Source organism: Triticum urartu, chromosome 5A (genome assembly GCF_056163025.1).
Source record: "Triticum urartu cultivar PI428250 chromosome 5A, HENAU_Tu73, whole genome shotgun sequence".
Lineage (NCBI taxonomy): Eukaryota > Viridiplantae > Streptophyta > Magnoliopsida > Poales > Poaceae > Triticum > Triticum urartu.
The window spans coordinates 524242321-524530678 of record NC_141877.1 but is presented as its reverse complement, the minus strand read 5'-3'; positions in this window follow the sequence as shown (position 1 = coordinate 524530678).

Below are 288358 nucleotides of genomic sequence, written 5' to 3'. Positions count from 1 at the left end.
TACGTTGTGACGTTTGGTAGCACACAAAGTGTTCCTCCGGTATTCGGGAGTTGCATGATCTCATAGTCATAGGAACATGTATAAGTTATGGAGAAAGCAATAGCAACAAACTAAATGATCATCGTGCTAAGCTAACGGATGGGTCAAGTCAATCACATCATTCTCTAATGATGTGATCATGTTATTCAAATGAAAACTCATGTCTATGGTTAGGAAACATAACCATCACTGATTCAACGAGCTAGTCAAGTAGAGGCATACTAGTGACATTATGTTTGTCTAAGTTTCCGGTTAATACAATTCTAGCATGAATAATAGACATTTATCATGATATAAGGAAATATAAATAACAACTTTATTATTGCCTCTAGGGCATATTTCCTTTTGTATATGATGCAACTGGAAGGTTTTGTCAATCCAAAAGGTGCTAACAAAATGTGCAAGCTCCAGCGATCCATTTATGAACTAGTGCAAGTCTCTCGGAGTTGGAATATATGATTTGATAGTGTGATCAAAGCATATGGTTTTATAGAGAGTTTTGGAGAAGCCTGTATTTACTAGAAAGTGAGTGGGAGCTCTGTAGCATTTCTGATATTATATGTAGATGACATATTGTTGATCAGAAATGATACTTTATTTTTTAATGGCATAAAAGGATACTTGAATAAGAATTTCTCAATGAAAGACCTCGGCGAAGCTGCTTATATATTAGGCATGAAGATCTATAGAGATAGATCAAGACGTTTGATTGGACTTTCACAAAGCACATACCTTGATAAAGTTTTGAAGAAGTGCAAAATGGATCAGTCAAAGAAAGGGTTCTTGCCTGTGTTACAAGGTGTGAAGTTGAGTCAGACTCAATGCCCGACCACTGCAGAAGATAGAGAAAATGGAATTCGTTCCCTATGCCTCGGCCATAGGTTATATCATGTATGCAATGCTGTGTACCAGACCTGATTTGTGCCTTGCTATTAGTTTAGCAGGGAGGTACCAAAGTAACCCAGGAGTGGATCACTGGACAGCGGTGAAGAATATCCTAAAATACCTGATAAGGACTAAGGATATGTTTCCTGTTTATGGAGGTGACAAAGATCTCATCGTAAATGGTTACGTCAATGCAAGCTTTGACACTGATCCAGATGACTCTAAGTTGCAAACCAGATACATATTTATATTGAATGGTGGGGCTATCAGTTGGTGTCGTTCCAAGCGGAGTGTCGTGGCGGGACCTAAGTGTGAATCAAATTACATGGCTGCTTCGGAAGCAACAAATGAAGGAGTCTCGATGAAGGAGTTCATATTCGATTTAGGTGTAATACCTAGTGCATCGGGTCCAATGAAAATATTTTTTTGACAATACTGGTGCAATTGTCTTGGCAAAGGAATAAAAATTTCACAAAAGAACCAAGCACATCAAGATACACTTCAATTCCATCCGCGATCAAGTCAAGGAGGGAGACATCGAGATACATACGGATCTGAATGTTGTAGACCCATCGACTAAGACTCTTTCACAAGAAAAACATGATTAGCACCAAGAATCCATGGGTGTTAGAATCATTACTATGTAATCTAGATTATTGACTCTAGTGCAAGTGGGAGACTGAAGGAAATATGCCCTAGAGGCAATAATAAAGTTGTTATTTATATTTCCTTATATCATGATAAATGTTTATTATTCATGCTAGAATTGTATTAACCGGAGACCTAGTACATGTGTGAATACATAGACAAACACAGTGTCCCTACTATGCCTCTACTTGACTAGCTCATTAATCAAAGATGGTTAAGATTCTTAGCCATAGACATGTGTTGTGATTTGATGAATGGGATCACATCATTGGAGAATGATGTGATGGACAAGATCCGTCCATTAGGTTAGCATAATGATCGTTTAGTTTTTCTGCTATTGCTTTCTACATGACTTATACATGTTCCTCAGACTATGAGATTATGCAACTCCCGAATACCAGAGGAAGACCTTGTGTGCTATGAAACGTAACAACGTAACTGGGTGATTATAAAGATGCTCTACAGGTGTGTTCGATGGTGTTTGTTGAGTTGGCATAGAGCGAGACTAGGATTTGTCACTCCGTGTTTCGGAGAGGTATCTCTGGGCCCTCTCGGTAATGCAGATCACTATAAGCCTTGCAAGCAATGTGACTAATGAGTTAGTTACGGGATCAGGCATTACGAAACGAGTAAAGAGACTTGCCGCTGACGAGATTGAACTAGGCATGATGATACCGATGATCGAATCTCGGGCTAGTAACATACCGATGACAAAGGGAACAATCTATGTTGTTATGCTGTTTGACCGATAAAAGATCTTCATAGAATATGTTGGAGCCAATATGAGCATCCAGGTTCCGGTATTGGTTTTTGACCGGAGATGTCTCTCGGTCATGTCTATATAGTTCTCGAACCCGTAGGGTCCGCACGCTTAACGTCGATGACGATTTGTATTATGAGTTTTGTGTTTTCACTACTAGGAAAAGGCCTACTAATGGCGTGCTGGTTTTGCCTACTAATGGCGCATCACCGGTGCGCCATTAGTAGCATGCCACTAGTAATTTTTACTAATGGCGCACCACTGGTGCGCCATTAGTATTTTGTATACTAATGGCGCACAATCCAGAGCGCCATTAGTATATAACACCATGCGCCATTAGTGTGCCTTCGAGGGGCCATATTTAACCATGTGCTTTGGCACACTAATGGCGCACTGCGGATAGATACGCCATTAGTATACTTGGCATACTAATGGCGCACTCTGTCTTGATGCGCCATTAGTATCCTTTGGCATACTAATGGCGCACTCTGTATTGATGCGCCATTAGTATCCTTTGGCATATTAATGGCGCACCTTGTGGTGATGCACCATTAGCATGAATATTTGTTTTTTTACTTTTCTGATTTTTGCACAGGTTATAAAATATATTATTTGACAGAATATAGACAGCAGCACACAGCAACAGCAGATTCATCGAATACAATAGAAGATTAGTCTCCGAATACAATTCATCATAATAGTCTCCGAATTCAAAAGACCGAACAAAGATAAAACATTACAAGTCTCGAAACCGTGAGTATCGAGTTTGTCTTCACATTACAAGTCGATATCAATCATCTAAACTACCATCACATAGAAGAGAGCTGCGGTCATCACGATGAGCATCATCGCAATCAAACTGGTCTTCATCCGGTTCCTCCAACGCTCCCTCCTCTCTCCCGCTAGATAGCGGCCGTATCTAGATTCGGCCTCCGCCCTAGTGGTGTACCCTTTGTAACTGTTACCGCTGAAACGGTGAACCTGTCTCCGACACTCCTCCCAGTCGTCGTAGACTCTGGGAACCTTACCCTTGTACACGACATACGACGGCATCTCTATGCACAAGCCAAACAACAGACAATACATACATAAGCAATATATAAGTATGCAACAAAAGGATCGGAAGAGAAAAGCAAGACATTAATAGCATGATTCATGGTCGTACTAATAAATAGCATCAATTACATCTAAGTTGAACGACTGTCCAAACCAAAGAGACATACAATTCATTAAAGTTTAATTACAACATGAGCCAATCAATGTTTTAGAACTACACATCACTACTTTTGACTCGACTCATGGACAGGAGCGTGGATGAAGCCGCCGTCTGTCGTGATGATCATGAAATCGCGGGCGTTGTCAGCCTGCATTTGTAGCATTCCGTCTATCTCAATGTTGGACGGTTGATATCTGAGGAAGAACTGCCCCGAGGTATGAAGGACATCTTGATGGATGATGTTCGCAAACTCCGACTGGACGTTAAAGAATTCTTGTCTGATGTCCGCGTCCTGGATTGCCGACAAGCTCGCGGCCCAATCTTTGAGATTATTTGGTAGCAGAAGGTGATGATGGTCCCTTACGATCGCCCGCATGTGATGGAGGGCGTAGTAGGCATCCTTCTGACCGACAGGCGGCTGCTTGACGCAGCAGAACGTCGTATTGTGGGCGAACATGTGCTTGCCGTACTTACGAACTGCCCTGATGAAGGTGCCTCCAGATTTGGCGTAGCCAGGGAGAACATCATCAAGAACTTTCTTGATATTTGTGTTGTCTATCTTGGAGTTACGGTTCGGGTCTAAATACGTGGCCATGTAATATTTCAGGCTTAAGAGGATGAGTGTGCAATGTGTGTCACTGCACAGAACACGGAATGTTAGAAAAAAAAGAACGATCGAGATCTAAGAAATCATACGTTACATGGCGATTAAGCCATGACTTACTCGGGAAAGTAAGGCACAAGGAAGTTATCCTTATCTGGGTTTGCCAGAATGACGTCTTCGAGGTGTGAACTCGCGACTTAGCGGTCCCCAGCGCTGCTCAAGAGCTTGGCACGCATGTAGAAGGGGTCGACGATCACAATGTCCGGGGTCTTGTCTCTAATGATCCGCATCTCAATACTCAGCGAAAACAGCCGAAGGAAGGTGTAGTGCAGCGGATGAAGGTTGAACATAGCAACGATGTCATCAAACCATAGGACGATCGTTCCGCCGATGGCGCCATCCACAAAGCCCTTGCCCTCTGGCACCTTGGCCATGAAAACCGGGTATGCCACATCATTCTCTCTGAGACGCCGCTTCTCCAAAGAAAAAAAACTGTCGTGCAGACTCCGCATAGCACCGGTTGCAGCACTGAGCATATTTGTCGGTAGCATCGCCCTACCCACCACATGCACCCTCCTCGAGATATCCTTAGGTGAAGGTGGCCCGTCCTAAGCATGGATCATACTCGATGCCGGCTGGCTCGCACCGGCGGCCTTTTTAGTCGGCCGTTTTCGGCCCTTCTTCTTGATTTGCTGTAATGGGATCGAGTTCTGCTCACAGCCCGCCTTCTTGAGCGTGTTGGGGCTGATAATATTTGGCACCTCCGCTACCTGAGGCTCGGTGAAGGCGGCAGCTGGAGGCGTCTCCTGAGAACTGACCGCCAGATGACGCCTGTTGCAATTGGGTTTCTCCGTCGTACCAGCTAGATCGCGGTCGTCTTGTTTCGGTTCTTGAGAAGGAGGCCCGCAGAACTCGTCACCGTACCCATGTTCGGCAAAGTACTTACCGACGTTGGTAAATGTACCATCGTCGTTGTCGTCGTCGTCCGGATCCTGTGCTATATGAATGTCCGGATCCTATGCCATAGGGATGTCCGATATGTCCGGTAGCGTTGCGGCGCTCTTGCCATGGCTTGGCGCCGGCACGACTGGCGGTCTTATCTGTGGGCTGGTGTCCCCCGCCCCCAAATGAATCTGGCTCTTCGGCCAAAGCAGGGGCCAGCTTACGCAGGCGCTGAGGGTCATCTCATCTTCTTCGTCGGCCCCAGCAGGTCGAATCGGAGGTAACAGCTCATCGCAGCCTGGCAGCACCCGAACCACTTCAACCCTATACATTGTGGGTGGCATCGGATTACCGTGGTACACGGGGTTGCCCAGTTGAACGATTCTGCCCTTGGCGACATCGACCAAATCGCCGCCCACGAAGTGCAGGAGAGTGCAAGGAACGTTGGCGGCGCCCTGCGAAAACATGCAGGGCGTCAGAGATGCCCATTCAAAGGCAAGGAGATGAAGTCCTCGGCCGAGAGGCTTAGTTACCGTGATGCCGTCGAGCTCGGCTAATGTCGAGGCACTGCCAACGGCAGGCGTGCAACTAACAGAGGGGCCGCTTGCTGGCGAGGTGCCGGCCGGCGTACACCCGAGTGCATTAAGCTCCAATGCCGGCATCGGAGACACCAATACCGCCGCCGTCGGAGACACCAATGGCGCCGCCGCCGTAGACACCAATACCGCCGCCGCCGGAGACACCAATGGCGCCACCTGCACGTTGTGTGAGTTGCTGGCCCTGAAGCTGGGAATCGGGGGCGGCCCCTGTTGGCCACCCGCAATCCACGTCGTTATCCCATGAATCAAGGTAGGCATAATGCTGGTAAGCGTCGATCCCAGTTGTTGTTACACTTGCTCTTGGACCATCTCTGGAATCCGCGCCACTTGCGCCTTGAGTGCTTCAACCTCACGCGACTGGCTTTCCGAGTTGGTCTTTTTCTCCTTTCGCCCACCAGTGCCATAGTATGACGACCATTTTGTGGACAAGCCTTTGCCGGCCACACGACTAGCTGACATCGGCTTATTGAGCTTATCCCTGTTTTTCATTACGTTCAATGCCCTATTCAAAGGGGTGTCGAAAGGGAAGCTCTGAGACGACCCCGCGCTACTGCTTTCTTTGTCCTGCGAATGGAACGTGAACCATTTAGAAATATTGGGGATTAATTAGAATGCAACCATATGGAGCTAATTACGCGGGGGTGTATTCCTTACAAGAACAAGCTCAAGCTCCTTGGTCATCGGATCCGTGGTAAACTCCTTTGTTACCGGGTCCTCCTTGTACCGGTCCCTTAGAAAGTTCCTGGTCTACTTGTCACTCTATTTCTCGAAGCGGGGCAGTAGGCCTTGCTCGGCACGCTCCGCGTCCTCCTTGTCCCATACAGGCTCCGCCACTCTGTAACCGTCGGGACCGAGTTGGTGGACCCCTATGTTCAACTGCCGCATTTCTTTCCCCAGTAACTTGATTCGGAGGTTGCGGGGCTCTCGCACTTGATCTTGAACTCCTTGTAGTCATCTTCGCTCATCAAAGGATATTTCGCCTTGATCTTCTCATAACTATCACCTTTGGCATTCTTTGCCTTCACCGTGCTTTTCCAAGTAGACAGGGCCATGCTCATCATCGTGAGGGCGGCACCGTTCACTTTATTACCCGAGAGGCGTGTGTTTGCGAACTCAGCGGGGAACTTGTATCGTTCGTGCACCTTCGTGAAGAGGAGGCTGCGCAAATTCCCTCGGTCCTTATGCCTTAGGTTCTCGGTGTTGATCGAGGCGGTGCTCCGGAGAATGCACCCGAGCTGAATCGAGTACCCCTTGACTACGTATTTGGGCGCCGTCGGATGCCCGTCGGAGTTCACTTCAGTAAATTCCTCCCTGATGGTGCCGAGCACGTTTGGGCGCCGGTCCTACCGTTGCCTCTTCGGTTGGCTGCCATCTGTGCGTGCGCCGCCATCATCAGTGGTGGCATCCACGGCGCCATCATCAGTGGTGTCATCCCCGACGCCACTAGGGGTTGTGTAGTCAGGATGGGTGTCTTCCGCGGCGTCCTCATAGCGGTGAGGTTCTTCCTCCAACTCCTGGGACAGCTCCCAGAATTGCTTGCCGCCCGAACCGCCGGCCTCATCGTTGTGGGCCATGTTTCGCTCTAAATAGGAAAAAAATTGGTCAAAAAGTTGGTTATTGTCAAGGAACAAGATCATGGTCTCATCATTTAGGGTTTGTCGACACCGAGGCATCCTAAAAGCTAAGCTTTTATCATTTAGGGTTTGTCGACGCCGAGGCACCCTGAAAGCCTAAGCGTACATCATTTAGGTTCTCATCGACACCGAGGCACCCTAAAAGCCAAGGTTTCATCATTTAGGGTTTGTCGACGCCGAGGCACCCTAAATACGAAGTTTTCATCATTTAGGGTTTATCGATGCCGAGGCACCCTAGGTTGGGCCTAATCACTTGGCACTAATCAGTTGGCTCTATTGCCACCTATGTTGGGTTTATCATCTAGGGTTTATCGATGCTGAGGAGAATTTCTAAGTTGGGCCTAATCACTTGGCTCTATTGCCACCTATGGTTTAATGCAGCCAGAATAAAGGGGCAGTTGATCCTACTTAATTAAGTACTAAGATACCCCGGCCCATGCATTAGTAGCAAGTACCTGATATGTCCGATTTTTAGCAAAGTCATGCTAAAATTCACGGAAAATTTCAGCATGACCTTTGCTGAAAATAGGACATATGGAGTACCCGAATTTGCCGGAACGGAAGTTAATCGACATTCCGGCAAACTCAAGGGCCTCTCGGGGTACCTGCAAAATCATCACGACACGAAGGGCCTCTCAAGGGCCTCAAGCAGCAGCGGTGTCTCCTAGGACCCCATTTTTTTGCTAAATTTCTTTGAGCAACAATTAGAGCAGAAAATTCAGCATATTTCTATACAATTTTTTTGTACACATAAGATAGAAATGTAGTGCAGAAAGTTTAATGCTTACAAAAGACATGCTGAAATAGTGAAAAATATGGAGTCACCAAGCTGGCTAAGAAACTCCCAAAGTCCACTAGCAAATCCAAGATCTAACCCTGTTACACACATCATAACAATTTAAGATAATTAGGATAAGGATAGTAGGAAATGAAAAAGAAAGAGCTCAAAAAACAATCACAACAAAAAAATAATAAAAACCTAGTCCTAGAAGAAAATAAATCCTAAAAGAAAAGAAATCCTAAAATCTGGAGCAAGTCCTAGCAGTAGTAGTCCAACTAGATGGCCACCACTACTACTCCTATCTCTGTTTAGCATCATCCACACGATAGTCCATTGGAATTTTGTTTGACACAGCTGAACAACAAAGAAGGTGCCGTAGAAGCAGCTGCTACTGCTAGCTCCACTATATACATACTAGCCACTCTAAAACTTGTTTAAATCATTCACCCAACTCTAATCAATTCACCCAACTCTAATCATTTCAACTACGAGTTGCTGATTCGACAACCTACAAACTGATGACAAATTTTTCTGCCATGACCACATCCAGGAACAGTTCTATTATAACACAATATTTCAGGGAAACACACAAAAGAAAACAATTCTTGTAATACATTGTTAACAGGGCATGGATTTTACTCCTACAGCAAGAACAACAACCCTGGGAGAAACACATGCTCAAAAATCAAAAGCTTCTGCAATAAATAAATAAAGACAATTCCCAAAACTTGCTAGTAAAATAGTACTATGTGTACTAGAGGAGTCTTGTCAGGCACACAGATGCATATTCAGAAACCAAAACAATGATAAGTATAGGCAAGTGTAACTGATCACTGAAGTAGCTCATGTCATTGCTTCTATCTGTCATGGACTGGTTTTCTGTAACCGATATAATTCAGTTGAGTTTTAAGGTTGACTAATTGTGCCCTTGTAAGTGCCTAGTAAACAGACTACAGGAATGGCATAAAGAAAGGAACATACCAATGCACTCCAGGTTTTGCAGCAAGTTGTACTTAAAATATTCACCTTAGACAATCCATGACTGTGTATTGCGATAGATAATGCAAACAAGAACAGAAGGCAACTTTGCTTATATAGAAATGTTGGCGAATGCAAACTCCCAAGTCTAACCAGGAAGCATCAGACGCCGATGCATAACACTGCTCACTCGCTTACACACACTACCGCCCCAAAATTTAGAACATAACCTAGTACTTGGCGTGTTGGCTCAATCAGGCATGGGGCGAAGCAAGGGGAAGAGGAGAGTGGAGGGGCACCTGCGCAGGGACTGGGTAGTGACGGACGGCGGCCAGGTTGCACGGGCGACGGACGGTGGAGGCAAAGCCGCTCGGCGAAACAGAAGGCGGTGGCGACGGCGAGATGGGGTCGATCGGAGGAAGAAGACGTGCCCCGACGGGGGTGGGGGCGCGGGGGTGTGGAGTCCGGCGAGGGTCGGGGCGGCGGGGGTGGGGGCTTGGGGGCGGCGCGGGTGCGGGGGGGCGGTGAAGGTTGGGGCGGCGGCGTCGTGGGTCGGGGCAGCGCGCGGGTGGATCTGAGAGAGGGTCGAAGGGGATCTGGCGAGGGAGAGGGAGATAGCTAGGGGGAAGCTTACTAATGGCGCACCACACCTCGGTGCGCCATTAGAAAACTTTTTTTAGATAGCAATGGCGCACCCCGCAGCGGTGCGCCATTAGAAATCTTTTTTTAGATAGCAATGGCGCACCCCGCAGCGGTGCGCCATTAGAAATCTTTTTTTTAGATAGCAATGGCGCACCCCGCAGTGGTGCGCCATTAGAATTTTTTATTACAGTTCAAGCCCAGGTTATATTGCACCTAACCCAATACACATCAGAACCCGCCCACTAGCTCGACTGGTCAGCACGCAGCACACACACCAGGAGGTCCTGGGTTCGATTCCCAGGCTCCGCAATATTTTTTTTGCATTTTAAATGTTGTTTGATATTTATTTGTGTTTAAATATGTTCAAACTTGTTTAAATCAGAAATAGTAATATTTTTTTTATAAAAATAGTAATAATATTTTAAAAAATATATTCAAATTTGTTACTTGAAAATATCATTGGCGGCGGCGGTGGAGCGGGGGAGGGTGCGGGGGGTGCCCGTTGGCGGCGATGGAGCGGGGGAGGGTGCGGGGGGCCGGGTGCTCATCGGCGGCGGTGGAGGGGGATCGAGATCGAGTGTCCTCATGAATTCAAAAAGTGCCCGTGAAATTTAAAAATATTCATGATATCAAAAAGTGCCCATGAAATACAATCGAGAAATGAAGACTACGTTTTAAATACAATCGATCTTAGCTAGCTATCTGTTCACAATCTTCTTGCCCTTCTTTTTCGCAAATGGAGTTCTTCTGTGGAACGGACGTCCTTTAGGTAGGGTGGTCCTGCTTCTTCTTGTGGTGTGTGCTACTACTTCATCGTCATCGTAGATTATTGACTCTAGTGCAACTGGGAGACTGAAGGAAATATTCCCTAGAGGCAATAATAAAGTTGTTATTTATATTTCCTTATATTATGATAAATGTTTATTATTCATGCTAGAATTGTATTAACCGGAGACCTAGTACATGTGTGAATACATAGACAAACATAGTGTCCCTACTATGCCTCTACTTGACTAGCTCATTAATCAAAGATGGTTAAGTTTCTTAGCCATAGACATGTGTTGTGATTTGATGAATGGGATCACATCATTGGAAAATGAAGTGATGGACAAGATCCGTCCATTAGCTTAGCATAATGATCGTTTAGTTTTTCTGCTATTGCTTTCTACATGACTTATACATATTCCTCAGACTATGAGATTATGCAACTCCCGAATAACGGAGGAACACCTTGTGTGCTATGAAACGTCACAACGTAACTGGGTGATTATAAAGATGCTCTACAGGTGTGTTCGATGGTGTTTGTTGAGTTAGCATAGAGCGAGACTAGGATTTGTCACTCCGTGTTTCGGAGAGGTATCTCTGGGCCCTCTCGCTAATGCAGATCACTATAAGCCTTGCAAGCAATGTGACTAATGAGTTAGTTACGGGATCAGGCATTACAGAACGAGTAAAGAGAGTTGTCGCTGACGAGATTGAACTAGGTATGATGATACCGACGATCGAATCTCGGGCAAGTAACATACCGATGACAAAGGGAACAATGTATGTTGTTATGCTATTTGACCGATAAAAGATCTTCATAGAATATGTTGGAGCCAATATGAGCATCCAGGTTCCGCTATTGGTTTTTGACCGGAGATGTGTCTCGGTCATGTCTACATAGTTCTCGAACCCGTAGGGTCCACACGCTTAACGTCGATGACGATTTGTATTATGAGTTTCGTGTTTTCACTGCTAGGAAAAGGCCTACTAATGGCACAGTGGTTTTGCCTACTAATGGCGCATCACCGAATACAATAGAAGATTAGTCTCTGAATTCAAAAGACCGAAAAAAGATAAAACATTACAAGTATTGAGACCGCGAGTATCGAGTTTGTCTTCACATTACAAGTCGATATCAATCATCTAAACTACCATCACATAGAAGAGAGCTGCGGTCATCACGATGAGCATCATCGCGAGCAAACTGGTCTTCATCCGGTTCCTCCAACGCTCCCTCCTCTCTCCTGCTAGATAGCGGGCGTATCTAGATTTGGCCTCTGCCCTAGTGGTGTACCCTTTGTAACTGTTACCGCTGAAGCGGTGAACCTGTCTCCGACACTCCTCCCAGTCGTCGTAGACTCCGGGAACCTTACCCTTGTACACGACATACGACGGCATCTCTGTGCACAAGCCAAACAACAGACAATACATACATAAGCAATATATAAGTATGCAACAAAGGGATCGGAAGAGAAAAGCAAGACATTAATAGCACGATTCATGGTCCTACTAATAAATAGCATTGATTACATCTAAGTTGAACGACTGTCCAAACCAAAGAGACATACAGTTCATTAAAGTCTAATTACAACATGAGCCAATCAATGTTTCAGAACTACACATCACTACTTTTGACTCGACTCATGGACAGGAGCGTGGATGAAGCCGCCGTCTGTCGTGATGATCATGAAATCCCGGGCGTTGTCAGCCTGCATTTGTAGCATTCCGTCTATCTCAATGTTGGACGGTTGATATCTGAGGAAGAACTGCCCCGAGGTATGAAGGGCATCTTAATGGATGATGTTCGCAAACTCCGACTGGATGTGAAAGAATTCTTGTCTGATGTCCGCGTCCTGGATTGCCGACAAGCTCGCGGCCCAATCTTTGAGATTATTTGGTAGCAGAAGGTGATGATGGTCCCTTACGATCGCCCGCATGTGATGGAGGGCGTAGTAGGCATCCTTCTGACCGACAGGCGGCTGCTTGACGCAGCAGAACGTCGTATTGTGGGCGAACATGTGCTTGCCGTACTTACGAACTGCCCTGATGAAGGTGCCTCCAGATTTGGCGTAGCCAGGGAGAACATCATCAAGAACTTTCTTGATATTTGTGTTGTCTATCTTGGAGTTACGGTTCGGGTCTAAATACGTGGCCATGTAATATTTCAGGCTTAAGAGGATGAGTGTGCAATGTGTGTCACTGCACAGAACACGGAATGTTAGAAAAAAAAGAACGATCGAGATCTAAGAAATCATACGTTACATGGCGATTAAGGAATGACTTACTCGGGAAAGTAAGGCACAAGGAAGTTATCCTTATCTGGGTTTGCCAGAATGACGTCTTCGAGGTGTGAACTCGTGACTTGGCGGTCCCCAGCACTGCTCAAGAGCTTGGCACGCATGTAGAAGGGGTCGATGATCACGATGTCCGGGGTCTTGTCTCTAATGATCCGCATATCCATACTCAGCGAAAACAGCCGAACGAAGGTGTAGTGCAGCGGATGAAGGTTGAACATAGCAAAGATGTCATCAAACCGCAGGACGATCGTACCCCCGATGGCGCCATCCACAAAGCCCTTTCCCTCTGGCACCTTGGCCATGAAAACCGGGTATGCCACATCATTCTTTCTGAGACGCCGCTTCTCCAAAGAAAGAACACTGTCGTGCAGACTGCGCATAGCACCGGTTGCAGCACTGAGCATATTTGTCGGTAGCATCGCCCTACCCGCCACATGCACCCTCCTCGAGATATCCTTAGGTGAAGGTGGCCCGTCCTGAGCACGGATCGTACTCGGTGCCGGCTGGCTTGCACCGGCGGCCTTTTTAGTCGGCCGTTTCCGGCCCTTCTTCTTGATCTGCTGTAATGGGACTGAGTTCTACTCACAGCCCGCCTTCTTGAGCGTGTTGGGGCTGATAATAATTGGCACCTCCGCTATCTGAGGCTCGGTGAAGGCGGCAGCTGGAGGCGTCTCCTGAGAACTGAACGCCAGACGACGCTTGTTGCAATTGGGTTTCTCCATCATACCAGCTAGATCACGGTCGTCTTGTTTGGGTTCTTGAGAAGGAGGCCCGGAGAACTCGTCACCGTACCCATGTTCGGCAAAGTACTTATCGACGTTGGTAAATGTACCATCATCGTTGTCGTCGTTGTTCGGATCCTGTGCCATATGCATCTCCGGATCCTGTGCCATCGGGATGTCCGGCATGTCCGGTAGCGTTGCGGCGTTCTTGCCATGGCTAGGCGCCGGCACGACTGGCGGTCTTGTCTGTGGGGTGGTGTCCCCCGCCCCCAAACGAATCTGGCTCTTCGGCCAAAGCAGGAGCCAGCTCGCAGGTGCTGAGGGTCATCTCATCTTCTTTGTCGGCCCCAGCGGGTCGAATCGGAGGTAACAGCTCGTCACAGCCTGGCAGCAGCCGAACCACTTCAACCCTATACATTGTGGGTGACATCGGATTACCGTGGAACACGGGGTTGACCGGTTGAACGATTCTGCCCTTGGCGACATCGACCAACTCGCCGCCCATGAAGTGCAGGAGAGTGCAAGGAACATTGGCGGCGCACTGCGAAAACATGTAGGGCGTCAGGGATGCCCAGTCAAAGGCAAGGAGATGAAGTCCTTGGCCGAGAGGCTTAGTTACCGTGATGCCGTCGAGCTCGGCTAATGTTGAGGCACCGCCAACGGCTGGCGTGCAACTGACGGAGGGGCCGCTTGCTGGCGAGGTGCCGGCCGGCGTACACCCAGGTGCATTAAGCTCCAATGCCGGCATCGGAGACACCAATACCGCTGCCGCCGGAGACACCAATGGCGCCGCCGCCGTAGACACCAATACCGCCACCGCCGGAGACACCAATGGCGTCGCCTGCGCGTTGTGTGAGTTGCTGGCCGTGAAGCTGGGAATCGGGGGCGGCCCCTGTTGGCCACCCGCAATCCACGTCGTTATCCCATGAATCAAGGTAGGCATAATGCCGGTAAGCGTCGATCCCAGTTGTTGTTGCACTTGCACTTGGACCATCTCTGGAATCCGCGCCACTTGCGCCTTGAGTGCTTCAACCTCACGCGACTGGCTTTCCGAGCTGGTCTTTTTCTCCTTTCACCCACCAGCGCCATAGTATAACGACCATTTTGTGGACAAGCCTTTGCCGGCCACACGACTAGCTGACGTCGGCTTAATGAACTTATCCCTATTTTTCATTATGTTCAATGCCCTATTCAAAGGGGTGTCGAAAGAGGAGCTCTGAGATGACCCCGCGCTACTGCTTTCTTTGTCCTGCGGAAAGAACGTGAACCATTTAGAAATATTGGGGATTAATTAGAATGCAACCATATGGAGCTAATTACGCGGGGGTGTATTCCTTACCAGAACAAGCTCAAGCTCCTTGTTCTTCGGATCCGTGGTAAGCTCCTTTGTTACTGGGTCCTTGTACCAGGCCCTTAGAAAGTTCCGGGTCTGCTTGTCACTATATTTCTCGAAGCGGGGCGGTAGGCCTTGCTCGGCACGCTCCGCGTCCTCCTTGTCCCATACAGGCTCTGCCACTCTGTAACCACTGGGACCGAGTTGGTGGACCCCTATGTTCAACTGCCGCATTTCTTTCCCCCACTGACTTGATTCGGAGGTTGCAGGGCTCTCGCACTTGATCTTGAGCTCCTTGTAGTCATCTTCGCTCATCAAAGGATATTTCGCCTTGATCTTCTCATAACTATCACCTTTGTCAATCATTGCCTTCACCGTGCTTTTCCAAGTAGACAGGGCCGTGCTCATCGTCGTGAGGGCGGCACCGTTCACTTTATTACCCGAGAGGCGTGTGTTTGCAAACTCAGCGGGGAACTAGTATCGTTCGTGCAGCTTCGTGAAGAGGAGGCTGCGCAAATTCCCTCGGTCCTTATGCCTTAGGTTCTTGGTGTTGATCGAGGCGGTGCTCCGGAGAGTGCACCCGAGCTGAGTCGAGTAGCCCTTGACTACGTGTTTGGGCGCCGTCGGATGCCCGTCGGAGTTCACTTCAGTAAATTCCTCCCTGATGGTGCCGAGCACGTTCGGGCGCCGGTCCTTCCGTTGCCTCTTCGGTTGGCTGCCATCTGTGCATGCGCCGCCATCATCAGTGGTGGCATCCGCGGCGCCATCATCAGTGGTGTCATCCCCGACGCCACTAGGGGTTGTGTAGTCAGTATGGGTGTCTTACGCGGCGTCCTCAATGCGGTGAGGTTCTTCCTCCAACTCCTGGGACAGCTCCCAGAATTGCTTGCCGCCCGAACCGCCGGCCTCATCGTTGTGGGCCATGTTTCGCTCTAAATAGGAAAAAAGTTTTATCAAAAAGTTGGTTATTGTCAAGGAACAAGATCATGGTCTCATCATTTAGGGTTTGTCGACACCGAGGCATCCTAAAAGCTAAGCTTTTATCATTTAGGGTTTGTCGACGCCGAGGCACCCTAAAAGCCTAAGCATACATCATTTAGGTTCTCATCGACACCGAGGCACCCTAAAAGCCAAGGTTTCATCATTTAGGGTTTGTCGACGCCGAGGCGCTAAGTTTTCATCATTTAGGGTTTATCGATGCCGAGGCACCCTAGGTTGGGCCTAATCACTTGGCACTAATCAGTTGGCTCTATTGCCACCTAGGGTTTATCATCTAGGGTTTATCGATCCTGAGGAGAATTTCTAAGTTGGGGATAATCACTTGGCTCTATTGCCACCTATGGTTTAATGCAGCAAGAATAAAGGGGCAGTTGATCCTACTTAATTAAGTACTACGATACCCCGGCCCATGCATTAGTAGCAAGTACCTCATATGTCCGATTTTTAGCAAAGTCATGCTAAAATTCACGGAAAATTTCAGCATGACCTTTGCTGAAAATAGGACATATGGAGTACCCGAATTTGCCAGAACGGAAGTTGATCGACATTCCGGCAAACTCAAGGGCCTCTCGAGGTACCTGCAAAATCATCACGACACGAAGGGCCTCTCAAGGGCCTCAAGCAGCAGCGGCGTCTCCTAGGACCCCATTTTTTTGCTAAATTTCTTTGAGCAACAATTAGAGCAGAAAATTCAGCATATTTCTATACAATTTTTTTGTACACATAAGATAGAAATGTAGTGCTGAAAGTTTAATGCTTACAAAAGACATGCTGAAATAGTGAAAAATATGGAGTCACCAAGCTGGCTAAGAAACTCCCAAAGTCCACTAGCAAATCCAAGATCTAACACTGTTACACACATCATAACAATTTAAGATAATTAGGATAAGGATAGTAGGAAATGAAAAAGAAAGAGCTCAAAAAACAATCACAACAGAAAAATAATAAAAACCTAGTCCTAGAAGAAAATAAATCCTAAAAGAAAAGAAATCCTAAAATCTGGAGCAAGTCCTAGCAGTAGTAGTCCAACTAGATGGCCACCACTACTACTCCTATCTCTGTTTAGCATCATCCACACGATAGTCCATTGGAATTTTGTTTGACACAGCTGAACAGCAAAGAAGGTGCCATAGAAGCAGCTGCTACTACTAGCTCCACTACATACATACTAGCCACTCTAAAACTTGTTTAAATCATTCACCCAACTCTAATCAATTCACCCAACTCTAATCAATTCAACTACGAGTTGCTGATTCGACAACCTACAAACTGATGACAAATTTTTCTTCCATGACCACATCCAGCAACAGTTCTATTATAACACAATATTTCAGGGAAACACACAAAAGAAAACAATTCTTGTAATACATTGTTAACAGGGCATGGATTTTACTCCTACAGCAAGAACAACAACCCTGGGAGAAACACATGCTCAAAAAACAAAAGCTTCTGCAATAAATAAATAAAGACAATTCCCAAAACATGCTAGTAAAATAGTACTATGTGTACTAGAGGAGTCTTGTCAGGCACACAGATGCATATTCAGAAACAAAAACAATGATAAGTATAGGCAAGTGTAACTGGTCACTGAAGTAGCTCATGTCATTGCTTCTATCTGTCATGGACTGGTTTTCTGTAACCGATACAATTCAGTTGAGTTTTAAGGTTGACTAATTGCGCCCTTGTAAGTGCCTAGCAAACAGACTACAGGAATGGCATAAAGAAAGGAACATGCCAATGCACTCCAGGTTTTGCAGCAAGTTGTACTTAAAATATTCACCTTAGACAATCCATGACTGTGTATTGCATTACATAATGCAAACAAGAACAGAAGGCAACTTTGCTTATATAGAAATGTTGGCAAATGCAAACTCCCAAGTCTAACCAGGAAGCATCAGACGCCGATGCATAACACTGCTCACTCGCTTACACACACTACCGCCCCAAAATTCAGAACATAACCTAGTACTTGGCGCGTCGGCTCAATCAGGCATGGGGCGAAGCAAGGGGAAGAGGAGAGTGGAGGGGCACCTGCGGAGGGGCCGGGTAGTGACGGACGGCGGCCAGGATGCATGGGCGACGGACGGTGGAGGCAAAGCAGCTCCGCGAAACAGAAGGCGGTGGCGACGGCGAGATGGGGTCGGTCGTTGGTAGAAGATGTGCTCCGGCGGGGGTGGGGGCGCGGTGGCGTGGGGGCGGCCGGGGTGTGGAGTCCGGCGAGGGTTGGGGCAGCGGGGGTGGGGGCGCGGGGTGCGGGGGCGGCGCGGGTGCAGGGGGCCGGTGAGGGTTTGGGCGGTGGCGTCGTGGGTCGGGGCAGCGCGTGGGTGGATCTGAGAGAGGGTCGAAGGGGATCTGGCGAGGGAGAGGGAGATAGCTAGGGGGAAGCTTACTAATGGCGCACCACAACTCGGTACACCATTAGAAACCTTTTTTTAGATAGCAATGGTGCACCCCGCAGTGGTGCGCCATTAGAAATCTTTTTTTAGATAGCAATGGCACACCCCGCAGCGGTGCGCCATTAGAAATCTTTTTTTAAGATAGCAATGGCGCACCCCGCAGCGGTGCGCCATTAGAATTTTTTTTATTACAGTTCAAGCACAGGTTATATTGCACCTAACACAATCCACATCAGAACCTGCTACTAGCTCGACTGGTCAGCATGCAACACACACACCAGGAGGTCCTGGGTTCGATTCCCAGGCTCCGCAATATTTTTTTTTTGCATTTTAAATGTTGTTTGATATTTATTTGTGTTTAAATATGTTCAAACTTGTTTAAATCATAACTGTAATGTTTTTTTATAAAAATAGTAATAATTTTTTGAAAAATATATTCAAATTTGTTACTTGAAAATATCATCGGCGGCGGCGGTGGAGCAGGGGAGGGTGCGGGGGGTGCCCGTTGGCGGCGGTGGAGCGGGGGAGGGTGCGGGGGGCCGGGTGCTCGTCGGCGGCGGTGGAGGGGGATCTTGATCGAGTGTCCTCATGAATTCAAAAAGTGCCTGTGAAATTTAAAAATATTCATGATGTCAAAAAGTTCCCATGAAATACAATCGAGAAATGAAGACTACGATTTAAATACAATTGATCTTAGCTAGCTATCTGTTCACAATCTTCTTGCCCTTCTTTTTCGCAAATGGAGTTCTTCTGTGGAACGGACGTCCTTTAGGTAGGGTGGTCCTGCTTCTTCTTGTGGTGTGTGCTGCTACTTCATCGTTGCCGTCATGTTTGATCTTCGGGTCGCCGTACTTGTCGAAGTCTTGCTCATTGGCTACTCCATCCATTCCGATGATCTTCCTTTTGCCTCTCCTCACGACAACACGACTGGGCTTTGACGGGTCGGTAATGAAGAAGCATTGGTCCACTTGGGAAGCCAGTACCCATGGCTCATTTTTCGCGGTGACGTTTGCGCCCGCGGTCTTGGATTTGGCTTCGGGTATAACCATGGTGGTGAAATACCGGTCTTCTTTTAGGACGCTCTTGGCCCATCTGACACGGAACATCAGGACCTTCTCTCCGGCGTAGCTCAGCTCCCAGATCTCCTCGATCCTTCTGTAGTATCTATCCTTGTTGTTACCGGTGTAGGATTCCATCGTTACCCCAGAGTTCTGATAACCATCGCTCTTCATGTCCTTGTCCTCGGTGTAGAATGTGTAGCCGTTGATATCATATGCCTCATTGGTCATCAGGTTGTGCTCGGCGCCCTGTGACAAGGCGAATATGAGTTGTTCTTCCGCGGAAGAATCCTCATGTAAAGGGTACGACAGAAGCTTCTGCTTGAACCAACGCGTGAAACATGAGTTGTGCTCTTTGATTATATCTCCGTCCGTCCTCTGTAGGCCTCGGTCATTGTACGTCTTCTCAAGAAAGGTTTTGTGCTCTACCACCCAAGGATCGACCACGTCTATGTGTTGTTGCGCGACTAGGTTTGCTCTTTCAAAGTCGGCGAGTCGACCCTCGAAGTCGACATGCATTTCACGGCGACCCTCACGGTGACCCGATCCAGCGAGCCTGTCGAGGTGCCTGTTGACGGGCAGACCAACGGGGTTCTCGATTCCTAGATAATTCGTGTAGTAGGAGATGCACTCTTCGGTCAGAAAGCCCCTGGCTATACTTCCCTCTAGACGTGACATGTTGCGAACGTATCCTTTTATGACACCATTCATCCTTTCGAACCGCATTATGTTGTGCAGGAACGTCGGCCTGAGTTGGATGATATCCTCCACGATATGGACCAGTAGATGCACCATAACGTCGAAGAATGCGGGCGGGAAGTACATCTCAAGCTCGCATAGTATCACCACGATCTCTTCCTGTAGCCTTCTGAGTTGCCTCACGCCAATCGACTTCTGAGAGATGACGTTGAAAAAGTTGCATAGGCCAAATAGCGTTTCACGGACGTGCGCATCCATGATCCCACGGATTGCAACTGGAAGTATCTGCGTCATCAGCACGTGACAGTCGTGAGACTTCATCCCGCTGAACTTCTGCTTCGCTGGGTCTAGGTATCTTCTTATCTTCCCCGCGTAACCGTAAGGAAGTTTTACTCCTACGAGGCAGGTGAAAACTGCTTGATCTCCTCCTGACTTAGAGTGAAGCACGTGGGAGGGTAGTCTCTTCCGGTCTTCTTGGCCTTTTTGCCTTTGCGACGAGTTTCTGTGTCCTGCTTCGCCTCATCATCATTAGCGTGAAGCTCCTGCCTGATGCACATTGATTTCAAGTCTGCCATTGCTTTCAGCCCATCTTTTGTCCTCTCTTGCATGTTGAGAAGGGTACCAAGCAGACTCTCGCACATGTTCTTCGTGATATGCATGGCATCAAGGCTGTGAGGCACACGGTGGATCTTCCAGTACGGCAAGTCCCAGAAAACAGACATCGTTTTCCATACCTTCAGCAGCGGCTCTGGCGCCTTTCGCTTCTTTCCGGGCTCTAGCGCCTTTTGCTTCTTTCCCGGCAGTGGGCAATCTTTCCAATTTTTCAACAGCTCGTATATTTCCTCGCCGCTCCTCGTACGCGGGCGTTTTCGGGGTTCGGTTTCACCATCGAACAGATCCTTGCATTTCCTCCACGGGTCATCGTCACGAAGCCACCTTCAATGTCCCATGAACACGGTTTTCGAAGATCCGGGATCTCTATCTAGCTGGCGATACGTTGTGTCATCCATGCACCTTACGCATCCAGAAAATCCGTGGACTACCTGCCCCGCGAGATATCCGTAACCGAGATAGTCGTGCACCGTCGTGAGCAGTGCGGCTCTCGTAGGGAAATGTTCTTTCTCTGCGGCATCCCACGTATTGGCTGGCGTTTTCCACAGCGTGTCTAGCTCCTCTTTCAGCAGCCCCAGATATAGATTGATGTCATTCCCTCGTTGTTTCGGCCCTTCAATTAGCATACTCATCTGAATGTACTTCCTCTTCATGCACAGCCAGGGGGGAATGTTGTACATCCACACAAACACAGGCCATGTGCTATGTGTGCTTCTCTGGCTGCCAAACGGATTGACTCCATCGATGCTCGCGCCCAGCACGATGTTCCTTGGAACCTTCCCAAATTCTGGGTATTCGAAGTTCAACGCTTGCCACTGGCTCGCATCCTTAGGGTGACTCAGCATCTTGTCTTTTTTATTTATATCCAGATCATTTCCGTCATCTTCCCGCTTCTTCTCCTCCCTATCCGCGTGCCAACGTAGGAGCTTTGCTACCTTAGGGTCCGCGAAATACCGCTGCAGACGAGGAGTGATCGGAAAGTACCACACCGATTTTCGAGGAGCTTTCTTCCTCTTCTTGTATCGAGTGACGCCGCACACCGGACATATGGTAGACTCCGCGTGCTCGTCCCGATAAATGATGCAATTGTTCATGCACACATGGTATTTCATGTGCGGTAAATCCAGAGGACACACGATTTTGTTCGCCTCCTCGAAACTGGTCGGGCACTTGTTCCCCTTGGGAAGACGTTCGTGCCAGAATGACATGTTCTCGTCGAAGCATGCGTCGGTCATTTTGTGTTTTACCGTCATCTCCAGAGCCATGAGCGTTACTTTCAGGTGGGTATCCTCGGGCCTGCATCCTTCATACAACGGAGTAACCGCGTCTATCTCCAGTTGATCCAGCTTGGCTTTCTCTCGGGCGGCAGCTCTTGCATTATCCGTCTACTTGAGAAGCAGCTCTTGAATATAAGGGTCCTGCACCCAGCCTCCATCGTCGTCTGCTCTAGCATCTTTATCTTCATGATCATGCCCTTTGTCTTGATCTTCCTCATCATCATGTACGACATCTTCTAGATGACTGTGTACAGCATCACCGTCGTGATCATGTCCTGGAGATTCTTCGTCTTCTCGCTCGCCCTTGCCGCGGTGGTACTTGTCTTGTTGCCCTTCCTCATTTCTCGCCCGGCCCCCATGGACGATTTCATAGTCATCTTCATCACCTTTCCACCAATAGCCATCCATGAAACCACGCAAGAGCAGGTGGTCCCGCACCTGCCCGGAATCCGGGTCCACAATAAGGCTCTTCAGCTTGCATCTTCGACACGGACATCTTATCTCCGTCTCGTTCTTTTGAAGCATCTCGGCCTTCGCATCTCAAAAACCTATTCACGATGCCTTCGGTCATCGTGCGGACCATGGTCACCTGCGGGGTAGAGCAAAACGATATTTTAGAACCAAGAAAAAATTTGGCATGACCTTCCCTAAAAATAGGACCAAAAAGAATGCATAGTGCCAAAATTCTCGCTGAAATGGAAATGAATCAACATTCCGGCAAAATATTGGCAACTATCGCATTTCAAATACCGGTACCTGCAAACACAAACATATATGCAACACCACAAACACATGCAACACCACAAACATACATAGATCTAGCTAGGCCACAAAAAGTGCATGTGCACATTGTTGGAGCGAGCTAGGGAGAAAAAAAGTAGATCTACATCATGAAGATAGCTTTCCCCTTACTTACCTATCAAAAAAAAGGTAATTTCACCACTTAATTTTGATGAATCTATGGTGGCAATGAGGTGAGGAGGAGGAGGCAGCCGAAAGCTTGGATAAGAAGGTGGAGGGAATGAAGTGGGGAAAGTGAGTGGGTAGATGTGGGGCTGTCCAAAATATCTTGTTGGGGTCCCAGGTTAGTTTTGCAAAAAAAAGAATAAAACAAAATTCAGTAATGGCGCACTCCATGTCTGTTGCGCCATTACTAGTTAGAACTAGTAATGGTGCACTTCGGTAGGATGCGCCATTAGTATGGATGTAAAAATGAAAAAAAATTATCACTAGTGGCGCAACAGTTTTCTGGTGCGCCATTAGTGTCTTCCACACTAATGGCGCATCACCAACTGGTGCGCCATTAGTATATAGTAGTGGCGCACTACTTCCCTGGTGCGCCATTAGTGTCAATCCTATCTATAGCCCTTTTCCTAGTAGTGTTTGATGAACCGAAGTTTGTTTGGAGTCCCAGATGAGATCATGGACATGACGATGAGTCTCGAAACGGTCGAGACATAAAGATTCATATGTTGGAAGGTTACATTCGGACACCGAAATGGTTCAGGTCATTTCGGATAAGTTTCAAAGTACCGAGGGTTATCGGAACCCCGCCCCCTCCCCGAGAAGTTAATGAGCCATCATGGAACTTAGTGGAGAAGAGAGAGGGCCGGCTAGAGGTGGTGCTCCCCCCCTTGCCCAGTCCAAATTGGACAAGGGGAGGGGGCGGTGCCCCCCTCCTTCCTTCTCTTCTTTTCCTCCTTCCCTTCTTCTCCTACTTGGACTAGGAAAGGGGGTGGGACGAATCCTACTTGGATTGGGAGTCCAAGTAGGACTCCCCCCATGGCGCGTCCCCATCTAGGGCCGGTCACCTCTCCTCCCCCTTTATATACGTGGGAGGGGGCACCCCAAAGGCACAACAAAGTTTCTCTTAGCCATGTGCGGTGACCCCCTCCACAGTTACACAACTCAGTCATATCGTCGTGGTGCTTAGGCGAAGCCCTGCGCTAGTAAACTTCATCATCACCGTGACCATGCCGTTTTGCTGACGGAACTCTCCCTCGGCCTCAACTGGATCAAGAGTTCGAGGGACGTCATGGAGCTGTACGTGTGCTGATCGCGGAGGTGCCATATGTTTGGTACATGGATCAGTTGGATCTCGAAGACGTTCGACTACATCAACCGCGTTACTAAACGCTTCCGCTTTCGGTCTACGAGGGTACGCGGACACACTCTCCCCGCTCGTTGCTATGCATTTCCTAGATAGATCTTACATGATCGTAGGAATTTTTTTGAAATACTGCGTTCCCCAACACCACAAATGTTGAGAGGAAAATAAGCAAAGAAAATGCACTCATAGATCAATTTTATGAAATGACCATGCAACCCTTTACGTACCAAGGCTATAGGAAAATCCCCATTCAATTTTATCAAAAGATTTGTTCAAGTCTACTTTCAACAAAAAAGCTTTATGCTTCTGGGATGTATGTTGGAAGGAGTGATTTCCTAGAAAAGAATAATATTATTAGAAATTCTACGGCCTTGGATAGAAGCTTTATGATTTTCATGATTTATTTGGGTATAATTGCTCTTTGACCGTGTTAGCAAAGCACCGGGTGATGATTCTACAAGTTGCATTGCAAGTTGATTAACTGAAAGTTATGGGGAACAGTATAATTGACCTTTTTTGTGATTATCATGATGAAAATTTCATTGATCTGAGAAGGTAGCTAACCTACCTGATAGAACTATTGAACGGTACGGTATACATCATCCGAACGCCAAGCCAGTACATTTAAACCATCAAAACCTAGAGAGGATTTCCTCTTCATTCATGGTGATTGCCGGGAGATTTCATCTTTGTTTGGATTACAAGAGTAAGGTGACACACAACCGACAATATTTATTGAATTAGGCATGGCGCCACAATGAATAAGGTTTCATGTAATAGTATTGAATGAAGCAAGATGCAATATCATAAGCATTTTGTATTTTTAGCATTGCGTTATGAAATGAAAATAGTATTTCTATCCCCATGCGAACCCCGATGGCTTTCTATTCTTGCATATAAATTTTGTAAGTCGGTCTACTTTTTTCATACTGTTCAATAAGCTATGCCTCATGACTACTCCCTGCATCCGCACCCGGGTAAGTAGGTCCCAATTCCAATTTTTTGTATTTGACTATGTAGCGCCCAATTTCTCAGCACTCTCAGTCACTATCTTGTAAATCACTTCCCATGAGAGAACACTTCGTAAGAACTGCCAATTTAATTTTTTGCATGGGAGCAATTTGAGATTGTCCAAAATGATTTCCCAAAACCACCCAAATTTTGCACTGATGCCTTGGTACCAGATAATATCAAATAGTCCTCACATACCTGTAACATGGGAGTATTATTTCACTAATGAAAGGAAGAAGACCAAATTTCCTCAATTCATCTTGGATTAAGTCAGGTAGTTGTGGTAAAGGCTTTTTGGATTGGCCATATTTTTAAGCAGACTGCAAAATTAAAGCTCTAATATGGAGTGTTTTGCATGGGAGCAATTTGAGATTGTCCAAAATGATTTCCCAACGCCCCCTAAATTTTGCACTCATGCCTTGGTACCAGATAATAAAAATGCATTTTACACCAAGTGTAAGAAGGGCCATTATATGCCATATTTCTTAAGCCAAATCATTTCACATTGTGATTAAATTATTCATTTGATGCTGACTAGCTTGACAAAGGCTGCATGTATGGAAGGAATTCCGCTGACCTATGAGTGGAGCATGAAGCCATTCATTGTCGAAATAGATTCTCAAGTGGCAGCGAACATGATCAAGCAGCTGGAGATTGATCAATCTCCGACGTCGTCCATCACTGGCGAAATCAACAGTCTACTCATGCGGGGTAGACATTTTTTTTTGGTCATGTGCGCCATGCCTGTAATAACGTTGCATATCGTTTGGCTCAGATAGGGCATCATCACATGCGTAGGAAGTTTGGACCAAATGAGATTGGTTTTCTACATCAACATGATTGTAATCCTAGAGGTTAAGCAATAAAAATCTAATTTTCCCACAAGAAAACAATATCATTTAATTCATCCATGGGAAAAACCGTCTTCCAAGGAAAGGAAGACATAAAAGCTTCAATTTGACTCCATATTTTCCTATTTCTAAGGTGATAAGGAATACTCGAGGATCAGCATAAAACACAAACTAAGGAAATGTAGAAGTTCCTCTTTTTTTGTGAATTAAGGAAATGTAGAAGTTACAGCTAGTAACATCATGATTGCATTTTGAGAAGAGTAATTAGCTTGACATCAACCGACCATAAGACCCAAAAACCACCATCTCGGTGTTCCACGGGTGCAAGAAATTAAAACTGTCATCTATATGAAAATGATTTAATAAATCCTCGTCAGTTCTTCTGAACCACCATGAACATCTTCAGTTCTCTGGTTTATGGGTATGGCAACCCGCACCATACCGGTTTCTCTCTTTTCAGTTCTCTGGTTTGTACTCTAGTTGCATGGCTTTGATGATAATCTGAAGCTTGAGAGGCAGGCCCCGGGCAGTCGTCCCTGTGTCCCTGCATGCATGGTCGGCGCCGAACGTAACCGATCTGATCTGTTCTTCCACCGGAAGAATTATGGTAAATTATCCACGGTATATACGAGTGATAGCTTTGTCATTTGTTCCACCGCTGGGATGTGTCAATGAAGCTTCTAGAAGATTCCTTCTTCCCCTACCATTTTTTTATTTTTCTTATCCAGCGTAGCTGCTCATATTGGCTGTAGTGACGCATGCAAGGTTCATCGCCCCCACACAACACGCCTGAAATTCACTACCAGATCAGGCCTGAAAGCTGCTCTCACGTCAATCCCAGGAGACTGAAATTGACTACCATAATGAGCTCTCACGTTATCCTCCCTTCTAATCATCTTCCGCCCGGCCCGAGCCTGAGACCATCAGCAAAGGATGACCGAACGAGATCCAGCCCTCCAAGCCAGGAAGCAACACATTACTACGATATTAAAGCAGTTCAATCAACTATAATTTCTTCTTATGGTAGAGAAGAGATTCAGCGTTTACAACCAAGCGAGATATCGATTGGCGACCCATCCCCGGCGAGAGGGCAGACACACCCAGGCGAGAGAACTGAGAGCAATCTCTTCCCCTCTAGCAACTACGCGAATTACAAGAGAAGGGCCCTCCATCTAGCCTCTCGTATGTGATATGTCGCCCTATCACTCAACTATTTCTTCTTCTACTTCTGCTTCTGGCCGCCGCTGCTCGCCGGGACAACCTTCTCCGTCGTGGCGTAGAGCTCCTTGATCATGCGGTAGCACTTTACCATCCGCTGAATGCCGTCAACCTGGTGCTCCTCGTCCTCCTTCCAATCAGTGGAGGCCTCAACCGCCGCCGGCTCTGGCTCCGACTCGGGCTCACTACTCTCTAGGGTTTTAGTCTTACTAGCGTGTTGCGACATTGCGTCTCTTTGTTTAGTGGTCTGGGACTCTGTCCTGGGAGGGTACTTATAGTTGCTGCGGGTTGGTGGCTCCTGCTTTTTATGGCAGGAAATCATTCGCTTCAATAGTTATCCAGGATTCCAGGGTGGCGCCGAATCCAATATTTGGCTGAAACTCCCAGGGGCTCCGCGCTCCTCTCCAAATTGTGTCTGAAACTGGCAGGAATTCATTTACATATAATAATTGCCTTTTGTGGTGACAACTCAAAATAGGAAAGTATTGTCCCTTTGACTTTTTGGGCACAGTTGTCAGTAGAAGCATGGAAGAAGGTGGCACGATCGAGGAGAGCTGGGCGTAGCCGGAGGGCTCTCCTCTGTGTTAAGCGATGAAGCGGCGAGTGTACAACTGAACCCATTTTGATCTTTTTCGTGATCCAATATCCATCGTACGTGGAAGTAGAATCACAGTTTCTGGTGAAAAAAAAGTAGAATCACACGAAATTACAACTTTTCACAAAAATCAAGCCCACGCACTACACACTTGCATGCCTACCATGCATCAATAGTACTTGTATTATATTGCAGCAACAAAATATTGGCGGTGGAACCATGCACGGACTATCTATAAAAATTGAAGGCAGTATGTAAACAAACTGCCTCATCAGCTTAGACCGTGGAACATTGTGGAGGAGAGGTGTGGGTAGAGGGGGCATGCAAAAGCACAAGAGAAAACAGCAAACTTCCAAGTCACTAAACAAAATCGCTAGTTGTTTCCAGCCGCCTTGAAGTACACTTATTTGCTTGCTGGTTGTATTCGCCGGAAACCAGCTCCGGTTAATTATTTTTGTTTTCCTCTCTTTTCTGACACTTCTCTCGTGTCTCACCTGCTTATTGCTCAAACAAAGTATAGCTTTAGGGCCGTCTTTTCATCCAAAAATAATAATCAACTTATCCGCTCATCCTGATCATCATCCGGACAGGGTGCCTCGTGATCTAGCAACTTGTGCTAAAAATCGTTGGTACAGGCTGCTTCTTACACCATGCACCTGTGCCCACCTGTGTATGTGCAACCTCTCTTATATTGGAGGAGTATAACCCAGTCACCCAGCATTTTTTTAGGGTGTCACCAAGTATGGTTGAAGCATGTCATCAGCTGTTTGGACGGCAGGAACATGTTTGTCATTCTCACTTAGCTAGAACAACAAGTTTACTTCACCCTCGAAACAAATCGGCCGCTCAGCTCCCCCATCCTTTACCACAAATTTCTCCCACCTTCTTTTGATCCAACTGAGATGCCAAAAGTATATGCATTCGGATGTTCCTGTATAGGTGGAAGTTCTGAGGTGTTGGTGTGGCGAGAATTGCAAAGATGAAGAGCTACATGGAGTTTATTGCACAAAGTTTTCAGGTGTCCCAATTCCCACGATTCACCCCCTAAACTTGATGTATACAACCGTCTACCGGTATGTCTTAACATCTATGTGATAAGTTTTATGTTCTGTTACATGCTACTAACCATAATTTTATTAAATTTCAGTTCCTGTTCCCACTGTGCATATTATCACAAGACAGACAAAGAGAAATCGAATTGGGTCTATGCTGAACTTAAGCAAACATTGCCATGTGCATGGGAAAATTTGTGAGGACTATGTATGATGAAAACATGGCAGACAAGAGGAAGAAGCATAAGATGGTAAGGTCAAAGGAAAATGGCCCCTTGGACAATGAGCTCTCATAATGTACCTTGATTTCATCATCGGATTGTATATTTTGACCTATTGTGTACCATATGGTAGAAAATAGAGAGACGTCCTTGAAAATTCTCATACAAAGCAAAAAATATTGGTCCTGAATCTGCGGACCATCTCTTTATTAGTAGGCCGTAACCGCTAGATCTACATAACTATAGCTAGAATGATCACACCCTTTAGATTTATATAACTGTGCCTACATATATCGCATTTGTTAAAACTTCATAATTATACCTTGGTATATCACATCCGTTAGAACATCATAATGTAGCTAAACAAATCACATATGTTTGGTCCATGTAAATGTACTTAAATAGATGACATTGGTTAGACCGACATAATTGTATCTTAATATATTGCAAATGTTAGATCTGTATAATTGTACCTAAATAGGTCGCATGTGTTAGTCGTCCATGCTGTTACATAACCGACCGTAGATGGCTAGTCCTGCTAATTGTACCTAGAAAAATACCAACCAATATATTATCACATTTGAAGTTAGACGGATATCAGACGAAAACATATTTTTAAGTGCATATGTTAAAAATAAGAGCACATACATGTTAACTAATATTTTTTTTGTCAATTTGAAATTGCTTTTACCACGCTTGCTGCGTGGTACATGTTAACTAATATAAATGAATAAAAGTACATGTTCTGCGTTATTTATACATGTTATACTCATTGCATAAACGATTCTACTTACAGAAATGGATAGATAGATAAATTTCTCTACCATCTTATGCTATGTAGATAATTAGAACCACAAAATTCCTTAGGGGCAGTATGCGGAGGGACAGAGCCAAGGAGTAATTAGGCACCAACATGAGCGTCAACTGAGGAGTACGTAAAGAGCGTTGGTTACTGGAACCAGATGCTTGAGGGCATTATGGACATTTGTCTGTTTAAGTTTTTTTTGTTTCTTTACACTGGTCCAATCCAAGCAAGAATTTCAGCACAAGCCAATATTTTTGCGACAAGGATAGGAACAAAACTAGATTACCCTCGATAGGCATGCAAAAAAATGAAAAAGAGATATAGAGTTGCACACATATACCAACGAACATACAACACTTGACCTAGAGAACATGCAAAAAATAATGTGATTTCGGAAAATAAGGGCCTCTTCCATTCAGAAGATTTTCATAGGAATTTTCTTGGATTTCAGTTTTTAGGAATGTTTCTTATATCGGTTCTTTGAGTCATAAAACTGAATCAGATAGGGGCTTTCTAAGGATTTGATTGTACTTCATTTCATGGAAAATTTGATAAATGCCACACCAATTATGGCGATTCACAAAAATGTCACTAATGTTTGCAAAATTTGATAAACGCCACTCTAGACTTTGAAAAATGCCACTGGAAATGGCATGAAATGACATTTTTCAAAGTTTGGAAAATTGCGATGGCATTTCTCAGAATCGCCTGATTTGGAGTGGCATATATCAAATTAACCCTAATTTTTTTTCTATTACACAACCAAACGAACAAAAGGCCCTAAACAAAAAGTTTCATCCAAAAGCTTCACCTTGCTGCAATATGTTTTAGAAAATATCAATATGTTCCAACAACTACAAGAAATTGTACCAAACTGAGCAAATTATTCAGTCCTTGGCTATTACCATAGCTTTTAATTTTTTCTCCTAGTTGGATCACATAATGATATAAATACCAACCTGGTCTGGAATCAAATATCCCTAACCAAGTTTTGATACATTGCAGTTACCACTATGTCCAGGTTATAACATGAGGTTAGTTGTATCCAGGCTAGTTTTGACACTCATACTAATTATTGTATCATCACCACCATCGGGCCAGCAAGACACAGTATGCTAATGACACAGTATGCTAATGTAGAAGCGATCAAGCAAGATGTTTATTTTCAACTTTAACAAGTGGGAACATAATCATTTTAGATAAATATTGTTTGGGTGAATTCATTGCTTAAAGTGAAAGCAAAATAGTTGAATAAACTTTGCTTACGAGATTTATTTGTACATCACAAACTAATTAGGTATAGCTCGACAAATAGGTAATCTTTTGATCCGATTCATAGTTACTACTCCCTTGATTTTTATATACAAGGCCACAAACCTAAATTACAAGTACTAAGGTAAAATTTAATACATGTTTGCAACTCAACTTTTTCTCGTTTACTGGGATCATTAATACACTGCATGCATGTAAGAAAACTGAATGGAAGAAGTAGATAAGTGTCATTATGACTGCATGCATGCATGTATTAAACAAGTTGTTAGTGCGAGAAAGCATCATTAATTTTTGCCTTGATTACTGTTGGTGACCTTGTATAGATGCAAAATATATATTCCGTAGTGTCCTTATATAAGCAAATGGAGGGAGTATCCCATCACGAAGTTGTGCATGGTGTGTTAAATGTACTAAGGTCACTGTCACACTTGTTTATGACCATTACATTTTTGGTAGAAAATTGTAGTGGACAAGTAGCCATTATGTTTGTGATGTAGTGTACGATAATTGTGTTTGTATTGTTGGGGTGTAGTTTCAACATTTCACATGTGTACACTGAATAACTTCGATAAAATTATAGTGACTAATTTAGTACTTAGATATAACTTAGACCTAAACTTGTCTGACATATGTTGGTTATAGTACTTTTTTTAGAATCTCAAGAGTCACTGTTGTTTCTGAAGTTAACAAAGAATGATGAAGTTGACCTAGTTAGGGACAAAACCGAGGTTTAAAACCCTAGTCATCATATTTTCGCGAAGGCATTGTGTATATCAAGAACTTTGAAGCTAGCTTTCTTATACATCCAGAATGAATACACTTTCTAGACCACTTTTCTTTACAGTTTCTGCTCTTAATTTTATCTTGTTGAACATAAGTCTTACTATGTAATGAAATAATTAAACTTTTACTTTCAACAAGCCAAAGAGAAAAGATTGCTAGATGAATGGAGAAATGCTAAGTCATTTAAAGAAAAATTTTAATGTGGTATGATAGGAGAATACATAAAGGATTCAAAGCAGGAGACAGTGTGCTATTATATAAGTATTCTTTAAGACATTGTGTAGGTAAACTCCTAACAAAATAGGATGGCCTCCATACCATCATTAAAATTTGTCAGTTAGGGGCCATCAACTTTGAAGGTGATATTAAAGGAAAACCAAGTGTTGTCAACAATTAGAGACTTAAACACTACATTGCTAGTGACCCCATAGGATAGGAGGTAAATGTGGTGCACATGATCACTTCTAAAGAATTAATTAAAAATGAGAACATGAACTTTCTAGAAGCTAGAAACTTCTAGGTAAGGAAAACGTACATAAACTGTCCAAAATCAGATTATTTTTTGTATTTTATATGAAATATGGCATTTGTCCAAAAGATTTGTTGGAGGGAACATTTATGGGTCACAGGTGAACAAACATGGAGTTGGACTCCTCAGGCACCTGGGCCCATAGAAGTCCTCTTCTGGCACATGTTCTGACGGTTGGCCCCTTGCACATGGAAAAGCAACTATATTTCTCCTCTATTTTGTTTTGAGCACTTTTCAAGCCGGGTTTTCATAAATTGTTCTTTCTCCATGTCTTCTTGCGACTCCAATCGGAGGGACAAGGATCAATGCTAAGGTGTTGAAAAAGTTCAAGAAGATGGAGGTCAAGGTTAAGGGACAAGCTTCTAGGAGTTTTGGCCATCTCCAATGATGAAAAGGAGTCTCCTCCAGCTCCACCTTGGATGATAAACAAGAGACCAAATTTTTTGTTATTATTTGTTCTAAAAAAACTTCATAGCCCATTATCTAATCATTGTTTGTTTCAAATAGCAAAGTGAGATTGACAACCTCACTAGAAGTATTGGGGACACACTATGGTTGACACTTTTATTTCTCGAAGTGAGGAAATTTTATGACTTGCTACAAAAGTTTGCTCTTTGGGCCCAACCACTAGCTACCAATTAGGCATTGGAGCTAGCAAGAATTAGGGTCCAAATTATATACCATATCGATTATTAATCTGAAGACATCTTGAAGAGAGAGTGACAATTTATATATCAATTTTATGGAAGGTTAACCATTAAAGTTGAAAACAAAATTAACAAAGAAAATGCATTCATGGATCAATTTTGTGAAATGAACATGCATTCCTTTACGTACTAAGGCTCTAACAACTTGAATCAATTGTATCAAAAGTTGTGTCAAATTCAACTTTGAACATAAAAGCTTTATACTTCCAAGATGAAAAGTTTAAAGGTGCAACTCATTTACTAGAAATAGTTATATTACTAGAAATTATACGGCCTTGAATAAGAACTTGACGAGTTGTATCGATATTGTTAGGTAACTGCTCTTTGAGCCTATTAGCGATGCTCCTAGTGATGATTTTTATAAAATACATTGCAAAGGTTGATTAACCAAAAGTTCCGAAGATAATAGGATTGGGATTTTTGCCATAAGAGCACTGAAAGCTTTGCTGAGATCAGGATGGAGCTTACCTTCTTGAGAGAACTTTAGAATACTATGAGTTACATCATCCCAACTCCAACATAAAATATAAAAGGCTAAATTTCAACCATGCGGACCTTGAGCGGATTTCCTTCATATTCCTTTAAGAACATGCAAAATTTCATCTTTGTTTGGAATAGAAAATTAAGGTAAAGCATGATAGTTATTATTGGTTCAAATAGGCATGCATGGTTTCATGGGAATTATGGTTTTTTTGTAGCAGACGGGTTAGTAAAGTACTGAATAGGGCATTCTAGATAACGATAAATTTTATACATGGGAAGCCCAAATGTATTTTGGCTCTGCCTATAAAATATCATAAGATTGTTGTAGTTTGTCATAGTGGTCAATAAGATTGACTTCATCACTACCCCACCCATCGAGGTATGTATGTTTGGTTTACAAATATATAAGACCTTTCTCTCGAGACTTTTAATCACTCTCTTGTACATCATATCTCCCCTCATATTCCCATTGGAAAACGCTTTGTAAGAATTGTGCATTTATTGTTTGGACTAGGAGTAATTAACCAACATGGGCTATGATATTCGATCAAACAAGTCAATGGTGAGGAGGCGATTGCCAAAAATGATTTCCAAAATTTGCTCCAAATATCTCGCTCATGCCTTGGTACCATAGAATCTCAAATTAGGCCTTATATACCTTGATGGAGGGAGTATCATTTCGCATATGAAGAGGAGAAGAATGAATTGCATCAATTTTTGCATGGATTGAATTAGGTTGATGTTGTAAGGACTTTTTGGATCAGCTCCATTTTCAAGGAGCCTTCTATGCTAAAAACTCTAAAGATCTATGGTTTTATTAGATGAACTAGCGCAAACAAATTATCTAACATTTTGGAACTCTTCTACTAAAACCCTTCGATTCTGAAACTTCAGAAACTATTTAGATTTAGAAATGGACGTTTTATTGCCCGATAGAAGTGGGGGATGGTCACTAACAATAATAGGTAAAATAAGCATCGAAAGATGTTGCACCCTCCCCACTATAAAAAGTAGGAACATATATTTTTTACGAACCATTAATGAACTAGGAGAAAACAAATTACAAAGCTCAGACTAGGCACACAACAAACCAACGCAACCACTCATGGATGGAAGAGGAGCCACGCCCCCCCCCCCCCCCCCCCCGCGCACACAAGAGTACAATATGTCACGATAATGGATCATAGAGTATCAACCAAAACACAGGAGGTCTTTAGATTCCATCGTCATCTAACATAGCAAGGCAAGCACCTTGAGCCTTGGTCACCTGGTGGCCACCCAATAATACCCCACAAAGAGAGGGAGGGTGTCATATAGGAATTAGATAATCTAATGAGCCAACTCATCATGTCAGGGCATGAAGGAGTGCTCTCTAAGAGCCAGCTATAGACACACCCACACACGATGGCCTACAAATCCACACTCCAGGAGTTTGGACCGATCCATCACGCACATAACATGTGCCCAACATTTTTTCTCCACACGCCACCGACTGTCGGCACCCGCATGCCCCGCCCTCACCATCAATGCATTGCCTCTCCCTCATGTTCAATGTCACACTACATCATCAGTCTCCATGCTAAGAGGTAAGTGGCCAATTCCACAAAAGGTATTCTACGCAACTAAGCCCTAGCGATTTTGCCATGATGATTAATAAGATGTATAGACAATGATCAATTGAGTCCTATTGACTTCATTCTCACAATAAGGTATTGATAAGCAATTGATTGGGTGCTAGTTAGTGATGTATATTGGTCCTTGTCATTACTGAGTTGGACACGTCAATCGATCATATTCTTTTATTAAGTTTATAAAGAATCTTCATAGATTTGAGATAGATTTCAATTATTATTTGTGTCTTTAATTCTGAATTGTATGCACCTAGCAGTGAAAAAGGGGGGAACGATCATATTAATTCGTGAGGTTACAAAGGTCTATAATATCTCAAGAAATGTTAAATGGTTTGGTAACTTTATACATTGATAAGAAAATGTTGGATGAAATTTATATCAATGCCATAATTAGTGATTTGGTATGTCCATATTTTAAAAGAAATTTTGAATTAATATGTATGTATTTTTTGAATGAAAATTCCCTATGAAGCATTTTAAATGTTTATTAATAATACTATGTGCATACATGTATAGATTAATATTTTCCGTAATTTTGTTAAGGGGTGTGGGTCCTAATTGCGACCCGGCCCCCAAATTCTCAGGAATGGCCCACTATTTGGCCCATGCGAAATAGGAGGGAGACCCCAACACTTCTATTATTATTATTGAGGAATGAGGAGCCAACATACGAGGTGGAGATTTCTGCGAGAGCATCTCTAATAGCAGATACAAAATAGGGCATGTTATGCAAAAAACATATATTTCTGTGGTCCCATTTTAGGGCTGCCCAAACAATCAGCCCAAGGGGGTGTTAATTTGTGTCATGCACCGTCATGTCCAAAGGCAAAAACGGCCACAGACCCACATGCCACGCGATGTGAAACTTCTAGACGGCCCCTCCCGTGAGCGTTAAACCTCCAGATGCACCCACCCACACACCGCCGCCATGGATTCAGGCTCCCATACATCTCTCCGCCTCCCTCTGCCTCTCACTGCGCCGTCGTAAACGCAACCACCATAGAATCCAACTGCCCCCCAGTCGCCTCTAAATCTGTCGCTGTTGCCCCTCCATATTCCACCTGCCTCCACTGCCTCCCCCGCCTCACTCTCCATAATGCAACATCCCGTAACTAACTCATTATTCACATTGCTTGCAAGGCTTATAGTGATGTGCATTGCCAAGAGGGCGCAGAGATACCTCTCCGACAATTGGAGTGACAAATCCTAATCTCGATCTATGCCAACTCAACAAACACCATCGGCGACACCTGTAGAGCACCTTTATAATCACCCAGTTACGTTGTGACGTTTGGTAGCACACAAAGTGTTCCTCCGGTATTCGGGAGTTGCATGATCTCATAGTCATAGGAACATGTATAAGTTATGGAGAAAGCAATAGCAAGAAACTAAACGATCATCATGCTAAGCTAACGGATGGGTCAAGTCAATCACATCGTTCTCTAATGATGTGATCCCGTTAATCATATGACAACTCATGTCTATTGTTAGGAAACATAACCATCATTGATTCAACGATCTAGTCAAGTAGAGGCATACTACTGACATTCTGTTTGTCTATGTATTCACACATGTACTAAGTTTTCGGTTAATACAATTCTAGCATGAATAATAAAACATTTATCATGATATAAGGAAATATAAATAACAACTTTATTATTGCCTCTAGTGCATATTTCCTTCAGTCTCCCACTTGTACTAGAGTCAATGATCTAGATTACATTGTAATGATTCTAATGATAACCCACAAGTATAGGGGATCGCAACAATTTTCGAGGGTAGAGTATTCAACCCAAATTTATTGATTCGAAACAAGGGGAGCCAAATAATATTCTCGAGTATTAGCAGCTGAGTTGTCAATTCAACCACACCTGGAAACTTAGTATCTGCAACAAATTATTTAGTAGCAAAGTAATATGATAGTAGTGGTAATGATAGCAAAAGGTAACGGTAGCAAAAGTAAAAAATTTCTGTTTTGTAGTGATGGTAACAGTAGCAGCGGAAAAGGTAAATAAGCGAAGAACAATATAGGAAAAGCTCGTAGGCAATGGATCGGTGATAGAGAATTATGCCGGATGCGATCGATCATGTAACATTCACAACCTAGGCTGACACAGAACTAGCTCCAGTTCATCAATGTAATGTAGGCATGTATTCCGAATATAGTCATACGTGCTTATGGAAAAGAACTTGCATGACATCTTTTGTCCTACCCTCCCGTGGCAGCGGGGTCCTATTGGAAACTAAGGGATATTAAGGCCTCCATTTAATAGAGTATCCGACCAAAGCATTAACACATAATGAATAAATGAACTCTTCAAACTACGGTCATCACCAGTAAGTATCCCAATTATTGTCACTACGGGGTTAACGGATCATAACACATAATAGGTGACTATAGACTTGCAATATAGGATCAAGAACTCTCATATATTGATGAAAACATAATAGGTTCAGATCTCAAATCATGGCACTCGGGCCATAGTGACAAGCATTAAGCATAGCAAAGTCATAGCAACATCACTCTCAGAACATAGTGGATACTAGGCATCAAACCCTAACAAAACTAACTCGATTACATGATAAATCTCATCCAACCCATCACCGTCCAGCAAGCCTACGATGGAATTGCTCATGCACGGCAGTGAGGATCATGAAATCGGTGATGGAGGATGGTTGACGATGACGATGGCGACGGATTCCCCTCTCCGGAGCCCCGAACAGACTCCAGATCAGCCCTCCCGAGAGACTTTAGGGCTTGGTGGCGGCTCCGTATCGTAAAACGCGATGAATCCTTCTCTCTGATTTTTTTCTCCTGGAAAGTTAATATATGGAGTCAAGGTTGAGAACGGTGGAGCGTCAGGGGGCCCATGAGGCAGGGGGGCGCGCCCCCACCCTCGTGGACAGGGTGTGGGCCCCCTGACGTGGATCTTTCTTCTAGTATTTTTTATATATTCCAAAAATAATCTCCGTTGATTTTCAGGTCATTCCGAGAACTTTTATTTCTGCACAAAAATAACACCATGGCAATTCTACTGAAAACAGCGTCAGTCCGGGTTAGTTCCATTCAAATCATGCAAGTTAGATTCGAAAACAAGGGCAAAAGTGCTTGGAAAAGTAGATACGACGGAGACATATCAACTCCCCCAAGCTTAAACCTTTGCTTGTCCTCAAGCAATTCAGTTGATAAACTGAAAGTGATAAAGAAAAACATTTACGAACTCTGTTTGCTCTTGTTGTTGTAAATATGTAAAGCCAGGATTCAAGTTTTAAGCAAAGATTATGAACTAACCATATTCACAATAACATTTAGGTCTCATGTTTACTCATATCAATGGCATAATCAACTAGCAAGCAATAATAATAAATCTCGGATGACAACACCTTCTCGAAACAATCATGATATGATATAACAAGATGGTATCTCGCTAGCCCTTTCTGAGACCGCAAAACATAAATGCAGAGCACCTTTAAAGATCAAGGACTGACTAGACATTGTAATTCATGGTAAAAGAGATCCAGTTAAGTCATACTCAATGTAAACTAACAGTAATGAATGCAAATGACAGCGGTGCTCTCCAACTGGTGCTATTTAATAAGAGGATGATGACTCAACATAAAAGTAAATGGATGGGCCCTTCGCAGAGGGATGCAGGGATTTGTAGAGGTGCCAGAGCTTGGTTTTGAAATAGATATGAATAATATTTGAGCGGTATACTTTCATTGTCAACATAACAACCGAGAGATCTCGATATCTTCCATGCTACACACATTATATGTGGTTCCCAAACAGAATGGTAAAGTTTATACTCCCCCTCCACCAAGAAGCATCAATCCATGGCTTGCTCGAAACACCAAGTGCCTCCAACTAACAACAATCCTGGGGAGTTTTATTTGCAGTTATTTTGATTTGATTTGCATAAAGCATGGGACTGGGCATCCCGGTGACCAGCCATGTTCTCGAGAGTGAGGAGCGGAGTCCACTCCTCTTGAGAATAATCCGCCTAGCATGGAAGATACAGACAACCCTAGTTGATACATGAGCTATTCGAGCATACAAAACAGAATGTTTATTTGAAGGTTTAGAGTTTGGCACATACAAATTTACTTGGAACGGCAGGTAGATACCATATATAGGTAGGTATGGTGGACTCATATTGAACAACTTTGGGGTTTATGGAATTGGATGCACAAGCAGTATTCCCGCTTAGTACAAGTGAAGGCTAGAAAAAGACTGGGAAGTGACCATCTAGAGAGCGACAACAGTCATGAACATGCATTAAAATTAATCAACACCGAATGCAAGCATCAGTAGGATAGAATGAACCATGAACATAAATATCATAGAGGCTATGTTGATTTTGTTTCAACTACATGCGTGAACATGTGCTAAGTCAAGCCACTCAAATCATTCAAAAGAGGATACCACCCTATCATACCACATCACAACCATTTTAATAGCATTTTGGCACGCAAGGTAAACGATTATAAGCTCCTAGCTAATTAAGTTAAGCATGGCATAAGCAACTACAATCTCTAATTGTCATTGCAAACATGTTCATTCATAATAGGCTGAATCAGGAACAATGAACTAATCATATTTACAAAAACAATAGAGGTCGAGTTGAGACCAACTTTTCTCATCTCAATAAGTTCATCATATAATCATCATTATTGCCTTTCACTTGCATGACCGAATAGTGTGGAAAATAATAATAGTGCACGTGCATTGGACTAAGCTGGAATCTGCAAGCATTCAATTCAAGATAGAAGACAAGGTAATATGGGCTCTTTGTTAGATCAACAATAATGCATATGAGAGCCACTCAACATTTTAATCATGGTCTTCTCCTCTCAACCCCCAATGAACAAGAAAGAAATAAAACTATTTACATGGGAAAGCTCCCAACAAGCAAAAGAAGAACGAGAAATCTTTCTGGGTTTTCTTTTTAATTACTACTACAGCATGGAAAGTAAACTAACTAAAAGCTATAACTAATTTTTTGGTTTTTCTTAAGGTTTATCAAACACACAAGAAGAAAGCATACAAAGGGAAGTACTAGCATGGATATTACAATGAAAAAGTATGAGCACTGACAACTAGCATGAGTGTCTGAACAGGAATGTAATGTCGGTGAGAGATACGTACTCCCCCAAGCTTAGGCTTTTGGCCTAAGTTGGTGTATGGCCACGGCTGGCCTGGCGAATATCCAAAGTTGTAGTTGGGGTCGTACTAAGATGCAGCGGCAATTGCCTGATGAGCTGCAGCTTGGAGGCGAGTTGTCTCCGGCCTCCTCTCGTACTCGGTAGCTTCGTCCCTGGTTATAAAATGTCGCCCCTTTGCCTGAAAGTCAAAGAAAGTAGGAGTAGGGAGGGCGACGTGATAGGTGCATCGTGTGTCAAAGATTAGTCGGTACTGGAGGAACTGATCATTCCTCTCAACAAACTAATGACGAACCATAGCCTCGTAATCTAAATAAGAAGGAGGCAACTCGATATCATCTCCACGTATGGGTATCTCAAGAAAGTTAGCTATACGAGTTGCATAAATTCCACCAAAGAAATCTCCATGAATACGATTATTTTGCAACCTACGTGCAACAATGGCTCCCAAATTATAATGTTTATCTCCTACTAGAGCACTCCTGAGAACACTGCGATCAGGGACACACATGTGACATGCTTCATCCTTACCATTGATGCATCTACCTATGAAGAGAGCTAAATAATATATAGCAGGAAAATGAATCCCCCCTATGGTGGCTTGTGTTATATCTCTAGACTCTCCCACAGTTATACTAGCAAGAAAATCTCTAAACTCAGATTTGCGAGGCTCACTAGTGGTACCCCATTGTGGAAGTTTACAAGCAGTGTTAAAATCTTCTAAGTCCATAGTATAAGAACTTTCATAAAGATCAAACAGGACAGTATGAGAATTGCGTGATGATGAAAATTTAACCCTTCTCACAAATGAATCAGTTAAATAGAGGTATTGACCGCACTTATCTGCCTCGAAGCTCTCCAGAGCAGCATTACGCCCATATGCGTCAAATTCCTCCGTGATTCCTGCTTGAACCATGAAGTCCTCTGACGGCCAATCACAAGGACACAATTGAGTGTCCCTCGGTGGTTCATCGTCCGGCTCACGCATTGAGGGCCTGGGTCCTTGCTTCCTTGAAGAACCACCTTGGTACATTTTCCTAAACATATTTCCTCCTTTGAAAAATTTCTGAAATTTTTAGTAACTTCGAAATAAAAGTGAACCAAACTCAACAAAATTGATAGCACCTACTCCCACAAGTGCCTAGAGACTATATCATGCATTAAAACTACTTTTGACCATATAAATTTGACATGCAAGTTCAAGAATAGGGTCACCTAAGCAGCAAAAATTTGCAATGAATAAAACACTAGAACAAAAACTAATTGGACCAATGGAGGAATCATATACCAAAGAACAATCCCCCAAAGCAGTTTTTTGAATGGAGCTTTGAGAAAGGAGATCGAAAATGGCAGCAAGATGTGGTAGAACTCGTGCTTGAGCTGGTTAGCGATTTTTTTGGGAGGAAGAAGGAGTGTGTGGTGGCTGGAATAAGTGGAGGGGAGCCACCATGGGCCCACGAGGCGCGCCCTGGACCCTCGTGGCTAGGTGCTTACTCCCCTGCTGTATTCTCAGTGCCAGATATCTTCAAATATTCCAGAAAAAATCATATTTAAATTTTATGGCATTTGAAGAACTTTCATTTTCGGGGTATTTTTTATTGCATGGATAATTCAGGAAACAGATAGAAAAATACTATTTTTGCTTTATTTAATATTAATAACAGAAAATAAAAAATACTATTTTTATTGTGTTTTCTAACTTCATCCATCTCATGCTCATCAAAAGGAATCCACTAACAAGGTTGATCAGGTCTTGTTAACAAACTCATTTCGCGTAATATGAAATCGGAGAAATTTTGAATAACACTATGTTACCTCAACGGGGATATGCACGTCCCCAATAATAAGAATATCATATTTCTTCTTGACAGTAGGTAGAGGAAATTCAAAACCTCCAAAAATAATCGATGAAATTTTTTCGATAGAGTTTATACTATGAACTTGAGGTTGTCTCCTCGGAAAGTGTACCGTATGCTCATTGCCATTAACATGAAAAGTGACATTGCCTTTGTTGCAATCAATAACAGCCCCTGCAGTATTCAAAAAGGGTCTTCCTACAATAATACATACTATCATCCTCGGGAATATCAAGAATAACAAAGTCCGTTAAAATAGTAACCATTTGCAACCACAACAGGCACATCGTCACAAATACCGACAGGTATAGCAGTTGATTTATCAGCCATTTGCAAAGATATTTCACTAGGTGTCAACTTATTCAAATCAAGTCTACGATATAAAGAGGGAGGCATAACACTAACACCGGCTCCAAGATCACATAAAGCAGTTCTAACATATTTTCTTTTAATGGATCATGGTATAGTTGGTACTCCTGGATCTGCTAGTTTCTTTGGTATTCCACCCTTAAAAGTATAATTAGCAAGCATGGTGGAAATTTCAGCTTCCGGTATCTTTATTTTATTAGTAACAATATCCTTCATGTACTTATCATAAGGATTCATTTTAAGTATATCGGTCAAACGCATACGCAAAAAGATAGGTCTAATCCTTTCAGCAAAGCACTCAAAATCCTCATCATCCTTTTTCTTGGATGGTTTAGGAGGAAAAGGCATGGGTTTCTAAACCCATGGTTCTCTTTCTTTACCGTGCTTCCTAGCAACAAACTCTCTCTTATCATAACGTTGATTCTTTGATTGTGGGTTATCAATATCAACAACAGGTTCAACCTCTACATCATTGTCATTGCTAGGTTGAACATCGACATGAACATCATCATTAACATTATCACTAGGTTCATGTTCGTTACCAGCTTGTGTTTCAGCATCAGAAATAGAAATATCATTGGGATTCTCAGGTGTGTGAACAACAGGTTCACTAGAAGCATGCAAAGTCCTATCATTTTTCTTTTTCTTCCTTTTATAAGGACTAGGTGCATCTACATTAGTTCTCTGATAATCTTGCTCAATTCTCTTAGGATGGCCTTCAGGATACAAAGGTTCCTGAGTCATTTTACCACCTCTAGTCACAACTCTAACATCATTATTATTTTTCTTACTATTTAATTCATTGAGCAAATCATTCTGAGCTTTAAGTACTTGTTCTACTTGAGTGGTAACCATAAAATCATGTTTACTAATAAGTTTAAGTTCACCTTTAACATTAGCCATATAATCACTCAAGTGTTCGATCATATAAGCATTATGTTTCAATTGTCTACCAACATAAGCATTAAAATCTTCTTTCTTAACCATAAAGTAATCAAATTCATCCAAACATTGGCTAGCAAACTTAGTAGGAGGGATTTCAACTTTATCATATCTATAGAGATAATTTACCTTTAGTACCCGTGTTGGGTTATCAAGACTGTGTGTTTCTTCAATAGGTGATGAATTAAGACCATGTATTTCTTCAACAGGCGGTAAATTCTTAACATCTTCATCTTTAATACCTTCTTCTTTCATAGATTTCTTTGCCTCTTGCATATCTTCAGGACCGAGAAATAGAATACCCCTTTTCTTCGAAGTTGGCTTAGGAGTTGGTTTAGGAAGTGTCCAATTATTTTCATTAGTCAACATATTATTCAATAGAATTTCAGCTAGATCAACATTTTTTCCCTGAATACACAACCAGCACAACTATCAAGGTGGTCTCTGGAAGCTTCAGTTAGTCCACTATGAAATATATCATGTATTTCATTTTTCTTGAGAGGATGATCTGGCAAAGCATTAAGTAATTGGAGAACCCCCCCCCCCAAGCTTGTGGGAGACTCTCTTCTTCAATTTGCACAAATTTATATATTTCCTTTAAAGCAGCTTGTTTCTTATGAGCAGTGAAATATTTAGCAGAGAAGTAATAAATCATATCCCGGGGACTACGCACACAACCAGGATCAAGAGAATTAAACCATATCTTAGCATCACCCTTTAATGAGAACGGGAATATTTTAAGGATATAGTAGCACTAGTAGAAAACAGGGCTTTGGTCCAGGCCGGGTCAGCCCATTAGTCCCGGTTCAGTCCAGAACCGGGACCAATGTGGGCATTGGTCCCGGTTCATGAGCCCAGGGGGCCAGCCGGGCCACGTGGGCCATTGGTCCCGGTTCATCTGGACCTTTTGGTCCTGGTTGGTGGGATGAACCGGGACCAATGGGCCTCGCTCCTGGCCCACCACCATTGGTCCCGGTTGGTGGCTTGAACCGGGACCAAAGGCTCCCCTTAAGTCCCGGCTCATGTCACCAACCGGGACCAATGAGGTGTCTATATATACCCCTCGCTCGCGAGCAGAGCACCCCAGTGCTCTGTTTTTCTCTGGCCGAGGGGGAGAGGGCTTGGTGGTGCTCTAGCTCACCTCCTATGCACACAAGGAGTTCGATGGAATGCCCGAGCCACACTACTTGAGCTTTCTCCTCTCCAAGCTCGACCTCCAAGCTCCATTTTCCATAATATTGTCTAGGTTTAGCGGTCCGTCATGCCCCGTCCCCGTCTTCACCGCCGTCGATCACCCACGCCGAGCTCATCGCCGGCACCACCGTGGTGAGCCTCTTGTTTTATCTTCTTTCTAAAAGGAAAAATATTCTTACTTGTATGTTTACATAGATACTTGTATTATTTTCTTACTTTTATTGTTGCATCTTATATAGTGCGATGTTTTGGTATCCGCCCCCGTCGGCCCTCGTCCTGTCTATGATTCGGATGTGGTATATATATTATCTTTATAACTATTGGTTCATTTATTGTTTATGAAAATTATGCCGACCAACGTGACATAGATTTTATTTATGTAGGATGTATGTGAATCGGAAATGCCAACCGACCCTATTGTCGAGAGGTTAAATTTAGTTGAAGAAGAAAACAATATGTTGAAGGAAAAAATAACAAAAATTGAGGAGGAGAAGATGATATTGGAGTTGCATGTTGCGGATGTCGTCGATGATCACAAGATCAAGATGGATGCAATGCGCATGAAGATTAGAAAGATTAGAAAATATGCCATTCATACCGAGGCTTGGTATCATTATGCCATTGGATCAATTGTTACCTTGGTTGCGACTATGATCGCATTTGTTTTCGCATTGAAATGTTTTACACAGTTTCAATGTATGGTTTAATTAATTAGATGCTCGGGAGAGCTATATGTTGTTAGATGAGAACTATGTATGCACTTTGGTTTTAATGTGATGATGAACTTCTATTAATTTGGACACTTAATTATATATAATGCACGTAGATGAACCGGCAATGGATGTATGGTGACAGACACACCCGCGAGTACATTAAGGGCGTGCATGAGTTTCTCGATGCGGCTGAGGCAAACAAGCAGAATGGTTTTATGTGTTGTCCATGCACTGAATGTGGGAATACGAGGTCTTACTCTAACCGGAAAATCCTTCACTCCCACCTGCTTTACAAGGGTTTCATGCCACACTATAATGTTTGGACGAGGCACGGAGAAATAGGGGTCATGATGGAAGACGGCGAAGAAGAAGAGTACGATGAAAACTATGTGCCCCCTGAATACGGTGATGCTGCAACGGGGGGAGCTGGTGAAGATCAAGAGGAACCAGACGATGTGCCCAATGATGCTGCAACGGGTGAAGCTGCTGAAGATCAAGAGGAACCAGATGATGTGCCCGATGATGATGATCTCCGCCGGGTCATTGTCGATGCAAGGACGCAATGCGAAAGTCAAAAGGAGAAGCTGAAGTTCGATCGCATGTTAGAGGATCACAAAAAAGGGTTATACCCCAATTGCGAAGATGGCAACACAAAGCTCGGTACCGTACTGGAATTGCTACAGTGGAAGGCAGATAATGCTGTGGCTGACAAAGGATTTGAGAAGCTACTGAAAATATTGAAGAAGAAGCTTCCAAAGGATAACGAATTGCCCGACAGTACATATGCAGCAAAGAAGGTCGTATGCCCTCTAGGATTGGAGGTGGAGAAGATACATGCATGCCCTATTGACTGCATCCTCTACTGTGGTGCATACAAGGATCTGAACGCATGCCCGGTATGCGGTGCATTACGGTATAAGATCAGACGAGATGACCCCGGTGATGTTGACGGCGAGCCCCCCAGGAAGAGGGTTCCTGCGAAGGTGATGTGGTATGCTCCTATAATACCACGGTTGAAACGTCTGTGCAGAAACGAAGAGCATGCCAAGTTGATGCGATGGCACAGTGAGAACCGAAAGAAAGATGGGAAGTTGAGAGCACCCACTGACGGGTCGCAGTGGAGAAAAATCAAGAGAAAGTACTGGGATGAGTTTGCAAAGGACCCAAGGAATGTATGGTTTGCTTTAAGCGCGGATGGCATTAATCCTTTCGGGGAGCAGAGCAGGAATCACAACACCTGGCCCGTGACTCTATGTATGTATAACCTTCCTCCTTGGATGTGCATGAAGCGGAAGTTCATTATGATGCCAGTTCTCATCCAAGGCCCTAAGCAACCCGGCAACGAAATTGATGTGTACCTAAGGCCATTAGTTGAAGAACTTTTACAGCTGTGGAATGGAAACGGTGTACGTATGTGGGATGAGCACAGATAGGAGGAATTTAACCTTAAGGCATTGCTGTTCGTGACCATCAACGATTGGCCCGCTCTCAGTAACCTTTCAGGACAGACAAACAAAGGATACCACGCATGCACGCACTGTTTAGATGACACTGAATGTATATACCTGGACAAATGCAGGAAGAATGTGTACCTGGGCCATCGTCGATTTCTTCCCACCAACCATCAATGTCGAAAGAAAGGCAAGCATTTCAAAGGCGAGGCAGATCACCGGAAGAAGCCCGTCATGCGCACCGGTGATCACGTGCTTGCTATGGTCAATGATTTACACTACGTAATCTTTGGAAAGGGTCCCAGTGGACTAGCTGTTCCGAATGACGCTGAGGGACACGCACCCATGTGGAAGAAGAAATCTATATTTTGGGACCTACCCTACTGGAAAGACCTAGAGGTCCGCTCCTCAATCGACGTGATGCACGTGACGAAGAACCTTTGCGTGAACCTGCTAGGATTCTTGGGCGTGTATGGGAAGACAAAAGATACACCTGAGGCACGGGAGGACCTGCAACGTTTGCACAAAAAAGACGGCATGCCTCCGAAGCAGTATAAAGGTCCTGCGAGCTACGCTCTTACGAAAGAAGAGAAAGAAATCTTCTTTGAATGCCTGCTAAGTATGAAGGTCACGACTGGCTTCTCGTTGAATATAAAGGGAATAATAAATATGCCAGAGAAAAAGTTTAAGAACCTAAAGTCTCATGACTGCCACGTGATTATGACGCAATTGCTTCCGGTTGCATTGAGGGGGCTTCTACCGGAAAATGTCCTATTAGCCAGTGTGAAGCTATGTGCATTCCTCAATGCAATCTCTCAGAAGGTGATCGATCCAGAAATCGTACCAAGGCTAAGGAGTGATGTGGCGCAATGTCTTGTCAGTTTCGAGCTGGTGTTCCCACCATCCTTGTTCAATATCATGACGCACGTCCTAGTTCATCTAGTCGACGAGATTGTCGTCCTGGGGCCCGTATTTCTACACAATATGTTCCCCTTTGAGAGGTTCATGGGAGTCCTAAAGAAATATGTCTGTAACCGCGCTAGGCCAGAAGGAAGCATCTCCATGGGCCATCAAACAGAGGATGTTATCGGGTTTTGTGTTGACTTCATTCCTGGCCTTAAGAAGATAGGTCTCCCTAAATCGCGGTATGAGGGGAGACTGACTAGAAAAGGCACTCTTGGAAGAGACTCAATAATATGCAGGGACGGATATTCTTGGTCTCAAGCAAACTACACAGTTCTACAGAACTCTACCTTGGTGACCCCGTATGTCGATGAACAAAAGAACAGTCTGCGCTCCAAACACCCGGAGCAGTGCGACGACTGGATTACATGTGAACACATCAGGACTTTCAGTAGTTGGTTGGAAACACATGTCAGAGGTGACAACACTGTTTGTGATGAGTTGTACTTGTTGTCCAGGGGACCATCTTTGACTGTATTGAGTTACAAAGGATACGATATAAATGGGAATACATTTTACATGATCGCCCAAGAAAAAAAGAGCACCAACCAAAACAGCGGTGTCCGCTTTGATGCAGCAACCGAGAGCGGAAAGGACACATATTATGGTTACATAGTGGACATATGGGAACTTGACTACGGACCTGATTTTAAGGTCCCTTTGTTTAAGTGCAAATGGGTCAATCTGTTAGGCGGCGGGGTACAGGTAGACCCACAGTACGGAATGACAACAGTGGATCTGAAAAATCTTGGGTACACTGACGAACTGTTCGTCCTAGCCAATGATGTGGCACAGGTTATCTATGTGAAGGACATGTCTACCAAATTGAGAAAAAGAAAAGATAAGGAAGCGAATACATCATACGATGAGCCAAAGCGCCACATAGTTCTTTCAGGAAAAAGGGACATCCTGGGAGTTGACGGCAAGACAGACATGTCTGAAGATTATGAAAAGTTTCATGAAATCCCTCCCTTCAATGTCAAGGCTGACCCAAGCATCCTAATAAACAATGAAGATTATCCATGGTTACGGCGCAATAAGCAAATGACACAAGCGAAGAAAAAGTGAAGACTTTCTCCCGCAACTATTATGATGATACCATGCCAACTTTGTAACACACGAAGCTGCTACCATTGTTCGTTTTGTACATGCACATGCTATGTGGGTGAAATCTGATACCATGCCAACTTTCAACTTTTTCAGAGTTCATTTGAAATGATTTCATGTCTTATGGTTCGGCCCTCGTAATACCATGACCATTAGTCCCTGGCCCATGCCAACTTTCAACTTCCATCTTTCTAAAACTAATGGCACTAACAGAAAGTTTATAATTTTGCTCCTCGCCCCTGGCCCATGACCATTAGTCCCAGTTTGTGCCACAAACCGGGACTAAAGGGTTGGTCCTCATTGCGGGAAGAGTTTAGTCCCACCTCGCCAACCGAAGGGGGCTCACACCGGTTTATAAGACCTTCCCTCTCTGCCTTGTTGAGCTCCTCTCAAAGTGAAAATAGATGCCCTAATAGAGAAAAGTTTAACCTAAATTCATAGTGAATTTCTCTGAAATTCATAGAAATTTACTAGGAATTTAGGTTGAATTTTCTCTATAAGCGCATCTATTCTCATTTTTTTAGTAAGTTAATCACAAACTTGTGATTCAAACAATTTTCAAAGAATTCAAATTTTAACTATTCAAATTTTAAAACTAATGGCACTAAGAGAAAGTTTATAATTTTTCTAAAACTAATGGCACTAACAGAAAGTTTATAATTTTGCTAACCTAAAAGCAAACGGAATTAAAAATTAAAGCAAAAAACAAAAGAAAATAAATAATGCAAAAAACAAATCAAAAAAACAGGAAAAAACTATTTTTATAGTAAAGTTAATCACAAAATGAAATAAATAAAGCAACAAAGAAAACAAAAAAACTAAAAAAGTGTTTTCAAATTTGAAAACTAATGGCACTAATAGAAAGTTTATAATTTTTCTAAAACTAAAAGCAAAAAGAATAAAAAATAAAGCAAAAAACAAAAGAAAATAAATAATGCAGAAAACAAAACAAAAAAACTGGAAAAAATAGCAACAATAAGTATTTTGTTGTAAGTAGAAACAAAATAAAATAAATAAAGCAACAAAGAAAACAAAAGAACAAAAAAAGTGTTTTCAAATTTGAAAACTAATGGCATTAAAAAAAGTTTATAATTTTTCTAAAACTAAAACCATAAAGAATTAAAAAATAAAGCAAAAAACAAAAGAAAATAAATAAAGCAACAAAAAAAATGCCACCTACTAGGCCCCCACGGCCTGAATACGACTAGAAACCCATCCAAGGGCCAGGATTCAGGCCCGCAGGAGGCCCAGTAGGCCCACAGGCATAGCAGTGACAATTAGGCCCGTAAGCCTGCAATGGAGAGGAGCTCGAGAGGGGTGCGGCAGTGGGGCTTATAAACCACTACGCACCCCTCTCAACTAGCGAGGTGGGACTAAACTTTCGACGCAGCAGCCGCACAAGGCCTTTGGTCCCGGTTGGTGGCACCAACCAGGACTAAAGGGGGCCATTGGTCATGGTTCGTGGCACAAACCGTGACCAATGCCCCCCTTTAGTCCCGGTTGGTGCCACCAACCGAGACCAAAGGCCGCCGCTTCCCGCCCTTTGGGCTGCTGAAAAGAGGCCTTTGGTCTCGGTTGGTGGCACCAAGCGGGACTAAAGGGGGGCATTGGTCACGGTTTGTGCCACGAACCGTGACCAATGCTCCGTCTATATAAGCCACACTTGTGAAAATTTTGGTTCAGTTTCTTTGATCCCGCCCCAACGACGCCGCCAGGCTGCCCGTGCTCGCCGTCGCCGCCCCGAGGTCGCCGTCGCCGTCACCGCCCGCTCCTCGTCGCCGCTGCCGCCCGCTCCTCAAGCCCATGCCACCCCCGAGCCCTTGCCGCCCTCGAGCCCGCGCCGCCCTCGAGCCCGCGCCGCCCCGGAGCTCGCGCCGCCCCTCGAGCTCGCCGTCGTCCCCAAGCCCGTGCCGCCCGCGATCTCGCCGTCGTCCCCGAGCCCTCCTCCCAGAGCCCGTGCCGCACTCGCCGCCCTCCTCCCCGAGCATATATGTATTTTTTGTTCATATATGTATTTTTTTGTTTATGTGTATTATTTTTTTGTTCATAGCATTTTTTTGTTCATATTTTTTTCATAGCATTATTTCCATGTATATATGTATGTGGCTATGTATGTATAGATGGATAGCATTTTTTCCATGTATGCATGTCATTGTCGATATACCCCCTCCCCGTTAACTTCGACAGGAGGGGGGTCGATATAACCCTCCCCGATAACTTTGACATGAGGGGGGGTCGATATACCCCCTCCCTGATAACTTCGACATCAGGGGGGGTCGAGAACTAGTTTAGGGGGTCGATGGTTGAGAACTAGTTTAGGGGGTCGAGGGTTGAGAATTAGTTTAGGGGGTCGAGAGAAGAAGGGGAAGAAGAGGGAGAAGAAGAGGGAGAAGAAGAGGAGAGGAAGAAGAGGAAGTCTTCTCCTCTATTCTTTCTTCTCTTCTTTTTTCTTCTTCTTCCTATATGTATTAGTTTTTTTATTTAGGTTGTTAATTAGTAGATATTAATTTTGTTCATATATGTATGGATGCATGTGATATGGATGTATGTATGCATGTATTGGGTATGTCGTTGTCGATATACCCCCTACCCGATAACTTCGACATGAGGGGGTCAAGAGGTGGTCCAGGGTCGTCGAGGGTTCGAGGGGTCGAGGGGTCTAGGGTCGTCGAGGGTCGTCGAGGGTTCGAGGGGTCGAGAGAGGTTTCCTAGTGTCAAAGTATTGAAGAAATCCATGGCTTCATCATTAGCCGGAAGTAACCAGGGCATGACGAAGTCCTCCAAAGTTATTTTGGAAGGTTCTTGCTGAACTTTGTACCAAAAAGCGAATTATCTTATCTGGGACTCCGTTCCAAAATAACTTTGGAGAAATTCGTACCATCATGCACCTGTTACTTTCGCCTAATGATGAAGACATGGTTTTTTTGAATTCTTTGACACTAGGCAACCTCCCGACCCCTCGGCGATCCTCTCGAACATGAGAGGAAGAAGAGGATGATAAAAGAAGAGGAAGAAGAAAAAAAAAGAGGAGAAGAAATAATAGAGGAGTTCTTCTCCTCTATTCTTTCTTCTCCTCTTTTTTCTTCTTCTTCTTCTTCCTCTTTATTTTATAGGGAACGAGGGTCGTCGAATATCGCCGAGCGGTAGAGGAGAAACCATAAATAGAAAGTATCGTCGGTGTGAGATACATGTACCGTCGATGTCGGACACTACATCCACGTCCCACAAGTGGCGCGGGCTTCGACGCCCACGTCACTTGTGGGACGTGGATGTAGTGTCCGACACCGACGGCCACATGTATCTCACACCCACGATACTTGCTATTTAGGGTTTCCTCTATCGCTCGGTGACCCTCGAAGACCCTCGTTCCCGATAAAAAAATAGGAAGAAGAAGAAGAAAAAAAGAGGAGAAGAAAGAATAGAGGAGTTCTTACTCCTCTATTTTCTAGCCCTCCGGATCGAGCACAACTTCGGTAAAGAGACGAGGCCCGAAGAAAAAGTTGAGCTCGGATGAAAAGTTTGAGATCATAGAAATCGCGCCCGACGGCCAACCGATTGAACCCCTCCGGACAAAGAGCGCATTTGTTGCGCAGTGCGGGATTTTGGTTCGGGACAAGATCCCGATCAGCATCCAGCAATGGTTTAAGCCGACTACAGAAGACCCTGAGGTGTCTTATGTCAATGATATGCAGAAAAATGATCTTTGGACTGAGATGAAGCCAAATTTCACCCTACCGCCAAAGGATAATCCAGAGAAGCCAGTTAAAGAGCAATTAATCAAGTCTTTTGCTCTTAAGAGGATGGCAGAACTATTCTGGAGGTGGAAGAAAGAGCTGAATAAGTTTGTAGAAAATAATAAGACACCAGAATTCAAGGGCAGATATGAGAAGATCAGAGATCACTGGCCCGCATTTGTGGCCCACAAGACATCGGAAAAGAGTAAGAAGATGTCGGCGACAAACAAGCAAAATGCTGCGAAGAAGAAGCATCACCATCGCACGGGGTCAGGTGGCTACCTCGAGACCGGCCTAAGTAGGCCAAGACTGAGAATGATCTGGTTGATAAAGGGACCGAACCAGAGACAATTAACTGGCCAGACCGTTGCCGAACTTGGTTCTTCGGGGCTGGCGGAACCTTGGACCCTGTAACAGGGAAGTGCATTTGGACGAACGATCAAATAGACATACCAGTCAGGAAGCTTCAGCACTATATCGAAGCAGCGCAGCAAGGGACATTCTTTCCAGACAGAGAGAACGACGAGCTCACAATGGCCCTTGGGAATCCTGAGCTCCCTGGACAGACACGAGGCACGCCAGACTCCATTCCGTGGAAGGTTGGGTTTCCGGACGCAGGCGGTTACCATATGCTCATTGCCATTAACATGAAAAGTGACATTGCCTTTGTTGCAATCAATAACAGCCCCTACAGTATTCAAAAAGGGTCTTCCCAGAATAATACATACTATCATCCTCGGGAATATCAAGAATAATGAAGTCCGTTAAAATAGTAACGTTTGCAACCACAACAGGCACATCGTCACAAATACAAACAGGTATAGCATTTGATTTATCAGCCATTTGCAAAGGTATTTCACTAGGTGTCAACTTATTCAAATCAAGTCTATGATTTAAAGATAGAGGCATAACACTAACACCAGCTCCAAGATCACATAAAGCAGTTCTAACATATTTTCTTTTAATGGATCATGGTATAGTTGGTACTCCTGGATCTGCTAGTTTCTTTGGTATTCCACCCTTAAAAGTATAATTAGCAAGCATGGCGGAAATTTCAGCTTCCGGTATCTTTCTTTTATTAGTAACAATATCCTTCATGTACTTATCATAAGGATTCATTTTAAGCATATCGGTCAAACACATACGCAAAAAGATAGGTCTAATCCTTTCAGCAAAGCGCTCAAAATCCTCATCATCCTTTTTCTTGGATGGTTTAGGAGGAAAAGGCATGGGTTTCTAAACCCATGGTTCTCTTTCTTTATCGTGCTTCCTAGCAACAAAGTCTCTCTTATCATAACGTTGATTCTTTGATTGTGGGTTATCAATATCAACAACAGGTTCAACCTCTATATCATTGTCATTGCTAGGTTGAGCATCGACATGAACATCATCATTAACATTATCTCTAGGTTCATGTTCGTTACCAGCTTGTGTTTCAGCATCAGAAATAGAAATATCATTGGGATTCTCAGGTGTGTCAACAACAGGTTCACTAGAAGCATGCAAAGTCCTATCATTTTTCTTTTTCTTCCTTTTATAAGGACTAGGTGCATCCACATTAGTTCTCTGAGAATCTTGCTCAATTCTCTTATGATGGCCTTCAGGATACAAAGGTTCCTGAGTCATTTTACCACCTCTAGTCACAAGTCTAACATCATTATTATTTTTCTTACTATTTAATTCATTGAGCAAATCATTCTGAGCTTTAAGTACTTGTTCTACTTGAGTGGTAACCATAAAATCATGTTTAGTAATAAGTTTAAGTTCACCTTTAACATTAGCCATATAATCACTCAATTGTTTGATCATATAAGCATTATGTTTCAATTGTCTACCAACATAAGCATTAAAATCTTCTTGCTTAACCATAAAGTAATCAAATTCATCCAAACATTGGCTAGCAAACTTAGTAGGAGGGATTTCAACTTTATCATATCTATAGAGAGAATTTACCTTTAGTACCTGTGTTGGGTTATCAAGACTGTGTGTTTCTTCAATAGGTGATGAATTAAGACCATGTATTTCTTCAACAGGCGGTAAATTCTTAACATCTTCATCTTTAATACCTTCTTCTTTCATAGATTTCTTTGCCTCTTGCATATCTTCAGGACTGAGAAATAGAATACCCCTTTTCTTCGAAGTTGGCTTAGGAGTTGGTTTAGGAATTGTCCAATTATTTTCATTAGTCAACATATTATTCAATAGAATTTCAGCTAGATCAACAGTTTTTTCCCTGAATACACAACCAACACAACTATCCAGGTGGTCTCTGGAAGCTTCGGTTAGTCCACTATGAAATATGTCAAGTATTTCATTTTTCTTGAGAGGATGATCAGGCAAAGCATTAAGTAATTGGAGAAGCCTCCCCCAAGCTTGTGGGAGACTCTCTTCTTGAATTTGCACAAATTTATATATTTCCCTTAAAGCAGCTTGTTTCTTATGAGCAGGGAAATATTTAGCAAAGAAGTAATAAATCATATCCCGGGGACTACGCACACAACCAGGATCAAGAGAATTAAACCATATCTTAGCATCACCCTTTAATGAGAATGGAAATATTTTAAGGATATAGTAGCACTAGTAGAAAACACGGCTTTGGTCCAGGCCGGGTCAGCCCATTAGTCCTGGTTCAGTCCAGAACCGGGACCAATGTGGGCATTGGTCCCGGTTCGTGAGCCCAGGGGGCCGGTCGGGCCACGTGGGCCATTGGTTCTGGTTCATCTGGACCTTTTGGTCCCGGTTGGTGGGATGAACCGGGACCAATGGGCCTCGCTCCTGGCCCACCACCATTGGTCCTTGATGGTGGCTTGAACCGGGACCAAAGGCTCCCCTTTAGTCCTGGCTCATGTCACCAACCGGGACCAATGAGGTGCCTATATATACCCCTCGCTCGCGAGCAGAGCACCCCAGTGCTCTGTTTTTCTCTGGCCGAGGGGGAGAGGGCTTGGTGGTGCTCTAGCTCACCTCCTATGCACACAAGGTGTTCGATGGAATGCCTGAGCCACACTACTTAAGCTTTCTCCTCTCCAAGCTCGACCTACAAGCTCCATTTTCCATAATATTTGTCTAGGTTTAGCGGTCCGTCACACCCCGTCCCCGTCTTCACCGCCGTCGATCACCCGCGCCGAGCTCATCGCCGGCACCACCGTGGTGAGCCTCTTGTTTAATCTTCTATCTAAAAGGAAAAATATTCTTACTTGTATGTTTACATAGATACTTGTATTATTTTCTTACTTTTATTATTGCATCTTATATAGTGCGATGCTTTTGGTATCCGCCCCCGTCGGCCCTCGTCCTGTCTATGATTTGGATGTGGTATATATATTATATTTATAACTATTGGTTCATTTATTGTTTATGAAAATTATGCCGACCAACATGACATAGATTTTATTTATGTAGGATGTATGTGAATCGGAAATGCCAACCGACCCTATTGTCGAGAGGTTAAACTTAGTTGAAGAAGAAAACAATTTGTTGAAGGAAAAAAAAATTGAGGAGGAGAAGATGATATTGGAGTTGCAAGTTGCGGATGTCTTCGATGATCACAAGATCAAGATGGATGCAATGCGCTTGAAGATTAGAAAGATTAGAAAATATGCCATTCATACCGAGGCTTGGTATCATTATGCCGTTGGATCAATTGTTACCTTGGTTGCGATTATGATCGCATTTGTTTTTGCATTGAAATGTTTTACATAGTTTCAATGTATGGTTTAATTAATTAGATGCTCTGGAGAGCTATATGTTGTTAGATGAGAACTATGTATGCACTTTGGTTTTAATGTGATGATGAACTTCTATTAATTTGGACACTTAATTATATATAGTGCACGCAGATGAACCGGCAATGGATGTACGGTGACAGACACACCCGCGAGTACATTAAGGGCGTGCATGAGTTTCTCGATGCGGCTGAGGCAAACAAGCAGAATGGTTTTATGTGTTGTCCATGCACTAAATGTGGGAATACGAGGTCTTACTCTAACCGGAAAATCCTTCACTCCCACCTGCTTTACAAGGGTTTCATGCCATACTATAATGTTTGGACGAGGCACGGAGAAACAGGGGTTATGATGGAAGACGGTGAAGAAGAAGAGTACAATGACAACTATGTGCCCCCTGAATACGGTGATGCTGCAACGGGGGGAGCTGGTGAAGATCAAGAGGAACCAGACGATGTGCCCAATGATGCTGCAACGGGCGAAGCTGCTGAAGATAAAGAGGAACCAAATGATGTGCCCGATGATGATGATCTCCGCCGGGTCATTGTCGATGCAAGGACGCAATGCGAAAGTCAAAAGGAGAAGCTGAAGTTCGATCGCATGTTAGAGGATCACAGAAAAGGGTTATACCCCAATTGCGAAGATGGCAACACAAAGCTCGGTACCGTACTGGAATTGCTGCAGTGGAAGGCAAAGAATGCTGTGGTTGACAAAGGATTTGAGAAGCTACTGAAAATATTGAAGAAGAAGCTTCCAAAGGATAACGAATTGCCCGACAGTACGTACGCAACAAAGAAGGTCGTATGCCCTCTAGGATTGGAGGTGGAGAAGATACATGCATGCCCTAATGACTGCATCCTCTACCGCGGTGCATACAAGGATCTGAACGCATGCCCGGTATGGGTGCATTGCGGTATAAGATCAGACGAGATGACCCTGGTGATGTTGACGACGAGCCCCCAGGAAGAGGGTTCCTGCGAAGGTGATGTGGTATGCTCCTATAATACCACGGTTGAAACGTCTGTTTAGAAACGAAGAGCATGCCAAGTTGATGCGATGGCACAGTGAGAACTCAAAGAAAGATGGGAAGTTGAGAGCACCCGCTGACGGGTCGCAGTGGAGAAAAATGGAGAGAAAGTACTGGGATGAGTTTGCAAAGGACCCAAGGAATGTATGGTTTGCTTTAAGCGCGGATGGCATTAATCCTTTCGGGGAGCAGAGCAGCAATCACAGCACCTGGCCCGTGACTCTATGTATGTATAACCTTCCTCCTTGGATGTGCATGAAGCGGAAGCTCATTATGATGCCAGTTCTCATCCAAGGCCCTAAGCAACCCGGCAACGAAATTGATGTGTACCTAAGGCCATCAGTTGAAGAACTTTTACAGCTATGGAATGGAAACGGTGTACGTACGTGGGATGAGCACAGACAGGAGGAATTTAACCTTAAGGCGTTGTTGTTCATGACCATCAACGATTGGCCCGCTCTCAGTAACCTTTCAGGAAAGACAAACAAAGGATACCACGCATGCACGCACTGTTTAGATGACACTGAAAGTATATACCTGGACAAATGCAGGAAGAACGTGTACCTGGGCCATCGTCGATTTCTTCCGACCAGCTATCACTGTCGAAAGAAAGGCAAGCATTTCAAAGGCGAGGCAGATCACCGGAAGAAGCCCGCCATGCGCACCGGTGATCACGTGCTTGCTATTGTTAATGATTTACACTACATAATATTTGGAAAGGGTCCTGGTGGACTAGCTGTTCCGAATGATGCTGAGGGACACGCACCCATGTGGAAGAAGAAATCTATATTTTGGGACCTACCCTACTAGAAATACCTAGAGGTCCGCTCCTCAATCAACATGATGCACGTGACGAAGAACCTTTGCATGAACCTGCTAGGCTTCTTGGGTATGTATGGGAAGACAAAAGATACACCTGAGGCACGGGAGGACCTGCAACGTTTGCACAAAAAAGACGGCATGCCTCCGAAGAAGTATAAAGGTCCTGCCAGCTACGCTCTTACGAAAGAAGAGAAAGAAATCTTCTTTGAATGCCTGCTCAATATGAAGGTCACGACTGGCTTCTCGTCGAATATAAAGGGAATAATAAATATGCCAGAGAAAAAGTTTCAGAACCTAAAGTCTCATGACTGCCACGTGATTATGACGCAACTGCTTCCGGTTGCATTGAGGGGGCTTCTACCGGAAAACGTCCGATTAGCCATTGTGAAGCTATGTGCATTCCTCAATGCAATCTCTCAGAAGGTGATCGATCCAGAAATCGTACCAAGGCTAAGGAGTGATGTGGCGCAATGTCTTGTCAGTTTTGAGCTGGTGTTCCCACCATCCTTCTTCAATATCATGACGCACGTCCTAGTTCATCTAGTCGACGAGATTGTCATCCTGGGGCCCGTATTTCTACACAATATGTTCCCCTTTGAGAGGTTCATGGGAGTCCTAAAGAAATATGTCCGTAACCGCGCTAGGCCAGAAGGAAGCATCTCCATGGGCCATCAAACAGAGGATGTTATCGGGTTTTGTGTTGACTTCATTCCTGGCCTTAAGAAGATAGGTCTCCCTAAATCGCGGTATGAGGGCAGACTGCAAGGAAAAGGCACTCTTTGAAGAGAATCAATAATATGCAGGGACGAATATTCTTGGTCTCAAGCAAACTACACAATTCTACAGAACTCTACCTTGGTGACCCCGTATGTCGATGAACGCAAGAACAGTCTGCGCTCCAAACACCCGGAGCAGTGCGACGACTGGATTACATGTGAACACATCAGGACTTTCAGCAATTGTTTGGAAACACGTGTCAGAGGTGACAACACTGTTTGTGATGAGTTGTACTTGTTGTCCAGGGGACCATCTTTGACTGTATTGAGTTACAAAGGATACGAGATAAATGGGAATACATTTTACACGATCGCCCAAGATCAAAAGAGCACCAACCAAAACAGCGGTGTCCGCTTTGATGTAGCAACCGAGAGTGGAAAGGACACATATTATGGTTACATAGTGGACATATGGGAACTTGACTACGGACCTGATTTTAACGTCCCTTTGTTTGAGTGCAAATGGATCAATCTGTTAGGCGACGAGGTACAGGTAGACCCACAGTACGGAATGACAACAGTGGACCTAAAAAATCTTGGGTATACTGACGAACCGTTCGTCCTGGACAATGATGTGGCACAGGTTATCTATGTGAAGGACATGTCTACCAAACCGAGAAAAAGAAAAGATAAAGAAGCGAATACATCATACGATGAGCCAAAGCGCCACATAGTTCTTTCAGGAAAAAGGGACATCCTGGGAGTGGACGGCAAGACAGACATGTCTGAAGATTATGAAAAGTTTCATGAAATTCCTCCCTTTAATGTCAAGGCTGACCCAAGCATCCTGATAAACAATGAAGATTATCCATGGTTATGGCGCAATAAGCAAATGACACAAGCGAAGAAAAAGTGAAGACTTTCTCCCGCAACTATTATGATGATACCATGCCAACTTTGTAACACATGAACCTGCTACCATTGTCTGTTTTGTACATGCACATGCTATGTGGGTGAAATTATGATACCATGCCAACTTTCAACTTTTTCAGAATTCATTTGAAATGCTTTTATGTCTTATGGTTCCGCCCTCGTAATACCACGACCATTAGTCCCTGGCCCATGCCAACTTTCAACTTTCAACTTTCTAAAACTAATGGCACTAACAGAAAGTTTATAATTTTGCTCCTCGCCCCTGGCCCATGACCATTAGTCCTGGTTTGTGCCACAATCCAGGACTAAAGGGTTGGTCCTTGTTGCGAGCAGAGTTTAGTCCCACCTCGCCAACCGAAGGGGGCTCACACCGGTTTATAACCCCTACCCTCTCTGCCTTGTTGAGCTCCTCTCAAAGTGAAAATAGATGCCCTAATAGAGAAAAGTTTAACCTAAATTCATAGTGAATTTATCTAAAATTCATAGAAATTTACTAGGAATTTAGGTTGAACTTTCTCTATAAGCGCATCTATTCTCATTTTTTTAGTAAGTTAATCACAAACTTGTGATTCAAACAATTTTCAAAGAATTCAAATTTTAACTATTCAAATTTGAAAACTAATGGCACTAACAGAAAGTTTATAATTTTTCTAACCTAAAAGCAAACAGAATTAAAAATTAAAGAAAAAACAAAAGAAAATAAATAATGCAAAAAATGAATCAAAAAAACAGGAAAAAAACTATTTTTCTAGTAAAGTTAATCACAAAATAAAATAAATAAAGCAACAAAGAAAACAAAAAAACTAAAAAAGTGTTTTCAAATTTGAAAACTAATGGCACTAACAGAAAGTTTATAATTTTTCTAAAACTAAAAGCAAAAAGAATAAAAAAATAAAGGAAAAAACAAAATAAAATAAATAATGCAGAAAACAAAACAAAAAACTGGAAAAAAGTAGCAACAATAAGTATTTTGTTGTAAGTAGAAACAAAATAAAATAAATAAAGCAACAAAGAAAACAAAAAAATGTTTTCAAATTTGAAAACTAATAGCATTAACAAAAAGTTTATAATTTTTATAAAACTAAAAGCATAAAGAATAAAAAAATAAAGCAAAAAACAAAAGAAAATAAATAAAGCAACAAAAAAACAAAAAAAATGCCACCTACTGGCCCCCATGGCCTGAATACGACTAGAAACCCATCTATGGGCCAAGATTCAGGCCCGCAGGATGCCAAGTAGGCCCACAGGCATAGCAGCGACAATTAGGCCCGTAAGCCTGCAATGGAGAGGAGCTCGAGAGGGGTGCGGCAGTGGGCCTTATAAACCACTGCGCACCCCTCTCAACTAGCGAGGTGGGACTAAACTTTCGACGCAGCAGCCGCACAAGGCATTTGGTCCCGGTTGGTGGCACCAACCGGGACTAAAGGGGGCCATTGGTGACGGTTCGTGGCACAAACCGTGACCAATTGCCCCCTTTAGTCCCGGTTGGTGCCACCAACCGAGACCAAAGGCCACCGCTTCCCGCCCTTTGGGCTGCTGAAAAGAGGCCTTTGGTCTCGGTTGGTGGCACCAACCGGGACTAAACGGGGACATTGGTCACAGTTTGTGCCACGAACCGTGACCAATGCTCCGTCTATATTATCCACACTTGTGAAAATTTTGGTTCAGTTTCTTCGATCCCGCCCCGACGACGCTGCCAGGATGCCCGTGCTCGCCGTCGCCGCCCCGAGGTCGCCGTAGCCATCACCGCCCACTCCTCGTCGCCGTCGCCGCCCGCTCCTCGAGCCCTTGCCGGCCCCGAGCCCTTGCCGCCCTCGAGCCCGCGTCGCCCCGGAGCTCGCGCCGCCCCTCGAGCTCGCCGTCGTCCCCAAGCCTGCACCGCCCCTCCTCCCAGAGCCCGTGCCACCCTCGCTGCCCTCCTCCCCGAGCCATCCGCCGCCCTCGCCGACGCCCTCGCCGCCGCCCTCGCCGCCCCCATCGTCACCCTCGCCAGTCAACCTCGCTGCTGTGAGCCGCCTCCACCTGTTTATCATTTTTTTCATTTTTTTGTACATATATATAATGTATATATGTATGTGGCTATATGTATGTATAGATGTTCATATATGTGTATTATTTTTTTTGTTCAGAGCATTTTTTGTTCATATATGTATTTTTTTTGTTTATGTGTATTAATTTTTTTGTTCATAGCAATTTTTTGTTCATATTTTTTTCATAGCATTATTTCCATGTATATATGTATGTGGCTATGTATGTATAGATGGATAGCATTTTTTTCCATGTATGCATGTCATTGTCGATATACCCCCTCCCCGTTAACTTCGACAGGAGGGGGGGTCGATATAACCCTCCCCGATAACTTCGACATGAGGGGGGGTCGATATACCCCCTCCCTGATAACTTCGACATCAGGGGGGGTCGAGAACTAGTTTAGGGGGTCAAGGGTTGAGAACTAGTTTAGGGGGTCGAGGGAAGAAGGGGAAGAAGAGGGAGAAGAAGAGGGAGAAGAAGAGGAGAGGAAGAAGAGCAAGTCTTCTCCTCTATTCTTTCTTCTCTTTTTTTTCTTCTTCTTCCTATATGTATTAGTTTTTTTTATTTAGGTTGTTAATTAGTAGATATTAATTTTGTTCATATATGTATGGATGCATGTGATATGTATGTATGTATGCATGTATTGGGTATGTCGTTGTCGATATACCCCCTACCCGATAACTTCGACATGAGGGGGTCGAGAGGGGGTCTAGGGTCATCGAGGGTTCGAGGGGTCGTGGGGTCCAGGGTCGTCGAGGGTTCGAGGGGTCGAGGATCGCCGAGGGGTCGAGAGAGGTTTCCTAGTGTCAAAGTATTGAAGAAATCCATGGCTTCATCATTAGCCGGAAGTAACCAGGGCATGACGAAGTCCTCCAAAGTTATTTTGGAATGGTGTCCCGGATAGGATAATTTGCCTTTTTGTATGAATTTCAGCAAAGGCCTTCCAAATAAAGATATTTGGAAGGTTCTTGCTGAACATTGTATGAAAAAGCGAATTATCTTATCTGGGACTCCGTTCCAAAATAACTTTGGAGAGCTTCGTACCGTCATGCACCTGTTACTTTCGTCTAATGATGAAGACATGGTTTTGTTGAATTCTTTGACACTAGGCAACCTCCCGACCCCTCGATCCTCTCGAGCATGAGAGGAAGAAGAGGATAAAAAAAGAAGAGGAAGAAGAAAGAAAAGAGGAGAAGAAAGAATAGAGGAGTTTCTCCTCTATTCTTTCTTCTCCTCTTTTTTTTCTTCTTCTTCCTCTTTATTTTATCGGGAACGAGGGTCGTCGAGGGTCGCCGAGTGGTACAGGAGAAACCCTAAATAGAAAGTATCGTCGGTGTGAGATATATGAACCGTCGGTGTCGGACACTACATCCACGTCCCACAAGTGGCGCGGGCTTCGACGCCCACGTCACTTGTGGGACGTGGATGTAGTGTCCGACACCGACGGCCACATGTATCTCACACACACGATACTTGCTATTTAGGGTTTCCTCTACCGTTCGGCGACCCTGACCCTCGACGACCCTCGTTTCCGATAAAATAAAGAGGAAGAAGAAGAAAAAAAGAGAAGAAGAGAAGAAGAAGAAAAAGATACTCCTCTATTCTTTCTTCTCCTCTTTTTTTCTTCTTCCTCTTCTTTTTTTATCCTTGAAGCATTTTCAAGGCCACGCCAAACCCTAGAGAAGCAGCGTCGAGGCCACTAATTAATATTAGTTCTACGTTTTTGCCACTAATATATCCATCTGTCATGTTTGAATAATATTTGCCATGTTGTCAATATTTGTAGAAACTATGGACACCGCCCGAGACGATGTACAAGAAGAGTTGTTGGGGGACATAATCGCACGAGGAAGTGATGCCATCTGCTCGTTGTTTCTCAACGAGACCGATGGTCTGGAAGCAGCTGATTATGACGGCTCCGGTGACCTAATGCCGGTGCAAGAAAGAGACCGTGAGGACAGCTCCGGTGACCCAATGCCGGTGCAAGAAGGAGACCGTGATGACATCTCCGGTGACCGAACCGAGTCCGGCCAGGTATATATATTAGTTAAGCTTCTGCTGACTAGTTAATTGATGCATTCATTATTTTGGTATATACACATATTAATTAAGTCTTTGTTCTTTTTTCTAGCCCTCCGGATCGAGCACAACTTCGGTAAAGAGACGAGGCCTGAAGAAAAAGTTGAGCTCGGATGAAAAGTTTGAGATCATAGCAATCGCGCCCGACGGCCAACCGATTGAACCCCTCCGGACAAAGAGCGCATTTGTTGCTCAGTGCGGGGTTTTGGTTAGGGACAAGATCCCGATCAGCATCCATCAATGGTTTAAGCCGGCTACAGAAGACCTTGAGGTGTCTTATGTCAATGATATGCAGAAAAATGATCTTTGGACTGAGCTGAAGTCAAATTTCACCCTATCGCCAGAGGATAATCTAGAGAAGCTAGTTAAAGAGCAATTAATCAAGTCTTTTGCTCTTAAGAGGATGGCAGAACTATTCAAGAGGTGGAAGAAAGAGCTGAATAAGTTTGTCGAAAATAATGAGACACCAGAATTCAAGGGCAGATATGAGAAGATCAGAGATCACTAGCCCGCATTTGTGGCCCACAAGACATCAGAAAAGAGTAAGAAGATGTCGGTGACAAACAAGAAAAATAATGCAAAGAAGAAGCATCACCATCGCACGGGGTCAGGTGGCTACCTCGTAGCCCGGCCTAAGTGGGCCAAGACTGAGAATGATCTGGTTGATAAAGGGATCGAACCAGAGACAATTAACTGGCCAGACCATTGCCGGACTTGGTTCTTCGGGGCTGGCGGAACCTTGGACCCTGTAACAGGAAAGTGCATTTGGACGAACGATCAAATGGACATAGCAGCCAGGAAGCTTCAGCACTATATCGAAGCAACGCAGCAAGGGATGTTCTTTCCAGACAGAGAGAACGACGAGCTCACACTGGCCCTCGGGAATCCTGAGCACATTGGATGGACACGAGGCACGCCAGGCACCATTCCATGGAAGGTTGGGTTTCCGGACGCAGGCGGTTACAAATCCCATGAGAGGAGGACAAAAGAGCAGCAGACCCAAATGCAGGCACTGCAAGCAAGGGTAGAAGCGATAGAGGAACGAGAAGCAAATCGCAGCAAACGTACTGCCGAAGCTACCCCGCCATCTCAGCGGAGAAGCAGCGTGGCTTCCACCGAGCTGCTTCAGCCGGAGCATGCCTTGACGGCTCCTGCCAGCTATCCCGTGGATGCTATCACGGAGTCTCAAAATTGCCACCTTATGACGCAATGGATGAATTTGAAGGTCAAGGCGGCTGTTGGCTCTGTTTATCCTGCTGAACCCGGCGCAACTTTTCACTGCCGGCCGATTCCAGAAGGATATGCTAGGGTGATGGTGGATGAAATAACGGAGGGATTTGAGGACCTCCAGCTTGACCACCTTACCGGTGAAGGGGAGACTAGGCTGGGGTCTGCTCTGAAGACTCCATGCCTATGGCGGAAGGAGCTCATCAACCTTCCGAACTGGACGCCTCCGCCTCCTCTTCCGGCAAGTCAGGGCACTCCGCCTCCTCCACCGCCTCCTCCTCGGCGAGTCAGGGCACTCCGCCTCCTCCACCGCCTCCTCCTCCAGTGAGTGACGATCAGGGCACTCGACCGGCTCCTTCTCCAGTGCGTGGCGGCACTCCGCCTCCTTCTCCGCCTGCGCCGACGCGCCCGAGCAGCCAGCCTCCTCCTTCTCCGCCTCGTCAGCAAGGGCGGAAGAGACCTACCGCCGCTTCGGCAGCTCCGGCGCATCGTAGTCCCTATCCTCCGCCTCGTAAGCAAGTAAAGAAGACAACCGCTCCGTCTGCTCGGCCAGCGTCTAGCAGTACTGCCAGAGGCGGGAGGACATACAGATTCGGTCCTTCTCTGAAGACTCCAGAGAAGTTACCATACGAGAGGACCCCGGAGGAGAACGCCGAGATCGCACGAACCGAAGTGGATGACTAGTTTCAAGGGTTGAAAGCAAAGAGAAATCCACTTCTGGAGGAGAAGGTAGATCCGGTGAAAGCGAAGCGCATTCTGGTTGCCCTGACAAAACCACCCAAGTCTTCGCCGAAAGGAAACTACGAGCGCATTATTGGAAAGGAATTTGCCGAAGCGGAGCGGTCGGGAAGTACTGTCAGTGATCAAAGGCTGAAAGAACGACGAGCTGGGAAACAAATTGCCCAGCTCGGCGAACAAGCGAAGCAATCGTGCCCCCCGCTCAAGGTGCCTAGCCACAACGTCGCTAATGATCCGAGGATGGTGCCCGGTTATAGCAATCTTGAAGATTACCTGCCCGACGATGTACATTATGAACCCATGGAGGTGCAGATACAAAGATGAAAGATCTCTATCAACGATGATGCGAAGATTCCATGATTGGTACTTGAAAATCTGCAGAGACTCTGGGGGGAGGAGTACTTTGTATGTGAAAGTAAAAAAGGAGCATGACCTCGTTGGAATTGAACTGTTGCCTGTTCCATTCGAGGAGTTCTATCAGTTTTTCAATCAATTGGCCCTCGATAAAACAACGGTCGCCTGCTACTGTCTATAAGTAGTACTACTTCTGTCATCAAGTCTCTCTATATAGCTCAGCTCTTTCATTGCATGTATTTATAATCATCCTCACTATGTTATGCAGATTGAAGATCGCCGAATTGAAGAAAAGACAAGTCGGTGATATTGGGTTCATTAACACATATCTCATAGATGCAACTCAGGTTAAACTTCATGCCGCAGCTACCGAGGCCAACTTACTACGACCGTTGGTAATAGATGAAAACAAAGATATAATACTCTTTCCTTACAACTTCAAGTGAGTGTTACTGTCTTGTGCGTATTCAGTTTCCCTTATATATTAGTCAAGGTTATAGTAATGTAATTGATGAGTTATGCAAGCGTGTGCAGTTTCCACTATATTCTCCTAGAGATTAAGCTTGAGCAGGGCCTAGTAACCGTCTTAGACTCAAGACGAAAAGATCCCCAGGACTATGTAGACATGAATCAAATACTTGAGAAGTAAGTTAAATCGATCATTATCCACCATATCAGCAACTTTGTTCATTTCCTGATATATCAAGTAATTGTTTTCTTTGTCCAGCAGGGTTTGGAGAAAATTCACCAGAAAAGCTCCGGGACAGCCGAAGGAGCTGCAATTTAGACCCCCGAAAGTAAGTACTATAGTAGCATGTTCCGCGCATCTACTAGTCATTCAAGCGCTAGTTTCATCAATACCATTTGACATTCTTGCTTATCAGTTTGATTGACCTCTATTTCTTGTAATGTGGTTGTGGCAGGAACAAGGGAATGATTTCTGTGGATACTACGTTTGCGAGTCCATCCGCCACACGACCTGTGAGCGGGGCTACATGGACGAACAATATGAAGTACGTAAATAACAACATTCACAATTTTATTTTATTACCATCATTTGTGTTGAGTTTCATTCATTCATATATATATATGTATTGACCCGCTTCTTTAAATTAGATGTTTCGAAAGCGGGATGAACTCCTAGCACCAGCTCGCATGCGAGCAATTCAAGAGGAATTGGCGGCATTCTTTCTTGACCACATAATCCCTGAAGACGGAGAATAGTATGTGGACCCTGAGTGCGTATGATTATATTTGTAAGAGATAATTATTGTATATATGTAGCCGGTAGTGTAGGATAGATATACGAGAACTTGTTGTTCGACCAATCTCTCGGAGAAGGAGAGGTGGTCGATATCACTTCTCTCTGTATGCATATATGTTCATGACGATCTTCTGTTTCCTTCGTTTGCTTACTAGCTAGCTAGCGTGTCTAGTCCTCTCTATACGTATGTATAGTACGTAGCGTCGACCAAGCACGGACATAAGAGAGGACACTTCTCTCTATTAATTATAGCTAGCTAACACAATATATGAAACACCTAAATTAACCCCCCAAAACCCCCAACCCCCCCCCCCCTTTAAAAAAACAAAAACCCCAACCACAGAAATGCTGACGCGTGGATGCTTATTGGTCCCGGTTGGTGCCACCAACCGGGACCAAAGGGTCTCCTGCCTGGGCTCCGCGCAGAGGCCACGTGGAGGCCCATCTGTCCCAGTTCTGGATTGAACCGGGACTAAAGGGACAGGGCATTAGTACCGACCCTTTAGTCCCGGTTCCAGAACCGGGACAAAAGGCCCTTAAGAACCGGGACAACAGGCCCTTTTTCTACCAGTGTAGTAGCGAGTTTTCTCATCATTAGCGAACAGGGTGGCTATATCATTTAATTTAGTAAGATGTGCCACAATAGTTTCAGATTCATAGCCATAGAAAAGATCAGATTCAACCAAAGCAATTATATCAGGGTCGACAGAGAATTCATAATCCTTATCAGTAACAAAGATAGGTGAATTAGAATAAGCGGGGTCATATTTCATTCTAGCATTCAGAGATTTTTGCTTCAGCTTAGCTAATAGTTTCTTAAGATCACTCCTATCATTGCAAGCAAGAAAGTCTCCAGCATTTTCTTCATCCATATTGTAACCCTCAGGAACAACAGGTAATTCATATCTAGGGGGAGAATCTTCATCGTCACTTTCATCAATATTATCAGTTTCAATAATTTCATTCTCTCTAGCCCTAGCAAGTTGTTCATCAAGAAATTCACCAAGTGGCATAGTAGTATCAAGCATAGAAGTAGTTTCATCATAAGTATCACGCATAGCAGAAGTGGCATCATCAATAACATGCGACATATAAGAATTAATAGAAGAAGCAGGTTTAGGTGTCGCAAGTTTACTCAAAAGAGAAGGTGAATCAAGTGCAGAGCTAGATGGCAGTTCCTTACCTCCCCTCGTAGTTGAGGGAAAAATCTTGGTTCTTTGATCTTTCAAGTTCTTGATAATGATAAGCATATACAAAACCCAAGTGACTCAAAGAATAGAGCTACGCTCCCAGAAACAGCGCCAGAAAATGTTCTTGATAACCCACAAGTATAGGGGATCACAACAGTTTTCGAGGGTAGAGTATTCAACCCAAATTTATTGATTCGACACAAGGGGAGCCAAAGAATATTCTCGAGTATTAGGAGCTGAGTTGTCAATTCAACCACACCTGGAAACTTAATATCTGCAACAAAGTATTTAGTAGCAAAGTAATATGATAGTAGTGGTAACGATAGCAAAAGGTAATGGTAGCAAAAATAATATTTTTGGGTTTTATAGTGATGGTAACAGTAGTAGCGGAAAAGTAAATAAGAGAAGAACAATATAGGAAAAGCTCGTAGGCAATGGATTGGTGATACAGAATTATGCCGGATGCGATCGATTATGTAACAGTCATAACATAGGGTGGCAGAGAACTAGCTCCAGTTCATCAATGTAATGTAGGCATGTATTCCGATTATAGTCATATGTGCTTATGGAAAAGAACTTGCATGACATCTTTTGTCCTACCCTCTCGTGGCAACGAGGTCCTATTGGAAACTAAGGGATATTAAGGCCTCATTTTAATAGAGTACCGGACAAAAGCATTAACACATAGTGAATACATGAACTCCTCAAACTATGGTAATCACCGGTAAGTATCCCGATTATTGTCACTTCGGGGTTAACGGATCATAACACATAATAGGTGACTATAGACTTGCAAGATAGGATCAAGAACTCTCATATATTGATGAAAACATAATATGTTCAGATCTGAAATCATGGCACTCGGGCCCTAGAGTACCGGATCAAAGCATTAAGCATAGCAAAGTCATAGCAACATCAATCTCAGAACAAAGTGGATACTAGGGACCAAACCCAAACAAAACTAACTCGATTACATGATAAATCTCATCCAACCCATCACCATCTAGCAATCCTACGATGGAATTACTCATGCACGGCGGTGACCATCATGAAATTGGTGATGGAGGATGGTTAATGATGACGATGGCGACGGATTCCCCTCTCCGGAGCCCGGAACGGACTCCAAATCAGCCCTCCCAAGAGAGTTTAGGGCTTGGTGGCAGCTCCGTATCGTAAAACGCGATGAATCCTTCACTCTGATTTTTTTCTCCCCGAAATTGAATATATGTAGTCAAGGTTGAGGTCAGTGGAGCGTCAGGGGGCCCACGAGGCAGTGGGGCGTGCCTAGGGGGTAGGGCGCTCCCCCCACCCTCGTGGACAGGGTGTGTGGCCCGCTGACATAGATATTTCTTCCAGTATTTTTATATATTCCAAAAATAATCTCCGTTGATTTTCAGGTCATTCTGACAACTTCTATTTCTGCACGAAAATAACACGGTGATAATTATGTTGAAAACAGCGTCAGTCCGGGTTAGTTCCCTTCAAATCATGCAAGTTAGAGTCCAAAACAAGGGCAAAAGTGTTTGGAAAAGTAGATACGATGGAGACATATCATCTAACACCTATGGAGTCTTGGTTATGATCATGTTTTGCTCATGAGAGAGGCTTAGTGAACGGGTCAGCAACATTCAGGTCCGTATGTATCTTGCAAATCTCTATGTCTCCCTCCTTGACTTGATCGCAGATGAATTGAAGCGTCTCTTGATGTGCTTGGTTCTCTTGTGAAATCTGGATTCCTTTGCCAAGGAAATTGCATCAGTATTGTGACAAATGATTTTCATTGGACCCGATGCAATAGGTATGACACCTAGATCGGATATGCACTCCTTCGTCCAGACTCCTTCATTTGCTGCTTCCGAAGTAGCTATGTACTCTGCTTCACACGTAGATCCCGCCACAATGCTCTCCATGGAACTGAACCAACTGATAGCTCCACCATTTAATAAAAACACGTATCCGGTTTGTGACTTAGAGTCATCCGGATCAGTGTAAAAGCTTGCATCGATGTAACCGTTTACGACGAGCTCTTTGTCACCTCCATATACAAGAAACATATCATTAGTCCTTTTCAGGTATTTCAGGATGTTCTTGACTGCTGTCCAGTGATCCACTCCTGGATTACTTTGGTACCTCCCTATTAAACTGATAGCAAGGCACACATCAGGTCTGGTACACATCATTGCATACATGATAGAGCCTATGGCTGAAGCATAGGGAACACCTTTCATTATATCTCTATCTTCTGCAATGGTCGGGCATTGAGTCTGACTCAACTTCACACCTTGTAACACAGGCAAGAACCCTTTCTTTGCTTGATCCGTTTTGAACTTCTTCCAAACTTTATCAAGGTATGTGCTTTGTGAAAGTCCAATTAAACGTCTTGATCTATCTCTATAGATCTTGATGCCTAATATATAAGTAGCTTCACCGAGGTCTTTCATTGAAAATTTCTTATTCAAGTATCCTTTTATGCTATTCAGAAATTGAGTATCATTTTCGATCAACAATGTGTCATCTACATATAATATCAAAAATGCTACAGAGCTCCCACTCACTTTCTTGTAAATACATGCTTCTCCAAAAGTATGTATAAAATCATATGGTTTGATCACACTATCAAAACGTATATTCCAACTCCGAGAGGCTTGCACCAGTCCAGAAATGGATCAATGGAGCTTGCACACTTTGTTAGCACCTTTTGGATTGACAAAACCTTCTGGTTGCATCATATACAACTCTTCTTTAAGATATCCATTAAGGAATGCAGTTTTGACATCCATTTGCCAAATTTCATATTCATAAAATGCGACAATTGCTAACATGATTCGGATGGACTTAAGCATCGCTACGAGTGAGAAGGTCTCATCATAGTCAATTCCTTGAACTTGTCGAAAACCTTTTGCAACCAGTCGAGCTTTGTAGACAGTAACATTACCGTCAACGTCAGTCTTCTTCTTGAAGATCCATTTATTCTCTATGGCCCACCGATCATCGGGTAAGTCAACCAAAATCCACAATTTGTTCTCATACATGGATCCCGTCTCAGAGTTCATGGCCTCATGCCATTTTGCGGAATCTGGGCTCATTATCGCTTCTTCATAGTTCGTAGGTTCATCATGCTCAAGTAACATGACCTCCAGAACATGATTACCATACCACTCTGGTGCGGATCTTAATCTGGTTGACCTACGAGGTTCGGTAGTAACTTGATCAGAAGTTTCATGATCATCATCATTAGCTTCCTCACTTACTAGTGTAGGAATCACTGGAACTGATTTCAGTGATGAACTACTTTCCAATAAGGGAGCAGGTACAATTATCTCATCAAGTTCTACTTTCCTCCCACTCACTTCTTTCGAGAGAAACTCCTTCTCTAGAAAGGATCCATTCTTAGCAACGAATATCTTGCCATCGGATCTATGACAAAAGGTGTACCCAACAGTCTCGTTTGGGTATCCTATGAAGACACATTTCTGCAATTTAGGTTCGAGCTTATCAGCTTGAATCTTCCTCTCACATAAGCATCGCAGCCCCAAACTTTAAGAAATGACAACTTGGGTTTCTTGCCAAACCATAGTTCATAAGGTGTCATCTCAACAGATTTTGATGGTGCCCTATTTAACATGAATGCAGCCGTCTCTAAAGCATAACCCCAAAACGATAGCGGTAAATCAGTAAGAGACATCATAGATCGCACCATATATAGTAAAGTACGATTACAACGTTCGGACGCACCATTACACTGTGGTGTTCTGGGTGGCGTGAGTTGCGAAACTATTCTGCATTGTTTCAAATGAAGACCAAACTCATAACTCAAATGTTCTCCTCCACGATCAGATCGTAAAAACTTTATTTTCTAGTTACGATGATTTTCCACTTCACTCTGAAATTGTTTGATCTTTTCAAATGTTTCAGACTTATGTTTCATTAAGTAGATATACCCATATCTGCTTAAATCATCTGTGAAGGTGAGAAAAAAACGATATTCGCCGCGAGTCTCAATGTTCATTGGACCACATACATCAGTATGTATGATTTCCAATAACTCTGTTGCTCGCTCCATTGTTCCGGAGAACACAGTTTTAGTCATCTTGCCCATGAGGCATGGTTCGCAAGTACCAAGTGATTCATAGTCAAGTGATTCCAGAAGTCCATCAGAATGGAGTTTCCAGAGGTACACCAATATGACCCAAACGGCAATGCCACAAATAAGTTTCACTATCATTATCAACCCTGCATCTTTTGGATTCAATACTATGAACATGTGTATCACTACTATCAAGATTTAGTAAAAATAGACCAGTCATCAAGGGTGCATGACCATAAAAGATATTACTCATATAAATAGAACAACCATTATTCTCTGATTTAAATGAATAGTCGTCTCGCATCAAACAAGATCCAGATATAATGTTCATGCTCAACACTGGCACCAAATAACAATTATTTAGGTCTAAAACTAATCCCGAAGGTAGATGTAGAGGTAGCATGCCAATGGCGATCACATCGACTTTGGAACCATTTCCCACACGCATCATCACCTCGTCCATAGCCAATCTTTGCTTAATCTGTAGCCCCTGTTTCGAGTTGCAAATATTAGCAACAGAACCAGTATCAAATTCCCAGGTGCAACTGCGAGAATTAGTAAGGTACACATCAGTAACATGTATATCAAATATACCTTTCCCTTTGCCATCCTTCTTCTTCGCTAAATACTTGGGGCAGTTCCGCTTCCAGTGACCAGTTCCTTTGCAGTAGAAGCACTCAGTTTAAGGCTTAGGTCCAGACTTGGGTTTCTTCACTTGAGAAGCAACTGGCTTGCTGTTCTTCTTAGAGTTCCCCTTCTTCCCTTACCTTTTTTTATTGAAACTAGTGGTCTTGTTGACCATCAACACTTGATGCTCCTTCTTGATTTCTACCTCCGCAACCTTTAGCATTGTGAAGAGCTCGGGAATAGTCTTATCCATCCCTTGCATATTATAGTTCATCACGAAGCTCTTGTAGCTTGGTGGCAGTGATTGAAGAACTCTGTCAATGACACTATCATCAGGAAGATTAACTCCTAGCTGAGTCAAGTGGTTGTGGTACCTAGACATTCTGAGTATATGTTCACTGACAAAACTATTCTCCTCTATTTTGCAGCTGTAGAACTTATTGGAGACTTCATATCTCTCAATCCGGGCATTTGCTAGAAATATTAACTTCAATTCCTGGAACATATCATATGCTCCACGATGTTCAAAACATCGTTGAAGTCCCGGTTCTAAGCCGTAAAGCATGGCACACTGAACTATCGAGTAGTCATCAGCTTTGCTCTGCCAGGTGTTCACAACATCTCGCGTTGCTCCTGCAGCAGGTTTGTCACCTAGTGGTGCTTCCAGGATGTAATTCTTTTGTGCAGCAATGAGGATAATCCTCAATTTACGGACCCGGTCCGTGTAGTTGCTACCGTCATCTTTCAACTTAGCTTTCTCTAGGAATGCATTAAAATTCAACGGAACAACAACACGGGCCATCTATCCACAACAACATAGAGATGCAAAATACTGTCAGGTACTAAGTTCATGATAAATTAAAGTTCAATTATTCAAATTATTAAACAACTCCCACTTAGATAAACATCTCTCTAATCATCTAAGTGATCACGTGATCCATATCAGCTAAACCATGTCCGATCATCACGGGAGATGGAGTAGTTTTCAATGGTGAACATCACTATGTTGATCATATCTACTATATGATTCACGCTCGACCTTCCGGTCTCCGTGTTCCGAGGCCATTTCTGCATATGCTAGGCTCATCAAGTTTAACCCGAGTATTCTGCGTGTGCAAAATTGGATTGCACCCGTTGTATGTGAACATAGAGCTTATCACACACGATCATCACGTGGTGTCTCGGCACGACGAACTGTAGCAATTGTGCATACTCGTTATAGGGAGAACACTTATTCCTTGAAATTTAGTGAGAGATCATCTTATAATATTACCACCGAACTAAGCAAAATAAGATGCATAAAGGATAAACATCACATGCAATCAATATAAGTGATATGATATGGCCATCATCATCTTGTGTCGTTGATCTCCATCTCCAAAGCACCATCATGATCACCATCATCACCGGCTTGACCCCTTGATCTCCATCGAAGCATCATTGTTGTCTCGCCAACTATTGCTTCTACGACTATCGCTACCGCTTAGTGATAAAGTAAAGCAATTACATGGTGATTGCATTTCATACATTAAAGCGACAACCATATGGCCCCTGCCAGTTGCCGATAACTGTGTTACAAAACATGATCATCTCATACAATAAAATTTAGCATCATGTCTTGACCATATCATATCACAACATGCCCTGCAAAAACAAGTTAGATGCCCTCTACTTTGTTGTTGCAAGTTTTACGTGGCTGCTACGGACTTACCTACACATCAAAAACCACAATGCGGTATAGTGATTGCATTTGATCTTCAGAAAGAACCTTGTTCATTGAATCCGATTCAACTAAAGTTGGGGAAACTGACACCCACCAGCCACCTATGTGTGAAGCACGTCGGTAGAACCAGTCTCGCGTAAGCGTACGCGTAATGTCGGTCTGGGCCGCTTCATGCAACAATACCGCCGAATCAAGAATCAACTAGTGACAGTAAGCAATATGTATATACCCACGCCCACTACTCCTTTGTGTTCTACTCATGCATATAACATCTACGCATAAACCTGGCTCGGATGCCACTGTTGGGGAATGCAGTAATGTCAAAAAATTTCCTACGCACACGCAAGATCTATCATGGTGATGCGTAGCAACGACAGGGGAAGAGTGTTGTCCACGTACCCTCGTAGATCGTAAGTGGAAGTGTTATAAAAACGCGGTTGATGTAGTCATGCGTCTTCACGATCCGACCGATCCTAGTACCGAAAATACGGTACCTCCGTGATCTGCACACGTTCGGCTCGGTGATGTCCCACAAAACTCTCAATCCAGCTGAGTGTTAGGGAAGAGCTTCGTCAGCACGACGGCATGATGACGGTGATGATGAAGCTACCGGCGTAGGGCTTCGCCTAAGCACTATGACGATATGACCGAGGTGGATTATGCTGGAGCGGGGCATCGCACACAGCTAAGAGATCAATGATCAACTTCTGTGTCTATGGGGTGCCCCCTGCCCCCGTATATAAGGGGAGGCCGGCCGGCCCAAGAGGCGTGCCAGGAGACGAGGAGTCCTCCTCCTATTAGGAGTAGGACTCACCTTTCCTAGTCCTCCTAGGAGGAGGAAGCGGGAAGGAAGGAGAGGGAGAGCAGAGAACGAAAGGGGGGCGCCGCCCCCTTCCCAAGTCCAATTCGAACTAGAGGGGAGGGGGCACGCGGCCCTGCCTTGGCCGACCCTCTATCTCTCCACTAAGTCCCATGTTGCCCATTAGTTCCCCCCGGGGGTTCCGATAACCCCCGCCACTCGGATAATTATCCGATGACCCCCGGAACTCATCCGGTGTCCGAATATAGTCATCCAATATATCAATATTTATGTCTCGACCATTTCGAGAGTCTCCGTCATGTCCGTGATCACATCCAGGACTCCAAACTACCTTCAGTACATCAAAAACACATAAACTCATAATACCGATCGTCGCCGAACGTTAAGCGTGCGGACCTTACGGGTTCGAGAACTATGTAGACATGAACGTGCCACGTCTCCGGTAAATAACCAATAGCGGGACTTGGATGTTCATATTGGCTCCCACATATTCTACAAAGATCTTTATCTGTCAAACCGCATAACGATATATGTTGTTACCTTTGTCATCGGTATGTTACTTGCCCGAGATTCGGTCGTCGGTATCTCAATACCTAGTTCAATCTCGTTACCGGCAAGTCTCTTTACTCGTTCCGTAATGCAACATACCGTAACTAACTCATTAGTCACATTGCTTGCAAGGCTTATAGTGATGTGCATTACCGAGAGGGCCCAGAGATACCTCTCCGAATATCGGAGTGACAAATCCTAATCTCGATCTAAGCCAACTCAACAAACACCTTCAGAGACACCTGTAGAGCACCCTTATAATCACCGAGTTACGTTGTGACATTTGGCAGCACAAAAAGTGTTCCTCCGATATTCGGGAGTTGCATGATCTCATAGTCATAGGAACATGTATAGTTTATGGAGAAAGAAATAGCAACAAACTAAACGATCATCGTGCTAAGCTAACAGATGGGTCAAGTCAATCACATCACTCTTTAATGATGTGATCTTGTTAATCATGACAACTCATGTCTATGGTTAGGAAACATAACCATCATTGATTCAACGAGCTAGTCAAGTAGAGGCATACTAGTGACATTATGTTTGTCTATGTATTCACACATGTACTAAGTTTCCGTTTAATACAATTATATCATGAATAATAAACATTTATCATGATATAAGGAAATATAAATAACAACTTTATTATTGCCTCTAGGGCATATTTCCTTCTGTATAAGATGCAACCGAAAGGTTTTGTCGATCCAAAAGGTGCTAACAAAATGTGCAAACTCTAGCGATCCATTTATGAACTGGTGCAAGCCTCTCGGAGTTGGAATATACGCTTTGATAGTGTGATCAAAGCATATGGTTTTATACAGACTTTTGGAGAAGCTTGTATTTACTAGAAAGTGAGTGGGAGCTCTGTAGATGAAATATTGTTGATCGGAAATGATACTAAATTTTTGAATGGCATAAAACGATACTTGAATAAGAATTTCTCAATGAAAGACCTCGTCGAAGCTGCTTATTTATTAGGCATGAAGATCTATAGAGATAGATCAAGATGTTTGATTGGACTTTCACAATGCACATACCTTGATAAAGTTTTGAAGAAGTTCAAAATGGATCAGCCAAAGAAAGGGTTCTTGCCTGTGTTACAAGGTGTGAAGTTCAGTTAGACTCAATGCCCGACCACTGAAGAAGATAGAGAGAAAATGAAAGTCATTCCCTATGCCTCAGCCATAGGTTCTATCATGTATGCAATGTTGTGTACCAGACCTGATGTGTGCCTTGCTATTATTTTAGCAGGTAGGTACCAAAGTAACCCAGGATTGGATTACTGGACCGCTGTGAAGAACATCCTGAAATACCTGAAAAGGTCTAAGGATATGTTTCTCGTTTATGAAGGTGACAAATATCTCGTCGTAAATGGCAAGCTTTGACACTGATCCGGATGACTCTAAGTCGCAAACCGGATACGTATTTATATTCAATGGTGGAACTATCAGTTGGTGCAGTTCCAAGCAGAGCGTCGTGGCGGGATCTAAGTGTGAAGCAGAGTACATGGCTGCTTCGAAAGCAACAAATGAAGGAGTCTCGATGAAGGAGTTCATATCCGATTTAGGTGTAATACCTAGTGCATCGGGTCTAATGAAAATCTTTTGTGACAATACTGGTGCAATTGCCTTGGCAAAGGAATCTAAATTTCACAAAAGAACCAAGCACATCAAGAGACACTTCAATTCCATCCGTGATCAAGTCAAGGAGGGAGACATCGAGATTTGTAAGATACATACGGATCTGAATATTGCAGACCCATCGACGAAGCCTCTTTCACGAGAAAAACATGATCAGCACCAAGAATCCATGGGTGTTAGAATCATTACTATGTAATCTAGATTATTGACTCTAGTGCAAGTGGGAGACTGGAGGAAATATTCCCTAGAGGTAATAATAAAGTTGTTATTTATATTTCCTTATATCATGATAAATGTTTATTATTCATGCTAGTATTGTATATTAACCGGAGACCTTGTACATGTGTGAATACATAGACAAATAGAGTGTCCCTGCTATGCCTCTACTTGACTAGCTCATTAATCAAAGATGGTTAAGTTTCCTAGCTGTAATGCCCGGATAATCATGCTATAGTAAACCCACGTTAACGATGCCACGTCACCTCTGTCACTATAGTTAATCTCGGGTTACTTCAAAACCGATTCAAATTCAAATTTAAAATAAAGTTAAATAATAAAAGTTTTTGAAATTTAAAACAAAAATGTTCGGTGTGTGCATATAAATGCCTAGGAATTTATGGTGTGGGATCCATGCTTTTATAAAAGACCTAAATATTTAAAATGAGTTAAAATAGTAAAGGAACAAAATAAATAAAAGGAAAAGACAGAAAAGAACACAAAAAGAGAGCAAAGCCCTCTCCCCCTCTCCCTGGGTCGAACGGCCCAACTAGCCAACGAGGCCACCAGGAGGCCCACCCCAACCCGCCTTAAACCCCCGCTCCCCCCGAAACCCTAACCCACCGTCCACCAAACCGCCTCCCCCTCCCCCACGTTTCACCTCCTCCTCCCTGATCCAGATCGGGGGAACGACCCCGCCACCCGGATTGATCGCGCCCGCCGCCCCCTGTGGACCTCGCCGGACTGCCTCCTCATCCCCGCCGGTCTTCCTCTCCGGCGTCGTCGTCCCCGTTACCCTCCTTGCGCACCGCTGCCACATGAGAACACCCCGCGCGCCTCCTCCACCTGAGCCGCCCCTGTGGACCTCGCCGGACTGCCTCCTCATCCCTACACCCCCCGTGAGCACGCCCCGCGCGCCTCCTCCTCTCTCCCTTGTCCCTGCTCACCGCGCCCGCTGCCGCTGACCCGCGCCCGAGCTCGCGCACGCCTCGCCGCGCCCGTGCGCGTCCTACACCCGCGCTTGCAGCGCCCCTGCATCGTGGTCGCCGCACTCGACCGCGTGCCCCGCGCCTCCCGGCGACGCACCCAGGCGCGTCTCTTCCTCCCTGCTTGCCCGCGCCGCCACCCGCCTGCGCTGCCACCGCGGCTGCACCGCGCCGCCCCGTGCGCTTCAGCTGCGCCCATTGCACGTTCACCGCGCCTCTCTCCCCGTCGGTCGCGCCCTGACCACTCGTCGCGCGCCCCGCTACCGCCCTGCTACCTAGCCACCCCGTCTGGCCGATCGTGTCCGCCAGCGGCGTCGCCCCGCCTCCTTCGCCCGGTCGTGCGTTCCCGGCCGGTTGTGACCACCGACCGCGCCCTTGGCCGTCCTCCCTGGCCTCGCCCACTCGGCCCCTGCGGCACACGCCGTCACTCGCGTCCGCTTCGGGCGCCCCTGCACACGCGCCCGCACCCGATAACAACCGCCCCGCTAGGCCCTTGTGCTGCTGCCATATGGGCCCCATGCCCAGAGAACGAAAACGATTTAAAAAAAATTAAAAATAAAAAACAAATAAAAATATTAACTAATTAATTAATTAACTTAATTAATTTTGATTAATTAAACTAAATAATTAATTAAACTAATTAATCATAATTAGATTAATCTAATAACTAATTAAACTAACCATCGTTAGTAAATTAATCACTCAATGACAATAGGCCCACCCCCTTAATTAATCTTGATTAGGTTAATTAATGTCTTTAATTAAAATGGGTCACTGATAGGTGGGACCCACCTGTCAGGTTCACCAGGTCAACTGCTGACGTCATGCTGACGTCATGATGATGTCAGCAAAGACTATTCTGGATAATGTTGATTTAAATAATTAAATAAATCCTAAAAATGATTTAAAACCTTTTAAAATTAGTATTAAATAAACCGTAGCTCGGATGGAAAAACTTTGTACATGAAAGTTGCTCAAAACAATGAGACGAATCCGGATATGGAGCCCGTTCGTCTATCCGAACACGCAACTTTCCCCCTCCGGTTCATCTGTCCGAAAACGCGAAACACCGGGGATATTTTCCCGGATGATTCCCCACCTTCACCGATACCACCTCATACCGCGTTAGGGCACCCCTAGCACCGATACTTGTCATGTCATGCATCGCTATGCATATGTTTGCTTAATATTTGTTGTTTCTTCCCCCTCTTCTCTCCGATAGACTACGAGACCGACGCCGCTGCTACCCAGTACGACTATGGTGTTGACGACCCCTCTCTCTTGCTAGAGCAACCAAGCAAGTCCCACCTTTGATCACCAGGTATCGCCTACTCTTCTCTCTACTTCTTGCATTAGAGTAGTGTAGCATGTTACTGCTTCCATTCCTGATGCATAGCCTGTCCTTACTACTACTCTTGTTACCTTTACCTGCAATCCTAATGCTTAGTATAGGATGCTAGTTTATCATCAGTGGCCCTAAATTCTTGTTCGTCTGCCATGCTATACTATCAGGCCGTGATCACTTGGGAGGTGATCATGGGTATATTACTTATACATATATACATACTATACAGGTGATGACTAAAGTCGGGTCGGCTCGTTGAGTACCTGCGAGTGATTCCGATGTTGGGGCTGAAGGGGCAGGTGGCTCCATCCCGGTAGAGGTGGGCCTGAGTTCCCGAAGGCCCTCGACTGTTACACTGTGGCTGAATGACAGGGCAGGTTGACACCACCTAGGAGAAAGGTGGGCCTGGCCTTGGTCGGCGTCCACGGTTACTTGAAGATAACACGCTTAACGAGATCTTGGTATTTGATCTGAATCTGGCCACTGGCCTATACGCACTAACCAAGTACGCGGGAACAGTTATGGGCACTCGACATCATGGTATCAGCCGAAGCCTTCGTGACGTCAACACTGAGCGGCGCGCGCCGGGTTGGACCGCGTAACGCAACTTCCTTTGTAATGGAGGTTGCTAGGTCTGCTCACCGGCCACGTTCGTAACGTGCAGGTGTGCAAAGGGCGATGGGCCCAGACCCCTGCAACATAGGATTTAGACAGGCGTGCTGACCTCTCTGCTGTGCCTAGGTAGGGCTGCGACGTGTTGATCTTCTGAGGCCGGGCATGACCTAGAAAAGTGTATCCGGACAAAGGGGATCGAGCGTGTTGGGAAATGTGGTGCACCCCTGCAGGGAAGTTAATCTATTCGAATAGCTGTGATCTTCGGTAACAGGACGACTTGGAGTTGTACCTTGACCTTATGACAACTAGAACCGGATACTTAATAAAATTCACCCTTCCAAGTGCTAGATACAACCCGGTGGTCGCTCTCTGACAGGGCGACGAGGAGAGGATCGCCGGGTAGGATTATTCTATGCGATGATACTTGGTGAACTTACCATCTATTCTCTTCTTCTGCTCCTAGATTTAGGTTACCAGCAGCGTAGTCTTCGAAAGGACTAGCTATCCCCCTCTTATTTTGGAATTCTGCAGTTCAGTCCACATATGTTACCCCCCTTTTCCAATTGATAGCAATGCATACATAGGTAGTGTAGTTCCTTGCTTGTGATTACTTTGGATGAGTACGCATGGTTTCTTTGCTCCCCCGTTTCCCCCTTTCCTATACCCGATTGCTGTAACCAGACGATGGAGTCCACGAGCCAGATGTCATCGTTGACGACGACTCCTACTACACTGGAGGTGCCTACTACTATGTGCAGCCCGCTGACGACGACCAGGAGTAGTTTAGGAGGATCCCAGGCAGGAGGCCTGCGCCTCTTTCGATTTGTATCCCAGTTTGTGCTAGCCTTCTTAAGGCAAACTTGTTTAACTTATGTCTGTACTCAGATATTGTTGCTTCCGCTGACTCTTCTATGATCGAGCTCTTGTATTCGAGCCCTCGAGGCCCCTGGCTTGTAATATGATGCTTGTATGACTTATTTTTATTTGTAGAGTTGTGTTGTGATATCTTCCCGTGAGTCCCTCATCATGTTTGTGGGTATGACTAGTGTACGATTGAATCGGGGGTGTCACACTAGCCATAGACATGTGTTGTCATTTGATGAACGGGATCACATCATTAGAGAATGATGTGATGGACAAGACCTGTCCATTAGCTTAGCATAATGATCGTTTAGTTTTTCTGCTATTGCTGTCTACATGACTTATACATGTTCCTCAGACTATGAGATTATGGAACTCCCGAATACCGGAGGACACCTTGTGTTCTGTCAAACGTCACAACGTAACTAGGTGATTATAAAGATGCTCTACAGGTGTCTTCGATGGTGTTTGTTGAGTTGGCATAGATCGAGACTAGGATTTGTCACTCTGTGTTTCGGAGAGGTATCTCTGGGCCCTCTCGGTAATGCACATCACTATAAGCCTTGCAAGCAATGCGACTAATGAGTTAGTTACGGGATGAGGCATTATGGAACGAGTAAAGAGACTTGCCGGTGATGAGATTGAACTAGGTATGATGATACCGACGATCGAATCTCAGGTAAGTAACATATCGATGACAAAGGGAACAATGTATGTTATTATGCGGCTTCACCGATAAAAGATCTTCGTAGTATATGTAGGAGCCAATATGAGCATCCAGGTTCCGCTATTGGTTTTTGACCGAAGATGTGCCTCGGTCATGTCTACATAATTCTCGAACCCGTAAGGTCCACACGCGTAACGTCGATGACGATTTGTATTATGAGTTTTGTGTTTTGATGAACCGAAGTTTGTTTGGAGTCCTAGATGAGATCATGGACATGACGAGGAGTCTCAAAACGGTCGATACATAAAGATTCACATGTTGAAAGGTTACATTCGGACACCGAATTGGTTCGGGGCATTTCGGATAAGTTTCAAAGTACTAGGGGTTACCGGAACCCCCCCCCTGGAAGTTAATGGGCCATCATGGGACTTAGAGGAGAAGAGAGAGGGCCGGCTAGAGGTGGCGCCCCCCCTGCCCAGTCCAAATTGGACAAGGGGAGGGGGCGGGACGAATCCTACTTGGACCGGGAGTCCAAGTAGGACTCCCCCCATGGCGCGTCCCCCTCTAGGGCGGGCCACCTCTCCTCCCCCCCTTTATATATGTGGGAGGGGGAACCCCAAAGGCACACCAAAGTTTCTCTTAGCCATGTGTGGTGCCCCCCTCCATAGTAACACACCTCAGTCATATCGTCGTAGTGCTTAGGCGAAGCCCTGCGTCGGTAAACTTCATCATCACTGTGACCACGCCGTTTTGCTGACAGAACTCTCCCTCGGCCTCAACTGGATCAGAAGTTCGAAGGAAGTCATGGAGCTGAATGTGTGCTGATCGCGGAGGTGCCATATGTCTGGTACTTGGATCGGTTGGATCGTGAAGACGTTCGACTACATCAACCGCATTACTAAACGCTTCCGCTTTCGGTACGCGGACACACTCTCCCCACACGTTGCTATGCATCTCCTAGATAGATCTTACGTGATCGTAGGAATTTTTTTGAAATACTGCATTCCCGAACACCACAAATGTTGAGAGGAAATTAAGAAAAGAAAATGCACTCATAGATCAATTTTATGAAATGACCATGCAACCCTTTACATACCAAGGCTATAGGAAAATCCCCATTCAATTTTATCAAAAGATTTGTTCAAGTCTACTTTCAACAAAAAAGCGTTATGCTTCCGGGATGTTTGTTGGAAGGAGTGATTTCCTGGAAAAGAATAATATTATTAGAAATTCTACGACCACTTGGATAGAAGCTTTATGATTTTCATGATTTATTCGGATAATTGCTCATGGACCGTGTTAGCAAAGCACCGGGTGATGATTCTACAAGTTGCATTGCAAGTTGATTAACTGAAAGTTATGGGGAACAGTAGAATTGACCTTTTTTGTGATTATCATGATGAAAATTTCATTGATCTGAGAAGGTAGCTAACCTACCTGATAGAACTATTGAACAGTACAGTTTACATCATCCGAACGCCAAGCCACTACATTTAAACCATCAAAATATTTGTTCAACTCCCGACGCTGGGAGATTTCATCTTTGTTTGGATTACAAAAGTAAGGTGATGCACAACCGACAATATTTATTGAATTAGGCATGGCGCCACAATGAATAGGGTTTCATGTAGAAGTATTGAATGAAGCAAGATGCAATATCATAAGCATTTTGTATTTTCAGCACTATGTTATGAAATGAAAATAGTATCTCTATCCCCATGCGAACCCCGATGGCTTTCTATTCTTGCATATAAATTTTGTAAGTCGGTCTAGTTTTTTCATACTGTTCAATAAGCTATGATTCATGACTACTCCCTGCATCCGCACCCGGGTAAGTAGGTCCCAATTCCAAATTTTTGTATTTGACTATGTAGAGCCTAATTTCTCAGCACTCTCAGTCACTATCTTGTAAAGCACTTCCATGAGAAAACGCTTCGTAAGAACTGCCAATTTAATTTTTTTGCATGGGAGCAATTTGAGATTGTCCAAAATGATTTCCCAAAACCACCCAAATTTTGCACTGATGCCTTGGTACCAGATAATATCAAATAGTCCTCACATACCTGTATCATGGGAGTATTATTTCACTAATGAAAGGAAGAAGACCAAATTGCCTCAATTCATCTTGGATTAAATCAGGTAGTTGTGGTAAAGGCTTTTTGGATTGGCCATATTTTGAAGCAGACTGCAAAATTAAAGCTCTAATATGGAGTGTTTTGCATGGGAGCAATTTGAGATTGTCCAAAACGATTTCCCAACGCCCCCTAAATTTTGCACTCATGCCTTGGTACCAGATAATAAAAATGCATTTTACACCAAGTGTAAGAAGGGCCGTTATATGCCATGTCTCTTAAGCCAAATAATTTCACACCGTGATTAAATTATTCATTTGATGCTTACTAGCTTGACAAAGGCTGCATGTATGGAAGGAATTTCGCTGACCTATGAGTGGAGCACGAAGCCATTCATTGTCGAAATAGATTCCCAAGTGGCAGCCAACATGATCAAGCAGCTGGAGATTGATCAATCTCCGACGTCGTCCATCACTGGCGAAATCAACAGTCTACTCGCACGGGGTAGACATTTTTATTGGTCATGTGCGCCATGCCTATAATAACGTTGCATATCGTTTAGCTCAGATAGGGCATCATCACATGCGTAGGCAGTTTGGACCAAATGAGATTGGTTTGCTACATCAACATGATTGTAATCCTAAAGGTTAAGCAATAAAAATCAAATTTTCCCGCAAGAAAACAATATCATTTAATTCACCCATGGGAAAACCGTCATCCAAGGAAAGGAAGACACAAAAGCTTCAATTTGACTCCATATTTTCATATTTCTAAGGTGATAAGGAATAATTCAGGATCAGCATAAAACACAAACTAAGGAAATGTAGAAGTTTTTTTTGCGAAATAAGGAAATGTAGAAGTTACAGCAAGTAACATTAGGATTGCATTGTGAGTAGAGTAATTCCACCCAAAAACCACCATCTCGGTGTTCCACGGGTGCAAGAAATTAAAACTGTCATCTATATGAAAATGATTTAAGAAATCCTCGTCAGTTCTTCTGAACCACCATGAACATATTCAGTTCTCTAGTTTATGGGTATGGCAACCGGCACCATACCGTTTTCTCTCTTTTCAGTTCTCTGGTTTGTACTCTACTTGTATGGCTTTGATGATGATCTGAAGCTTGAGAGGCAGGCCCCGGGCAGGCGTCCCTGTGTCCCTGCATGCATGGTCGGCGCCGAACGTAACCGATCTGATATGTTCTTCCACCTGAAGAATTATGGTAAATTATCCACGGTATATACGACTGACAGCTTTGTTATTTGTTCCACCGCTGGGATGTGTCAATGAAGCTTCTAGAAGATTCCTTCTTCCCCTATCATTTTTTTTATTTTTCTTATCCAGCGTAGCTCCTCATCTTGGCTGTAGTGACGCATGCAAGGTTCATCGCCCCCACACAAAATGCCCGAAATTGACTACCAGATCAGGCCTAAAAGCTGCTCTCACGTCAATCTGAGGAGACCATCAGCAAAGGATGACCGAATGAGATCCAGCCCTCCAAGCCAGGAAGCACTAGTAGAAAACAGGGCTTTGGTCCAGGCCGGGTCAGCCCATTAGTCCCGGTTCAGTCCAGAACCGGGACCAATGGGGGCATTGGTCCCGGTTTGTGAGCCCAGGGGGCCGGCCGGGCCACGTGGGCCATTGGTCCCGGTTCATCTGGACCTTTTGGTTCCGGTTGGTGGGATGAACTGGGACCAATGGGCCTCGCTCCGGTCCCACAACCATTGGTCCCGGTTCGTGCCTCAAAGCGGGACTAAAGATTAGACCTTTAGTCCCGGTTTGAGGCACGAACCGGGACTAATGGGGTTGAGACCTTTAGTCCCGGTTCGTGCCACGAACCGGTACTAAAGGTCCCATTTTCAAACTCTACCCCCTCGTGGATCGCCTTTTTAGTTTTAGAAAAATAAAAGAAAATGATGGAAATGTCAAAAAAATAAAAGAAAATAAGTTTCCCTTGTGATATGTGGTCTAGTTGTTGGGAAAATTTGCAAATGTGAATTTTGACTTTATTTGCAAAATCTCTCTGAAATTTGTAAAAATGGGCATAACTTTTGCATACTAACTCGGATGAAAAAGTTTTTTATATGAAAAATCATCTACTCGAAAAGTTACATCCGTTAAACATTTTCAAAATCCTCAAAAACATAATAGAAAAAAAGTTACGGGGCTTTTAAGATCTAGAGTGAAAAAAATTGAAAAAAATTCAAACAGTGGGCAAATTATGGTCAAACAATGGTCAAACTAATTATTCTAGAATATTAGTGTTACTAAATAATTATTTTTGTTATTTCAATTTTGTTCAAATATGGTCAAACTGTGGTCAAACAATGGTCAAACTAATTATTCAAGAAATATTAGTGTTACTAAATAATTATTGTTTTTTAAAACAATAGTTTCAAAATAAAACTATGAAATGTGTCACTTCATGCTCAAGCAAAATTCCTGAAGGTTAATAGGATTGACATCTTAGTATTGTCAGGAAAACAACAAGTGCAGACTTGGAGCGAGGGAGAATAGAACCCGGAAGTTAAGCGTGCTCAGGCTGGGGGAGTGGGAGGATGGGTGACCGTTCGGGAAGTTAGATGATTTGGAATGATGAGGGGTGATTAGAGGATAAATTGAGAAGTGATGAGGGGTGGTGATTACAGACTAGAGGTTAAAAAAATTTAGAAATTTGAAAAAAAAATCAAAAAAAAATTTCAAACAAAATTCATAAAATTTCCTTTAGTCCCGGTTGGTGTTACCAACCGGGACTAAAGGTGGAGCTCCACGTGGCCGCGCCCTTTAGTCCCGGTTCTGGATTGAACCGGGACTAAAGGGATAGGCATTAGTACCGACCCTTTAGTCCCGGTTCCAGAACCGGGACTGAAGGCCCTTTTTCTACTAGTGAAGCAACACATTACTACGATATAAAAGCAGTTCAATCAACTATAATTTCTTCTTATGGCAGAGATTCAGCGTTTGCAACCAAGCCAGATATCGATTGGCGACCCATCCCCGGCGAGAGCAATCTCTTCCCCTCTAGCAACTACGTGAATTACAAGAGAAGGGCCCTCCATCTAGCCTCTCGTATGTCGCCCTATCACTCATCTATTTCTTCTTCTGCTTCTGCTTCTCGCCGGGACAACCTTCTCCGTCGCCGCGTAGAGCTCCTTGATCATGCGGTAGCGCTTTACCATCCGCTGAATGCCGTCAACCTGGTGCTCCTCGTACTCCTTCCAATCAGTGGAGGCCTGAACTGCCGCCGGTGCCGGCACTGGCTCTGGCTCCGACTCGGGCTCACTATTCTCTAGGGTTTTAGTCTTACTAGCGTATTGCGACATTGCGTCTCTTTGTTTGATGGTCTGGGACTCTGTCCTAGGAGGGTACTTATAGTCGCTGCGGGTTGGTGGCTCCAGCTTTTTATGGCAGGAATTCATTCGCTTCAATAGTTATCCAGGATTCCAGGGTGGCGCCGATTCCAATATTTGGCTGAAACTCGCAGGGGCTCCGCACTCCTCTCCAAATTGGGTCTGAAACTAGCAGGAATTCATTTACATATAATAATTGCTTTTTGTGGTGACAACTCAAAATAGGAAAGTATTGTCCCTTTGACTTTCTGGGCACAGTTGTCAGTAGAAGCATGGAAGAAGGCGGCACGATCGAGGAGTGCTGGGCGTGGCCGGAGGGCTCTCCTCTGTTTTAATCGATGAAGCGGCGAGTGTACGACTGTACCCATTTTCATCTTTTTCGTGATCCAATATCCACCGTACGTGCAAGTAGAATCACAGTTTCCGGTGAAAAAAAGTAGAATCACATGAAATTACAACTTTTCACATAAATCAAGCCCACACACTACACACTTGCATGCCTATCATGCATCAATAGTACTTGTATTATATTGCAGCAACAATATATTGGCGGTGGAACCATGCACGGACTATCTAGAAAAATTGAAGGCAGTATGTAAAGAAACTGCCTCATCAGCTTAGACCTTGGAACATTGTGGAGGAGAGGTGTGGGTAGAGGGGGCATGCAAAAGCACAAGAGGAAACAGCAAACTTCCAAGTCACTAAACAAAATCGCTAGTTGCTTCTAGCCGCCTTGAAGTACACTTATTTGCTTGCTGGTTGTATTCGCCAGAAACCAGCTCCGGTTAATTATTTTTGTTTTCCTCTTTCTTTTGAGATTTCTCTCGTGTCTCACCTGCTTATTGCTCAAACAAAGTATAGCTTTAGGGCCGTCTTTTCGTCCAAAAATAATAATCAACTTATCCGCTCATCCTGATCATCATCCGGACAGGGTGCTTCATGATCTAGCAACTTGTGCTAAAAATCGTTGGTACAGGCTGCTTCTTACACCATGCACATGTGCCCACACTAGTAAAAATGGGTCAAATGTGAAGCCGGCACTAATGTGTGCATTAGTGCCGGTTCCAACGGCTAGCCGGCCGCTCTCATTAGTACCGGTCCGTGGCGAACCTTTAGCACCAGTTCGTGCCATGAACCGGTGCTAAAGTGAGTGGTGGCAGGATGTTGTTAGTCCGGAGCCCCTTCAGCACCTTTAATACCGGGTCGTATCACGAACCGGTACTAAAGGTTGTCCTACATACACCCTTTGTCCACCCGAGCTCGCTCTGTTCTTCCCCTCTTCCTCTCAGGCTCATCACACATTTTGCTCAAAATTTGTCAAGATTTGAAGGCCCCCATCCATTCAAATGATCACAAAGGATAGCAACTTTGTCCTTTCATCTCTCATTGCTAGATTAGCTCTTGCAATGCTTTATATAGTGATTGATTTGTGAGTTTAGTAATTTGGGAGAAGTTATATATATGTGCTAGTATTTGATTTATATGCAATTTGAGGTCAAAATTAAAACTTAGTTTGCATATGTAGGTGTGGTTTACTTAGTGCCTTCTAAATCTCCGTCGTAACCACCGTCGATCGCCCGCACCGTCCCGTTGCCGGCACCACCTTGTGGTGAGCCTCTTGTTCATGAATGTTTTATATAAAAAATTGATGTTTGTGTGATTTGGATATATAGTTACACGTATAGTTATCTTACCCGTACGTTGTTTGTTATACATAGTGCCATGGTTTTGATATCCATCTCCGTCGGCCTTCGTCCAGGTTATGATTCGGATGTGGTATATTCTCTTTTAAAACTATTTGTTGCATTTCGTGTTTTTGACAAATTATGCCCATCAAGCTGACATAGATATTTGTATGTAGGAGGTATGTGAACCGGAAATTCCAACCGACCCTATTGTCGAGATGTTAAATTTAGTTGAAAGAGAAAATGAGGATTTGAAAGAAAAATTGAAAAGAATTGAGGGGGAGAAGATGGAATTGGAGTTGCATGTTGCCGATGTCGTTGATGATCACAAGATTAAGATGGAGAAAATGCGCTTGAAGATTAGAAAGGTTAGAAAATATGCCGTTCATAGTGGGGCTTGGTATCATTATGATGTTGGATCAATTGTTACCTTAGTTGCGATCTTGTTCGCATTTGTTGTTGCATTTAAATTCTTTAGCTAGAGAGTTATTTGCTTCTTGCATTTAAGTGTTGTATGAACTTTATGTATGAACTTGTATTAATTTGGTCTTTTCGGTGTTGTGTAAGGAAGATGAGCCGACAATGGATGTACGATGACCGATGCTCTCCCGAGTTCATTAATGGCGTGCAAAATTTTCTGCTTGCGGCTGAGGCAAACAAGCGAGCGGATGGTTCTTTGCCTTGTCCATGTGTTGGTTGTAAGAATGATAACAATTACTCTAAGTCAAGAACCATTCACGTCCACCTATTTGAGTCCGGTTTCATGCCCCACTATAATGTTTGGTCCAAGCACGGAGAAAGAGGGGTTATGATGGAAGACAATGAAGAAGAAGAGGACGACGACAGCTATCCTGGCCCTGATGGGTTCCCCGAATACGATGATACAACAATGGGGGAAGAAGCTGAGCCGGCAATGCGGGAAGAAGCTGAAGAAGAGGCATCAGATGAGCCCGCTGATGATCTAGGCGGGCCATTGCCGATGCAAAGAGAAACTGCACAAGTGATTTGGAGAAGGAGAAGTTGCAACGCATGTTAGAGGATCACAAGAAATTGTTGTACCCGAATTGCGAAGCTGACAAGAAATGGTTGGGAACCACACTGGAATTGCTGCAATGGAAGGCAGAGAATTATGTATCTGACAAGGGATTTGGAAAGTTGATGGTAATGATAAAGAATATGCTTCCAAAGGACAACGAATTGCCCGAGAGTACGTACGAAGCAAAGAAGGCCGGTTGCCCTCTAGGGTTAGAGGTGCAGAAGATACATGCATGCCCTAATAACTGCATCCTCTACCGCGGTGAGTACTAGGATTTGGACTCTTTCCCTGGTGATGTCGAGGGCGAGCGCCCCTGGAAGAAGATTCCTGCCAAGGTGATGTGGTATGCTCCTATAACACCACGGTTGAAACGTTTGTTCCGAAACAATGAGCATGCCAAGGCGATGCGATGGCACATAGAAGACCGTAAGAAAGACGGAAAGTTGAGAGTACCCGCTGACGGGTCGCAGTGGAGAAAAATTGAGAGAAAGTACGAAAAGGGGTTTGCAGATGACGCAAGGAACGTATGGTTTGGTCTAAGCGTAGATGGCATTAATCCTTTTGGGGAGCAGACCAGCAACCATAGCACCTGTCCTGTGACTCTATATTTGTATAACCTTCCTCCTTGGTTGTGCTTGAAGCGGAAGTTCATTATGATGCCAGAGCTCATCCAAGGCCCTAAGCAACCCGGTAATGACATTCATGTGTACCTAAGGCCATTAGTTCAAGAACTCTTACAGCCGTGGAATGGAACAGGTGTACGTGCGTGGGATGAGCACATGGGGGAAGAATTTGACCTAAAGGCCTTGCTGTTCGTGACCATCAATGATTGGCCTGCTCTCAGTAACCTTACAGGACAGACAAACAAGGGATACCGCGCATGCACGCACTGTTTGGATGATACCGACAATATATATTTGGATAATTGTAGGAAGAATGTGTACCTAGGACATCGTCAATTTCTTCCAAGCAGGCATCCCGTAAGAAAGAAAGGCAAGCATTTCAAAGGCGAGGCGGATCACCGGACGAAGCCTCGCCACCGTACTGGTGCTGATGTACATGATATGGTCAAGGATTTGAAGGTGGTCTTTGGAAAGGGTCCTGGCGGACAACCTGTTCCGAATGACGCTGACGAACGCACACCCATGTGGAAGAACGAATCTATATTTTGGGACCTGCCCTATTGGAAAGACCTAGAGGTGCGCTCTGCAATCGACGTGATGCACGTGACGAAGAATCTTTGCGTGACCCTGCTTGGCTTCTTGGGCGTGTATGGGAAGACAAAAGATACACCTGAGGCACAGGAGGACCAACAACGTATGCATGGAAAAGACGGCATACATCAGGGTCATGCCAGCTACGCTCTTACCAAAGAAGAGAAGGAATTCTTCTTTGAATGCCTGCATAGTATTAAGGTACCGTCTGGCTTCTTGTCGAATATAAAGGGAATAATAAACATGGTAGAGAAAAAGTTCCAGAACCTAAAGTCTCATGACTGCCACGTGATTATGATGCAACTGCTTCCGGTTGCATTCAGGGGGCTTCTACCGGATAAAGTTCGATTAGCCATTGTGAAGCTATGTGCATTCCTCAATGCAATCTCTCAGAAGGTAATCGATCCAGAAATTATACCAAGGTTAGAGAATGATTTGGTGCAATGTCTTGTCAGTTTCGAGTTGGTGTTCCCACCATCCTTCTTCAACATCATGAACCACGTCCTAGTTCACCTATGCGAAGAGATTAACGTTTTGGGTCCTATATTTCTACACAATATGTTCCCCTTTGAGAGGGTCATGGGAGTCTTAAAGAAATATGTGCATAACCGTGCTAGGACAGAAGGAAGCATCTCCAAGGGCCATGAAAAATGACAAGGTCATTGAGTTTTGTATTGAGTTTATTCTTGAGCTTAAGCCGATTGGTGTTCCTGAATCGTGGCATAAGGGCAGACTGGATGGAAAAGGCTTGCTAGGAGGGAATCAAAAAATATATATATATGGACGGACATTCTCTCACCGAAGCGCACTACACAGTTCTACAGAATTCCACCTTGGTGGCTCCGTATATGGACGAACACAAGAATTTTCTACGCTCCAAGCACCCGGAGCGGTCTGATGACTGGATTACACGTGAACAAATGAGTAGTTTCGCCGGCTGGTTGGAGACACGTACCATGCATGACGCCTCTATTGAAGATGACCTGTACTCACTGTCACAGTTACCATCTTCGAATATAATGACTTTCAAAGGGTACGAGATAAATGGTAATACATTTTACACGATCGCCCAAGATAAGAAGAGCACCAACCAAAACAGTGGTGTCCACTTTGATTGAACAACCAAGACAGGAAAGGAAACATATTGTGGTTACATAGAGGAGATATGGGAACTTGACTATGGACGTGGTTTGAAGGTCCCTTTGTTTCGGTGCAAATGGGTCAATATGACACGAGGTAGGGTAACGGAAGACCTGCGGTATGGAATGACAACAGTGGATCTCGACAATCTTGCATATGCAGATGAACCATTCGTCCTAGCAAATGATGTGGCACAGGTTTTCTATGTGAAGGATATGTCTACCAAGCCGAGAAAAAGAAAAGATAAGGAAGCGAATGCATCATACGATGAGCCAAAGCGCCAGATAGTTCTTTTTGGGAAGAGAAACATCGTGGGAGTGGATGACAAGACAGACATGTCAGAAGATTATGAAAAGGTTGATCAAATTGCTCCATTAACAGTGAATATTGACCCGAGCATCCTGTTAAATGATGAAGATTTTCCATGGCTACGGCGCAAAGGGACACACGCGAAGAAAAAGTTTCACACCCAGAGATCTGGGATGTGATCGGCATCACTATCATCACTTTCTTCTGTGTTTCACAGCCAGGAGGGAACCTCTTTAATAGTTAGGGTAGTTATGTGTTTTGGCATTTGAAACACGAAGAAATTTTATGTGAAAACAAATTCTTTCATGCATTTACTGATTTTTTCAGCTAAATGACCCTGAAATTGAAAAGCATTTCAAATGAACTCAGAACATGTTGAAAGTTGGCATGGTATCATAATTTCACCCACATAGCATGTGCAAAAAAGTAGAGAGGGCTACCGCAAAAACTGGATGCACTTCGTGTACAAAATGGACAATCTCTTTCGAAGTATCATGGTTTCGGACGAAAGCTCATCCGTTACAATGCTATGTGTGTGTGTGTGTGTGCGCTCACCGGCGAGGCGAGAGGCGACGGGGGGCGGCGACGGGGACGGCGACGGGCATGGCGACGACGGGGATGGCGACGACGGGGACAGGGACGGGGCGGCGACGACGGGGACGGGCCGAGGCGGCAACAACGGGGCCGGGGCGGCGATGACGGGGACGGGGACGACGCGGGACGGGCCGGGATGGGGCAGTAGTGACGACGGGGACGACGGGGCGGCGACGACGGGGACGGGGGCGGCGACGAGGGTTATGGAGACGGGGGCGGCGGGCGACGGGGCAGAGGAGAAGAAGCAGAGGAGAAACTGAAATTTTTGAAATGTTTAGTTATATAGGATGGACCTTTAGTACCGGTTGGAGCCACCAACCGGTACTAAAGGCTTGTTTTGGCCAGGCCAAGCGGCGGGAACCGCACCCCCTTTAGTGCCGGGTGGTGGCTCCAACCGGTACTAAAGGCCCCCCTTTAGTACCGGTTGGTGCTACCACCCGGCACTAAAGGGGGTGCACTAGCACAGGTGCGGTGCGAAATGTTTAGTCCCACCTCGCTAGCCAAGGGGCGTCCGCACTAGTTTATAAACCCCAGTGCGGTAGCTCCCTCGAGCTCCTCTCCAAAGCAGGCCTACTGGGCCTAAATGTTCTGTGCTGCCCTGTGGGCCTACTAGGCCTTTGCGGGCCTGCATCCTGGCCCAACAACAGGTTGGGTTTCTAGTCGTATGCAGGCCGCTGTGGCGCAGTAGGTGGGCTTTTTTTTCTAATTTTTTTTTTCTTTATTTATTTTTGTTTGAGTTGTTTTTTTGCTGTATTTAGAGTTTCTTTGTGAATATTTTTGCTTTAGGTACAAAAAATTACAAACTTTCTGTTAGTACCGGTAGTTTACAAATTTGAATAGTTTAAATTTTGATTTATTTGAAATTTGTGTGAATCACTAGTTTGTGAATAACTTAACTTTGAGAAAAGATTTTTCAGTGATTCTTTTTTCTTATGTTTAATATTAGTGTGTTTTATCATTATATTCAATTTGGTAATGCTTAGGTTATTTAAAAAAATGAAATGCCTTTTGTAATGGATGAGTTTTCGTCCGAAACCCTGATACTTCGAAAGAGATTGTCCATTTAGTACACGAAGTGCATCCAGTTTTTGCGGTACCCTCTCGATTTTTTGCACATGCTATGTGGGTGAAATTATGATACCATGCCAACTTTCAACCTATTCTGAGTTCATTTGAAATGCTTTTCAATTTCAGGGTCATTTAGCTTAAAAAAATCAGTAAAGGCATGAAAGAAATTGTTTGCACATAAAATTTCTTCGCGTTTCAAATGTCAAAACACATAACTACCCTAACTATTATAGAGATTCCCTCCTGGGTGTGAAACACAGAAGAAAGTGATGATAGTGAAGCCGATCACATCCCAGATCCTTGGGTGTGAAACTTTTTCTTCGTGTGTGTCCCTTTGCGCCGTAACCATGGGAAATCTTCATCATTTAAAGGGATGCTCGGGTCAATATTTACTGTGAATGGAGAAATTTCATCAAACTTTTCATAATCTTCTGACATCTCTATCTTGTCATCCACTCCCACGATGTTTCTCTTTCTAGAAAGAACTATGTGCCGCTTTGGCTCATCGTACGATGCATTCGCTTCCTTATCTTTTCCTTTTCTTGGCTTGGTAGACATGTCCTTCACATAGAAAACCTGTGCCACATCATTGGCTAGGACGAATGGTTCGTCTGCATACGCAAGATTTTTGAGATCCACTGTTGTCATTCCGTACTGTGGGTCTTCCGTTACCCCGCCTCGTGTCATATTGACCCATTTGCACCGAAACAATGGGACCTTCAAACCACGTCGATAGTCAAGTTCCCGTATGTCCTGTATATAACCATAATATGTTTCCTTTCCTGTCATGGTTTCTGCATCAAAGTGGACACCACTGTTTTGGTTCGTGCTCTTCTTATCTTGGGCGATCGTGTAAAATGTATTACCATTTATCTCATACCCTTTGAAAGTCATTATATTCGAAGATGGTAACTGGGACAGCAAGTACAGGTGATCTTCAATAGAGATGTCATGCATGGTACATGTCTGCAACCAGCTGGCAAAACTCCTGGTTTGTTCACGTGTAATCCAGTCATCAGACAGCTCCGGGTGTTTGGAGCGTAGCAAATTCTTGTGTTCATCCATATTCGGAGCCACCAAGGCGGAATTCTGTAGAACTGTGTAGTGTGCTTCAGTGAGAGAATGTCCGTCCATACATATTATGTGTTCCCCTCCTAGCGTGCCTTTTCCATCCAGTCTGCCCTTATGCCGCGATTCAGGAACACCAATCGGCTAAAGGTCAGGAATAAAGTCAATACAAAACTCAATGACCTCCTCATTTTCATGGCCCTTGGAGATGCTTCCTTCTGGCCTAGCATGGTTATGAACATATTTCTTTAAGACACCCATGAACCTCTCAAAGGAGAACATATTGTGTAGAAATACAGGACCCAAAACGTTAATCTCTTCGCATAGGTGAACTAGGACGTGCGTCATGATGTTGAAGAAGGATGGTGGGAACACCAACTCGAAACTGACAAGACATTGCACCAAATCATTCTCTAATCTTGGTATGATTTCTGGATCGATTACCTTCTGAGAGATTGCATTGAGAAATGCACATAGCTTCATAATGGCTGATCGAACGTTTTCCGGTAGAAGCCCCCTCAATGCAACCGGAAGCAGTTGCGTCATAATCACATGGCAGTCATGAGACTTTAGGTTTTGGAACTTTTTCTCTGCCATGTTTATTATTCCCTTTATATTCGACGAGAAGCTAGATGGTAGCTTAATACTAAGCAAGCATTCAAAGAAGATTTCCTTCTCTTCTTTGGTAAGAGCGTGGTTGCATGACCCTGATGTATGCCGTCTTTTCTGTGCATAAGTTGCTGGTCCTCCCGTGCCTCAGGTGTATCTTTTGTCTTCCCATACAGGCCCAAGAAGCCAAGCAGGGTCACACAAAGATTCTTCGTCACGTGCATCACGTCGATTGCGGAGCGGACCTCTAGGTCTTTCCTATAGGGCAGGTCCCAAAATATAGATTTCTTCTTCCACATGGGTGCGCGTCCGTCAGCGTCATTCGGAACAGGTTGTCCACCAGGACCCTTTCCAAAGACCACCTTCAAATCCTTGACCATATCATGTACATCAGCACCAGTACGGTGGCGAGGCTTCGTCCGGTGATCCGCCTCACCTTTGAAATGCTTGCCTTTCTTTCTTACGGGATGCCTGCTCGGAAGAAATCGACGATGTCCGAGGTACACATTCTTCTTACAATTAGCCACATATATACTGTCGGTGTCGGTGTACTAGAGTAGGGGTACCCTAGTATCCCGAACTCGTGCACGGGCAGTCGCAGCATCCCGCGGCAAGGCTTGCCGGGTGACCGCCAAGACCCTCCGCGGTTACTTTGAAGACCATTCAAGAACAAAGTACTCAAACCAAGGCCCCGGCAAGAGGAGCTTGCCGGGAAGGCCAACCAAGGCCCCGGCAAGAGGAGCTTGCCGGGAAGGCCAACCAAGGCCCCGGCAAGAGAAGCTGGCCGGGAAGAAGACAGGACCCCGGCAAGAGGAGCTTGCCGGGAAGGCCACTCAAGGCATACCGAGAAAGCTTGCCACGATGCACCACGCGTTCCGGCAAGGCCCGGTGAGCGACAAGCTCCCGAACACGACAAGACGACGACCACGGCAAGGAGCTTGCCGCGGGAAACCCCCACTTCGTGCCCGCGCTCCAGCTCACCTGCCAACGTGTCGCTCTAGGACCCTCCCAAGCACACGTGGCAGGAGGCCGTGCAACTAGGGGTGCGAGGTGGCAAGCAGGCACTGACAAGATAACCATCGTGGCAAACGGTGGCCTCCCTAGCGGTCCCTTTCGGTACTGTTTAGGCGACACAGACGGGCAATTAATGCCCTTGTCCCCTGCCGCCAGGGTTAGGTATGATAACACTACAGCAGGTAGCTGTACCTACCTCATCACCTTTCCATTTTGCCCTTTACCTCCGTTGCTATGTCGGTAACCCCTTGAGAATATAAAAGGAGGCCCGAGTGCAACGAGGGGGGGGTTAGCCACTTCGAACACTCACGCTCGGTCCTGCCAGCCAGTGGATCAGCAACCCCGGCATCTCTGGCGCGCCAGGTACGGGTCGTCGAAGTTGTGTGAACCAGATCCGGCGTTCTTGCGAGCTAGATCTTCATCATCTTCATCAACATGCCGCCGAAGAAGAAAGTTTCGGAGGCAGCTGCTCCATCCGCGCCGAGCCAGCCACCGCCGGAGCGAACTGTTGGTGGGGCAGGCACCGGCGGAAGAACACGCGTCGACGAGGGAACTCACGGTGCTGCCAGGTCCCAGGACAAGGCTGCGCTGCCCATCGGCGGCGTAGCCGGCTCCCACAATGACCGGGCGCACTCCAAGACCTCGGCGTCCGTGCATGCACCGCGCCCATCTCAGGAAGCGCGGGACCAGCAGCGTCATGGTACTCACGGTGCCATGCGTTCGCTAGATCAAGATCGAGCTGGTGGATCTCGAAGCGCTCAGGACCACCATGCACGCCAACCTGCTGGCGCGAGCGAGACACGGTCGCCTGGACGAGATACTGCTCCTTCTAACGTAGTTAGAAGTCCGAGCATATCCCGCTCCTCGCACCGTTCGCCACTGCCACCCGCCACCGCAGCAGAAGCTTTGGCGCGAGATCAGCTTCTCCTAGACTACCCTCCAGCGGCGGACAAGATCGACGACTGGAGGGCCACTATCCAGAGTCTCATCCGCTTCGCCAACGGCGACGCTCCACGGCAGCCGAGCACGTCTCAGCCGCGGCAAGCCAGCCAGGCACGAGCCAGAGACGACAAGACTGGTGGGGGTGCAACTACTGTGCATTCCCCACTCCGAAGGCCAAGATCGCCGACTCGCCGGGTCCACCTCGACAGCGACTCCACCGCGTCGTCAGATCCGCGGGCTCGTCGCGATCAGCGCCAAGTTCTTCAAGAACGACAACAAGAAGACGCTCGTACTCGCATCGAGCGGCGAAGAGAAGCGCGACGTCAATCAGACCAGCGCGCTGGGCCCTCTGTTGACATGCATGTGCCAGGGGAACCAGGCGACTTGCCGCACGCTGTAGGTTGTCCTGCGTTCACTCGTGAGCTGCGGCAAGTCCAGTGGCCCAGTACGAAAAATTTCAAGCCGGACGTGCCGGAGAAGTACGACGGCAAGTCGCATCCGTCGGAGTTCCTCAGCATCTACACCATCGCGGTGCAGGCCGCTGGGGGACGGGACGACAAGATCCTTGCCAACTACTTCCCGCTTGTGCTTAAGCCCAACGTCAGGTCCTGGCTCATGCACCTGCCGGACAACTCCATATCCTCCTGGGCTGATCTATGCCATCAGTTTGTCAGCGCCTTCACAGGCGGCCACAAACCCCATGGCCAAGAGAGCGATCTTCATCTGCTCGTCCAGAAGGAAGGAGAGCCCCTACGCAAGTATATCCAGAGGTTCAGCCGTGTACAGCACAACATCCCAAATATCCACCCTTCCGCGGTAATCAGCGCGTTCCATCAGAACATGCGTAACCGCAGGATGCGGGAGGAGATGGCGATTTGCAAGATTCGGGACGTCAGCGAGCTATATGCCCTGGCCGACAGGTGTGCACGCGCTGAGGAAGGGAGGAAATTCCCCGGAGAAAGCACTGGAGCAGGGGGATCTGACAGCGAAGATGCCGCCCCGGCAAAGAAAAACCGGCGGCGCAACAACAGGAAGAAGGAGAACAAAGAGGTGCTGGTCGTTGAGCAGTCCGGCAGCGACGGCGGCGCCAAGCGAGCCAAGGTCAGTAGCTCCGGCAAGGAAGTTGCCGCATGCGCCAACTGCCAGGCTGTGGCGGCCGCCGACAAGCAGGACGGCTCCGACAACCAATACTGCAAGATTCACCGCACCAAGGGCCATGACCTCCGGAGCTGCAAGAAAGTCGAGCAGCTTGTCCAGCAGCAAAAAGCTGAGTGTGAGCGGTGCGACAAGGAGAGGGCCCAAGGGGGTGCTGGATAATCCGGCAAGAAGCGTGCCGGACGGGGAGGACGCAGCGGCAAGGCCAAGCAGCGGCAAGTGGACAGGCCTCCCCGCGGCCGCGACAATGATGAAGATGACGACGACGAAGACATGGATGATGTTGAGACCAGTGAGCAAGAGTTTCAGAAAGCCACAGAGGTCTTGTGCGTTGACGGTGGTGCTTCTCTGCACACTTCACACCGCCAACTCAAGCAGTGGGCGCGGGAAGTCAATGTAGCGGAACCACCTGTCGAATCGCGCAAGCTTCTGAAATGGTCCAGCACGCCTATCATCTTTGACATTGAGGACCACCCTGATCGCACAACGGCGGTCGGGTGCCTGCCGATGTTGGTTTCACCAACTATCCGCAACCTCAAGGTCACTAAGATGTTAGTTGACGGCGGGGCCGGCTTGAACCTGATCTCCTCCGCTGTACTCCAGAAACTCCAAATCCCTGACAGCGAGCTCGAAGAGACCGGCACATTCCAAGGAATCAACCCGGGAAGGAGCAAGCCAAAGGGGAAGGTCACGCTGCCGGTAACATTTGGCAGCGAGCTAAACTTCTGGACTGAGAAGGTCACATTCGACGTTGCCGATATCCCATTGCCCTACAATGGGATACTTGGCCGTCCAGCACTCGCCAAGTTCATGGCGGCCTCTCACTACGCATATAACATGCTGAAGATGCCAGGCCCGGTAAGCGTCATTTCTGTCCCTGGCGACAAGAAAGATGCTCTTATCTATGCCGACAAGATCTACCGGGAAGCAGCAGCCACGGCAGATCGCAATCCACTTGCCGCTGAAGCTCCCGGGGGGAAGAAGGCCAAGTCCGGTAAGAGTTCTGATGCCCACTCCGGCAAACGCACCTCTTCGGAGTGCTGCGCTGCCGTCGAGGACGCACCATCGAGCTCCACTGGCAAGACCAAGTCCGGCAAGAGTTCTGATGCCCACTCCGGCAAGCGCACCTCTTCGGAGTGCTGCCCTGCCGTCGAGGACGCACCATCGAGCTCCACCGGCAAGTACAAGAAGACGATGGCAGCTCCGCCAGAGACGAAGAAGGTGTCCGCCAAGGAGGATGGCACTGGTGGTACCTTCACCATCAGTGCCACGTTCGGCCCTAAGTAGGAAAGCGCGCTCATTACTTTCCTGCGGGCGAATGTCGACGTGTTTGCATGGCAGCCGTCTGACATCCCCGGTGTTCCCAGGAAAGTGATTGAGCACCACCTTGCCGTTTGTCCTCATGCGCGGCCCGTCAAGCAGAAAGTCAGGAAGCAGGCAGTGGAGCGCCAAGAATTCATTGCAGAAGAGATCAAGAAACTGGAAGCAGCAGGCCTTGTCAGAGGAGTGCTCCATCCCACGTGGTTGGCCAATCCTGTAGTCGTGCGCAAGGCAAACGGGAAATGGAGACTTTGCATCGATTTTACCGATGTTAACAAAGCTTGTCCCAAAGACCCATTTCCTTTGCCGCGCATTGACGAGATTGTTGACTCCACAGCCGGATGTGATTTGCTTTCATTCCTTGACGCATACTCAGGATATCATCAGATCTTCATGGCAGAAGAGGATGAGGAGAAGACCGCATTTATTACTCCATGTGGCACGTACTGTTTCGTGCGGATGCCTTTCGGATTAAAAAATGCTGGTTCGACATTTGCAAGGGTAGTCCACATTGCTCTTGAGCCACAAGTACACAGAAATGTGGAAGCCTACATGGATGATATAGTGGTCAAGAGCGAGGACAGAGCAACCCTGATTCAAGACATAGACGAGACCTTTGCAAATCTGCGCAAGATCAGCCTCAAGCTCAACCCAGAGAAGTGTGTGTTTGGAGTTCCCTCCGGCAAGCTTCTCGGGTTCTTCGTGTCTCAGTGGGGAATTGAAGCCAACCCCAACAAGATCAAGGCCATTGAGCAGATTGAAGCACCAAAGCGCGTCAAGGATGTACAGAAACTTGCCGGTTGCGTGGCTGCTCTCAGCAGGTTTATCTCTCGGTCTGCTTAGCGCGCCCTGCCGTTTTTTAAATTATTGAAAAAGGCAGGTCCAATGAAATGGACTCCGGAAGCGGAGGCTGCGCTGCAAGACCTGAAGAGATACCTATCCTCCCCTCCAATACGTGTCGCACCTAAGCCACAAGAGAAGTTGCCGCTGTACATAGCGGCAACCAATCAAGTGGTTAGTGCTGCGTTAGTAGCAGAGAGGGAGGCAGACGATGAGCCAGCAACCGCGGCAAGCGCGTCCAGCAACAAGCAGGAGGCTTCCCCGACAAGCTCTGGTCCCGACAAAGATGGATCTGCGCAGATGCACGAGGAGACACGGAAGAAAATGGTGCAGCGCCCAGTTTACTTTGTCAGTTCCCTCCTGCAGGGGGCTAAGTCAAGGTATCCTGGTGTGCAAAAATTGCTTTTCGGCCTTCGCATGGCCTCGAGAAAGCTGCGCCATTACTTCCGAGCACATGAGATCATAGTCGTCACTCGCTTTCCGCTGAAGAGGATACTGCAGAATCCAGAAGCGACGGGCAGGATTGTTGAGTGGGCACTGGAACTGTCAAGCTTTGGCCTCAAGTTTGAAAGTACTTCGACTATCCAGAGCAGAGCATTGGCAGAATTTATAGCAGAATGGACGCCAACACCAGATGAAGAAATTCCAGAAACGAGCATCCCCGACAAGGAAGCAAGCAAAGAGTGGCTAATGTACTTTGATGGTGCCTTCTCGCTGCAAGGCGCCGGCGCTGGTGTGCTGCTTATCGCACCCACCGGAGAGCACCTCAAGTACATAGTCCAGATGCACTTTCCCAAGGAGCAAGCAACAAACAATACTGCAGAGTATGAGGGATTGCTTGCTGGTCTCAGGATCGCGGCAGACCTTGGGATCAAGAAGCTCATTGTCAGGGGTGACTCACAGCTTGTCGTCCGCCAAGTAAACAAGAATTATCAGAGTCCGTTGATGGAAGCTTACGTTGACGAAGTGAGAAAGCTAGAAGAGCGCTTTGACGGCCTACAAATGGAGCACGTTCCAAGAGCTCAGAACGCCATTGCTGACGGCCTGTCAAAGTGCGCCGCACTTAAGCTACCTGTGGAACTAGGGATCTTTGTGCTCAAGCTGACTCAACCATCCGTAAGACCATCAACTGGATAGAGCAAGAAGAGGAAGTTGATTCCTGGTGACTGCCTGCCGGCAGAGCTTCCCGAAGCCGCCGCCAAGAAGGTCCCTAGGATCAACGCTGAAGGCGCTGAGGAGCAGTCTGCTCCGGCAAGCCCCAGGGTTTGTTCCGTCGAAGCAGAAGCTCCCGATAAGTTTCGCTCCGGCAAGCTTGTCGGGGAACGTCAAGCTCCGGCAGAGACGCAGCTTCTCGCTGTAGAAGCGGATGTTCCCGCAGCAGCCTCCAAGATCAACACTAAGAGCGCTGAGGAGCAAGATGCTCCGGCAAGCCCTAGGGTTTGTTCCGTTGAAGTAGAAGCTCCCGATGAGTTTTGCTCCGGCAAGCTTGTCGGGGAAAGTCAAGCTCCGGCAGAACCGCAAGTTCTTGCCGTAGAAGCGGATGTTCCCGCAGCAGCAGAGTTGCCTTTAGTCCTTGTTGTCGAGCCACAAGCTCCAACATGGGCGCAGCAGATTGTCCGTTTCCTTCAGACAGGAGAACTTCCCGAAGAGCAAGAAGAAGTGGAAAGAGTAGCCCGGCAGTCAAGTATGTACCAGTTTGTCGACAAGACACTGTACAGAAGAAGACTCAACGGTGTGAAATTGAAGTGTATTCACCGGGAAGACGGACAAAAGCTGTTGGCAGAGATACACGGAGGCATATGTGGTCATCACATTGGCGCAAGAGCACTTGTCGGCAAAGCGTTCCAGCAAGGTTTCTTCTGGCCAACAGCCCTCCAGGATGCAACTGCACAAGTAACCAAGTGTGAAGCGTGCCAGTTCCATTCCAAGCAGATACACCAGCCAGCTCAAGCTCTCAAGACGATCCCTTTATCCTGGCCATTTTTGGTCTGGGGGCTCGACATCCTCGGCCCCTTTCCCAGAGCTGTCGGGGGCTTTGAGTACTTGTACGTCGCAATCGACAAGTTCACAAAGTGGCCGGAAGTGGAACCAGTGAGGAAGGTGACCGCACAGTCAGCCATCAAGTTCTTCAGGTCGATTGTTTGCCGCTTCGGGATCCCTAATAGGATGATCACCGACAACGGAACGCAATTTACGAGCCGCGCCTTCACGCAGTACGTCCAAGATATTGGCGCCAAAGTCTGCTTCGCTTCTGTTGCTCACCCAAGAAGCAACGGTCAAGCGGAGAGGGCAAATGCTGAAGTGCTGCGCGGGCTCAAGACCAGAACTTTCGGCAGGCTGCACAAGTGCGGAAGAAACTGGATCGAGGAGCTGTCGGTGGCTCTTTGGTCGATCAGAACGACGCCAAATCGAGCCACTGGACAGACATCCTTTGCTCTAGTCTATGGAGCAGAGGCAGTTACCCCCACGAAACTCGTATACGGGTCACCTCGAGTGCTCGCTTATGATGAGCTCGAGCAAGAGCGGCTGTGACAAGATGACGCGCTGCTCCTTGAGGAAGACCGTCTCCAGGCTGCTGTGCGAGCTGCTCGCTACCAGCAGGCTCTGCGCCGCTACCATAGCCACAGAGTCAATGCCAGGAGTCTCGAGGAAGGCGACCTTGTTCTTCGGCGCGTTCAGTCCGCCAAGAATTCCAACAAGTTGACGCCGAAGTGGGAAGGCCCTTACCGGGTGAAGCGAGTCACAAGGCCCGGCGCTGTCCGCCTTGAGACCGAAGATGGCGTACCAGTGAGCAACTCCTGGAACATCGAGCATCTTTGTAAGTTTTACCCGTAAGGCGCGGTTGTCGGACCCTGTCCGGCAACCACCCTTCTGTACATGTCTTGCCGCTGTTGCATGTAATCCTTTGTACAGAGCCAGGCGCAGACCCTGAGCACAAGTAAATGAAGCGCTGACACCCCGGGGTTATAGCATGCATGCTAGGTCGAGTCTCGTCCTTGGTTAGGGTTTTTAGTGCCTAACAGCAGCTAACCCCTAGCTTAGAGGTCGAGTGTCCGTCCCTTTGCTTTTCTTTCGTTCGCAAGGCTCGCATATCCTGGCCAGACTGCTTGAGGACGGAAAGGAAAAGAAGGGCGTGCCGGCACCTAGGCCCCGGCAAGCCAGTATTGCTGGGGGCTGCGAGTGCCAAGATTCGTCCACGGCAAGCCAGAGTTGCCGGGGGCTGCAATATCAGATAAGTCTTTCGTCCCTCATCATGCGTCCTGTTATGGACTGGGGAATGCGAAACCGCGTTTCTTCCCGAAAACTTCCGTGCTCCCTCAACTCTAGGCCCCGGGGCCAAGTTCGGTCGTAGTCGTGGCAACAAAGGGATGAAACAAGGGGGCCGCACCCACCTCGTTCCCGTCTCCGTCAAAGGCGTGAGGAAGGTCGAGCGACGTGGGAAGGCGGCAGGGCCTGTTGCCGGGAGATGAAATGTCTGTCCGAAGGATACCAAGGATTTGCTCCTTGGCGTGGGTTGAACCCGCGAGACAAATAACTCGGCAAACATCCCCTTTTCATTAAAAAACATCCCACTCAGGTACAGTCCATAGAGGATGAAAAACATGAAAGAGAGGATTACAAGTTTTAGATGCAGCTAAGGCCCGAAGGCTTACAAATTAAAAAGATAAGATGCCCGTAATCCCTTTCGTGTCCCTCTCTTCAAGAGGTAGGTCAAGGAGGCGAAAAGGGCAAAAGAGGTGCCTAGGCGAGCTACGGGTGCCAGAAGACACCAAGAGAACATCCCGGGGGCCGTCCGAAGGCTGGACGGTGATGGCGGCGCCGGAAGCGGGGCTCGAAGACGGGGCGGCAGGACGTCAGCACGCTGTCGAGGGCACCACGCCCTCGTACTCCGGCTTGACGGCCATGTCGCCAGCCCTCTTCCCCTTCCGCAGCCTCCCTACGCCAGCCGCCCAAGGAGACGGCCCCGGGGAGTTCAAGGAGCCGGCGACACGGATGATGGGATCGCCGGTGCCGCACGAAGCGGCGCCCGACACCTAGTCGGACCCGCCATCCCGCCGCCTGCTACCCTCATCGTCGCTGTCGCTCTCCTCCTCGTCACTCTCGCTCGAGGGGGAGCCTTCGCTATCGGAGGAGCTGTCCACGCAGCACTTCGCCCGAGTGCCGAAGCACCCGAAGACCTTGACGGAGAGGAGATCGCCCTCCATCAACTTAAAATGGAGGCTAAACCCCTCCATCAGGCTGTGGATACGGGCGAACGTCTTCCACCCTCGATCAAGATACATCACACTAGGGGCTGGGAATACAACGCGGACTCGCGTGCCGCTAATCCCACAGCCCCTCATGTGCAGTCTCAGTGTCTTGGGCGGGTCCAACTCCATCGCGCTCGCAAGCGGAGCTGGAAGCCGGAGGCGACGACGAGGCGCCCGGCGCAGCCTGACGAAGAACTCGCAAGGGTCGTCCCCTATATGGACCGCCGCGGGGGGAGGAGCCGCCGGCGGAGGCGAAGCTGGCGCGCCGCCCCATCCGCCTCTTCCCCGAGCGCCTCGACCTCGTCCTCGACCTCGTCCACGACCTCGCCCCCTCCCTCTTCCCCTTGTGGCTGGCTCTGCCACCACGGGCGCGGGAGAGGAAGGGGTGCGCTGTCTGGCGGTGACCCTCGCCGCCACCGATGAAGGGCCAGGGTTCCCTTTCTCCATAGCGAATGAGAGAAAGGGGAGCAGAAGCTGAAGAAACGAGGAGATGAGAGAGTGCGGGCTTCTGTGCTCCCCTCCCGCTCTTTATAAAGGAGCGAGGTGGGGGCTCGGCCGCCCCGCTCAGCGAATCAAGGCACGGGAAGAGCAGGGAGTCAGGGCTGACCCGCTGCCTCTGCTCGCGACGGCCCAGATTCCTACTTCCACCGTCCGCGACCCCAAGCGCATGGGAGCCGCGTGGCGGGGATGCAGAGCCGAGGCGACGGATGAGGCGGCCTCGCCCCACCCCATGATCACGGGGAGTGGACGCCTCGAAAACCACGCACCGGCCCCGTGCAGTAAATGCACCACGTCCCCACGCCTACCTCCGTTTAGGTAGGAGGGCGTGGACCGTCCCCTTCATCATGGCTTGACGCATGCTCGCGGGGCTTAGCCCCGCGCACGCCGCCCACGTCACCCACGATGCCGCATTTGACGCATGCCGTTCTGGACGTGCGCGGTGGAAGCGGAGAGATATGCGACGTGACCTAGGCCGCGCGTGCCCGTGCACTATTTTGGGCCTGGCCCAACAGCGCTCGGCACCGTGTCTGGCCCAGGTCCGGGGGCTCCTGTCGGTGTACTAGAGTAGGGGTACCCTAGTATCCCGAACTCGTGCAAGGGCAGTCGCAGCATCCCGCGGCAAGGCTTGCCGGGTGACCGCCAAGACCCTCCGCGGTTACTTTGAAGACCATTCAAGAACAAAGTACTCAAACCAAGGCCCCGGCAAGAGGAGCTTGCCGGGAAGGCCAACCAAGGCCCCGGCAAGAGGAGCTTGCCGGGAAGGCCAACCAAGGCCCCGGCAAGAGAAGCTGGCCGGGAAGAAGACAGGACCCCGGCAAGAGGAGCTTGCCGGGAAGGCCACTCAAGGCATACCGAGAAAGCTTGCCACGATGCACCACGCGTTCCGGCAAGGCCCGGTGAGCGACAAGCTCCCGAACACGACAAGACGACGACCACGGCAAGGAGCTTGCCGCGGGAAACCCCCACTTCGTGCCCGCGCTCCAGCTCACCTGCCAACGTGTCGCTCTAGGACCCTCCCAAGCACACGTGGCAGGAGGCCGTGCAGCTAGGGGTGCGAGGTGGCAAGCAGGCGCTGACAAGATAACCATCGTGGCAAACGGTGGCGTCCCTAGCGGTCCCTTTCGGTACTGTTTAGGTGACACAGACGGGCAATTAATGCCCTTGTCCCCTTCCGCCAGGGTTAGGTATGATAACACTGTAGCAGGTAGCTGTACCTACCACAGCACCTTTCCATTTTTGCCCTTTACCTCCGTTGCTATGTCAGTAACCCCTTGAGCATATAAAAGGAGGCCCGAGTGCAATGAGGGGGGGGGGGGGTTAGCCACTTCGAACACTCACGCTCGGTCCTGCCAGCCGCTGGTGTGTACTGTAGCACTCCGCGCTCCCGAGCTAGAAATCAATACAACACCACAAAGCAGGAGTAGGGTTTTACGCATCCGTGCGGCCCGAACCTGGGGAAATCGCACGCGTGCTTCGCCTCGATCTGCTCTTTGCGCGACCTCCGCCCCCGCCGAACTGAAAGGGACCCGGTCCGCCGGTCCCATAGGTGCCCGTGGATCAGCAACCCCGGCAGTCGGTATCGTCCAAACAGTGCGTGCATGCATGGTATCCCTTGTTTGTCTGTCCTGAAAGGTTACTGAGAGCAGGCCAATCATTGATGGTCACGTACAGCAACGCCTTTAGGTCAAATTCTTCCCCCATGTGCTCATCCCACGCACGTAAACCTGTTCCATTCCACAGTTGTAAGAGTTCTTCAACTAATGGCCTTAGGTACACATCAATGTCGTTGCCGGGTTGCTTAGGGCCTTGGATGAGCACTGGCATCATAATGAACTTCCGCTTCATGCACAACCAAGGAGGAAGGTTATACAAACATAGAGTCACAGGCCAGGTGCTATGGTTACTGCTCTGCTCCCCAAAAGGATTAATGCCATCTGCGCTTAGACCAATCCATACGTTGCTTGCGTCATCTGCAAACTCCTTCCCGTACTTTCTCCACTGCGACCCGTCAGCGGGTACTGTCAACTTTCCGTCTTTCTTACGGTCTTCTCTGTGCCATCGCATCTCCTTGGCATGCTCTTTGTTTTGGAACAAACATTTCAACCGTGGTATTATAGGAGCATACCGCATCACCTTGGCAGGAATTTTCTTCCTGGGGCGCTCTCCCTCGACATCACCAGGGTCATCGCAGCTGATCTTATAGCGCAATGCACCGCATACCGGGCAAGCGTTCAAATCCTCGTACTCACCGTGGTAGAGGATGCAATCATTAGGGCATGCATGTATCTTCTGCACCTCTAACCCTAGAGGGCAGACAACATTCTTTGCTTGGTACGTACTCTTAGGCAATTCGTTTTCCTTTGGAAGCATATCCTTTATCATTACCAGCAACTTTCCAAAACCCTTGCAGATACACCATTCTCTGCCTTCCATTGCAGCAATTCCAGTGTGGTGCCCAGCTTTTTCTTGTCACCTTCGCAATTCGGGTACAACAATTTTTTGTGATCCTCTAACATGCGCTGCAACTTCTTCTTCTCCAAATCACTTGCACAGTTTCTCTTTGCATCGGCAATGGCCCGACCTAGATCATCAACAGTCTCATCCGATGCCTCTTCTTCAGCTTCTTCCCGCATTGCCGGCTCAGCTTCTTCCCGCATTACCGGCTCAGCTTCTTCCCTCATTGTTGTATCATCGTATTCAGGGAACCCAAGCCAGGATAGCTGTCGTCGTCCTCTTCTTCTTCATTGTCTTCCATCATAACCCCTCTTTCTCCATGCTTGGTCCAAACATTATAGTGGGGCATGAAACCGGACTCAAACAGGTGGACGTGAATGGTTCTTGACGTACAGTAATTGCGACCATTCTTACAGCCAGCACATGGACAATGCATAAAACCATCCGCTCGCTTGTTTGCCTCAGCCGCAAGCAGAAAAATACGCACGCCATTAATGAACTCGGGAGAGCATCGGTCATCGTACATCCATTGCCGGCTCATCTTCAATACACAGCAGCGAAAACATCAAATTAATACAATACATAAAGTTCATACATAAAGAGCATACAAGACTTCAATGCAACAAACAAATAACTCTCTAGCTAAAGAATTTAAATGCAACAACAAATGCGATCAAGATCGCAACTAAGGTAACAATTGATCCAATAGCATAATGATACCAAGCCTCACTATGAATGGCATATTTTCTAATCTTTCTAATCTTCAAGCGCATTTTCTCCATCTTAATCTTGTGATCATCGATGACATCGGCAACATGCAACTCCAATTCCATCTTCTCCCCCTCAATTCTTTTCAATTTTTCCTTCAAATCCTTGTTTTCTCTTTCAACTAAATTTACCTCTCGACAATAGGGTCGGTTGGAATTTCGGGTTCAACTACCTCCTACATACAAATATCTATGTCAACTTGATGGGCATAATTTGTCATAAACACGAAATGCAATGAATAGTTTTAAAAGAGAATATACCACATCCGAATCATAACCCGGACGAGGGCCGACGGGGACGGATATCAAAACCATGGCACTATGCATAACAAACAACATATGGGTAAGATAATTATACGAGTAACTATATGTCCAAATCACACAAACATAATTTTTTGTATAAAACTTCATGAACAAGAGGCTCACCACAAGGTGGTGCCGGCGACGGGACGTTGCGAGCCATCGACGGTGGTTACGACGGAGATTTAGAAGGTACTAAGTAAACCACACCTACATATGCAAAACTAAGTGTTATTTTTGACCTCAAATTGCATATAAATCAAATACTAGCACATATATATAATTCCTCCCAAATTACTAAACTCAAAAATCAATCACTATATAAAGCATTGCATGAGCTAATCTAGCAATGAGAGATGAAAGGAAAGAGTTGCTAACCTTTGTGATCATTTGAATGGATGGGGGCCTTCAAATGTTGGGCAAAATGTGTGATGAGCTTGAGAGGAAGAGGGAAAAGAATAGAAAGAGGAGAGGGGAAAGGGGAAGAATAGAGCGAGCTCTGGTGGACGAAGGGTCTATGTAGGACGACCTTTAGTACCAGTACTAATGTGCTTCACGTTTCCCCTCTATGTAGGACGACCTTTAGACTCGATACTAAAGGTGCTGGAGGGGCCCCGGACTCACAACATCCTGCCACCACTCACTTTAGTACCGGTTCGTGGCATGAACCGGTGCTAAAGGTTCGCCATGAACCGGTACTAATGACAGTGGCCCGGCTAGCCGTTGGAACCGGCACTAATGTGCTTCACGTTTGACCCTTTTTCTACTAGTGTGAGGAGAGGCCAGTTAAAATTTTGGAGTTTTCCAGTCGAGTCACCCGCAACAAGGTTACTAAATTTTGCAAAGTTCAATGGAGCCACCATACCGAGGATGAAGCCACCTGGGAACAAGAGGATGACCTTCGTAAAGACCACCCACACCCATTTTCTAGCCAACCCAAATCTCAAGGGCGAGATTCATCTTAAGGGGGGTAGGTTTGTAACATCCCAAATTTTCAATTTGGTATGTTATGCATTAGATCATCATTGCATATCATATTTTACTGCATTTTGGCTGTTCCTAGAAATTCTAAGCAACTCAAGGACCCACGGAGAGAGTTGGGGATTTCTTTATTTTCATATTTGAGCTTTTCTCGAATTATGAAAAGAGGATCGCTTGATTTTAATTTTATTTATCTGAAATATTTCTTTTATAAAAACATAAAAGAGCGAGGATAAAATGACTTCCTCAAAATGAAGAAATACCAGACATTTAATATTAAAATCAAATAAGATTTTTTTTATTCAGAGTTTTATTGCTATTTTATTTGAATTAGGAAAAATATGCATTTTTCAAAATTGCATTTTAGGCCCAAATAAATGTTCACCTTGTCCAGCTTATTTTTAGAGGACGGGGAAAATTTATTTCGGGATTTTTGGAGTCCGTTTAGTATTTCTTTTCTTTCTTTTTCTGCACGTCCGAATTGTTAAAAAAAACGCGAACCGACCTAACCGGGCCGTGTCCGTCTAGGACTCTCGGCCCGGCCGGCCTTATAAGCCGGGGGAGCCACCCCTCAGCCCACCCCGCACCCCCTCCCGAAACCCTAGCCACCAGAGCAGCGGCCACCGCCGCCGACCCCACCGTAGCCGCACGCCGCCGCACGCCGCCGCCGCCGTCGGTTTTCTATGGAAAACCGATCGGTTTTCTTTAGAACCGGCTGTTTTATTTTTAGTAGATTGGTTTTTATTTTTTCGGTTTAGTTATTTAGCGGACGTTCGTTCGTCCGTTCATTTTTACGACGGTTTTCACCATTTAGCCGCAGACAGCAAACGCTCGTTCATTAGCTTGTTCGTCAGTTCGCTTTAATCGGATTTTTCCGCGATTATTTCTGATCGCGATTTTTGATCTGATTTTCGTTCTAGTTTATCTTTTCGCTCGTTTGTCAGAATCAGGTGATTCAAGCGCCTAGGTCTTTGTCTCGAGACCCTCTTTCCGTTTAAACAACTTGAACAAGCTTTTGCTACTGTAAAATTTGACCTAGGTCCATATTAGTAAACGGATCTTGTTTTCTTTGTCGTTTGAGTTTCTTTTTACAAACCGGAGTTCTTAAGTTGAACTTTCTGGTTACATATTCTTATTTGAGCTTTACCCGTGTTTCTTTGCTTGAGTTCTTATGTATGCTATTGTTTGTTTGTGACAGAATTCCCGGAGTGCAAAGCGTGTTATTTGGAGTCTCTAGGTTTCACGGATCGTCAGTAAGGCAAGTAACACTTTGATCATATCCCTTTATCAACCTGTTTTTATGCATTAGTTCCAATCCTCAAACATTGCATAGTTTGGATAGCATTAAATTGTGGGTTGGGAAGTAGTTAATGAGGTAGAACCTATTGCCCTGTTACATTCAAACCCTCGGGAGTTACTTCTACGTGTTGCTTATATTGCTATGCTATGCTCGTAGACGTGGTTTGAGTGAGTGAAATGCATGACAGATGTGAGATAGTTAATTAATGGTTCAACTTAAGGTGGCAACTTGAATACACATCTGGGTGGATTGAGGCACCTGGAGTACCTAGTGTTGCCTGTATTTTTGGAAATCCCGGGGTTCCCTATGATTTTCCTATGGACCGCCACCCAGGGTCAAAGGGAACTAAGATTATTCATGCTAGAAACTTCCGTGTGCAGCCACAAGCTATTATGGGCTCTAGCATAGTTGAGTAAGTTACGTGAAGCTCTTGAAGAGGTGGATCAGCAGGTAGTGGGTTGTAGGTTTGGTATGGTCTGCCCGGAGTAGAGTTAATGTTTCTGAAAGACTATGTCTCGGTCACCCGTTTCTCAAACACCATGTAGTGCAAGAAATCCAGCGGAGGCGATCGAGTCTTGTGGGGAAAAGTGCGCAAACCTCTGTAGATTGTACAAACAAATCATTGTTAGCCGTGTCCCCGGTTATGGACATCTAGAGTATCTAGTACTTGGAGTATCTTAAGTATCTCATCACTCTTAAATTAATATTGTTGGGTTGATAATTACTTTAATTGGGATTGAGTTGGAGGAACCTTCTCAATGATGTTTCAACTACCATGATAGTTAAATAAAATCTATCCTTTGTTGTAGGGAAAAATTGGCTTTTCGCAAAACTATAACCATAGAGCTTTTCCACCAGCCAAATATGCATGTAATGATAGCATCATTCTGTTCTTGCTCTATTGTGTTACTTTGCCAGCATATTCCATGTGCTGACCCATTTTTGGGCTGCAACTTATTATGTTGGAGACTTTTCAGACGAGGAGTAAGGTTCGTTAGGTCATTGCCGTGCAGCTCAGCTATGTCGCTAGAGTTGATGGACTCACTTTATCTTCCAAGCCTTCCGCTGTTATCGTATTAGATGGCCTTAAGCCATATCTACTGTAATAAGTTCTCAAGTACTGTGTGTGTCAGCATCACCGATCTAGGTATGACACTGAAGAACAGAGATTTGACCGTTTGAGGTCGGGTCGCTACAACTACACGGACTGGGTCCGTAACCTGAGGATTATCCTCATTGCTGCATAGAGGAATTACATCCTTGAAGCACCGCTAGGTGCAAAGCCCACTGCAGGAGCAACTCCACATGTTATGAACATCTAGCAGAGCAAAGGTGATGACTACTCAATAGGTCAGTATGCCATGCTTTACGGCTTAGAATTGGGACTTCAATGACGTTTTGAATGTCATGGAGCATATGAGATGTTCCAGGAGTTGAAGTTAATATTTCAAGAAAATGCCCGGATAGAGAGATATGAAGTCTCCAATAAATTCCACATCTGTAAGATGGAGGAGAATAGTTTCGTTAGTGAACATATACTCAGAATATCTTGGTACCACAACCACTTGACTCAACTGGGAGTTAATCTTCCTGATGATAGTATCATTGATAGAGTTCTTCAATCACTGCCACCAAGCTACAAAAGCTTCGTGATGAACTAGAATATGCAAGGGATGGATAAGACAATTCCCGAGCTCTTCGCGATGCTAAAGGCTGCGGAGGTAGAAATCATGAAGGAGAATCAAGTGTTGATGGTCAACAAGACCACTAGTTTCAAGAAGAAGGCCAAAGGGAAGAAGGGGAACTTCAAGAAGAACAGCAAGCAAGTTGCTACTCAAGTGAAGAAGCCCATGTCTACACCTAAGCCTCAGACTGAGTGCTTCTACTTCAAAGGGACTGATCACTTGAAGCGGAACTGCCCCAAGTATTTGGAGGACAAGAAGGCTAGCAAAGTGAAAGGTATATTTGATATACATGTTACTGATGTGTACCTTACTAATGCATGTAGTAGCTCCTGGCTATTTGATACTGGTTTTGTTTCTCATATTTGCAACTCGAAACAGGGGCTACGGATTAAACGAAGATTTGCTAAGGAAGAGGTGACGATGTGCGTGGGAAATGGTTCCAAAGTCCATGTGATCGCCATCGGCACGCTACCACGACATCTACCTTCGGGATTAGTTTTAGACCTGAATAATTGTTATTTGGTGCCAGCATTAAGCATGAACATTATATCTGGATCTTGTTTGATGCGAGACGATTATTCATTTAAATCAGAGAATAATGGTTGTTCTATTTATATGAGTAATATCTTTTATGGTCATGCACCCTTGATGAGTGGTCTATTTTTACTGAATCTCGATAGTAGTGATACACATATTCATAGTATTGAAACCAAAAGATACAAGTTTAATAATGATAGTGCAACTTATTTGTGTCACTGCCGTTTAGGTCATATTGATCTAAAGCGCATGAAGAAACTCCTTGCTGATGAGCTTTTGGAATCACTTGATTATGAATAACTTGATGCTTGCAAACCATGCCTCATGGGCAAGAGGACTAAGACTCTGTTCTCTAGAACAATGGAGCAATAAACAGACTTATTGGAAATAATACACACCGATGTCTGCAGTCCAATGAGTGTTGATGCTCACGGCGGGTATCATTATTTTCTGACCTTCACAGATGATTTGAGCAGATATGGGTATATCTACTTAATGACGCATAAGTTTGAAACATTTGAAAAGTTCATAGAATCTCAGAGTGAAGTGGAAAAATGTGGAATAGTTTCGCAACTCACGCCACCTGGAACACCACAGCGTAATGGTGTGTCCGAACGTCGTAACCGCACTTTATTAGATATGGTGCGATCTATGACGTCTCTTACTGATTTACCGCCATCGTTTTGGGGATATGCTTTAGAGACGGCTGCATTCACATTAAATAGGGCAACACCAAAATCCGTTAAGGCGACACCATATGAGCTATGGTTTGGCAAGGAACCCAAGTTGCCGTTTCTTAAAGTTTGGGGTTGCGATGCTTATGCGAGAAAGCTTCAACCTGATAAGCTCGAACCCAAATCGGAGAAATGTGTCTTCATAAGATACCCAAAGGAGACTGTTGGGTACACCTTCTATCATAGCTCCGAAGGCAAAATATTCGTTTCTATGAATGGATCCTTTCTAGAGAGGGAGTTTCTCTCGAATGAAGTGAGTTGGAGGAAAGTGGAACTAGATGAGGTAGCTGTACCTTCTCCCTTATTGGAAAGTAGTTCATCACAAAAATCAGTTCCAGTGATTCCTACAGCAATAATAAAGTTATTATTTATTTCCTTATATCATGATAAATGTTTATTATTCATGCTAGAATTGTATTAACCGGAAACATAATACATGTGTGAATACATAGACAAACAGAGTGTCACTATTATGCCTCTACTCGACTAGCTCATTGATAAAAAATGGTTATGTTTCCTAACCATAGACATGAGTTGTCATTTTATTAACGGTATCACATCATTAGGAGAACGATGTGATTGACCTGACCCATTCCATTAGCTTAGCACATGATCGTTTAGTTTGTCGCTATTGCTTTCTTCATGACTTATACATGTTCCCATGACTATGAGATTATGCAACTCCCGTTAACCGGGGGAACACCTTGTGTGCTACCAAACGTCACAACGTAACTGGGTGATTATAAAGGTGCTCTACAGGTGTATCCAAAGGTACTTGTTGGGTTGGCGTATTTCGAGATTAGGATTTGTCACTCCGGTTGTCGGAGAGGTATCTCTGTGCCCACTCGGTAATGCACATCACTATAAGACTTGCAAGCATTGCAACTAATGAGTTAGTTGCGGGATGATGTATTCCGAAACGAGTAAAGAGACTTGCCGGTAACGAGATTGAACTAGGTATTGAGATACTGACGATCGAATCTCGGGCAAGTAACATACCGATGACAAAGGGAACAACGTATGTTGTTATGCGGTCAGAGCGATAAAGATCTTCGTAGAATATGTAGGAGCCAATATGGGCATCCTGGTCCCACTATTGGTTATTGACCAGAGAGGTGTCTCAGTCATGTCTACATAGTTCTCGAACCTGTAGGGTCCGCACGCTTAACGTTCGCTGACAATATAATATTTATGAGTTATGTATGTTGGCAACCGAATGTTGTTCGAAGTCCCGGATGAGATCACGGACATGACGAGGAGCTCCGGAATGGTCCGGAGGTAAAGATTCATATATTGGATGATATGGTTAGGCTAAGGGGTCAGGCCCACAGGACTATAAGTCGGTGCAAAAGGATTTTTGCGAAGGCCAGGGGGCCAAAAGCCGGAGACCCTGGCGTCTGGCCCTGGGCCAGACGCCGAGGCCCATGGCATCTGGGCCAGATGCCAAGGATTGTGGCTTTTGGTCCTGGAGTCCGAGTGGGACTCTTGCCTTTCGGGCAAAACCGACTTTGAGGAGGCTTTTGCTCCAAGTTTCGACCCCAGGGCTCAACATATAAATAGAGGGGCAGGGCTAGCACCAAAGAGACATCAAGAAACACCAAGCCGTGTGCCGGCAACCCAGTCCCCTCTAGTTTATCCTCCGTCATAGTTTTCATAGTGCTTAGGCGAAGCCCGGCGGAGATTGTTTTTCACCAACGCCGTCACCATGCCATCGTGTTGCCGGAACTCATCTACTACTTCGCCCCTCTTGCTGGATCGAGAAGGCGAGGACGTCACCGAGCCGAACGTGTGTAGAACTCAGAGGTGTCGTGCTTTTGGTAATTGGATAGGTCGGATCGTGAAGACGTACGACTACATCAACCGCGTTGATATAACGCTTCCGTGAACGGTCTACGAGGGTACATAGACAAACACTCTCCCCTCTCGTTGCTATGCATCACCATGATCCTACGTGTGTGTAGGAATTTTTTTGAAATTACTACGTTCCCCAATAGTGGCATCAGAGCCAGGTTTTATGCGTAGATGTCATATGCACGAGTAGAACACAAGTGAGTTGTGGGCGATATAACTCATACTGCTTACCAGCATGTCATACTTTGATTTGGCGGTATTGTTGGATGCAGCGGCCCAGACCGACATTACCCGTACGCTTACGCGAGACTGGTTCTACTAATGTGGTTTGCACACAGGTGGCTGGCGGGTGTCAGTTTCTCCAACTTTAGTTGAACCGAGTGTGGCTACGCCCGGTCCTTGCGAAGGTTAAGACAGCTCCAACTTGACGAACAATCGTTGTGGTTTTGATGCGTAGGTAAGAATGGTTCGTGCTAAGCCCAGTAGCAGCCACGTAAAACTTGCAACAACAAAGTAGAGGACGTCTAACTTGTTTTTGAAGGGCATGTTGTGATGTGATATGGTCAAGACATGATGCTAAATTTTATTGTATGAGATGATCATGTTTTGTAACCGAGTTATCGGCAACTGGCAGGAGCCATATGGTTGTCGCTTTATTGTGTGCAATACAATCGCCCTGTAATGCTTTAATTTATCACTAAGCGGTAGCGATAGTCATAGAAGCATAAGATTGGCGAGATGACAACGATGCTACGGTGGAGATCAAGGTGTCGCACCGGTGATGATGGTGATCATGACAGTGCTTCGGAGATGGAGTTCACAAGCACAAAATGATGATGGCCATATCATATCACTTATATTGATTGCATGTGATGTTTATCTTTTATGCATCTTATATTGCTTTGATTGATGGTAGCATTATAAGATGATCTCTCACTACATTTCAAGATAAAAGTGTTCTCCCTGAGTATGCACCGTTGCCAAAGTTCGTCCTGCCCAGACACCATGTGATGATCGGGTGTGATAAGCTCTACGTCCATCTACAACGGGTGAAGCCAGTTATGCACACGCAGAATACTCAGGTTAAACTTGACGAGCCTAGCATATGCAGATATGGCCTCGGAATATTGAGACCGAAAGGTCGAGCGTGAATCATATAGTAGATATGATCAACATAGTGATGTTCACCATTGAAAGATACTCCATTTGACGTGATGGGCAGTTATTGTTTAGTTGATTTGGATCATGTGATCACTTAGAGGATTAGAGGGATGTCTATCTAAGTGGGAGCTCTTAAGTAATATGATTAATCAAACTTAAATTTATCATGAAGTTAGTCTTGATAGTATTAGCATATCTATGTTGTAGATCGATATCTCGCGTTTATTGTTCCTAGAGAAAACTAAGTTGAAAAATGTTAGTAGCAATGATGCAGATTGGATCCGTGCTTTGAGGACTATCCTCATTGCTGCACAGAAGAATTATGTCCTTGATGCACCGCTGGGTGATAGACCTATTGAAGGAGCCGATGGAGACGTTATGAACGTTTGGCTAGCTCAATATGATGCCTACTTGATAGTTTAGTGCACCATGCTTAACGGCTTAGAATCGGGGCTTCAAAGACATTTTTGAATGCCATGGAGCATATAAGATATTCCAAGAGTTGAACTTGTTATTTCATACTCATGCCCATGTCGAGAGGTATGAGACCTCTGACAGTACTTTGCCTACACGATGGAGGAGAATAGCTCAACCAGTGAGCATGTGCTCAGATTGTCTGAGTACTACAATTGCTTGAATCAAGTGGGAGTTATTATTCCAGACAAGAGAGTAATTGACAAAGTTCTCTAGTCACTATCACCGAGTTACTAGAACTTCGTGTCGAACTATAATATGCAAGGGATGACAAAAACGATTCCTGAGCTTTTCATGATGTTGAAATCGATGAAGGTAGAAATCAAGAAAAGCACCAAGTGTTGATGTTTAACAAGACCACTAGTTTCAAGTAAAGGGACGAAGGGAAGAAAGGGGAACTTCAAGAAGAACGGCAAGCAAGTTGCTGCTCAAGAAGAAGCCCAAGTCTGGACCTAAGCCTGAAACTATGTGCTTCTACTGCAAAGGAACTGGTCACTGGAAGCAGAACTACCCAAGTAATTGGCGGATAAGAAGGATGGCAAAGTGAACATAGGTATATTTGATATACATGTTATTGATGTGTACTTTACTAGTGGTTATAGCAACCCCAAAGTATTTGATACTAGTTCAGTTGCTAAGAATAGTAACTTGAAACGAGAGTTGCAGAATGAACAGAGACTAGTTAAGGGTGAAGTGACGATGTGTATTAGAAATGGTTCCAAGTATGATCATCATCGCACACTCCCTATACTTGCATGATTAGTTTTAAACCTAAAATAAATGTTATTTAGTGTTTGCGTTGAGCATGAATATGATTGGATCATGTTTATTGCAATACGGTTATTCATGTAAGATAGAGAATAATTGTTGTTCTATTTACATGAATAAAACCTTCTATGGTCATACACCCAATGAAAATGGTTTGTTGGATCTCTATCATGGTGATACACATTTTCATAATATTGAAGCCAAAATATGCAAAGTTAATAACGATAGTGCAAATTATTTGTGGCACTGCCGTTTAGGTCATATTGGTGTAAAGCGCATGAAGAAAATCCATGCTGATGGGCTTTTGGCATCACTTGATTATGAATCATTTGATGCTTGCGAACCATGCCTCATGGGTAAGATGACTAAGACTCCGTTCTCCAGAACAATGGAGTGAGCAACAAATTTGTTGGAAATCATACATACTGATGTATGTGGTCCGATGGATATTGAGGCTCGCGGCAGGTATCATTATTTTCTAATCTTCACAGATGATTTGAGCAGATATGAGTATATCTACTTGATGAAACACAAGTCTGAAACATTTGAAAAGTTCAAAGAATTTCAGAGTGAAGTGGAGAATCATCGTAAAAAATAAAATTTTCTACTATATGATCGCAGAAGTAAAATATTTGAGTTACGAGTTTGGCCTTCAATTAAATCAATGTGAAATAGTTTCACTACTCACGCCACCTGGAACACCATAGTGTAATGGTGTGTCTGAACGTCGTAGCCATACTTTACTAGATATGGTGCGATCTATGATGTCTCTTACCGATTTACCGCTATCGCTTTGGGGTTATGCATTTGAGACAGCTGCATTCACTTTAAAAAAGGGCACCATATAAATCCGTTGAGACGACATCGTATGAATTGTGGTTTAGCAAGAAACCTAAGCTGTCGTTTCTTAAAGTTTGGGGCAGCGATGCTCATGTGAAAAAGTTTCAAACTAGTAAGCTCAAACCCAAAATCGGAGAAGTGCATCTTCATAGGATACCCAAACGAAATTGTTGCGTACACCTTCTATCACAGATCCGAAGGCAAATTTGTTGCTGAGAATAGATCCTTTCTAGAGAAGGAGTTTCTCCCGAAAGAAGTGAGTGGGAGGAAAATAGAACCTGATGAGGTAACTGTACCTGCTCCCTTATTGGAAAGTAGTTCATCATAGAAATCTGTTCATGTGACTACTACACCAATTAGTGAGGAAGCTAAAGATGATGATCATGTAACTTCAGATCAAGTTACTACCGAACCTCATAGGTCAACCAGAGTGAGATCCGCACCAGAGTGGTACGATAATCCTGTTCTGGAGGTCATGCTAATTGACCATGATGAACCTACGAACTATGAGGAAGCGATGATGTGCCCAGATTCCGCGAAATGGCTTGAGGCCATGAAATCTGAGATGGGATCCATGTATGAGAACAAAGTATGGACTTTGATTGACTTACCCGATGATCGGTGAGTCATTAAGAATAAATGGATCTTCAAGAGGAAGACGGACGCTGACAGTAGTGTTACTATCTACAAAGCTAGAATTGTCGCAAAAAGGTTTTCGACAAGTTAAGGTGTTCACTACAATGAGAGTTTCTCACTCGTATCTATGCTTAAGTTTATTTGAATCATGTTAGCACTTGCCGCATTTTATGAAATCTGGAAAATGGATAAACAAAACGGCATTCCTTAATGGATTTATTTAAGAAGAGTTGTATATGGTGCAACCAGAAGGTTTTGTCAATCCTAAAGGTGCTAACAACATATGCAAGCTCCAGCGATCCATCTGTGGACTGGTGCAAGCATCTCGGAGTTGGAATATATGCTTTGATAAGTTGATCAAAGCATATAGTTTTATACAGACTTGCGGTGAAGCCTATATTTACAATAAAGTGATTGGGAGCACTACAGCATTTCTGGTAAGTATATGTGAATGACATATTGTTCATCGGAGATAATGTAGAATTATTCTGCAAAGCATAAAGGAATGTTTGAAAGGATTTTTTCAAAGAAAGACCTCGGTGAAACTGCTTAGATATTGAGCATCAAGATCTATAGAGATAGATCAAAACGCTTGATAATTTTCCAATGAGTACATACCTTGACAAGATTTTTAAGTAGTTCAAAAATGGAATAGTCAAAGAAAGAGTTCTTGCCTGTGTTACAAGGTGTGAAACTGAGTAAGACTCAAAGCCCGACCACGGCAGAAGATAGGAAGAGAATGAAAGTCATTCCCTATGCCTTGGCCATAGGTTCTATAAAATATGCCGTGCTATGTACCAGATCTATTTTTGGCAAGGGAGTACAATAGTTATCTAGGAGTAGATCACTGGATAGCGGTCAAAATTATTCTTAGTGAAATAAAGATATGCTTCTCGATTATGGAAGTGACAAAAAGGTTCGTCATAAAAGGTTACGTCGACGCAAATTTTGACACTGATCCAGATGACTCTATGTCTAAATCTGGATACATATTGATGAAGGAAATATGCCCTAGAGGCAATAATAAAGTTATTATTTATTTCCTTATATCATGATAAATGTTTATTATTCATGCTCGAATTGTATTAACCGGAAACATAATACATGTGTGAATACATAGACAAACTTAGTGTCACTACTATGCCTCTACTTGACTAGCTCATTAATCAAAGATGGTTATGTTTCCTGACCATGAACAAAGTGTTGTTATTTGATTAACGAGGTCACGTCATTAGTTGAATGATCCGATTGACATGACCCATTCCATTAGCTTAGCACCCGATCGTTTAGTATGTTGCTATTGCTTTCTTCATGACTTATACATGTTCCTATAACTATGAGATTATGCAACTCCCGTTTACCGGAGGAACACTTTGGGTACTACCAAATGTCACAACGTAACTGGGTGATTATAAAGGAGTACTACAGGTGTCTCCAAAGGTACATGTTGGGTTGGCGTATTTCGAGATTAGGATTTGTCACTCCGATTGTCGGAGAGGTATCTCTGGGCCCTCTCGGTAATGCACATCACATAAGCCTTGCAAGCATTACAACTAATATGTTAGTTGTGAGATGATGTATTACGGAACGAGTAAAGAGACTTGCCGGTAACGAGATTGAACTAGGTATTGGATACCGACGATCGAATCTCGGGCAAGTAACATACCGATGACAAAGGGAACAACGTATGTTGTTATGCGGTCTGACCGATAAAGATCTTCGTAGAATATGTAGGAGCCAATATGGGCATCCAGGTCCCGCTATTGGTTATTGACCAGACACGTGTCTCGGTCATGTCTACATTGTTCTCGAACCCGTAGGGTCCGCACGCTTAAGGTTACGATGACAGTTATATTATGAGTTTAGGCATTTTGATGTACCGAAGGTTGTTCGGAGTCCCGGATGTGATCACGGACATGACGAGGAGTCTCGAAATGGTCGAGACGTAAATATTGATATATTGGAAGCCTATGTTTGGATATCGGAAGTGTTCCGGGTGAAATTGGGATTTTACCGGAGTACCGGGAGGTTACCGGAACCCCCCGGGAACCATATGGGCCTTGATGGGCCTTAGTGGAAAGGAGAAAGGGGCAGCCCAAGGTGGCCGCGTGCCTCCCCCCTTCCCCTAGTCCTATTAGGACTAGGAGAGGTGGCCGGCCCCCCTCTCTCTCTTTCCCCCCTCAAGGAATCCTATTCCAACTAGGATTGGGGGGGGGATCCTACTCCCAGAGGGAGTAGGACTCTCCTGGCGCGCCTCCTATGGCCGGCCAGCCTCCCCCCTCTAGTCCTTTATATACTGAGGCAGAGGCACCCCAGAGACACACAAGTTGATCCACGTGATCTATTCCTTAGCCGTGTGCGGTGCCCCCTGCCACCATAATCCTCGATAATACTGTAGCGGAGTTTAGGCGAAGCCCTGCTGCTGTAGTGCATCAAGATCGTCACCACGCCGTCGTGCTGACGGAAATCTTCCCCGACACTTTGCTGGATCGGAGTCCGGGGATCGTCATCGGGCTGAACGTGTGCTCGAACTCGGAGGTGCCGTAGTTTCGGTGCTTGATCGGTTGGATCGTGAAGACGTACGACTACTTCCTCTACGTCGTGTGAACGCTTCCGCAGTCGGTCTGCGTGGGTACGTAGACAACACTCTCCCCTCTCGTTGCTATGCATCACTATGATCTTGCATGTGCGTAGGAAATTTTTTGAAATTACTACGAAACCCAACAATTGAAAGTGGGAGCAATTAGCTAGAGTAGCTCCATGTAGGGCATTGTTGACATAGAAATTTGCAAAATACTTACGGATCTGAATGTGGCAGACCAGTTAACTAAACTTCTCTCACAAGCAAAACATGATCACACCTTAGTACTCTTTGGGTGTTAATCACATAGCGATGTGAACTAGATTATTGACTCTAGTAATCCCTTTGGGTGTTTGTCACATGTCGATGTGAACTATAGGTGTTAATCACATGGTGATGTGAACTATTGGTATTAAATCACATGGTGATGTGAACTCTAGTGCATGTGGGAGACTGAAAAAAATATGCCCTAGAGGCAATAATAAAGTTATTATTTATTTCCTTATATCATGATAATTGTTTATTATTCATGCTAGAATTGTATTAACCAGAAACATAATACATGTGTGAATACATAGACAAACATAGTATCACTAGTATGCCTCTACTTGACTAGCTCGTTGATCAAACATGGTTATGTTTCCTAACCATAGACATGAGTTGTCATTTGATTAACGGGATCACATCATTAGGAGAATGATGTGATTGACTTGACCCATTCCGTTAGCTTAGCACTTGATCGTTTAGATTGTTGCTATTGCTTTCTTCATGACTTATACATGTTCCTATGACTATGAGATTATGCAACTCCCGTTTACCTGAGGAACACTTTGTGTGCTACCAAACATCACAACGTAACTGGGTGATTATAAAGGTGCTCTACAGGTGTCTCCAAAGGTACTTGTTGCGTTGGCGTATTTCGAGATTAGGATTTGTCACTCCGATTGTCGGAGAGGTATCTCTGGGCCCACTCGGTAATGCACATCACTATAAGCCTTGCAAGCATTGCAACTAATGAGTTAGTTGCGGGATGATGTATTACGGAGCGAGTAAAGAGACTTGCCGGTAACGAGATTGAACTAGGTATTGAGATACCGACGATCGAATCTCGCGCAAGTAACATACCGATGACAAAGGGAACAACGTATGTTGTTATGCGGTCTGATCGATAAAGATCTTCGTAGAATATGTAGGACCCAATATGGGCATCCAGGTCCCGCTATTGGTTATTGACCAGAGAGGTGTCTCAGTCATGTCTACATAGTTCTTGAACCCGTAGGGTCCGCACGCTTAATGTTCGTTGATGATATAGTATTTATGAGTTATGTATGTTGGTAACCGAATATTGTTAGGAGTCCCGGATGAGATCACGGATTTAACGAGGAGCTCCGGAATGGTCTGGAGGTAAAGATTCATATATTTGCTGATATGGTTAGGCCAAGGGGTCAGGCCCACGGGGCTATAAGTCGGTGCAAAACGATTTTTGCGGATGCCGGGGGGCCAAACGCCAGAGACCCTGGCTTATGGCCCTGGGCCAGACGCCGAGGCCCATGGCGTCTGGGCCAGATGCCAAGGATTGTGGCATTTGGTCCTGGAGTCCGAGTGGGACTCTTGCCTTTCGGGCAAAACCGACTTTGAGGAGGCTTTTGCTGGAAGTTTCGACCCCAGGGGTCAACATATAAATAGAGGGGCAGGGCTAGCACCAAAGAGACATCAAGAAACCCCAAGCCATGTGCCGGCAACCCAGTCCCCTCTAGTTTATCCTCCGTCATAGTTTTCGTAGTGCTTAGGCAAAGCCCTGCGGAGATTGTTCTTCACCAACACCGTCACCACGCCGTCGTGCTGCTGGAACTCATATACTACTTCGCCCCTCTTGCTGGATCGAGACGGCGAGGACGTCACCGAGCCGAACGTGTGCAGAACTCGGAGGTGCCATGCTTTCGGTACTTGGATCGTTCAGATCGTGAAGACGTACGACTACATCAACCTCGTTGATATAACGCTTCCGCGAACGGTCTACGAGGGTACGTAGAAAAACACTCTCCATTCTCGTTGCTATGCATCACCATTATCCTGCATGTGCGTAGGATTATTTTTGAAATTACTACGTTCCCCAACACCTCGTAGGTCAACCAGACTAAGATCTGCACCAGAGTGGTACGGTAATCATGTTCTGGAGGTCATGTTACTTGACCATGACGAACCTATGAACTATGAGGAAGCGATGATGAGCCCATATTCCGGGAAATGGCTTGAGGCCATGAAATCTGAGATGAGATCCATGTATGTGAACAAAGTATGGACTTTGGTTGACTTTCCCAATGATGGGCAAGCAATAGAGAATAAATGGATCTTCAAGAAGAAGACTGACAATGACGGTAATGTTACTGTCTACAAAGCTCGACTTGTTGCAAAAGGTTTTTGACAAGTTCAAGGAGTTGAATATGATGAGACCTTCTCACCCATAGCGATTCTTAAGTCTGTCCGAATCATGTTAGCAATTGCCGCATTTTATGATTATGAAATTTGGCAAATGGATGTCAAAACTGCATTCCTTAATAGATATCTTAAAGAAGAGCTGTATATGTTGGGGAACAGAGTAATTTAATTTTTTTTCCTATGCACACGCAAGATCTATCATGGTGATGCATAGCAATGAGATGAAATATTTGAGGGAAAATATTAAAATCAAATAAATGCTTTATTTAGATATTATTGAAATTTTTTGCATTAGAAAAATTGCACGTTTTCAAAATTGCATTTTAGGGCCAAGAAAATGTTCATCTTGTTCTAAATATTTTTTTAGACGGTGAAAATTTGTTTTGGCATTTTTAGATTTTTATTTATTTTTATAGAATTTATTTTCGTCACAATGTTATTTTAAAAAAATCAGAGCCCGACTGTGCCGACGCCCAGCCGAGCCGACTGGCCCAACCCCGCGCCACCGCCTCCTTCGCGTGCCCCGTGCCCGCACCGGACTCCGCCGGAGTCCGGGAGACCGCCGCCGCCTCGGGTTGCAACTCCCCAAGCCGACCCCGCCCCCTCCCCCTCTTAAATACCCGCCGCCGCCCCACCTCGCCACCCAAGCCGCCGCAGCAGCAGCGCCCACAGCCGCCGCCGCCGCCGAGCCGCCGCGTCGCCGCCGCGCCTAGCCGTCGCCCCGCGCCGCACCACCCCGCCGTCGCCGCCACCCCGCAGCCCCACCTCTCCCCGCCGGAGCCGCCGCCTCGTCGCCGGAGCCGCCGTTCCGATCCAATCCGTTTCGCCGCTGGTTTTTTTGGGTTTAGGTAATAACTGATCGGTTTTTATTTAAACCCTAGTTTTTTTAGATTATTTCGATTTTAGTCTTTTTTATTCGGTTTATTTATTTAGCGGACGTTCGTCCGTATGTTCGTTTTAACAAACGGTGTTCACTCATTAGCCACAGACAGCGAACGTTTGCTCTTTAGCCTGTTCGTCAGTTTTTCTTTTCCAGGGTTTTTCCGCGATTATTTTTCGATCGTGATTTCTGATCCGATTTTCATTTTAGTTTATCTTTTCGCTCGTTTATCAGAATCAGGCGATCCAAGCGCCTAGATCTTCGTCTCGAAGCCCTCTTTACGTTTAACCAACTTGAACAAGATTTTGGTATTGTGAAATTTAACTTTAGTACAGATTAGTAATCGGATCTTGTTTCTTTCGCAGTTTGAGTTTCGTTGCTCCGTTTGATTTGATTCTTTTTGCAAACCGGAGTTCTTAAGTTGAACTTTCTGCTTAGATCTTATTATTCGTGTTTTATCCATGCATCTTTGCTTGATTGCTTATATATGATATTTTTTGTTTGCGATAGAACACGGGGAGTGTGAAGCGTGCTACTACAAGTCTCTAGGTTTTGCGGATCATCAGCAAGGCAAGTAACACTTTGATCATACCCCTTTATCACCCAGATTTTATGCATTAGTTCCAATCCTCAAACATTGCATGATTAGGTTGTGATATAACATGTGGGTTTGGGAAGTAGTTGATGAGGTAGAACCTATTGCCCTGTTATTATCAAACCCTTGGGAGTTACTTCTACGTATTGATTATATTGCTATGTTATGCTCGTAGACGTGGTTTGGGTGAGTGAATCCATGACAAACGTGAGATTGTTAACTAATGGTTCAACTTAAGGTGGCAACTTTAATACACATCTTGGTGGATTGCTTGTCGGGTACCTGGAGAATCCAGTGTTGTCCTAGGATATCCAGGAGTACCCGTGTGATAATCCTAAGGTCCGCTACCCCGGCTCAAAGGGAACTGAGATATTTCATGCTAGAAACTTCCGTGTGCGGGCACAAGCTATTATGGGCTCTAGCATAGTTGAGTAAGTTGCATGACCTCTTCCAGTGGTAGGCTAGCAGATGTAGATTGATGTCGGTTGGTACTGTCTACCCGGGGTTAGAGTTAATGCTTCTGAAAGACCGTGTCTCGGTCATCTGTTTCTCAAACACCATGTAGTGCGAGAAATCCAATGGAGGAGATCGAGTCTTGTGGTGATAAGTGCGCAAACCTCAGCAGAGTGTACAATCTAATCATGGTTAGTCGTGTCCCCAGTTATGGACATCTTGAGTATCTAGTACTTGGATTATCATATGTATCTCATCACTTAATATTGTTGGGTTGATAATTACTTTTAATTGGGATTGAGTTGGAGGAACCTTCTCAATGATGTTTCAACTACCATGATAGTTAAATAAAATTTATTCCTTTGTTGTAGGGAAAAATTGGCCTTTCGCAAAACTTTAACCATAGAGCCTTTCCACCAGCCTTATATGCATGTAGTGATAGCATTATTCAGTTCTTGCTCTACTGTGTTATATTGCCAGCATATTCCATGTGCTGACCCGTTTTCGGGCTACAACGTATTATGTTGCAGACTTTTCAGACGAAGAGTAAGGTCGTTAGGTCATTGCCGTGTAGCTCAACTATGCTGCTGGAGTTGATGGACTCACTTTATCTTCCAAGCCTTCCGCTGTTATCGTATTAGATGGCCTTATGCCATGTTTATTGTAATAAGTTCTCTTTTGAGACATTCAATGTAATAAGTGTGTGATTGCTGCACTGTTATAAATCATTCGAGGACTGTGTGTGTCAGCATTACCGATCTAGGGATGACACTGAAGCACAGAGACTTGACCGTTTGAGGTCGGGTCACTATAGGAGCACCGCACACGGCTAAGAGATTAATGATCAACTTGTGTGTCTATGGGGTGCCCCCTGCCCTCATATATAAAGGAGCAAGGGAGGGAGGCCGACCGGTCCTAGAGGCGCGCCAGGAGAGGAGGAGTCCTCGTCCTAGTAGGAGTAGGACTCCCCTTTCCTAGTTCTACTAGGAGGAGGAAGGGAGGAAGGAAGGACAGGGAGATAAGAGAAGGAAAGGGGGGTGCCGCCCCCCTTCCACTTGGCCGACCCTCTCTCTCTCTCTCCACTAAGTCCCATGTGGCCCATTAGTTCCCCCCATGGGTTCCGATAACCCCCCGGCAGCCCGATAATTATCCGATGACCACCAGAACTCGTCCGGTGTCCAAATATAGTCATCCAATATATCAATCTTTATGTCTCAACCATTTCGAGACTCCTCGTCATGTCCGTGATCACATCCGGGACTCCGAGCTACCTTCGGTACATCAAAAACACATAAACTCATAATACCTATCGTCACCAAACGTTAAGCATGCGGACCATACAGGTTCGAGAACTATATTGACATGACCGAGATACGTCTCCGGTCAGTAACCAATAGCGGAACCTGGATGTTCATATTGGCTCCCACATACTCTACAAAGATCTTTATCAGTCAAACCGCATAACGATATACGTTGTTCCCTTTGTCTTCGGTATGTTACTTGCCCGATATTCGTTCGTCGGTATCTCAATACCTAGTTCAATCTCATTACCGTCAAGTCTCTTTACTCATTCCATAATGCAACATCCGGTAACTAACTCATTATCCACATTTCTTGCAAGGCTTATAGTGATGTGCATTACTGAGAGGGCTCAGAGATACCTCTCCGACAATCGGAGTGACAAATCCTAAACTCGATCTATGCCAACTCAACAAACACCATCGGACACACCTGTAGAGAACCTTTATAATCACCCAGTTACGTTGTGACGTTTGGTAGCACACAAAGTGTTCCTCCATTATTCGGGAGTTGCATGATCTCATAGTCGTAGGAACATGTATAAGTTATGGAGAAAGCAATAGCAACAAACTAAATGATCATCGTGCTAAGCTACTGGATGGGACATGTCAATCACATCATTCTCTAATGATGTGATCCCGTTAATCAAATGAAAACTCATGTCTATGGTTAGGAAACATAACCATCATTGATTCAACGATCTAGTCAAGTAGAGGCATACTAGTGACATTCTGTTTGTCTATGTATTCACACATGTACTAAGTTTCCAGTTAATACAATTCTAGCATGAATAATAAACATTTATCATGATATAAGGAAATATAAATAACAACTTTATTATTGCCTCTAGTGCATATTTCCTTCAGTCTCCCACTTGTACTAGTGTCAATAATCTAGATTACATTGTAATGATTCTAATGATAACCCACAAGTATAGGGGGTCACAACAGTTTTCGAGGGTAGAATATTCAACCCAAATTTATTGATTCGACACAAGGGGAGCCAAAGAATATTCTCAAGTATTAGCAGGTGAGTTGTCAATTCAACCATACCTGGAAACTTAATATCTGCAACAAAGTATTTTGTAGCAAAGTAATATGATAGTAGTGGTAACGATAACAAAAGGTAACTGTAGCAAAAGTAATATTTTTGGGTTTTGTAGTGATGGTAACAGTAGCAGCGGAAAAAGTAAATAAGCGAAGAACAATATAGGAAAAGCTCGTAGGCAATGGATCGGATGCGATCGATCATGTAACAGTCATAACCTAGGGTGACACAGAACTAGCTCCAGTTCATCAATGTAATGTAGCCATGTATTCTGAATATAGTCATACGTGCTTATGGAAAAGAACTTGCATGACATCTTTTGTCCTACCCTCCCATGGCAGCGAGGTCCTTTTAATAGAGTACCGGGCCAAAGCATTAACACATAATGAATACATGAACTCCTCAAACTATGGTCATCACCGGTAAGTATCCCAATTATTGTCACTTCGGGGATAACGGATCATAACACATAATAGGTGACTATAGACTTGCAAGATAGGATCAAGAACTCTCATATATTGATGAAAACATAATAGGTTCAGATCTGAAATCATGGCACTCGGGCCCTCGTGACAAGCATTAAGCATAGCAAAGTCATAGCAACATCAATCTCAGAACATAGTGGATACTAGGGATCAAACCCTAACAAAACTAACTCGATTACATGATAAATCTCATCCAACCATCACCGTCCAGCAAGCCTACGATGGAATTACTCACTCACGGCGGTGAGCATCATGAAATCGGTGATGGAGAATAGTTGATGATGACGATGGCGATGGATTCCCCTCTGAGTAGCCCCGAACGGACTCTAGATCAACCCTCCCGAGAGTTTAGGGCTTGGTGGCGGCTCCGTATCGTAAAACGCTATGAATCCTTCCCTCTGATTTTTTTCTCCCGGAAGTGAATATATGGAGTCAAGGTTGAGGTCGATGAAGCATCAGGGGGCCCACGAGGCAGGGGGTCCGCCCAGGGGGGTAGGACGCGCCCCGACCCTGTTGGACAGGGTGTGGGCCCCCTAACGTGGATCTTTCTTCTAGTATTTTTTATATATTCCAAAAATAATCTCCATTGATTTTCAGGTCATTCCGAGAACTTTTATTTTTGCACAAAAATAACACCATGGCAATTCTGCTGAAAACAACGTCAGTCCGGGTTAGTTCCATTCAAATCATGCAAGTTAGAGTCAAAAAACAAGGGCCAAAGTGGTTGGAAAAGTAGATACGACGGAGACGTATCAACCCCCCCATGCTTAAACCTTTGCTTGTCCTCAAGCAATTCGGTTGATAAACTGAAAGTGATAAAGAAAAACTTTCACAAACTCTGTTTGCTCTTGTTGTTGTAAATATGTAAAGCTAGCATTCAAGTTTCAGCAAAGATTATGAACTAACCATATTCACAATAACATTTAGGTCTCATGTTACTCATATCAATGGCATAATCAACTAGCGAGCAATAATATTAAATCTCAAATGACAACACCTTCTCAAAACAATAATGATATGATATGACAAGATGGTATCTCGCTAGCCCTTTCTGAGAACGCAAAACATAAATGCAGAGCACCTTTAAAGATCAAGGACTGACTAGACATTGTAATTCATTGTAAAAGAGATCCAGTGAAGTCATACTCAATGTAAACTAACAGTAATGAATGCAAATGACAGCGGTGCTCTCCAACTGGTGCTTTTTAATAAGAGGATGATGACTCAACATAAAAGTAAATGGATAGGCCCTTCGTAGAGGGAAGCAGGGATTTGTAGAGGTGCCAGAGCTCGGTTTTGAAATAGATATGAATAATATTTTGAGCGGTATACTTTCATTGTCCACATAACAACCGAGAGATCTCGATATCTTCCATGCTACACACATTATAGGTGGTTCTCAAACAGAATGGTAAAGTTTGTACTCCCCCTCCACCAACAAGCATCAATCCATGGCTTGCTCGAAACACCAAGTGCCTCCAACTAACAACAATCCTTGGGAGTTTTGTTGGTAGTTATTTTGATTTGATTTGCATAAAGCATGGGACTGGGCATCCCGGTGACCAGCCATGTTCTTGTGAGTGAGGAGCGGAGTCCACTCCTCTTGAGAATAACCCGCCTAGCATATGAAAGATACAGACAGCCCTAGTTGATACATGAGCTATTCGAGCATACAAAACAGAATGTTTATTTGAAGGTTTAGAGTTTGGCACATACAAATTTACTTGAAATGGCAGGTAGATACCATATATAGGTAGGTATGGTGGACTCATATGGAACAACTTTGGGGTTTATGGAATTGAATGCACAAGCAGTATTCCTGCTTAGTACAAGCGAAGGCTAGAAAAAGACTGGGAAGAGACCAGCTAGAGAGCGACAACAGTCATGAACATGCATTAAAGTTAATCAACACCGAATGCAACCATGAGTAGTATATAATGAACCATGAACATAAATATCGTAGAGGCTATGTTGATTTTGTTTCAACTACATGCGTGAACATGTGCCAAGTCAAGCCACTCCAATCATTCAATAGAGGATACCACCCTATCATACCACATCACAACCATTTTAATAGCATGTTGGCACGCAAGGTAAACGATTATAAGCTCCTAGCTAATTAAGTTAAGCTTGGCATAAGCAACTACAATCTCTAATTGTCATTGCAAACATGTTCATTCATAATAGGCTGATTCAGGAACAATGAACTAATCATATTTACAAAAACAAGAGAGGTCAAGTTGATATCAACTTTTCTCATATCAATAAGTTCATCATATAATCATCATTATTGCCTTTCACTTGTATGACCGAATAGTGTGGAAAATAATAATAGTGCACGTGCATTGGACTAAGCTGGAATCTGCAAACATTCAATTCAAGATAGAAGACAAGGTAATATGGGCTCTTTGTTAGATCAACAATAATGCATATGAGAGCCACTCAACATTTTAATCATGGTCTTCTCCTCTCAACTCCCAAACAACAAGAAAGAAATAAAACTATTTACACGGGAAAGCTCCCAACAAGCAAAAGAAGAATGAGAAATCTTTTTGGGTTTTCTTTTTAAATAGTACTACTATAGCATGGAATGTAAACTAACTAAAAGCTATAACTAATTTTTTGGTTTTTCTTAAGGTTTATCAAACACACAAGAAGAAAGCATAAAAAGGGAAATACTAGCATGGATATTACAATGAAAAAGTGTGAGCACCAACAACTAGCATGAGTGTGTGAAAAGGAATGTAATGTCGGTGAGAGATACATACTCCCCAAGCATAGGCTTTTGGCCTAAGTTGGTCTATGGCCATGGCTGGCCTGGGAGATATCCAAAGTTGTAGTTGGGGTCATACTGAGATGCAGCGACAATTGCCAGATGAGCTGCAGCTTGGAGGCGAGCTGTCTCCACCCTCCTCTCGTACTCGGTCACTTCCTCCCTTGTTATAAAATATCGCCCCATTGCCTGAAAGTCAAAGAAAGTAGGAGCAGGGAGGGCGACGTGATAGGTGCGTCGTCTATCAAAGATTAGTCGGTACTGGAGGAACTGATGGTTCCTCTCAACAAACTGATGACGAACCATAGCCTCATAATCTAAATAAGAAGGATGCAACTCATTATCATCTCCATGTATGGGTATCTCAAGAAAGTTAGCTATACGAGTTGCATAAATTCCACCAAAGAAATCTCCATGAATACGATTATTTTGCAACCTACGTGCAACAATGGCTCCCAAATTATAATGTTTATCTACTAATATAGCACTCCTGAGAACACTGAGATCAGGGACACACATGTGACATGCTTCATCCTTACCATTGATGCACCTACCTATGAAGAGAGCATAATAATGTATAGCAGGAAAATGAATGCTCCCTATGGTAGCTTCTGTTATATCTCTAGACTCTTCCACAGTTATACTAGCAAGAAAATCTCTAAACTAAGATTTGCGAGGCTCACTAGTGCTACCCCATTGTGGAAGTTTACAAGCAGTGTTAAAATCTTCCAAGTCCATAGTATAAGAATTTTCATAAAGATCAAACAGTACATTCTGAGAATTGCGTGATGATGAAAATTTAACCCTTCTCACAAATGAATCAGTTAATGTAACATCCCAAATTTCCAATTTGGAATGTTATACACTAGATCATCATGCATATCATATTTTTTCCTTGCATCTTGGTCGATCCTAGAAATTTCACGCAACTCAAGGACCTCCGGAGAGAGTTGGAGATTTCGTTATTTTCGTATTTGAGAGTTTCTCAAATTTTGAAAAGAGGATCGTTTGATTTATTTGTTTTATCTTCAATAAATTTTCCGGTGTCAAAATATGAGAGAGGGAATAATATGACTTTCCCAAAATTTAGGAAAATGAAGATTTAATAAATAGATCAATTTTTGTTTGCCAGAGTTTTATTTGCATTTTATTTGGATAGGGAAAAATGCGCGTTTTCGAAAATTGCATTTTAAGACCGGAGAAAAGTTCATTTTGTTCGGCTCATTTTTAGGAGTCGGGGAAAATTTACTTTAGATTTTTCGGAGTTCGTTTAGATCTCTTTTTGTTTTTTTTTCTCTGCGCGCGGAAACTATTTAAAAAAAACAAAAAAAAATCTGGAGCAGGCCGGCCAGGCCAAAGCCAAGCCGGGCCGAAGGCCACCGCGCCCCAGGGAGCCGCCGCGCCAGGCGCAAGGCGCCAGGGAGCCGCCGCCTCTTTCTTTTAGGAAATCCTAGTAGGACTTTGGTCCTACTTCCGTATATTCCTTTTCTATTTCTAGATCTTTTCCTCCCCTCTTTTCTATTCCTATTCCTAGTCTAATTCCTTGCCCTCTACCCCAAGTAAACCCCTCCCCTCCCCAATATAAATACCCAAGCACCCCCCCCCTCTAAACACATCAAATCAAAGCCCTCTTCTCCACACCGCACCACCACCCCACGCCGCGCCGCCGCACCACCACCCCACGCCGCGTCGCCTCACCCACGCCGCCGCCGCACCTTGCCGCCGCCGCCCCACGCCCACGCCGCCGGAGCCCCTCATCGAAGACCTCGCCGAGGTTGCCCCGCGTCTCTTTTTCTCGGATCGTTTTCTTCTAATCGTTCCGATTCTTTTCTTCTCTAAACCGTTCCAGTTTTCTAGATCGGTTTTTCGTTCAGTTTTCTTCTCCGAAACCCTAGATCGGATTCGTTTTCTTCTCCGATTTAGTTTTCTTTGGACCGTTCGCCGGACCGTTCGTCCTAACGAACGTGATCACCAGATTTTTCTAGGTTAACGACGTCCGTTCGTTTAACCGTTCTTCTTTTTTCTTTTCGTCGGATTTATTCCGTGATCGCGATCTTAGATCCGATTTTCTTTCTAGTCTTTCTTTTCGCTCGTTTATCGGAATCAGGTGATTCAAGCGCCTGGAGTTTCGTCTCGAAACCGCCGTTCCGTCTAATCAACTTGAACAAGCTTTTGCCCCGATAAAAATTTGACCTAGTTTCAACTTGCTAGAACCGAGTTGTTTTCTTCCGCCGTTTGTTTTCCGTTTCTTTGTTCGGTTCGTTCTTTCTTCTCAACCGGAGTTCTTAAATTGAACTTTCTGGTTCGTTCTCTTGTTCGAGTTTTACCTGTGCATTAGATGAGTACTTATTGTATGCTTGTTGTTTGTCTGCGATAGATTACCCGGATTGCGCCGCCTGTTACTTCGAAACCCTAGGACTCGCGGATCATCAGCAAGGCAAGTAACACTTTGATCATACCTTTTCTACAACCCAGTTTTATTGCATTAGATCAATCCTCACACATTGCATGATTAGGATCTAATTAAATTGTGGGATGGGAAGTAGATGAGGTAGTACCTATTACCTGTATTACTATGAAACCTTTGGGAGTTACTTCTACGTTTGCTTATTATGCCATGCTATGCTAGTAGACGTGGATTGGGTGAGTGATATCCATTACAGATGTGAGTTGATAATTTTAAAGGTTTATCTAAGGTGGCAACTTAAACACACATCTGGGTGGATTGAGGCACCTGATGTCTATCAGGACTTGCCTGGTTTTTTTCGGACCGCCACCCAGGCTCAAAGGGATCATAAGATCTTTCATGCTAGAAACTTCCGTGTGCAGCCAGAAGCCACTATGGGCTCTGGCATAGTTGACTAAGTTGTGCGAACTCTTACAGGGTGGACTAGCAGATGTAGGGGTTGTAGGTGGTACGGTCTACCCCACAAGTAAGGTGCTAGCGCTTCTGAAAGACTGTGTCTCGGTCATCCGTCTTCTCAAACACCATGTAGTGCGAGAAACCAAACGGAGGCGATCGAGTCTTGTGGGGAAACGTGCGCAAACCTCTGCAGAGTGTACAAACTAATCATGATTAGCCGTGTCCCCGGTTATGGACATCTTGAGTATCTAGTACCTGAATATCATTGTGAATCTCAACATGTTACTTCTAGTTAATGTTGTTGGGTTTTAATTATTTTAATTGGGATTGAGAATGCTGTCAACCATTCTCAATGTTTCACAACCACCATGATAGTTAAATAAATTTATTCCTTTGCAGTAGGGAAAAATTGGCTTTACGCAAAACTGTAACCATAGAGCTTTCCACCAGCCATATATGCATATAGTATAGCTGTTTCATTCCATTACTCTCTATGTGTTACATTGCCAGCATATTCCATGTGCTGGCCCGTTTTCGGGCTGCAACGTTAATGTTGCAGACTTTTCAGACGACGATTGAGGTGCGTTTAGGTCGTGGCCCTATACTCAGTGATGCCGCTGGAGTTGATGGACCCATTTATCTTCCAAGTCTTCCGCTATTATCTTTATTATATGGCCTTAAGCCATATTCATTGTAATAAGTTCTTTTTGAGCCATCGATGTAATAAGTGTGTGATTGCAACTCTGCTATAAAACCTCGATGTACTGTGTGGTGTCAGCATTACTGATCCAGGGATGACACCGTAGCACAGTAGACGTGATCCATTCGGGTCAGGTCGCTACAGAGATGGTATCAGAGCACACGCTGACTATAGGACACGACCACTAAGTTAAAGCCATAGATCACTATTCTCTCCTCATTTTCTAACTCCTCATCTTTTCTACTCTATTAGGATGACGAACGTGAAGATTAAGTACGCTCAACCAGATGAAGGCCCACCATTTGGATTTCACCTGAAGGAAGTCACCAAGTACCTGAACATTGGATTACCAAGCTTCACGGGAACCTTCAACGCCACTTTGCCTGAAGAGGAGCGCTGGAAGATTCAAGCTCACGTTCCGGGAAGGACATGCGCGCCAATCACGAAACCCATAGATAGTGTTTTCAATGCACCAACCTGGTGTCTGGGAAGGAGCATGGCAGCTCATATCACCATAGGACGCATTGGACAAGTTTATCAAGAAGACCTCAAGGACACTATCTACCAGATTTGCGGACGCCGAGATGAACAATGCGAGTTAGTCAGCACCAAGAAGGATAGATCCATTTCAGCATTCATCCAGGAGTTAAACTAGCACATTCGACGCCACGAGAACCAGATGTGCAACGATATGATGGAGTTGAAGAATGCGAAGGCAAGGATCATCGAGCTAGAAGGAGAACTGAAGTCTACACGCAAGGACTACATGGACGAGATAGTAGCTCTAGCAAGGCACAATAACGATCTTAAGCAGGAGATTGAAGAACTCAAGAGGAAGTTAGCATCCCAGGAGGAAGACGAGTACGTCGCATGTCCGGACAACTACATCATCATCGACGACACCGATTCGGATCCAAGTGAACCCGACTTTGAAGACGAAGCTGGAGCAGATATCATGGAGTCTTCCACCGGTTCAAATTTCTAGATGACCGCCAGATAGTAGTAGTATTTCCCCCATGTAAAACATTATAGTTGAGCACTTTTGCGATAGTTTTAGACCGTTTGTAAGCCCTTGTTTGATTGATTGAAGTGATTTTGTGTGCATTTGCCTCATGTGCATATGGGTAGTGTTTTCCCTTTAGACCCCTCTATTCTTAATTCTCGTCTTTTCTAAACCCTCAGATGCCTCCAAGACGTGACAATGGATTTCCACCGGAGCTCACTCAGTTGATCCAGCAGCAGAATCAGTTGATGAAGATGTTAGTCCAGAATCAGCAGAACAACAACAACAACCCACCACCACCACCACATGTTGACCACTTAGCCCGTTTTCTTAGGCTGAATCCGCCGGTGTTTTCTAGTAGCACCAACCCAATAGTAGCAGACGATTGGCTCCGCAAGATAGGGAGGGAGTTGACCACTGCAGGATGCACGGATGGTGAGAAAGTGAAGTTTGCCGCTCACCAGCTAGACGGACCCGCGGCAGCATGGTGGGAGAATTTCACGGCCACTTACCCAGTTGACACTGTCACATGGGATCAGTTTTAGCAAGCTTTCCGCACTGCCCATGTTTCAGTAGGAGCTATGTCCATAAAGAAGCGTGAGTTTCACAACTTACGCCAAGGAGGAAGGACTGTTGGCCAGTATGTGGAGGAGTTTAGTAAGCTAGCCCGTTATGCCCCAGATGACGTTGCTACGGATGCAGCTAAGCAGGAGAAGTTTCTGGAAGGACTGAATGATGAACTAAGCATGAAGTTGATGGTAGCAAGTTTCAACAACTACCAGGAGTTGGTAGATCGTGCCATCATGATAGAAGGGAAGCAAGAGCAGATGGAGAACCGTAATAGGAAGTATGGACAGGGGAAGTATAACTCTGGAGCCCAGCAGAAGCCCCGTTTTACCCCTAAACCGGGATTTCAGTTTCAGCACACCCATGGAGGAGGTAGCTCGCACAACCATAATGGCCACAAGAATGGTAATGGGAATGGAGGAAGCAACGGCCAGAACCGTACCACCCCATCGACCCCAACCAAGAGAGATCTGAGTAATGTCACTTGTTTCAAGTGTTCGAAGACCGGACATTATGCCAATGAATGTCCTGAAGGCCAGAATGGAAATGGCAATGGAAGCTCTGGGAAGAAGCCAAACCCTTTCAATAGGGGACAGGTGAACCACGTTAATGTGGAGGAGGTTGAAGATCAGCCCGATGCAGTAATCGGTAAGTTTTTGGTTAAGTCATTTACTGCACTCGTTCTTTTCGATACTGGTGCATCGCATTCATACATATCAAGGGGATTTGTGGATAAGTATAACCTGCCAACCCAAGCCCTTAGGTCACCCATGTTAGTAAGCTCACCAGGAGCGGAGTTTAAGGCTAGACGATGGTGTGATCGGTTACCATTAAGGATTGGTAACTATGTGTTTCCCTCAGACCTAATAGTATTGGAATCTCAAGGATTGGATGTGATATTAGGCATGGATTGGTTATCAAAGTATGAAGGGAATATTGAGTGTGCTAGTAAGTCAATTTTGCTTACTACACCAGAAGGAAGAAGGATCAAGTATGTATCCCGGCATGTACCAAAAAGGACACAAGTGAATTGCCTAACAGGAGTTGTGCAAGAAGAAGTACCAGTGGTAAAGGATTTTCCTGATGTATTTCCTGAGGAATTGCCAGGCATGCCACCGGATAGAGACATTGAGTTTTTGATTGAGTTATTGCCAGGTACAGGCCCAATATCGAAGCGACCGTACCGAATGCCAGCAAAGGATTTGGTGGAAATTAAGAATCAGATTAAGGAGTTATTGGATAAAGGTTACATTCACCCAAGTTCTTCACCTTGGGGATCACCCGTACTTCTAGTGGAAAAGAAGGATGGATCATTAAGGATGGTTGCAGATTATCGGGGATTGAATGAAGTAACCATCAAGAACAAGTACCCACTGCCGATGATTAATGATCTGTTTGATCGATTGCAAGGAGCTAAAGTGTTTTCCAAGATCGATTTGCGATCAGGGTACCACCAATTGAAGATTCGAGAGCAGGACATACCTAAGACAGCTTTTACCACGAGATACGGATCGTATGAGTATACCGTTATGTCATTTGGATTGACTAACGCGCCTGCCTATTTTATGAACCTGATGAACCAAGTGTTTATGGAGTTTTTGGATAAGTTCGTCGTAGTGTTCATTGATGACATCCTGGTTTATTCAAAGAATGAAGAGGAACATAAGGAACATTTGCGTTTGGTTTTGGAGAAACTAAGGGAACATCAGTTATACGCCAAATTTAGCAAATGCGAGTTTTGGTTGAAGGAAGTGTGATTCCTCGGACACGTTATATCTGGAGAAGGTATAGCAGTTGACCCCACAAAGGTTGAGACCGTAACCGAATGGGAAGCAACAACAACAGTTGGAGAGATCCGGAGTTTTCTTGGACTCGCAGGATACTACCGGAGATTTATTGAGAATTTTTCAAAGATTGCGAAGCCTATGACGGAGTTGTTGAAGAAGGATACTAAGTTCAAATGGACTGAGGAGTGTGAGGCTAGTTTTCAGGAGTTGAAGAAACGATTGGTTACCTCACCAGTGTTGATATTGCCAGATCTGACCAAGGATTATGAGGTGTATTGCGACGCTTCACGTCGAGGCCTTGGAGCAGTGCTTATGCAGGAAGGAAGAGTCGTTTCGTATGCTTCACGACAACTGAAGCCTCATTTGTTGAATTATGCCACGCATGATTTGGAGTTAGCAGCCGTAGTGCATGCATTGAAGACGTGGAGACATTTCCTCATTGGAAATCATTGTGAGGTGTACACGGATCATAAGTGTTTGAAGTACATTTTCACGCAGAAGGAGTTGAACCTCAGACAAAGGAGATGGTTGGAGCTCATCAAGGATTATGACATGATATTGCATTACCATCCCGGAAAAGCTAATGTAGTAGCTGACGCATTGAGCCGTAAGAGCCATGTCAACACCCTAATGACGGGAAGTATACCAAAGGAGTTAGCAGAAAACCTTCGTGAGCTATGTTTGGAACTAGTTCCGAGAGGCTATGTAGCCGCATTGGAGATTCAATCAACATTGATGGATAAGATCAGAGAAGCTCAGAAATCTGACAAGGAGATTGCCGCTATAAAGGAGAAACTTAGCAAAGGAAAAGCAAAGGGATTTCGTGAGGATGAGCACGATACCCTATGGTTTTAGGACCGTGTTTATGTGCCCAATGACCCGGAGATCAGGAAGTTGATTTTGCAAGAGGCACATGATTCACCATATTCGATTCACCCAGGGAATACCAAGATGTATTTGGATTTGAAGGAAACATTTTGGTGGACCGGAATGAAGAAGGATATTGCAGCATATGTAGCAGTTTGTGACGTATGTCAGAGAGTAAAGGCGGAGCATCAGAAGCCAGCAGGATTATTACAACCACCCGAATGGAAGTGGGATAAGATAGGCATGGATTTTATCACAGGACTACCCAGGACGAAAGCAGGGTATGACTCGATATGGTTAGTAGTTGATCGTTTGACGAAGGTAGCACATTTTATTCCAGTTAAGACCACTTACACCAGTGCTAAATTGGCAAAGATATACATGACTAGAATCGTTTGCTTGCATGGAGTCCCGAGGAGTATCGTATCAGACAGAGGAACCCAATTTACCTGAAAGTTTTGGAATCAGTTGCATGAAACTTTGGGAACCAGACTAGAGTTCAGCACAGCTTTTCACCCGCAGACAGATGGACAGACCGAGAGAGTCAATCAGATTTTGGAAGATATGCTGAGAGCTTGTGCAGTAGATTATGGATCTAGTTGGGACGATAATTGGCCGTATGCGGAGTTTTCTTATAACAACAGTTATCAAACCAGTTTGAAGATGGCACCTTTCGAAGCTTTATACGGAAGGAGGTGCAGGACACCGTTGTCATGGAACGAAGATGGAGACCGACAATTCTTTGGACCAGATTTGGTTAAGGAGTCTGAACGGAAAGTTAAGTTGATTCGCGATAGGCTCAAGGTAGCCTAGTCCAGGCAGAAGAGCTACGCAGATTCTAAACGCAAGGAGATAGTTTACGAAACCGGAGACAGAGTTTATCTTCGAGTGTCCCCACTTCGAGGAGTTAAGCGCTTTGGAGTTAAGGGGAAATTAGCACCGCGTTTCGTTGGACCGTTTAAGATCTTGAAACGTATGGGAGAAGTCGCGTATAAGTTGGAATTACCAGAGAGGCTGTCAGGAGTTCATGATGTATTTCATGTTTCTCAGTTGAAGAAATGTCACGCCGAGATGGCGAGATACCGCTAAGAGATACTGTGCCGCTTGAAGCAATTCAGTTGAAGGACGACTTAACATATGAGGAGAAGCCAGTTAAGATTCTTGATTTTGCCAGCAGAGTTACTCGCAGCAAGGTTATCAAGTTTTGCAAAGTTCAATGGAACCACCACTCAGAGGATGAAGCCACCTGGGAGAGAGAAGAAGATTTGCTCAAACACCACCCTCACCTATTTTCTAGCCAACCCGAATCTCGAGGGCGAGATTCATCTTAAGGGGGGTAGGTTTGTAACATCCCAAATTTTCAATTTGGAATGTTATACACTAGATCATCATGCATATCATATTTTTTTCTTGCATCTTGGCCGATCCTAGAAATTTCACGCAACTCAAGGACCTCCGGAGAGAGTTGGAGATTTCGTTATTCTCGTATTTGAGAGTTTCTCAAATTTTGAAAAGAGGATCGTTTGATTTATTTGTTTTATCTTCAATAAATTTTCCGGTGTCAAAATATGAGAGAGGGAATAATATGACTTTCCCAAAATTTAGGAAAATGAAGATTTAATAAATAGATCAATTTTTGTTTGCCGGAGTTTTATTTGCATTTTATTTGGATAGGGAAAAATGCGCGTTTTCGAAAATTGCATTTTAGGACCGGAGAAAAGTTCATTTTGTTCGGCTCATTTTTAGGAGTCGGGGAAAATTTACTTTAGATTTTTCGGAGTTCGTTTAGATCTCTTTTTGTTTTTTTCTCTACGCGCGGAAACTATTTATAAAAAAAACAAAAAAAATCTGGAGGAGGCCGGCCAGGCCAAAGCCCAGCCGGGCCGAAGGCCACCGCGCCCCAGGGAGCCGCCGCGCCAGGCGCAAGGCACCAGGGAGCCGCCGCCTCTTTCTTTTAGGAAATCCTAGTAGGACTTTGGTCCTACTTCCGTATATTCCTTTTCTATTTCTAGATCTTTTCCTTCCCTCTTTTCTATTCCTATTCCTAGTCTAATTCCTTGCCCTCTACCCCAAGTAAACCCCTCCCCTCCCAATATAAATACCCAAGCACCCCCCCTCTAAACACATCAAATCAAAGCCCTCTTCTCCACACCGCACCACCACCCCACGCCGCGCCGCCGCACCACCACCCCACGCCGCGCCGCCTCACCCACACCGCCGCCGCACCTTGCCGCCGCCGCCCCACGCCCACGCCGCCGGAGCCCCTCATCGGAGACCTCGCCGAGGTTGCCCCGCGTCTCTTTTTCTCGGATCATTTTCTTCTAATCGTTCCGATTCTTTTCTTCTCTAAACCGTTCCGGTTTTCTAGATCGGTTTTTCGTTCAGTTTTCTTCTCCGAAACCCTAGATCGGATTCGTTTTCTTCTCCGATTTAGTTGTCTTTGGACCATTCGCCGGACCATTTGTCCTAACGAACGTGATCACCGGATTTTTCTAGGTTAACGACGTCCGTTCGTTTAACCGTTCTTCTTTTTTCTTTTCATCGGATTTATTCCGCGATCGCGATCTTAGATCCGATTTTCTTTCTAGTCTTTCTTTTCGCTCGTTTATCGGAATCAGGTGATTCAAGCGCCTGGAGTTTCGTCTCGAAACCGCCGTTCCGTCTAATCAACTTGAACAAGCTTTTGCCCCGATAAAAATTTGACCTAGTTTCAACTTGCTAGAACCGAGTTGTTTTCTTCCGCCGTTTGTTTTCCGTTTCTTTGTTCGGTTCGTTCTTTCTTCTCAACCGGAGTTCTTAAATTGAACTTTCTGGTTCGTTCTCTTGTTCGAGTTTTACCTGTGCATTAGATGAGTACTTATTGTATGCTTGTTGTTTGTCTGCGATAGATTACCCGGATTGCGCCGCCTGTTACTTCGAAACCCTAGGACTCGCGGATCATCAGCAAGGCAAGTAACACTTTGATCATACCTTTTCTACAACCCAGTTTTATTGCATTAGATCAATCCTCACACATTGCATGATTAGGATCTAATTAAATTGTGGGATGGGAAGTAGATGAGGTAGTACCTATTACCTGTATTACTATGAAACCTTTGGGAGTTACTTCTACGTTTGCTTATTATGCCATGCTATGCTAGTAGACGTGGATTGGGTGAGTGATATCCATTACAGATGTGAGTTGATAATTTTAAAGGTTTATCTAAGGTGGCAACTTAAACACACATCTGGGTGGATTGAGGCACCTGATGTCTATCAGGACTTGCCTGTTTTTTTTCGGACCGCCACCCAGGCTCAAAGGGATCATAAGATCTTTCATGCTAGAAACTTCCGTGTGCAGCCAGAAGCCACTATGGGCTCTGGCATAGTTGACTAAGTTGTGCGAACTCTTACGGGGTGGACTAGCAGATGTAGGGGTTGTAGGTGGTACGGTCTACCCCACATGTAAGGTGCTAGCGCTTCTGAAAGACTGTGTCTCGGTCATCCGTCTTCTCAAACACCATGTAGTGCGAGAAACCAAATGGAGGCGATCGAGTCTTGTGGGGAAACGTGCGCAAACCTCTGCAGAGTGTACAAACTAATCATGATTAGCCGTGTCCCCGGTTATGGACATCTTGAGTATCTAGTACCTGAATATCATTGTGAATCTCAACATGTTACTTCTAATTAATGTTGTTGGGTTTTAATTATTTTAATTGGGATTGAGAATGCTGTCAACCATTCTCAATGTTTCACAACCACCATGATAGTTAAATAAATTTATTCCTTTGCAGTAGGGAAAAATTGGCTTTACGCAAAACTGTAACCATAGAGCTTTCCACCAGCCATATATGCATATAGTATAGCTGTTTCATTCCATTACTCTCTATGTGTTACATTGCCAGCATATTCCATGTGCTGGCCCGTTTTCGGGCTGCAACGTTAATGTTGCAGACTTTTCAGACGACGATTGAGGTGCGTTTAGGTCGTGGCCCTATACTCAGTGATGCCGCTGGAGTTGATGGACCCATTTATCTTCCAAGTCTTCCGCTGTTATCTTTATTATATGGCCTTAAGCCATATTCATTGTAATAAGTTCTTTTTGAGCCATCGATGTAATAAGTGTGTGATTGCAACTCTGCTATAAAACCTCGATGTACTGTGTGGTGTCAGCATTACTGATCCAGGGATGACACCATAGCACAGTAGACGTGATCCATTCGGGTCAGGTCGCTACAGTTAAATAGAGGTATTGATTTCACTTATCTACCTCAAAGCTCTCCAGATCAGCATTACACACATATGCGTCAAATTCCTCCTTGATTCCTGCTCGAGCCATGAAGTCCTCCGTCGGCCATTCACAAGGCCGCACTTGAGTGTCCCTCGGTGGTTCATCATCCCGCTCACACATTGAGGGCCTGGGTCCTTGCTTTCTTGAAGAACCACCTTGGTACATTTTCCTAAACATATTTCCTCCTCTGAAAAATTTCTGAAATTTTTAGTAACTTTAAAATAAAAGTGAACCAAACTCAACAAAATTGATAGCACCTACGCCCACAAGTGCATAGAGACTATATCATGCATTAAAACTACTTTTGACCATAGAAATTTGACATGCAAGCTCAAGAACAGGGTCACCTAAGCAGCAAAAATTTGCAATGAATAAAGCACTAGAACAAAAACTAATTGGACCAATGGAGGAGTCACATACCAAAGAACAATCGCCCAAAGCAGTTTTGTGAATGGAGCTTTGAGCAAGGAGATCGAAAATGACAGCAAGATGAGGTAGAACTCGTGCTTGAGCTTGTTAGTGATTTTTTTGGGAGGACGAAGGAGTGTGTGGTGGCTGGAATAAGTGGAGGGGAGCCAGCATGGGCCCACGAGGCAGGGGGCACGCCCTGGACCCTCGTGGCCAGGTGCTTGCTCCCCTGCTGTGTTCTCAGTGCCAGATATCTTCAAATATTCCAGAAAAAAATCATATTTAAATTTCACGGCATTTGGAGAACTTTCTTTTTCGGGGTATTTTTTATTACATGGATAATTCAGGAAACAGACAGAAAAATAATATTTTTGCTTTATTTAATATAAATAACAGAAAGTAAAAAGAGGGTATAGAGAGTTGTGTTTTCTAACTTCATCCATCTCATGCTCATCAAAAGGAATCCACTAACAATGTTGATCAGGCCTTGTTAACAAACTCATTTCGCGTAACATGAAACCGGAGAAATTTCGAATAACACTATGTTACCTCAACGGGGATATGCATGTCCCCAATAATAAGAATATCATATTTCTTCTTGACAGTAGGTAGAGGAAATTCAAAACCTCCAAAAATAATCGATGAAATTTTACTGGTAGAGTTTATACTATGAACTTGAGGTTGTTTCCTCAGAAAGTGTACCGTATGCTCATTGCCATTAACATGAAAAGTGGATTGCCTTTGTTGCAATCAATAACAGCCCCTGCAGTATTTAAAAAGGGTGTTCCTAGAATAATAGACATATTATCGTCCTCGGGAATATCAAGAATAACAAAGTCCATTAAAATAGTAGCGTTTGCAACCACAACAGGCACATCCTCACAAATACCGACTGGTATAGCAGTTGTTTTATCAGCCGTTTGCAAAGATATTTAAGTAGGTGTCAACTTATTCAAATCAAGTCTATGATATAAAGAGAGAGGCATAACACTAACAACGGCTCCAAGATCACATAAAGCAGTTCTAACATATTTTCTTTTAATGGAGCATGGAATAGTTGGTACTCCTGGATCTCCTAGTTTCTTTGGTATTCCACCCTTAAAAGTATAATTAGGAAGCATGGTGGAAATTTCAGCTTCCTGTATCTTTCTTTTATTAGTTACAATATCCTTCATGTACTTATCATAAGGATTGATTTTAAGCATACCGGTCAAAGGCATACGCAAAAAGATAGGTCTAATCATTTCAGCAAAGCACTCAAAATCCTCATCATCCTTTTTAATGGATGGTTTAGGAGGAAAATGCATGGGTTTCTGAACCCATGGTTCTCTTTCTTTACCGTGCTTCCTAGCAACAAAGTCTCTCTTATCATAACGTTGATTCTTTGATTGTCGGTTATCAAGATCAACAACAGGTTCAACCTCTACATCATTGTCATTGCTAGGTTGAGCATCGACATGAACATCATCATTAACATTATCACTAGGTTCATGTTCGTTACCAGGTTGTGTTTCAGCAACAGAAATAGAAATATCATTGGGATTCTCAGGTGTGTCAACAACAGGTTCACTAGAAGCATGCAAAGTCCTATCATTTTTCTTTTTCTTCCTTTTATAAGGACTAGGTGCATCTACATTAGTTCTCTGAGAATCTTGCTCAACTCTCTTAGGATGGCCTTTAGGATACAAAGGTTCCTCAGTCATTTTACCAACTCTAGTCACCACTTTAACAGCATTATTATTTTTCTTACAATTTAATTCATTGAGCAAATCATTCTGAGCTTTAAGTACTTGTTCTACTTGAGTGGTAACCATAGAAGCATGTTTACTAATAAGTTTAAGTTCACCTTCAACATTAGCCATATAATCACTCAAGTGTTCGATCATATAAGCATTATGTTTCAATTGTCTACCAACATAAGCATTAAAATCGTCTTGCTTAACCATAAAGTTATCAAATTCATCCAAACATTGGCTAGCAAACTTAGTACGAGGGATTTCAGCTTTATCATATCTATAGAGAGAATTTACCTTTACTAACTGTGTTGGGTTATCAAGACTGTGTGTTTCTTCAATAGGTGATGAATTAAGACCATGTATTTCTTCAACAGGCGGTAAATTCTTAACATCTTCAGCTTCAATACCTTTTTCTTTCATAGATTTCTTTGCCTCTTGCATATCTTCATGACTGAGAAATAGAATACCCCTTTTCTTCGGAGTTGTCTTAGGAGTTGGTTTAGGAAGTGTCCAATTATTTTCATTAGTCAACATATTATTCAATAGAATTTCAACTCGATCAATAGTTTTTTCCCTGAATACACAACCAGCACAACTATCCAGGTGGTCTCTAGAAGCATCGGTTAGTCCATTATAAAAGATATCAAGTATTTCATTTTTCTTGAGAGGATGATCAGGCAAAGCATTAAGTAATTGGAGAAGCCTCCCCCAAGCTTGTGGGAGACTCTCTTCTCCAATTTGCACAAATTTATATATTTCCCTTAAAGCAGCTTGTTTCTTATGAGCATGGAAATATTTAGCAGAGAAGTAATAAATCATATCCTGGGGACTACGCACACAACCAGTATCAAGAGAATTAAACCAAATCTTAGCATCACCCTTTAATGAGAACGGAAATAATTTAAGGATATAGTAGTAGCGAGTTTTCTCATCATTAGCGAACAGGGTGGCTATATCATTTAATTTAGTAAGATGTGCCACAACAGTTTCAGATTCATAGCCATAGAAAGGATCAGATTCAACCAAAGTAATTATATCAGGGTCGATAAAGAATTCATAATCCTTATCAGTAACAAAGATAGGTGAAGTAGCATAAGCGGGATCATATTTCATTATGGCATTCAGAGATTTTTTTTTGAGCTTAGCTAATAGTTTCCTAAGATCACTCCTATCATTGCAAGCAAGAAAGTCTCTAGCAGTTTCTTCATCCATAACGTAACCCTCAGGAACAACAGGTAATTCATATCTAGTGGGAGAATCTTCATCATCACTTTCATCAATATTATCAGTTTCAATAATTTCATTCTCTCTAGCCCTAGCAAGTTGTTCATCAAGAAATTCACCAACTGGCATAATAGTATCAAGCATAGAAGTAGTTTCATCATAAGTATCATGAATAGCAGAAGTGGCATCATCAATAACATGCGACATATAAGAATTAATAGCAGAAGCAGTCTTAGGTGTTGCAAGTTTACTCAAAACAGAAGGTGAATCAAGTGTAGAGCTAGATGGCAGTTCCTTACCTCCCCTCGTAGTTCAGGGAAAAATCTTGGTTCTTTGATCTTTCAAGTTCTTTATAATGATAAGCAGATATAAAACCCAAGTGACTCAAAGAATAGAGCTATGCACCTCGACAACGGCGCCAAAAAATGTTCTTGATAACCCACAAGTATAGGGGATCGCAACAGTTTTTAAGGGTAGAGTATTCAACCCAAATTTATTGATTCGACACAAGCAGAGCCAAAGAATATTCTCGAGTATTAGCAGCTGAGTTGTCAATTCAACCACACCTGGAAACTTAATATCTGCAACAAAGTATTTAGTACCAAAGTAATATGATAGTAGTAGTAACGATAGCAAAAGGTAACGGTAGCAAAAGAAATATTTTTAGGTTTTATAGTGATGGTGACAGTAGCAGCGGAAAAGTAAATAAGCGAAGAACAATATAGGAAAAGCTCGTAGGCAATGGATCCGTGTTAGAGAATTATCCCAGATGCGATCGATCATGTAAAAGCCATAACATAGGGTGACGCAGAACTAGCTCCAGTTCATCAATGTAATGTAGGCATGTATTCTGAATATAGTCATACATGCTTATGAAAAAGAACTTACATGACATCTTTTGTCCTACCATCTCGTGGCAGCGGGGTCCTATTGGAAACTAAGGGATAATAAGGCCTCCTTTTAATAGAGTACCGGACCAAAGCATTAAATCATAGTGAATACATGAACTCCTCAAACTACGGTTATCACTGGTAATATCCCGATTATTGTCACTTCGGGGTTAACGGATCATAACACATAATAGGTAACTATAGACTTGCAAGATAGGATCAAGAACTCTCATATATTGATGAAAACATAATAGGTTCAGATATGAAATCATGGCACTCGGGCCCTAGAGTACCGGACCAAAGAATTAAGCAAAGCAAAGTCATAGCAACATCAATCTCAGAACAAAGTGGATACTAGGGATCAAACCCTAACAAAACTAACTCGAGTACATGATAAATCTCATCCAACCCATCACCGTCCAGCAAGTCTACGATGGAATTACTCACACACGGCGGTGAGCATCATGAAATTGGTGACGGAGGATGGTTAATGATGACGATGGCGACAGATTCCCCTCTCTGGAGCCCCGAACGGACTCCAAATCAGCCCTCCCAAGAGAGTTTAGGGATTGGCGGCGGCTCCGTATCGTAAAACGCAATGAATCCTTCACTCTGATTTTTTCTCCCTGAAAGTGAATATATGGAGTCAAGGTTGAGGTCGGTGAAGTGTCAGGGGGCCCACGAGGCAGCGGGGCATGCCCAGGGGGGTAGGGCGCGCCCCCACCCTCGTCGACGGGGTGTGGCCCCTGACATAGGTCTTTCTTCCAATATTTTTATATATTCCAAAAGCAATCTCCGTTGATTTTCAGGTCATTCCGAGAACTTTTATTTGTTCACAAAAATAACACCATGGCAATTCTGCTGAAAACAGCGTCAGTCTGGGTTAGTTCCATTCAAATCATGCAAGTTAGAGTCCAAAACAAGGGCAAAAGTGTTTGGAAAAGTAGATACGACGGAGACGTTTCATCTAACACCCATGGAGTCTTGGTGCTGATCATGTTTTGCTCGTGAGAGAGGCTTAGTCAATGGGTATGCAACATTCTGATCCGTATGTATCTTGCAAATCTCTATGTATCCCTCCTTGACTTGATCGTAGATGGAATTGAAGCGTCTCTTGATGTGCTTGGTTCTCTTGTGAAATCTGGATTCTTTTGCCAAGGCAATTGCACCAGTATTGTCACAAAAAAATTCATTGGACCCGATGCACTAGGTATGACACCTAGATCGGATATGAACTCCTTCATCCGGACTCCTTCATTTGCTGCTTCCGAAGTAGCTATATACTCCGCTTCACACGTAGATCCCGCCACGATGCTCTGCTTGGAACTGAACCAACTGACAGCTCCACCATTTAATAAAAACACATATCCGGTTTGTGACTTAGAGTCATCCAGATCAGTGTCAAAGCTTGCATCAACGTAACCGTTAACGACGAGCTCTTTGTCACCTCCATATACGAGAAACATATCATTAGTCCTTTTCCGGTATTTCAGGATGTTCTTGACCGTTGTCCAGTGATCCACTCCTGGATTACTTTGGTACCTCCCAATGTTTTAAATAGTGGGCTATTGACAAATAGCGACGGACCTCAAAATCAGCTATAGCGGAGCTATAGCGGGCTATAGCAGGGTATAGTGGGCTATTTGTACATGGGACCGTTTAGCGGCACCCTAGTGAACAGGCTATATAGCGGGCTATAGCGGAGCTATAGCCGGCTATTTAAAACATTGGTACCTCCCTGTTAAACTGATAGCAAGGCACACATCAGGTCTAGTACACATCGTTGCATACATGATAGAGCCTATGGTTGAAGTATAAGGACCACATTTCATTATATCTCTATCTTCTGCAATGGTCGGGCATTGAGTCTGACTCAACTTCACACCTTGTAACACAGGAAAGAACCCTTTCTTTGCTTGATCCATTTTGAACTTCTTCAAAACTTTATCAAGGCATGTGCTTTGTGAAAGTCCAATTAAACGTCTTGATCTATCTCTATAGATCTTGATGCCTAATATATAAGTAGCTTCACCGAGGTCTTTCATTGAAAATTTCTTATTCAAGTATCCTTTTATGCTATTCAGAAATTCAATATCATTTCCGATCAACAATATGTCATCTACATATAATATCAGAAATGCTATAGAGCTCCCACTCACTTTCTTGTAAATATAGGCTTCTCCAAAAGTCTGTATAAAATCATATGCTTTAATCACACTATCAAAGCGTATATTCCAACTCCGAGAGGCTTGCACCAGTCCATAAATGGATCGCTGGAGCTTGCACAATTTGTTAGCACCTTTTGGATCGACAAAACCTTCTGGTTGCATCATATACAACTCTTCTTTAAGATATCCATTAAGGAATGCAGTTTTGACATCCATTTACCAAATTTCATAATCATAAAATGCGGCAACTGCTAACATGATTCGGACGGACTTAAGCATCTCTACGGGTGAGAAGGTCTCATCATAGTCAACTCCTTGAACTTGTCGAAATCCTTTTGCAACAAGTCGAGCTTTGTAGAGAGTAACATTACCGTGAGCGTCAGTCTTCTTCTCGAAGATCCATTTATTCTCTATGGCCTGCCGATCATCGGGCAAGTCAACCAAAGTCCACAATTTGTTCTCATACATGGATCTCGTCTCAGATTTCATGGCCTCAAGCCATTTTACGGAATTTGGGCTCATTATCGCTTCTTCATAGTTCGTAGGTTCATCATGGTCAAGTAACATGACCTCCAGAACGTGATTACCATAACACTCTTTTGCGGATCTTAATCTGGTTGACCTACGAGGTTCAATAGTAACTTTATCAAAAGTTTCATGATCATCATCATTAGCTTCCTCACTTACTGGTGTAGGAATCACTGGAACTGATTTCAGTGATGAACTACTTTCCAATTAGGGAGCAGGTACAATTACCTCATCAAGTTCTACTTTCCTCCCACTCACTTCTTTCGAGAGAAACTCCTTCTCTAGAAAGGATCCATTCTTAGCAATGAATATCTTGCCTTCAGATCTGTGACAGAAGGTGTACCCAACAGTCTCCTTCTGGTATCGTATGAAGACACATTTCTCTGATTTGGGTTCAAGCTTATCAGCTTGAATCTTCTTCACATAAGCATCGCAGCCCCAAAGTTTAAGAAACGACAACTTGGGTTTCTTGCCAACCCATAGTTCATAAGGTGTCGTCTCAACGGATTTTGATGGTGCCATATTTAACGTGAATGCAGCCATCTCTAAAGCATAACCCCAAAACGATAGCGGTAAATCAGTAAGAGACATCATAGATCGCACCATATCTAGTAAAGTACGATTTCGATGTTCGGACACCACATTACGCTGTGGTGTTCTGGGTGGCGTGAGTTGCGAAACTATTCCGCATTGTTTCAAATGAAGACCAAACTCGTAACTCAAATATTCTCTTCCACGATCAGATCATAGAAAGTTTATTTTCTAGTTACGATGATTTTCTAGTTCACTCTGAAATTCTTTGAACTTTTCAAATGTTTCAGACTTATGTTTCATTAAGTACATATACCCATATCTGCTTAAATCATCTATGAAGGTGAGAAAATAATGATATTCGCCGCGAGCCTCAATGTTCATTGGACCACATACATAAGTATGTAGGATTTCCAATAACTCTGTTGCTCGCTCCATTGTTCCGGAGAACGGAGTTTTAGTCATCTTGCCCATGAGGCATGGTTTGCAAGTACCAAGTGATTCAAAATCAAGTGATTCCAGAAGTCCATCAGAATGGAGTTTCTTCATGCGCTTTACACCAATATGACCCAAACGGCAGTGCCTCAAATAAGTTGCACTATCATTATCAACCCTGCATCTTTTGGCTTCAATACTATGAACATATGTATCACTACTATCAAGATTTAGTAAAAATAGACCAGTCATCAAGGGTGCATGACCATAAAAGATATTACTCACATAAATAGAACAACCATTATTCTCTGATTTAAATGAATAGCCTCTCGCATCAAACAAGATCCAGATATAATGTTCATGCTCAACGCTGGCACCAAATAACAATTATTTAGGTCTAAAACTAATCCCGAAGGTAGATGTATAGGTAGCGTGCCAACAGCGATCACATCGACTTTGGAACAATTTCCCACACACATCGTCACCTCGTCCTTAGCCAATCTTCGCTTAATCCGTAGCCCCTGTTTCGATTTGCAAATATTTGCAATAGAACCAGTATCAAATACCCACGTGCTACTGCGACAATTAGTATGGTACACATCAGTAACATGTATATCAAATATACCTTTCCCTTTGCCATCCTTCTTCTTCGCCAAATACTTGGGGCAATTCCGTTTCCAGTGACCAGTTCCTTTGTAGTAGAAGCACTCAGTTTCAGGCTTAGGTCCAGACTTGGGTTTCTTCACTTGAGAAGCAACTGGCTTGCTGTTCTTCTTGAAGTTCCCCTTCTTCCCTTTAACTTTTTTATTTAAACTAGTGGTCTTGTTGACCATCAATACTTGATGCTCCTTCTTGATTTCTACCTCCGCAACCTATAGCATTTTGAAGAGCTCGGGAATAGTCTTATCCATCCCTTGCATATTATAGTTCATCACGAAGCTCTTGTAGCTTGGTGGCAGTGATTGAAGAACTCTGTCAATGACACTATCATCAGGAAGATTAACTCCCAGCTGAGTCAAGTGGTTGTGGTACCAAGACATTCTGAGTATATGTCACGACCGGTTTTCCAATAAAAATATTTATTGAGAAACCAATCTGTTGAGTCCAGTATGAGAAAAATCCTCCTTACCGGTAGACAAATTCTTGATACAATAAGCCAGTAGCATAAAATATATTACAGGGTCGAACTACGGTTGCTCAACCAAATTATTACAAGCACGCCAATAATTATACATAATGGCGGACATGACACAGTGGTGTGGAGGCATACTACTGACTCGAGGATAGGGCGGTGGTGGAATAACACAGCGGGGAGAGGGGTACAAGACTCTAAAACTGTCATCTCATCGAGCGTCGAGGTGAGGCTCGATGAATTTATTTGGTAGCGGAAGCGGATATAATATAGTGACCAAATCCAGGGTCGCACGAGACTAACTGGGATTCCTCTAGGCGTCGGACTCGCTATCGAACTCTTCATCCATGAGATCGCCTTCGTCAGCATCTGGCCAAATCAACAAGCAAGTGAGTACTTTGAAAGTACTCGCAAGACAGTTCGGACGTAAGATATAACAAATGCATGCATGAATGCGTCACGATTAATTCACCAATGTACATTCAAAAATTAGCATGACGAAGTAAGTAAAAGGGAAACGGCGGTAGTCCACCTGAAATCCCAACAAAACATAAATGAAAACCGATCGGGTGTCTGAAGTGACGCCTCGATAGGAAGATAAATAAATAAATCACGCCACAGTCGGGCATCTGAGCGACACCACATAAAGGGCTTTGAAAGAAATGCCACAGTCGGGCGTCTGAGCGACACCACATAAAGGGCTTTAAAAGAAATGCCACAGTCGGGCGTCTGAGCGACACCACATAAAGGGCTTTTAAAAGAAATGCCACAGTCGGGCGTCTGAGCGACGCCACATAAAGGGCTTTAAAAGAAATGCCATAGTCGGACGTCTGAGCGACATCGCAGAAAGGGCTTTTGTTGAAAGTAAAATATAACAATGCCACAGTCGGACGTCTGAGCGACATCGCAGAAAGGGCTTTTATTTAAAGTAAAATATAACAATGCCACAGTCGGACGTCTGAGCGACATCGCAGAAAGGGCTTTTATTGAAAGTAAAATATAACAATGCCACAGTAGGACGTCTGAGCGACATCGCAGAAAGGGCTTTTATTCACAAGTAAATAATACTCATAATAAACATTCAATTCATGAAAATAAACGGGTTAGTCCATCCACAGGAATAATCATTTAACCGGACTTAGCACTCATGCGATTCACCGGAGTCTCTGTCATCAAAACTGACATTTTGTCAGGATAAGTTAATATCGAACTTGGACATGGAATAGATGATTCGAAGGAATATATGACTCTGCAGAGTTTGTACAAAAATTTTCCCATAGCCAACGGATTTCCGTAGTCACGAAGGACTAGTTCCGTTTATGGTTTTTCGAAAGAAAACACAGCTAACCAGTACACACCCATCCTACCTCTCGATGCTAGGAATCACCCTAGACATCGTCCAAGAAAAACTTTTGAGACGGGGAGATCACAATCTCGAATAGCATGGGATCAAATTTATATACGCGCGCTCTAAGGGGTGCCCCCCTCTTGGTCCCAACCGGAAACACCCATGCCCCCTGACCGGATGACTGGCTTTAATCCAGGGCCATGGAACCATCATCACGGCCTCTCCTTTTTGGTGTGTACCAGGAAAGCGGTTTACAACTTACTAAGCCATATTCCTTGCGGAAAACATGTGGTAGTACAGGGAAGGAAGAATGGAAGGAACTGGAATGATACGAGTTGACATTGAGCACCACGTCGACGGCGAGCCTTGCTCCGGCGGACGGCGGTTCGGGTGGTCGAGGGCCTCATCGAAGAGAGATGCGAAGGCCAAATTGAGGAGGGGGTTAGACTTCTGGTAGCTAGAGGGGGTAACTGACGGGGTTTGGGCGCCGGAGACGGCCTCACCGGAGCGAATCGAGGTGGAGGCCGACGCGGAACGGGGCGGCCGGAGTCGGGGGAGGAGACCTCCTCGAGGTCCTCCTGGTGGCTTGGCAGGGTCTTGGAGAGGTGCAGTGAGGGTGTGGGGCTCGTGAGCGAGCTCGTCCTGTTTTATAGGCGATCCGAGGCGGTCGCCGTGAACGGAGTTCTCCGGCGATGGATTACGGCGGAGCAGTGCTTGGTCGGGAAGTTTAGGGGGTTGAGCATCGTCGTGGATGTTCCCTAGTTCCATTCAGGTGCTAACCTCAGCGGGATTTGGTTGCTTAGGGGGAGCTCGACGGAACGGGGCGGCGCGGGTCCGTCGGCGGCAGAGAGCGTGCCAAGTGCTTGCCGGGCCACGGCGATGGTGCAACGGGGTGTGCTGGCGTGCATGAGGCCACGCGGAGCTACCAGGAGGATTGGGCGGCGCCGAACGGCGTTGAGCCGCCGTTCTGCTCCTTGTCGGCCGCTACGGTGGTTCGGCAACCGCAAGACACGCCGGCGCAGGCGGGCCAGGGTGCCACCGATGCCAGGAAGGCGCCAAGCGCGCGTGTGGTGCTCCAGACAGGAGGAAGAGGCGGCGAGGAACGTGCCAAGGGCACTGTGAGCATGTGACTGAACTTCTGACGAAGATCGACACTGAACTCTGAATTTTTCTGAATATGAACAGCAACAGTGCATGCAAGGTGTTCGACAGAATGAATTTGGCCTCTGGGGATTTTTCCTTGAGCTGATTTTTGGTGGAGTGGCTACTCATTGCTCCAGTAGGCTGCCTGAATTTTGGTGGAATTTTTGGAGAAGTGTAGGTATGAATTTCACCAAATTTGGCAAATCTGGTCCAAACTTGGAGAGACTGAAATTTGAAAAATTTGAAAGAGGAGGAGTGGATCAAGATGGTTCTGGGTTGTGGGTACAAAGGACTATCCAGGAGAGTTGGTTTGAGGTCAAAACTCAAATGCAAAAGGGTACTTGCTTTGAAAATCTCTCAGGCTCCAAATAATTTGTAGAAATGATTTGAGGGGAAAAATAATTAGAATAAAATCCAAAACTTGCTTGGATTAGTTGGGACAGAGAACTTAGGTTGATTACAAGGAGGAGGGGAGGTTTTTGGAGGGGTTTTACCACATGGGCAAAATACAAAGTCATGGGTGGTTTCCAAGATATGAAAATCCCAAATTTTCATAGAGTTTCTTTTTAAAAGAAAAAGATTAAACTCCCAAAATAATTTGAGAGGGAACCAACAGAGAAGAAGTTTCAAAAGATCAAACACCATAGTTTGAAGAAAAAATAAAATCCTTGCCAAAGAAAAGGAAGTTTTTAAGAGGAAGGATTTCTGGAAAAGAAATTTTAAATGCCCTCTTTTAAAAAAATCCAACAAAGTTTTTGATGAAAACCAATTAAAATTTTTGGAGTGTCACAACACCTACCCCCTTAGGAAAAATCTCGTCCCCGAGATTTCAGCTGATCCTTAAATAAGTATGGATGTTCTGTCCAAAGAAAATCCTCTCTTTCCCAAGTTGCTTCACTTTCGGTGTGATTGCTCCACTGAACTCTGAAAAACTTGATGGTCTTCTGTCAGGTTCTCCTTTCAGACTCCTCTAATATTTTTACTGGGCGTTCCCGATAAGTGAGGTCTGGCTGCACGTCAATGTTCTCATGGGATACTTTCTTCTCTGGTTTGCTTACGCACTTCCTTAATTGAGAGACGTGGAACACGTCGTGAATGTCGGACAAGTCTTCGGGTAAGTCTAGCTGGTAGGCTACAGTGCCTATTCGTGCCACTATGCAGAATGGTCCAATGAATCTTGGTGCTAACTTTCCTTTAATCTTAAACCGTTGCAGTCCCCTCATAGGTGATACTCATAGGTACACAAATTCACCGGGTTCAAAATTGATCCCACGATGTTTCTGATCATAATAACTCTTCTGTCGGCTTTGAGCAGTCTTGAGTCGGTCCCTGATTAGCTTGACTTTTTCCTCGGCTTCTTTGAGCACGTCTGGGCCGAAGATACGGCTGTCTCCGGTTTCTGACCAATTTAGCGGGGTACGACACCTCCGTCCATATAGGGCTTCAAAAGGTGCCATTCGCAGGCTGGCCTAGTAGCTGTTGTTGTATGCGAACTCGGCATATGGCAGACATTCTTCCCAACTGGTTCCGTAGGTGAGGACACATGCTCTCAGCATGTCTTCTAAAATTTGGTTTACGCGTTCAGTCTGTCCATCAGTCTGGGGATGGTAGGTTGTACTGAAGGCCAATTGAGTTCCCAAAGCCTGTTGTAAATGATCCCAGAATCTCGAGACAAATTGAGTGCCTCTGTCGGATATTATAGTCTTCGGGACTCCATGCAGACAAACTATGCGGGAGAGATAAATCCTGGCAAGCTTCTGAGTGTTGTAGGTTGTCTTTACTGGAATGAAATGTGCCACCTTGGTTAATCTATCGGTGATAACCCATATGGCATCATTCCCGTGTCGTGACCGAGGTAGTCCGACAATAAAATCCATCCCTATTTCATCCCATTTCCACTCAGGTATTTTGTTTGGTTGCAGTAGTCCGGCTGGTTTTTGATGCTCAACTTTTATGCATTGACAAGAATCGCAACATGCAACGAATGTGGCTATGTCCCTCTTCATACCGTGCCACCAAAATCTTTCCTGAATATCCTTATACATTTTGGTTCCTCCAGGGTGGATTGAATATGGAGTGGTGTGGGCTTCAGCTAGAATTTGCTATTTGAGGTCCTCTATATTCGGCACGCAGAGTCTGTCTCCGTACCATAATATTCCTCCATCGCCTATGACGAACTCCGAGGCCTTGCCCATACTCACCTTTCTTTTAATTCCTTCAATGCTGGAGTGACCAGGCTGAGCTTCTTTAATTCCCTCCACAAGGTCGGGCTTTATTTCCAAGTTTGATATGGTGCCTTCCGCGATCATTAACAAGTTGAGTTTGGAAAATTCTTGTTGGAATTCAGGTCTCAAGCTTTGCAGACTGTTTTCGTCGGAGCTGGGGTTCCGACTAAGAGCATCGGCCACTACATTTGCTTTCCCTGGATGATAGTGGATACCAACATCATAATCCTTTACCAATTCCAACCAGCGTCGTTGCTGTAAGTTTAGTTCTGGCTGTGTGAAAATATATTTGAGACTTTTATGGTCCGTGTATATTTCACATCGATTCCCAAGTAAGAAATGCCTCCATTCCTTAAGTGCATGAATGACTGCTGCCATTTCTAAGTCATGAGTGGGATAATTTTCCTCATGGTTGCGGAGTTGTCGTGAAGCGTATGCGACAACCTTGCCTTCTTGCATCAACACGCATCCGAGACCTTTTCGGGATGCGTCACAATACACCTCAAAATTTTTGTGTATGTCTGGCACAATTAATACCGGTGTTGTGGTTAATTTCCGTTTTAACTCTTGGAAACTTTTTTCGCAGGCTTCTGTCCATTCAAACTTCTTGTCCTTCTTGAGCAACTGCGTCATTGGCTTGGCTAGGGTGGAGAATCCTTCAATAAATCTGCGGTAATATCCTGCCATTCCCAAGAAACTTCGTACGTCCGTTACGCTGGCTGGTGCCTTCCAGTCAAGTATGGCCCTAACTTTCTCCGGGTCCACTGCGATACCTTCTTGGGTCAGCACGTGACCTAGAAAGCCTACTTGTCTTAGCCAAAATTCGCACTTGCTGAACTTGGCATACAATTGATGTTTCCTGAGTTCTCCTAGCACAATCCTGAGATGTTCCGCGTGCTCTTCTGGAGTTTTGGAGTATATCAGAATATCATCGATAAATACCACAACGAACTTGTCCATAAACTTCATAAATACTTTGTTCATGAGGTGAACAAAATATGCGGGGGCGTTTGTTAACCTAAAAGGCATAACTGTGAACTCATATAGTCCATATCTGGAGGTGAAGGCTGTTTTGGGGATATCTTCTGTTCGCACTTTTAATTGATGGTATCCTGACCTTAAGTCAATCTTTGAGAATACCTTGGCCTGAGCGAGCTGATCAAATAAATCATTTATTCGTGGCATGGGGTATTTGTTCTTGACTGTGACCATGTTAAGTGCTCGGTAGTCTATGCACAATCTTAGTGTTCCATCCTTCTTTTTGGCAAATAAAATTGGTGATCCCCAAGGTGAGGAGCTGGCTCGAATGTATCCCTTGTCCAGTAATTCCTTTATTTGTTTCTTTAACGCAATCAACTTGGATGGTGCCATTCTGTATGGTTTCTTGTATATGGGGGTGGTTCCTGGTGCTAGCTCAATGCTGAATTCTATTTCTCGGTCTGGTGGCATGCCTGGTAGTTCTTCGGGAAATACATCTAGAAATTCACATACCACTGGAACCTTTCTTAACTCAGAAACGTCCACCTTATTCAATCTCGGTTGCCGGGGTATTTTTCTTTCCTTGGCTGATACTTTTATTGTCTTCCCGTGGTGTTGCGTGAGAGCTACGGTCCGGTTGAAACAGTCAATAAAACCTTTGTTGGTGGTTAACCAGTCCATCCCTAGGATGACATCCAGTCCTTTATTTTCCAACACAATAAGATTGGCGTAAAATTTCAATCCTTCAAACTCAATAACCACATTCTGACAGTAACTCTGAGTAACTTGTTGAATCCCAGGGGACTTGATGATCATGGATTTTTCCAAGGGAAACATCGAAAAATCATTTTGCAAAGCAAAACTTTTCGAAATGAATGAGTGAGAAGCTCCAGAATCAAACAAAACCGTTGCAGGTATTGTGTTGACAGGAAACGTACCGAGTACGATATCCGGAGCGTTTTGTGCTTCTTCTTTGGTCACGTGGTTTAGATGACCCTTCCTGTGGTTGTTGTTGGGGTTGAAATTGTTGCGCTTGGGCGCTGAATTATTTCCACCATTGTTTGGCTTCGGGGTCGAGTTCCTTGGCTTCGGGCACTGTTTGGCGTAGTGCCCTTCTTCTCCACAAGCGTAGCAAGTAACGCCTGGGCGATATGTGAACTCTTTGTCCCTTGCATGGAAATTCTTGGTTGGGCGAGAGATGTTTGTCGTAGGTTTGTGTGTCCCACCTTTCTAAAAATCTGTCCTGCTTCGGTGGTTGCGTGCAAGAGTAGTCTGGTCTCTTTTTCGCTTGCGTAAATCCTCCAAGCTACGTCTCTCATTTTCCAGAGTAATAGCTTTGTCCACTAGTGGCTTAAAATCTGGAAAAGTGTGAACGACCAGTTGGCATTTAAGCGCGGGCGCCAGACCGTCAAGGAATTTCTCCATCTTCTTGCTTTCAGTCATACGTTCTTCATTGGCGTAGCGGGACAATAAAGTAAATTGACCGTTGTATTCTGACACTGTCATGTTCCTTTGTTTGAGGTCATCGAACTCTCTCTTCTTGATTTTCATAATACTCTTGGGAATGTGTGCACCACGGAAACCTTCCTTGAAATCATCCCAGGCTATATCATTTTCGTTGGGGTGCATGTGCAGAAAATTCTCCCACCATGATGCAGCTGCTCCTGTGAGATAGTGCGGAGCATATAGTACTTTCTCCAGATCTGAACATTTTGCAATAATTAATTTTCTCTCCATATCTCGAAGCCAATCCTCGGCTTCAAGAGGCTTGTCAGTATGAGAAAATGTTTGGGGACGTGTCTTCTGTAGCTCAGATAACTTGGAATGCTGCTGATACTGTCCATGGTGATTTCCCATGTTGATGACTTGGTTCATCATTTCCCGATGTTGTTGCTGACTCTGCTCATAAAGGCGACACATTTGCGAAAGTGCCGATTCACTGTCTTGTTGGCTTGACTGTCCCTGTGCGAACTTGTTGCTGGGTTGTGTATCATAATTTTCCTCTGGTGGAGTTGGCATGGAGCGAGTCCAAGGACAAGACATTTTTCACTCTGGGGATATATTTTGTTAAACCCATAAGAAAAGCGAAAAGAGTCGCAAAAACAATTCCAGAAATGCATAAAGTTGGCAATTAAAATTAAATAACCAAGCTTACTTAAGAAAAACAAATCAATTTGCGCACGGAGAAGGACTGCTCATTACATATCTTACACGCGAGCAGTAATTATACAATACATCACTCAGGATATGCGTACATAATCCTGACATGTTATTTAGGCTAGTGCACTCCTCCAGATCCTACATGATGCGCAAACAGGCTACTTCTCACAATCTATGTACATATAAACATATCATACAAAGCGGTACATTGCATGGCGGCTAAGCGTACTCAGGCGGAGATGTTGACGATCTCCTCTGCCCTACCGAGGGTGAGGCGTAGCGAGGCTGGGGACTCGACTTCCTCCTCGCTGATAGGCTCCATACGTGTAGTGTTGCGCTGAGTAGATGGAGCGGGTGCCAGGGGTGGAACAACACGAACAGGAGTGGGCGCGCAGGGTGGTGCAGTGCGCGCTGGAGTGGGCGCAATAACTTGGTTGAACTCTTCGGTAGAAGGCAGGCGACGAGTAGGTGCATAAGATGCTGAGGACGAGACCCAAGTCAGTGGCGGTGCGGTGGGTAGGAGCTCCCTCCTGTTGGCAGCACAGCCATGGACTGAGTCCATGCGGGCAGCCACGAAGTCGTCCACCAGGTTGTCGAAGGCTGCCTCTAGGGCCCGGAGATACTCAATGAGCATCTCAAAAGCCTCGTCTCGTTCTCCTCTGGGGCAGGAGAATGCGTAGTGATAGGTGTAAGGCACATGGCATGGAAGATAACGGTAACGACGAGTCTTCATCACGGGGAGGACATCCCTGAGACGAGCTATCGCCTCGCCGGCTGCCATCTGCATAGCATGCCTCTCCGTAGGCATGGCTCTTCCCAAGAACCGGAAGCAGCGTAACTCACCACGCCCTCCCTTGAACTGCACCGCGGCCTGGTGCATGGTCAGACTATCGTTGACTCGGTGCTGGCAGAGTGTGAAGACTGGGCGCACAGATGGCCCCATCGCGACCTGAACGATGAAGGAAAGAAGCTTGACGAACCCATCGGGCACGTTGGCGAAGGTCTGAGACTCGAAGCTGTTGTCGGCCATCTACAAAAGTAGGCAAAAATTCTGCATGGTTAGATCATAAATTTATGCTGACTGACAGAAAATGACTAAAATCAAGAAAATATGAAAAGGCTCAATCATGCTAATAACCAATTAGCGATCGCACCTAGTGGCTTCCTACAGTCAGCCTGGCTCTGGTACCAAGCTTGTCACGACCGGTTTTCCAATAAAAATATTTATTGAGAAACCAATCTGTTGAGTCCAGTATGAGAAAAATCCTCCTTACCGGTAGAAAAATTCTTGATACAATAAGCTAGTAGCATAAAATATATTACAGGGTCGAACTACGGTTGCTCAACCAAATTATTACAAGCACGCCAATAATTATAAATAATGGCGGACATGACACAGTGGTGTGGAGGCATATTACTGACTCGAGGATAGGGCGTTGGTGGAATAACACAGCGGGGAGAGGGATACAAGACTCTAAAACTGTCATCTCATCGAGCGTCGAGGTGAGGCTCGATGAATTTATTTGGTAGCGGAAGCGGATATAATATAGTGACCAAATCCAGGGTCGCACGAGAGTGACTGGGATTCCTCTAGGCGTCGGACTCGCTATCGAACTCTTCATCCATGAGATCGCCTTCATCAGCATCTGGCCAAATCAACAAGCCAGTGAGTACTTTGAAAGTACTCGCAAGACAGTTCAGACGTAAGATATAACAAATGCATGCATGAATGCGTCACGATTAATTCACCAATGTACATTCAAAAATTAGCATGACGAAGTAAGTAAAAGGGAAACGGCGGTAGTCCGCCTGAAATCCCAACAAAACATAAATGAAAACCGATCGGGTGTCTGAAGCGACGCCTCGATAGGAAGATAAATAAATAAATCACGCCACAGTCGGGCATCTGAGCGACACCACATAAAGGGCTTTGAAAGAAATGCCACAGCCGGGCGTCTGAGCGACGCCACATAAAGGGCTTTAAAAGAAATGCCACAGTCGGGCGTCTGAGCGACACCACATAAAGGGCTTTTAAAAGAAATGCCACAGTCGGGCGTCTGAGCGACGCCACATAAAGGGCTTTAAAAGAAATGCCATAGTCGGACGTCTGAGCGACATCGCAGAAAGGGCTTTTGTTGAAAGTAAAATATAACAATGCCACAGTCGGACGTCTGAGCGACATCGCAGAAAGGGCTTTTATTTAAAGTAAAATATAACAATGCCACAGTCGGACGTCTGAGCGACATCGCAGAAAGGGCTTTTATTGAAAGTAAAATATAACAATGCCACAGTCGGACGTCTGAGCGACATCGCAGAAAGGGCTTTTATTCACAAGTAAATAATACTCATAATAAACATTCAATTCATGAAAATAAACGGGTTAGTCCATCCATAAGAATAATCATTTAACTGGACTTAGCACTATGCGATTCACCGGAGTCTCTGTCATCAAAACTGACATTTTGTCAGGATAAGTTAATATCGAACTTGGACATGGAATAGATGATTCGAAGGAATATATGACTCTGCAGAGTTTGTACAAAAATTTTCCCACGGCCAACGGATTTCCGTAGTCACGAAGGACTAGTTCCGTTTACGGTTTTTCGGAAGAAAACACAGCTAACCAGTACACACCCATCCTACCTCTCGGTGCTAGGAATCACCCTAGACATCGTCCAAGAAAAACTTTTGAGACGGGGAGATCACAATCTCGAATAGCATGGGATCAAATTTATATACGCGCGCTCTAAGGGGTGCCCCCCTCTCGGTCCCAACCGGAAACACCCATGCCCCCTGACCGGATGACTGGCTTTAATCCAGGGCCATGGAACCATCATCACGGCCTCTCCTTTTTGGTGTGTACCAGGAAATCGGTTTACAACTTACTAAGCCATATTCCTTGCGGAAAACATGTGGTAGTACAGGGAAGGAAGAATGGAAGGAACTGGAATGATACGAGTTGACATTGAAGTCACATAGTCTGGCATAAGCCTGGCATGCTACAACACTGCCATCTTACCCATCCTCATGCCAACACACGGCCATTCATACTCACATTCATCCGCTTATGGATCATCGAACTCACTTACCTCAACAATGCATGGAAATAACGTTCATCGGTATGCTCAACAACATGCCATGAGACTAACTAAATACAAAACATGCCAAGACACTCATCATATCAAAAGTTCAAACATGCTTGCCTGGTTCGGAGTAGTCGGAGCCTAGCTCGGTGAAGTTTGCGGTTCCGTCACTTCCTTCGGTATCTACGGTATAAAGAAAATATATGCGCTATCGTAAATACCACGAGGTGCCAAAAAGTATTCCAAATATTTTTCAAATAAATCTGATAAAAAACTATACAGAATTTTAAAGAGGACAGAAAAAGAATCAATCAAAAATACTATTCTGTTTAAAAGTTATAAAGGTTTTTGTCCAGGGACTCATCTGTAATGAAACAGAAAGTTTCCAAGGGCTAGCTTATAAAAATAGAAAACGTTCCAGTCTTGAATACGCCAGCCCAGAGGGGAAAGCGTATTTTGCCCGAAGGCATTTTTAGAAAACGATTCGTTTAAAAAGATCTGAGAGGCTGACGGGCGGGTCCCTTCCGCGTCGGTTGGTGGTGGTGGTGGCGGTCGGCGAGCACCACGTCGACGGCGAGCCTTGCTCCGACGGACGGCGGTTCAGGTGGTCGAGGACCTCGTTGGAGAGAGCTGCGAAGGCCAAATTGAGGAGGGGGTTAGACTTCTGGTAGCTAGAGGGGGTAACTGACGGGGTTTGGGCGCCGGAGACGGCCTCACCGGAGCGAATCGAGGTGGAGGCCGAGGCGGAACGGGGCGGCCGGAGTCGGGGGAGGAGACCTCCTCGAGGTCCTCCTGGTGGCTTGGCAGGGTCTTGGAGAGGTGCAGTGAGGGTGTGGGGCTCGTGAGCGAGCTCGGGGTCCTCTTTTATAGGCGATCCGAGGCGGTGGCCGTGAACGGAGTTCTCCGGCGATGGATTACGGCGGAGCAGTGCTTGGTCGGGAAGTTTAGGGGGTTGAGCGTCGTCGTGGATGTTCCCTGGTTCCATTCAGGTGCTAACCTCAGCAGGATTTGGTTGCTTAGGGGGAGCTCGACGGAACGGGGCGGCGCGGGCCCGTCGGCGGCAGAGAGCGTGCCCAGTGCTTGCCGGGCCACGGCAACGGCGCAACGGGGTGTGCTGGCGTGCACGAGGCCACGCGGAAGTACCAGGAGGATTGGGCGGCGCCGAACGGCGTTGAGCCGCCATTCTGCTCCTTGTCGGCCGCTACGGTGGTTCGGCCGCCGCAAGACACGCCGGCGCAGGCGGGCCTGGGTGCCACCGACGCCAGGAAGGCGCCAAGCGCGCGTGTGGTGCTGTGAGCATGTGACTGAACTTCTGACGAAGATCGACACTGAACTCTGAATTTTTCTGAATATGAACAGCAACAGTGCATGCAAGGTGTTCGACAGAATGAATTTGGCCTCTGGGGATTTTTCCTTGAGCTGATTTTTGGTGGAGTGGCTACTCATTGCTCCAGTAGGCTGCCTGAATTTTGGTGGAATTTTTGGAGAAGTGTAGATATGAATTTCACCAAATTTGGCAAATCTGGTCCAAACTTGCAGAGACTGAAATTTGAAAAATTTGAAAAGATGGGTTGTGGGTACAAAGGACTATCCAGGAGAGTTGGTTTGAGTTCAAAACTCAAATGCAAAAGGGTACTTGCTTTGAAAATCTCTCAGGCTCCAAATAATTTGCAGAAATGATTTGAGGGAAAAAATAATTAGAATAAAATCCAAAACTTGCTTGGATTAGTTGGGACAGAGAACTTAGGTTGATTACAAGGAGGGGAGGTTTTTGGAGGGGTTTTACCACATGGGCAAAATACAAAGTCATGGGTGGTTTCCAAGATATGAAAATCCCAAATTTTCATAGAGTTTCTTTTTAAAAGAAAAAGATTAAACTCCCAAAATAATTTGAGAGGGAACCAACAGAGAAGAAGTTTCAAAAGATCAAACACCATAGTTTGAAGAAAAAATAAAATCCTTGCCAAAGAAAAGGAAGTTTTTAAGAGGAAGGATTTCTGGAAAAGAAATTTTAAATGCCCTCTTTTAAAAAAATCCAACAAAGTTTTTGATGAAAACCAATTAAAATTTTTGGAGTGTCACAGTATATGTTCACTGACAGAACTATTCTCTATTTTGCAGATGTAGAACTTATTGGAGACTTCATATCTCTCAATCCAGGCATTTTCTTGAAATATTAACTTCAATTCTTGGAACATCTCATATGCTCCACGACGTTCACAACATCGTTGAAGTCTCGGTTCTAAGCCGTAAAGCATGGCACACTGAACTATTGAGTAGTCATCAGCTTTGCTCTGCCAGGTGTTCACCACATCTGGCGTTGCTCCGGCAGCGGGTTTGTCACCTAGCGGTGCTTCCAGGACGTAATTCTTCTGTGCAGCAATGAGGATAATCCTCAATTTACGGACCCAGTCCATGTAGTTGCTACCATTATCTTTCAACTTAGCTTTCTCTAGGAACGCATTAAAATTCAATGGAACAACAGCACGGGCCATCTATTCACAACAACATAGAGATGCAAAATACTTCAAGTACTAAGTTCATGATAAATTAAAGTTCAATTTATCAAATTATTTAAGAACTCCCACTTAGATAAACATCTCTCTAATCATCTAAGTGATCACGTGATCATCACGGGAGATGGAGTAGTTTTCAATGGTGAACATCACTATGTTGATCATATCTACTATATGATTCACGCTCGACCTTCCGGTCTCAGTGTTCTGAGGCCATATCTGCATATGATAGGCTCGTCAAGTTTAACCTGAGTATTCTGCATGTGCAAAACTGGCTTGCACCCGTTGTATGTGAACGTAGAGCTTATCACACCCGATCATCACATGGTGTCACGGCATGACGAACTATAGCAATAGTGCATACTCGGGGAGAATACTCATACCTTGAAATTTAGTGAGAAATCATCTTATAATGCTACCGCCGAACTAAGCAAAATAAGATGCATAAAGGATAAACATCACATGCAATCAATATAAGTGATATGATATGGCCATCATCATCTTGTGTTGTTGATCTCCATCTCCAAAGCACCATCATGATCACTGTCGGTGTCAAAACCGGCGGATCTCGCGTAGGGGGTCCCGAACTATGCGTCTAGGTCGGGTGGTAATAGGAGGCAGGGGACACGATGTTTTACCCAGGTTCGGGCCCTCTTGATGGAGGTAAAACCCTATGTCCTGCTTGATTAATATTGATGATATGGGTAGTACAAGAGTAGATCTACCACGAGATTAGAGAGGCTAAACCCTAAAAGCTAGCCTATGGTATGATTGTTGTTCGTCCTACGGACTAAAACTCTCCGGTTTATATAGACACCGGAGAGGGCTAGGGTTACGCTGAGTCGGTTACAATGGTAGGAGATCTACATATCCGTATCGCTAAGCTTGCCTTCCACACCAAGGAAAGTCCCTTCCGGACACGGGACGACGTCTTCAATCTTGTATCTTCATAGTTCAGGAGTCCGGCCGAAGGTATATTCCGGCCATCCGGACACCCTCTAATCCAGGACTCCCTTAGTAGCCCCTGAACCAGGCTTCAATGACGATGAGTCCGGCACGCAGATTGTCTTCGGCATTGCAAGGCGGGTTCTCCTCCAAATTCCGTGTACCTGTTGAATAGTGTCCGGTTTCTTGTAAATGTAGTGCTCCTTGGCTTCTACGCCCAATAATGGCCGTTTTCCACGTGTAAAACGAATACAAAAAGTCAGGGTGTTTTTTATATTTACACCCCTAGCCGCATGAATGAGCCGCCTATTTAAGGGGACGAGGATTTAGATGCAAACCACACCTTCTCCCTTCCGCGAGTATTCATCAGAGCGTATCCGACATAGGTCCATTCCATCATGGCTAGCCGCCGCAGCTCCTCCTCTCGCCCTTCCAGCCCTCAGCCTGGAGATTGGAAGAAGTTCTCCATCCCGCACAGCCAGCTGGTGAAGCTCCAGACCAAGGGATTTCTCCCCCCGCCCTATATGGTCCCGGTTTGAGCCGGACTTGCCATCTATAATGGCGGAGAGCAAGCGGAGAGCGCCCCCAATCCCTCCAAAGGAGAGCGGGTGTGCCTTGCCCCTTACTTAATAAGAGGGCTCGGATTTCCAATTCATTCGTTTCTCCGAGGGGTTCTGGAGTTCTATGCCCTCCAGCTGCACAACCTCACGTCTGCCTCCATATTGCATATCGCGGGCTTTGTAGCCCTTTGCGAGCTGTTTTTGGGCTCCGAGGCTCATTTCGCGCTATGGAAAAGGCTATTCTGCCTTGTGCCCCGCTTTAAGGAGGGGTCGATATATCAAGTGGGCGGAGCCGAAGTGTGGTGCATCGCCGGGACCGGATATCTATCCGGAACCCCAAAGAAGGCGTCCGAGGACTGGCCTTCGGAATGGTTTTATATAGAGGGCGTTCCGTTACCGGATCCTATCTGGATCAGCCTCCCTGAGTTCGATAGTGCTCCCCTAAAGAAGCGCCTAAGCTGGCATCCACGGAGCCCTCAGAGGGAAAGCGACAGGGACATTATTTACCTGATGGGCCGGATAAGATGGTTAGCTCATTCCGGACTGACCATGATCGGGGTCATGGCCACATGCATCATGCGACCGGTGCAGCCGCTTCAGTATAGAGGCCGCCCCATGTGGCACTTCAACGGGGAGGACGACGCCACCCACTATGGCGATAAGGGGCAGGATTCGGCTGCCGGTCTAATAAAGACCTTGTCCGCTTTGTACAAGGGAGAAGGGGAGGAATTTCTCCGCGTCAACCCACGGGGTGGATTTTCTATGTACAATCCCCCGAGTTGGGTAAGTGGACACTTTTACTTGCCCATTCGTTTTATATTCCCATTGTTAAATTTTCAGTCTAACGACTTCAACGCAGGAACTGCGTTAGGCTGTTAAAGAAGTAAACAGCCCTCCTCCACAACCCGAGGATCCGGGATGGTCCCTCGACCCGGCCCCTCAAGAGGATCCAGACTTATCTGTTGAGCTGATTGATGGAGTGTTTCATCAATTGAGCAGGGAAACGCCTTGGTGGCCATTACGGCCGATTATCCAGGGCTACTCCTAGCCTCACAGGTAACTAGGACCGGAGTGTCAGCACTTTGAAAAGGGATCTGTCCTAGCGAGTTTTCGATTACCGTATGACAACCGTGTTTTGCATGGGAGGTCCTTGAGACGAGAGGCCGAGCCTGCGGCGACTAGCCAACGACGGGCAACAAGGCCCCGCGAGCTGAAAAGAAGTGTGGTCCGGACTGAGGCACCGGCGCAAAGGTATAGTGCGCCACCTTATTCCCAGGTGTTACTCCTTCGAGGCATATTAACACTCGTGCTCTCTTCAGGACGAAGAGACCTCACCGGACAATATCCGGAGAGGCTGCCAATTGCGCCTCCACCAGCCAGGCTCCAAAGCCTGGGCCGAAAGTGGAGGCGAACACGAGGCGCGCACTGGAAGCTCCTCCGTAGGAGGATGCGGACAGGCTGTCTGCCACCAATTCCGAGGTGGAGAGTGCCATGAACCATAGACGTCGCCGGACAGTTCTTCGCGACACTTGTTTCTCCCAAGAGGCATTGGATGCCTTCAATTCGGGAGGCACGTACCTCCGTGCCGCTCAAAATGGTCTATCCAGAGCCACGAAGCAGTATGTGAAAGACATACGGGTAAGAAAATTTTGGTAATTATATATGTATACCAGTAGCCCCCGAGACTTGAAACAGTTAGAATAACTGATTTAAGGATCATCTGTTATGCAGGTTCTTACAGAAAAGAATACCCTGCTGTCCCAGGAGCTGGAAGAGTGCAAAGCCCAACTTGAGGCAGCACTAGCCGCGGCAGGGGAGCCCAAGGAGACCCCCTCTAGTAATATACGCTTCGAAAGATAAGTATTTTGCGAAGTGCGGCGTGGGTGCAAATCTGACAAATGAAATTGCAGATGGCGCCGGATTAAATCCGGAAGTGCAACAACTCTGATGCCAGCTAGAGGCTGGTGAGAGCGTGCTGACAAAGGTGAGGTAGGAGAAGAACGATCTCCAAGATGCCAACACCAAGCTAGGCGTGGAACTGAAGGACGTTCATGCCCAGCTGTTGGACTCCGTGAAGGGGAATCAGCGGTTTCGACGCGGCATATATAGTAAGTGCTTCAACAAACTTTGAGAAAAGAGTTCGGCGAGGAAGTCGACTAACAGAGTAATGTCTTTAGGTATGCTGACAGGTCATCCTGCAGAGGAAATGCCCGGTTCTACGGGTGACCTTCTTCCCAAGCTCTCACAACTGCACGAGCGAGTTCGGCAGGTGATGCGAGGCGTCGCCCAGGCCTTGTGGCCGTCCGTCTCCATGCTGGAAGGCCTTGGAGAGCTTGTAGAGAAGCTGAAGGGAGCGCGGCGGCGCTTCCGATTATGGAAGATGTCGGCCTGTCGTCAAGGCGCCAGGGAGGCCTGGGCCATGGTGAAGACGCGGTACATGAGGCTGACCCAAACCACATGGCCGAGGTCGGACCCGTAGGGCCCGATGGGAAGGAGATCCATGTGAGCTTAGTATACGGCCAAATAGAGTTGGCCGCAAAGTATTCCCAACAGGACTGTAAACTAGACAGCCTGTTAGATGGAATTGAAGAGGAATACAATCAGTCAGATTGACTATGTAATTTTAATTGACATGTGTAATGCCTTCTAGCCGGATTGTAGATAGTTTGTCATGGCGGACCTTTTCGCTTCAAACCTGGGACCTGACGGTCCGGAGTGTGTACGAATACCCTCGCGGTTATATAAGAACCGGGGTATGCGTGGAGACCAGGCGTAGGGGTCATTAGTGATTGAACAGACAAGTGCCCAACTAGTTATGTTATATTACATGGTTAGTAAGAAACATCTTCCAGGGAGAATAGTTCCGTTAGGGGTTCCTTTCCCTGGGAGGCATGCCCTAAAGTGCATGTCCATTCTGCGAAAAGAGACGCAGGAAAAACATCTGGGGGGCGTATAGATAAATAAGTGGAAGAAAAGATCATCTTTAGTTCATCGACTGAATATTGCCTTAAGAACGGTAGCCTTCGGCTTCACCCAGTCTGAGGTACACATCCGGCTGACCCGGCAGTAACAATCGCAGAGGTGCTCCCTTTACCACCTAACCGAACAATCGGGAACGTAGGGGTATGCACAGGAGCCAGGCAACCCAGCTTGGCCAAAACTTAAGTCATATCGATGCATATAATGGAGAATAAAAGGTACATGCGGAAGTGTGACACATGTGTTGGGCATGAAGCCCGTATAAATAAGCTTCTGTTTAAAGAAGCCCCCAGGTTTAATGAGTGCGTCACTTTATGATCCTTTGAAGGCTATAAGAGAGAGAGGGGAAGGAGAGAAATGTAAGACAGAAAGTATATAAAAAATGGACAGAGGAAGGAGACGAACACAGAGTCCGGCGCTAGGCATAGAATCTTCATAGACGGGCTGCGTTCCATGGGTTCGGCTCGAGTCGGTTATCCGATGCATCTCGCAGGCGGTACGCTCCACCAGTTAGGAATTGGTCGATTATGAAGGGACCTTCCCACTTGGGCTTGAGTTTGTCCTTTTTCTTATCCGGCAGGCGTAGAACTAATTCGCCAACGTTGTAATTTTTGGCCCGTACTTCTCTACTTTGGTATCTTCGAGCCTGCTCTTGATAGAATGCGGAACGGGGTTTTGCCACGTCACGCTCTTCCTCGAAGGCGTCCAAACTGTCCTGCCGATCGAGCTCGGCTTCTCTTTCTTCATACATGCGCACTCGAGGTGAGTCATGAATTATGTCGCAGGGCAAAACTGCCTCTGCGCCGCACACCATGAAGAATGGTGTGTATCCGGTGGTGCGATTCGGCGTGGTCCGCAGCCCCTAGAGTACGGAGTCGAGCTCCTCTACCCAGTGCGTATTAGATTCCTTAAGGGACCGCACTAATCTGGGTTTGATGCCGCTCATGATAAGACCATTTGCACGTTCGACCTGGCCGTTGGTTCGTGGGTGATAGACGGAAGCATAATAGAGCTTGATGCCCATGTTTTTGCACCAGAGTTTTACCTCATCGGCCGTAAAGTTTGTGCCGTTATCAGTGATGATGCTGTGGGGGACGCCGTAACGGTGTACAACCACGGATATAAAGTCTATCACCAGTCCGGATTCGGCCATCTTAACAGGCTTGGCTTCTATCCATTTGGTGAACTTATCCACCATGACCAGTAAGTATTTTTTCTTGTGGGTTCCGCCTTTAAGGGGTCCAACCATGTCAAGCCCCCAGACCGCGAAGGGCGAAGTGATGGGGGCAGTTTGGAGGGTGGTGGGTGGCATATGGCTTTGGTTTGCAAAATGTTGGCAACCGACGCATCGTTGGACTAAGTCCTGGGCGTCTGCCCGGGCCGTCGGCCAATAAAAGCCTGTACGGAAGGCCTTGCTTACAAGGGACCGAGCTGCAGCGTGATGTCCGCCGAGTCCGGCATGAATTTCAGCCAGGAGGTTCCGCCCATCCTCTTCGGAGATGCACCTTTGAAGGACTCCGGTAGTGCTTTTCTTACAAAGCTCTAGATCGCCGCACTATGCAGCGTGCCTCATTTTGGTCCTCAGGGAGTTCCTGCCTGGTAAGGTAGGCGAGGAATGGTTCTGTCCACAGGGCGGTGACGGCCATTATTACGTGGGCTGAAGGTGTTATTTCATTGGCAGAGCCTCCAATTGTGTCAGAGTGTTCGGTGTCGGGCAGTGTGGTTGGCTCCGGGCTGCTATTGCCCGGTTCCCCTTCCCATACTACGGACGGCTTGAACAGCCTTTCCAAGAAGATGTTGGGGGGGACTACATTGCGTTTTGTACCGACGCGTGCCAGGACATCTGCCGCCTGATTATTTTCCCGGGCTATATGGTGAAATTCGAGCCCTTAGAACCGAGCTGACATTTTTAGGACAGCGTTGCGATAAGCTGCCATTTTTTGATCCTTGGCATCAAAGTCTCCATTTATTTGGGATATTGCGAGGTTGGAGTCCCCGCGCACCTCTAGGCGTTGAATGCCCATGGATACTGCCATCCGGAGACCATGTAAAAGGGCCTCATATTCAGCTGCGTTGTTGGAGTTTGTGTACATTATCTGGAGTAAATATTGAACTGTGTCTCCTGTGGGGGACGTCAAAACGACGCCAGCCCCTAGACCGGCCAACATTTTGGAGCCGTCGAAGTGCATGACCCAGTTTGAATATGTGTCGTACTATTTAGGGCGTTCGGCCTCCGTCCATTTTGCGACGAAGTCAGCCAAAACTTGCGGCTTGATAGCTCGCCGTGGCTTGTAAGTTATGTCAAACGGGAGGAGCTCAATGGCCCATTTTGCAATCCGGCCCGTCGCGTCGCGGTTATTTATAATATCTTTAAGTGGCACTTCCGAGGCTACTGTTATTGAACACTCTTGAAAGTAGTGTCGCAGCTTCCGGGATGCCATAAATACCGCGTACGCAATCTTTTGATAGTGCAGGTACCGTGACTTGCACGGAGTAAGGACAGTGGCACATAATAGACCGGCTTTTGAAGGGGGGATTTGTGTCCGTCCGTTTCTCGTTCGACGACAAGCACTGCGCTTACGACCTGATGGGTTGCAGCAATGTATAATAGCACTAGTTCGCCAATGTTTGGCGTGGCCAGGACAGGGTTTGTTGCCAAGATGGCTTTTATTTCGTCGAGTCCGGCCGTGGCTGCATCCGTCCACTCGAAGTGTTCGGTGCGTCGAAGGAGGCGGTAAAGGGGTAGGGCCTTTTCTCCTAAGCGGGAGATAAAGCGGCTTAGAGCCGCCACGCATCCAGTTAATTTTTGTATTTGTTTGAGGTCCTTCGGATTTTGGCTGGATTTGCTTCAATTCCTCTACCGGATATAATGAAGCCCAAGAGCTTTCCAGCTAGAACACCGAAAACGCATTTTTCCGGGTTGAGCATGATGTCGTATGTTCGAAGGTTATCGAATGTTAGCCTCAAGTCGTCTACTAGAGATTCGACATGTCTTGTTTTAACGACCACATCATCTACGTACGCCTCCACTGTTTCACCGATCTTGTTTGCCAGACATGTTTGAATCATGCGCTGATATGTTGCGCCGGCATTTTTGAGCCCGAAGGGCATTTTGTTGAAGCAGAATGGGTCGTATGGTGTGATGAATGCCGTTGCGGCTTGGTCTGACTCTGCCATCTTTATTTGATGGTAGCCGGAGTATGCGTCGAGGAAACACAACGAATCGTGTCCTGTGGTAGCGTCGATAATTTGATCGATGCGGGCGAGAGGGAAGGGATCCTTTGGGCAGGCCTTGTTAAGGTCTTTGAAATCAACGCACAGGCACCAGGATTTGTCCTTCTTTGGTACCATCACCAGGTTTGCTAGCCAGTATGGATGTTTGGTATCTTTGATGAATCTGGCCTCCAATAGCTTGGCTAGTTCCTCTCCCATGGCCTGTCTCTTAGGTTCGGAAAAACGCCGAAGAGCCTGTTTGACTGGCTTGAATCCTTTTAGGATATTTAAGCTGTGTTCGGCCAGGGCATGTCTGAAGGGTGCCAGGTGAAAATATCCCAGTTCTCTCATAGGAACTCTCGAAGTGCGGCCTCTACATCAGGGTTTAAATGTGCCCCGATGGAAGCTGTTTTATTGGGGTCCGTTGGATGGACCAGGACTTTGACTATTTCTTCTGCCAATTTAAAGGAGGTGGACTTGGATCTTTTATCGAGTATCACATCGTCCCTATTCACCATGGAGCGCAGCACAGTGAGTTCCTTAGCCGCTAGGGCTTCGGATAGCGCCTCGAGGGCCAGTGCGGCTGTCTTGTTTTCGGCGCGGAGTGCTATGTCCGGATCACTAACGAGAGTGATGATTCCGTTAGGCCCAGGCATCTTGAGCTTCATGTACTCGTAACGGGGTATTTCTTGGAAGACTGTAAACGCTAGCTGCCCTAGCAGAGCATGATATCCGCTACTGAACGGGGCCACCTGGAACGTGACCTCTTCAGACCTGTAATTATCCGGCGTGCCGAACACCACATCTATTGTGGTTTTTCCTCTACAGCGCACTTCCCGACTGGGGATTATTCCTCTAAAGGTTGTGCTACTTCGCTCAATGTTGTTCTAGTCTATTTCCATTTTTTGAAGGGTTTCCTCATAAATGAGGTTCAATCCGCTGTCGCCATCCATGAGTACCTTGGTAAGACGAAAGCCGTCCACTATTGGACTGAGGACCAATGCGGCTAGTGCTCGGGCTGTTCGGAATTTAGGTTTGTCACTGGCGTTAAAAGTAATAGCCGTGTCACTCCATGGGTTTATTGTTGCTACTTGGTAGACTTCGGCAAGGCCGCGGAGTGTTCTTTTTCGCATATTATTTGATGCGAAAGTCTCGAAGACTATTAATACCGTATTGGTTTCTCCGGGGTGGCTTTCTGTGGCTTCTGGAATTAGAAGATCTTCGCCAATTTTTGCCACCTGCCGGAGTATCCAACATGCTCTAAGAATGTGAGTTGGTGTGGCGCCTTCTGCACTATGAATTTTACAGGGTCCATCAAGCCATCCTTCCAGTACGGTTCCGTGCCCTATAGAGGGCTCTTGCTTTTTGGTATTGAACCCGGGTGTCTGACGATGATGCACCCTTTTATTTCAGACCGAGTTTGTATTCAAGGCCGGATTGTCCCAAAATTTTGTTTCGGTTTTCTAGGGCTTTCCATCGCATAGTACTTTCGTACTATGGAAACCAAGTTAGCAAAGAGTGTATCACGGCGACTTATGGCATTGAGGATTCCCTTGTCCGTGCAATTATTGCAGAAGAATGAAATTGCATCTTCCTCGCGGCAGTCCTTTATCCTGTTCATAACCAGGAGGAATCTGGCCCAGTAATGATGTACTGTTTCTTCGGGCTCTTGCCTAATTTGGGATAGAACACTTATGTACGGGTGGGTGGGTGGAATCAAATCCGAAACCTCACCCAATCTGAGACCCAGGGGGCAAGGAGTTTCCGAACTCGGACGTTGGGATTCTTGGATGCGGCCCAATGAATATAGTCCGTCGCCTGACTTTAAGTTCAGGTCTTGAGTGATATCCACCCCTCCGCGGGTATCCGGCTTGGAGGGATTGGGTATCCGGACATAGATAATCCTTAAGATAGATGAAGGGTCGCCGCACTGTCCCTCTACCACGACAACGTGATGGGTGACCTGGGGAGAGTTAATCTCTCTCAGATCGGGTTTAGGCCCAATCTGGTCGTAATCCGTAGCGACTCCCAGGGCGGCGATGCGATCCAAGAGCTTGCTTAGGGAAGAGAGATCCATTGGATCTAGCTACTCGGCGAATTCCGAGCTGACCTGAAGATTGTTTTCGATGACCCGAGAGGTCATCGTCGGCGTAGCAGCCGAACACGCGGTCATAAGGAAACCGCCTAGCCGGAGAGTTTGGCCGATAGCCAAAGCTCCCTTAGCAATGCTGCCGTGTTTAAAGATGGGATGAGGCATCCTTCCTGAGGGCGACGGCACAGAGGAACTCTCAATGAAAGCACCAATGTCGGTGTCAAAACCGGCGGATCTCGGGTAGGGGGTCCCAAACTGTGCGTCTAGGTCGGATGGTAACAAGAGGCAGGGGACACGATGTTTTACCCAAGTTCGGGCCCTCTTGATGGAGGTAAAACCTTACGTCCTGCTTGATTAATATTGATGATGTGGGTAGTACAAGAGTAGATCTACCACGAGATCAGAGAGGCTAAACCCTAAAAGCTAGCCTATGGTATTATTGTTGTTCGTCCTACGGACTAAAACTCTCCGGTTTATATAGACACCAGAGAGGGCTAGGGTTACACACAGTCGGTTACAATGGTAGGAGATCTACATATCCGCATCGCCAAGCTTGCCTTCCACACCAAGGAAAGTCCCTTCCGGACACGGGACGAAGTCTTCAATCTTGTATCTTCATAGTCCAGGAGTCCGGCCGAAGGTATAGTCCGGCCATCCGGACAGCCCCTAATACAGGACTCCCTCAATCACCATCGTCACCGGCTTGACACCTTGATCTCCATCAAAGCATCATTGTGGTCTCACCAACTATTGCTTCTACGACTATCACTACCACTTAGTGATAAAGTAAAGCAATTACATGGTGATTGCATTTCATACAATAAAGCGACAACCATATGGCCCCTGCCAGTTGCCGAAAATTGTGTTACAAAACATGATCATCTCATAAAATAAAATTTAGCATCATGTCTTGACCATATCACATCACAACATGCCCTACAAAAACAATTTAGATGCCCTCTACTTTGTTGTTGCAAGTTTTACATGGCAGCTATGGGCTTAGCAAGAATTGTTCTTACCTACACATCAAAAACCACAATGCGGTATAGTGATTGCTTTTAGATCTTTAGAAAGAATCTTGTTCATTGAATCCGATTCAACTAAAGTTGGAGAAACTGACACCCACCAGCCACCTATGTGTGAAGCACATCGGTAGAACCAGTCTCGCGTAAGCGTAAGCGTATGCATAATGTCGGTCTGGACCGCTTCATCCAACAATACTGCCAAATCAAGAATCAACTAGTGACGGTAAGCAATATGTATATACCCACGACCACAACTCCTTTGTGTTCTCCTCATGCATATAACATCTACACATAAACCTGGCTCAGATGCCACTGTTGGGGAACGCAGTAATGTCAAAAAAATTCCCGCGCACACGCAAGATATATCATGGTGATGCATAGCAATGAGAGGGGAAGATTGTTGTCCACGTACCCTCACTACTAGGAAAAGGGCTATAGATGAAATTGACACTAATGGCGCACCAGACAAGTGGTACGCCACTACTATATACTAATGGCGCACCATGTGTTGATGCGCCATTAGTGTGGAAGACACTAATGGCACACCAGACACACGGTGCGCCACTAGTTACATTTTTTTTCATTTTTCCAAACATACTAATGGCGCATCCAGGCAAAGTGCGCCATTACTAGTTCTAACTAGTAATGGCGCACCAGCCACACAGTGCGCCACTACTGTATTTTTTTTATTCTTTTTTTTTGCAAAACTACTAATGGCGCACTGTGGCATAGTGCACCATTACTAGTTTAAACTAGTAATGGCGCACTACGCAACGGTGCGCCATTAGTATATATATATATATTGTTTTTTATTTTTTTGCAAAACTACTAATGGCGCACGGCCAGCAAGTGCGCCATTAGTATGTTGGGTTACTAATGGCGCATGAGTGGGTGCTGCGCCATTATTAACCTGGGACCAGCTAGATATTTTGGACAGCCACACCTACACACTCACTTTCCCCACTTCATTCCCTCCACCTCCTTCTCCAAGCTTGTCGGCTGCCTCCTCCTCCTCACCTCATTTGCACCATAGATTCATCAAAATTAAGTGGTTAAATTACCTTTTTTGATAGGTAAGTAAGGGGAAAGCTATCTTTATGTTGTGGATCTACTTTTTTTCTCCCTAGCTCGCTCCAACAACGTGCACATGCACTTTTTGTGGCCTAGCTAGATCTATGTATGTTTGTGGTGTTGCATATATGTTTGTGTTTGCAGGTACCGGTATTTGAAATGCGACAGTTGCCAATTTTTTGCTGGAATGTTGATTCATTTCCGTTTCGGCGAGAATTTTGGCACTATGCATTCTTTGTGGTCCTATTTTTAGGGAAAGTCGTGCCAATTTTTTTCTTGGTTCTAAAATATCATTTTGCTCTACCCCGCAGGCGTCCATTGTCCGCACGATGACCGAAGGCATCGTGAATAGGTTTTTGAGCTCGGCGAAGGCCGAGATGATTCAAAAGAACAAGACGGAGATAAGAAGTCCGTGTCGAAGATGCAATCTGAAGAGCATTATTGCGGGCCCGAATTCCGGGCAGGTGCGGGACCACTTGCTCTTGCGTGGTTTCATGGATGGCTATCGGTGGCAAGGTGATGAATATTACTATGAATTCGTCCATGGGGGCCGGACAAGAAATGAGGAAGGGCAGCAAGACAACCACCGTGGCTCGGGCGGGTGAGAAGACGAAGAATCTCCAGGACATGATCACGACGGTGATGCTGTACACAGTCATCATGTAGAAGATGCTGGACATGATGATGAGGAAGATGCCGGAGCAGATGAAGGGCATGATCATGAAGATGACAATGCCGGCGGAGCAGACGATGATGGACCATCGATGGGCTGGGTGCAGGACCCTCATATTCAAGAGCTGCTTCTCAAGAAGATGGATAACGCAAGAGCTGCCGCCCGAGAGAAAGCCAAGCTGGATCAACTGGAGATAGATGCGGCTACTCCATTGTATAAAGGATGCAGGCCCGAGGATACCGACGCATGCTTCGACGAGAACATGTCATTCTGGCACGAACGTCTTCCCAAGGGGAACAAGTGCCCTACCAGTTTCGAGGAGGCGAAGAAAATCGTGTGTCCTCTGGATTTACCGCACGTGAAATACCATGTGTGCATGAACAATTGCAGCATTTATCGGGACGAGCACGTGGAGTCTACCATATGTCCGGTGTGCGGCGTCACTTGATACAAGAAGAGGAAGAAAGCTCCTCGAAAAGTGTTGTGGTACTTTCCGATCACTCCTCGTCTGCAGCGGTATTTCGTGGACCCTAAGGTAGCAAAGCTCCTGCGTTGGCACGCGGATAGGGAGGAGAAGAAGCGAGAAGATGACGCAAATGATCCAGAGATCAATAAAAAGACAAGATGCTGAGTCACCCTAAGGATGGGAGCCAGTGGCAAGCGTTGAACTTCAAACACCCAGAATTTGGGAAGGATCCAAGAAACATCATGTTGGGCGCGAGCACCAATGCAGTCAATCCGTTTGGCAGCCAGAGAAGCACACATAGCACCTGGCCTGTGTTTGTGTGGATGTACAACCTTCCCCCCTGGTTGTGCATGAAGAGGAAGTACATTCACATGAGTATGCTAATTGAAGGGCCAAAACAACTAGGGAACGACATCAATCTGTATCTGGGGCTGCTGAAAGATGAGCTAGACACGCTGTGGAAAACGCCAGCCAATACATGGGACGCCGCAGAGAAAGAATATTTCCCTATGAGAGCCGCACTACTCACGACGATGCACGACTATCTCGGTTACGGATATCTCGCGGGGCAGGTGGTCCACGGATTTTCTAGATGCGTCAGGTGCATGGATGACACAACGTATCGCCAGCTAGATAGAGATCCCGGGTCTTCGAAAACCGTGTTCATGGGACATCGAAGGTGGCTTCGCGACGATGACCCATGGAGGAAACGCAATGATCTGTTCGATGGTGAAACCATACCCCGAAGACGCCCGCGTACGAGGAGCGGCGAGGAAATAGACGAGCTGTTGAAAAATTGGAAAGATTGCCCACTGACGGGAAAGAAGCAAAAGGTGCCAGAGCCGGGAAAGAAGTGAAAGGCGCTAGAGCCGCTGCTGAAGGTATGGAAAACGAGGTCTATTTTCTGGGACTTCCGTACTAGAAGATCCACCGTGTGCCTCACAGCCTTGATTTCATGCATATCCCGAAGAACGTGTGCGAGAGTTTTCTTGGTACCCTGCTCAACATGCCAGAGAGGACCAAATATGGGCCAAAAGCAAGGGCAGACTTGAAATCAATGGGCATCAGGCAGGAGCTTCACGCTAATGATGATGATGATGATGATGATGATGAGGCGAAGTAGGACACAGAAAGTCATCGCAAAGGCAAAAAGGCCAAGAAGACCGGAAATGACTACCCTCCCGCGTGCTTCACTCTAAGTCAGGAGGAGATCGAGCAGTTTTTCACCTGCCTCGTAGGAGTAAAACTTCCTTACGGTTACGCGGGGAAGATAAGCAGATACCTATATCCAGCGAAGCAGAAGTTCAGCGGGATGAAGTCTCACGACTGTCACGTGCTGCTGACGCAGATACTCCAGTTGCAATCCTTGGGATCATGGACGCGCACGTCCGTGAAACACTATTTGGCCTATGCAACTTTTTCGACGTCATCTCTCGGAAGTCGGTTGGTGTGAGGCAACTCAGAAGGCTATAGGAAGAGATCATGGTGATACTATGCAAGCTTGAGATGTACTTCCCGCCCGCATTCTTCGACGTTATGGTGCATCTGCTAGTCCATATCATGGAGGATATCATCCAACTCGGGCCGACGTTCCTGCACAGCATGATGCCGTTCGAAAGGATGAATGGTGTCATCAAAGGATACGTTCGCAACATGTCACGTCCAGAGGGAATTATAGCTAGGGGCTTTCTGACCGAAGAGTGCATCTCCTACTGCACGAATTATCTAGGCATCGAGAACCCCGTTGGTCTCCCCGTCAACAGGCACCTCGGCAGGCTCGCTAGATGGGGTCACCGTGAGGGTCACCGCGAAATGCATGCCGACTTCGAGGGTCGACTCGCCGACTTTGAAAGAGCAAACCTAGTCGCGCTACAACACATCGACGTGGTCGATCCTTGGGTGGTAGAGCACAAAACCTTTATTCAGAAGATGTACAATGACCGAGGCCAACAGAGGACGGGCGGAGATATAATCAAAGAGCACAACTCATGTTTCACGCATTGGTTCAAGCAGAAGCTTCTGTCGTACCCTTTACATGAGGATTTTTCCGCAGAAGAACAACTCATATTCGCCTTGTCATAGGGCGCCGAGCACAACCTGATGACCTATGAGGCGTATGATATCAAAGACTACACATTCTACACCGAGGACAAGGACATGAAGAGCGATGGTTATCAGAACTCCGGGGTAACGATGGAATCCTACACCGATAATTACAAGGATAGATACTATGGAAGGATCGAGGAGATCTGGGAGCTGAGCTACGCTAGAGAGAAGGTCCCGATGTTCCGTGTCAGATGGGCCAAGAGCGTCCTAAAAGAAGACCGGTATTTCACCACCATGGTTATACCCGAAGCCAAATCCAAGACCGCGGGCGCAAACGTCACCGCGAAAAATGAGCCATGGGTACTGGCTTCCCAAGTGGACCAATGCTTCTTCATTACCGACCCATCAACGCCCAGTCGTGTTGTCGTGAGGAGAGGCAAAAGGAAGATCATCAGAATGGATGGAGTAGCCAATGAGCAAGACTTCGACAAGTACGGCGACCCGAAGATCGAACATGACGACGACGATGAAGTAGCAGCATACACCACAAGAAGAAGCAGGACCACCCTACCTAAAGGACGTCCGTTCCACAGAAGAACTCCAGTTGCGAAAAAGAAGGGCAAGAAGATTGTGAACAGATAGCTAGCTAGCTAAGATCGATTGTATTTAAATTGTACTCTTCATTCTCGATTGTATTTCATGGGCACTTTTTGAACTATCATGAATATTTTTAAATTTCATGGGTACTTTTTGAATTCATGAAAAGAATTGAATATTCATGAGGACACTCGATCTCGATCCCCCTCCATCACGATCGCTATCCCCCGTCGCCAGATCCCCCTTGCCAGATCCCCGTCGCCGCCAAGCACCCCCCGCACCCTCCCCCGCTCCACCGTCACAAATGAATGCTACTAAAAATCCAAAAAAACAAATTTGATTATATTTTCCAAAAAAAATTTGATTATATTTTCAAATAACAAATTTGATGATATTTTTTATACTCATAAATATTTTCAAATAACAAATCTGATGATATTTTTTAAAAAATTATTACTGTTTTTATAAAAATTTATTACTCTTTCATATTCATATTCATTTTCTAAAAAATTATTAGATGCAACAAAATAATAATAAAAAAATCTTACTTATGGCGCACGGCTGGCTAGTGCGCCATTCCTATCTAAAAAAAGAATACTTATGGCGCACGGTCCCGCTGGTGCGCCATTGCTATGAAAAAAACATTCTAATGGCGCACCGCCAGGGGGTGCGCCATTAGTAATCTTCCCCCATCCATACACTTCGTCCCTCCCTCTCGCCAGACACTTCATCCCTCTCCCTCCACCGCGCCGCTCCCTCCCTTGTCCCTCCCTCCACCGCGCCGCCACCGCCGCTGCCCCGACCCACTGCACCGCAGCCGCCCACTCGCCCCCACCGCCTTCCTCTCCCCTTCCTCCCCCTCGAGCGCTGACTCCCCCCCGAGCCCCGCCTCCCCCCCGAGCGCCGCCTCCCTCGCCTCCCTCGAAACCCTAGAAACCCGCCGGAGATTTGGAACCTCGGAGCCGCCGGAGACTTGGAGCCTCAGAGCCGCCCCACATCCACCAGGAGAGGAGGCCCGCCAGAGATTTGGAGCCTCGGAGCCGCCCCACGTCCACCAAGAGAGGAGGCCCGCGACCTCCCCGCCGTCTATCCCCGCCTCCCCCAAGCTTGCCGTCTCCGCCCTCCGTCATCTCCGCTCCGGCCTCCACCTCATCGTGGTCAGGTAACCCTCCTCCCTCTGCCTCTCTTCTCCTCTCTTCCTCCTCTCCTCCCTCCCGGCCATGCCCTCTTCTTCTCTCTTTTGCTAGGTTTAGGTCAAATCACTGCCTCTGCCTCACTGGCTGGCACTTCCATGGTGCTATATCCTCTGTTGCTTTAATTGTACAACATTATATATAGACATTTGAATCAAATTTGTGATCATCAAACATCAAAAATGCAGGGGAGAGGTTGGTGCCTGGATTGCATTCGTTGTAGTCATCATGCGGCTCTTCTTCCCGCGTCACTTCCCTGGTATCATTTCCTACCTAATCTTTTACCTATCCTTGCTGCCCCTAGCAAATTATCACTATGTGTTTCATTTCTCATCTTTGTTGTGCCCTGTAAAGAGAATTTTCTACTTATATAGCACTACCAAAAAACATGTCCTTATTTTTCATCTACGCAATAAGCCGCTAAACTGTTACATAAATCACGCAATGAGTACTTGGTGCCTAGCAAACATGTATTTGTCCATGGTTTATAGAAGAAAAAATGCACTGGACACACTGAAGAAAAATGCACTGCATCATGTATTTGTCCATGGTTTATGGATGAAAATGAGTTATTTTGGACATTAACCATTGCAAGCAGTGTGCTACTACAACTGTCCTGCAAGGTAAGAGACATGTAGGACTGAAACTGGATCCAGTCTTGTTTGCAACTAGATACAGACTAATTGCAAATTGTGCTCTTTATTATATCCCAGTAAAATAAAATATAGGATAAAGTATGTAGTGCTGGCTCCTGAGAATGAGTAGAGCTATCTAGTCTCTGCAAGCAACTTAAAGCCCCAGTATTTAGTTGCTGGTCTTTTTGGTGTGATACATAACACAAGATGGGTTTGGTGTGATTCTAGTCAAGAGATATGGACTCTTAATTACAAGTAAATATAGGGTTCAAGATGAGTATGTTGATATCCAAGGCTGAATCTTAATTACAAGTAAATATAGGGTTTAATTTGTGTTTGGGGTTGGAGCTGCAAAAGAGAGACAGAGGGATAGGAGGGGGGAGGGGAAAGAGAAATGTTTATTTTAGGGTTTAATTAGGGCAGTGGTATGGTGCCCAGCCCAGGTGATATGACTGTCAATGCATGTTCATGTTCATGTTGAGAACCTATCACAATACTTGACTTGAGTATGTTTAATCATCATTTTCTATGCATGCAGAACATCTTATTTCAGTAGTAGTGCTCTTTTGCCAGGTAAATTTATCTTTTCTGTGATGTCATGCAGATTCGATGAATCTTCTCATATGTGCTTCTATATGATTTTTTTTTCTTTTTTCTCCTGTTGTTCTGTTAATAACCAGATCTGATACTAGTGAGTTAGATGCCCATGCATGCATGAGCTGGCTGACAGAGAAAGAGAAGTAAGCCATGCCTCAAGACAATGCAGCTTAATCAAACTAAACTAAAGATTCTAGTGTTTAACCCTATTGTGTTGCTTCTAGAAATAATATAAAAGCTGTGAAAAAGAAATCTGTGGAGTTGGCACTTTACATAAGGTTGTAGATCATTGTAGTGTCCTAATGTCTAAGACTGTTGCATTGGAGGTTCATCTTGCAAACATATCAGAACTTGCAAACAAATCTGTGAAAGACTTGTAAAGTTGCTGGGTTTTGTCTCCGACCATTGTGTCGTGATGAATTTGCAGGTACCCCGAGAGGCCCTTGAGTTTGTTGGAATGTCGATTAACTTCCGTTCCGGCAAATTCGGGTACTCCATATGTCCTATTTTCAGCAAAGATCATGCTGAAATTTTCCGTGAATTTTAGAATGACTTTGCTACAAATAGGACATATGGGGTACTTGCGACTAATGCATGGGCCGGGGTATATTAGTACTTAGTTAAGTAGGATCAACTGCCCCGCCATTCTTGCTGCATTAAACCATAGGTGGGAATAGAGCCAAGTGATTAGTGCCAAGTGATTAGTGCCAAGTGATTAGTGCCAAGTGGTTAGGCCCAACCTAGGGTGCCTCGGCATCGATAAACCCTAAATGATGAAAACTTAACTTGGCTTCTATAGGGTGCCTCGGTGTCGATGAGAACCTAAATGATGTACGCTTAGGCTTTTAGGGTGCCTCGGCGTCGACAAACCCTAAATCATAAAATCTTAGCTTTTAGGATGCCTCGGTGTCGAAAAACCCTAAATGATTAGACCATGATCTTGTTCCTTGACAATAACCAACTTTTTGATCAAACTTTTTTCCTATTTAGAGCGAAACATGGCCCACAACGATGAGGCCGGCGGTTCGGGCGGCAAGCAATTCTAGGAGCTGTCCCAGGAGTTGGAGGAAGAACCTCACCGCTATGAGGACGCCGCGAAAGACACCGTTCCTGACTACACAACCCCTAGTGATGTCGGGGATGACACCGCTGATGATGGCGCCGTGGATGCTACCACTGATGATGGCGGCGCCCGCACAGATGGCAGCCAACCGAAGAGGCAATGGAAGGACTGGCGCCCGAGCGTGCTTGGGACCGTCAGGGAGGAATTTACTAAAGTAACTCCGGCGGGCATCCAACGGCGCCCAAATTAGTAGTGAAGGGCTACTCGGTTCAGCTCGGGTGCATTCTTCGGAGCACCGTCTCGTTCAACACCAAGAACCTATGGCATAAGGACCGAGGGAATTTGCGCAGCCTCCTCTTCATGAAGCTGCACGAACGATACAAGTTCCCCGCTGAGTTTGCAAACACACACCTCTCAGGGAATAAAGTGAACGGTGCCGCCCTCACAAGGATGAGCATGGCCCTATCTACTTGGAAAAGCACGGTAAAGGCAATGATTGAAAAAGGTGATAGTTATAAGAAGATCAAGGCGAAATATCCTTTGATGAGCGAAGACGACTACAAGGAGTTCAAGATCAAGTGCGAGAGTAGCGCAACCTCCGAATCAAGTCAGTGGGGGAAAGAAATGCGGAAGTTGAACTTAGGGGTCCACCAACTCGGTCCCAGCGGTTACAGAGTGGCGAAGCCTATATGGGACAAGGAGGACGCGGAGCGTGCCGAGCAAGGCCTACCGCCCCACTTCGAGAAATACCGTGACAAGCAGACCAGGAACTTTCTCAGGGCACGGTACAAGGAAGATCCGGTAACAAAGGAGCTTACCACGGATCCGAAGACCAGGGTGCTTGAGCTTGTTCTGGTAAGGAATACACCCCAGCGTAATTAGCTCCATATGGTTGCATTCTAATTAATCCCCAATATTTCTAAATGGTTCACGTTCCTTCCGCAGGATAATGAAAGCAGTAGCTCAGGGTCGTCTCAGAGCTCCCCTTTCGACACCCCTTTAAATAGGGCGTTGAACGTAATGAAAAACAAGGATAAGCTCAGTAAGCCGACGTCAGCTGGTCGTGTGGCCGACAAAGGCTTGTCCATAAAATGGTCGTCATATTATACCGCTAGTGGGCGAAAGGAGAAAAAGACTAGCTCAGAAAGCCAGTTGCGCAAGGTTGAAGCACTCAAGGCACAAGTGGCGCGGATTCCGGAAATTCTCCAAGAGCAAGTGTAACAACAACTGGGAATGACGCTCAACGCCATGGTCCCTACGTTGATTCATCGGCTGACGACGTGGATTGCGGGTGGCCAACAGGGGTCTCCCCGGTTCCCAGCTTCACGGTCAGCAACTCGCACAACGCGCAGGCGGCGCCATTGGTGTCTCCGGCGGAGGCGGTATTCATGTCTCCGGCGCCGGCACGGGCATTGGAGCTTAATGCACCCGGGTGTACGCCGGCCGGCACCTCGCCAGCAAGCGGCCCCTCCGTCAGTTGCACGCCCGCCGTTGGCGACGACATCACGGTAACGAAGCCTCTCGGCCGATGACTTTATCTCCTTGCCTTTGACTGGGCATCCCTGACGCCCTACATGTTTTTGCAGGGCGCCGCCGACGTTCCTTGCACTGTCCTGCACATCGTGGGCGGCGAGTTGGTCGATGTCGCCAATGGCAGAATCGTTCAACCGGGCAACCCCATGTTCCATGGTAATCCGATGCCACCCTCAGTGTATAGGGTTGAAGTGGTTCGGGTGCTGCTAGGCTGCGATGAGCTGTTACTTCCGATTCGACCCGTTGGGGCCGACGAAGAAGATGAGATGACCCTCAGCGCCTGCGTAAGCTGGCCCCTGCTTTGGCCGAAGAGCCAGATTCGTTTGGGGGCAGGGGACACCACGCCACAGACAAGACCGCCAGTCGTGTCAGCGCCAAGCCATGGCAAGAACGCCGCAACGCTACCGGACATGCCGGACATCCCTATGGCACAGGATCTGGACATGCATATGGCACAGGATCCGGACGACAACGACAACGACGACGGTACATTTACCAACATCGATAAGTACTTTGCCGAACATGGGTATGGTGATGAGTTCTGCGGGCCTCCTTCTCAAGAACCCAACCAAGACTACTGCGATCTAGCTGGTACGGCGGAGAAGCCCAATTGCCTCCAGCTGCTGCCTTCACCGAGCCTCAGATAGCTGAGGTGCGAAATATTATCAGCCCCAACACGCTCATGAAGGCGGTCTGTGAGCAGAACTCGGTCCCATTATAGCAGATCAAGAAGAAGGGACGAAAACGAAAGGCTAAAAAGGGCGCCGGTGCAAGCCAGCCGGCACCAAGTACCATCTGTGCTCAGGACGGGCCACCTTCACCTAAGGCTATCTCGAGGAGGGTGCATGTGGTGGGTAGGGTGATGCTACCGACAAATATGCTCAATGATGCAAGCGGTGTTATGCGGAGTCTGCATGATAGTGTTCTTTCTTTGGAGAAGTGGCATCTCAGACAAAATGATGTGGCATACCCGGTTTTCATGGCCAAGGTGCCAGAGGGCAAGGGCTTTGTGGATGGCGCCATCGGGGGTACGATCCTCCTGCGGTTTGATGAAATCTTTGCTATGTTTAACCTTCATCCGCTGCACTACACCTTCATTCGGCTGTTTTCGCTGAGTATGGAGATGCGGATCATTAGAGACAAGACCCCGGACATCGTGATAGTCGACACCTTCTACATTCATGCCAACCTCTTGGGCAGCGTTGGGGACTGCCAAGTCGCGAGTTCACACCTCAAAGGCGTCATTCTAGAAAAACCAAATAAGGATAACTTCCTCGTGTCTTACTTTCCCGAGTAAGTCATCCCTTAACCGCCCCGAAACAAATTATTTCTTAGATTTTGATCGTTCTTTCTTTTTTCTAACATTCCATGTTCTACGCAGTGACACCCATTGCACACTCATCCTCTTAAGCCCGAAATATTCCATGGCCACGTATTTCGACCCGAACCGCGTCTCCATGATAGACTACACAAATATCAAGAAAATTCTTGATGATGTTCTCCCCGGCTACGCCAAATATGGAGGCACCTTCACCAGGCCCGTTCGTAGGTACGGCAGGCACGTGTTCGCCCACAATGCTAAGTTCTGCTGCGTCAAGCAGCCGCTTAGCGGTCAGAAGGATACCTACTACGCCCTCCATCACATGCGGGCGATCGTACGGGAGAATCATCACCTTATGCTACCAGATAATCTCAAAGATTGGGCCGCGAGCTTGTCGGCAATCCAGGATGCGGACATCAGACAAGAATTCTTTCGCATCCAGTCGGAGTTTGCGGAAATCATCCATCAAGATATCCTTCATACCTCGGGGCATTTCTACCTTAGATATCAACTGTCCAACAGTGAGATAGACACAACGCTACAAATGCAAGCTGACAACGCCCGCGATTTCATGACCATCACGACAGACGGCGGCTTCATCCACTCTCCGGTCCCATGAGTCGAGTCGAAAGTAGTGATGCTATGTGTAGTTCTGAAACATTGATTGGCTCATGTTGTAATTAAACTTTAATGAATTGTATGTCTCTTTGGTTTGGACAGTCATTCAACTTAGATGTAATCGATGCTATTTATTAGTAGGACCATGAATCGTGCTATTAATGTCTTGCTTTTCTCTTCCGATCCTTTTCTTGCATACTTATATATTGCTTATGTATTGTCTGTTGTTTGGCTTGTGCATAGAGATGCCGTCGTATGTCGTGTACAAGGGTAAGGTTCCCGGAGTCTAGGATGACTGGGAGGAGTGTCGGAGACAGGTTCACCGTTTCAGCTATAACAGTTGCAAAGGGTAAACCACTAGGGCGGAGGCGGAATCTAGATACGCCCGCTATCTAGCGGGAGAGAGGAGGGAGTGTTGGAGGAACCGGATGAAGACCAGTTTCATCGCGATGATGCTCATCGTGATGACCGCAGCTCTCTTCTATGTGATGGTAGTTTAGATGATCGATATTGATTTGTAATGTAAAGACAAACTCACTAATCGCGGTCTCGAGACTTGTAATGTTTTATATTTGTTCGGTCTTTTGAATTCGGAGACTAATATGATGAATTGTATTCGGAGACTAATCTTCTATTGTATTCGATGAATCTTCTGTTGCTGTGTACTGCTGTCTATATTCTGTCCAATAATATATTTTGTAACCGGTGCAAAAATCATAAAAGTAAAAAACCTAATATTCACACTAATGGCGCATCACCTCAAAGTGCGCCATTAGTATGCCAAATGATACTAATGGCGCATCACTACACAGTGCACCATTAGTATGCCAAAGGATACTAATGGCGCATCACCCCACAGTGCGCCATTAGTATGCCAAAGCACATGGGTAAATATGGCCCCTTGGGAGGCATACTAATGGCGCACCAATGGTGCGCCATTAGGAAAAAATACTAGTGGCATGGTACTATTGGTGCACCAGTAGTGCGCCATTAGTAGGCAAAACTGGTGCGCCACTAGTAGGCCTTTTCCCAGTAGTGCCTTGTAGATCGTAAGTACCAAAAATACGGCACCTCCGTGATCTGCACACGTTCGGCTCGGTGACGTCCCACGAACTCTCGATCCTACTGAGTGTTGGGGAAGAGCTTCGTTACCACGACAACATGATGACGGTGATGATGAAGCTACCGGCACAGGGCTTCGCCTAAGCACTACGACGATATGACCGAGGTGGAATATGGTGGAGGGGGGCACCGCACACGGCTAAGAGATCAATGATCAACTTGTGTGTCTATGGGGTGCCCCCTGCCCCCGTATATAAAAGGAGCAAAGGGGGAGGCCGGCCGGCCCTAGAGGTGCACCAGGAGACGAGGAGTCCTCCTCCTATTAGGAGTAGGACTCCCCTTTCCTAGTCCTACTAGGAGGAGGAAGGGGGAAGGAAGGCGAGGGAGAGAAGAGAATGAAAGGGGGGCGCAGCCCCCCCCTCCCTAGCCCAATTCAGACTAGAGGGGAGGGGGCACGCGGCCCTGCCTTGGCCGGCCCTCTCTCTCTCTCTCCACTAAGTCCCATGTGGCCCATTAGTTCCCCCCGGGGGTTCTAATAACCCCCTGGCACTCCGATAATTATCCAATGACCCCTGGAACTCATCCGGTGTCCGAATAAAGTCATCCAATATATCAATATTTATGTCTCGACCATTTAGAGAGTCCTCGTCATGTCTGTGATCTCATCCGGGACTCCAAACTACCTTCAGTACATCAAAAACACATAAACTCATAATACCGATCATCAACGAACGTTAAGCGTGCGGACCCTATGGGTTCCAGAACTATGTAGACATGACCGAGACACGTCTCCGGTAAATAACCAATAGCGGAACCCGGATGTTCATATTGGCTCCCACCTATTCTACGTAGATCTTTATCGGTCAAACCGCATAACGATATATGTTGTTACCTTTGTCATTGGTATGTTACTTGCCCGAGATTCGGCCGTCGGTATCTCAATACCTAGTTCAGTCTCATTACCGGCAAGTCTCTTTACTAGTTCCATAATGCAACATACCGTAACTAACTCATTAGTTACATTGCTTGCAAGGCTTATAGTGATGTGCATTACCGAGAGGGCCAGAGGGCTTGGAATGATAAATCCTAATCTCGATCTATGCCAACTCAACAAACACCTTCAGAGACACCTATAGAGCACCTTTATAATCACCCAGTTACGATGTGATGTTTGGTAGCACACAAAGTGTTCCTCTGGTATTCGGGAGTTGCATGATCTCATAGTCATAGGAACATGTATAAGTTATGGAGAAAGCAATAGCAACAAACGAAATGATCATCGTGCTAAGCTAACGGATGGGTCCAGTCAATCACATCATTCTCTAATGATGTGATCCTGTTAATCAAATGAAAACTCATGTCTATGGTTAGGAAACATAACCATCATTGATTCAACGAGCTAGTCAAGTAGAGGCATACTAGTGACATTATGTTTGTCTAAGTTTCCGGTTAATACAATTCTAGCATGAATAATAGACATTTATCATGATATAAGGAAATATAAATAACAACTTTATTATTGCCTCTAGGGCATATTTCCTTTTGTATATGATGCAACTGGAAGGTTTTGTCGATCCAAAAGGTGCTAACAAAATGTGCAAGCTCCAGCGATCCATTTATGAACTGGTGCAAGTCTCTCGGAGTTGGAATATATGCTTTGATACTGTGATCAAAGCATCACCGGTAGAAAAAGGGCATGTTGTCCCGGTTCGTAAGGGCCTTTTGTCCCGGTTCTGGAACCGGGACTAAAGGGTCTGTACTAATGCCCTGTCCCTTTAGTCCCGGTTCAATCCAGAACCGGGACATATGGGCCTCCATGTGGCCTATGAGCAGAGCCCAGGCAGGAGACCCTTTGGTCCCGGTTGGTGGCACCAACCGGGACCAATAGGCATCCACGCGTCAGCATTTTTGTGGCTGGGGTTTTTGTTTTTTTTTAAAGGGGGGGGGGGGTTAATTTAGGTGTTTCATATATTGTGTTAGCTAGCTATAATTAATAGAGAGAAGTGTCCTTCTCCGAGAGATTGGTCGAACAACAAGTTCTCGTATATCTATCCGACACTACCGGCTACATATATACAATAATTATCTCTTACAAATATAATCATACGGACTCAGGGTCCACATAGTATTCTCCATCTTCAGGGATCACGTGGTCAAGAAAGAATGCCGCCAATTCCTCTTGAATTGCTCGCATGCGAGCTGGTGCTAGGAGTTCATCCCGCTTCCGAAACATCTAATTTAAAGAAGGGGGTCAATACATATATATATATATATGAATGAATGAAACTCAACACAAATGATGGTAATAAAATAAAATTGTGAATGTTGTTATTTACGTACTTCGTATTGTTCGTCAGTGTAGCCCCTCTCACAGGTCATGTGGCGGATGGACTCACAAACGTAGTATCCACAGAAATCATTCCCTTGTTCCTGCCACAACCACTTTACAAGAAATAGAGGTCAATCAAACTGATAAGCAAGAATGACAAATGGTATTGATGAAACTAGCGCTTGAATGACTAGTAGATGTGCGGAACATGCTACTATAGTACTTACTTCCGGGTGTCTAAATTGCAGCTCCTTCGGCAGTCCTGAAGCTTTTCTGGTGAATTTTCTCCAAACCCTGCCGGACAAAGAAAACAATTAGTTGATATATCAGGAAATGAACAAAGTTGCTGATATGGTGGATAATATCGATTTAACTTACTTCTCGAGTATTTGAGTCATGTCTGCATAGTCCAGGGGATCTTTTCGTCTTGAGTCTAAGACGGTTACTAGTCCCTGCTCAAGCTTAATCTCTAGGAGAATATAGTGGAAACTGCACACATGTGCATAACTCATCAATTACATTACTATAACCTTGACTAATATCTAAGGGAAACCGAATACGCACAAGACAGTAACACTCACTTGAAGTTGTAAGGAAAGAGTATTATATCTTTGTTTTCATTTATTACCAACGATCGTAGCAAGTTGGCCTCGGTAGCTGCGGCATGAAATTTAACCCGAGTTCCATCTGTGAGATATGTGTTAATGAACTCAATATCACCGACTTGTCTTTTCTTCAATTCGGTGATCTTCAATCTGCATAATATAGTGAGGATGATTATAAATACATGCAATGAAAGAGCTGAGCTATATAGAGAGACTTAATGACAGCAGTATTACTACTTACAGACAGTAGTAGGCGACCGTTGTTTTATCGAGGGCCAATTGATTGAAAAACTGATAGAACTCCTCAAATGGAACAGGCAACAATCCAAGTCCAACGAGGTCATGCTCCTTTTTAACTTTCACATACAAAGTACTCCTCCCCCAGAGTCTCTGTAGATTTTAAAGTACCAATCATGCAATCTTCGCATCATCGTTGATAGAGATCTTTCATCTTTGACGAGAGGCTTCCCGTACTCGTAGCTTTGTATCTGCACCTCCATGGGTTCATAATGTACATCGTCGGGCAGGTAATCTGCAAGATTGCTATAACCGGGCACCATCCTCGGATCATTAGCGACGTTGTGGCTAGGCACCTTGAGCGGGGCGCACGATTGCTTCGCTTGTTCGCCGAGCTGGGTAATTTGTTTCCCAACTCGTCGTTCTTTCAGCCTTTGATCACTGACAGTACTTCCCGACCGCTCCACTTCGGCAAATTCCTTTCCAATAATGCGCTCATAGTTTCCTTTCGGCGGAGACTTGGGTGGTTTTGTCAGGGCAGCTAGAGTGCGCTTCACTTTCACCGGATCTACCTTCTCCTCTGGAAGTGGATGTCTCTTTGCTTTCAACCCTTGAAACCAGTCATCCACTTCGGTTCGTGCGATCTCGGTGTTCTCCTCCGGGGTCCTCTCGTATGGTAACTTCTCTAGAGTCTTCAGAGAAGGACCGAATCTGTATGTCCTCCCACCTCTGGCTGTACTGCTAGACGCCGGCTGAGCAGACGGAGCGGTTGTCTTGTTTACTTGCTTACAAGGCGGAGGAGAAGGACTACGACGCGCCGGAGCAGCCGGAGCGGCGGCAGGTCTATTCCGCCCTTGCTGACGAGGCGGAGAAGGAGGAGACTGGCTGCTCGGGCGCGTCGGCGCAGGCGGAGAAGGAGGCGGAGTGCCGCCACGCGCTGGAGAAGGAGCCAGTCGAGTGCCCTGATCGTCACTCGCCGAAGGAGGAGGCGGTGGAGGAGGCGGAGTGCCCTGACTCGCCGGAGGAGGAGGCGGTGGAGGAGGCGGAGTGCCCTGACTTGCCGGAGGAGGAGGAGGAGGCGGGAGCGTCCAGTTCGGAAGGTTGACGAGCTCCTTCCGCCATAGGCATGGAGTCCTCAGAGCAGACCCCAGCCTAGTCTCCCCTTCACTGGTAGGGTGGTCAAGCTGGAGGTCCTCAAATCCCTCCGTTATTTCATCAACCATCACCCTAGCATATCCTTATGGAATCGGCCGGCAGTGAAAAGCTGCGCCGGGTTCAGTAGTATAAACCGAGCCAACAGCCGCCTTGACCTTCAAATTCATCCATTGCGTCATAAGGTGGCAATTTTGAGACTCCGTGATAGCATCCACGGGATAGCTGGCAGGAGCCGTCAAGGCATGCTCCGACTGAAGCAGCTCGGTGGAAGCCACGCTGCTTCTCCGCTGAGATGGCGGGGTAACTTCGGGGGAAGCTTCGGCAGTACGTTTGCTGCGATTTGCTTCTCGTTCCTCTATCGCTTGTACCCTTGCTTGTAGCGCCTGCATTTGGGTCTGCTGCACTTTTATCCTCCTCTCATGGGATTTGTAACCGCCAGCGTCCGGAAACCCAACCTTCCACGGAATGGAGCCTGGCGTGCCTCGTGTCCGTCCAGGGTGCTTAGGATTCCCGAGGGCCATTGTGAGCTCGTCGTTCTCTCTGTTTGGAAAGAACGTCCCTTGCTGCGCTGCTTCGATATACTGCTGAAGCTTCCTGACTGGTATGTCCAGTTGATCGATAATCCAAATGCACTTCCCTGTTACAGGGTCCAAGGTTCCGCCAGCCCCGAAGAACCAAGTCCGGCAACGGTCTGGCCAGTTAATTGTCTCTAGTTCGATCCCTTTATCAATCAGATCATTCTCAGTCTTGGCCCACTTAGGCCGGGCTATGAGGTAGCCACCTGACCCCGTGCGATGGTGATGCTTCTTCTTTGCAGCATTTTGCTTGTTTGTCGCCGACATCTTCTTACTCTTTTCCGATGTCTTGTGGGCCACAAATGCGGGCCAGTGATCTCTGATCCTCTCATATCTGCCCTTGAATTCTGGTGTCTCATTATTTTCGACAAAGTTATTCAGCTCTTTCTTCCACCTCCTGAATAGTTCTGCCATCCTCTTAAGAGCAAAAGACTTGATTAATTGCTCTTTAACTGGGTTCTCTGGATTATCCTCTAGCGGTAGGGTGAAATTTGACTTCAGCTCAGACCAAAGATCATTTTTCTGCATATCATTGATATAAGACACCTCAGGGTCTTCTGTAGCTGGCTTAAACCATTGCTGGATGCTGATCGGGATCTTGTCCCTAACCAGAACCCCGCACTGAGCAACAAATGCGTTCTTTGTTCGGATGGGTTCAATCGGTTGGCCGTCGGGCACGATTTCTATGATCTCCAACCTTTCATCCGAGCTCAACTTTTTCTTCGGGCCTCGTCTCTTTACCGAAGTTGTGCTCGATCCGGAGGGCTAGAAAAAAGAACAAAGACTTAATTAATATGTGTACATACCAAAACAATGAATGCATCAATTAGCTAGTCAGCACAGGCTTAACTAATATATATACCTGGCCGGACTCGGTTCGGTCACCGGAGCCGTCATCACGGTCTCCTTCTTGCACCGGCATTGGGTCACCGGAGCCGTCGTCATGTTCTTCTTCTTGCACCGGCATTAGGTCACCGTAGCCAGCTTCTTCACCCTCTCCTTCCAGACCATCGGTGTCATTGAGAAACAATGAGACGGCATCACTTCTGTCTGCGATTATGTCCCTCAACAACGCTTCTTTTGCTTCGTCTCGGGCGGTGTCCATAGTTTCTACAAATATTTACAACATGGCAATTATTATTCAAACATGACAGATGGATATATTAGTGGCAAACGTAGAACTAGCTACCTAATCATAGTAAGGAATCATATATATTAATTAGTGGCCTCGACGCTGCGTCTCTAGGGTTTGCGGTGGCCTCGACAACGCTTCAAGGGTTTGGGGTGGCCTCGAGAACGCTTCAAGGAGGGGGTAATATCGACCTCCCCATGTGTTGAAGCTATCGGGAGGGGGTATATCGACAACGACGACGCTACATCTATGTCCCTCGACGACCCTCGTTCCCGATAAAAAAAAGAGGAAGAAGAAGAAAAAAAGTGGAGAAGAAAGAATAGAGGAGAAGAACTCCTCTATTCTTTCTTCTCCTCTTTTTTTTCCTTCTTCCTCTTCTTTTTTTATACTCCTCTTCCTCTCATGTTCAAGAGGATCGCCAAGGGGTCGGGAGGTCGCCTAGTGTCAAAGGATTCAACAAAACCATGTCTTCATCACTAGGCGAAAGTAACAGGTGCATGATGGTACGAAGCTCTCCAAAGTTATTTTGGAACGGAGTCCTAGATAGGATAATTCGCTTTTTGGTACAAAGTTCAGCAAGAACCTTCCAAATATCGTTATTTGGAAGGCCTTTGCTGAAATTCATACAAAAAGGCAAATTATCCTATCCGGGACACCATTCCAAAATAACTTTGGAGGACTTTGTCATGCCCTTGTTACTTCCGGGTAATGATGAAGCCATGGATTTCTTCAATACTTTGACACTAGGAAACCTCTCTCGACCCCTCGGCGATCCTCGACCCCTCGACGACCCTGGAACCCCCGACCCCTCGGTGATCCTCTTCTTCCTCTCATGTTCGAGAGGATCGCCGAGGGGTCGGGAGGTTGCCTAGTGTCAAAGGAGTCAACAAAACCATGTCTTCATCATTAGGCGAAAGTAACAGGTGCATGATGGTACAGTCTACAAAGTTGTTTTGGAACGGAATCTCGGATAGGATAATTCGCTTTTTCGTACAAAGTTCAGCAAGAGCCTTCCGAATATCCCTATTTGGAAGGCCTTTGCTGAAATTCGTACAAAAAGGCGAATTATTCTATCCGGAACTCCGTTCCAAAACAACTTTGCACAACTTCGTACCATCATGCCCCGGTTACTTCCGTCTAATGATGAAGCCATGGATCTTTAATACATTGACACTAGGCAACATCTCGACCCCTCGACGACCCTCGAACCCTCGGTGACCCTCGAACCTCGACCCTAGTTCCCGACCCTCGCCCCTCGAACCCACGGTGACCCTCGAACCTCTACCCTAGTTCCCGACCCTCGCCCCTCGAACCCTCGGTGACCCATGAACCTCTACCCTATAGTTTCCAACCCTCGCCCCTCGAACACTTGGTGACCCCCCCCCCTCATGTCGAAGTTATCGGAGAGGGGGTATATCGACCCCCCCACCCTCATGTAAGAAGAGGAAAAAAATCGAACAAGAAAATAGAGGAGAAGAAGAAAGGAATAGAGGAGAAGATTGAAGAAAAAAAGAATTCTTCCTCTTCTTATTTTCCTTTTTCCAGGTGTTCCTTTTCTTCTTCTTCTTCTTCCTTCTTCCTATTTTCTTCCTTTTCCTTATTTTACTTTTTCCTCTACACTAACCTAAAATCGATATCTACTAATTAACAACCTAAATAAAAAAATTAATACATATATGAAAAAAAACATCATATGAAAAAAACATTTTTGACATATTTAGCATATTCTAAATTTTCCTAACTCTTTTACAACCAGAAAAATTACTCCAACTTCATGACAGTACCAAAAACCTTCTGATCCATAGTTCAAAATTTTCAAATTTCATTCAAATGAAATTTGAATCGGATTCAAATAACTTGTTGAAAACCTATTCTAAACCACACCAAAAATTCTGAAATTTTGCCATCGCCTTTGTCTTGCATCAGTACCTCACCACAAAAAAAATTTAAAAATTCCAAAAATGCCCAAAGCCATCTAGCATTTCATCAAACACCTTCTATATGGACAAAAAAATTCAGAAATTCCAAAAAATTCAGAAAAGTGCACAGCGCGTTGCTGCTGCTCCACTTCTCTCCTCTACTTCTCCTCTCCTTCTACTCTTCAATGCATATGGGCCGGCGGCGACCATGGAGCAGGGGCGGAGCAAGGGGCGCTCGGGCGCAAGAGTGGCACTGAGGAGGGGGGCTCACTTTGATGGGGGGCGGCGACGGCTGGAGTCCGGCAACGAGGACGGCGGGCTCGGGGCGGCACGCGGTGACGGGGACGGCAGCCTCGGGGCGGCACGCGGTGACGGGGACAAGGAGGCGGGCTCGGGTAGGCACGCGGCGACGGGGACGAGGGCGGCGGGCTCAGGGATGCGGCGATGAGGACGGCGCGGGCTCAGGGAGGTGACGACATGGTCCGGAGGGCTCGGCGGCGACGAGGACGAGGAGCAGCCTGGCAGCGTCGTCGGAGGAGAGGACGAGGAGATCGATCGAACTGAATCGAGAATTTCACAAGTGTTGCCTTATATAGCCAGAGCACTAGTCCCGGTTCATGGCACCAACCGGGACCAATGCCCCCTTTAGTCCCGGTTGGTGCCACCAACCGAGACCAAAGGCCTCTTTTCAGCAGCCCAAAGGGTGGGAAGCGGCGGCCTTTGGTCTCGGTTGGTGGCACCAACCGGGACTAAAGAGGGGCATTGGTCACGGTTTGTGCCACGAACCGTGACCAATGCACCCCTTTAGTCCCGGTTGGTGCCACCAACCGGGACCAAAGGCCTTGTGCAGCTGCTGCGTCGAAAGTTTAGTCCCACCTCGCTAGTTGAGAGGGGTGCGCAGTGGTTTATAAGCCCCACTGCCGCACCCCTCTCGAGCTCCTCTCCATTGTAGGCTTACGGGCCTAATTGTCACTGGTATACCTGTGGGCCTACTGGGCCTCCTGCGTGCCTGAATCCTGGCCCTTGGATGGGTTTCTAGTCGTATTCAGGCCGTGGGGGCCTAGTAGGTGGCATTTTTTTGTTTTTTTGTTGCTTTATTTATTTTCTTTTGTTTTTTGCTTTATTTTTTAATTCTTTATGCGTTTAGTTTTAGAAAAATTATAAACTTTTTGTTAATGCCATTAGTTTTCAAATTTGAAAACACTTTTTTTGTTTTCTTTGTTGCTTTATTTATGTTATTTTGTTTCTACTTACAACAAAATACTTATTGTTGCTATTTTTTTCCAGTTTTTTGTTTTGTTTTCTGCATTATTTATTTTCTTTTGTTTTTTGCTTTATTTTTTATTCTTTTTGCTTTTAGTTTTAGAAAAATTATAATCTTTCTGTTAGTGCCATTAGTTTTCAAATTTGAAAACACTTTTTTAGTTTTTTTGTTTTCTTTGTTGCTTTATTTATTTTATTTTGTGATTAACTTTACTATAAAAATAGTTTTTTCCTGTTTTTTTGATTTGTTTTTTGCATTATTTATTTTCTTTTGTTTTTTGCTTTAATTTTTAATTCTGTTTGCTTTTAGGTTAGCAAAACTATAAACTTTCTGTTAGTGCCATTAGTTTTAGAAAAATTATAAACTTTCTGTTAGTGCCATTAGTTTTCAAATTTGAATAGTTAAAATTTGAATTCTTTGAAAATTGTTTGAATCACAAGTTTGTGATTAACTTACTAAAAAAATGAGAATAGATGCGCTTATAGAGAAAATTCAACCTAAATTCCTAGTAAATTTCTATGAATTTCAGAGAAATTCACTATGAATTTAGGTTAAACTTTTCTCTATTAGGGCATCTATTTTCACTTTGAGAGGAGCTCAACAAGGCAGAGAGGGAAGGGCTTATAAACCGGTGTGAGCCCCCTTCGGTTGGCGAGGTGGGACTAAACTCTGCCCGCAACGAGGACCAACCCTTTAGTCCCGGTTTGTGGCACAAACCGGGACTAATGGTCATGGGCCAGGTGCGAGGAGCAAAATTATAAACTTTTTGTTAGTGCCATTAGTTTTAGAAAGTTGAAAGTTGAAAGTTGGCATGGGCCAGGGACTAATGGTCATGGTATTACGGGGGCCAAACCATAAGACATGAAAGCATTTTAAATGAACTCTGAAAAAGTTGAAAGTTGGGATGGTATCATAATTTCACCCACATAGCATGTGCATGTACAAAACGGACAATGGTAGCATGTTCGTGTGTTACAAAGTTGGCATGGTATCATCATAATAGTTGCAGGAGAAAGTCTTCACTTTTTCTTCGCTTGTGTCATTTGCTTATTGCGCCGTAACCATGGATAATCTTCATTTTTTATCAGGATGCTTTGGTCAGCCTTGACATTGAAGGGAGGAATTTCATGAAATTTTCATAATCTTCAGACATGTCTATCTTGCCGTCCACTCCCAGGATGTCCCTTTTTCCTGAAAGAACTATGTGGCGCTTTGGCTCATCGTATGATGTATTTGCTTCCTTATCTTTTCTTTTTCTCAGTTTGGTAGACATGTCCTTCACATAGATAACCTGTGCCACATCATTGGCTAGGACGAACGGTTCATCAGTGTACCCAAGATTTTTCAGATCCACTGTTGTCATTCCGTACTGTGGGTCTACCTGTACCCCGCCGCCTAACAGATTGACCCATTTGCACTTAAACAAAGGGACCTTAAAATCAGGTCCGTAGTCAAGTTCCCATATGTCCACTATGTAACCATAATATGTGTCCTTTCCGCTCTCAGTTGCTGCATCAAAGCGGACACCGCTGTTTTGGTTGGTGCTCTTTTGATCTTGGGCGATCGTGTAAAATGTATTCCCATTTATCTCGTATCCTTTGTAAGTCAATACAGTCAAAGATGGTCCCCTGGACAACAAGTACAACTCATCACAAACAGTGTTGTCACCTCTGAGACGTGTTTCCAACCAACTGCTGAAAGTCCTGATGTGTTCACATGTAATCCAGTCGTCGCACTACTTCGGGTGTTTGGAGCACAGACTGTTCTTGTGTTCATCGACATACGGGGTCACCAAGGTAGAGTTCTGTAGAACTGTGTAGTTTGCTTGTGACCAAGAATATCCGTCCCTGCATATTATTGAGTCTCTTCCAAGAGTGCCTTTCCCAGTCAGTCTCCCCTCATACCGCGATTTAGGGAGACCTATCTTCTTAAGGCCAGGAATGAAGTCAACACAAAACCCGATAACATCCTCTGTTTGATGGCCCATGGAGATGCTTCCTTCTGGCCTAGCGCGGTTACGGACATATTTCTTTAGGACTCCCATGAACCTCTCAAAGGGGAACATATTGTGTAGAAATAGGGGCCCCAGGATGACAATCTCGTCGACTAGATGAACTAGGACGTGCGTCATGATATTGAAGAAGGATGGTGGGAACACCAGCTCGAAACTGACAAGACATTGCGCCACATCACTCCTTAGCCTTGGTACGATTTCTGGATCGATCACCTTCTGAGAGATTGCATTGAGGAATGCACATAGCTTCACAATGGCTAAACGGACGTTTTCCGGTAGAAGCCCCCTCAATGCAACCGGAAGCAGTTGCGTCATAATCACGTGGCAGTCATGAGACTTTAGGTTCTGAAACTTTTTCTCTAGCATATTTATTGTTCCCTTTATATTCGACGAGAAGCCAGTCGTGACCTTCATACTGAGCAAGCATTCAAAGAAGATTTCTTTCTCTTCTTTCGTAAGAGCGTAGCTGGCAGGACCTTTATACTGCTTCGGAGGCATGCCGTCTTTTTCGTGCAAACGTTGCAGGTCCTCCCGTGCCTCAAGTGTATCTTTTGTCTTCCCATACACACCCAAGAAGCCTAGCAGGTTCACGCAAAGGTTCTTCGTCACGTGCATCACGTTGGTTGAGGAGCGGACCTCTAGGTCATTCCAGTAGGGTAGGTCCCAAAATATAGATTTCTTCTTCCACATGGGTGCATGTCCCTTAGTGTCATTCGGAATAGCTAGTCCACCGGGACCCTTTCCAAAGATTACGTAGTGTAAATCATTGACTATAGCAAGCACGTGATCACCGGTGCGCATGGCGGGCTTCTTCCGGTGATCAGCCTCGCCTTTGAAATGCTTGCCTTTCTTTCGACATTGATGGTTGGTCGGAAGAAATCAATGATGGCCCAGGTACACATTCTTCCTGCATTTGTCCAGTTATATACTTTCAGTGTCATCTAAACAGTGCGTGCATGCGTGGTATCCTTTGTTTGTCTGTCCTGAAAGGTTACTGAGAGCGGGCCAATCGTTGATGGTCACGAACAACAACGCCTTTTGGTTAAATTCCTCCTGTCTGTGCTCATCCCACGTACGTACACCGTTTCCATTCCACTGCTGTAAAAGTTCTTCAACTAATGGCCTTAGGTACACATCAATTTCGTTGCCGGGTTGCTTAGGGCCATGGATGAGAACTGGCATCATAATGAACTTCCGCTTCATGCACATCCAAGGAGGAAGCTTATACATACATAGAGTCATGGGCCAGGTGCTGTGATTGCTGCTCTGCTCCCCGAAAGGATTAATGCCATCCGCGCTTAAAGCAAACCATACATTCCTTGGGTCCTTTGCAAACTCATCCCAGTACTTTCTCTTATTTTTCTCCACTGCGACCCGTCAGCGGGTGCTCTCAACTTCCCATCTTTCTTTCGGTTCTCACTGTTCCATCGTATCAACTTGGCATGCTCTTCGTTTCTGAACAGACGTTTCAACCTTGGTATTATAGGAGCATACCACATCACCTACGCAGGAACCCTCTTCCTGGGGGGCTCGCCGTCAACATCACCAGTGTCATCTCGTCTGATCTTATACCGCAATGCACCGCATACCGGGCATGCGTTCATATCCTTGTATGCACCGCGATAGAGGATGCAGTCATTAGGGCATGCATGTATCTTCTCCACCTCCAATCCTAGAGGGCATACGACCTTCTTTGCTGCGTATGTACTGTCAGGCAATTCGTTATCCTTTGGAAGCTTCTTCTTCAATATTTTTAGTAGCTTCTCAAATCCTTTGTTAGCCACAGCATTCTCTGCCTTCCACTGCAGCAATTCCATTACGGTACCGAGCTTTGTGTTGCCATCTTCGTAATTGGGGTATAACCCTTTTTTGTGATCCTCTAACATGCGATCGAACTTCAGCTTCTCCTTTTGACTTTTGCATTGCGTCCTTGCATCGACAATGACCCGGAGGAGATCATCATCATCGGGCACATTATCTGGTTCCTCTTAATCTTCACCAGCTTCACCCGTTGCAGCATCATTGGGCACATCGTCTGGTTCCTCTTGATCTTCACCAGCTCCCCCCGTTGCAGCATCACCGTTTTCAGGGGGACATAGTTGTCATCGTACTCTTCTTCTTTGCCGTCTTCCATCATAACCCCTATTTCTCCATGCCTCATCCAAACATTATAGTGTGGCATGAAACCCTTGTAAAGCAGGTGGGAGTGAAGGATTTTCCAGTTAGAGTAAGACCTCGTATTCCCACATTCAGTGCATGGATAACACATAAAACCATTCTGCTTGTTTGCCTCAGCCGCATCGAGAAACTCATGCACGCCCTTAATGTACTCGCGGGTGTGTCTGTCACCGTACATCCATTGCCGGTTCATCTGCGTGCATTATATATAATTAAGTGTCCAAATTAATAGAAGTTCATCATCACATTAAAACCAAAGTGCATACATATTTCTCATCTAACAACAAATTAATAGAAGTCTAGAGCACCTAATTAATTAAACCATACATTGAAACTATGTAAAACATTTCAATGCGAAAACAAATGCGATCATAATCATAACCAAGGTAACAATTGATCCAACAGCATAATGGTACCAAGCCTCAGTATGAATGGCATATTTTCTAATCTTTCTAATCTTCAAGCGCATTGCATCCATCTTGATCTTGTGATCATCGACGACATCCGCAACATGCAACTCCAATATCATCTTCTCCTCCTCAATTTTTTATTTTTCCTTCAACAAATTGTTTTCTTCTTCAACTAAATTTAACCTCTCGACAATAGGGTCGGTTGGCATTTCCGATTCACATACATCCTACATAAATAAAATCTATGTCACGTTGGTTGGCATAATTTTCATAAACAATAAATGAACCAATAGTTATAAAGATAATATATATACCACATCCGAATCATAGACAGGACGAGGGCCGACGGGGGCGGATACCAAAACCATCGCACTATATAAGATGCAATAATAAAAGGATATGCACTTCATATCTCTCAATCCAGGCATTTTCTTGAAATATTAACTTCAATTCTTGGAACATCTCATATGCTCCACGACGTTCAAAACATCGTTGAAGTCTCGATTCTAAGCCGTAAAGCATGGCACACTGAACTATTGAGTAGTCATCAGCTTTGCTCTGCCAGGTGTTCACAACATCTGGCATTGCTCCTGCAGCGGGTTTGTCACCTAGCGGTGCTTCCAGGACGTAATTCTTCTGTGCAGCAATGAGGATAAACCTCAATTTACGGACCCAGTCCATGTAGTTGCTACCATCATCTTTCAACTTAGCTTTCTCTAGGAACGCATTAAAATTCAATGGAACAACAGCACGGGCCATCTATTCACAACAACATAGAGATGCAAAATACTTCAGGTACTAAGTTCATGATAAATTAAAGTTCAATTTATCAAATTATTTAAGAACTCCCACTTAGATAAACATCTCTCTAATCATCTAAGTGATCACGTGATCATCACGGGAGATGGAGTAGTTTTCAATGGTGAACATCACTATGTTGATCATATCTACTATACGATTCACGCTCGACCTTCCGGTCTCAGTGTTCTGAGGCCATATCTGCATATGCTAGGCTCGTCAAGTTTAACCTGAGTATTCTGCATGTGCAAAACTGGCTTGCACCCGTTGTATGTGAACGTAGAGCTTATCACACCCGATCATCACATGGTGTCTCGGCATGACGAAATATAGCAATAGTGCATACCGGGGAGAATACTCATACCTTGAAATTTAGTGAGAAATCATCTTATAATGCTACCGCCGAACTAAGCAAAATAAGATGCATAAAGGATAAACATCACATGCAATCAATATAAGTGATATGATATGGCCATCATCATCTTGTGTTGTTGATCTCCATCTCCAAAGCACCGTCATGATCACTGTCGGTGTCAAAACCGGCGGATCTCGCGTAGGGGGTCCCGAACTGTGCGTCTAGGTCGGGTGGTAATAGGAGGCAGGGGACACGATGTTTTACCCAGGTTTGGGCCCTCTTGATGGAGGTAAAACCCTATGTCCTGCTTGATTAATATTGATGATATGGGTAGTACAAGAGTAGATCTACCACGAGATTAGAGAGGCTAAACCCTAAAAGCTAGCCTATGGTATGATTGTTGTTCGTCCTACGGACTAAAACTCTCCGGTTTATATAGACACCGGAGAGGGCTAGGGTTACGCTGAGTCGGTTACAATGGTAGGAGATCTACATATCCGTATCGCCAAGCTTGCCTTCCACACCAAGGAAAGTCCCTTCCGGACACGGGACGAAGTCTTCAATCTTGTATCTTCATAGTTCAGGAGTCCAGCCGAAGGTATATTCCGGCCATCCGGACACCCTCTAATCCAGGACTCCCTTAGTAGCCCCTGAACCAGGCTTCAATGACGATGAGTCCGGCGCGCAGATTGTCTTCGGCATTGCAAGGCGGGTTCTCCTCCAAATTCCGTGTACCTGTTGAATAGTGTCCGGTTTCTTGTAAATGTAGTGCTCCTTGGCTTCTACGCCCAATAATGGTCGTTTTCCACGTGTAAAACGAATACAAAAAGTCAGGGTGTTTTTTATATTTACACCCCTAGCCGCATGAATGAGCCGCCTATTTAAGGGGACGAGGATTTAGATGCAAACCACACCTTCTCCCTTCCGCGAGTATTCATCAGAGCGTATCCGACATAGGTCCATTCCATCATGGCTAGCCGCCGCAGCTCCTCCTCTCGCCCTTCCACCCCTCAGCCTGGAGATTGGAAGAAGTTCTCCATCCCGCACAGCCAGCTGGTGAAGCTCCAGACCAAGGGATTTCTCCCCCCGCCCTATATGGTCCCGGTTTGAGCCGGACTTGCCATCTATAATGGCGGAGAGCAAGCGGAGAGCGCCCCCAATCCCTCCAAAGGAGAGCGGGTGTGCCTTGCCCCTTACTTAATAAGAGGGCTCGGATTTCCAATTCATTCGTTTCTCCGGGGGCTTCTGGAGTTCTATGCCCTCCAGCTGCACAACCTCACGTCTGCCTCCATATTGCATATCGCGGGCTTTGTAGCCCTTTGCGAGCTGTTTTTGGGCTCCGAGGCTCATTTCGCGCTATGGAAAAGGCTATGCTTCCTTGTGCCCCGCTTTAAGGAGGGGTCGATATATCAAGTGGGCGGAGCCGAAGTGTGGTGCATCGCCGGGACCGGATATCTATCCGGAACCCCAAAGAAGGCGTCCGAGGACTTGCCTTCGGAATGGTTTTATATAGAGGGCGTTCCGTTACCGGATCCTATCTGGATCAGCCTCCCTGAGTTCGACAGTGCTCCCCTAAAGAAGCGCCTAAGCTGGCATCCACGGAGCCCTCAGAGGGAAAGCGACAGGGACATTATTTACCTGATGGGCCGGATAAGATGGTTAGCTCATTCCGGACTGACCATGATCGGGGTCATGGCCACATGCATCATGCGACCGGTGCAGCCGCTTCAGTATAGAGGCCGCCCCATGTGGCACTTCAACGGGGAGGACGACGCCACCCGCTATGGCGATAAGGGGCAGGATTCGGCTGCCGGTCTAATAAAGACCTTGTCCGCTTTGTACAAGGGAGAAGGGGAGGAATTTCTCCGCGTCAACCCACGGGGTGGATTTTCTATGTACAATCCCCCGAGTTGGGTAAGTGGACACTTTTACTTGCCCATTCGTTTTATATTCCCATTGTTAAATTTTCAGTCTAACGACTTCAACGCAGGAACTGCGTCAGGCTGTTAAAGAAGTAAACAGCCCTCCTCCACAACCCGAGGATCCGGGACGGTCCCTCGACCCGGCCCCTCAAGAGGATCCGGACTTATCTGTTGAGCTGATTGATGGAGTGTTTCATCAATTGAGCAGGGACAACGCCTTGGTGGCCATTACGGCCGATTATCCAGGGCTACTCCTAGCCTCACAGGTAACTAGGACCGGAGTGTCAGCACTTTGAAAAGGGATCTGTCCTAGCGAGTTTTCGATTACCGTATGACAACCGTGTTTTGCATGGGAGGTCCTTGAGACGGGAGGCCGAGCCTGCGGTGACTAGCCAACGAGGGGCAACAAGGCCCCGCGAGCTGAAAAGAAGTGTGGTCCGGACTGAGGCACCGGCGCAAAGGTATAGTGCGCCACCTTATTCCCAGGTGTTACTCCTTCGAGGCATATTAACACTCGTGCTCTCTTCAGGACGAAGAGACCTCACCGGACAATATCCGGAGAGGCTGCCAATTGCGCCTCCACCAGCCAGGCTCCAAAGCCTGGGCCGAAAGTGGAGGCGAACACGAGGCGCGCACTGGACGCTCCTCCGTAGGACGATGCGGACAGGCTGTCTGCCACCAATTCCGAGGTGGAGAGTGCCATGAACCATAGACGTCGCCGGACAGTTCTTCGCGACGCTTGTTTCTCCCAAGAGGCATTGGATGCCTTCAATTCGGGAGGCACGTACCTCCGTGCCGCTCAAAATGGTCTATCCAGAGCCACGAAGCAGTATGTGAAAGACATACGGGTAAGAAAATTTTGGTAATTATATATGTATACCAGTAGCCCCCGAGACTTGAAACAGTTAGAATAACTGATTTAAGGATCATCTGTTATGCAGGTTCTTACAGAAAAGAATACCCTGCTGTCCCAGGAGCTGGAAGAGTGCAAAGCCCAACTTGAGGCCGCACTAGCCGCGGCAGGGGAATCCAAGGAGACCCCCTCTGGTAATATACGCTTCGAAAGACAAGTATTTTGCGAAGTGCGGCGTGGGTGCAAATCTGACAAATGAAATTGCAGATGGCGCCGGATTAAATCCGGAAGTGCAACAACTCTGATGCCAGCTAGAGGCTGGTGAGAGCGTGCTGACAAAGGTGAGGCAGGAGAAGAACGATCTCCAAGATGCCAACACCAAGCTAGGCGTGGAACTGAAGGACGTTCATGCCCAGCTGTTGGACTCCGTGAAGGGGAATCAGCGGTTTCGACGCGGCATATATAGTAAGTGCTTGAACAAACTTTGAGAAAAGAGTTCGGCGAGGAAGTCGACTAACAGAGTAATGTCTTTAGGTATGCTGACAGGTCATCCTGCAGAGGAAATGCCCGGTTCTACGGGTGACCTTCTTCCCAAGCTCTCACAACTGCACGAGCGAGTTCGGCAGGTGATGCGAGGCGTCGCCCAGGCCTTGTGGCCGTCCGTCTCCATGCCCGAAGGCCTTGGAGAGCTTGTAGAGAAGCTGAAGGGAGCGCGGCGTAGCTTCCGATTATGGAAGATGTCGGCCTGTCGTCCAGGCGCCAGGGAGGCCTGGGCCATGGTGAAGACGCGGTACATGAGGCTGACCCAAACCACATGGCCGAGGTCGGACCCGTAGGGCCCGATGGGAAGGAGATCCATGTGAGCTTAGTATACGGCCAAATAGAGTTGGCCGCAAAGTATTCCCAACAGGACTGCAAACTAGACAGCCTGTTAGATGGAATTGAAGAGGAATACAATCAGTCAGATTGACTATGTAATTTTAATTGACATGTGTAATGCCTTCTAGCCGGATTGTAGATAGTTTGTCATGGCGGAACTTTTCGCTTCAAACCTGGGACCTGACGGTCCGGAGTGTGTACGAATACCCTCGCGGTTATATAAGAACCGGGGTATGCGTGGAGACCAGGCGTAGGGGTCATTAGTGATTGAACAGACAAGTGCCCAACTAGTTATGTTATATTACATGGTTAGTAAGAAACATCTTCCAGGGAGAATAGTTCCGTTAGGGGTTCCTTTCCCTGGGAGGCATGCCCTAAAGTGCATGTCCATTCTGCGAAAAGAGACGCAGGAAAAACATCTGGGGGGCGTATAGATAAATAAGTGGAAGAAAAGATCATCTTTAGTTCATCGACTGAATATTTCCTTAAGAACGGTAGCCTTCGGCTTCACCCAGTCTGAGGTACACATCCGGCTGACCCGGCAGTAACAATCGCAGAGGTGCTCCCTTTACCACCTAACCGAACAATCGGGAACGTAGGGGTAAGCACAGGAGCCAGGCAACCCAGCTTGGCCAAAACTTAAGTCATATCGATGCATATAATGGCGAATAAAAGGTACATGCGGAAGTGTGACACATGTGTTGGGCATGAAGCCCGTATAAATAAGCTTCTGTTTAAAGAAGCCCCCAGGTTTAATGAGTGCGTCACTTTATGAGCCTTTGAAGGCTATAAGAGAGAGAGGGGAAGGAGAGAAATGTAAGACAGAAAGTATATAAAAAATGGACAGAGGAAGGAGACGAACACAGAGTCCGGCGCTAGGCATAGAATCTTCATAGACGGGCTGCGTTCCATGGGTTCGGCTCGAGTCGGTTATCCGATGCATCTCGCAGGCGGTACGCTCCACCAGTTAGGAATTGGTCGATTATGAAGGGACCTTCCCACTTGGGCTTGAGTTTGTCCTTTTTCTTATCTGGCAGGCGTAGAACTAATTCGCCAACGTTGTAATTTTTGGCCCGTACTTCTCTACTTTGGTATCTTCGAGCCTGCTCTTGATAGAATGCGGAACGGGGTTTTGCCACGTCACGCTCTTCCTCCAAGGCGTCCAAACTGTCCTGCCGATCGAGCTCGGCTTCTCTTTCTTCGTACATGTGCACTCGAGGTGAGTCATGAATTATGTCGCAGGGAAAAACTGCCTCTGCACCGCACACCATGAAGAATGGTGTGTATCCGGTGGTGCGATTCGGCGTGGTCCGCAGCCCCCAGAGTACGGAGTCGAGCTCCTCTACCCAGTGCGTATTAGATTCCTTAAGGGACCGCACTAATCTGGGTTTGATGCCGCTCATGATAAGACCATTTGCACGTTCGACCTGGCCGTTGGTTTGTGGGTGATAGACGGAAGCATAATAGAGCTTGATGCCCATGTTTTTGCACCAGAGTTTTACCTCATCGGCCGTAAAGTTTGTGCCGTTATCAGTGATGATGCTGTGGGGGACGCCGTAACGGTGTACAACCACGGATATAAAGTCTATCACCAGTCCGGATTCGGCCATCTTAACAGGCTTGGCTTCTATCCATTTGGTGAACTTATCCACCATGACCAGTAAGTATTTTTTCTTGTGGGTTCCGCCTTTAAGGGGTCCAACCATGTCAAGCCCCCAGACCGCGAAGGGCCAAGTGATGGGGACAGTTTGGAGGGTGGTGGGTGGCATATGGCTTTGGTTTGCAAAATGTTGGCAACCGACGCATCGTTGGACTAAGTCCTGGGCGTCTGCCCGGGCCGTCGGCCAATAAAAGCCTGTACGGAAGGCCTTATTTACAAGGGACCGAGCTGCAGCGTGATGTCCGCCGAGTCCGGCATGAATTTCAGCCAGGAGGTTCCGCCCATCCTCTTCGGAGATGCACCTTTGAAGGACTCCGATAGTGCTTTTCTTACAAAGCTCTAGATCGCCGCACTATGCAGCGTGCCTCATTTTGGTCCTCAGGGAGTTCCTGCCTGGTAAGGTAGGCGAGGAATGGTTCTGTCCACAGGGCGATGATGGCCATTATTACGTGGGCTGAAGGTGTTATTTCATTGGCAGAGCCTCCAATTGTGTCAGAGTGTTCGCTGTCGGGCAGTGTGGTTGGCTCCGGGCTGCTATTGCCCGGTTCCCCTTCCCATACTACGGACGGCTTGAACAGCCTTTCCAAGAAGATGTTGGGGGGGACTACATTGCATTTTGCACCGACGCGTGCCAGGACATCTGCCGCCTGATTATTTTCCCGGGCTATATGGTGAAATTCGAGCCCTTAGAACCGAGCTGACATTTTTAGGACAGCGTTGCGATAAGCTGCCATTTTTTGATCCTTGGCATCAAAGTCTCCATTTATTTGGGATATTGCGAGGTTGGAGTCCCCGCGCACCTCTAGGCGTTGAATGCCCATGGATACTGCCATCCGGAGACAATGTAAAAGGGCCTCATATTCAGCTGCGTTGTTGGAGTTTGTGTACATTATCTGGAGTAAATATTGAACTGTGTCTCCTGTGGGGGACGTCAAAACGACGCCAGCCCCTAGACCGGCCAACATTTTGGAGCCGTCGAAGTGCATGACCCAGTTTGAATATGTGCCGTACTATTTAGGGAGTTCGGCCTCCGTCCATTCTGCGACGAAGTCGGCCAAAACTTGCGACTTGATAGCTCGCCGTGGCTTGTAAGTTATGTCAAACGGGAGGAGCTCAATGGCCCATTTTGCAATCCGGCCCGTCGCGTCGCGGTTATTTATAATATCTTTAAGTGGCACTTCCGAGGCTACTGTTATTGAACACTCTTGAAAGTAGTGTCGCAGCTTCCGGGATGCCATAAATACCGCGTACGCAATCTTTTGATAGTGCAGGTACCGTGACTTGCACGGAGTAAGGACAGTGGCACATAATAGACCGGCTTTTGAAGGGGGGATTTGTGTCCGTCCGTTTCTCGTTCGACGACAAGCACTGCGCTTACGACCTGATGGGTTGCAGCAATGTATAATAGCACTGGTTCGCCAATGTTTGGCGTGGACAGGACAGGGTTTGTTGCCAAGATGGCTTTTATTTCGTCGAGTCCGGCCGTGGCTGCATCCGTCCACTCGAAGTGTTCGGTGCGTCGAAGGAGGCGGTAAAGGGGTAGGGCCTTTTCTCCTAAGCGGGAGATAAAGCGGCTTAGAGCCGCCACGCATCCGGTTAATTTTTGTATTTGTTTGAGGTCCTTCGGATTTTGGCTGGATTTGCTTCAATTCCTCTACCTATAATGAAGCCCAAGAGCTTTCCAGCTAGAACACCGAAAACGCATTTTTCCGGGTTGAGCATGATGTCGTATGTTCGAAGGTTATCGAATGTTAGCCTCAAGTCATCTACTAGAGATTCGACATGTCTTGTTTTAACGACCACATCATCTTTGTACGCCTCCACTGTTTCACCGATCTTGTTTGCCAAACATGTTTGAATCATGCGCTGATATGTTGCGCCGGCATTTTTGAGCCCGAAGGGCATTTTGTTGAAGCAGAATGGGTCGTATGGTGTGATGAATGCCGTTGCGGCTTGGTCTGACTCTGCCATCTTTATTTGATGGTAGCCGGAGTATGCGTCGAGGAAACACAACGAATCGTGTCCTGTGGTAGCGTCGATAATTTGATCGATGCGGGCGAGAGGGAAGGGATCCTTTGGGCAGGCCTTGTTAAGGTCTTTGAAATCAACGCATAGGCACCAGGATTTGTCCTTCTTTGGTACCATCACCAGGTTTGCTAGCCAGTCCGGATGTTTGGTATCTTTGATGAATCTGGCCTCCAATAGCTTGGCTAGTTCCTCTCCCATGGCCTGTCTCTTAGGTTCGGAAAAACGCCGAAGAGCCTGTTTGACTGGCTTGAATCCTTTTAGGATATTTAAGCTGTGTTCGGCCAGGGCATGTCTGAAGGGTGCCAAGTGAAAATATCCCAGTTCTCTCATAGGAACTCTCGAAGTGCGGCCTCTACATCAGGGTTTAAATGTGCCCCGATGGAAGCTGTTTTATTGGGGTCCGTTGGATGGACCTGGACTTTGACTATTTCTTCTGCCGATTTAAAGGAGGTGGACTTGGATCTTTTATCGAGTATCACATCGTCCCTATTCACCGTGGAGCGCAGCGCAGTGAGTTCCTTAGCCGCTAGGGCTTCGGATAGCGCCTCGAGGGCCAGTGTGGCTGTCTTGTTTTCGGCGCGGAGTGCTATGTCCGGATCACTAACGAGAGTGATGATTCCGTTAGGCCCAGGCATCTTGAGCTTCATGTACTCGTAACGGGGTATTGCTTGGAAGACTGTAAACGCTAGCTGCCCTAGCAGAGCATGATATCCGCTACTGAACGGGGCCACCTGGAACGTGACCTCTTCAGACCTGTAATTATCCGGCGTGCCGAACACCACATCTATTGTGATTTTTCCTCTACAGCGCACTTCCCGACTGGGAATTATTCCTCTAAAGGTTGTGCTACTTCGCTCAATGTTGTTCTAGTCTATTTCCATTTTTTCAAGGGTTTCCTCATAAATGAGGTTCAATCCGCTGTCGCCATCCATGAGTACCTTGGTAAGACGAAAGCCGTCCACTATTGGACTGAGGACCAATGCGGCTAGTGCTCGGGCTGTTCGGAATTTAGGTTTGTCACTGGCGTTAAAAGTAATAGCCGTGTCACTCCATGGGTTTATTGTTGCTACTTGGTAGACTTCGGCAAGGCCGCGGAGTGTTCTTTTTCGCATATTATTTGATGCGAAAGTCTCGAAGACTATTAATACCGTATTGGTTTCTCCGGGGTGGCTTTCTGTGGCTTCTGGAATTAGAAGATCTTCGCCAATTTTTGCCACCTGCCGGAGTATCCAACATGCTCTAAGAATGTGAGTTGGTGTGGCGCCTTCTGCACTATGAATTTTACAGGGTCCATCAAGCCATCCTTCCAGTACGGTTCCGTGCCCTATAGAGGGCTCTTGCTTTTTGGTATTGAACCCGGGTGTCTGACGATGATGCACCCTTTTATTTCAGACCGAGTTTGTATTCAAGGCCGGATTGTCCCAAAATTTTGTTTCGGTTTTCTAGGGCTTTCCATCGCATAGTACTTTCGTACTATGGACACCAAGTTAGCAAAGAGTGTAATATCACGGCGAATTATGGCATTGAGGATTCCCTTGTCCGTGCAATTATTGCAGAAGAATGAAATTGCGTCTTCCTCGCGGCAGTCCTTTATCCTGTTCATAACCAGGAGGAATCTGGCCCAGTAATGATGTACTGTTTCTTCGGGCTCTTGCCTAATTTGGGATAGAACACTTATGTACGGGTGGGTGGGTGGAATCAAATCCGAAACGTCACCCAATCTGAGACCCAGGGGCCAAGGAGTTTCCGAACTCGGACGTTGGGATTCTTGGATGCGGCCCAATGAATATAGTCCGTCGCCTGACTTTAAGTTCAGGTCTTGAGTGATATCCACCCCTCCGCGGGTATCCGGCTTGGAGGGATTGGGAATCCGGACATAGATAATCCTTAAGATAGATGAAGGGTCGCCGCACTGTCCCTCTACCACGACAACGTGATGGGTGACCTGGGGAGAGTTAATCTCTCTCAGATCGGGTTTAGGCCCAATCTGGTCATAATCCGTAGCGACTCCCAGGGCGGCGATGTGATCCAAGAGCTTGCTTAGGGAAGAGAGATCCATTGGATCTAGCTACTCGGCGAATTCCGAGCTGACCTGAAGATTGTTTTCGATGACCCGAGAGGTCATCGTCGGCGTAGCAGCCGAACAGGCGGTCATAAGGAAACCGCCTAGCCAGAGAGTTTGGCCGATAGCCAAAGCTCCCTTAGCAATGCTGCCGTGTTTAAAGATGGGATGAGGCATCCTTCCTGAGGGCGACGGCACAGAGGAACTCTCAATGAAAGCACCAATGTCGGTGTCAAAACCGGCAGATCTCGGGTAGGGGGTCCCGAACTATGCGTCTAGGTCGGATGGTAACAGGAGGGAGGGGACACGATGTTTTACCCAAGTTCGGGCCCTCTTGATGGAGGTAAAACCCTACGTCCTGCTTGATTAATATTGATGATGTGGGTAGTACAAGAGTAGATCTACCACGAGATCAGAGAGGCTAAACCCTAAAAGCTAGCCTATGGTATGATTGTTGTTCGTCCTACGGACTAAAACTCTCCGGTTTATATAGACACCGGAGAGGGCTAGGGTTACACAGAGTCGGTTACAATGGTAGGAGATCTACATATCCGCATCGCCAAGCTTGCCTTCCACACCAAGGAAAGTCCCTTCCAGACACGGGACGAAGTCTTCAATCTTGTATCTTCATAGTCCAGGAGTCTGGCCGAAGGTATAGTCCGGCCATCCGGACAGCCCCTAATACAGGACTCCCTCAATCACCATCGTCACCGGCTTGACACCTTGATCTCCATCAAAGCATCATTGTGGTCTCACCAACTATTGCTTCTACGACTATCGCTACCACTTAGTGATAAAGTAAAGCAATTACATGATGATTGCATTTCATACAATAAAGCGACAACCATATGGCCCCTGCCAGTTGCCGAAAATTGTGTTACAAAACATGATCATCTCATAAAATAAAATTTAGCATCATGTCTTGACCATATCACATCACAACATGCCCTACAAAAACAAGTTAGATGCCCTCTACTTTGTTGTTGCAAGTTTTACATGGCAGCTATGGGCTTAGCAAGAATTGTTCTTACCTACACATCAAAAACCACAATGCGGTATAGTGATTGCTTTTTGATCTTTAGAAAGAATCTTGTTCATTGAATCCGATTCAACTAAAGTTGGAGAAACTAACACCCACCAGCCACCTGTGTGTGAAGCACATCGGTAGAACCAGTCTCGTGTAAGCGTAAGCGTATGCATAATGTCGGTCTGGACCGCTTCATCCAACAATACTGCCAAATCAAGAATCAACTAGTGACGGTAAGCAATATGTATATACCCACGACCACAACTCCTTTGTGTTCTCCTCATGCATATAACATCTACACATAAACCTGGCTCAGATGCCACTGTTGGGGAACGCAGTAATGTCAAAAAAATTCCTGCGCACACGCAAGATATATCATGGTGATGCATAGCAATGAGAGGGGAAGATTGTTGTCCACGTACCCTCACTACTAGGAAAAGGGCTATAGATGAAATTGACACTAATGGCGCACCAGACAAGTGGTACGCCACTACTATATACTAATGGCGCACCATGTGTTGATGCGCCATTAGTGTGGAAGACACTAATGGCACACCAGACACACGGTGCGCCACTAGTAACATTTTTTTTCATTTTTCCAAACATACTAATGGCGCATCCAGGCAAAGTGCGCCATTACTAGTTCTAACTAGTAATGGCGCACCAGCCACACAGTGCGCCACTACTGTATTTTTTTTATTCTTTTTTTTTGCAAAACTACTAATGGCGCACTGTGGCATAGTGCACCATTACTAGTTTAAACTAGTAATGGCGCACTACGCAACGGTGCGCCATTAGTATATATATATTGTTTTTTATTTTTTTGCAAAACTACTAATGGCGCACGGCCAACAAGTGCGCCATTAGTATGTTGGGTTACTAATGGCGCATGAGTGGGTGCTGCGCCATTATTAACCTGGGACCAGCTAGATATTTTGGACAGCCACACCTACACACTCACTTTCCCCACTTCATTCCCTCCACCTCCTTCTCCAAGCTTGTCGGCTGCCTCCTCCTCCTCACCTCATTTGCACCATAGATTCATCAAAATTAAGTGGTTAAATTACCTTTTTTGATAGGTAAGTAAGGGGAAAGCTATCTTTATGTTGTGGATCTACTTTTTTTCTCCCTAGCTCGCTCCAACAACGTGCACATGCACTTTTTGTGGCCTAGCTAGATCTATGTATGTTTGTGGTGTTGCATATATGTTTGTGTTTGCAGGTACCGGTATTTGAAATGCGACAGTTGCCAATTTTTTGCTGGAATGTTGATTCATTTCCGTTTCGGCGAGAATTTTGGCACTATGCATTCTTTGTGGTCCTATTTTTAGGGAAAGTCGTGCCAATTTTTTTCTTGGTTCTAAAATATCATTTTGCTCTACCCCGCAGGCGTCCATTGTCCGCACAATGACCGAAGGCATCGTGAATAGGTTTTTGAGCTCGGCGAAGGCCGAGATGATTCAAAAGAACAAGACGGAGATAAGAAGTCCGTGTCGAAGATGCAATCTGAAGAGCATTATTGCGGGCCCGAATTCCGGGCAGGTACGGGACCACTTGCTCTTGCGTGGTTTCATGGATGGCTATCGGTGGCAAGGTGATGAATATTACTATGAATTCGTCCATGGGGGCCGGACAAGAAATGAGGAAGGGCAGCAAGACAACCACCGCGGCTCGGGCGGGTGAGAAGACGAAGAATCTCCAGGACATGATCACGACGGTGATGCTGTACACAGTCATCATGTAGAAGATGCTGGACATGATGATGAGGAAGATGCCGGAGCAGATGAAGGGCATGATCATGAAGATGACAATGCCGGCGGAGCAGACGATGATGGACCATCGATGGGCTGGGTGCAGGACCCTCATATTCAAGAGCTGCTTCTCAAGAAGACGGATAACGCAAGAGCTGCCGCCCGAGAGAAAGCCAAGCTGGATCAACTGGAGATAGATGCGGCTACTCCATTGTATAAAGGATGCAGGCCCGAGGATACCGACGCATGCTTCGACGAGAACATGTCATTCTAGCACGAACGTCTTCCGAAGGGGAACAAGTGCCCTACCAGTTTCGAGGAGGCGAAGAAAATTGTGTGTCCTCTGGATTTACCGCACGTGAAATACCATGTGTGCATGAACAATTGCAGCATTTATCGGGACGAGCACGTGGAGTCTACCATATGTCCGGTGTGCGGCGTCACTTGATACAAGAAGAGGAAGAAAGCTCCTCGAAAAGTGTTGTGGTACTTTCCGATCACTCCTCGTCTGCAGCGGTATTTCGTGGACCCTATGGTAGCAAAGCTCCTGCGTTGGCACGCAGATAGGGAGGAGAAGAAGCGAGAAGATGACGCAAATGATCCGGAGATCAATAAAAAGACAAGATGCTGAGTCACCCTAAGGATGGGAGCCAGTGGCAAGCGTTGAACTTCAAACACCCAGAATTTGGGAAGGATCCAAGAAACATCATGTTGGGCGTGAGCACCAATGGAGTCAATCCGTTTGGCAGCCAGAGAAGCAAACATAGCACCTGGCCTGTGTTTGTGTGGATGTACAACCTTCCCCCCTGGTTGTGCATGAAGAGGAAGTACATTCACATGAGTATGCTAATTGAAGGGCCAAAACAACCAGGGAACGACATCAATCTGTATCTGGGGCTGCTGAAAGATGAACTAGACACGCTGTGGAAAACGCCAGCCAATACATGGGACGCCGCAGAGAAAGAATATTTCCCTATGAGAGCCGCACTACTCACGACGATGCACGACTATCTCGGTTACGGATATCTCGCGGTGCAGGTGGTCCACGGATTTTCTAGATGCGTCAGGTGCATGGATGACACAACGTATCGCCAGCTAGATAGAGATCCCGGGTCTTCGAAAACCGTGTTCATGGGACATCGAAGGTGGCTTCGCGACGATGACCCATGGAGGAAACGCAATGATCTGTTCGATGGTGAAACCATACCCCGAAGACGCCGGCGTACGAGGAGCGGCGAGGAAATAGACGAGCTGTTGAAAAATTGGAAAGATTGCCCACTGACGGGAAAGAAGCAAAAGGTGCCAGAGCCGGGAAAGAAGTGAAAGGCGCTAGAGCCGCTGTTGAAGGTATGGAAAACGAGGTCTATTTTCTGGGACTTCCGTACTGGAAGATCCACCGTGTGCCTCACAGCCTTGATTTCATGCATATCCCGAAGAACGTGTGCGAGAGTTTTCTTGGTACCCTGCTCATCATGCCAGAGAGGACCAAAGATGGGCCAAAAGCAAGGGCAGACTTGAAATCAATGGGCATCAGGCAGGAGCTTCACGGTAATGATGATGATGATGATGATGATGATGATGAGGCGAAGTAGGACACAGAAAGTCATCGCAAAGGCAAAAAGACCAAGAAGACCGGAAATGACTACCCTCCCGCATGCTTCACTCTAAGTCAGGAGGAGATCGAGCAGTTTTTCACCTGCCTCGTAGGAGTAAAACTTCCTTACGGTTACGCGGGGAAGATAAGCAGATACCTAGATCCAGCGAAGCAGAAGTTCAGCGGGATGAAGTCTCACGACTGTCACGTGCTGATGACGCAGATACTCCAGTTGAAATCCTTGGGATCATGGACGCGCATGTCCGTGAAACACTATTTGGCCTATGCAACTTTTTCGACGTCATCTCTCGGAAGTCGGTTGGTGTGAGGCAACTCAGAAGGCTATAGGAAGAGATCATGGTGATACCATGCGAGCTTGAGATGTACTTCCCGCCCGCATTCTTCGACGTTATGGTGCATCTGCTAGTCCATATCATGGAGGATATCATCCAACTCGGGCCGACGTTCCTGCACAGCATGATGCCGTTCGAAAGGATGAATGGTGTCATCAAAGGATACGTTCGCAACATGTCACGTCCAGAGGGAATTATAGCCAGGGGCTTTCTGACCGAAGAGTGCATCTCCTACTGCACGAATTATCTAGGCATCGAGAACCCCGTTGGTCTCCCCGTCAACAGGCACCTTGGCAGGCTCGCTAGATGGGGTCACCGTGAGGGTCACCGCGAAATGCATGCCGACTTCGAGGGTCGACTCGCCGACTTTGAAAGAGCAAACCTAGTCGCGCTACAACACATCGACGTGGTCGATCCTTGGGTGGTAGAGCACAAATCCTTTATTCAGAAGATGTACAATGACCGAGGCCAACAGAGGACGGGCGGAGATATAATCAAAGAGCACAACTCATGTTTCACGCATTGGTTCAAGCAGAAGCTTCTGTCGTACCCTTTACATGAGGATTTTTCCGCAGAAGAACAACTCATATTCGCCTTGTCATAGGGCGCCGAGCACAACCTGATGACCTATGAGGCGTATGATATCAAAGACTACACATTCTACACCGAGGACAAGGACATGAAGAGCGATGGTTATCAGAACTCCGGGGTAACGATGGAATCCTACACCGATAATGACAAGGATAGATACTATGGAAGGATCGAGGAGATCTGGGAGCTGAGCTACGCTAGAGAGAAGGTCCCGATGTTCCGTGTCAGATGGGCATGAGCGTCCTAAAAGAAGACCGGTATTTCACCACCATGGTTATACCCGAAGCCAAATCCAAGACCGCGGGCGCAAACGTCACCGCGAAAAATGAGCCATGGGTACTGGCTTCCCAAGTGGACCAATGCTTCTTCATTACCGACCCATCAACGCCCAGTCGTGTTGTCGTGAGGAGAGGCAAAAGGAAGATCATCAGAATGGATGGAGTATCCAATGAGCAAGACTTCGACAAGTACGGCGACCCGAAGATCGAACATGACGACGACGATGAAGTAGCAGCATACACCACAAGAAAAGCAGGACCACCCTACCTAAAGGACGTCCGTTCCACAGAAGAACTCCAGTTGCGAAAAAGAAGGGCAAGAAGATTGTGAACAGATAGCTAGCTAGCTAAGATCGATTGTATTTAAATTGTACTCTTCATTCTCGATTGTATTTCATGGGCACTTTTTGAACTATCATGAATATTTTTAAATTTCATGGGTACTTTTTGAATTCATGAAAAGAATTGAATATTCATGAGGACACTCAATCTCGATCCCCCTCCATCACGATCGCTATCCCCCGTCGCCAGATCCCCCTTGCCAGATCCCCGTCGCCGCCAAGCACCCCCCGCACCCTCCCCCGCTCCACCACCGCCGACGACCCCCGCACCCTCCCCCGCTCCACCGTCACAAATGAATGCTACTAAAAATCCAAAAAAACAAATTTGATTATATTTTCCAAAAAAAATTTGATTATATTTTCAAATAACAAATTTGATGATATTTTTTATACTCATAAATATTTTCAAATAACAAATCTGATGATATTTTTTAAAAAATTATTACTGTTTTTATAAAAATTTATTACTCTTTCATATTCATATTCATTTTCTAAAAAATTATTAGATGCAACAAAATAATAAAAAAAAAATCTTACTTATGGCGCACGGCTGGCTGGTGCGCCATTCCTATCTAAAAAAAGAATACTTATGGCGCACGGTCCCGCTGGTGCGCCATTGCTATGAAAAAAACATTCTAATGGCGCACCGCCAGGGGGTGCGCCATTAGTAATCTTCCCCCATCCATACACTTCGTCCCTCCCTCTCGCCAGACACTTCATCCCTCTCCCTCCACCGCGCCGCTCCCTCCCTCGTCCCTCCCTCCACCGCGCCGCCACCGCCGCTGCCCCGACCCACTGCACCGCAGCCGCCCACTCGCCCCCACCGCCTTCCTCTCCCCTTCGTCCCCCTTGAACGCCGACTCCCCCCCCGAGCCCCGCCTCCCCCCCGAGCGCCGCCTCCCTCGCCTCCCTCGAAACCCTAGAAACCCGCCGGAGATTTGGAACCTCGGAGCCGCCGGAGACTTGGAGCCTAAGAGCCGCCCCACATCCACCAGGAGAGGAGGCCCGCCAGAGATTTGGAGCCTCGGAGCCGCCCCACGTCCACCAGGAGAGGAGTCCCGCGACCTCCCCGCCGTCTATCCCCGCCTCCCCCAAGCTTGCCGTCTCCGCCCTCCGTCGTCTCCGCTCCGGCCTCCACCTCATCGTGGTCAGGTAACCCTCCTCCCTCTGCCTCTCTTCTCCTCTCTTCCTCCTCTCCTCCCTCCCGGCCATGCCCTCTTCTTCTCTCTTTTGCTAGGTTTAGGTCAAATCACTGCCTCTGCCTCACTGGCTGACACTTCCATGGTGCTATATCCTCTGTTGCTTTAATTGTACAACATTATATATAGACATTTGAATCAAATTTGTGATCATCAAACATCAAAAATGCAGGGGAGAGGTTGGTGCCTGGATTGCATTCGTTGTAGTCATCATGCGGCTCTTCTTCCCGCGTCACATCCCTGGTATCATTTCCTACCTAATCTTTTACCTATCCTTGCTGCCCCTAGCAAATTATCACTATGTGTTTCATTTCTCATCTTTGTTGTGCCGTGTAAAGAGAATTTTCTGCTTATATAGCACTACCAAAAAACATGTCCTTATTTTTCATCTACGCAATAAGCCGCTAAACTGTTACATAAATCACGCAATGAGTACTTGGTGCCTAGCAAACATGTATTTGTCCATGGTTTATAGAAGAAAAAATGCACTGGACACACTGAAGAAAAATGCACTGCATCATGTATTTGTCCATGGTTTATGGATGAAAATGAGTTATTTTGGACATTAACCATTGCAAGCAGTATGCTGCTACAACTGTCCTGCAAGGTAAGAGACATGTAGGACTGAAACTGGATCCAGTCTTGTTTGCAACTAGATACAGACTAATTGCAAATTGTGCTCTTTATTATATCCCAGTAAAATAAAATATAGGATAAAGTATGTAGTGCTGGCTCCTGAGAATGAGTAGAGCTATCTAGTCTCTGCAAGCAACTTAAAGCCCCAGTATTTAGTTGCTGGTCTTTTTGGTGTGATACATAACACAAGATGGGTTTGGTGTGATTCTAGTCAAGAGATATGGACTCTTAATTACAAGTAAATATAGGGTTCAAGATGAGTATGTTGATTATCCAAGGCTGAATCTTAATTACAAGTAAATATAGGGTTTAATTTGTGTTTGGGGTTGGAGCTGCGAAAGAGAGATAGAGGGATAGGAGGGGGGAGGGGAAAGAGAAATGTTTATTTTAGGGTTTAATTAGGGAAGTGGTATGGTGCCCAGCCCAGGTGATATGACTGTCAATGCATGTTCATGTTCATGTTGAGAACCTATCACAATACTTGACTTGAGTATGTTTAATCATCATTTTCTATGCATGTAGAACATCTTATTTCAGTAGTAGTGCTCTTTTGCCAGGTAAATTTATCTTTTCTGTGATGTCATGCAGATTCGATGAATCTTCTCATATGTGCTTCTATATGATTTTTTTTTTCTTTTTTCTCCTGTTGTTCTGTTAATAACCAGATCTGATACTAGTGAGTTAGATGCCCATGCATGCATGAGCTGGCTGACAGAGAAAGAGAAGTAAGCCATGCCTCAAGACAATGCAGCTTAATCAAACTAAACTAAAGATTCTAGTGTTTAACCCTATTGTGTTGCTTCTAGAAATAATATAAAAGCTGTGAAAAAGAAATATGTGGAGTTGACACTTTACATAAGGTTGTAGATCATTGTAGTGTCCTAATGTCTAAGACTGTTGCATTGGAGGTTCATCTTGCAAACATATCAGAACTTGCAAACAAATCTGTGAAAGACTTGTAAAGTTGCTGGGTTTTGTCTCCGACCATTGTGTCGTGATGAATTTGCAGGTACCCCGAGAGGCCCTTGAGTTTGTCGGAATGTCGATTAACTTCCGTTCCGGCAAATTCGGGTACTCCATATGTCCTATTTTCAGCAAAGATCATGCTGAAATTTTCCGTGAATTTTAGAATGACTTTGCTACAAATAGGACATATGGGGTACTTGCGCCTAATGCATGGGCCGGGGTATATTAGTACTTAGTTAAGTAGGATCAACTGCCCCGCCATTCTTGCTGCATTAAACCATAGGTGGCAATAGAGCCAAGTGATTAGTGCCAAGTGATTAGGCCCAACCTAGGGTGCCTCGGCATCGATAAACCCTAAATGATGAAAACTTAACTTGGCTTCTATAGGGTGCCTCGGTGTCGATGAGAACCTAAATGATGTACGCTTAGGCATTTAGGGTGCCTCGGCGTCGACAAACCCTAAATCATAAAATCTTAGCTTTTAGGATGCCTCGGTGTCGAAAAACCCTAAATGATTAGACCATGATCTTGTTCCTTGACAATAACCAACTTTTTGATCAAACTTTTTTCCTATTTAGAGCGAAACATGGCCCACAACGATGAGGCCGGCGGTTCGGGCGGCAAGCAATTCTAGGAGCTGTCCCAGGAGTTGGAGGAAGAACCTCACCGCTATGAGGACGCCGCGAAAGACACCGTTCCTGACTACACAACCCCTAGTGATGTCGGGGATGACACCGCTGATGATGGCGCCGCGGATGCTACCACTGATGATGGCGGCGCCCGCACAGATGGCAGCCAACCGAAGAGGCAATGGAAGGACTGGCGCCCGAGCGTGCTTGGCACCGTCAGGGAGGAATTTACTAAAGTAACTCCGGCGGGCATCCAACGGCGCCCAAATTAGTAGTGAAGGGCTACTCGCTTCAGCTCGGGTGCATTCTCCGGAGCACCGTCTCGATCAACACCAAGAACCTATGGCATAAGGACCGAGGGAATTTGCGCAGCCTCCTCTTCATGAAGCTGCACGAACGATACAAGTTCCCCGCTGAGTTTGCAAACACACACCTCTCAGGGAATAAAGTGAACGGTGCCGCCCTCACAAGGATGAGCATGGCCCTATCTACTTGGAAAAGCACGGTAAAGGAAATGATTGAAAAAGGTGATAGTTATAAGAAGATCAAGGCGAAATATCCTTTGATGAGCGAAGACGACTACAAGGAGTTCAAGATCAAGTGCGAGAGTAGCGCAACCTCCGAATCAAGTCAGTGGGGGAAAGAAATGCGGAAGTTGAACTTAGGGGTCCACCAACTCGGTCCCAGCGGTTACAGAGTGGCGAAGCCTATATGGGACAAGGAGGACGCGGAGCGTGCCGAGCAAGGCCTACCGCCCCACTTCGAGAAATACCGTGACAAGCAGACCAGGAACTTTCTCATGGCCCGGTACAAGGAAGACCCGGTAACAAAGGAGCTTACCACGGATCCCAAGACCAGGGTGCTTGAGCATGTTCTGGTAAGGAATACACCCCAGCGTAATTAGCTCCATATGGTTGCATTCTAATTAATCCGCAATATTTCTAAATGGTTCACGTTCCTTCCGCAGGATAATGAAAGCAGTAGCGCAGGGTCGTCTCAGAGCTCCCCTTTCGACACCCCTTTAAATAGGGCGTTGAACGTAATGAAAAACAAGGATAAGCTCAGTAAGCCGACGTCAGCTGGTCGTGTGGCCGCTAGTGGGTGAAAGGAGAAAAAGACTAGCTCGGAAAGCCAGTTGCGCGAGGTTGAAGCACTCAAGGCACAAGTGGCGCGGATTCCAGAAATTCTCCAAGAGCAAGTGTAACAACAACTGGGAATGACGCTCAACGCCATGGTCCCTACGTTGATTCATCGGCTGACGACGTGGATTGCGGGTGGCCAACAGGGGTCTCCCCGGTTCCCAGCTTCACGGTCAGCAACTCGCACAACGCGCAGGCGGCGCCATTGGTGTCTCCGGCGGAGGCGGTATTCATGTCTCCGGCGCCGGCACGGGCATTGGAGCTTAATGCACCCGGGTGTACGCCGGCCGGCACCTCGCCAGCAAGCGGCCCCTCCGTCAGTTGCACGCCCGCCGTTGGCGACGACATCACGGTAACGAAGCCTCTCGGCCGATGACTTTATCTCCTTGCCTTTGACTGGGCATCCCTGACGCCCTACATGTTTTTGCAGGGCGCCGCCGACGTTCCTTGCACTGTCCTGCACATCGTGGGCGGCGAGTTGGTCGATGTCGCCAATGGCAGAATCGTTCAACCGGGCAACCCCATGTTCCATGGTAATCCGATGCCACCCTCAGTGTATAGGGTTGAAGTGGTTCGGGTGCTGCTAGGCTGCGATGAGCTGTTACTTCCGATTCGACCCGTTGGGGCCGATGAAGAAGATGAGATGACCCTCAGCGCCTGCGTAAGCTGGCCCCTGCTTTGGCCGAAGAGCCAGATTCGTTTGGGGGCAGGGGACACCACGCCACAGACAAGACCGCCAGTCGTGTCAGCGCCAAGCCATGGCAAGAACGCCGCAACGCTACCGGACATGCCGGACATCCCTATGGCACAGGATCTGGACATGCATATGGCACAGGATCCGGACGACAACGACAACGACGACGGTACATTTACCAACATCGATAAGTACTTTGCCGAACATGGGTATGGTGATGAGTTCTGCGGGCCTCCTTCTCAAGAACCCAACCAATACTACTGCGATCTAGCTGGTACGGCGGAGAAACCCAATTGCCTCCAGCTGCCGCCTTCACCGAGCCTCAGATAGCTGAGGTGCGAAATATTATCAGCCCCAACACGCTCATGAAGGCGGTCTGTGAGCAGAACTCGGTCCCATTATAGCAGATCAAGAAGAAGGGACGGAAACGAAAGGCTAAAAAGGGCGTCGGTGCAAGCCAGCCGGCACCAAGTACCATCTGTGCTCAGGACGGGCCACCTTCACCTAAGGCTATCTCGAGGAGGGTGCATGTGGCGGGTAGGGTGATGCTACCGACAAATATGCTCAATGATGCAACCGGTGCTATGCGGAGTCTGCATGATAGTGTTCTTTCTTTGGAGAAGTGGCGTCTCAGAGAAAATGATGTGGCATACCCGGTTTTCATGGCCAAGGTGCCAGAGGGCAAGGGCTTTGTGGATGGCGCCATCGGGGGTACGATCCTCCTGCGGTTTGATGAAATCTTTGCTATGTTTAACCTTCATCCGCTGCACTACACCTTCATTCGGCTATTTTCGCTGAGTATGGAGATGCGGATCATTAGAGACAAGACCCCGGACATCGTGATAGTCGACACCTTCTACATTCGTGCCAACCTCTTGGGCAGCATTGGGGACTACCAAGTCGCGAGTTCAGACCTCAAAGGCGTCATTCTAGCAAAACCAGATAAGGATAACTTCCTCGTGTCTTACTTTCCCGAGTAAGTCATCCCTTAACCGCCCCGAAACAAATTATTTCTTAGATTTTGATCGTTCTTTCTTTTTTCTAACATTCCGTGTTCTACGCAGTGACACACATTGCACACTCATCCTCTTAAGCCCGAAATATTCCATGGCCACGTATTTCGACCCGAACCGCGTCTCCAAGATAGACTACACAAATATCAAGAAAGTTCTTGATGATGTTCTCCCCGGCTACGCCAAATATGGAGGCACCTTCACCAGGCCCGTTCGTAGGTACGGCAGGCACGTGTTCGCCCACAATGCTAAGTTCTGCTGCGTCAAGCAGCCGCTTAGTGGTCAGAAGGATACCTACTACGCCCTCCATCACATGCGGGCGATCGTACGGGACAATCATCACCTTATGCTACCAGATAATCTCAAAGATTGGGCCGCGAGCTTGTCGGCAATCCAGGATGCAGACATCAGACAAGAATTCTTTCGCATCCAGTCGGAGTTTGCGGAAATCATCCATCAAGATATCCTTCATACCTCGGGGCATTTCTACCTTAGATATCAACTGTCCAACAGTGAGATAGACACAACGCTACAAATGCAGGCTGACAACGCCCGCGATTTCATGACCATCACGACAGACGGCGGCTTCATCCACTCTCCGGTCCCATGATTCGAGTCGAAAGTAGTGATGCTATGTGTAGTTCTGAAACATTGATTGGCTCATGTTGTAATTAAACTTTAATGAATTGTATGTCTCTTTGGTTTGGACAGTCGTTCAACATAGATGTAATCGATGCTATTTATTAGTAGGACCATGAATCGTGCTATTAATATCTTGCTTTTCTCTTCCGATCCTTTTCTTGCATACTTATATATTGCTTATGTATTGTCTGTTGTTTGGCTTGTGCATAGAGATGCCGTCGTATGTCGTGTACAAGGGTAAGGTTCCCGGAGTCTACGATGACTGGGAGGAGTGTCGGAGACAGGTTCACCGTTTCAGCTGTAACAGTTGCAAAGGGTAAACCACTAGGGCGGAGGCGGAATCTAGATACGCCCGCTATCTAGCGGGAGAGAGGAGGGAGTGTTGGAGGAACCGGATGAAGACCAGTTTCATCGCGATGATGCTCATCGTGATGACCGCAGCTCTCTTCTATGTGATGGTAGTTTAGATGATCGATATTGACTTGTAATGTAAAGACAAACTCACTAATCGCGGTCTCGAGACTTGTAATGTTTTATCTTTGTTCGGTCTTTTGAATTCGGAGACTAATATGATGAATTGTATTCGGAGACTAATCTTCTATTGTATTCGATGAATCTTCTGTTGCTGTGTACTGCTGTCTATATTCTGTCCAATAATATATTTTGTAACCGGTGCAAAAATCATAAAAGTAAAAAAACCTAATATTCACACTAATGGCGCATCACCTCAAAGTGTGCCATTAGTATGCCAAATGATACTAATGGCGCATCACTACACAGTGCACCATTAGTATGCCAAAGGATACTAATGGTGCATCACCCCACAGTGCGCCATTAGTATGCCAAAGCACATGGGTAAATATGGCCCCCTGGGAGGCATACTAATGGCGCACCAATGGTGCGCCATTAGTAAAAAATACTAGTGGCATGGTACTATTGGCGCACCAGTAGTGCGCCATTAGTAGGCAAAACTGGTGCGCCACTAGTAGGCCTTTTCCCAGTAGTGCCTTGTAGATCGTAAGTACCAAAAATACGGCACCTCCGTGATCTGCACACGTTCGGCTCGGTGACGTCCCACGAACTCTCGATCCTACTGAGTGTTGGGGAAGAGCTCCGTTACCACGACAACATGATGACGGTGATGATGAAGCTACCGGCACAGGGCTTCGCCTAAGCACTACGACGATATGACCGAGGTGGAATATGGTGGAGGGGGGCACCGCACACGGCTAAGAGATCAATGATCAACTTGTGTGTCTATGGGGTGCCCCTTGCCCCCGTATATAAAAGGAGCAAAGGGGGAGGCCGGCCGGCCCTAGAGGTGCACCAGGAGACGAGGAGTACTCCTCCTATTAGGAGTAGGACTCCCCTTTCCTAGTCCTACTAGGAGGAGGAAGGGGGAAGGAAGGCGAGGGAGAGAAGAGAATGAAAGGGGGGCGCAGCCCCCCCCTCCCTAGCCCAATTCAGACTCGAGGGGAGGGGGCACGTGGCCCTGCCTTGGCCGGCCCTCTCTCTCTCTCCACTAAGTCCCATGTTGCCCATTAGTTCCCCCCGGGGGTTCTGATAACCCCCTGGCACTCCGATAATTATCCAATGACCCCCGGAACTCATCCGGTGTCCGAATAAAGTCATCCAATATATCAATATTTATGTCTCGACCATTTAGAGAGTCCTCGTCATGTCTGTGATCTCATCCGGGACTCCAAACTACCTTCAGTACATCAAAAACACATAAACTCATAATACCGATCATCAACGAACGTTAAGCGTGCGGACCCTATGGGTTCCAGAACTATGTAGACATGACCGAGACACGTCTCCGGTAAATAACCAATAGCGGAACCCGGATGTTCATATTGGCTCCCACCTATTCTACGTAGATCTTTATCGGTCAAACCGCATAACGATATATGTTGTTACCTTTGTCATTGGTATGTTACTTGCCCGAGATTCGGCCGTCGGTATCTCAATACCTAGTTCAGTCTCATTACCGGCAAGTCTCTTTACTAGTTCCATAATGCAACATACCGTAACTAACTCATTAGTTACATTGCTTGCAAGGCTTATAGTGATGTGCATTACCGAGAGGGCCCAGAGGGCTTGGAATGATAAATCCTAATCTCGATCTATGCCAACTCAACAAACACCTTCAGAGACACCTATAGAGCACCTTTATAATCACCCAGTTACGATGTGATGTTTGGTAGCACACAAAGTGTTCCTCTGGTATTCGGGAGTTGCATGATCTCATAGTCATAGGAACATGTATAAGTTATGGAGAAAGCAATAGCAACAAACTAAATGATCATCGTGCTAAGCTAACGGATGGGTCCAGTCAATCACATCATTCTCTAATGATGTGATCCTGTTAATCAAATGAAAACTCATGTCTATGGTTAGGAAACATAACCATCATTGATTCAACGAGCTAGTCAAGTAGAGGCATACTAGTGACATTATGTTTGTCTAAGTTTCCGGTTAATACAATTCTAGCATGAATAATAGACATTTATCATGATATAAGGAAATATAAATAACAACTTTATTATTGCCTCTAGGGCATATTTCCTTTTGTATATGATGCAACTGGAAGGTTTTGTTGATCCAAAAGGTGCTAACAAAATGTGCAAGCTCCAGCGATCCATTTATGAACTGGTGCAAGTCTCTCGGAGTTGGAATATATGCTTTGATACTGTGATCAAAGCATCACCGGTAGAAAAAGGGCATGTTGTCCCGGTTCGTAAGGGCCTTTTGTCCCGGTTCTGGAACCGGGACTAAAGGGTCTGTACTAATGCCCTGTCCCTTTAGTCCCGGTTCAATCCAGAACCGGGACATATGGGCCTCCATGTGGCCTATGAGCAGAGCCCAGGCAGGAGACCCTTTGGTCCCGGTTGGTGGCACCAACCGGGACCAATAGGCAGCCACGCGTCAGCATTTTTGTGGCTGGGGTTTTTGTTTTTTTTAAAGGGGGGGGGGGTTAATTTAGGTGTTTCATATATTGTGTTAGCTAGCTATAATTAATAGAGAGAAGTGTCCTTCTCCGAGAGATTGGTCGAACAACAAGTTCTCGTATATCTATCCGACACTACCGGCTACATATATACAATAATTATCTCTTACAAATATAATCATACGGACTCAGGGTCCACATAGTATTCTCCATCTTCAGGGATCACGTGGTCAAGAAAGAATGCCGCCAATTCCTCTTGAATTGCTCGCATGCGAGCTGGTGCTAGGAGTTCATCCCGCTTCCGAAACATCTAATTTAAAGAAGGGGGTCAATACATATATATATATGAATGAATGAAACTCAACACAAATGATGGTAATAAAATAAAATTGTGAATGTTGTTATTTACGTACTTCGTATTGTTCGTCAGTGTAGCCCCTCTCACAGGTCATGTGGCGGATGGACTCGCAAACGTAGTATCCACAGAAATCATTCCCTTGTTCCTGCCACAACCACTTTACAAGAAATAGAGGTCAATCAAACTGATAAGCAAGAATGACAAATGGTATTGATGAAACTAGCGCTTGAATGACTAGTAGATGTGCGGAACATGCTACTAACTTACTTCCGGGTGTCTAAATTGCAGCTCCTTCGGCAGTCCTAAAGCTTTTCTGGTGAATTTTCTCCAAACCCTGCCGGACAAAGAAAACAATTAGTTGATATATCAGGAAATGAACAAAGTTGCTGATATGGTGGATAATGATCGATTTAACTTACTTCTCGAGTATTTGAGTCATGTCTGCATAGTCCTGGGGATCTTTTCGTCTTGAGTCTAAGACGGTTACTAGTCCCTGCTCAAGCTTAATCTCTAGGAGAATATAGTGGAAACTGCACACATGTGCATAACTCATCAATTACATTACTATAACCTTGACTAATATCTAAGGGAAACCGAATACGCACAAGACAGTAACACTCACTTGAAGTTGTAAGGAAAGAGTATTATATCTTTGTTTTCATTTATTACCAACGATCGTAGCAAGTTGGCCTCGGTAGCTGCGGCATGAAATTTAACCCGAGTTCCATCTATGAGATATGTGTTAATGAACTCAATATCACCGACTTGTCTTTTCTTCAATTCGGCGATCTTCAATCTGCATAATATAGTGAGGATGATTATAAATACATGCAATGAAAGAGCTGAGCTATATAGAGAGACTTAATGACAGAAGTAGTACTACTTACAGACAGTAGCAGGCGACCATTGTTTTATCGAGGGCCAATTGATTGAAAAACTGATAGAACTCCTCAAATGGAACAGGCAACAGTCCAATTCCAACGAGGTCATGCTCCTTTTTAACTTTCACATACAAAGTACTCCTCCCCCCAGAGTCTCTGTAGATTTTAAAGTACCAAACATGCAATCTTCGCATCATCGTTGATAGAGATCTTTCATCTTTGACGAGAGGCTTCCCGTAGTCGTAGCTTTGTATCTGCACCTCCATGGGTTCATAATGTACATCGTCGGGCAGGTAATCTGCAAGATTGCTATAACCGGGCACCATCCTCGGATCATTAGCGACGTTGTGGCTAGGCACCTTGAGCGGGGGGCACGATTGCTTCGCTTGTTCGCCGAGCTGGGTAATTTGTTTCCCAACTCGTCGTTCTTTCAGCCTTTGATCACTGACAGTACTTCCCGACCGCTCCACTTCGGCAAATTCCTTTCCAATAATGCGCTCATAGTTTCCTTTCGGCGGAGAATTGGGTGGTTTTGTCAGGGCAGCCAGAGTGCGCTTCACTTTCACCGGATCTACCTTCTCCTCCGGAAGTGGATGTCTCTTTGCTTTCAACCCTTGAAACCAGTCATCCACTTCGGTTCGTGCGATCTCGGTGTTCTCCTCCGGGGTCCTCTCATATGGTAACTTCTCTAGAGTCTTCAGAGAAGGACCGAATCTGTATGTCCTCCCACCTCTGGCTGTACTGCTAGACGCCGGCTGAGCAGACGGAGCGGTTGTCTTGTTTACTTGCTTACAAGGCGGAGGAGAAGGACTACGACGCGCCGGAGCAGCCGGAGCGGCGGCAGGTCTATTCCGCCCTTGCTGACGAGGCGGAGAAGGAGGACGCTGGCTGCTCGGGCGCGTCGGCGCAGGCGGAGAAGGAGGCGGAGTGCCGCCACGCGCTGGAGAAGGAGCCAGTCGAGTGCCCTGATCGTCACTCGCCGAAGGAGGAGGCGGTGGAGGAGGCGGAGTGCCCTGACTCACCGGAGGAGGAGGCGGTGGAGGAGGCGGAGTGCCCTGACTTGCCGGAGGAGGAGGAGGAGGCGGAGGCGTCCAGTTCGGAAGGTTGACGAGCTCCTTCCGCCATAGGCATGGAGTCCTCAGAGCAGACCCCAGCCTAGTCTTCCCTTCACTGGTAGGGTGGTCAAGCTGGAGGTCCTCAAATCCCTCCGTTATTTCATCAACCATCACCCTAGCATATCCTTATGGAATCGTCCGGCAGTGAAAAGTTGCGCCGGGTTCAGTAGGATAAACCGAGCCAACAGCCGCCTTGACCTTCAAATTCATCCATTGCGTCATAAGGTGGCAATTTTGAGACTCCGTGATAGCATCCACGGGATAGCTGGCAGGAGCCGTCAAGGCATGCTCCGGCTGAAGCAGCTCGGTGGAAGCCACGTTGCTTCTCCACTGAGATGGCGGGGTAACTTCGGGGGAAGCTTCGGCAGTACGTTTGCTGCGATTTGCTTCTCGTTCCTCTATCGCTTGTACCCTTGCTTGCAGCGCCTGCATTTGGGTCTGCTGCACTTTTATCCTCCTCTCATGGGATTTGTAACCGCCAGCGTCCAGAAACCCAACCTTCCACGGAATGGAGCCTGGCGTGCCTCGTGTCCGTCCAGGGTGCTTAGGATTCCCGAGGGCCATTGTGAGCTCGTCGTTCTCTCTGTTTGGAAAGAACGTCCCTTGCTACGCTGCTTCGATATACTGCTGAAGCTTCCTGGCTGGTATGTCCAGTTGATCGATAATCCAAATGCACTTCCCTGTTACAGGGTCCAAGGTTCCGCCAGCCCCGAAGAACCAAGTCCGGCAACGGTCTGGCCAGTTAATTGTCTCTAGTTCGATCCCTTTATCAATCAGATCATTCTCAGTCTTGGCCCACTTAGGCCGGGCTACGAGGTAGCCACCTGACCCCGTGCGATGGTGATGCTTCTTCTTTGCAGCATTTTGCTTGTTTGTCGCCGACATCTTCTTACTCTTTTCCGATGTCTTGTGGGCCACAAATGCGGGCCAGTGATCTCTGATCCTCTCATATCTGCCCTTGAATTCTGGTGTCTCATTATTTTCGACAAAGTTATTCAGCTCTTTCTTCCACCTCCTGAATAGTTCTGCCATCCTCTTAAGAGCAAAAGACTTGATTAATTGCTCTTTAACTGGGTTCTCTGGATTATCCTCTGGCGGTAGGGTGAAATTTGACTTCAGCTCAGTCCAAAGATCATTTTTCTGCATATCATTGATATAAGACACCTCAGGGTCTTCTGTAGCTGGCTTAAACCATTGCTGGATGCTGATCGGGATCTTGTCCCTAACCAGAACCCCGCACTGAGCAACAAATGCGTTCTTTGTTCGGATGGGTTCAATCGGTTGGCCGTCGGGCGCGATTTCTATGATCTCCAACCTTTCATCCGAGCTCAACTTTTTCTTCGGGCCTCGTCTCTTTACCGAAGTTGTGCTCGATCCGGAGGGCTAGAAAAAAGAACAAAGACTTAATTAATATGTGTACATACCAAAACAATGAATGCATCAATTAGCTAGTCAGCACAGGCTTAACTAATATATATACCTGGCCGGACTCGGTTCGGTCACCGGAGCCGTCATCACGGTCTCCTTCTTGCACCGGCATTGGGTCACCGGAGCCGTCCTCATGTTCTTCTTCTTGCACCGGCATTAGGTCACCGTAGCCAGCTTCTTCACCCTCTCCTTCCAGACCATCGGTGTCATTGAGAAACAATGAGACGGCATCACTTCCGTCTGCGATTATGTCCCTCAACAACGCTTCTTTTGCTTCGTCTCGGGCGGTGTCCATAGTTTCTACAAATATTTACAACATGGCAATTATTATTCAAACATGACAGATGGATATATTAGTGGCAAACGTAGAACTAGCTACTTAATCATAGTAAGGAATCATATATATTAATTAGTGGCCTCGACGCTGCGTCTCTAGGGTTTGCGGTGGCCTCGACAACGCTTCAAGGGTTTGGGGTGGCCTCGAGAACGCTTCAAGGAGGGGGTAATATCGACCCCCCCCCCATGTGTTGAAGCTATCAGGAGGGGGTATATCGACAACGACGACACTACATCTATGTCCCTCGACGACCCTCGTTCCCGATAAAAAAAAGAGGAAGAAGAAGAAAAAAAGTGGAGAAGAAAGAATAGAGGAGAAGAATAGAGGAGAAGAACTCCTCTATTCTTTCTTCTCCTCTTTTTTTTCCTTCTTCCTCTTCTTTTTTTATACTCCTCTTCCTCGCTTGTTCAAGAGGATCGCCGAGGGGTCGGGAGGTCGCCTAGTGTCAAAGGATTCAACAAAACCATGTCTTCATCACTAGGCGAAAGTAACAGGTGCATGATGGTACGAAGCTCTCCAAAGTTATTTTGGAACGGAGTCCTAGATAGGATAATTCGCTTTTTGGTACAAAGTTCAGCAAGAACCTTCCAAATATCGTTATTTGGAAGGCCTTTGCTGAAATTCATACAAAAAGGCAAATTATCCTATCCGGGACACCATTCCAAAATAACTTTGGAGGACTTTGTCATGCCCTTGTTACTTCCGGGTAATGATGAAGCCATGGATTTCTTCAATACTTTGACACTAGGAAACCTCTCTCGACCCCTCGGCGATCCTCGACCCCTCGACGACCCTGGAACCCTCGACCCCTCGGTGATCCTCTTCTTCCTCTCATGTTCGAGAGGATCGCCGAGGGGTCGGGAGGTTGCCTAGTGTCAAAGGAGTCAACAAAACCATGTCTTCATCATTAGGCGAAAGTAACAGGTGCATGATGGTACGAAGTCTACAAAGTTGTTTTGGAACGGAATCTCGGATAGGATAATTCGCTTTTTCGTACAAAGTTCAGCAAGAGCCTTCAGAATATCCCTATTTGGAAGGCCTTTGCTGAAATTCGTACAAAAAGGCGAATTATTCTATTCGGAACTCCGTTCCAAAACAACTTTGCACAACTTCGTACCATCATGCCCCGGTTACTTCCGTCTAATGATGAAGCCATGGATCTTTAATACATTGACACTAGGCAACATCTCGACCCCTCGACGACCCTCGAACCCTCGGTGACCCTCGAACCTCGACCCTAGTTCCCGACCCTCGCCCCTCGAACCCACGGTGACCCTCGAACCTCTACCCTAGTTCCCGACCCTCGCCCCTCGAACCCTCGGTGACCCATGAACCTCTACCCTATAGTTTCCGACCCTCGCCCCTCGAACACTTGGTGACCCCCCCCCTCATGTCGAAGTTATCAGAGAGGGGGTATATCGACCCCCCCACCCTCATGTAAGAAGAGGAAAAAAATCGAAGAAGAAAATAGAGGAGAAGAAGAAAGGAATAGAGGAGAAGATTGAAGAAAAAAAGAATTCTTCCTCTTCTTATTTTCCTTTTTCCAGGTGTTCCTTTTCTTCTTCTTCCTTCTTCCTATTTTCTTCCTTTTCCTTATTTTACTTTTTCCTCTACACTAACCTAAAATCGATATCTACTAGTTAACAACCTAAATAAAAAAATTAATACATATATGAAAAAAAAACATCATATGAAAAAGACATTTTTGACATATTTAGCATATTCTAAATTTTCCTAACTCTTTTACAACCAGAAAAATTACTCCAACTTCATGACAGTACCAAAAACCTTCTGATCCATAGTTCAAAATTTTCAAATTTCATTCAAATGAAATTTGAATCGGATTCAAATAACTTGTTGAAAACCTATTCTAAACCACACCAAAAATTCTGAAATTTTGCCATCGCCTTTGTCTTGCATCAGTACCTCACCACAAAAAAAATTTAAAAATTCCAAAAATGCCCAAAGCCATCTAGCATTTCATCAAACACCTTCTATATGGACAAAAAAATTCAGAAATTCCAAAAAATTCAGAAAAGTGCACAGCGCGTTGCTGCTGCTCCACTTCTCCTCTCCTCTACTTCTCCTCTCCTTCTACTCTTCAATGCATCGGGGCCGGCGGCAACCATGGAGCAGGGGCGGAGCAAGGGGCGCTCGGGTGCAAGAGTGGCACTTAGGAGGGGGGCTCACTTTGATGGGGGGCGGCGACGGCTAGAGTCCGGCAACGAGGACGGCGGGCTCGGGGCGGCACGCGGTGACGGGGACGGCAGCCTCGGGGCGGCACGCGGTGACGGGGACAAGGAGGCGGGCTTGGGGAGGCACGCGGCGACGGGGACGAGGGCGGCGGGCTCAGGGATGCGGCGATGAGGACGGCGCGGGCTCAGGGAGGTGACGACATGGTCCGGAGGGCTCGGCGGCGACGAGGACGAGGAGTAGCCTGGCGGCGGCGTCGGAGGAGAGGACGAGGAGATCGATCAAACTGAATCGAGAATTTCACAAGTGTTGCCTTATATAGCCAGAGCACTAGTCCCGGTTCATGGCACCAACCGGGACCAATGCCCCCTTTAGTGCCGGTTGGTGCCACCAACCGAGACCAAAGGCCTCTTTTCAACTGCCCAAAGGGTGGGAAGCGGCGGCCTTTGGTCTCGGTTGGTGGCACCAACCGGGACTAAAGAGGGGCATTGGTCACGGTTTGTGCCACGAACCGTGACCAATGCACCCCTTTAGTCCCGGTTGGTGCCACCAACCGGGACCAAAGGCCTTGTGCGGCTGCTGCGTCGAAAGTTTAGTCCCACCTCGCTAGTTGAGAGGGGTGCGCAGTGGTTTATAAGCCCCACTGCCGCACCCCTCTCGAGCTCCTCTCCATTGTAGGCTTACGGGCCTAATTGTCACTGGTATACCTGTGGGCCTACTGGGCCTCCTGCGTGCCTGAATCCTGGCCCTTGGATGGGTTTCTAGTCGTATTCAGGCCGTGGGGGCCTAGTAGGTGGCATTTTTTTGTTTTTTTGTTGCTTTATTTATTTTCTTTTGTTTTTTGCTTTATTTTTTAATTCTTTATGCGTTTAGTTTTAGAAAAATTATAAACTTTTTGTTAATGCCATTAGTTTTCAAATTTGAAAACACTTTTTTTGTTTTTTTGTTTTCTTTGTTGCTTTATTTATGTTATTTTGTTTCTACTTACAACAAAATACTTATTGTTGCTATTTTTTTCTAGTTTTTTGTTTTGTTTTCTGCATTATTTATTTTCTTTTGTTTTTTGCTTTATTTTTTATTCTTTTTTCTTTTAGTTTTAGAAAAATTATAATCTTTCTGTTAGTGCCATTAGTTTTCAAATTTGAAAACACTTTTTTAGTTTTTTTGTTTTCTTTGTTGCTTTATTTATTTTATTTTGTGATTAACTTTACTATAAAAATAGTTTTTTCCTATTTTTTTGATTTGTTTTTTGCATTATTTATTTTCTTTTGTTTTTTGCTTTAATTTTTAATTCTGTTTGCTTTTAGGTTAGCAAAACTATAAACTTTCTGTTAGTGCCATTAGTTTTAGAAAAATTATAAACTTTCTGTTAGTGCCATTAGTTTTCAAATTTGAATAGTTAAAATTTGAATTCTTTGAAAATTGTTTGAATCACAAGTTTGTGATTAACTTACTAAAAAAATGAGAATAGATGCGCTTATAGAGAAAATTCAACCTAAATTCCTAGTAAATTTCTATGAATTTCAGAGAAATTCACTATGAATTTAGGTTAAACTTTTCTCTATTAGGGCATCTATTTTCACTTTGAGAGGAGCTCAACAAGGCAGAGAAGGAAGGGCTTATAAACCGGTGTGAGCCCCCTTCGGTTGGCGAGGTGGGACTAAACTCTGCCCGCAACGAGGACCAACCCTTTAGTCCCGGTTTGTGGCACAAACCGGGACTAATGGTCATGGGCCAGGTGCGAGGAGCAAAATTATAAACTTTTTGTTAGTGCCATTAGTTTTAGAAAGTTGAAAGTTGAAAGTTGGCATGGGCCAGGGACTAATGGTCATGGTATTACGGGGGCCAAACCATAAGACATGAAAGCATTTTAAATGAACTCTGAAAAAGTTGAAAGTTGGGATGGTATCATAATTTCACCCACATAGCATGTGCATGTACAAAACGGACAATGGTAGCATGTTCGTGTGTTACAAAGTTGGCATGGTATCATCATAATAGTTGCAGGAGAAAGTCTTCACTTTTTCTTCGCTTGTGTCATTTGCTTATTGCGCCATAACCATGGATAATCTTCATTTTTTATCAGGATGCTTTGGTCAGCCTTGACATTGAAGGGAGGAATTTCATGAAATTTTCATAATCTTCAGACATGTCTATCTTGCCGTCCACTCCCAGGATGTCCCTTTTTCCTGAAAGAACTATGTGGCGCTTTGGCTCATCGTATGATGTATTTGCTTCCTTATCTTTTCTTTTTCTCAGTTTGGTAGACATGTCCTTCACATAGATAACCTGTGCCACATCATTGGCTAGGACGAACAGTTCATCAGTGTACCCAAGATTTTTCAGATCCACTGTTGTCATTCCGTACTGTGGGTCTACCTGTACCCCGCCGCCTAACAGATTGACCCATTTGCACTTAAACAAAGGGACCTTAAAATCAGGTCCGTAGTCAAGTTCCCATATGTCCACTATGTAACCATAATATGTGTCCTTTCCGCTCTCAGTTGCTGCATCAAAGCGGACACCGCTGTTTTGGTTGGTGCTCTTTTGATCTTGGGCGATCGTGTAAAATGTATTCCCATTTATCTCGTATCCTTTGTAAGTCAATACAGTCAAAGATGGTCCCCTGGACAACAAGTACAAGTCATCACAAACAGTGTTGTCACCTCTGAGACGTGTTTCCAACCAACTGCTGAAAGTCCTGATGTGTTCACATGTAATCCAGTCGTCGCACTACTCTGGGTGTTTGGAGCGCAGACTGTTCTTGTGTTCATCGACATACGGGGTCACCAAGGTAGAGTTCTGTAGAACTGTGTAGTTTGCTTGAGACCAAGAATATCCGTCCCTGCATATTATTGAGTCTCTTCCAAGAGTGCCTTTTCCAGTCAGTCTCCCCTCATACCGCGATTTAGGGAGACCTATCTTCTTAAGGCCAGGAATGAAGTCAACACAAAACCCGATAACATCCTCTGTTTGATGGCCCATGGAGATGCTTCCTTCTGGCCTAGCGCGGTTACGGACATATTTCTTTAGGACTCCCATGAACCTCTCAAAGGGGAACATATTGTGTAGAAATAGGGGCCCCAGGATGACAATCTCGTCGACTAGATGAACTAGGACGTGCGTCATGATATTGAAGAAGGATGGTGGGAACACCAGCTCGAAACTGACAAGACATTGCGCCACATCACTCCTTAGCCTTGGTACGATTTCTGGATCGATCACCTTCTGAGAGATTGCATTGAGGAATGCACATAGCTTCACAATGGCTAAACGGACGTTTTCCGGTAGAAGCCCCCTCAATGCAACCGGAAGCAGTTGCGTCATAATCACGTGGCAGTCATGAGACTTTAGGTTCTGAAACTTTTTCTCTAGCATATTTATTGTTCCCTTTATATTCGACGAGAAGCCAGTCGTGACCTTCATACTGAGCAAGCATTCAAAGAAGATTTCTTTCTCTTCTTTCGTAAGAGCGTAGCTGGCAGGACCTTTATACTGCTTCGGAGGCATGCCGTCTTTTTCGTGCAAACGTTGCAGGTCCTCCCGTGCCTCAGGTGTATCTTTTGTCTTCCCATACACACCCAAGAAGCCTAGCAGGTTCACGCAAAGGTTCTTCGTCACGTGCATCACGTCGATTGAGGAGCGGACCTCTAGGTCATTCCAGTAGGGTAGGTCCCAAAATATAGATTTCTTCTTTCACATGGGTGCGTGTCCCTTAGTGTCATTCGGAATAGCTAGTCCACCGGGACCCTTTCCAAAGATTACGTAGTGTAAATCATTGACTATAGCAAGCACGTGATCACCGGTGCGCATGGCGGGCTTCTTCCGGTGATCAGCCTCGCCTTTGAAATGCTTGCCTTTCTTTCGACATTGATGGTTGGTCAGAAGAAATCGATGATGGCCCAGGTACACATTCTTCCTGCATTTGTCCAGGTATATACTTTCAGTGTCATCTAAACAGTGCGTGCATGCGTGGTATCCTTTGTTTGTCTGTCCTGAAAGGTTACTGAGAGCGGGCCAATCGTTGATGGTCACGAACAACAACGCCTTATGGTTAAATTCCTCCTGTCTGTGCTCATCCCACGTACGTACACCGTTTCCATTCCACTGCTGTAAAATTTCTTCAACTAATGGCCTTAGGTACACATCAATTTCGTTGCCGGGTTGCTTAGGGCCATGGATGAGAACTGGCATCATAATGAACTTCCGCTTCATGCACATCCAAGGAGGAAGGTTATACATACATAGAGTCATGGGCCACGAGCTGTGATTGCTGCTCTGCTCCCCGAAAGGATTAATGCCATCCGCGCTTAAAGCAAACCATACATTCCTTGGGTCCTTTGCAAACTCATCCCAGTACTTTCTCTCGATTTTTCTCCACTGCGACCCGTCAGCGGGTGCTCTCAACTTCCCATCTTTCTTTCGGTTCTCACTGTTCCATCGTATCAACTTGGCATGCTCTTCGTTTCTGAACAGACGTTTCAACCTTGGTATTATAGGAGCATACCACATCACCTACGCAGGAACCCTCTTCCTGGGGGGCTCGCCGTCAACATCACCAGTGTCATCTCGTCTGATCTTATACCGTAATGCACCGCATACCGGGCATGCGTTCATATCCTTGTATGCACCGCGATAGAGGATGCAGTCATTAGGGCATGCATGTATCTTCTCCACCTCCAATCCTAGAGGGCATACGACCTTCTTTGCTGCGTATGTACTGTCGGGCAATTCGTTATCCTTTGGAAGCTTCTTCTTCAATATTTTTAGTAGCTTCTCAAATCCTTTGTTAGCCACAGCATTCTCTGCCTTCCACTGCTGCAATTCCATTACGGTACCGAGCTTTGTGTTGCCATCTTCGTAATTGGGGTATAACCCTTTTTTGTGATCCTCTAACATGCGATCGAACTTCAGCTTCTCCTTTTGACTTTTGCATTGCGTCCTTGCATCGACAATGACCCGGAGGAGATCATCATCATCGGGCACATTGTCTGGTTCCTCTTAATCTTCACCAGCTTCACCCGTTGCAGCATCATTGGGCACATCGTCTGGTTCCTCTTGATCTTCACCAGCTCCCCCCGTTGCAGCATCACCGTATTCAGGGGGTACATAGTTGTCATCGTACTCTTCTTCTTTGCCGTCTTCCATCATAACCCCTATTTCTCCATGCCTCATCCAAACATTATAGTGTGGCATGAAACCCTTGTAAAGCAGGTGGGAGTGAAGGATTTTCCAGTTAGAGTAAGACCTCGTATTCCCACATTCAGTGCATGGATAACACATAAAACCATTCTGCTTGTTTGCCTCAGCCGCATCGAGAAACTCATGCACGCCCTTAATGTACTCGCGGGTGTGTCTGTCACCGTACATCCATTGCCGGTTCATCTGCGTGCATTATATATAATTAAGTGTCCAAATTAATAGAAGTTCATCATCACATTAAAACCAAAGTGCATACATATTTCTCATCTAACAACAAATTAATAGAAGTCCAGAGCACCTAATTAATTAAACCATACATTGAAACTATGTAAAACATTTCAATGCGAAAACAAATGCGATCATAATCACAACCAAGGTAACAATTGATCCAACAGCATAATGATACCAAGCCTCAGTATGAATGGCATATTTTCTAATCTTTCTAATCTTCAAGCGCATTGCATCCATCTTGATCTCGTGATCATCGACGACATCCGCAACATGCAACTCCAATATCATCTTCTCCTCCACAATTTTTTATTTTTCCTTCAACAAATTGTTTTCTTCTTCAACTAAATTTAACCTCTCGACAATAGGGTCGGTTGGCATTTCTGATTCACATACATCCTACATAAATAAAATCTATGTCACGTTGGTTGGCATAATTTTCATAAACAATAAATGAACCAATAGTTATAAAGATAATATATATACCACATCCGAATCATAGACAGGACGAGGGCCGACGGGGGCGGATACCAAAACCATCGCACTATATAAGATGCAATAATAAAAGTAAGAAAATAATACAAGTATCTATGTAAACATACAAGTAAGAATATTTTTCCTTTCAGAAAGAAGATAAGAACAAGAGGCTCACCACGGTGGTGCCGGCGATGAGCTCGGCGCGGGTGATCGACGGTGGTGAAGACGGGGACGGGGCGTGACGGACCGCTAAACCTTAACAAATATTATGGAAAATGGAGTTTGGAGGTCGAGCTTGGAGAGGAGAAAGCTTAAGTAGTGTGGCTCGGGCATTCCATCGAACACCTTGTATGCATAGGAGGTGAGCTAGAGCACCACCAAGCCCTCTCCCCCTCGGCCAGAGAAAAACAGATCACTGGGGTGCTCTGCTCGCGAGCGAGGGGTATATAAATGCACCTCATTGGTCCCGGTTGGTGACATGAGCCGGGACTAAAGGGGAGCCTTTGGTCCCGATTCAAGCCACGAGCCGGGACCAATGGTGGTGGGCCAGGAGCTCAGCCCATTGGTCCCGGTTCATCCCAGCAACCTGGACCAAAAGGTCCAGATGAACCGGGACCAATGGCCCACGTGGCCCGGCCGGCCCCCTGGGCTCACGAACCGGGACCAATGCCCACATTGGTCCCGGTTCTGGACTGAACCGGGACTAATGGGCTGACCCAGCCTGGACCAAAGCCCTGTTTTCTACTAGTGCATATGGTTTTATAGAGAGTTTTGGAGAAGCCTGTATTTACTAAAAAGTGAGTGGGAGCTCTGTAGCATTTCTGAAATTATATGTAGATGACATATTGTTGATCGGAAATGATAATTTATTTTTGAATGGCATAAAAGGATACTTGAATAAGAATTTCTCAATGAAATATCTCGACGAAGCTGCTTATATATTAGGCATGAAGATCTATAGAGATAGATCAAGACGTTTGATTGGACTTTCACAAAGCACATACCTTGATAAAGTTTTGAAGAAGTGCAAAATGGATCAGTCAAAGAAAGGGTTCTTGTCTGTGTTACAAGGTGTGAAGTTGAGTCACACTCAATGCCCGACCATTGTAGAAGATAGAGAAAATGGAAGTCCTTCCCTATGCCTCGGCCATAGGTTATATCATGTATGCAATGCTGTGTACCAGACCTGATGTGTGCCTTGCTATTAGTTTAGCAGGGAGGTACGAAAGTAACCCAGGAGTGGATCACTGGACAGCGGTGAAGAACATCCTAAAATACCTGAAAAACACTAAGGATATGTTTCTCGTTTACGGAGGTGACAAAGATCTCGTCGTAAATGGTTATGTCGAGGCAAGCTTTGACACTGATCCGGATGACTCTAAGTCGCAAACCAGATACATATTTATATTGAATGGCGGGGCTATCAGTTGGTGCAGTTCCAAACGGAGAGTCGTGGTGGGACCTAAGTGTGAATCAAATTACATGGCTGCTTCGGAAGCAACAAATGAAGGAGTCTCGATGAAGGAGTTCATATTCGATTTAGATGTAATACCTAGTGCATCGGGTCCAATGAAAATATTTTTTGACAATACTGGTGCAATTGTCTTGGCAAAGGAATACAAATTTCACAAAAGAACCAAGCACATCAAGATACACTTCAATTCCATCCGCGATCAAGTCAAGGAAGGAGACATCGAGATTTGCAAGATACATACAGATCTGAATGTTGCAGACCCATCGACTAAGCCTCTTTCACGAGGAAAACATGATTGGCACCAAGAATCCATGGGTGTTAGAATCATTACTATGTAATCTAGATTATTAACTCTAGTGCAAGTGGGAGACTGAACGAAATATGCACTAGAGGCAATAATAAAGTTGTTATTTATATTTCCTTATATCATGATAAATGTTTATTATTCATGCTAGAATTGTATTAACCGGAGACCTAGTACATGTGTGAATACATAGACAAACACAGTGTCCCTACTATGCCTCTACTTGACTAGCTCATTAATCAAAGATGGTTAAGTTTCTTAGCCATAGACATGTGTTGTGATTTGATGAACGGGATCACATCATTAGAGAATGATGTGATGGACAAGATCCGTCCATTAGCTTAGCATAATGATCGTTTAGTTTTTCTGCTATTGATTTCTACATGACTTATACATGTTCCTCAGACTATGAGATTATGCAACTCCCGAATACCGGAGGAACACCTTGTGTGCTATGAAACATCACAACGTAATTGGGTGATTATAAAGATGCTCTACATGTGTGTTCGATGGTGTTTGTTGAGTTGGCATAGATCGAGACTAGGATTTGTCACTCCGTGTTTTGGAGAGGTATCTCTGGGCCCTCTCGGTAATGCAGATCACTATAAGCCTTGTAAGCAATGTGACTAATGAGTTAGTTACGGAATCAGGCATTATAGAATGAGTAAAGAGACTTGCCGGTGACGAGATTGAACTAGGTATGATGATACCGACGATCGAATCTCGGGCAAGTAACATACCGATGACAAAGGGAACAATGTATCTTGTTATGCGGTTTGACCGATAAAATATCTTCATAGAATATGTAGGAGCCAATGTGAGCATCCTGGTTCCGCTATTGGTTTTTGACCGGAGATGTGTCTCGGTCATGACTACATAGTTCTCGAACCCGTAGGGTCCACACACTTAACGTCGATGATGATTTGTATTATGAGTTTCGTGTTTTGATGAACCAAAGTTTGTTTCGAGTCCCAGATGAGATCATGGACATGACGATGAGTCTCGAAACGGTCGAGACATAAAGATTCATATGTTGGAAGGTTACATTCGGACACCGAAATGGTTCGGGTCATTTCGGATAAGTTTCAAAGTACCGGGGGTTACCAGAACCCTGCCCGCTCCCCCAGAAGTTAATGAGCCATCATGGGACTTAGTGGAGAAGAGAGAGGGCCAGCTAGAGGTGGCGCCCCCCCCCCTTGCCCAGTCCAAATTGGACAAGGGGAGGGGGCGGTGCCCCCCTCCTTCCTTCTCTTCTTTTCCTCCTTCCCTTCTTCTCCTACTTGGACTAGGAAAGGGGGGGGGGACGAATCCTACTTGGATTGGGAGTCCAAGTAGGACTCCCTCCCCATGGCGCGTCCCCATCTAGGGCCGGTCACCTCTCCTCCCCCCTTTATATACGTGGGAGGGGGGCACCCCAAAGGCACACCAAAGTCTCTCTTAGCCGTGTGCGGTGACCCCCTCCAGAGTTACACAACTCGGTCATATCCTCGTAGTGCTTAGGCAAAGCCCTGCGCCGGTAAACTTCATCATCACCGTGACCATGCCGTTTTGCTGACGGAACTCGCCCTCGGCCTCAACTGGATCAAGAGTTCGAGGGACGTCACAAAGCTGAACGTGTGCTGATCGCGGAGGTGCCATATGTTTGGTACTTGGATCGGTTGGATCTCGAAGACGTTCGACTACATCAACCGCGTTACTAAACGCTTCCGCTTTCGGTCTACGAGGGTACGCGGACACACTCTCCCCCCTCATTGCTATGCATTTCCTAGATAGATCTTACGTGATCGTACGAATTTTTTTGAAATACTGCGTTCCCCAACACCACAAATGTTGAGAGGAAAATAAGCAAAGAAAATGCACTCATAGATCAATTTTATGAAATGACCATGCAACCCTTTACGTACCAAGGCTATAGGAAAATCCCCATTCAATTTTATCAAAAGATTTGTTCAAGTCTACTTTCAACAAAAAAGCTTTATGCTTCGGGGATGTATGTTGGAAGGAGTGATTTCCTAGAAAAGAATAATATTATTAGAAATTCTACGGCCTTGGATAGAAGCTTTATGATTTTCATGCTTTATTTGGGTAATTGCTCTTTGACCGTGTTAGCAAAGCACCGGGTGATGACTCTACAAGTTGCATTGCAAGTTGATTAACTGAAAGTTATGGGGAACAGTAGAATTGACCTTTTTTGTGATTATCATGATGAAAATTTCATTGATCTGAGAAGGTAGCTAACCTACCTGATAGAACTATTGAACGGTACGGTTTACATCATCCGAACGCCAAGCCACTACATTTAAACCATCAAAACCTAGAGAGGATTTCCTTTTCATTCATGGTAATTGCTGGGAGATTTCATCTTTGTTTGGATTACAAGAGTAAGGTGACGCACAACCGACAATATTTATTGAATTAGGCATGGCGCCACAATGAATAGGGTTTCATGTAATAGTATTGAATGAAGCAAGATGCAATATCATAAGCATTTTGTATTTTTAGCATTGCGTTATGAAATGAAAATAGTATTTCTATCACCATGTGAACCCCGATGGCTTTCTATTCTTACATATAAAATTTTCTAAGTCGGTCTAGTTTTTTCATACTGTTCAATAAGCTATGCCTCATGACTACTCCCTGCATCCGCACCCGGGTAAGTAGGTCCCAATTCCAATTTTTTGTATTTGACTATGTAGAGCCCAATTTCTCAGCACTCTCAGTCAATATCTTGTAAATCACTTCCCATGAGACAACACTTCGTAAGAACTGCCAATTTAATTTTTTGCATGGGAGCAATTTGAGATTGTCCAAAATGATTTCCCAAAACCACCCAAATTTTGCACTGATGCCTTGGTACCAGATAATATCAAATAGTCCTCACATACCTGTATCATGGGAGTATTATTTCACTAATGAAAGGAAGAAGACCAAATTGCCTCAATTCATCTTGGATTAAATCAGGTAGTTGTGGTAAAGGCTTTTTGGAATGGCCATATTTTTAAGCAGACTGCAAAATTAAAGCTCTAATATGGAGTGTTTTGCATGGGAGCAATTTGAGATTGTCCAAAATGATTTCCCAACGCCCCCTAAATTTTGCACTCATGCCTTGGTACCAGATAATAAAAATGCATTTTACACCAAGTGTAAGAAGGGCCATTATATACCATATCTCTTAAGCCAAATCATTTCACATCGTGATTAAATTTATCATTTGATGCTGACTAGCTTGACAAAGGCTGCATGTATGGAAGGAATTCCGCTGACCTATGAGTGGAGCATGAAGCCATTCATTGTCGAAATAGATTCTCAAGTGGCAGCCAACATGATCGAGCAGCTGGAGATTGATCAATCTCTGAAGTCGTCCATCACTGGCGAAATCAACAGTCTACTCATGCAGGGTAGACATTTTTTTTGGTCATGTGCGCCTCGCCTGTAATAACGTTGCATATCGTTTGGCTCAGATAGGGCATCATCACATGCGTAGGCAGTTTGGACCAAATGAGATTGGTTTTCTACATCAACATGATTGTAATCCTAAAGGTTAAGCAATAAAAATCTAATTTTCCCGCAAGAAAACAATATCATTTAATTCATCCATGGGAAAAACTGTCTTCCAAGGAAAGGAAGACAGAAAAGCTTCAATTTGACTCCATATTTTCCTATTTCTAAGGTGATAAGGAATACTCGAGGATCAGCATAAAACACAAACTAAGGAAATGTAGAAGTTCCTCTTTTTTGCGAATTAAGGAAATGTAGAAGTTACAGCTAGTAACATTATGATTGCATTTTGAGTAGAGTAATTAGCTTGACATCAACCGACCATAAGACCGAAAAACCACCATCTCGGTGTTCCACGGGTGCAAGAAATTAAAACTGTCATCTATAAGAAAATGATTTAATAAATCCTCGTCAGTTCTTCTGAACCACCATGAACATCTTCAGTTCTCTGGTTTATGGGTATGGCAACCGGCACCATACTGTTTTCTCTCTTTTCAGTTCTCTGGTTTGTACTCTACTTGCATGGCTTTGATGATGATCTGAAGCTTGAGAGGCAGGCCCCGGGCAGTCGTCCCTGTGTCCCTGCATGCATGGTCGGCGCCGAACGTAACCGATCTGATCTGTTCTTCCACCCGAAGAATTATGGTAAATTATCCACGGTATATACGAGTGACAGGTTTGTCATTTGTTCCACCGCTGGGATGTGTCAATGAAGCTTCCAGAAGATTCCTTCTTCCCCTACCATTTTTTTATTTTTCTTATCCAGCGTAGCTGCTCATATTGGCTGTAGTGACGCATGCAAGGATCATCGCCCCCACACAACACGCCCGAAATTGACTACCAGATCAGGCCTGAAAGCTGCTCTCACGTCAATCCCAGGAGACCAAAATTGACTAGCATAATGAGCTCTCACGTTATCCTCCCTTCTAATCATATTCCGCCCGGCCCGAGCCCGAGACCATCAGCAAAGGATGACCGAACGAGATCCAGCCCTCCAAGCCAGGAAGCAACACATTACTATGATATAAAATCAGTTCAATCAACTATAATTTCTTCTTATGGTATAGAAGAGATTCAGCGTTTACAACCAAGCGAGATATCGATTGGCAACCCATCCCCGGTGAGACGGCAGACACACCCAGGCGAGAGAACTGAGAGCAATCTCTTCCCCTCTAGCAACTACGCGAATTACAAGAGAAGGGCCCTCCATCTAGCCTCTCATATGTGATATGTCGCCCTATCACTCATCTATTTCTTCTTCTACTTCTGCTTCTGGCCGCCGCTGCTCGCCGGGACAACCTTCTCCGTCGCGGCGTAGAGCTCCTTGATCATGCGGTAGCGCTTTACCATCCGCTGAATGACGTCAACCTGGTGCTCCTCGTCCTCCTGTGTATGTGCAACCTCTCTTATATTGGAGGAGTATAACCTAGTCACCCAGCATTTTTTTAGGGTGTCACCAAGTATGGTCGAAGCATGTCATCGGCTGTTTGGACAGCAGGAACATGTTTGTCATTCTGACTTAGCTAGAACTACAAGTTCACATCACCCTCGAAACAAATCGTCCGCTCAGCTCCCCCATCCTTTACCACAAATTTCTCCCACCTTCTTTTGATCCAACTGAGATGCCAAAAGTACATGTATTCGGATGTTCCTGTATAGGTGGAAGTTCTGAGGTGTTGGTGTGGCGAGAATTGCAAAGATGAAGAGCTACATGGAGTTTATTGCGCAAAGTTTTCATGTGTCCCAATTACCACGATTCACCCCCTAAACTTGATGTATACCACCGTCTACCGGTATGTCTTAACATCTATGTGATAAGTTTTATGTTCTGTTACATGCTACTAACGATAATTTTATTAAATTTCAGTTCCTGTTCCCACTGTGCATATTATCACAAGACAGACAAAGAGAAATCGAATTGGGTCTATGCTGAACTTAAGCATACATTGCCATGTGCATGGGAAAATTTGTGAGGGCTATGTATGATGAAAACATGGCAGACAAGAGGAAGAAGCATAAGATGGTAAGGTCAAAGGAAAATGGCCCCTTGGACAATGAGCTCTCATAATGTACCTTGATTTCATCATCGGATTGTATATTTTGACCTATTATGTACCATATGGTAGAAAATAGAGAGACGATCTTGAAAATTCTCATACAAAGCAAAAGAAATTGGTCCTCAATCTGCAGACCATCTCTTTATTAGTAGGCCGTAACCGCTAGATTTACATAACTATAGCTAGAATGATCACACCCTTTAGATTTATATAACTGTGCCTACATATATCGCATTTGTTAAATCTTCATAATTATACCTTGGTATATCACATCCGTTAGAACATCGTAATGTAGCTAAACAGATCACATATGTTAGGTCCATGTAAGTGTACTTAAATAGATGACATTGGTTAGACCGACATAATTGTATCTTAATATATTGCAAACGTTAGATCTGTATAATTGTAACTAAATAGGTCGCATGTGTTAGTCGTCCATGCTGTTACATAACCGACCGTAAACGGCTAGTCCTGCTAATTGTACCTAGAAAAATACCAACCAATATATTATCACATTTGAAGTTAGACGGATATCAGACGAAAACATATTTTTAAGTGCATATGTTAAAAATAAGAGCACATACATGTTAACTAATATTTTTTTGTCAATTTGAAATTGCTTTTACCACGCTTGCTGCGTGGTACATTTTAACTAATATAAATGAATAAAAGTACATGTTCTGCGTTATTTAAACATGTTATACTCATTGCATAAACGATTCTACTTACAACAATGGATAGATAGATAAATTTCTCTACCATCTTATGCTATGTAGATAATTAGAACCACAAAATTCCTTAGGGGCAATATGCGGAGGGACATAGCCAAGGAGTAATTAGGCACCAACATGAGCGTCAACTGAGGAGTACGTAAAGAGCGTCGGTTACTAGAACCAGATGCTTGAGGGCATTATGGACATTTGTCTGTTTAAGTTTTTTTTGTTTCTTTACATTGGTCCAATCCAAGCAAGAATTTCAGCACAAGCCAATATTTTTGCGACAAGGATAGGAACAAAACTAGATTACCCTCGATAGGCATGCAAAAAAATGAAAAAGAGATATAGAGTTGCAAACATATACCAACGAACATACAACACTTGACCTAGAGAACATGCAAAAAATAATGTGATTTCGGAAAATAAGGGCCTCTTCGATTCAGAAGATTTTCATAGGAATTTTCTTGGATTTCAGTTTTTAGGAATCTTTCTTATATCGGTTCTTTGAGTCATAAAACTGAATCAGATAGGGGCTTTCTAAGGATTTGATTGTACTTCATTTCGTGGAAAAAAAATTAGTATCCACACAAACCTCTTGGAGAGAATAATTTTTTTGGGGTTAATTAGATAATTGCCACACCAATTATGGCGATTCACAAAAATGCCACTTCAATGTTTGCAAAATTTGATAAACGCCACTGTAGACTTTGAAAAATGCCACTGGAAATGGCATGAAATGACATTTTTCAAAGTTTGGAAAATTGCGATGGCATTTCTCGGAATCGCCAGATTTGGAGTGGCATATATCAAATTAACCCTAATTTTTTTCTATTACACAACCAAACGAACAAAAGGCCCTAAACAAAAAGTTTCATCCAAAAGCTTCACCTTGCTGCAATATGTTTTAGAAAATATCAATATGTTCCAACAACTACAAGAAATTGTACCAAACTGAGCAAATTATTCAGTCCTTGGCTATTACCATAGCTTTTAATTTTTTCTCCTAGTTGGATCACATAATGATATAAATACCAACCTGGTCTGGAATCAAATATCCCTAACCAAGTTTTGATACATTGCAGTTACCACTATGTCCAGGTTATAACATGAGGTTAGTTGCATCCAGGCTAGTTTTGACACTCATACTAATTATTGTATCATCACCACCATCGGGCTAGCAGGACACAGTATGCTAATGACACGGTATGCTAATGTAGAAGCGATCAAGCAAGATGTTTATTTTCAACTTTAACAAGTGGGAACATAATCATTTTAGATAAATATTGTTTGGGTGAATTCATTGTTTAAAGTGAAAGCAAAATAGTTGAATAAACTTTGCTTACGAGATTTATTTGTACATCACAAACTAATTTGCTATAGCTCGACAAATAGGTAATCTTTTGATCCGATTCATAGTTACTACTCCCTCGATTTTTATATATAAGGCCACAAACCAAAATTACAAGTACTAAGGTAAAATTTAATACATGTTTGCAACTCAACTTTTTCTCGTTTACTGGGATCATTAATACACTGCATGCATGCAAGAAAACTGAATGGAAGAAGTACATAAGTGTCATTATGACTGCATGCATGCATGTATTAAACAAATTGTTAGTACGAGAAAGCATCATTAATTTTTGCCTCGATTAGTGTTGGTGACCTTGTATAGATGCAAAATATATATTCCATAGTGTCCTTATATAAGTAAATGGAGGGAGTATCCCATCAGGAAGTTGTGCATGGTGTGTTAAATGTACTAAGGTCACTGTCACACTTGTTTATGACCATTACATTTTTGGTAGAAAATTGTAGTGGACAAGTAGCCATTATGTTTGTGATGTAGTGTATGATAATTGTGTTTGTATTGTTGGGGTGTAGTTTCAACATTTCACATGTGCACACTGAACAACTTCGATAAAATTATAGTGACTAATTTAGTACTTAGCTATAACTTAGACCTGAACTTGTATGACATATGTTGGTTATAGTACTTTTTTCAGAATCTCAAGAGTCACTCTTGTTTCTGAAGTTAACAAAGAATGATGAAGTTGACCTAGTTAGGGACAAAACCGAGGCTTAAAACCCTACTCATCATATTTTCGCAAAGGCATTGTGTATATCAAGAACTTTGAAGCTAGCTTTCTTATACATCCAGAATGAATACACTTTCTAGACCACTTTTCTTTACAGTTTCTGCTCTAAATTTTATCTTGTTGAACATAAGTCTTACTATGTAATGAAATAATTAAACTTTTACTTTCAACAAGCCGAAGAGAAAAGATTGCTAGATATAAGTGCTTTAGATGAATGGAGAAATGCTAAGTCATTTAAAGAAAAAGTTTAATGTGGTATGATAGGAGAATACATAAAGGATTCAAAGCAGGAGATAGTGTGCTATTATATAAGTATTCTTTAAGACATTGTGTAGCTAAACTCCTAACTAAATAGGATGGCCTCCATACCATCATTAAAATTTGTCAGTTAGGGGCCATCAACTTTGAAGGTGATATTAAAGGAAAACCAAGTGTTGTCAACAATTAGAGACTGAAACACTACATTGCTAGTGACCCCATAGGATAGGAGGTAAATGTGGTGCACATGATCACTTCTAAAGAATTAATTAAAAATGAGAACATGAACTTTCTAGAAGCTAGAAACTTCTAGGTAAGGAAAACGTACATAAACTGTCCAAAATCAGATTATTTTTTGTATTTTATATGAAATATGGCATTTGTCCAAAAGATTTGTTGGAGGGAACATTTATGGGTCACAGGTGAACAAACATGGAGTTGGACTCCTCAGGCACCTGGGCCCATAGAAGTCCTCTTCTGGCACATGTTCTGACGGTTGGCCCCTTGCACATGGAAAAGCAACTATATTTTTTGTGATTTGCTTCTATCTTAATTTTGTGGAGTTTCTCTTCTATTTTGTTTTGAGCACTTTTCAAGCCGAGTTTTCGTAAATTGTTCTTTCTCCATGTCTTCTTGCGACTCCAATCGGGGGGACAAGGATCAATGCTAAGGTGTTGAAAAAGTTTAAGAAGATGGAGGTCAAGGTCAAGGGACAAGCTTCTAGGAGTTTTGGCCATCTCTAATGATGAAAAGGAGTCTCCTCCAGCTCCACCTTGGATGATAAACAAGAGACCAAATTTGTTGTTATTATTTGTTCTAAAAAAACTTCATAGCCCATTATCTAATCATTGTTTGTTTCACATAGCAAAGTGAGATTGACAACCTCACTAGAAGTGTTGGGGACACACTATGGTTGATACTTTTATTTCTCGAAGTGAGGAAATTTTACGACTTGCTACAAAAGTTTGCTCTTTGGGCCCAACCACCAGCTACCAATTAGGCATTGGAGGTAGCAAGAATTAGGGTCCAAATTAAATACCATATGGATTATTAATCTGAAGACATCTTGCAGAGAGAGTGACAATTTATATATCAATTTTATGGAAGGTTAACCATTAAAGTTGAAAACAAAATTAACAAAGAAAATGCATTCATGGATCAATTTTGTGAAATGAACATGCATTCCTTTACGTACTAAGGCTCTAACAACAAACCTTGAATCAATTGTATCAAAAGTTGTGTCAAATTCAACTTTGAACATAAAAGCTTTATACTTCCAAGATGAAAAGTTTAAAGGTGCAACTCATTTACTAGAAATAGTTATATTACTAGAGATTATACGGCCATGAAGAAGAACTTGACGAGTTGTATCGATATTGTTAGGTAACTGCTCTTTGAGCCTATTAGCGATGCTCTTAGTGATGATTTTTATAAAATACATTGCAAAGGTTGATTAACCAAAAGTTCCAAAGATAATCGGATTGGGATATTTTCCATAAGAGAAATGAAAGCTTTGCTGAGATCAGGATGGAGCTTACCTTCTTGACAGAACTTTGGAATACTATGAGTTACATCATCCCAACTCCAACATAAAATATAAAAGGCTAAATTTCAACCATGCGGACCTTGAGTGGATTTCCTTCATATTCCTTTAAGAACATGCAAAATTTCATCTTTGTTTGGAATAGAAAATCAAGGTAAAGCATGACAGTTATTATTGGTTCAAATAGGCATGCATGGTTTCATGGGAATTATGGTTTTTTTGTAGCAGACGGGTTAGTAAAGTACTGAATAGGGCATTCTAGATAACGAGAAATTTTATTCCTGGGAAGCCCAAATGTATTTTGGCTCTGCCTATAAAATATCATAAGCTTGTTCTAGTTTGTCATAGTGGTCAATAAGATTGACTTCATCACTACCTCACCCAGCGAGGTATGTATGTTTGGTTTACAAATATATAATACCTTTCTCTCGAGACTTTTAATCACTCTCTTGTACATCATATCTCTCCTCATATTCCCATTGGAAAACGCTTTGTAAGAATTGTGCATTTATTGTTTGGACTAGGAGTGATTAACCAACATGGGCTATGATATTCGATCAAACAAGTCAATGGTGAGGAGGCGATTGCCAAAAATGATTTTCAAAATTTGCTCCAAATATCTCGCTCATGCCTTGGTACCATAGAATCTCAAATTAGGCCTTATATACCTTGATGGAGGGAGTATCATTTCGCATATGAAGAGGAGAATAATGAATTGTATCAATTTTTGCATGGATTGAATTAGGTTGATGTTGTAAGGACTTTTTGGATCAGCTCCATTTTCAAGGATCCTTCTATGCTAGAAACTCTAAAGATCTATGGTTTTATTAGATGAACTAGCACAAACAAATTGTCTAACATTTTGGAACTCTTCTACTAAAACCCTTCGATTCTGAAACTTCAGAAACTATTTAGATTTAGACATGGAAGTTTTAGTGCCCAATAGAAGTGGAGGATGGTCACTAACAATAATAGGTAAAATAAGCACCGAAAGATGTCGCACCCTCCCCCTCTAAAAAGTAGGAACATATTTGTTACAAACAATTCATGAACTAGGAGAAAACAGATTACAAAGCTCAGACTAGGCACACAACAAACCAACTCAAACCACTCATGGATGGAAGAGTTGCCCCCCCTCCCCGCGCACACACAAGAGTACAATATGTCACGATAATGGATCATATATTATCAACCAAAACACAGGAGGTCTTTAGATTCCATCGTCATCTAACATAGCAAGTCAAGCACCTTGAGCCTTGGTCACCTGGTGGCCACCCAATAATACCCCACAAAGAGAGGGAGAGTGTCATATAGGAATTAGATAATCTGATGAGCCAACTCTGTCAGGGCATGATGGAGCGCTCTCTAAGAGCCAGCTATAGACACACCCACACACAATGGCCTACAAATCCACACTCCAGGAGTTTGGACCGATCCATCACGCACATAACATGTGCCCAACATTTTTTCTCCACACGCCACCGACTGTCGGCACCCACTTGGCCCGCCCTCGCCATCAATGCATTGCCTCTCCCTCATGTTCAATGTCACACTACATCATCAGTCTCCATGCTAAGAGGTAAGTGGCCAATTCCACAAAAGGTATTGTACGCAACTAAGCCCTAGCGATTTTGCCATGATGATTAATAAGATGTATAGACAATGATCAATTGAGTCCTATTGACTTCATCCTCGTAATAAGGTATTGATAAGCAATTGATTGGGTGCTAGTTAGAGATGTATATTGGTCCTTGTCATTACTGAGTTGGACACGTCAATTGATTATATTCTTTTATTAAGTTTATATAGAATCTTCATAGATTTGAGATAGATTTAATTATTATTTGTTTCTTTAATTCTGCATTGTATGCACCTAGCAGTGAAAAAAGGGGGGAACGATTATATTAATTCATGAGGTTACAGAGGTCTATAATATCTCAAGAAATGTTAAATGGTTTGGTAACTTTATATATTGAGAAGAAAATGTTGGATGAGATTTATATCAATGGCATAATTAGTGATTTGGTATGTCCATATTTTAAAAGAAATTTTGAATTAATATGTATGTATTTTTTGAATGAAAATAACCTATGAAGCACTTTAAATGTTTATTAATAATACTATGTGCATACATGTATAGATTAATATTTTCCGTAATTTTGTTAAGGGGTGTGGGTCCTAATTGTGACTCGGCCCCCAAATTCTCACGAATGGCCCACTGTTTGGCCCATGCGAAATAGGAGGGAGACCCCAACAGTTTTATTATTATTATTGAGGAATGAGGAGCCAACATACGAGGTGGAGATTTCTGCGAGAGCATCTCTAATAGCGGATACAAAATAGGGCATGTTATGCAAAAAACATATATTTCTGTGGTCCCATTTTAGGGCTGCCCAAACAATCAGCCCAAGGGGGTGTTAATTTCTGTCATGCACCGTTGTGTCCAAAGGCAAAAACGGCCACAGACCCACATGCCACGCGATGTGAAACTTCTAGACGGCCCCTCCCGTGAGCGTTAAACCTCCAGATGCACCCACCCACACACCGCCACCATGGATTCGGGCTCCCCTACCTCTCTCCGCCTCTCTCTGCCTCTCACTGCACCGTCGTAAACGCAACCGCCACAGAATCCAACTGCCCCCCAGTCGCCTCTAAATCAGTCGCTGTTGCCCCTTCATATTCCACCTGCCTCCACTGCCTCCCCCGCCTCACTCTCCATAATGCAACATCCCGTAACTAACTCATTATTCACATTGCTTGCAAGGCTTATAGTGATGTGCATTGCCGAGAGGGTGCGGAGATACCTCTCCGACAATCGGAGTGACAAATCCTAATCTTGATCTATGCCAACTCAACAAACACCATCGGAGACACCTGTAGAGCATCTTTATAATCACCCAGTTATGTTGTGACATTTGGTAGCACACAAAGTGTTCCTCTGGTATTCGGGAGTTGCATGATCCCATAGTCATAGGAACATGTATAAGTTATGCTAAGCTAACGGATGGGTCAAGTCAATTACATCGTTCTCTAATGATGTGATCCCGTTAATCAAATGACAACTCATGTCTATTGTTAGGAAACATAACCATCATTGATTCAATGATCTAGTCAAGTAGAGGCATACTAGTGACATGCTGTTTGTTTATGTATTCACACATGTACTAAGTTTTCGGTTAATACAATTCTAGCATGAATAATAAACATTTATCATGATATAAGGAAATATAAATAACAACTTTATTATTGCCTTTAGTGCATATTTCCTTCTGTCTCCCACTTGTACTAGAGTCAATGATCTAGATTACATTGTAATGATTCTAATGATAACCCACAAGTATAGGGGATCGCAACAATTTTCGAGGGTAGAGTATTCAACCCAAATTTACTGATTCGACACAAGGGGAGCCAAAGAATATTCTCGAGTATTAGGAGCTGAGTTGTCAGTTCAACACAACCTAGAAACTTAGTATCCGCAACAAATTATTTAGTAGCAAAGTAATATGATAGTAGTGGTAACGATACCAAAAGGTAACGGTAGAAAAAGTAATATTTTTGGGTTTTGTAGTGATGGTAACAGTCGCAGCAGAAAAAGTAAATAAGCGAAGAACAATATAGTAAAAGCTCGTAGGCAATGGATCGGTGATAGAGAATTATGCCGGATGCGATCGATCGTGTAACATTCATAACCTAGGGTGACACAGAACTAGCTCCAGTTCATCAATGTAATGTAGGCATGTATTCCAAATATAGTCATACGTGCTTATGGAAAAGAACTTGCATGACATCTTTTGTCCTACCCTCCCGTGGCAGCGGGGTCCTATTGGAAACTAAGGGATATTAAGGCCTCCATTTAATAGAGTATCGGACCAAAGCATTAACACATAATGAATAAATGAACTCTTCAAACTACGGTCATCACCAGTAAGTATCCCAATTGTTGTCACTTCGGTGTTAACGGATCATAACACATAATAGGTGACTATAGACTTGCAAGATAGGATCATGAACTCTCATATATTGATGAAAACATAATAGGTTCAGATCTCAAATCATGGCACTCGGGCCCTAGTGACAAGCATTAAGCATAGCAAAGTCATAGCAACATCAATCTCAGAACATAGTGGATACTAGTGATCAAACCCTAACAAAACTAACTCGATTACATGATAAATCTCATGCAACCCATCAACGTCCAGCAAGCCTATGATGGAATTGCTCATGCACGGAAGTGAGCATCATGAAATTGGTGATGGAGGATGGTTGACGATGATGATGGCGACGGACTTCCCTCTCCGGAGCCCCGAACGGACTCCAGATCAACCCTCCCGAGAGACTTTAGGGCGTGGCGGCGGCTCCATATCGTAAAACGCGATGAATCCTTCTCTCTGATTTTTTTCTCCTGGAAAGTGAATATATGGAGTCAGGGTTGAGAACAGTGGAGCGTCAGGGGGCCCACGAGGCAGGGGGGCGCGCCCAAGGGGGTAGGGCGCGCCCCCACCCTCGTGGACAGGGTGTGGGCCCCCTGACGTGGATCTTTCTTCCAGTATTTTTTATATATTCCAAAAATAATCTCCGTTGATTTTCAGGTCATTCCGAGAACTTTTATTTCTGCACAAAAATAACACCATGGCAATTCTGCTGAAAACAGCGTCAGTCCGGGTTAGTTCCATTCAAATCATGCAAGTTAGAGTCAAAAACAAGGGCAAAAGTGCTTGGAAAAGTAAATATGACGGAGACATATCAACTCCCCCAAGCTTAAACCTTTGCTTGTCCTCAAGCAATTCAGTTGATAAACTGAAAGTGATAAAGAAAAACATTTACAAACTCTGTTTGCTCTTGTTGTTGTAAATATGTAAAGCCAGGATTCAAGTTTTCAGCAAAGATTATGAACTAAGCATATTCACAATAACATTTAGGTCTCATGTTTACTCATATCAATGGCATAATCAACTAGCGAGCAATAATAATAAATCTCGGATGACAACACCTACTCAAAACAATCATGATATGATATAACAAGATGGTATCTCGCCAGCCCTTTCTGAGACCGCAAAACATAAATGCAGAGCACCTTTAAAGATCAAGGACTGACTAGACATTGTAATTCATGGTAAAAGAGATCCAGTCAAGTCATACTCAATGTAAACTAACAGTAATGAATGCAAATGACAGCGGTGCTCTCCAACTGGTGTTATTTAATAAGAGGATGATGACTCAACATAAATTTAAATGGATAGGCCCTTCGCATAGGGAAGCAGGGATTTGTAGAGGTGCCAGAGCTCGGTTTTGAAATAGATATGAATAATATTTTGAGCGGTATACTTTCATTGTCAACATAACAACCGAGAGATCTCGATATCTTCCATGCTACACACATTATATGTGGTTCCCAAACAGAATGGTAAAGTTTATACTCCCCCTCCACCAACAAGCATCAATCCATGGCTTGCTCGAAACACCAAGTGCCTTCAACTAACAACAATCCTGGGGAGTTTTGTTTGCTGTTATTTTGATTTGATTTGCATAAAGCATGGGATTGGGCATCCCGGTGACCAGCCATGTTCTCGAGAGTGAGGAGCGGAGTCCACTCCTCTTGAGAATAACCCGCCTAGCATGGAAGATACAGACAACCCTAGTTGATACATGAGCTATTCGAGCATACAAAACAGAATGTTTATTTGAAGGTTTAGAGTTTGGCACATACAAATTTACATGGAACGGCAGGTAGATACTGTATATAGGTAGGTATGGTGGACTCATATTGAACAACTTTGGGGTTTATGGAATTGGATGCACAAGCAGTATTCCCGCTTAGTACAAGTGAAGTCTAGAAAAAGACTGGGAAGTGACCAGCTAGAGAGCGACAACAGTCATGAACATGCATTAAATGAACATGTGCTAAGTCAAGCCACTCGAATCATTCAAAAGAGGATACCACCCTATCATACCACATCACAACCATTTTAATAGCATGTTGGCACGCAAGGTAAACGATTATAAGCTCCTAGCTAATTAAGTTAAGGATGGCATAAGCAACTACAATCTCTAATTGTCATTGCAAACATGTTCATTCATAATAGGCTGAATCAGGAACAATGAACTAATCATATTTACAAAAACAAGAGAGGTCGAGTTGATAGCAACTTTTCTCATCGCAATAATTTCATCATATAATCATCATTATTGCCTTTCACTTGCATGACCAAATAGTGTGGAAAATAATAATAGTGCACGTGCATTGGACTAAGCTGGAATCTGCAAGCATTCAATTAAAGATAGAAGACAAGGTAATATGGGCTCTTTGTTAGATCAACAGTAATGCATATGAGAGCCACTCAACATTTTAATCATGGTCTTCTCCTCTCAACCCCCAAAGAACAAGAAACAAATAAAACTATTTACACGGGAAATCTCCCAACAAGCAAAAGAAGAACGAGAAATCTTTTTGGGTTTTCTTTTTAATTACTACTACTATAGCATGGAAAGTAAACTAACTAAAAGCTATAACTAATTTTTTGGTTTTTCTTAAGGTTTATCAAACACAGAAGAACAAAGCATAGAAAGGGAAATAATAGCATGGATATTACAATGAAAAAGAATGAGCACCGACAACTAGCATGAGTGTCTGAACAGGAATGTAATGTCGGTGAGAGATACGTACTCCCCCAAGCTTAGGCTTTTGGCCTAAGTTGGTCTATGGCCATGGCTGTCGTGGCGGATATCCAAAGTTGTAGTTGGGGTCGTACTGAGATGCAGCGGCAATTGCCTGATGAGCTGCAGCTTGGAGGCGAGTTGTCTCTGCCCTCCTCTCGTACTCGGTCGCTTCGTCCCTGGTTATAAAATGTCGCCCCTTTGCCTGAAAGTCAAAGAAAGTAGGAGTAGGGAGGGCGACGTGATAGGTGCATCGTCTGTCAAAGATTAGTCGGTACTGGAGGAACTGATCGTTCCTCTCAACAAACTGATGACGAACCATAGCCTCATAATCTAAATAAGTAGGCAACTCGATATCATCTCCACGTATGGGTATCTCAAGAAAGTTAGCTATACGAGTTGCATAAATTCCACCAAAGAATTTGATTATTTTGCAACCTACATGCAATAATGGCTCCCAAATTATAATGTTTATCTCCTACTACAGCACTCCTGAGAACACTGCGATCAGGGACACACATGTGACATGCTTCATCCTTACCATTGATGCACCTACCTATGAAGAGAGCAAAATAATATATAGCAGGAAAATGAATCTTCCTTTGGTAGTTTGTGTTATATCTCTAGACTCTCCCACAGTTATAATAGCAAGAAAATCTCTAAACTCATATTTGCGAGGCTCACTAGTGCTATCCCATTCTGGAAGTTTACAAGCAGTGTTAAAATCTTCTAAGTCCATAGTATAAGAACTTTCATAAAGATCAAACAGGACAGTATGAGAATTGCGTGCTGATGAAAATTTAACCCTTCTCACAAATGAATCAGTTAAATAGAGGTATTGACAGCACTTATCTGCCTCGAAGCTCTCCAGAGCAGCATTACGCTCATATGCTTCAAATTCCTCCTTGATTCCTGCTTGAACCATGAAGTCCTCTGACGGCCATTCACAAGGCCGCACTTTAGTGTCCCTCGGTGGTTCATCGTCCGGCTCACACATTGAGGGCCTGGGTCCTTGCTTCCTTGAAGAACCACCTTGGTACATTTTCCTAAACATATTTCCTCTAAAAAAATTCTGAAATTTTTAGTAACTTCAAAATAAAAGTGAACCAAACTCAACAAAATTGATAGCACCTACTCCCACAAGTGCCTAGAGACTATTTCATGCATTAAAACTACTTTTAACCATATAAATTTGACATGCAAGTTCAAGAATAGGGTCACCTAAGCAGCAAAAATTTGCAATGAATAAAACACTAGAACAAAAACTAATTGGACCAATGGAGGAGTCACATACCAAAGAACAATCCCCCAAAGCAGTTTTGTGAATGGAGCTTTGAGCAAGGAGATCAAAAATGGCAGCAAGATGAGGTAGAACTCGTGCTTGAGATGGTTAGCGATTTTTTCGGAGGAAGGAGTGTGTGGTTGCTGGAATAAGTGGAGGGGAGCCACCATGGGCCCACGAGGCGCGCCCTGGACCATCGTGGCTAGGTGCTTGCTCCCCTGTTGTATTCTCAGTGCCAGATATCTTCAAATATTCCAGAAAAAATCATATTTAAATTTTAGGGCATTTGGAGAACTTTCATTTTCGGGGTATTTTTTATTGCATGGATAATTCAGGAAACAGACAGAAAAATACTATTTCTGCGTTATTTAATATAAATAACAGAAAGTAAAAAGAGGGTACTGAGAGTTGCGTTTTCTAATTTCATCCATCTCATGCTCATCAAAAGCTATCCACTAACAAGGTTGATCAGGTCTTGTTAACAAACTCATTTCGCGTAACATGAAATCGGAGAAATTTCGAATAACACTATGTTACCTCAATGGGGATACGCACGTCCCCAATAATAAGAATATCATATTTCTTCTTGACAGTAGGTAGAGGAAATTCAAAACCTCCAAAAATAATCGATGAAATTTTTCCGATAGAGTTTATACTATGAACTTGAGGTTGTTTCCTCAGAAAGTGTACCGTATGCTCATTGCCATTAACATGAAAAGTGACATAGCCTTTGTTGCAATCAATAACAGCCCCTACAGTATTCAAAAAGGGTCTTCCCAGAATAATACATACTATCATCCTCGGGAATATCAAGAATAACAAAGTCCGTTAAAATAGTAACGTTTGCAACCACAACAGGCACATCGTCACAAATACCGACATGTATAGCAGTTGATTTATCAGCCATTTGCAAAGATATTTCACTAGGTGTCAACTTATTCAAATCAAGTCTACGATATAAAGAGGGAGGCATAACACTAACACCGGCTCCAAGATCACATAAAGCAGTTCTAACATATTTTCTTTTAATGGAGCATGGAATAGTTGGTACTCCTGGACCTCCTAGTTTCTTTGGTATTCCACCCTTAAAAGTATAATTAGCAAGCATGGTGGAAATTTCAGCTTCCGGTATCTTTCTTTTATTAGTAACAATATCCTTCATGTACTTATCATAAGGATTCATTTTAAGCATATCGGTCAAACGCATATGCAAAAAGATAGGTCTAATCATTTCAGCAAAGCGCTCAAAATCCTCATCATCCTTTTTCTTGGATGGTTTAGGAGGAAAATGCATGGGTTTCTGAACCCATGGTTCTCTTTCTTTACCGTCCTTCCTAGCAACAAAGTCTCTCTTATCATAACGTTGATTCTTTGATTGTGGGTTATCAATATCAACAACAGGTTCAACCTCACATCATTGTCATTGCTAGGTTGAGCATCGACATGAACATCATCATTAACATTATCACCAGGTTCATGTTCATTACTAGCTTGTTTTTCAGCATCAGAAATAGAAATATCATTGGGATTCTCACGTGTGTCAACAACAAGTTCAATAGAAGCATGCAAAGTCCTATCATTTTTCTTTTTATTCCTTTTATAATGACTAGGTGCATCTACATTAGTTCTCTGAGAATCTTGCACAATTCTCTTAGGATGGCCATCAGGATACAAAGGTTCCTGAGTCATTTTACCCCCTCTAGTCACAACTCTAACATCATTATTATTTTTCTTACTATTTAATTCATTGAGCAAATCATTCTGAGCTTTAAGTACTTGTTCTACTTGAGTGGTAACCATAAAAGCATGTTTACTAATAAGTTTAAGTTCACCTTTAATATTAGCCATATAATCACTCAAGTGTTCGATCATATAAGCATTATGTTTCAATTGTCTACCAACATAAGCATTAAAATCTTCTTGCTTAACCATAAAGTAATCAAATTCATCCAAACATTGGCTAGCAAACTTAGCAGGAGGGATTTCAACTTTATCATATCTATAGAGAGAATTTACCTTTAGTACCTGTGTTGGGTTACCAAGACTGTGTGTTTCTTCAATAGGTGATGAATTAAGACCATGTATTTCTTCAACAGGCGGTAAATTCTTAACATCTTCAGCTTTAATACCTTCTTCTTTCATAGATTTCTTTGCCTCTTGCATATCTTCAGGACTGAGAAATAGAATACCCCTTTTCTTCGGAGTTGGCTTAGGAGTTGGTTTAGGAAGTGTCCAATTATTTTCATTAGTAAACATATTATTCAATAGGATTTCAGCTAGATCAATAGTTTTTCCCTGAATACACAACCAGCACAACTATCCAGGTGGTCTCTGGAAGCTTCGGTTAGTCCACTATAAAAAATATCAAGTATTTAATTTTTCTTGAGAGGATGATCAGGCAAAGCATTAAGTAATTGGAGAAGCCTCCCCCAAGCTTGTGGGAGACTCTTTTCTTCAATTTGCACAAATTTATACATTTCCCTTAAAGCAGCTTGTTTCTTATGAGCAGGGAAATATTTAGCAGAGAAGTAATAAATCATATCCCGGGGACTACGCACACAACCAGGATCAAGAGAATTAAACCATGTCTTAGCATCACCCTTTAATGATAACGGAAATATTTTAAGGATATAGTAGTAGCGCGTTTTCTCATCATTAGCGAACAGGGTGGCTATATCATTTAATTTAGTAAGATGTGCCACAACAATTTCAGATTCATAGCCATAGAAAGGATCAGATTCAACCAAAGTAATTATATCAGGGTCAACAGAGAATTCATAATCCTTATCAGTAACAAAGATAGGTGAAGTAGAATAAGTGGGGTCATATTTCATTCTAGCGATCAGAGATTTTTGTTTCAGCTTAGCTAATAGTTTCTTAAGATCACTCCTATCATTGCAAGCAAGAAAGTCTCTAGCAGTTACTTCATCCATAACGTAACCCTCAAGAACAACAGGTAATTCATATCTAGGGGGAGAATCTTCATCATCACTTTCATCAATATTATCAGTTTCAATAATTTCATTCTCTCTAGCCCTAGCAAGTTGTTCATCAAGAAATTCACCATGTGGCACAGTAGTATCAAGCATAGAAGTAGTTTCACCATAAGTATCACGCATAGCAGAAGTGGCATCATCAATAACATGCGACATATAAGAATTAATAGCAGAAGTAGGTTTAGGTGTCGCAAGTTTACTCAAAAGAGAAGGTGAATCAAGTGCAGAGCTAGATGGCAGTTCCTTACCTCCCCTCGTAGTTGAGGGAAATATCTTGGTTCTTTGATCTTTCAAGTTCTTGATAATGATAAGCATATATAAAACCCAAGTGACTCAAAGAATAGAGCTACGCTCCTAGAAACAGCGCCACAAAATGTTCTTGATAACCCACAAGTATAGGGGATCACAACAGTTTTCGAGGGTAGAGTATTCAACCCAAATTTATTGATTCGACACAAGGGGAGCCAAAGAATATTCTTGAGTATTAGCAGCTGAGTTGTCAATTCAACCACACCTGGAAACTTAATATCTGCAACAAAGTATTTAGTAGCAAAGTAATATGATAGTAGTGGTAACGATAGCAAAAGGTAACGGTAGCAAAAATAATATTTTTGGGTTTTATAGTGATGGTAAGAGTAGCAGCGGAAAAGTAAATAAGAGAAGAACAATATAGGAAAAGCTCGTAGGCAATGGATTGGTGATACAGAATTATGCCGGATGCGATCGATCATGTAATAGTCATAACATAGGGTGACACAGAACTAGCTCCAGTTCATCAATGTAATGTAGGCATGTATTCCGATTATAGTCATATGTGCTTATGGAAAAGAACTTGCATGGCATCTTTTGTCCTACCCTCTCGTGGCAGCGGGGTCCTATTGGAAACTAAGGGATATTAAGGCCTCATTTTAATAGAGTACCGGACCAAAGCTTTAACACGTAGTGAATACATGAACTCCTCAAACAATGGTAATCACCGGTAAGTATCTCGATTATTGTCACTTCGGGGTTAAAGGATCATAACACACAATAGGTGACTATAGACTTGCAAGATAGGATCAAGAACTCTCATATATTGATGAAAACATAATATGTTCAGATCTGAAATCATGGCACTCGGGCCCTAGAGTACCGGATCAAAGCATTAAGCATAGCAAAGTCATAGCAAGATCAATATCAGAACAAAGTGGATACTAGGGATCAAACCCTAACAAAACTAGCTCGATTACATGAGAAATCTCATCCAACCCATCACCGTCCAGCAAGCCTACGACGAAATTACTCACGCACGGAGGTGACCATCATCAAATTGGTGATGGAGGATGGTTAATGATGATGATGGCGATGGATTCCCCTCTCCGGAGCCCCGAACGGACTCCAGATCAGCCCTCCCGAGAGAGTTTAGGGCTTGGCGGCAGCTCCGTATCGTAAAACGCGATGAATCCTTCACTCTGATTTTTTTCTCCCCGAAATTGAATATATGTAGTCAAGGTTAAGGTTAGTGGAGCGTCAGGGGGCCCACGAGGCAGTGGGGCGTGCCTAGGGGGTAGGGCGCGCCCCCACCCTCGTGGACAGGGTGTGGGCCCCCTGACGTAGATATTTCTTCCAGTATTTTTTATATATTCCAAAAATAATCTCCGTTGATTTTCAGGTCATTCCGACAACTTTTATTTCTGCACGAAAATAACACGGTGATAATTCTGCTGAAAACAGCGTCAGTCCGGGTTAGTTCCATTCAAATCATGGAAGTTAGAGTCCAAAACAAGGGCAAAAGTGTTTGGAAAAGTAGATACGATGGAGACGTATCATCTAACACCTATGGAGTCTTGGTGCTGATCATGTTTTGCTCATGAGAGAGGCTTAGTCAACGGGTCAGCAACATTCAGGTCTGTATGTATCTTGCAAATCTCTGTGTCTCCCTCCTTGACTTGATCGCGGATGAATTGAAGCATATCTTGATGTGCTTGGTTCTCTTGTGAAATCTGGATACCTTTGCCAAGGAAATTGCACCAGTATTGTCACAAAAGATTTTCATTGGACCCGATGCACTAGGTATGACACCTAGATCGGATATGAACTCCTTCTTCCAGACTCCTTCATTTGCTGCTTCCGAAGTAGCTATGTACTCTGCTTCACACGTAGATCCCGCCACGATGCTCTCCTTGGAACTGAACCAACTGATAGCTCCACCATTTAATAAAAACATGTATCCGGTTTGTGACTTAGAGTCATCCGGATTAGTGTCAAAGCTTGCATCGACGTAACCGTTTACGACGAGCTCTTTGTCACCTCCATATACGAGAAACATATCCTTAGTCCTTTTGAGGTATTTCAGCATGTTCTTGACTGTTGTCCAGTGATCCACTCCTGGATTACTTTGGTACCTCCCTATTAAACTGATAGCAAGGCACACATCAGGTCTCGTACACATCATTGCATACATGACAGAGCCTATGGCTGAAGGATTGGGAACACCTTTCATTATATCTCTATCTTCTGCAATGGTCGGGCATTGAGTCTGACTCAACTTCACACCTTGTAACACAGGCAAGAACCCTTTCTTTGCTTGATCCGTTTTGAACTTCCTCAAAACTTTATCAAGGTATGTGCTTTGTGAAAGTCCAATTAAACGTATTGATCTATCTCTATAGATCTTGATTCCTAATATATAAGTAGCTTCACCGAGGTCTTTCATTGAAAATTTCTTATTCAAGTATCCTTTTATGCTATTCAGAAATTGAGTATCATTTCCGATCAACAATATGTCATCTACATATAATATGAGAAATGCTACAGAGCTCCCACTCACTTTCTTGTAAATACATGATTCTCCAAAGGTCTGTATAAAATCATATGCTTTGATCACACTATCAAAACGTATATTCCAACTCCGAGAGGCTTGCACCAGTCCAGAAATGGATCGCTAGAGCTTGCACACTTTGTTAGCACCTTTTGGATCGACAAAACCTTCTGGTTGCATCATATACAACTCTTCTTTAAGATATCCATTAAGGAATGCAGTTTTGACATCCATTTGCCAAATTTCATATTCAAAAAATGCGACAATAGCTAACATGATTCGGATGGACTTAAGCATCGCTACGAGTGAGAAGGTCTCATCGTAGTCAACTCCTTGAACTTGTCGAAAACCTTTTGCAACAAGTCGAGCTTTGTAGATAGTAACATTACCGTCAGTGTCAGTCTTCTTCTTGAAGATCCATTTATTCTCTATGGCCTACCGATCATCGGGCAAGTCAACCAAAATCCACAATTTGTTCTCATACATGGATCCCGTCTCAGAGTTCATGGCCTCAAGACAATTTGCGGAATCTGGGCTCATTATCGCTTCTTCATAGTTCGTAGGTTCATCATGCTCAAGTAACATGACCTCCAGAACAAGATTACCGTACCACTCTGGTGCCGATCTTAATCTGGTTGACCTACGAAGTTCGATAGTAACTTGATCAGAAGTTTCATGATCATCATCATTAGCTTCCTCACTTACAAGTGTAGGAATCACTGGAACTGATTTCAGTGATGAGCTACTTTCCAATAAGGGAGAAGGTACAATTATTTCATCAAGTTCTACTTTCCTCCCACTCACTAGTAGGCCTTTTCCCAGTAGTGCCTCATAGATCGGAAGTACCAAAAATACGGCACCTTCATGATCTGCACACGTTCGGCTCGGTGACGTCCCACGAACTCTCGATCCTGCTGAGTGTCGGGGAAGAGCTTCGTTAGCACGACGACATGATGACGGTGATGATGAAGCTACCGGCACAGGGCTTCACCTAAGCACTACGACGATATGACCAAGGTGGATTATGGTGGAGGGGGGCACCGCACACGGCTAAGAGATCAATGATCAACTTGTGTGTCTATGGGGTGCCCCCTGCCCCTGTATATAAAAGGAGCAAAGGGGGAGGCCGGCCGGCCCTAGAGGCGCGCCAGGAGACGAGGAGTCCTCCTCCTATTAGGAGTAGGACTCCCCTTTCTAGTCCTACTAGGACGAGGAAGGGGGAAGGAAGGCAAGGGAGAGAAGAGAACGAAAGGGGGGCGCAACCCCCCTTCCCTAGTCCAATTCAGACTAGAGGGGAGGGGGCACACGGCCCTGCCATGGCCGGCCCTCTCTCTCTCTCTGCTAAGTCCCATGTGGCCCATTAGTTCCCCCCGGGGGTTCTGATAACCCCCTAGCACTCCGATAATTATCCGATGACCCCCAGAACTCATCCGGTGTCCGAATATAGTCATCTAATATATCAATATTTATGTCTCGACCATTTCGAGAGTCCTCGTCATGTCCATGATCACATCCGGGACTCCAAACTACCTTAAGTACATCAAAAACACATAAACTCATAATACCGATCATCAACGAACGTTAAGCGTGCAGACCCTATGGGTTCCAGAACTATGTAGACATGACTGAGACACGTCTCCGGTAAATAACCAATAGCGGAACCTAGATGTTCATATTGTCTCCCACATATTCTACGTAGATCTTTATCGGTCAAACCGCATAACGATATATGTTGTTACCTTTGTCATCGGTATGTTACTTGCCCGAGATTCGGCCGTCGGTATCTCAATACCTAGTTCAATCTCGTTACCGGCAAGTCTCTTTACTAGTTCCGTAATGCAACATACCGTAACTAACTCATTAGTTACATTGCATGCAAGGCTTATAGTGATGTGCATTATCGAGAGGGCCCAGAGGGCTTGGAATGACAAATCCTAATCTCGATCTATGCCAACTCAACAAACACCTTCAGAGACACCTGTAGAGCACCTTTATAATCACCCAGTTACGTTGTGACGTTCAGTAGTACACAAAGTGTTCCTCTGGAATTCGGGAGTTGCATGATCTCATAGTCATAGGAACATGTATAAGTTATGGAGAAAGCAATAGCAACAAACTAAATTATCATCGTGCTAAGCTAGCGGATGGGTCAAGTCAATCACATCATTCTCTAATGATGTGATCCTGTTAATCAAATGACAACTCATGTCTATGGTTAGGAAACATAACCATCATTGATTCAACGAGCTAGTCAAGTAGAGGCATACGAGTGACATTATGTTTGTCTAAGTTTCCGGTTAATACAATTCTAGCATGAATAATAGACATTTATCATGATATAAGGAAATATAAATAACATTTTATTATTGCCTCTAGGGCATATTTCCTTTTGTATATGATGCAACTGGAAGGTTTTGTCGATCCAAAAGGTGCTAACAAAATGTGCAAGCTCCAGCGATCCATTTATGAACTGGTGCAAGTCTCTCGGAGTTGGAATATACGCTTTGATAGTGTGACCAAAGCATATGGTTTTATAGAGAGTTTTGGAGAAGCCTGTATTTACTAGAAAGTGAGTGGGAGCTCTGTAACATTTCTGATATTATATGTAGATGACATATTGTTGATCGGAAATGATACTTTATTTTTGAATGGCATAAAAGGATACTTGAATAAGAATTTCTCAATGAAAGACCTCGGCGAACCTGCTTATATATTAGGCATGAATATCTATAGAGATAGATCAAGACGTTTGATTGGACTTTCACAAAGCACATACCTTGATAAAGTTTTGAAGAAGTGCAAAATGGATCAGTCAAAGAAAGGGTTCTTGCCTGTGTTACAAGGTGTGAAGTTGAGTCAGACTCAATGCCCGACCACTGTAGAAGATAGAGAAAATGGAAGTCGTTCCCTATGCCTCGGCCATAGGTTATATCATGTATGCAATGCTATGTACCAGACCTGATGTGTGCCTTTCTATTAGTTTAGCAGGGAGGTACCAAAGTAACCCAGGAGTGGATCACTGGACAGCGGTGAAGAACATCCTAAAATACCTGAAAAGTACTAAGGATATGTTTCTCGTTTATGGAGGTGACAAAGATCTTGTCGTGAATGGTTACGTCGATGCAAGCTTTGACACTGATCCGGATGACTCTAAGTCGCAAACCAGATACATATTTATATTGAATGGTGGGGCTATCAGTTGGTGCAGTTCCAAGCGGAGCGTCGTGGCGGAACCTAAGTGTGAATCAAATTACATGGCTGCTTCGGAAGCAACAAATGAAGGAGTCTCGATGAAGGAGTTCATATTCGATTTAGGTGTAATACCTAGTGCATCGGGTCCAATGAAAATATTTTTTTGACAATACTGGTGCAATTGTCTTGGCAAAGGAATACAAATTTCACAAAAGAACCAAGCACATCAAGATACACTTCAATTCCATCCGCGATCAAGTCAAGGAGGGAGACATCGAGATTTGCAAGGTACATACGGATCTGAATGTTGCAGACCCATCGACTAAGCCTCTTTCACGAGCAAAACATGATTAGCACCAAGAATCCATGAGTGTTAGAATCATTACTATGTAATCTAGATTATTGACTCTAGTGCAAGTGGGAGACTAAAGGAAATATGCCCTAGAGGCCATAATAAAGTTGTTATTTATATTTCCATATATCATGATAAATGTTTATTATTCATGCTAGAATTGTATTAACCGGAGACCTAGTACATGTGTGAATACATAGACAAACACAGTGTCCCTACTATGCCTCTACTTGACTAGCTCATTAATCAAAGATGGTTAAGTTTCTTAGCCATAGACATGTGTTTTGATTTGATGAACGGGATCACATCATTAGAGAATGATGTGATGGACAAGATCCGTCCATTAGCTTAGCGTAATGATCGTTTAGTTTTTCTGCTATTGCTTTCTACATGACTTATACATGTTCCTTAGACTATGAGATTATGCAACTCCCGAATACCGGAGGAACACCTTGTGTGCTATGAAACGTCACAACGTAACTGGGTGATTATAAAGATGCTCTACAGGTGTGTTCGATTGTGTTTGTTGAGTTGGCATAGATCGAGACTAGGATTTGTCACTCCGTGTTTCGGAGAGGTATCTCTGGGCCCTCTCGGTAATGCAGATCACTATAAGCCTTGCAAGCAATGTGACTAATGAGTTAGTTACGGGATCAGGCATTACGGAACGAGTAAAGAGACTTGCCAGTGACGAGATTGAACTAGGTATGATGATACCGACGATTGAATCTCGGGCATGTAACATACCGATGACAAAGGGAACAATGTATGTTGTTATGCAGTTTGACCGATAAAAGATCTACATAGAATATGTAGGAGCCAATATGAGCATCCAGGTTCCGCTATTGGTTTTTGACCGGAGATGTGTCTCGGTCATTTCTACATAGTTCTCGAACCCGTAGGGTCCACATGCTTAACGTCGATGACGATTTGTATTATGAGTTTCGTGTTTTGATGAACCGAAGTTTGTTTGGAGTCCCAGATGAGATCATGGACATGACGATGAGTCTCGAAACGGTCGAGACATAAAGATTCATATGTTGGAAGGTTACACTCGGACACCGAAATGGTTCGGGTCATTTCGGATAAGTTTCAAAGTACCGGGGGTTACCGGAACCCTGCCCCCTCCCCCAGAAGTTAATGAGCCATCATGGGACTTAGTGGAGAAGAGAGAGGGCCGGCTAGAGGTGGCGCCCCCCCCCCTTGCCCAGTCCAAATTGGACAAGGGGAGGGGGCGGTGCCCCCCTCCTTCCTTCTCTTCTTTTCCTCCTTCCCTTCTTCTCCTACTTGGACTAGGAAGGAGGGGGACGAATCCTGCTTGGATTGGGAGTCCAAGTAGGACTCCCCCCATGGCGCGTCCCCATCTAGGGCCGGTCACCTCTCCTCCCCCCTTTATATACGTGGGAGGGGGGCACCCCAAAGGCATAGCAAAGTTTCTCTTAGCCGTGTGCGGTGACCCCCTCCACAGTTACACAACTCGGTCATATCGTCGTAGTGCTTAGGCGAAGCCCTGCGCCGATAAATTTCAACATCACCGTGACCATGCCGTTTTGCTGACGGAACTCTCCCTCGGCCTCAATTGGATCAAGAGTTTGAGGGACGTCACGGAGCTGAACGTGTGCTGATCGCGGAGGTGCCATATGTTTGGTACTTGGATCGGTTGGATCTCGAAGATGTTCGACTACATCAACCGCGTTACTAAACGCTTCCGCTTTCGGTCTACGAGGGCACGCGGACACACTCTCCCCGCTCGTTGCTATGCATTTCCTAGATAGATCTTACGTGATCGTAGGAATTTTTTTGACATACTGCGTTCCCCAACACCACAAATGTTGAGAGGAAAATAAGCAAAGAAAATGCACTCACAGATCAATTTTATGAAATGACCATGCAACCCTTTACGTACCAAGGCTATAGGAAAATCCCCATTCAATTTTATCAAAAGATTTGTTCAAGTCTACTTTCAACAAAAAAGTTTATGCTTCCGGGATGTATGTTGGAAGGAGTGATTTCCTAGAAAAGAATAATATTATTATAAATTCTACGGCCTTGGATAGAAGCTTTATGATTTTCATGATTTATTTGGGTAATTGCTCTTTAACCGTGTTAGCAAAGCACCGGGTGATGATTCTACAAGTTGCATTGCAAGTTGATTAACTGAAAGTTATGGGGAACAGTAGAATTGACCTTTTTGTGATTATCATGATGAAAATTTCATTGATCTGAGAAGGTAGCTAACCTATCTGATAGAACTACTGAACGGTACGGTTTACATCATCCCAACGCCAACCCACTACATTTAAACCATCAAAACCTAGAGAGGATTTCCTTTTCATTCATGGTGATTGCTGGGAGATTTCATCTTTGTTTGTATTACAAGAGTAAGGTGACACACAACCGACAATATTTATTGAATTAGGCATGGCGCCACAATGAATAGGGTTTCATGTAATAGTATTGAATGAAGCAAGATGAAATATCATAAGCATTTTGTATTTTTAGCATTGCGTTATGAAATGAAAATAGTATTTCTATCCCCATGCGAACCCCGATGGCTTTCTATTCTTGCATATAAATTTTGTAAGTCGGTCTAGTTTTTTCATATTGTTCAATAAGCCATGCCTCATGACTACTCCCTGCATCCGCACCCGGGTAAGTAGGTCCCAATTCCAATTTTTTGTATTTGACTATGTAGAGCCCAGTCACTATCTTGTAAATCACTTCCCATGAGACAACACTTCGTAAGAACTGCCAATTTAATTTTTTGCATGGGAGCAATTTGAGATTGTCCAAAATGATTTCCCAAAACCACCCAAATTTTGCACTGATGCCTTGGTACCAGATAATATCAAATAGTCCTCACATACCTGTATCATGGGAGTATTATTTCACTAATGAAAGGAAGAAGACCAAATTGCCTCAATTCATCTTGGATTAAATCAGGTAGTTGTGGTAAAGGCTTTTTGGATTGGCCATTTTTTTAAGCAAACTGCAAAATTAAAGCTCTAATATGGAGTGTTTGCATGGGAGCAATTTGAGATTGTCCAAAATGATTTCCCAACACCCCCTAAATTTTGCACTCATGCCTTGGTACCAGATAATAAAAATGCATTTTACACCAAGTGTAAGAAGGGCCATTATATGCATAAGCCAAATCATTTCACATCGTGATTAAATTATTCATTTGATGCTGACTAGCTTGACAAAGGCTGCATGTATGGAAGGAATTCCGCTGACCTATGAGTGGAGCATGAAGCCATTCCTTGTCGAAATAGATTCTCAAGTGGCAGCCAACATGATCAAGCATCTGGAGATTGATCAATCTCTGACGTCGTCCATCAGTGGCGAAATCAACAGTCTACTCGTGCGGGGTAGACATTTTTTTTGGTCATGTGCGCCTCGCCTGTAATAACGTTGCATATCGTTTGGCTCAGATAGGGCATCATCACATGCGTAGGCAGTTTGGACCAAATGAGATTGGTTTTCTACATCAACATGATTGTAATCCTAAAGGTTAAGCAATAAAAATCTAATTTTCCCGCAAGAAAACAATATCATTTAATTCATCCATGGGAAAAACCGTCTTCCAAGGAAAGGAAGACAGAAAAGCTTCAATTTGACTCCATATTTTCCTATTTCTAAGGTGATAAGGAATACTCGGGGATCAGCATAAAACCCAAACTAAGGAAATGTAGAAGTTCCTCTTTTTTGCGAATTAAGGAAATGTAGAAGTTACAGCTAGTAACATTATGATTGCATTTTGAGTAGAGTAATTAGCTTGACATCAACCGACCATAAGACCGAAAACCACCATCTCGGTGTTCCAAGGGTGCAAGAAATTAAAACTGTCATCTATAAGAAAATGATTTAATAAATCCTCGTCAGTTCTTCTGAACCACCATGAACATCTTCAGTTCTCTGGTTTATGGGTATGGCAACCGGCACCATACTGTTTTCTCTCTTTTCAGTTCTCTGGTTTGTACTCTACTTGCATGGCTTTGATGATGATCTGAAGCTTGAGAGGCAGGCCCCGGGCAGTCGTCCCTGTGTCCCTGCATGCATGGTCGGCGCCGAACGTAACCGATCTGATCTGTTCTTCCACCCGAAGAATTATGGTAAATTATGCACGGTATATACGAGTGACAGGTTTGTCATTTGTTCCACCGCTGGGATGTGTCAATGAAGCTTCCAGAAGATTCCTTCTTCCCCTACCATTTTTTTATTTTTCTTATCCAGCGTAGCTGCTCATATTGGCTGTAGTGACGCATGCAAGGTTCATCGCCCCCACACAACACGCCCGAAATTGACTACCAGATCAGGCCTGAAAGCTGCTCTCACGTCAATCCCAGGAGACCAAAATTGACTAGCATAATGAGCTCTCACGTTATCCTCCCTTCTAATCATATTCCGCCCGGCCCGAGCCCGAGACCATCAGCAAAGGATGACCGAACGAGATCCAGCCCTCCAAGCCAGGAAGCAACACATTACTACGATATAAAATCAGTTCAATCAACTATAATTTCTTCTTATGGTAGAGAAGAGATTCAGCGTTTACAACCAAGCGAGATATCGATTGGCGACCCATCCCCGGTGAGAGGGCAGACACACCCAGGCGAGAGAACTGAGAGCAATCTCTTCCCCTCTAGCAACTACGCGAATTACAAGAGAAGGGCCCTCCATCTAGCCTCTCATATGTGATATGTCGCCCTATCACTCATCTATTTCTTCTTCTACTTCTGCTTCTGGCCGCCGCTGCTCGCCGGGACTACTCTCTAGGGTTTTAGTCTTACTAGCCTATTGCGACATTGCGTCTCTTTGTTTAGTGGTCTGGGACTCTGTCCTGGGAGGGTACTTATAGTTGCTGCGGGTTGGTGGCTCCTGCTTTTTATGGCAGGAATTCATTCGCTTCAATAGTTATCCAGGATTCCAGGGTGGCGCCGAATCGAATATTTGGCTGAAACTCGCAGGGGCTCCGCGCTCCTCTCCAAAATGTGTCTGAAACTGGCAGGAATTCATTTACATATAATAATTGCCTTTTGTGGTGACAACGCAAAATAGGAAAGTATTGTCCCTTTGACTTTGTGGGCACAGTTGTCAGTAGAAGCATGGAAGAAGGCGGCACGATCGAGGAGAGCTGGGCGTAGCCGGAGGGCTCTCCTCTGTGTTAAGCGATGAAGCGGCGAGTGTACAACTGAACCCATTTTGATCTTTTTCGTGATCCAATATCCATCGTACGTGGAAGTAGAATCACAGTTTCCGGTGAAAAAAAGTAGAATCACACGAAATTACAACTTTTCACAAAAATCAAGCCCACACACTACACACTTGCATGCCTATCATGCATCAATAGTACTTGTATTATATTGCAGCAACGATATATTGGTGGTAGAACCATGCACGGACTATCTATAAAAATTGAGGGCAGTATGTAAACAAACTGCCTCATCAGCTTAGACCGTGGAACATTGTGGAGGAGAGGTGTGGGTAGAGGGGGCATGCAAAAGCGCAAGAGAAAACAGCAAGCTTCCAAGTCACTAAACAAAATCGCTAGTTGTTTCCAGCCGCCTTGAAGTACACTTATTTGCTTGCTGGTTGTATTCGCCGGAAACCAGCTCCGGTTAATTATTTTTGTTTTACTCTCTTTTTTGACACTTCTCTCGTGTCTCACCTGCTTATTGCTCAAACAAAGTATAGCTTTAGGGCCGTCTTTTCATCCAAAAATAATAATCAACTTATCCGCTCATCCTGATCATCATCCGGACAGGGTGCCTCGTGATCTAGCAACTTGTGCTAAAAATCGTTGGTACAGGCTGCTTCTTACACCATGCACCTGTGCCCACCTGTGTATGTGCAACCTCTCTTATATTGGAGGAGTATAACCCAGTCACCCAGCATTTTTTTAGGGTGTCACCAAGTATGGTTGAAGCATGTCATCGGCTGTTTGGACGGCAGGAACATGTTTGTCATTCTCACTTAGCTAGAACTACAAGTTTACATCACCCTCGAAACAAATCGGCCGCTCAGCTCCCCCATCCTTTACCACAAATTTCTCCCACCTTCTTTTGATCCAACTGAGATGCCAAAAGTATATGTATTCGGATGTTCCTGTATAGGTGGAAGTTCTGAGGTGTTGGTGTGGCGAGAATTGCAAAGATGAAGAGCTACATGGAGTTTATTGCACAAAGTTTTCATGTGTCCCAATTCCCACGATTCACCCCCTAAACTTGATGTATACCACCGTCTACCGGTATGTCTTAACATCTATGTGATAAGTTTTATGTTCTGTTACATGCTACTAACCATAATTTTATTAAATTTCAGTTCCTGTTCCCACTGTGCATATTATCACAAGACAGACAAAGAGAAATCGAATTGGGTCTATGCTGAACTTAAGCATACATTGCCATGTGCATGGGAAAATTTGTGAGGACTATGTATGATGAAAACATGGCAGACAAGAGGAAGAAGCATAAGATGGTAAGGTCAAAGGAAAATGGCCCCTTGGACAATGAGCTCTCATAATGTACCTTGATTTCATCATCGGATTGTATATTTTGACCTATTATGTACCATATGGTAGAAAATAGAGAGACGTCCTTGAAAATTCTCATACAAAGCAAAAAAAATTGGTCCTCAATCTGCGGACCATCTCTTTATTAGTAGGCCGTAACCGCTAGATCTACATAACTATAGCTAGAATGATCACACCCTTTAGATTTATATAACTGTGCCTACATATATCGCATTTGTTAAATCTTCATAATTATACCTTGGTATATCACATCCTTTAGAACATCATAATGTAGCTAAACAAATCACATATGTTAGGTCCATGTAAGTGTACTTAAATAGATGACATTGGTTAGACCGACATAATTGTATCTTAATATATTGCAAATGTTAGATCTGTATAATTGTACCTAAATAGGTCGCATGTCTTAGTCGTCCATGCTGTTACATAACCGACCGTAAACGGCTAGTCCTGCTAATTGTACCTAGAAAAATGGCGACCAGTATATTATCACATTTGAAGTTAGACGGATATCAGACGAAAACATATTTTTAAGTGCATATGTTAAAAATAAGAGCACATACATGTTAACTAATAATTTTTTTGTCAATTTGAAATTGCTTTTACCACGCTTGCTGCGTGGTACATGTTAACTAATATAAATGAATAAAAGTACATGTTCTGCGTTATTTAAACATGTTATACTCATTGCATAAACGATTCTACTTACAGCAATGGATAGATAGATAAATTTCTCTACCATCTTATGCTATGCAGATAATTAGAACCACAAAATTCCTTAGGGGCAATATGCGGAGGGACATAGCCAAGGACTAATTAGGCACCAACATGAGCGTCAACTGAGGAGTACGTAAAGAGCGTTGGTTACTGGAACCAGATGCTTGAGGGCATTATGGACATTTGTCTGTTTCAGTTTTTTTTTTGTTTCTTTACACTGGTCCAATCCAAGCAAGAATTTCAGCACAAGCCAATATTTTTGCAACAAGGATAGGAACAAAACTAGATTACCCTCGATAGGCATGCAAAAAAATGAAAAATAGATATAGAGTTGCAAACATATACCAATGAACATACAACACTTGACCTAGAGAACATGCAAAAAATAATGTGATTTCGGAAAATAAGGGCCTCTTCGATTCAGAAGATTTTCATAGGAATTTTCTTGGATTTAAGTTTTGAGGAATGTTTCTTATATATCGGTTCTTTGAGTCATAAAACTGAATCAAATAGGGGCTTTCTAAGGATTTGATTGTACTTCATTTCATCGAAAAAAATTTAGTATCCACACAAACCTCTTGGAGAGAATAATTTTTTTTGGGTTAATTAGATAAATGCCACACGAATTATGGCGATTCACAAAAATGCCACTGCATTGTTTGCAAAATTTGATAAACGCCACTCTAGACTTTGAAAAATGCCACTGGAAATGGCATGAAATGACATTTTTCAAAGTTTGGGAAATTGCGATGGCATTTCTCGGAATCGCCAGATTTGGAGTGTCATATATCAAATTAACCCTAATTTTTTTCTATTACACAACCAAACGAACAAAAGGCCCTAAACAAAAAGTTTCATCCAAAAGCTTCACCTTGCTGCAATATGTTTTAGAAAATATCAATATGTTCCAACAACTACAAGAAATTGTACCAAACTGAGCAAATTATTCAGTCCTTGGCTATTACCATAGCTTTTAATTTTTCCCCTAGTTGGATCACATAATGATATAAATACCAACCTGGTCTGGAATCAAATATCCCTAACCAAGTTTTGATACATTGCAGTTACCACTATGTCCAGGTTATAACATGAGGTTAGTTGTATCCAGGCTAGTTTTGACACTCATACTAATTATTGTATCATCACCACCATCGGGCTAGCATGACACAGTATGCTAATGTAGAAGCGATCAAGCAAGATGTTTATTTTCAACTTTAACAAGTGGGAACATAATCATTTTAGATAAATATTGTTTGGGTGAATTCATTGTTTAAAGTGAAAGCAAAATAGTTGAATAAACTTTGCTTACGAAATTTATTTGTACATCACAAACTAATTAGGTATAGCTCGACAAATAGGTAATCTTTTGATCCGATTCATAGTTACTACTCCCTCGATTTTTATATACAAGGCCACAAACCTAAATTACAAGTAGTAAGGTAAAATTTAATACATGTTTGCAACTCAACTTTTTCTTGTTTACTGGGATCATTAATACACTGCATGCATGCAAGAAAACTGAATGGAAGAAGTACATAAGTGTCATTATGACTGCATGCATGTATTAAACAAGTTGTTAGTACGAGAAAGCATCATTAATTTTTGCCTCGATTAGTGTTGGTGACCTTGTATAGATGAAAAATATATATTCCATAGTGTCCTTATATAAGTAAATGGAGGGAGTATCCCATCAGGAAGTTGTGCATGGTGTGTTAAATGTACTAAGGTCACTGTCACACTTGTTTATGACCATTACATTTTTGGTAGAAAATTGTAGTGGACAAGTAGCCATTATGTTTGTGATGTAGTGTATGATAATTGTGTTTGTATTGTTGGGGTGTAGTTTCAACATTTCACATGTGTACACTGAACAACTTCGATAAAATTATAGTGACTAATTTAGTACTTAGCTATAACTTAGACCTAAACTTGTCTGACATATGTTGGTTATAGTACTTTTTTCAGAATCTCAAGAGTCACTCTTGTTTCTGAAGTTAACAAAGAATGATGAAGTTGACCTAGTTAGGGACAAAACCGAGGCTTAAAACCCTAGTCATCATATTTTCGCAAAGGCATTGTGTATATCAAGAACTTTGAAGCTAGCTTTCTTATACATCCAGAATGAATACACTTTCTAGACCACTTTTCTTTATAGTTTCTGCTCTAAATTTTATCTTGTTGAACATAAGTCTTACTATGTAATGAAATAATTAAACTTTTACTTTCAATAAGCCGAAGAGAAAAGATTGCTAGATATAAGTGCTTTAGATGAATGGAGAAATGCTAAGTCATTTAAAGAAAAAGTTTAATGTGGTATGATAGGAGAATACATAAAGGATTCAAAGGAGGAGACAGTGTGCTATTATATAAGTATTCTTTAAGACATTGTGTAGGTAAACTCCTAACAAAATAGGATGGCCTCCATACCATCATTAAAATTTGTCAGCTAGGGGCCATCAACTTTGAAGGTGATATTAATGGAAAACCAAGTGTTGTCAACAATTAGAGACTGAAACACTACATTGCTAGTGACCCCATAGGATAGGAGGTAAATGTGGTGCACATGATCACTTCTAAATAATTAACTAAAAATTAGAACATGAACTTTCTAGAAGCTAGAAACTTCTAGGTAAGGAAAACGTACATAAACTGTCCAAAATCACATTATTTTTTGTATTTTATATGAAATATGGCATTTCTCCAAAAGATTTTTTGGAGGGAACATTTATGGGTCACAGGTGAACAAACATGGAGTTGGACTCCTCAGGCACCTGGGCCCATAGAAGTCCTCTTCTGGCACATGTTCTGACGGTTGGCCCCTTGCACATGGAAAAGCAACTATATTTTTTGTGATTTGCTTCTATCTTAATTTTGTGGAGTGTCTCCTCTATTTTGTTTTGAGCACTTTTCAAGCCGGTTTTCGTAAATTGTTCTTTCTCCATGTCTTCTTGCGACTCCAATCGGGGGGACAAGGATCAATGCTAAGGTGTTGAAAAAGTTCAAGAAGACGGAGCTCAAGGTCAAGGGACAAGCTTCTAGGAGTTTTGGCCATCTCCAATGATGAAAAGGAGTCTCCTCCAGCTCCACCTTGGATGATAAACAAGAGACCAAATTTGTTGTTATTATTTGTTCTAAAAAAACTTCATAGCCCATTATCTAATCATTGTTTGTTTCAAATAGCAAAGTGAGATTGACAACCTCACTAGAAGTGTTGGGGACACACTATGGTTGATACTTTTATTTCTCGAAGTGAGGAAATTTTATGACTTGCTACAAAAGTTTGCTCTTTGGGCCCACTTTTATTTCTCGAAGTGAGGAAATTTTATGACTTGCTACAAAAGTTTGCTCTTTGGGCCCAACCACCAGCTACCAATTAGGCATTGGAGCTAACAAGAATTAGGGTCCAAATTAAATACCATATGGATTATTAATCTGAAGACATCTTGAAGAGAGAGTGACAATTTATATATCAATTTTATGGAAGGTTAACCATTAAAGTTGAAAACAAAATTAACAAAGAAAATGCATTCATGGATCAATTTTGTGAAATGAACATGCATTCCTTTACGTACTAAGGCTCTAACAACAAACCTTGAATCAATTGTATCAAAAGTTGTGTCAAATTCAACTTTGAACATAAAAGCTTTATACTTCCAAGATGAAAAGTTTAAAGGTGCAACTCATTTACTAGAAATAGTTATATTACTAGAGATTATACGGCCTTGAATAAGAACTTGACGAGTTGTATCGATATTGTTAGGTAACTGCTCTTTGAGCCTATTAGCGATGCTCTTAGTGATGATTTTTATAAAATACATTGCAAAGGTTGATTAACCAAAAGTTCGAAGATAATAGGATTGGGATTTTTGCCATAAGAGCACTGAAAGCTTTGCTGAGATCAGGATGGAGCCTACCTTCTTGACAGAACTTTAGAATACTATGAGTTACATCATCCCAACTCCAACATAAAATATAAAAGGCTAAATTTCAACCATGCGGACCTTGAGCGGATTTCGTTCATATTCCTTTAAGAACATGCAAAATTTCATCTTTGTTTGGAATAGAAAATTAAGGTAAAGCATGACAGTTATTATTGGTTCAAATAGGCATGCATGGTTTCATGGGAATTATGGTTTTTTTTGTAGCAGACGGGTTAGTAAAGTACTGAATATGGCATTCTAGAAAACGAGAAATTTTATTCCTGGGAATCCCAAATGTCTTTCGGCTCTGCCTATAAAATATCATAAGCTTTTTCTAGTTTGTCATAGTGGTCAATAAGATTGACTTCATCACAACCCCACCCATCGAGGTATGTATGTTTGGTTTACAAATATATAAGACCTTTCTCTCGAGACTTTTAATCACTCTCTTGTACATCATATCTCCCCTCATATTCCCATTGGAAAACGCTTTGTAAGAATTGTGCATTTATTGTTTGGACTAGGAGGAATTAACCAACATGGGCTATGATATTCGATCAAACAAGTCAATGGTGAGGAGGCGATTGCCAAAAATGATTTCCAAAATTTGCTCCAAATATCTCGCTCATGCCTTGGTACCATAGAATCTCAAATTAGGCCTTATATACCTTGATGGAGGGAGTATCATTTCGCATATGAAGAGGAGAAGAATGAATTGCATCAATTTTTGCATGGATTGAATTAGGTTGATGTTGTAAGGACTTTTTGGATCAGCTCCATTTTCAATGAGCCTTCTATGATAGAAACTCTAAAGATCTATGGTTTTGTTAGATGAACTAGCGCAAACAAATTATCTAACATTTTGGAACTCTTCTAGTAAAACCCTTCGATTCTGAAACTTCAGAAACTATTTAGATTTAGACATGGAAGTTTTAGTGCCCGATAGAAGTGGAGGATGGTCACTAACAATAATAGGTAAAATAAGCATCGAAAGATGTTGCACCGTCCCCATTATAAAAAGTAGGAACATATCTTTTTTACGAACCATTAATGAACTAGGAGAAAACAAATTACAAAGCTCAGACTAGGCACACAACAAACCAACACAACCACTCATGGATGGAAGAGTTGCCCCCCCCTCCCCGCGCGCACATAAGAGTACAATATGTCACGATAATGGATCATAGATTATCAAGCAAAACACAGGAGATCTTTAGATTCCATCGTCATCTAACATAGCAAGTCAAGCACCTTGAGCCTTGGTCACCTGGTGGCCACCCAATAATACCCCACAAAGAGAGGGAGGGTGTCATATAGGAATTAGATAATCTGATGAGCCAACTCATCATGTCAGGGCATGAAGGAGAGCTTTCTAAGAGCCAGCTATAGACACACCCACACACAATGGCCTACAAATCCACACTCCAGGAGTTTGGACCGATCCATCACGCACATAACACGTGCCCAACATTTTTTCTCCACACGCCACCGACTGTCGGCACCCGCTTGCCCCGCCCTCGCCATCAATGCATTGCCTCTCCCTCATGTTCAATGTCACACTACATCATCAGTCTCCATGCTAAGAGGTAAGTGGCCAATTCCACAAAAGGTATTCTACGCAACTAAGCCCTAGCGATTTTGCCATGATGAGTAATAAGATGTATAGACAATGATCAATTGAGTCCTATTGACTTCATTCTCGCAATAAGGTATTGATAAGCAATTGATTGGGTGCTAGTTAGAGATCTATATTGGTCCTTGTCATTACTGAGTTGGACACGTCAGTTGATTATATTCTTTTATTAAGTTTATATAGAATCTTCATAGATTTGAGATAGATTTAATTATTATTTGTTTCTTTAATTCTGCATTGTATGCACCTAGCAGTGAAAAAAGGGGGGAACGATTATATTAATTTGTGAGGTTACAGAGGTCTATAATATCTCAAGAAATGTTAAATGGTTTGGTAACTTTATACATTGAGAAGAAAATGTTGGATGAGATTTATATCAATCTCATAATTAGTGATTTGGTATGTCCATATTTTAAAAGAAATTTTGAATTAATATGTATGTATTTTTTGAATGAAAATTCCCTATGAAGCACTTTAAATGTTTATTAATAATACTATGTGCATACATGTATAGATTAATATTTTCCGTAATTTTGTTAAGGGGTGTGGGTCCTAATTGCGACTCGGCCCCCAAATTCTCAAGAATGGCCCACTGTTTGGCCCATGCGAAATAGGAGGGAGACCCCAACAGTTTTATTATTATTATTGAGGAATGAGGAGCCAAAATACGAGGTGGAGATTTCTGCGAGAGCATCTCTAATAGCGGATACAAAATAGGGCATGTTATGCAAAAACATATATTTCTGTGGTCCCATTTTAGGGCTGCCCATACAATCAGCCCAAGGGGGTGTTAATTTGTGTCATGCACCGTCGTGTCCAAAGGCAAAAACGGCCACAGACCCACATGCCACGCCATGTGAAATTTCTAGACGGCCCCTCTCATGAGCGTTAAACCTCCAGATGCACCCACCCACACACCGCCGCTATGGATTCAGGCTCCCCTACCTCTCTCCGCCTCCCTCTGCCTCTCACTGCACCGTCGTAAACGCAACCGCCACAGAATCCAACTGCCCCCCAGTCGCCTCTAAATCTATCGCTGTTGCCCCTTCATATTCCACCTGCCTCCACTGCCTCCCCCGCCTCACTCTCCATAATGCAACATCCCGTAACTAACTCATTATTCACATTGCTTGCAAGGCTTATAGTGATGTGCATTGCCGAGAGGGTGCAGAGATACCTCTCCGACAATCGGAGTGACAAATCCTAATCTCGATCTATGCCAACTCAACAAACACCATCGAAGACACCTGTAGAGCATCTTTATAATCACCTAGTTACGTTGTGACGTTTGGTAGCACACAAAGTGTTCCTCCGGTATTCGGGAGTTGCATGATCTCATAGTCATGGGAACATGTATAAGTTATGGAGAAAGCAATAGCAAGAAACTAAACGATCATCATGCTAAGCTAACGGATGGGTCAAGTCAATCACATCGTTCTCTAATGATGTGATCCCATTAATCAAATGACAACTCATGTCTATTGTTAGGAAACATAACCATCATTGATTCAATGATCTAGTCAAGTAGAGGCATACTAGTGACATTCTGTTTGTCTATGTATTCACACATGTACTAAGTTTTTGGTTAATAC